The sequence below is a fragment of the Furipterus horrens genome, unplaced genomic scaffold, assembly GCF_987537825.1.
Source record: "Furipterus horrens unplaced genomic scaffold, mFurHor1.1.pri manual_scaffold_2, whole genome shotgun sequence".
Taxonomy (NCBI): Eukaryota; Metazoa; Chordata; class Mammalia; order Chiroptera; family Furipteridae; genus Furipterus; species Furipterus horrens.
Window position 1 is genome coordinate 35,163,762 of NW_028327172.1, and position 288,358 is coordinate 35,452,119.

The following is a 288,358-nucleotide window of genomic DNA, read 5'->3' on the forward strand; positions in this document are numbered from 1 at the left end:
TGGGCAACCTGGGATACTTGCTCCTTTGACCTCAGAAGTTCAAGAGTTTTCACTGGTCAAAATGCTGCTCTAAAATCCTTTCTGCTCTCTCTGTAAGAAGATAAGATATCAGGTCTCACAGGTGACATGGTAGGTTAGGGGAGAGGCTGTTAAAAAATTTATTCCAATTCTGTCATGTATGTTGAACATTAAATGTCTAGTTTAGCTCTGTCCCATTTATATTTCTTCACTGCAGTCCTGCTAGGTATGGGGTAAATTTAGGTCAAATATAGTCATTAGATCATGGATAGATCATATTAGGAAAAGTTGTTCTACTAATTTGGCCTCTTTATATGTCTAGAAAATAGTAACATTTAATTAAAATATCTGTGAGGCCTATTCCAGTGCCATGGTTTTATTTTATTAAAATGGAGAGAAGGAAGAAGAAGGTGGGTACAGAATAACAAAGAACAAATGAAGGATATTGCACGGCAGCAATGAGATTTACTTGGAGGTTTCCTGGAAGACATGATGATGATTATTTTATTTTAGTGGGAAAGGCAAGCCTGAATTAATGGTTAGTTGTTTGGAAGAAGCAATTTTCAACAAGCTATCTTTCAGACAACTATAAATTGAAACTGGTTTTCTTGTGAGCTTTGTTTTCTCTTCATGTTTTGGATCTCATGCTCTGCCCTCATGAGAAAATTTATTCCTTCACATTGCTGCATTCCTTCTCCCCAGTCAGCAGGCTTATTTACATCTGTGACAGTCTCGTTTACTTTCAGAAACAGAAGCTACTCTGGGCTTTTTAAGCAGAATGGAATTTCATACAGTGAACTAGATGTTGAAAAATAGTATTTGTAGTTCTGGAAGAGACTATGTTTATCATGATCACAAAGGTGGGAATTAAGGATGTCCACACACTTGAAGTGTAAGCATCAAGGTTATCCCATGGAGGCTATGACCTGCCCCTCCAGCTGTCACAACTACCTGTCAACACTCACATGATGGGGAGCCCTGCAATGCTGCTGTAGAATCCCTGGTTTCTAGACCGTGCTCACCAGCAGAAAACAGAAGAGCATAAAGATAGAACTGTCTCACTCTGTTTTCTAAGTCTCACATAAGACATCTAATTGGACAAGATTTTGCCCCAGACAGTAGACTTAAGGAAGTGCGAGAACAGTTAAGCTTTAGTTTTCCAGCTAATTAGGAGGGTTAAAAGGATCGTGTCTGTGCTCCTATCATTTCCACCATAATAGCCAAGTGCTTTAAACATTTCCAATGTGACAATGATAAGGCCTAAACCAAAGGAATGAATGTCTAATAGTGGAACTTGATCCATCACTGAGAAGAACTCTTCTTTCTCTTAATGTTGGGAGGTTACTTTAGATCTTAATACATAAATGATCTCTACCAACTTTACCTTTGACCTACTGGTGCCTTATAGTCATGATTATCCAGAAGACAAAGCCCTCACTTAATCTTCCATTTCTTACTGCCCAGGAATGCAATACATTCTCCTGTATAATATTGTCATTGAAATTATGAATAAGGTTGCCCTATCTCAGGCCCTCATCTGATGAAAACACACTCATGAATGTGCAAAAGGGGACAGCTTTGAGCTGGTTGCATTCTTCTGCACTGGGAGGCTGAGCACCCAGGGCCCGGGCCTGCACTGCAGCTGCCCAAGAACTGGCAGGAGCCATGAGACAGTCTCACCTGATGCCACCCCTCAGGATGAGTCCTGGATCATGATATTTTAAAATTTCTAGCAGAAAGAGATTCTTAAAATTTTTGTAACTGAATATCCATCTTTAATTGCTTTCTTTACATTCTAATTATTTTATTAGAATATGCTTTAGTGTCAGGTATTTGGGGCTGATTTTCCAGGACACACTGTATATTCTTTATATATGAGTTCAAGTTGTATTTTATTTCAGAATGGTTTTCTTCAATGGCTGTTCTTTAGTATTTGGTATGTTCTGTTAGTTGCTTTGCTTTTCTTCAGGACCTTACACACACACAGAGACACGCTTCGCTGGTGTTCTATATCATATTCACTTCAATTCTTTCTCTTTTTCTTTTTTTTTTACACTTCAGTTCTTTTTCATTTCTTTCACATTTTATTTTAAAATTTCCCTCTTTTCCATTTTCTTTTCCTCTTTATGCATGACTCATGGTGTTTATTAACTAATATATCACTATTTGTTTAGTCTCCATTTTTTAAATATTCTTCATTTTATTTATAATAATTTACCTTGGCTTTGTAAGCTGCATTTTCAAATATTTGTGTTCTTTTCCCCCCAATAATAGTATTTCTGATTTATTTTTATTCTTTTTTAAGTTGTTCTTTTAGAACTTATGTGATATTCTCAATTTCTTTGAGCTTGTTTATGGCCATGTCTTTCTGACTTGTTCTCATTGCTTGAAAAAATAATATTCTGCTCATAATTTTTCTTTTTTTAATCTGATAACAATTTTGAATGGATTTTACTACCTTTTTCCCCACTGTTTATATTGCCTGTACAATAAGACAGCCCGCATAGCTTTCCTAGCTTCAAGGTTCTAGAGCTCCCTCTACTGTCATTTATTTGAATTGTTAGAAAACTCTGTGCTTTGTGAGATGTGGTCTCCTTTCCCCATTTCTTTCCTTTGCTCCTGTTGTTCCTGCTCAATATGGGGCCTTTGTCCTAGTATTAAGACTGGAGCCCTGAAGCAAGATCATCCCAGCACTCTCTCACTTAACGAGGTCCCTTGCACTCATCAGCAAACCTCTACAGTATTACTCCCAGTTTGGACTGATCTTCTCAGGAGAATACATCTGCAATGCATATTAAGAAAAAGGATTTCTATTAATATGCAAATCATATGTAATCAATACAGAAAAGAAAACTGCTCAACAGAATAATGTTACAAACAGGCAATCTATAAAGGAGGAAACCTGAATGTCAAATAAACATATGAAAAAAAAGCCTCATATGAAAATGTGCATCATCTCACCAGTAATTGGAAATGCTAATTAAAACATGAAAATAGAGTTGCATCTGATTTAGCACTAAGGGCATTACAATAAGCTAAATAATAATTACCAACAACATAAATGAAGTCTTGCCCTCTGTTAAAGAACAACCATCACTTCTTTGGTATTCTGAAAAAAGAAAAAAGGGCCCAAAGAAAAATCTGATTAAGAGTTAATTACATCTCTAGAGCTCTCTCTAGTCTCAATGGCTTTGCTTAAATTTCTCACATTCCCAAATATTCTCTATATGTCTCCTTATCTAGCTAATTTATACTCACTTCTTTCAGGAAAACATCTGATTCCCTTTAGACTAAGATGGATGCCCCTGCTATGTCTGTCATTGGCATTATACAACTTCTTTCTCTACCAAACATGGTTGTGATGGCCAGCTTTATGTTGCCCTGGCTAGGTTATAGTGCTGAGTTATTCAATCAAACCCTAGTTAAAGTGTAGCTGTGAAGGTAGTTTATAGATGCCATTAGCATCTATGATCACCTGTCTTAGTCTCCATAATCAAGGTGGACCTGTTCCAGGTAGTTTAAAGGGCTTAAGAGAAGAACAAAAGTTACCCTGAAAATCAGAAATTTCTCTTGTGAACCGCAGTGTCACCTCCTGCTTGAGAGTTTCCAGCCTTCCTTTCCTGACTGCCTGTCTGAGGAATTTTGGACTTCACTAGCCAGACTCCACAATCGTGTAAGCCAGTCCCTTGCAATTAATTTCTCAGTCTCTCTTTCTCTCTCTGAATATTTTTTATATGTATATATATTACTGGTTCTATTTCTCTTATTTAATACTGGTGAATACAATCACTATACCAGATTATGTCATTATCTCTTTCTTTGTCATCAGACTAAAAGCATCATTAAAACAGGAATGGTGTCTGTCTTGTTTACCCTTGTATTTCTAGTGCCCAAAATATACGATATGCTTTTAAAAAACTACTGATTGAATGAATTTTCTACTGAGACTGAAAAATATAAGAAGCCAAATAATAAATATCTTCAATACAGCTGTATGGAACCCTCCTTAGTGCTCTATAGGATTACAGAAAGAAGGGCCTAAAAGACTTCTAGATGCTTCTAGGAAGTTCAAACAAATGCCAAATAGTAACAGTTCACTCCTTGGAGAAATCATCCTTTTGGTAAGTCACTGGGATGTTTTTCCAGTTTTCAAAGTTGTAGCAAACATTGAAATAAAGCTGATCTATGAGTCAGTCATTTCTGTACTGAAACGAAAGGTTAGCCAATCACACCTGCTATAGTTCAGGGGCAGTAAACTATGATATTTAAAGGAAAGTCAGGTAATAAAGTTTTCATGTTATTACAGTGTGTGCTTCGTGATAGCAAATGTTTTATTTGAAAATGTGATTAACAATCACTCTAATAAAATTTTCATAGAAAATAAAACAGAAAGCACACTGACAGATAATCCCAAATAATATCAACAAAATATACAGGAAAAAGAAGGCACAGTCCTCACCGAGCATGTATCAAATCCTAAGATTGAACTTTCAGTGCATTTTCTAAGAAGTCTGTGTTGAAGCCACTGCTCCATATGTTAAGGACAGAGAGACAAAGGATGCTGTTCTTGCCCTCTCAGAGACTTGGGTCTTGTCATTAGTGTAGTTCATATTATGTCATGTTATGTCTTATTGTAAATATGTTTTAAGAAAGAACCCAAGTCTTGCTCATATTTGTTTACTGTGTCTAGCACAGTAATCAATTTTAACTGCAGCAACCATACTTAAAAGGTAATATTCTACCTAAAATATGGTCACCCTCGCTGGTGTGGCTGAGTAGATTGAGTGCCAGCCTGTGAACCAAAGGGTTGCTGGTTTGATTCCCAGTCAGGGCACATGCCTGGGTTGTGGGCACGTCCCCATTTGGGGGCGTAGGAGTGGCGGCCACACATTGATGTTTCTCTCCCTCTCTCCTTCCCTTCCTCTTTCTCTAAAACTAAATTTTTTTTATAATAAATAAATATGGTTAAGGGAAGAAAGACCAGTGAATTAAAAGTGTCAAGGTCATGAAGATACTTGGAAAGGCAGAGAAGCTGTTAAGGAATCAGAGGCAACTAAGGAGACATGACAGCCAAAAGAAGCAGTGAGAGTGAAGTCAGCAAGATGGAGGATTTAGACATTTCTTCTCTTTATTCCCTTTTAATCAATGAATTCATTATCTGTATGTAAACAAAATTACCTTGGTTGCTCTTTTTGGTCCTAAGACCTTCTCCAAGGGACCCAGGAGGAATTTCACCCACCAAAGCAGCTGGTAAGAGACAGACACACCTCTGAACAGGCTGCACCCCAATAGCTGCTGTCAGCAAAAACTGGGTGAGTGCCTACCCAGGAAGGCACTCACACATGAGAGAGAAGCTGTAGGAGTCCAGGCTTTCCAAAAGGAGACTCAAGCACACTGTTGGAGGAAAAGAAAAAGAAAAAAAATGAAGTGTAGCAGAGGCAGTAAGATAAGCTTTCCCATTGCTGCCTCTCCCACAAGGAGGCTGAGCAGGACCAATTTATCTGGCAGTGATGACCTCCCCACTAGGGAAAGGTGGGGGGTGAGTGATTCCCTGGCTGCCCCAATGGCTGGAGTGTGACTGGAGAAACCCATTTGTCTCAGCTAGCATCTGAAGTACAAAGACAAGAGCTCTACAACTAGAGGGAAGGAGGACATTGGGGGAAAGGCAGATAAGAATTTCAAACAGGAATTGTAGACTTCCGGCCAAGATGGAGGCTTAGACGGACACGCTAGGTCTCCCTCTACAACTAGAGAGGAATACAACTACTTCAAAACAAAGGATAACTAGAAATTCCGGAAAATAAAACTACACGGAAGTCCAACATATGAAGTTATAAACCAGCGGTGCCACTTGGGCAGGTAAGAGTTAAAGTGGGCAGTGCTGTTTGCGGTCGCACCCGGAGAGGCGGGCGGCGAGGAATCCCGGCTGCGCAAGCCCCTGGCGGTGCGCGACCCCGGCGCTGGGGAGAGCAGCCGCCTCATCGCCTTGAACAGTGAGGCCCAGGGGGACGGGAGGACAGATCCCGGTCTCCTAGCTGAATAACTGTGTGAATCCATCTTGGACCCCCGCCCCCAAAGAAAGCACCACAGGGCTGCGAAATAGGTCGCAGACAGGCAGGCGCCGGTCGCTGATTTGTGACGCCAAACGGCGCCCGCCGGTCGCTGGGTCATTACGAGTACACAGGCACTGCCCCCGACAGCCGGCCCAAGAAAACAAAACGCATCTGTCAAAATGAGGCAGACAACTATAGAAATACCGGTGGCACAGCTCACCAGACAGCAGATAGAGAACCTGACAGATGAACAGATAAGAAACCTGTCAGAGGCTCAGTTCTGGGCCATTGTTATCAGGTGGCTTACAGAATTCACAAAAGAGCAGGAAAAAGATATGAAAGAAGCGAAAAACTTTCATAACGAAAGGAACAAAACCGCATACGAGACAGAAGGAAAGGAAATAAAATCCAGAGTTCATTTCAACAAACTGGAATATGGAGAAGGAACAAGCAGTCAACCAATGCAGCGAGAGGAAATGGGAAGCAACAATCAGAGGATCAGAAACCTCTGGGACAGCTATAAAAGGCCCAACATAAGAATCATTGGTTTGCCAGAGAATGAGGAAGATGAACTAGAACTTGAAAAATTGAGTGAAAATATAATAAAGGAGAACTTCCCAGACTTGGGGAAGGGAATAGACTTGCAGGTCCAGGAAGCAAGGAGAGTTCCCAAGAGACTGGACCCAGGGAGAACCACTCCAAGACACATTATAATCAAAATGTCAAAAATTAAAGATAAAGAGAGAATCTTAAAAGCAGCAAGAGAGAAGAAAAGAATTATGTACAAAGGGGTCCCAATTAGACTATCAGCTGACTTCTCAAGGGAAACCCTACAGGCAAGAAGGGACTGGCAAGAAATATTCAAAGTAATGAAAATCCAAAACCTACAACCACGAATACTCTATCCAGCGAAATTGTCATTCAGAATAGAAGGACAGAGAAAGTGTTTCCAGGACAAAATAAAACTGAAAGAGTTCATTAGATCCAAACCACTGTTATATGAGATGTTAAAGGGACTGGTTTAAAAAACAGAAGCTAGGGAGATGAAACAAAGGCAAACTAAACAGGCAACGAGAGTGGAAAAGGAACTGTGGGTACGGGAAGCATAGTGGGGGGAGGTCAACAGGGAGGGGGAGTGGGGAGAGGGAGGGAGATGATATAGGAATTGGGGATCATGGTAGGAGGGAATGGAATAGACGGAGAGAGAGGTTGGGAGGAACTGTATGCACAACTAATGGACATAATCTAAAAGGGGGGGACAACTGGAGGGAGGGGGGCCACCGGGTGGAGGGGAGCAGAGGGAAGGGAAATTGGCACAAATGTAATATTTTAATCAATAAAACACATTAAATCTGAAAAAAAAAAAAAAAAAAAAAGAATTTCAAACAGTATTAAAGGGAGTGTGCTGAGCAGGCGAGAAAGACCTTGAGAAAGATCTTAAGAAAGCCAGCTTGAATGAGACCACCCTGCTGCAATGTGGTCTCCCTCGGCATCTTGCTCCCCCTCCCTTTCTTACTTATTATTGACGCTCATCCATTTTGGCCAACTATAGAAATTATATAATTGGTTTCCAATTGTTTTTTTGTTTGTTTGTTTTTATTTTTATGTTTTGGTTTGTTTGTTTGTTTAAGAATCTTAAAGGCAGTGAGGGAAAATAAGAATGTAACCTACAAAGGAACCCCCGTTAGGCTATCAGCGGATTTCTCAACAGAAAGTCTACAGGCTAAAAAGAGAATGAAATGACATATTCTAAGTGTTCAAAGGTAAAAATGCCAAGCAAGACTACTTTATCTGGCAGTTCTCTCTCAGATTTGAAGGAGAAATGAAGGCTTTCCCAGACAAACGCAAGCTAAGGGAATTCGCCACTGCTAGACTGGCCTTGGCAGGAAACGCTGAAAGGAGTTCTCAAAGCTGAAATGAAAAGGCAATAATCAGTGACATGAAAACATATGAATGTACAGAACACACTGGTAAGAGCGAAAAATATATAGTTGGACTAAGGAGACTTTTAACTACTCACCTATACTGAAATGTTTAAAACAAAAGAGTATTAAAAATAACTTTTAGTACTATACATTTTTAACAAATAGACAACATAAAAAGAGGTAAATTGTGACATCAATAATTTAAATGAAAGAAGAAGCTCTTATAGGTGACTGAAGATAAGTTGTTATCAGCCTAAAATGGACTATTTTATTGACAAGATGTGTTGTGTGAGCCCTGTGGAAACCACAAGACAAAAACCTAAAGCAGAGCTACAAAAAGGGAGGTGAGTACGGAGTGGAAAAGAGCATATAATCACAGATAATATCCAATTTACAAAGGTCAGCAGAAACAGAGAGAAAAAGAAACAATGAAAGTACAAAACAACCAGAAAGTCGTTAATAAGATGACAATAGTAAGTCCTTAATATTAATAATTACTGTAAATGTAAATAGATTGAATTCACCAATCAAAAGGCACAGAGTGATGAATAGATTTTTTAAAAGACAAGATCCAGTTGTATGCTGCCTATAAGAGACTTAATGACACACATCAAATCAAAGTGAAGGAATGGGAAAGGATACTTCATGCAAGTGGAAACCAAAAGAAAGTGGAGTTGACTATATTTAAATCAGCCAAAACAGAATTTATACAAAAATGGTAACAAGCAACAAGGAAGGTCATTATATAATTACAAAGGGTCAATTCATCAAGAAAATATAACAATCATGAATAGATATGCACCCAACATTGGAGCACCAAATATATTAAGCAAATATTAATAACTATGAAAAGAGAAGTAGACTATGATACAGTAATATTTGGGGACTTCAATATCCCACCTTCAACAATGGATGGATCATCCAGACAGAAAATCAACAAAGAAATGATGGACTTGAACCAAACGTTAGACCAAATGGACCTAAGAAACATCAATAGAATATTTTATCCAACAGCATTAGAATACAGAGCCCAGAATCAAACCCCCACATAAGTGAGCTAAGAAGATGCAATAGGGAAATAATAATCCCTTCAACAAATGGTGTTGGAAAAAAACTGGATAACCACATGCAGAAAAATGATATTGAACCCATATTTTACATCATTCACAAAAATCATCTCAAAATGGATGAAAGACCTAAATGTAACACCTAAAACAATATAACACTTAGAAGAGCATAGTACAAAATCTCCATGACAATGGATTTGGCAGTTATTTCTTGTATATGGCACCAAAGGCACAGATAATCAATATGTATTCAAATTGCCAAGGTACCTTCCAAAAAATTACATCAATTACACACCTATAGGCAGGATCAGGGCCATTACTGTGCATTATTTTCTTTAAAACTTTTGCTCATATTTTTAAAAATAATTGTTAAATTTACTTAATATTTTTTTGCCCATTTAGTAGGCAAAATAGTACTTCAGAGTTCTTTTAGTAAAAAATATTCTAAGAAAAAAGTAAAACCTACAGAAGTTTTGAGAGGATTAAACAGTGTATATCCATGTGCCCAAGAGCTTGAGTTTATAAGAAAAATTTTGCTATATTTGCTTTAACACATATGTAAATATCTATTCTTCCTTCAGTGTACCCATCAATACATATTATTTTTAATTCATTTCAAAGTATTGAACTGTATACTTTCCCTCTCAGCACTTCAGTATGCGTATTATTAGAATTCAATATTTGTTGACTGGTCTTTTTTAACGTAAAATTTAAATACAATTAAATGCATAAATCTTAAGTGTATCATTTTATAAGTTTTGGCAAACACATTTACCTATGTGACACAAACCTCTATCAAGATACAGGATATTACCATGATGCTGAAAAGCTGCTTCATGTCTCTTTTCATTAAACCCTGCCCCCAATACCTGCCCTTCTCCCAGAGACAACCAATGTTTCCAATGTTTTAAATCAGAGTGTATTGATGTTCATGTCAATGAAATTATACAGTATGTACTCTTTGGGGTCAGGATTCTTTCACACAGCATAATGTGTTTGAGATTCATCCCTCTTGTTTCATAAACCAGCATGTTTTCATCTCCCTTTTTACTGCTGAACTGTATTCCATGGACCACAGGTGTTTATTGATTCTCTTGTTGTTGAATACCTGGGCCAAGTCTCATTTTTGTCTTTTCTGAATAAAGCTACTAAGAATTTCATAAATGTTTTATTTGATATTTATTACCATGAATAAAGCCATGCATTTTCATTTTATTTGTTTAACAGTTGTAATTATTCTTTAATGAGTTATATACTTACTCATGTATTTTGTTTAATATTTCTGATAATTTCAAGCATTTTTATACACATTTTTAAGAGGTTGTTTTAATAGCAAAGATATTACGTCCATAACTATCTTACACGCACTTTGGTATTTGACTATTTTCATAACTTTTAGTTAGGCAGTGATGGCCAATCCTCAAAATTTAGTTATAAAGCATTCAATTTTATAATATACTCTAAAATAATCTGAGAGAATTAACTACATATATTTTAAATAATTTCTTTTCTTCAGATATTTAATACCACTACCACAGGAACACACACACACAAACAACTTTACAGAGACAAAATAAGTGATTACCTTTTATTTTAAATCATGTGTAAGTTCTAAGAAATCACTAGATTCATAGCTATGAGCTTTTTATGAAGTTCTAAAATTGAGTAATATATCAAGTAGCCAAAATGTGTTTTTTCATTTCCCTTGGATAATAGTTACTGTAAATTTGTATTTCAGTGCTAAGGTTAAAATACCATTTTTGAATCAATTCATGTGTGAGCAAGACAATTTTTAATAAATCTGGTCCTTCCTCTATCTTGGCAGTATTTGAATATCTCTAATTAACTGGTGTGTTCCAAACTGTACAGAGATTATGGTTTTTGAAAGAGAAAGCCAAAAGCCTTCTATCGAGGGGCTTATTGACAGAAAAAGTAGAAAGAAAATAAAATGATTGCTAGCCTGCTGTATATTAGGATATTACCAGAGAAAACTATGGCATTTGTCCTTGGGGAGCCAACTAATCCAGGTAGCAGAACACCCCAATGGAAGTTCTGCTCAGTGATCTGGCAGTGTACTTGAAAAAAAAAATTCAGTTCTTTCTCTTTGTGTCTCCTTTACTCTCACACTGCGACCACACCAGCAACATTTCTGACACCAGATGTGTGGGGTTTCCTCAGCCAAACAATTCTCTGTGACATAGGCTGGGTGTCCTACAATTTAACTCAATTCTGATGCTCTTTACCTGGAGACAGTGTCAGATTCCACAGGTTAAGAGCTCAGTCCAACAAGACTGCTCCTACCCCACTTCAGATGCCAATCACAAGTAGTAGGTCCCCAATCTGACTTGGCTGCAAATCATTTTTCCACAACCCCCTTTTCAGTTTTAATTAATTGGCTAAAAAGACTCAAAGAACTCAGGGAAATGAGTTTACCAGTTTATTAAAGGGTATGATGAAAGATGAACAGCCTGATGAAGAGTTACATAGGGCAAAGAAACCATAATGGCCTCCCCTGTGGCAGTTGCCATGCAAGACAAACGCTCATTCTTCTTAGGACCTAACCCTACCATCCCACTTTTCTTTTAGATCTATAACTACACTCAAGTCTCAGCAGGTCCCTAATGATGACGTATAAAGTGTGACCCATGAGGAGGTATGCTACAGTCCAAAATAAGTACTTGCATTTTCCAATTTACATAAGCAGAAATCTGAGAAATATGCCTGGGAATAGATATTAAAGGTGTGGAATAATGGTAGAAAGAGAGGATGAAGTTGGAAAAGACCAAATTTATTGATATAGGCTCACTAAGAGAGATTCTGCATTTACTATTGCAGTCTAGGTAGTTAGAAAAAGCTCTACTAGTTTGTTTAGTTGGCTGAAACGTGAACCAAAAAGATGGCCCTTCACAAGCAAACTGGAAATGCTCTACCTTCCTTGGCTTAATGTAGAGGAAGGGACTCAGGGGCTTAAGGAGATCAGAATGTTGAATTTGTTGTTTAAGATGTACTTACTTCCATTGAAAAGGTCTAGATGACATACCTCTCACTAACAGTGGGGGAAATAAAATTGTGAGGGGAGCCCCGAAAAGCTCTGTGATCACTCTTTTTTTGTAGGCCAGACCTTATGGTGGGAACTGTAGCTACTCAACTGGAACCTAAATGCAAGGGGAGTAATTGGATCCCAGGGTGGCGGGGGCCAAGTCATGGTAATTTCTGCCAAGAGCAAAGTAGACAAGGTCACTCTAATGGACATCAGTGTCAAAACAGCAATCAGAATAGTCTGACTCACACAGACCCCTGGTATTGCCTAGTTAATCATGGGTTTCCTAGAAGTGAAATATTAGATAGGAATCCTACCAAATTCTTACTCGATCTGTATAAGTAGAAAAGTCCTATGTCAAATGAACAAAAATCTGACCTGAATCATTAAAACATGGACCCTCAGTCAATTCTCAGACTTGAGCTCATTTAGAGACTCAGACACTTTGAATAAAGGAGGGGTCTCCTTGATGAAGAACCATGGCACACTACCAAAATTTTATACTGTTCATCTCTCTCCCTGCCTTCCCCAAAGGGACCCATGGCCTTTTACCAGGATAATTGTACACTGGGGAAAAGTAAGTAGTCAGATCTCCTAGGAACCACTGAACTGACACTAATTCCAGGGGACCCGAAACATCACTGTGGCCCTCCGATCAGAGTGCGGGCATGTGGAGGTCAGGTGATCTATGGAATTTTAGCTCATATCCATCTCACAGTGGGTCTAGTGGGTCCTTGGACCCATCCTGTGGTTATTTCCCCATTTCCAGAATTTACCATTGAAACAGACATACTTACCACCTGGCAGAAGCCCCACATTGGTTCCCTAAACTCTGGATCAAGGGCTATTATGGTGGGAAAGGCCAAGTGAATGCCATTAGAATTGCCTCTACCTAAAAAAAGATAGTAAATCAAAAGCAATACTGTATCCTTGCAGGGATTACAGAGATTAGAGCCACTACCAAGAACTTGAACAATGCAGGAGTGTGATTCCCACACATCTCTATTCAACTTTCCTATTTGGACTGTGCAGATGGATGGATCTTGGAGAATAACAGTGGATTATGGGAAGCTTAACCAGTGGTGACTCCAATGGCTGTCGCTGTACCATCTTCTCCAGCACTCCTGGTTCTTGGGACTTTGGACACAGATTTATACCTCTCCTGTTTTTCAGGACTTCGGATAAGACTATGTTACATCACCAGCTTTCTGGTTTCTCCACTTTGCAGATGGCAGATCATGGGTCCTCTCGGCCTCCATAATCACATGAGTCAATTGTTATAATAAACTCCTCTTATGGATCTATATCTATATTCTGCTGGTTCTGTTTCTCTGCAGAAACCTGAATGATAAGTTTAACAATTCTACATTTGGAAATCTGTACCATGGAAATTACCTCAAACACAGAGAATCCTGTATTAAAAAAGATGTTTATTATACCACTTTTTATACAGCTTTAGCCCATGGAAATTTTGGAAGTCTGACTATAAACATATATAAAAGTTTGACTAATTGTAAGATTGTATTATATAGATATCAACATATAAATGTGATGTCCCGAAACTAAACCTCGAGACCAAAAATTAGAAATTTATCTTCTACAAACTGTTAAACTTCAATTCAGAAATAATATTTCCAATTTATCTAAATCAAAAAAAAAATCAACATTGAGGCAATTCCACCATAGACTATTTCCTAAAATATATTAGTCAACAGACTTCTAAATTTTCTGGCATATTTGCTAAGACACCTCATTCTCTGGGAAAATGGTTGTGCTCAAAAGAAAATACAGTCATGTCTTTCATGACCACACTGATTGTAATAACACATACAATTACAGTACATACATTTCACAAAGACACTAATGTGTGAGAAACTTCCAGCTTTGTAGCAGAAAATTGTATATTTACCCACTGATTTTAGAGTAAGTCCTGTATTTTCCTAAATAATTAACTAGATCAAAGTAAAAGAGCCAAATATTTCACATCAGCAGAAAATCTCTCAACTCAATTTATTCTGTGTTGATAAATCTGCTTAAACAGTTTAAAACAACCCATTTTGCTCAAATTGGAACTCAAACATGTGTGAACTGACTTTGCATTGAAGTGCCTCCTATTCTCAAATCTTAGGTTTAACTCCTTCTCACTCAGTTGGGGCAACTGAGAAAATAGAAAGAACAAAGACCTACCAATCAGCACATTGTGGTCTTGTTCCTGCCACCAACTCAGTGTGTGACCTTGAGTGAGTCATTTGTCCACTCAGGGCCTCAGCTTCTACATCTGTAAAATGTAGCTTGAATTGGACTGAGTGCTTCCTAATATTCTTTCCAATTCTGAAATCCTCTAAAGTTACTGTAAACTTTGTGCCATGTTAACCTTATATTACTTTTCTGTAACACCAGGTCACTCTATACCTTTTCGAAGTGTAGGCAAGAGGTACAAGGACATGTCATTCGGTGCGAAACATAATCAAAAAAATTCTTGCTCTGCCTCCCATATGAGTGAATGATTCTCAGAAGATACAGGAAAAGGAGGAAGGAGTGCAATGTCCTTCACCAGATATCAGCAGGGCTTATTCCTGCTTCTCTGAAGTGCTTGTGTCTGGGCCCATGCTCCTCTCATTATGAGTTTTCTGCTGCTGGCACAATGCCTTGCTATAGACAGGCTTTCCAACATGATTGGCTGATGAATAAACCTAGAGGCAAAACACAGCTTCTTCTGGAACCTGCAAACTGGCATAAAACACTCCTCGGAGGGCCCTCAAGGGAGGAGTCTTAACAGAGGACACTTCCCTGTTACGGGAAAAATGAAAAAGAGAGGGCACTGAAATGTAAAAGCTGACCTAAGTGATAGGGAATGCAAAGGCTGGAGCATCTCAAGTGTGGAGGCCATTATGGTCCAGAGCATTTGCACAAGGCTTCTCAGTGAAGGTAGTCTGGAGCAGGCTTGAGGACAGGCAGGAAGTAGAAAGTTAGATGTTTCTGTGGGAAGTCTACGTGGCCCTCCATCTCCTGCAGTCCCAGAATATTATCCACTCCCTCAATATTATCCACTCCCGGAATATTATCACACTCAAAATGCTTGTCTTCAAAATCTCAGAGAAATAAATCTCCTATGCTGCTAGGTACCTATCAATGTCTATCCTGAAGGAAAGATATTTTCAAAGTTGCTGGAAGAAAATGAACTGAATATGACAGCCCAAGAAGCAGTATGATGAACCTGATTGGTCACTCCAAGGAATGGACAGGTTCTGCACATGACATCAAAGACTTGCTCAGATTATGTTCCACAATGCTTAAAATTAATATTTTTTTAAAATAATTTATTTATTTGTTTGGTTGGTTATTTTATTTTTTTATTTTTAGAGAGAGGAGAAAGGAGAAAGAGAGGGAGGGAAACATCACTGTGTGGTTGCCTCTCACTCGTGCCCCAAACTGGGGACCTGACATGCAACCTAGTAATGTGCCCTGACTGGGAATCGAACCATCAACACTTGGCTCGCAGGGCAACGCTCAATCCACTGAGCCACAGCAGCCAGGGCTTAAAACTATTTTTTGACTCATAGGTAAAGGTAGATGACTCTCTTTCTTACGTCACTTGAGAGTATTATAAAATCAGGAAGAGAGAGGTCACGCATGCCCACTGTACCAACAAGCTATTGCTATAAGGCTTCATGTCATTATCATTGTCCTTCATTATCCCCATCAAGAGATTAGTTTCTGAAGCATATTTTCTAGATAAAGTTAATCTTTTAAGTTCTGTTTTAGAAACTTAGCCATATCTTCCAAAAATACACCACACACTTCCTCTGTACTCTTAAGTGAGAATGTCCTTAAGTGTAATCTTTGTTGATGAGCATGTTTAATTCAATCTACATTTGCTTTGCTTCTACAATGTTACTGCTTTCAGAAGCATGATATAAGAATGTTTATCAAAATCGTTTGCAAAGCAGGAGTAAGAATGCTTCAAACTGAGAGTGAAGTGGCTCTCTGAGTGTTACTCAAAAACTTTAAAGAATAGATTTTGTTACATTCACTTTCCTTTTCCTTCCTACTTGGCACACAATATCCCATATAAGACCAGTAACTTGAGAAGAATTTCAGTAAAACTCACAGTGAACGTGACCCAGGGGAAGATAAGTTCCTGGGTATAAGCTGGTTCTACTCAGACTGCAATTTCTGACCCATGACACTGACCAGATTATCTGGGTTATATGTGCTTGTAGAATTGTTCTTTACTTCAGAAACGTTAAATGGTTGTAATGATACATTCTTTTGTGGTTGTTTGATTGATGTTTGCATCACCCAATCGACTGTAAATCCCAGATAAATGGGGATCATGACTGGTTTTGCTCACCACTGCACCGCCAGTACTCAATAATTTTATGATGAATGACTGAAAGAACACGGGACAAGTCCAGAGCCCAAATTTCTGGCTCCACTGGTTCTGTCTTGTGTGACCTTGGACAACCACCTCTGAGTCTCAGATTCTACATTTAGAAGAGGGTCTTCAACAAGATGGTCACAAAGTGTTCATCCACTTTAGACATCTAACAAATTTAAATTCAAGGAAAGGCTAGAAGATAGCATGAGTAGAGGATGGTCCAGGAGGGAGCTGGAGGAGAGGCAGTGCCTGGGGTAGTCAGCTGACCATTCCCAGGAAAGGTCAGGAATGACTCCCAGGAGGAATGTGATCCCTCTAAGGCCATCCAGACTTTGGAAAAATTGTGAAAGGAAAGAAGTTTCTCATTGAAACCATCCTCTACGTTTCTGCAATTTTCTCTTGAAACCCCATACCCCTCACCATCATCTTCACCACACTACCACCTCCAAAAATTCAAGCATCACACCTCCCGTTCTGTCCTGCTTCTAAGAACACGTTGAAATAAATTCATTCAGCTCTAAGTGCAGTTTTAGGAATTTCCTACCACTGTACTTTCTGCCATCAGGGTCTGCATTTTTCATCTCAGTCTACTTTGGGGAATGTTTAACTCATATTAGTTAATTGATAAAGATTGAACTTCAGGCAAGATGGGGACTTTTGTAGTGGTCAAAGGACGACTTTCATAAGGCTGCTCAAATTCTACCCAGAGGTCCCACTGCTCTGCCGGCCCTACCTCACTGCTTGGCCCTTAGCAGATATAAGGAAGTCAAAGTGTGCAATCCCAGTTCCCGCATACCACTTTGTCATCAAAATAAATATTTTGGTACCCTATCTCCCAGGGATGGAACTAAGGTGAGGCATTCACCTCACCTCAGGAGCAAAATTTAAGGGGGCACCAAAAAGCTCAGTAACGAAGATGATAATGCTCATGTAACACTTTAACATCAAAATTAATGTGAAAATCCATGATAAACAAGATATCAAATTTTTGATAAGCCAAGATCAGTATTATTGATTTTTTTTTTCTTTTGCCTCATGGTCCAGCATAGTTTGGCTGGGCACTTTCTCTGACTCTCACTTCCTCTCTTTCTGCTGAAACACAATTGTGAGTGCCGATAATGGAATGTGCAAAGCAGGCACACATATGTCCACTGCAACATTGTGTGCTGAGGAAGGACTGTCTGGCCAGCACCCAGGGCTCAGGCCAGGGTTTCAGGTCACAGCCATCCATGAACTGGCAGGGAGCCCTGGAGACACTCTCATCTGACACTGGTCCTCAGAATGAACCCTGCAGGGACAGTTCCCAAAGGTTAAGAAAAAGGCTTTTGATCCAGCCCAGCAAGGCTGTCCTGTATTGAAACCATTGCTACTGCACACAGAAAAGTCAGAGGCACACACAGGGTTTTCACATTTCCCCAGGCACCCACTCTACCCTGCATACTGAAGACAGGGTCTCTGTCATGAAACAGTGAAATTCTTTACTTCCTTTCCACCAAACAACCCTGCCATGATAAACTCCATAGACAAACATTATTGTTCACTATCACACTAACGGCAAATTCAGCGAGCTGTTTCTTTTTGCTGAGCACTTAGAGACCATGATAAGTGATGACAGGGAAGGATCCATGCTCTGAGAAACGTTCAGTGATTTCTGAGGACCCGCCTCCCACCGTGCCTAAGGGGCATTGGGGGAGGGGAGGAGGCTTCCATCTCCTCCTCAGTTAGCCTGCTGTCAGGATTCCAGCTCTGTTCAGCAATTATAGCCAGGAGGAGAATGCCAAAGAAGGAATGGTCCTTCATTTAAATAAATGGTGGGGTATTTTTGGAAGGGAAATCAATTCTTTGTGAATATAAATGATAGAAGGGGGCCACTCTTAAAAAGAAAACCAATACCATGTAACAGCTGTGGCCAGACCTGACACCACAAGCCTGATGACATTGGGGAAGGCAGGCAGGACTGACCTCAGGCTTCCCATAGGTGATATTTCTCTGCTCCTGGTGCCTCAGTATCATTGTGACCCACCCGCTGTCCCAATATCCACTCTTGGTCATCTCCACTGGTCTTTGGTAAGTCATTGAGGACCAAGTTTAGCAGTACTCTCTCATATTATTTTTCCATTTCACTAGAAGATTCTTGATTAATAAGAAATTTAAGTCCTGACTGGTGTAGCTCAGTGGGTTGAACGCGGCCTCCGAATTGAAAGGTTGCGGGATCGGTTCCCAGTCAGGGCACATGCCTGGGTTGCGGGCCAGGTCAATGTTTCTCTCCCTTTTTCCATCCCTTCCCCTCTCTCTAAAAAATAAAAAATAAAAAATAAAGAAATATAAGAGCTCATCCAGTACCCGCAGCCAGCAAATGGACAAGGTCCACCACGGCAGGATGCCATGCCTTTCTTTGATATACAGAAAAGGCCAGGCATTGACTTACACCACTGGATGACAATCCAAAGTGCATAGTAGCCTCACCAGACTCCATCTTGGTGCCATGCCTTTGAAAAGGATGGATAAAATGTGCACATGGAACTGGTAGTGTTCTTGCAGAGGAAGTGCAAGATAGAATACGATGATTTTGTACAACGTGTGCTTCAGCAGAAAACGATGAAACGGCTAAGCACCATCATGAGGCAACAGGATAAGCTAATAAAGGAGAAGAGCATGTCTCCACCCCACCACCTGGGTAAGGGGGATCCTAGACCCTGAGCAGAGCAGCTGCTGATAGCTGGAAAGTTTATGTACTAACAACCTCTTTGTGAAAGTGTCTAAAATAAAAGATTGCTCCATACTAAAAAAAACAAAAGAAGAAAGAAATATAAGGTATATCTCTAAAGATAATATATACCAGGCATTTGTAGTAGGCAATAGGCAGATATTTCATGGCTGAAAATCCTGTGAAACATACCCTGTTTCAATAGGTTGATATTCTGTACTTGGAGATCCTGTGAAGCATCGTCGGCAGCCGTCCGTCTCGAGAGACGATGGTGTAGCTTCTTATGAGTCTATCTGCACCGCTGAGAATGGTTGTGCAGTCCGACTCGGGAGTGACACGGTATCTGTCTCCTCCCGTGTTGAATCGACATCTTGCGATGACGCTGAAGCTACAGAGCCTGGGCAGGGTAATATGGAGGGTCTGCTGTTGCCCATGCAGTAGACCCCCCCTCTCTTCGCAGCTGAAGGGTCCAAGGGAAAGACGGAGTCAATACAGCTTGGCTTCAGGTGCGCCGCAGGAGTTGCCGGTGTTGACTACAACGTCAAACCGCCTTAGGGACTCCGGCTCCGGATTTTCTGTCGGGGTTTACTCCCTCAGCCTTTCCCCTGAAGAGGTATGCCGCAAGGCAGCGGAGGTTTTTTGGAGTCAGAGTTTTCCTTCTCTGATGTACCCTGACTGGAAGATCGAACCAGCGACACTTAGCTCGCAGGCCGACGCTCAATCCACTGAGCTAAACCAGCCAGGGCCCTGTGAAGCATAACCTTCAGATTTGGGGGATGTCCACATACCAGATAGTGCTTGCAAAACAGTTAGGCAGCAGAACACTAAGATTAACTAAACAGCTGTCTTCATTTACAGTGTGTATTTGTGTCAGAGATATACAAAGAGTGTGAACAAAAAAGGGGCCACATACTCAACCTGACAAATTCAGGGCAGGCCTGCATGGAGGCCTTACAAACTCAAGAGACCTAAAGTAACCACATAGAATGGCCTGAAATTAACACTTCCTAACTAAAAGAGAATCATGGCAGGGAGTTACATCCTAGGCTGGTATCTTTCTTGACACAGGTGAATCTTTACCTCACCTGAGCCTGTTAACTGTCTTTTTGCATCTATAATAAGATCTTTGGAATGTCACAGGAATCTCCTTTTTCCAGACCCCTCAGGGCACAATCTCCCACCAGTGCAGAGACCAAAGAACCCTCCACTGTTATCTGGTTCCCCACATACCATCTCTATGTGCTGTAAATATTATTAACTATCCTGTACCCACCAATGTAAAAGAGGTATGTGTCTGTTTTATTTTATATTGAATCCCACAGATTTCCCTGCTTTGCTTTCTCCCACCAACATAATCTACCACCAGTGGATATCATGTAACTCCCTTACGTCTTCTCCTTTGATTCTAATGACTAAAATAAGGTGCAAAACTGCCATCCTCTGGAGCATTTTCTCAATCAGTTAAGATTTTGCTTCCCAGCAATTGTCATCAGTTTGGCTCAAATAAACTCATAAAAATTCTTACAGATCTGGACATTTCTTACATCAAGTGAGAGACTGGAAACACTCTCAGGAGGAAAGGGCTTGCTTATGTATGGGAATCTTTGCTCTCTTTGGAATATTTTCCTCCAGATTTTCCTCAGGTTTCCCTCCTGTAGTAGGGAGAATAATGCCCTCCTTCAGCCCACATATGCCCTTGTCCTAATACCTAAGACCTGTGAACTTGTTAAGTTCCCAGGGAAGGGGAAACAAAGTTTCAGATAGAATTCAGGTTGCTCAACAGCTGACTTTGAGGTGGAGAGAGTATCCTGAATTATCCAGATGGGCCCAATGTAATCACAGGGAAGCTTATAAATGGAAGAGGGAGACATAGAGTCAATGTGAGAAGGCTCTGCCTGCTATTGCTGATGAAGATGGACAAATGGAGGAGACCCAAGTCAGGGGATGTGCGCAGCCTCTAACGGCTCAGAAAGGCAAGAACACTGATGTTCCCCTAGAGCCTCGAGAAGGAACAGAGCTGTACCAACAGCTCACTTTTCGCCCAGGAAGATCCACTTTGGGCTTCTGAGCACAAGAACCATAAGATAATAAATGCGTATTGTTTTAAGCCACTATCCATGGTAATTTGTTACAGCAGCAGTAGAAAGAGAATACACTTCCTTATTTGATCGAAGCTCAAATGTCATCGTCTGTAAGAGACATTTTCTGACATCTCTTACCTGCTAAATTATCTCACCGTGCTCAAGCATTCTGTATAACACACTTTTATTTTCATTTGCTTATGGTTATTTAAAATTATTTATGTACTTATTCCTGTTCCCTCTCACAAGAATGTCAATTTTAGGAGGGTAGATACTTTGTTCTTTTCACCTATGCATCTCCATTGTTTAGGATACTACATGGTATCAGGCATTCAATAAATACTTGTTGTATGAATGAGCCTTACTACGCGAATGAGGACCGTAAGTCTTGCCACGGCTGAATCACAATTACGGACAGCCGTTAGAAGAGTCCGAGGCCAAATATGTCCTCTGTTGCAAGGAACTGCTCAGAAGAAAACAGGAATAGATACTGACGTAGCAAATAGGCAATCAGTTGCTTCATTTTAGGTAGAGGAGACAGAAAGCTTGAACAGCAAGTACTATCCCTGGGCAACTGTAGACCAGAGAATCCTTAGTGATTGCCAGGAAGTAACCAGTCTGGGAAGACAGGAAGGGATAAAGAGATGTGTAATTAACTCAGATTACCTAAATATTGCGTAACCACATCTTTCAAGGAGTCACACACAAAAATGCCTCGAAACAGGAGGAATAAACAGATGAGTAGTTACGTTATTTTTTATATTGCTAGATCAATTCTCTAGTGGAGATTCTAAAGATTATCATGTTCGGCTAAAGACCGCAGTGTTGATAAACTCCCGTTTTTCTAGTTTGAAATACGCAGACCTGCTTCCTAAAAAGACCCTCAGAACAGGCTAGTCGCGACGGAGGCATGCTCTGAACTGACTAGTCATCAATGCCCTGATGTCAACACCTGCAAAAGGCCTCCAGGCTCAATGTCAGCCAGCCCGGCTGGTGCTCGCCCAGAGCCAGCGAGCCGCACCCACCCCCACCCACGAACTCTGACAGGAAAGACAGAGGTAACTGACCCGAGGGGCCAATGACCCTGAAACTGGGGCGGGACCTCAGAGTAGCGGGCCAATAGGGTGCAGCGGAGTAGGGGCAGGCCCAGCCCCACGGCGGCGGGGGTTCGCAGGCCCCGGCTCCGGCCATGTGGGACCCTCGCGGAACTGAGGCGTGCGCCGCAGCACTGGGCGGCGCGCTCTTCCTGCTGCTCTTCGCGCTAGGGGCCCGCCAGCTGCTGAAGCAGAGGCGGCCGACGGGCTTTCCCCCGGGTCCGTGGGGGCTGCCGTTCATCGGCAACATCTTCTCCTTGGCCGCCTCTGCTGAGCTCCCCCATGTCTACATGAAAAAGCAGAGCCAGGTGTACGGCGAGGTACAGCCCGACGGGCCGTGGGCAGGGAGGGTCCGGGCCTTCATTCTGGGTGGGCCGACGGCCGCTCCTGGCCCGGACCCGTTGGTACCCTACTCCGGGTATCCGGTGCTTCGAGAGAAACCCACTTCCTGGGTCGGGAGAAGTCCTCGTAGCCACGCCCCCGCCCGGGGAGCCCCGCCCAGGCGCGACCCCCACCCGCCGGACTCCCCGCGGGATCTGCCTGCACTGCAAACCATAGAGGTTGTGCTCCCGCCCCTGCGCAGTGGGCCTGCAGGCTCTGCCCTCGTGGAATGACTTCGGGCTCAGGTTCCCACGCTAGGCTTCCCAAGTAGGCCGCCGACTTCTAGGACCGAGTGAAAAGAGAATAGGAGGTTCTTTGATGTTTGCCTTTGAGCACGGCTGGCCTAGGCCTTTGCAGTGAGGATTAGCAAGGATCTGGGAAGGCCCTGGCGCAGAGAGAGGTGGGCTCTGGTAAAGGACTGGAAGAGTGAATGAATGGGTGACTACAAATGGGGGCGGCGTCCTACCGCTCAGGGTGAGCAGCGTCGTGATGGCGGGCCAGCGGCGACCTCCTAGCAAACCCTGGCACTGTGCCTGCTGCGGGCCAGCCACCCTGCCCACGTGGACTCCTTTCAGCTTACAGCGGCCCGGCCCGGGGAAGGACCGCTGGTCCTCCCTGTTGCAGAGGAGGAGACTGCACTGGGCATGCCCGGTGGCCAGCAGACAGCCTCGCCGCTGCTGGCTGGCAGGGGAAAGGGAAGGGCGCCGGACCTCAGAAGGAGGCAGACGAGTTGGAGCACCGGCACTGACCGAGCGCACCTGCGTTGTCCTGAGACTCTTAAGTCAGGGGCTACAACAAACCACTGTTGCTGGGTGCTAGGGATGCGGAGGAGAAGGAGGCCAACACAGCCCGATTTCAGGGAGTTAGTCTAGTGAGAGGGAGAAAATCAGTCTAATTGTCAACCGCAAACTGTTGTGCTTTGAAGGAGCAGGACAGTAGGGCTATTTGGCAGCTGTGTTTCAGGTTGGGGCTTAAAGCCTTATTTAAACCAGGTTTCAAAAAAAATTAGTCTAGGTGCCCTGAGTGGTGTGGCTCAGTGGATTGAGCACTGGCTTGTGAACCTGAAGATTGCAGTTCAATTCCGAGCCAGGGCACATGCCTGGGTTGCAGGCCATGTCCCTGGTTGGGGGCCTGTAAGAGGCAACCACTTGATGTTTCTCTCCTTCTCTTTCTCTCTCCCTTCCCCTCTCTGTAAAAATAAAGTTCTTAGTTTTTTTCACCCTCAAGTTCTCCAAGATTTGAGAGTATTTGCATTTGGTATACTTTATCTCTGTTGTGTTAGTACAAAGCATCATAATATTACAGAGAAATTGTTAGATGTGAGAGCATGAGACTAGAGGTTGTCCTCTTTCATCAGGTAAAATTTGACCTTTCAGTCTTTGAATCTTAATTTTCCTTGTTTACATAATGAAAATAATAACTGAGAACAGTTAAGTGCTATTCTGATGTCCTTGGTCATTAATTACAGAACAATTTATTAGGCCTACAAATTCAAACGTATTTTTAAACCAATTTTGTGAAATGGTGTCTTGCAGAATAGCAATGTGTTTTATATATATAATATTGAACTAAAAGGAATGCTGTTTTTACAATGAACATTCTTTTCTGGAAGGTGGTAGTCTAAGTCTTCTGTCATAATAGATTACAAATTAGAAACATGCTGAAAAACTTATCTTGGGATAGGTAGATTTGGTTCAATGGAATTAAGAATTTGGCATGAGTGAACGGTTTTATTTTGCTGGTCCAGCTATTTTAGGCCACCATGGTTCCTTACAAAACCCTTTACTGAAGGTGGTAAAATTAAACTTTTTAATAGGCAAGAGGAGTACAGGAAAAAGAGAAAGGAACAAAAATGAAAAAGATATAGACACTGTTTGTCTGACGCTGCCTTAGACTTAGGTTAGATACCATCTAACATTAACTGTGTAACCTATAGCAGCATTTGATCTTTATCTTCATTGTGAAATATCCCTAAAGGTCTTCCACTATCTTAGAGGTGTTTCTCAATTCTGACAGTCTCAAAGTTAGTATAGATTGTTAATACACTATACAGGTATAATATTTGTACTATACCTTTTTTGGAAGTGGGAGGAGACTATTATCTCCTGTACTGCTGGAGAAAGTTATTTATAGGGCTTATTTGTAAATGGAATCTTATTTTTACACTATATGGCTTTATAATTTGGAGATGTGGGCTCGTATAAAAAAGCTTGGATGTGAAAATTGCTTATGAGAAATGACAGTCACTTCAAGTGACATCTACTTTTATGAAGTCTGTGAATTCAATTTTCCGTTATTATTCTTGCAAGGAAGACAGCAGTTCTCAGATCTCACACATTTATTTGAAAGGCAATCTGAAATAGAAATGTACCCCATCAAGAATTAACATTTCCTTGGAGATCACTCTGAATGTATAAGCTTCTGCAGTGACTTTAATCTTAATTCAAATTTCAAGAAGCATTCCCTAGCTAGTAAAGTGGTAAACAAATTTTTTTACAGATTATTTTCAGGTAATACACATAGGACAATAATTACTTCAAGGCAAGTGGAGGTGACAATTTATTAATTTATTTACACTGTATATAGTAACCATTTATTGAGACCTTTGTACAAGGCACTGAACATGATTCTATGGAAGGTTCAAAGATGGAAGACTTAAAATCATTTATTCTAAGGCATTTATAATTTAGCAGGCAGACAGAAGATAAGAATATGAATGATTCTGGGCCTGGCTGGTGTGGCTAAGTGGATTGAGCGCCGTCCTGTGAACGAAAAGGTTGCCAGTTCCATTTCCAATCAGGGCACCTGCCTGGATTGTGGGCCAGGTCCCCAGGTGGGGGCATGTGAGAGGCAACTGATTGATGTTTCTCTCCTGCATAGATGTTTCTCTCCCTCTCTTCCTCCTGTCCCTTCTCTCTAAAAATAAATAAAATCATTTAAAAATGAATATAAATGTTTGTGGTTCAAGATAGTATTAAATAAGTGCCCTGGGAACTTCTAAGCATGTGCTGTGGTGACTCAAAGGAGAGGGAGAGAATGCACCAAGAAAGGCTTCATGGAGCATGGTCCCTAAAGACTTGGCATTGTTTGGACAGTATGGCAGTCAAGAGAGGCATTCTAAATGAGGAAAGAGCCCGTGTAAAGTGCGTGGCAATTACTTACCAGTTTTCATCAACAGCATTATTCACATTTTTCTGTTATTAGCATTTAACCCATGGTGGTGTAATAATCTACTTAAATGTATGCCTCCACCACTAATTCAACATGTATTTATCAATTGTCTTATGCTTTGTACTGTCCTAGGTGTGCAGATATAGCAACGAACAAAACAGAAAGTGTATAGCTTACATTCTCACCAGGTGGGGATGGAAGGAAGGTGGTAAAGTGGACAATATAAACATAATAAGTAAAATTATATAACATGTTAAAGTACAGGGTATGAAGTCAACAAAATTAAGGGGAATGGAGAATGCCCAGGGGTGAAATTTTAAATGGGCTAGTCAGAGCAGGCCTCACTGTAAAGAAGGCATCTGAGCAAAGACTTAAAGAAAAGGAATGAGCAAGCTATAGGAAAACCTAGGGGAAGAACATTCCAGGCCAAGAGATTAAGGTCAAAGGCCATGACACTGGAGTATGCCATGTTGAAAATCACCTGTAAAGAGACAAGAAGCTGTGTGATAGCATAGGGGAGAAATGAAGGTGGCTTGGATTAGAGTGTCAGTGACAGAAGGGGTAGGAAGTTGTCATATTCTGTTTATATTCTGAAAGTGGAAACGTGACTGCTGAGCAGTGATGTGCGTTTGGGGGGTGGGGGTGGAGTCAACATGGGCAGCTCATGGGTAGTTTGCGGCCTGAGCAGCTTGAGACAGTGAAAAATTGTGGGTAGAGCTGGTTTGAGGGAGGGAAAGAGACTTGGAGATCATAGACTGACTTCTAGAAAGCAAGGAAAGTAATTCATGTGTTCCTCTTTTCCATCTCTGCCTACATCATGACTAGCCCATAATAATACTAAAAATTATTGAATAAATCAGAGAACATATAAACTTAATTTGGATCATTTCATAGGTCAAAGTATAAGGATAAATTTTCACAATTTTATACACAAACATTCACCAGAAGTCCTGAAAAACAGCTTAGTACAGGATAGATACTAGTTCTTTTTTTTTTTAAATAATTTATTTGTTTATTTTTAGAGAGAGGGGAAAAGAGAAAGGGAGAGAAATATCACTGTGTGGTTGCCTCTCACTCACGCCCACAACTGGGGACCTGACGTGCAACCTAGTCATGTGCCCTGACTGGGAATTGAACCAGCGACACTTGGTTCGCAGGCTGATGCTCAATCCACTGAGCCACAGCAGCGAGGTAGATGCTAGTTCTAATGACAATTCCCCCAGTTTTACCCTCAAATACAGGGACATTTCAAGTTTTTGAGTAAATGTGAGTTGTATAACAGCTTTCTCAATCATGGCTCCTCCTTGGTTTTTGTAATCCCTAGCGTCCACCGCCTGACAGTGTATCCTGAAATATGACTCCTGTTTGTTCTGCTTCATATTAACAGAGTTTTCAATCCCAGGGTCTTTTGCTGTCCTTGTGAAATCATCAGTCTGTTTTCATCCTGCATCAGGACCATTACCTATTCACTAGCGGCACCCTTTTATTATCTCTACTGTGATATGGCGATTCATAATGAGAAATATATATTTTGGTCTTTGTCTCTTAACTGACACATTGCTCCTAAAGCCCTTGGAGTTTCCTAAGTCTTAAGTGTGATAAAGGCATCTCTTTTCTTATTCATAACAACTCCCTTTCAACCACACCTGAGTTTATGTTAATGAGGTAATTTTTAGAAAGTTCAAAGAATGAGAGCTTGTTTTTCAGAGAACGAATCGGGATTAGAGCATTGGAATTTCCAGCCCTATCCCTTCCCCTTACCTCTGATGAGGGGAGAAGGGCTGGAAGTTGAATCAGTCACCAATAGTCAGTGATCTAATTGATCACTCCTAGGTAATAAAATGTCCATAAAAATCCTCAAATTACAGAGTTGGCAGAGCTTCCATGTTGGTGAACACACGGAGCTGAGCAGAGGGTAGCATGTCTGGAGAGGACATGGAGGCTTCCCACCCTCTCCCATACCTTGCTCTATGCATCTCTTCCATGTGGCTGTTCCTTAGTTACATCCTTTTATAATAAAGCTGTAACCTAGTAAGTAAAATATTTCCCTGAGTTCTGTGAACCACTCTAGCAAATTAATTGAACTTGAGCAGAAGGTCATGCAAACCTTTGATTTATAGCCTGTTGGTCAGAAGCACAGGTAACACCCTGGATTTGTGATTGGTATCTGAAGCGATGGAGAACTCTTGTGGCACTGATCTCTCTATCTCTCTCTCTTTTTTAAAGATTTTATTTTTTAGAGAGAGGGGAAGGGAGGGAGAAAGAGAGGGAGAGAAACACTGACGTGCAAGAAAAACAGAGATCAGATGCCTCTCACATGCTTCCAACCGGGGACCAGGTCCACAACCCAGGCATGCGTCCTGACTGAGAATTGAACAAGCAACCTTTCAGTTCACAGGCCAACACTCAATCCACTGAGCCACATCGGGCAGAACAGCACTGATCCCTTAATATATGGAACCTCACAGTCTCCAGATAGATAGTATCGGAATTGAGTTAAATTGTAGGACACCCTGCTGTTGTCCCAGAATTGCTTGATGTGTGGAAAAGCCACACATCTGGTGTCAGAAGTGTAGTAGAGTATTGAGAGTAGAGGAGACACAGAGGAGGAGTTTTTCCTTTAAATCTGCTAAAGTTATACTTCTGGGTAAATGCTCTTTTCAGACCATTTCATGACTGCTTTGGGAACCAAAAAAGTCCCACCTTTGCTCAGCTGAAACTCTTAACGCTGCTTCTTTTGAAAATACCACTGCTTGTGGCAGGCAGTCCATGCTCCTTCCCCAAGGGTTGCGATGTACCTGCTACTCAGTTGGCAGGGCCTATTCTTGTGCCAAAGGCTCCATTGCTCAGATGGTTGATTCTGTTACTACTGGGAGCTGTTCATCACTATTGCTGCTAGAACTACTTCTGCTGAACTTCTGTTCTCTGCCAAGCCTCTTGTTTGGTTTTGTTTGCAGAGATGAGGCTTAACTCAGTGTTTTGGCTCTAAAATATCTCTCAGCCAACTCCTCAGAGGATGGGGATAAGCACTCTTTGCATTCCACTCATAAGGCCGCACTCTCCTCTCACTGGACTAGTCCCTTGTGGGCCTTGCTAGAATGGACTCTAAAGCTGTGACATTGTAAGTGAACCGGAGGTAAAGCACATGAGAAGCTCCAGCAAGGCATTGCATGGGTATTTCCTCTTGCCTTCCTCTTAGCTGAGGGCTAGCCCCCGGTGCCTGTGTGGTGAGTGCTGTTAAAAGGAGACAGCAAGCCCAAATGGAGTCACCTGTGCTAAAACCCCAAGTCAGCAAACCAGGACTTAGTACCTAAGTTAACTGCAGTTTCAACTTCCTCCAGGAATGTAACCTTTGACTAGTCAACGTGAAATTACCTGTTCAGCACTAGTTAGATAACTACTGGATAGACTTCTTTGTTCCCCTTAGGAGAGAGACTTTCCCTGAAACAATTATTTTCTCACTTCCTCTCTGCCTTTAAAAGCCTTCTGTTTCCTACAGCTCTTTGGAGCTCTTTTCTGCTTGCTAGATGAATCATTCAATAAAGTCAATTAGATCTTCAAATTTACTCTCTTTAATTTTTGTTATTTTGACCATGTCTTCCCAGGTCATATTCCCTTAGGGCCCTCTTTGTTAACTTCATGGGATTCGGGGACACAAATACAAATGGGCCTAGTTACAATATGTTTATACTTCAAAGTTGTCTCTTATGCCTTTGACAATCCCCTTCCCTACCTAAGTCTGGAGTATCAAGGATTTGTAGATGGTGCTGCTTTCCCATTCATCTTGGTAATAAAAAGAAATTCCTAGATATCATTGAATGTTTTTGAGTTGGAATGAATCTTAAAAGAGTATCTAAGTCAAGTACCGTATTTTCTATGACAACCCTGACACCCAAAAAGGTTAAAGGGTTCTGTGCAGGGTCTTATATCTGTTTAATGGCAGAGCTTAAATTAGAACCCAGGCCTTCAATTATACCATTTAAAACATTGTCTTCAGTCATTGAATGCATAATGAAATCATAGTGTTTGATATGCCTTGTAGAAAGAAGGCATGCTAAACATTGTCAGTTGAGTAATAAGTGCCTACATTTTCAGGGAAGTAACAAATCTGGGAGAGCTGGCTTAGTATATGTTAATTTCCATGGTTCTATTTCTCCATACATTGTCATTTAAATGCTGTTTTTCTTTTCTTCTCAAAGATCTTCAGTTTAGATCTTGGAGGTATATCAGCTGTGGTTCTAAATGGCTATGATGTAGTAAAGGAGTGCCTTGTTCATCAAAGTGAAATTTTTGCAGACAGGCCATGTCTACCTTTATTCGTGAAGATGACAAAAATGGGAGGTAGGTTTATTTTCACCTTTTTAGTGACTTACTAAACTATTTTAAATCACATTTATTATTTTATGTAAATTCAGCACATAGAGTTTTGATTCTATTGTATTGATTAGCAGGAAAGTATTACTTAATCAATTTAAGCTACAGACTAGTATTTGAGGACTTTCAACCTGCATTACTGTCATATGGCGGGGGGGAACAAATGTAGATTTATAGTTGTGAGTCCATGAAATAGCTTATTCTTATATTATTTATTGTATTGTTTTCCATATAATACTTTTGCCCACCCCTGTATTTTAGACCTGTGCGTGCTAATTCTACTATTGTAATTGAGTTCTAATAAATATTGTAAATAATGTTTTAAAGAATTAGCACTTACTAATAAGTGCAGGTTTTGAGAAACAAGTTAGGAATACATACATGTGCATGCACACTTGAATCAAAAGTGCCTTTTGAAGCCAGTCTTGTGTTCTTGGTGACATTTTTACTATAATTTTACTTATAAGATTATAGAACATGAAGCAGCCTTTCTTAACTAGTAATCAAACCTTGGCATATCAGGACAATGCTCTAATCAATTGCACCACCTGTCCAGGGCTCAAAATTTCTCCATTTAATGAGAGCTTCACACTTACTTTTATTTTTTAAATAAGATTTTATGTATTTATTTTTAGAGGCGGGGGGAGAAAGAGAGAGAGAGAAACATCAATGTGTGGTTGTCTCTCACATGCACACAGCTGGGAACCTGGCCCGAAACCCAGGCATGTGCCCTGAGAATTGAACTGGCGATCCTTTGGTTCACAGGCTGGCACTCAATCTACTGAGCTACACCAGCTAAGGCCACATTTGCTTTTAAAGAAAAACTTAAAACTACCTTGATTAGATAAACTAAAAAGATATTGATTGAAAAGAAAAAATAAAAACTATATATTACATCACAAAGCAAATCAACTAATGCAAAGAAAATACTAGTTTTTTAATGCCAAATTCTTAGGCCAGAGTATAATGATACTTGAAAGCAATAATATAAATAAAATTCAAATTTCCAGACTCTGAAATAATTTTCTAAATTCTAATTAGGCAAAAGAAGAAATTATACCACAATTATAACAGAAGACCTTTAAAGAAATTATGAAAATAAAAGATGATGTGCTTAGAATAATATTTGGGGTAAAATATGTATTATATATTTTTAAAGCTATAAATTTATAGTTTGATATTTTATAATAAATAAAGATAAAATAAGGATTGAACTTAAGGTTTTCAAAAAATAGTAAAAGAAAAATAGGTAGAAAACCGTGTGTGTTATTTTAAGATACGCATGCATTGAACTTGGAACTGAGAAATCAGAGGCGCCATTAGTCCACTCTTGGGGGGAAAGTTGCCCAAGCATACTACTTGGTCAATAAGGGTTGTAAAAAGGCTCTGCTGTACCTTCTGTACAGGTAGTGCACACGTATATGTTTCCATAGGGCTTGCTGTCATCTCAATGCCTTTGCATTAGATTAGCTGTCCCCCATGCCAGCGGTGATCTTTCCCCAGATAGCTGCTTGACTATGTCTTCATTTATGTCACCTCAGTGAGACTCTCCCTGACCACCCTATATCTGCTTCCTTATGGTATAATTTATTTGTTCATTTGCCTCTCCTCTCTAGTATGTAAGGTCCATGAGAGTAGGGATCTTTTGCCTCTTTTGCTCACTGATATATCTGTGATACTTACAACGCTGCCTGGAACATAGTAGGTTATCCATAAATACGTGTTGAATGAGTGTTTGTTGAATGAATAATTACCTGGGAGTCTGGAAAGAGAATGAAATATAGGAATATAAGATTGCTGCACAACTCCAGGTTAAAATATTATTGCACAATCATTATTCTCACAGAGCTGGAGGCTGCGAAGTCAAAATCAAGGCACCACCAGATCTGGTGTCTGAAAAGAGCCTGCTTCCAGACTTGTAAACAGCTACTTTCTTCCTGTATCCTCACATGGCTGAGAGTAATCACCTCTTCTCTGTCCCTCTTATAAGGGTGCTTATCCCATTCAAGGGAGGTCTACCCTCATGTCCTAATCACCTCCAGAGGCCCAACCTCCTAATATCATTACACTGGGGTTAGGCTTCAACACATGAATTTTGTGGGGACACAAGCATTTAGCCATAGTGTTCTCTTTTTTGCTTGAGTATTTTTACTACATTAACACCTCATTCAGCCCACCCTTGCCTTTCTCTGCCAGAGTTATCTTAGGCAACATTTGCCTTTAACAGGAGGAAATTTGTATTCTAAAATCTAGTCTCTTAAAGCAGAAAATTTCTAATTCTAGAAATATGATTCTCAGGTGTTTGTTTATTCCAAAATATAATTTTGCCCACAGAACACGCAGTCATTTGTTTTTTTGTAAATTAGGCTTTTAGTAAAAGATGGATAATAAAGTCACCTGGGCCTACTTCACCCAGGCTGGATTATACATGACTGTCCACTTTCTTATGGTGGGAGAATTATAGATCTTTTCTGCCTTCCCCCAGATAATAGGTAGACAAATTTTTATGTTTATAATATTTTATGGCTAATGAGTGGTAGAAAACAGGGCTTATCCACTGGGTCTAGTTTTAGCTTTATAGAAAGATAATTTGGAGAAGAATGATTAACCATCTTTTTTCTCCCTCTCCATAGCCTCTTTTGCTGTTAGATACAGGGATGTAGGAATGATAAGTTTTTTTTACTTTTTTTTTCCAGGCTTACTCAATTCCAAATATGGCCGAGGATGGGTTGATCACAGAAGATTAGCTGTAAACAGCTTTCGGTATTTTGGATATGGCCAAAAGTCTTTTGAATCTAAAATTTTAGAAGAAACCAAATTTCTCATTGATGCTGTTGAAACATACAAAGGCAGACCTTTTGACTTTAAACAACTAATAACAAATGCTGTTTCAAACATAACCAATCTGATCCTTTTTGGAGAACGATTCACATATGAAGACACTGATTTTCAGCACATGATTGAGTTATTTAGTGAAAATGTGGAACTCGCTGCCAGTGCATCTGTCTTCCTGTATAATGCCTTTCCGTGGATTGGTGTCTTACCTTTTGGAAAACACCAACAGCTGTTTAGAAATGCCACTGTGGTCTACAGTTTTCTCTCCAGGCTTATTGAAAAGGCTTCCATCAACAGAAAGCCTCAGTTACCCCAGCATTTTGTTGATGCTTACTTAGATGAGATGGACCAAGGTAAAAATGATCCATCATCTACTTTCTCCAAAGAGAACCTAATTTTCTCTGTGGGTGAACTCATCATTGCTGGAACCGAAACTACAACCAATGTGTTACGGTGGGCAATTCTTTTCATGGCCCTTTATCCAAACATCCAAGGTGAGGAGTTTCTTGATCTCAAAGTCTGAACTTACATTTAGGACTCGCACGTGTTTTAAAGTCTTTGGCGAGGTACAAAGCATTTTAGTTAGGAACTCCTGCTGTGTTAGCCAAGAAGAAAAATATTTAGTAGTTATAAAGAGTTTTCAAGTCTATTATCAGAATTCATGTAAAAACCTCAGAGATAAGTTTTATTATTGCCTATTTTATAAGTGAGGGAAAAGAGTGAGTGGCTGATGTGCCCAACCTCATTCACTGGAGGTGGCAGAGCTGGGACCTGAAGCCTGGTTGTTTTAATTCAAGTGTTATGCCTTACTGTTCAGATTTGTTTGATTTTTATTACTCTTAATGTGGTTTTCACAACAGTTACTCGGAGCATTGGTTACTGACAGTACAAGATATATGGTATATATATTTAAATAAAATTCCTGGACAATGAAAAATCTGAATCTGGATGTACCCATACTCTATTGACTTATTATTATAGATTATCCCTTGTATTATCCCAAAGGGAAATTATTTTAGATATTACTTTTTAAGCATTGCATAATAAATTGAACACTTTTTTTCTCTGACAGGACAAGTTCAGAAAGAGATTGATTTAATTATGGGACCCAGTGGGAAGCCTTCTTGGGATGACAAATGCAAAATGCCTTACACTGAGGCAGTTTTGCATGAAGTTTTAAGATTCTGTAATATAGTGCCATTAGGGATTTTCCATGCTACCTCTGAAGATACAGTTGTACGTGATTATTCCATTCCTAAAGGCACAACAGTAATTACAAATCTTTATTCTGTACACTTTGATGAAAAATACTGGAAAGACCCAGAAATATTCTATCCTGAACGATTTCTGGACAGCAGTGGATATTTTTCCAAGAAGGAAGCTTTGGTTCCATTTTCCCTGGGTAAGAGAACTTTCACAGGGGGCATAACTTTAGGACAAAGTGTAAGGTGGTTCATCATTATAACATCTTAATCTGAAGCATTCTGTTGGAGAATTACATAGTCTAACTCTGAAAACAGCATTGATTCTTACAGGAGAGGAGAGTTTAATTAGAGTTCATTAACAAATATTTCTACTCAAAATAATTTAGTATCTAGAGAGAAACGGTTGAGAGCTCTGGCTTCTGAAACTTTTTGTGTGTGTGGATTTTTGTCCTGTAATCATAACTCCAAGAGCTTGAAAATCAGTAACAAGTAGCTTGAGAAACTGAGACCCTGGGAAGGGAATGACTCATAGTTTGAAGTGAAACTAGAATCTAGTGCTCTTGGCTTCAAGTTTATTATACCTCATCTCCAAAAATATTGCTTCTGTGGTGAAAAAGTACATAGATCACAAGACCCATGGAAGATGGACTGGAAGCTCTTCCTTTTATTTGGGAAGGCTACACATTTAGTCATTTGAAATGAAATGATCTTCTCTTGAATCTATAGAACAAAATGTCACGCTTCTGATTAGATCTTTCATGGCATACCTTAGGCCCTGTTGCAACGTGCAAGGCAAGTGGGGGATGGACTACTAAATTTACAAACGTCCATAATCTGACAAAAGAAGGTAAAGAAATAGGCTCTGGGAGATGAAAAGCCAACTTTTATTCTTTGGAGTTTAAGAAAATTCTTTAATAGAATAACCTCTTCTAACTTTCTTAAATTCCAGATTTCCTGAATGGCACCCATATATTAGACATAAATTTTGGTAAATATTGTAGATTTAAAAAAATAATAATGATGTCTATTTTTTTTTCCTGTTTAGGAAGAAGACATTGTCTTGGAGAACAGCTGGCTCGGATGGAAATGTTCCTCTTTTTTACAGCCTTGCTTCAGCGGTTTCACGTGCATTTTCCAGATGAACTGGTTCCAGATCTGCAGCCCAGGTTCGGCATGACATTGCAGCCTCAGCCCTACCTCGTCTGTGTGGAAAGACGCTGAGAACGCATGCTGTTGTATGGAATAAGGCTGTATGTTCACCTCACAACCGAACTTTGTTTAATCAGTGTGTGTGTTTGGATGAAGGTCACAGCAGCATAAAGCCAAATTAACACAGATGTGACTGAAAAACAATACCAGACAATAATTAGCATCAGCTATGATATTTTTCAAGCTTTTACGACGTCTAAGATAGAATTAACTGTGGAGGAAAACAAAGGTGCCCATGACAGGTATTACATAAGATACTAAGATTTGCCATGAAAGCTTTAAGCAAAGCCTGACTTTTCAGCCTCTTGCTGAGCGCTAGGAACCCTCAGCCCTACTCATACAGGTCCCTCTGGGTGCATATGGGAGGCAACCAATCAATGTTTCTCTCTCACATCAGTGTTCTGTCTCACCCTTCCTCTCTCTCTCTGAAAGCAATTAAAAATGTCCTCTGGTGAGAGTAAAAATAAAAAAGAAATTAAAAAAAAAAAAGAATTGCATCATTCTTTCTACAATTGACGGTCCCTGTAACCCCTGAGTATCCATCCCCAAAGCAGCAGTTCAATAGATATGATATTACAAAAATGTATTTAAAATAAAAACAACACATAACAATGGATTCTTTGTAGACACATTTTCCCTAGTAACACTTTTTTCCACAGCCAATCACAGGGCTTAAAGATTGAATTCTTTTGACTTTTAGAGATCTTTAGGCATTTTCTTAGATTACTGTCATTTTTCTAAAAGATAAAACTATTCAAATCCAAACAACATGCTTTAGAGCCAGGGTAACTTGACAGTGAGGGATTCCTATTAATAATTATACCAGGAAAACAACTGTAAGCCATGACTGTGTTGATCAAACTGGTATATATATTCCAGTGGTAGGTTTCTTTTCTAAAATATTATTTTTCTAAGCTTTCTTTTTTAAAATATTATTTTTCTAAAATTGTACAGTAAGAATTCATGCTCTTGTAACTTGGCTCATAAATAGTGCAGCCTCTGAGTAAATGCACATAACAATGACTTCTGTTAAAACTATGAATTTAACTTTAGCTTGACCTCACCTGTTGAAAATTTTCAAGTTTCTGTGGGATAAATCAGGAATCCTTGCATCTCTGATGTATTAAGGTGTTTCTAGTTGCAAAGGGAAAAAAAATCCTCTGCGAATTTATCTAAATAATGAGAAATATAGAGGTGGTGTGGCAGTTTTAGGGTAGGTATGACCTAGGTGGTCCCTGGTGTAATCAAAGATCCTGTTTCTTTACATCCCTCAGTTTTGCTTTATCTAAAGGCTGGCTCTTGGAAGTACATGATTTGCTTACCTTGTAGGGAGAGTGAGCTTGGCTGTTTCTGGGAAAATAAGGGAGATTTTCAGATGTTCTTTGTGTCCCATAGGGCCTAACGTATACATTTAATGTGAGCAGGGTTTGGGGTGTTTTGTTTTTGTTTTCCATTGAACTAGACATGCCGTTTCTAAAATTTGCATGAAGAGGTAAATGAATAGCCACAGAAAGAAAAGCGGTGTGGAGGTTTCAGCCCCATAGGTATTGAAATATATGTACTTTAAAAGCTTGCAAATTAAAATAGTGTAAGAATGGCATGAATACATAGAAAAATGGAATAGAAAAGAAAGTCAAATAAAAAGAAGAATATCAAGTCAGTGGAACAAAGATGGGCTTTTTAATAAATGGTATTGTGTTGGGACTACTCTGTAGTTATTTGGAACAGTTAAAAATTTGACTGCATCTCTCATAGCATGTGCTTTAATATACTACCAATGGCTCAAAAGTTTATATAAAACAAAGCTATAAAAGTGCTAGAAAGCATGAGTGAATTCCTTTTTTAACTTTGGAATGAGGAAGCCTTTCCAACTATAACTCAAAATCCAGAACTCATAAAAGAAAATTGGTACATTTTTAGAAGCTGGTTCCACATTCTGTATGTTGGTTTTCCTGTTTTTGTTTTGTTTAAATGATTTACCCTGGGATCTCTCCACATCACTACATAGAAAACTTCCTCATCCTTTCTATAGCTGTGTACTATTACAGAATATAACACAGCAAAAAATGACAACGTAAATATTCTACAAGGCAAACAACACCATAAGTGGAAACAAACTGGGAAGAAATATGCAAATCTTATCACAAACAAAGGGCGAATCTCCTTAACATCATAAGAATACAGAAGAAAAGGTTTAACACTGCATTAGAAAACATTGGTCAATGGACACAGACAATTCATATACACATATTTCACATTTTAAACCCCTAAAGAAATAACTAAACATTTTTCATAAAAGAAATGCAAATGTAAACTTTAGTGAGATAACATACCTCATCTCTCATATTGGCAAAAACTCTGGAAGTTGACAACATGCTATTGGCAAGGTTGTGCTAAATAAAACATGAACTTTCATAATGGCTGATGAAAGTGCAAAGTCACATTTTCTACGGAAGGGAATTTGGCAAATTCTGTCAAAAAAAAAATACAACAAATATATTCATCTTTTGACTGAACAATTTATATTCTTAGGAATTTCCCCTGCAGATAAACTTGAACACATAATGAGGGACGTAAGTGCCAGGTTACTCACTGATGCATTTACAATAGCAAAGCAAAATAAAACAGAAGCAGCTCCTGTACCAACAGAAGAATGATAGAATAAACTATGGTATGTCCTGCAACAGAATACTGTACAGCTCTGTAAAGGATGAGGAAGTTTTCTATGTAGTGATATGGAGAGATCTCCAGGATAAATCATGTTAAAACAAAAAACAGAAAAACCAATATACAGAACGCGGTAGCCAGCCTCCAAAAAACCTGCAATGATCATCACCTGGTGCACACAGCCTTGTGAATCAGGGCTGGTCTGTGTGACCAGCTGAATGTGATGTTGTGAGACTTCTCAGGCCTGTCTACAAGCATTGCAACCTTTTACCTTGGTCTCTCTCAGTGATCGTTCTGGGGGAAGCCAGTCACCAGGCCATGATGACATCCAGGCAGCCCTGTGGAGAGCCCACATGGAGAGAAACCTAGGACTGCCACAAATTGCCAAGATTTAATTGCCAACCGTGTAACGAACCACTTTGGAAGTAGATTTTTCCCAAGCCTTCAGGTGCCTACAGACCCAGCAAGCAGTGGGTTGTGATCTCATGAGACATCCTGAGCAAGAACTGCTCAGCCAAGCATGGACTCCTGACAAAAACCATAATAAATGATAACTACCAGGATGTTTTGGGGTGATTTCTTAGCATTAGATAATGAATACAAAGAACGGTGTATAAAATATGTTCCTTTTTTTGTATGACGGGGGAATAAGAATGCTTATGTATAAATGCACACTATACACTTGTATTTGAATAAAAAGCACTGATTAGATTAATGGGAAACTAATGAAAATGCTGATTTCTAAGAGACTGAGAGAAAAGGGTAGATGAGATGGGGTGAAAGTGAGATATCTTAGTGTGTTTGCCTTTCATTCATTAAAGTTTTGATTATATACCAGCAATTGTATCCATTTATATATAATATAGAATAAAAACATATAGTAAATATATAATGCATAAATAAATAAAATTGAGACCACAGAAAAATCAAAGATATATTTTTAAAAATTAAAAAAGATTTTTTAGCCCTGGCTGCTGTGGCTCAGTGGATTGAGCGTCAGCCTGTGAGCCAAGTGTCACTGGTTCGAATCCCAGTCAGGGCACATGACTAGCTTGCACATCAGGTCCCCAGTTGGGGGTGCGAGTGAGAGGCAACCACACAGTGGTGTTTCTCTCCCTCTCTGTCTCCTTTCCCCTCTCTCTAAAAATAAGTAAATAAAATTAAACAATTAATTTAAAAAAATTTTTTTTACTAAGTCCTAATATCCAGATTAAATTGAAACCTCTGAGGATAGGTCCAAATGATTTTAATGTGCAACTTCTATAAAATACTGTCTTAGGAGAAGCTCTTCTCCAACTTCCCAAAACTGACACATGCAGTAATAGCAAATCTAAATAGTCCATAACTAAAAAAGGAATTTAATCCATAATTCTTTTGAAATGTCTACAAAGAACATTCTAGGTCTAAATGAATTTTCCAGGGAATTCTAATGGCAGTCTTAAAGAAACACTTCTAGAAAATAGGAAATGACATCTGCCCAACTGATTTTTTTTATGCTAGGATAATTTTGGTGCCAAATGCTTATCTATATAAAGAAGGGAAAATATATGTCAATCTCATTCATGCACAGAGATGCAAAAAATTATATAACATGCCTATTAAATTGCCTCTTTTTTTTTAAGTATGGTTTATTGATTATACTGTTACAGTTGTCCCAATTTCCCTTCCCTCTGCTCCCCTCCACCCGGTGTCCCCCCTCCCTCCAGTTGTCCCCCCCTTTTAGTCCATGTCCATTGGTTGTGGATATAGTTCTTAACCTCTTCCTGTCTATTCCATTCCCTCCTACTATGCTTCTTAATTCCTGTACTATCTCCCTCCCTCTTCCCCTTTCCCCTCCCTACTGACCTCCCCCCAGTATGTTCCCCATATCTATAGTTCTTTTTCCACTCTGGTTGCCTATTTAGTTTGCCTTTGTTTCAATTCCCTAGCTTCTGTTGTTGGTTCTTGTGATGCAGTTTTCATTTTAATGTTCATAGTTTTGATCCTCCTTTTTCTAAACCAGTCCCTCTTATAAATTGCCTCTTATAAGGATACCAGTCAGATTTGATTAGGGCCCTCACAATGGCCCTATTTTAACTTAATTACCTCTTTAAAGGCTCTGTCTTCCAAGGCAATCACAATCTGAGGTGTTGGGGGTTGAATTCAACATATAAATTTGGGGGGATAAGCTCATAACAACTAGGTAATGAAGAATTACATGGCCAAGAGCTAAACAGAGGAGGAGACCTGCAGAAGTGATCTTGGAATGTCATACTTATTTTCTTCTAGAGATACGAACCTGAAGGGGAAACTCAAGAATTGGAAATTTTCGTTTTAGGTAATTGTTAATAAGCTTAGTAGTTAATGCATGTAAAAAGCTATTGTTTCAGAACTGAAGGTATTGCCCATCCTGACTCCAGTAGACCACAAGCAAGTCAACTTTGTGCTCCAGAAGAGACCATAAGCAATCAAGATAGTACCTGAACCATTGTGTTTCAGGGAGAGACATCCCACCACCTAGAACACAGATAAAGAAAATCATCCAGAACGCAGGACCCAGATAGAAAATCACTGGTCAACTGATGAAAGGAAGTTAGGGAAATTGCTGGACAGCAGTTTAGATCTGATTAACCTCTTTCCTAAATTTCAAATCCCTTACCTACACTTTTTTTTTCTTGAATTCCAAATCCCTTTTCTACATTTTTTCCTTTTTATAAAAAGGATGGCTTAACTCCTGGCTGGTGTGGCTCAGTGGATTGAGCGCCAGCCTGTAAACCAAAGGGTCACTGGTTCAATTCCCAGTCAGGACACATGCCTGGGTTGCAGGCCTGGTCCCCAGTTAGGGGTGCGTGAGGGGCAACCATACATTGATGTTTTTCTCCCTCTCTCTCTAAATAAATAAATAAAATCTCTAAAAAAAAACAACAACAAAGGTTGGCTTGAAAGGAGACGTAAGATGGTTTGTTAGGGTACATAACCGGTCGTATTCTCAGATCGCTGGCCCTCTGAATAAAGTGCCCATAAAGATTCAACCTCTGTCTTTGCTTATTGGTTCTGGTAGTGACAGGCAGCATGAACGCTGGCTTTTCTGGTTTCAAACCAATTCACAACAGCCTACCAAGGGACTCTGAAAAGCTGTACTCTAAGAGTAAGAGTGAAAAACTGGGCTTCAGCGAAATTGAAGCTCAGCTCTGAATCACCTCAGTCCCTGATTGGATTAAGGTGATTCAAGATTACTAATAGGAATGCCCAGCAGCCTGCCAGAGGCAGTCAAATCCTCTCTGGAGAATGATAAAAATCCTAGGCCTCAAATATTTCTTGAATTTTTTTATATATAATGTTGGCACTCAATAATGATGAGCATACAAGGAGACAAGATATTGACTGAAACCAAATGAAACAATAGACAACAGAAAGAGACCTTCAGCAGATCCAGATATAACCAACTGCAAACTTTACCATAAACATGCTTAATATGTCAGTAGTGCTCTACCATGATTCTGATTACTAGGTGGATTCGCTCACTCCAGCTCTACCCCAGGTGTTAGCTGCTCATACCCATTGTTAGGAGAATTGACTTCAATGATAGGGTCATCTCTCCTGGAATTCCCTAGGAGATTAGCATGAACTTCCCCCAAACCCTCCCTGGAATGCAATAATTGACTAATCCAGGATTATTTAAGTTACATACCCCCTTTGCCTCAAGGAGGACAACTATGTGAAGCTATTGGTGCTTCTGAGCTCCAACCTATGGGATCAAGGTAAGGACTTCAGTCACATAAACATCTTTGGCTACCTCCTGTGCCACATCCTACTTTCCCTTACAGGTTAAGAGCATTTCCTCAATAATATCGATTGCACAAGAATTCCAAGATCAGGCTCTGCTTCTTGGAAACCTAACATGTTCAAGATTGAGAAATTCATTAGAAAATTGAAAACCATAAAAGAAAGTCAAATAAAAATCCTAAAACTGAACAATAAATTGAAGAACTTGGTGGATGGATTTTATAGCAAGTGGACATAGCTGAAATGTCACAAAGAAACTGCTTAGAATTAGAGAGAGAGAAAAGGATGGAAAACACACACACAGACATAGGGCATATAATGTTAATATTTAACATTTGTGTACTTGAAAATCCAGAGCAAGGGAAGAGAAAGAGTTAGACAGAAGTAATATTTGAAAATCTAATGGTTGAGAATTTTCCAAAACTGATGAAAGACATCATGTCAGATTCAAGAAGCCCTAGAAATGCCATACAGGATATATAGGAAGAAAATCACTTCAAAGCAACAACAATAAGACTAATAACTTTACAATAGAGATAATGGCAAGCCAGAAGACAGAAAGAAAATTGTTAATGTAGAATATTACATGCAGCCTTGATAACCTTTACTTCAGGAGGTGAAAGACATTTCAGACAGGTTAGGTGAATGGTCGCCTTTACCCGAGAGAAGAGGGATTATGATTGGTAAGAGGCATGTGAGGGCTTCTAGGGAGAAAGTAATGTTTTCTGTATAATGGTATGTGTTCTATGATGTATTTTGCTGTTTATATTTTTGTCTACTCTTCTGTATATTTGACAAAGATATTAAAATGTTACCGATTGTACTCATTTTTAATGTAAAAGTATTCTACTTATAAATTATCTTCTAAAGCATGTGAATATATTGACTGAAGAACAGTGACTTTTTCAGTATTGTATGTAGTGGTGATTAATAAAAGGTTTGCAATATTGTGATTTGTAGTAAATCTGTATTTGGTCATTCAGATGACCAAAATATATTTCTAGTTGTCTATTTGTTCTTCATCCACGGTTCCTGGCTCACAATACCCATACCCTTGGGAGTTTCCTGAATGATAAGAGCAATGGGAGCATCTTTTGTAATAATATTTGGTCTCTGGTTCTTAATTCCTGAAAAAAACACTTCAGAGCCATGAAGGTGAAATGGGTGTCTTGTTATTCAAAGCAAGCCCCTTTCCACCACAGCTGGGTTAATGTTAATGAGATGACTTTTGGAAAGCATCTGAAGATGGGGTTGTCTGCGAACCAACCAAGAATAGAGGGTTGCAACTTTCAGCTCCACCCCGTTTTCCGGGGAGGGGAAATGGGCTAGAGGGTGAACCAATCATCAATAGCCGAGTTAATTAGAGATGCCTGGGTAATGAAGCCTCTCTTGAAAAAAAAAAAGGAGGGCATTTGGGAAGATTCCAGGCTGGTGAACTACAGCACTTCCACGTGCCCCGAAGCCAGGCCCCAAACTCGAAGACAGACACACCTTTGTTCAGGACATTGACCTGTGTCTCTTCATCTGGCTGTTGGTTCGTATTCTTTAATTATCTCTATACTAAACCGGTGACCTAGTGAGTAAATGGGTTTTGTGAGCTGCTCTAGCAAATTAATCGAACCCTAGGAGGGGGTTGTGGAAACCTCTGATTTATAGCTAAGTCGCTCAGGAGTACAGGTAACAAATGGCATTTGCAATTGGCATCTGAAGTTCAAGAAGGGGGTCACGGGAACCTCCAGTCTGTAGCCGGTGGGTCAGGGATTGGCATCTGAAGTGCAGGGCAGTCTGTAGGACTGAACACCTAACCTGTGGAATCTGATGCTGTCTTCCGTAAATAGTGTCAGAATTGAGTTGAAATGTAGGACACCCAGCTGGTGTCAGAGAATGGCTTGTTGCGGTTTGGGGAAACTACACCCTCACATTGGAACTAAAACTTAACATTTTAAAATCAAGAATTCTTTTAGAAATCTGTATTTTAAGTTCTATTAATGCTGGGCTGGCATTTTTGGGTGGCAAACAATTGGGACTGAGCTGTGGCTTTTTATGTGATATACCTATATGTACTAGGCCAAGTCTACATCACTATTTTACAATTTATATCTGGTCTTGTGGGTATTTAAATGTGCCCACCCCTTTAAACATTATTTTTACAAAACCCTCTCAGATTGTAACAGAACCGACGGGCTGTTCAGTTATTAGGGGCCTGATTGCCTGCCACCAGAAACAACTCTCAATACCAGTGTTACAGAACCCCTGGGCTGCTCCAGTTGAAAACAAACCCACGGGCTCTTTAGTTAGGGGCCCGATTGCCTGCCGCCAAAATTATAACTCTTGATACCAGAGTTTAGTGAAGAGAAAACAAATTATTTAACAGTTATCCGTCGTCGGCAGCCATCCGTCTCGAGAGACAATGGTGTAGCTTCTTAAGAGTCTATCTGCACCGCCGAGAATGGCTGTGCAGTCCGACTCGGGAGTGACATGGTATCTGTCTCCTCCCGTGTTGAATCGACATCTTGTGATGACGCTGAAGCTACAGAGCCTGGGCAGGGTAATATGGAGGGTCTGCTGTTGCCCATGCAGCAGACCCCCCCTCTCTTCGCAGCTGAAGGGTCCAAGGGAAAGACGGAGTCGATACAGCTTGGGTTCAGGTGCGCCGCAGGAGTTGCCGGTGTTGACTACAACGTCAAACCGCCTTAGGGACTCCGGCTCCGGATTTTCTGTCGGGGTTTAACAGTTATATAGATTTAGTTATTTGCGGATTTCTGTTGTTAAGTCTTATGCTCTTTAAAACACCCACAAACACATATCCTTGCCTCCCCCCTTCCAAACCTGGCTAGTTTTAGGAAAGCTAGAGAAACCATTTCCCTACTTTCCAAACACAGTTCAGCTTTACCAGCAGCTGCCAGTCACTCAAATCTGATTGGGGAGGTCCTTTCTGTGCTGTGGTGCCCTCCAGCTCTCAATGCAGGACCGCCTGGATTCTCAGCCTCCTTGCAAACTGCCTTCTTCCTGCAAACCGAATGGATCTGCTCTCCTTCTCAAAACTGCATGGCGAGAGCCTCTTAAAGCAGCCTGGAGACCCCTTCTCCAAGCCACATGGAGAAGGACCCTTCACCAAGCCACATGGAGAAGGCCCCTTCACCAAGCCACGTGGAGGGAGCACACGAGAGAGGGAGAGCGAGAGAGCCCGAGAGCTAGCGCGCGCGAGAGAGAGCCAGAGCGCCAGCCAGAGAGAGAGAGAGAGAGAGAGCAAGAGTCAGAGCACCAGAGCGTGAGCGCGCCAGAGAGTGAGTCAGAGCGCCAGAGCCAGATCGAGAGCGCAAGAGTGAGAGCCCAAGTCAGAGAGCGAGAGAGTCCCAGAGAGAGAGCCTGAGAGCTGCTTATATATCCCTGACTGCGTCCTCTGACGCAGTGGGCGTTGCAAACAGTTCTGACCATTCACAGAACCCCACGCAGGCTCTGTGTGCTTTCTCCATACCGTCCCCTGGTTCAAGACTCCTCCCATCTGCCTGAGGCTTTGGATGCATTAAAGCTATTTTGCATAAGAAAGACACTAGCCACCAGCCTCAGGCATGTGGAGGCATTCTAAAAGCTGCTTCCTTCTCCCCATCCCCCAGCAGCAAACTCTGGGGATTTTTGGAACACCCCTGTTTCTGTAACACCAGAGTTTGGCGAAAAGAAAAAGAATTGTTTATTTAATGGTTATATAGATTTAGATTATTTGTGGATTTCTGCTAAGTCTTATTTTCTTTAAAACACACACAAACACATAGTTCTGCCTCCTCCTACCAAACCAGGCTAGTTTTAGAAAAGTCAAAGATACAGTCTTCCTACTTCCCAGACACAGTTCAGTTTTACCAGCAGCTCCCAATCAATTTGATCCTGATTGGGGAGGTTTTGCCTGTGCTGTGGTGCCCTCCAGTTCTTAATGCAGAAGGATGTGGAGTTTTCAGCCTCCTTGTAAGCCGCATGGTGTTCTCCTAGCCAAAATGTCTGCTGCCTATTTTTAAACCCGTGACACAGTGGGTGTGGTACCCAGTTCTGACCATTCACAGAACCTTGCGCAGGCTCTGTATTCTCTTTCTGCACCATTCCATGGTCAAAAACTCTCCCATCTTCTTGGGGCCTTGGAAGAACCAAAGCTATTGGCATAACTAAGACACTAGCTACTAGTCATAGTCATGCAAATGTATCTTAAAAGCTGTTCCCTTTTCCCCATTTCTCAAAACACAGGTTCTGGGGATTTTTGGAGACCCCCTCCCACTCTGTAACAACTTGAGTTCACCCGTGAATCTTTGCTTCTACAGGCTAAAATATCCTAGGTCCTTTGTATAATTTGGTTCTTATCACTGTTCTCTGGACCTCTTTTGATTTACCAATGTTCTTTTAAAACACATCATCTAGCTGTTACAAAATGGGGTGGATACAGACAGTGTATTTTGGGGAACGCAATTTAAGATATGCTTTGCCTTAAAAAAAAAAAAAAAAAAAAAACGAGAAACACACTTATGGGTAATTGACAACAGCTCCTGGGGCTTTTATCATTAGAAGTCTTATTAAACCAGTCCTTCTCTATTTATCCTTTAATTAAAACTTGTTTGAACTTAAAAACAAGAAATCGTATTTACTCTTCTTGAATTTCATTTTTTAGTGGTAGATTTTTTTCATATCTCTTTAGATCTTCTGTGTTTTTTTCATTCAGGCTGGTAATATTGAAACAGCTATTAAGGGAAAATAGACAAAGACAAAGCTTTAGCAGCCAAATCTTCACTTAACTGTCTTCCTGATTGTTGGAAACAAGGACATAGTGACTCCCAAACCAGTAAAAGGTCATTAGTAACATAGGGTCTTAAGGGCAAATGTAATTAAAGGGTCTTAAGGGCAAATGTAATTAAAGGATCTCTGAGAAGGGTGTGGATAACATTAGCATATTCACAAATCACAATAGGGGCATTTAGATGAACGCTTTAGATTGTAACTCTGGAGTATCCGGTCATGGAGAAATGGGGAAGAAGGAGAGGGGAGGGGAAGCTAATCGCTCTCACTTTAGGGTGGCAATTTTACGGTGGAGAAAATAATCACTTTAGGGTGGCAATTTCAGGGTGGGGAAGCCAAGACTATAAAACCAGGTTCCTTTGTCTATTTGGGGCGCACATTCTCCTGGCTGTGAGGGTGCACTCCGCTCTGCAGACTCGTGAATAAAGGCCTCGCTTTACTGCTCAAGTCCTGTGTCCCAGTTTTTATTGTGAGCGTTTCTCACACTGATGAAATTAACTGAATATTCTCTTTACAAACTTTCCTTGAACCAGGGAACCCACAGTGGGGAATTCTGAGTATGTGTGAAGCCTCATTAAGAGATTTAGAGTGAGTCTGGGACCCTGAACTTGGGGACTATTTTCAAACTAAAATTGATAACATTAGAATCTAACACTGTTCGATAGAAAATGCAGTAGAGATTTGTATACTGATAATATGTGACAATGCTAAACTTACCATTAATTAAAATCCTTTAACGCTTTCAAAATTCTTTGGGATTTTTCTATTAGACAATCATATCTTTAAGTCATTACAGTTTATCTCCTTTCTTCTTATTATAGCTTTTATTTTTTACTATGGTTGGAACCTCCAGTACAGTTTGATTAAAAGTAATGATAGAATTTTTGTCTGTTTAAAGGAATGACTAACATTTTATGACATTTACAGTAATTTCTTTTAAACCCTGGCTGGTTTGGCTCAGTGGATTGAGCGTCGGCCTGCGAGCTAAGTGTCGCTGGTTCGATCTTCCAGTCAGGGCACATCAGAGAAGGAAAACTCTGACTCCAAAAAACCTCCGCTGCCTTGCGGCATACCTCTTCAGGGGAAAGGCTAAGGGAGTAAACCCCGACAGAAAATCCGGAGCCGGAGTCCCTAAGGTGGTTTGACGTTGTAGTCAACACCAGCAACTCCTGCGGCACACCTGAAGCCAAGCCGTATTGACTCCGTCTTTCCCTTGGACCCTTCAGCTGCGAAGAGAGGGGGGGTCTGCTGCATGGGCAACAGCAGACCCTCCATATCACCCTGCCCAGGCTCTGTAGCTTCAGCTTCACTGGAGAGGACACTCCAGCGTCATCGCAAGATGTCGATTCAACACGGGAGGAGACAGATACTGTGTCACTCCCGAGTCGGACTGCACAGCCATTCTCGGCGGTGCAGATAGACTCTTAAGAAGCTACACCATCGTCTCTCGAGACGGACGGCTGCCGACGACAGTAATTTCTTTTGTTTATACCCCAAAACTTAAGTTCCTTTCTAATCTGGGTTTGTCTTTTCTTTCCCTTCCTCTCTTGCTCCCAACCTTTATCCCTCCCTTTTTTCATTCCTCTTTACTTTGTATCTTAAATGATGAAAGGGTGACTTTAAAATTTTTTTAATTTTTAAATTACAATTGACATTCAGTATTATTTTATATTAGTTTCAGATGTACACATATACATTTATATAGTTTACAAAGTGATTCCCCCCATGAGTCTAGTACCCACCTGGCACCATACATAGTACAATACTAGAAACCATATTCCTCTATCCTGTGCTTTACATCCCCATAACTATTTTGTAACTGCCAATTTGTACCTCTTAATTTTTTCACCTTTTCACCCAGCCCCCCAACCTCCCTCCCATCTGGCAGCCATTAACTTGTTAATTGTATCTATAAGCCTGTTTATTTGCTTTTTTTTATTCCAAATATCAGAGAAATCATATGATATTTGTTTTTCTCCATCTGACTTATTTCACTTAGCATATAACATCCTTTAGGTCCATCCATGTTGTTGCAAATGGTAAGATTTCATCTTTTCTTTGGCTGAGTAATATTGCATTGTATATATGCACTACATCTTTATCCAGTTGTCTATTGATGGGCACTTAGGTTGCTTCCATGTCTTCGCTATAGTAAATAACACTGCAATGAACAAAGGGATACTTTTTTTTTTTTCAAATTGGTTTTTTCAATCTCTTTGGTAAATATACAGAAGTGGAATTGCTGAATCATAAGGTAAGTTCTACTTTTAATTTTTGAGGAAACTCCATACTGTTTTTCCGTAGTGGCTTCACCGATTTGCAATCCCACCAACAGTGCACAAGGGTTCTCTTTTTTTCATGTCCTCATCAGCACTTGTTGTTTCTTGGTTTATTGATGAGAGCCATTCTGACAGGTGTGAAGTGATATCTTTGCATGTTACTGATTAGTGATGTTGAGCATCTTTACATATGTCTATTAGCCATCTGTATGTCCTCTTTGGAGAAATATCTATTCAGGTCTTCTGCCCATTTTTAAATTGGATTTGTGTGTGTGTGTGTTAAGATGTATAAGTTCTTTATAAATTTTGGATATTAACCCCTTAACAGATGTATCAGTGGCAAATATGTTCACTCAGTAGGTTGTCTTTTTGTTTTGTTAATGGTTTCCTTTGCTGTGCACAAGTTCTTAGACTGACATAGTCTCATTTGCTTTCTTTTTTGTTTCCTTTGCCCAAAGAGATATATTAGAAAAAAATATAGCTAAGACATACCACAGAAGTTACTGCCTATGTTTTCTTCTAGGAGTTTTATAGTTTCAAGTCTTATATTTATGTCTTTAACCCATTTTGAGTTTATTCTTATATGTGGTCTAGATTTTTTCTTATGTATTTATCCAGTTTTCCAAACACCACTTATTGAATAGACTCTTTACCCCATAGTATGTTCTTCCTTCCTTTATTGTAGATTAGTTGACCATATTAGGTATGGGTTATTTCTTTAAAATCTTCTTAAATTTATTGATTTTTGAGAGAGAGGAAGGGAGAGACAGAAAACATCAATTTTCTATTCTACCCATTTATGCGCTCACTGGTTGTTTCTTGTATGTGCCCTGCCTGACCAGGAATCGAACCTACAACCTTGGTGTATCAAGACAATGCTCTAACCAACTGAGCCACCAGGCCAGGGCATTATTTCTGAGCTCTCTATTCTGTTCCACTGATCTAAGTGTCTGTTTTTATGCCAATACCATGCTGCTGCTGCTGTTATTGTTGTTTTTAAGATTTTATTTATTTATTTATGGGGAAGGGAGGGAGAAACAGAGGAAGAGAAACAGCTTCTCATTACACCCTTAACCCCGGGCATGTGCCCTGACCGGGAATCAATTGGTAACCTTTTACTTTGTAGGACAACACCCAACTAAGCCATACCACTCAGGGTGATAATAGCCATTCTAACAGGTACATGTGATATCTTGTGGTTTTGATCTGCATTTCCCTGTTTAGTAATGGTGAGCAGTATTTAGTGTACCTGCTGGCCACTTGTATGTCCTCTTTGGAAAAACATCTTCAGATTCTCTATTTTAAAATGGATTTTTTTGAGCTCTTGAGTTGTAGGAGTTCTTTATATATTTTGGATATTAACCCCTTAGCAGATAGATGACTTGCAAATGTTTTATCCCATTTGGTAGGTTGTTTTTCATTTTGTCGATGTCTTTTGCTGTGCAGGAGCTTTTTTTAGTTAGATGTAATCCCACTTGTTTAGTTTTACTTTTGGTGTCAAATCTAAAAAATTATCGCCAAGATCAATGTCAAGGAGCTTATTGCCTTTTTCTTCTAGGAGGCTTGCAGTTTCAGGTCTTACATTCGAGTCTTTGAGTTAATTTTTGTGTATGGTATAAGATGGGTTATAGTTTAGTTCTTTTACATGTGGCTGTCCACTTTTCACAGTACCATTTATTAAAGACTGTCTTTCCCCATTGTATATTCTTGATTCCTTTGTCATAAATTGACCATATATGCATGGATTTATTTCTGAGCTTTCTGTTCTGTTCGATTGATCTATGTCTCTGGTTTTATGTCAATACCATACTGTTTTGATTACTATAACTTTGTAATGTAGGTTGAAATCAGGAAATATGATGCCTCCAGCTTTGTTCTTCATCTCAAGATTGCTTTGACTATTTGAGGTTTTATGCAGTTCCATAAATAATTTAGAATTGTTCTAATTTTGTGAAAAATGCCAGCGGAATTTTGAATTTTGGTAAGGATTACATTGAATCTGTACATTGCTTTGGGGAGTACAAATTTTTTAACAGTTAATTCTTCCAGTCCCTGAGCAATGTCTTTATTTGTGTCTTCTTCAATTGCTTTTATCAAAGCCTTAGAGTTTGTAGGTCTTTGATCTCCTTGGTTAAACAGATCAAAAGGTAATAAAAATATAAACAACACAATGAACAGTCTTGATTTATTGAGTTGTTTAAAATTTATTTCTAAGGTATTTTATTCTTTGATGCAAATGAAAATGGGGTTTTCTCAGTTTGTCTTTCTGCTGGTTATTAGTGTGAAGAAACATAACAGATCTATGTATATTGAATTTTATATGTCAACTTTACTGAATTCATTTATTAGTTTTTGTTTTGTTTTTGGTGGAACTCTTTTTTGGGTTTTTATATATAGTATGCCATCTGCAAATAGTGAGTTTTACTTCTTTCCCATTTGGCTGCCATTTCCTTCTTGTCTAGTTGTTCTCACCAGCACTTCCAATATTATGTTGAATAAAAGTGGCGAGAGTGGGCATCTGTGTCTTGTTCCTGGTCTTAGAAAGCTTTCATTGTTTGCTGTTGATACAGTGTTAGCTGTGAGCTTGTCATATGGCCTTTGTTGAGGTATGTTCCCTCTATATCCATTCTGTGATGGTTTTAATCATAAATGGATGTTGTATTTTGTCAAATGCATTTTATGCATCTATTGTGATGACCATATGATTTTTATCCTTTATTTTGTTCATGTGGTATATCTACATTCTGTTCTTCTACTAACAAGTTGGACACAACTTATTAATTTGATATCTTTTAAAAAAACATAAACATTTAATGCCATAACTTTCTCACAAGTGTCACTTTCACTGCATCTTAAATTTTGGAAGGTAGTACAGATGTTTCAATTATCATTTATTTCTATTTACATTTAAATTCTATTATATTTATTTTTAACCCTGGTATTATTTAGAAGCAATTTCTTTAATCTGTGAAGCATGCATTGTTTCATTGTTTTAAAGTTTTTTTATTATTGTTTATTTCTAATTAATTTAAATTGCCTTGGAGTCAGAGTACATGGTTTGTATGATACATATTCTTTGAAATTTATTGAGACTTGGTTTATAGACAGGTACATAACGAGCTCTTACAAACTTGTTCTTTGGATGTTTAAGGAAGAAATATTCTCTAATTGTTGGGTTTCAGCTCTGTATATGTTCAATAAATCAAGACTGTTCATTGTGACGTTTATTTATATTTTTATTACCTTTTGGTTTGCTTAATTTACTGTGTTAAATCTCCCCCTCAGTTTGTGGATTTTTCAAGTTTTCTCTCTAGTTCTACCAACTTTTGATTTTTGGATCTTTGAGACTGTTTTATTAGGTAAGTACATTTATATTATGGGCCCAAATTTCTTCCTCTGTAAACCAGATAATACAACATCTACCTTATAATGGTTATGATGATAAAACATAAATTTATACAAATCACATTAAGAACAATGAGTAACACATTTTAAGTATTACATAAATGTTGGCTTTAAAAAAAAAATCTGATAGTCACTATTTTTGGACTGGCAAATCTCTATTTACATTTCTTGTGGGTGTTGACATTTTAAAATATGTTTCTTCCTTGTTTTTTTTCCCCTATTTGTCCTATTGACTTGTTCTCATTTATTGCATTTTTATTTTTTTGTTATCCCCCTTACTGGGGTAGAAGTTATATACTTTACTTTCTATAATTTTAGTAGCTCCTCTTCACATTTTAACATATATAGAAAATTTAACAAATTTTATTTATTTGTTTTTAAAGAGTAGGCAAAGGAGGGAAAAAGAGAGGAAGAGAAACATTGATCAACTGCCTCATGGCCCCAACTGGGGACCTGGCCTGCAACCCAGGCATGTGCCCTGACCGGGAATTGAAACTGGCACCTTTTGGTCCGCAGGCTGGTGCTCAATCCATTGAGCGACACCAGCCAGGGCTAATTTAACAAATTTTAAAGTTAATGTCTTAATCTTTTTCCTAAACTATACAAGGCCCTTGAGCAACTTCAATTACTCTTCCTTGATTTATGTGCTTTTGTTAGTCCAGGATTTTTCTTTTTTTTTAAGTCCCACAAAATATTTTTAGTTCATATAAATAATGATTGTTCAGTTTTATCTAAACAGTTTATTAATTTCTTTGCTCTTACTTTTCCATCACGCATCTCAGATCTCCAATCTAGGGTCATTTTTCTTCTTAAAGTGTTTGTTTTGGAACCTTGCTAAGTGTCGTTAACAGACTAGCAACATCAACATATATGTAGTCCTACAGTCTTTCCTAGTCTATATCACTGAGATCTCTCCATGTTTAATCTTAACTCTTCCATTCAACATAGTACGAGGGTATATTATTTGAATGGTTCTCATAAAATGTGAATCTACTATGTGACTTTTTCAGATTAAAAGTCAATTGTTCCCCCTTCCTTTAGGAGGTGAAAGGACATGGCATGCTTTACAAGGCCCTTCATTAATCACCCTTTTATTACCATTCTCTGTCTTGGAGTCCGTGTTCCAGCCACTCTAAATCTCTTTTGGCTTCTCCAGTGTGGGGATGCTTTCTCTTCTGGCCTCTACACAGGCTGTTATTCTCTCTGCACAAGCTATCATCTCCAAGATAACTCATAATTTTTCAGTTTTTAGCATAAAAGTCACCTGCCTCTGGGAAACTGTTCATCCTTGTTCCACATGCCAATTTCCATTCCCCCACACCCTCTAGCTGTCAGATTAGCCTGGCAACTATAATAAAGACATTCATCTCTCCTGTAAAGTTCATTTCACTAAGATGATGCAGTCTAGAGAGAGAGAAATTTCTGACTACTTAAGCAATGCCAGAATTTACAGGATTCTTGTAAAAACCAACAGTACCAGCAAAATAAATGAGAATAGCAGGAAACAGCCTTCAAATCACAAAATAACTTTAGAAAGTAGGTTTTTATGGAAAAAGAATATGTCAGTAAGCACATACAGGATTATTTCTAAGAGCAGTGACTTAAAACAACAGCAAATTCATGATGAAAATTATTATAATAAAAACCTGATTGAGTAGTAACCAAAATAGGACCTACAGTACGGCTTAGAGCAATTTCTCAAGATTCCATCTAATTGCACTGTATATACTTAATAAACTCTTACATTCATTACTTACAATTTGAGTTTAACTTTCAGCAAGGATACTTTTCAGTGTTCCTTTGGGCTATTTTAATGTCAGTTATTTAGCAAAGGTTAAATAATTTAAAAAGTTAAATTACTTAAAAATGAGTTCCCAGTAACAGTATTTTAATAGAAAAGCATGGTTCTTTTAAGAAAATACAAATATACACTAAATAACTCCAATACAAAATTTTAGTAATAGGAAGTAAGGAAATATGATTATCTCATTATGCACACATACACAATGTGCAAATTTGTGCACATATATGTACTTTGCAAAAGCAGAAATATGCAGGATGCAAATGTACTTTAGAGAAACAGAAGCCCAAAATACATACATTACAACTGCAAACTCAATAAATTAGTTAAAATTTTATTACTTAGTAATGTGGGACCAGTTTACAGATGATGTGGTGATGACAGCAAAAATGGCAGGAAGAAACTCAGCACTCAGCAGTCTAATAAATAAAGCTTAGTGATTCATTAAAAGTTATAATACTCTACAGGATCAAAACATTCAACAGTTCCAAAGATCTTTAATTGATAGCTTTCAGATAAGTCAACTATTCTATTTTAGGTAGGTAAGAAATTTCCTGCTGACATTTTAAAAAGGAATTACCTTGCAAAATTAATGATTTCAATGTCTATAAAAGCTGAATGGATCCAAAATATAATATGCTCTCCATGAATAACAATAGTCTACCATCTTGCTATCATTTTGGCTGCTCTTTATACCTTCAAAATTTTTTCACAACTAGGATATATATCTGTACACTAACAGAAACTAACAAGCTTATAAACATTATAAATATGTTCCACTTTCTTTGCAGTTATCTTAATAATGTGCTTTTGCATGAAATGGTTTATTAAAATATTTAGATTTGTTATATAAAAATTAAATAAGTATTCCCACCATTTACCTTATCTCAGAAATTGGACTTGTATTGGGCTCTAGAAGTTTTTGAGTAGTCATAGGTCATTTCTGTCTGTAGTCTCACGGCAAAAAGACATTAATACAAAGATGAACATCAGTTTTACAATAACTAAACACATGACACCTAAGAGAGATCTAAAGATGAGTATATATTCCAATTATTTATTGAATGCACATGTCCTTTAGAGCTCATGCTATTTCTTTTGTTCTTTATCTTTGATAGGATTAGTCTCATTTTATTTTTACATTAAGGCAAAAGACACATCTTTTCCTTGGCTTTAATTAGTCTTATGTATGTAAGAAAAGAGAAAACACTCCATTTCATAAAAGCTAAATATCAATACTAGGAAAAGTTTTTTTCTTTTGAAAATCTGTGCTGTTATTTTATTAAATGAATGTTTAAAAATACTAATCCTGAGCAAGAGTAAAAATAAGAACAGTTTTGACTAAAGAATAAAAGTCCTTCACTGTTAAACCCAAACAGCTTAAAAATTCAACCATGGAATATGAAGTAAAAAAGACTGGCATTCAGACTTCTGACATCCAGGGCAAATCTGAATACTCTGAGCAGAAATAAAACACGCATAGTAAATAATACACAACTGTAAAAAGCATCAGAAATTGATGCGCTTGGATTTTGTTAAATATAACAAAGGTCATTCAGTCCTAGCTGGGAGAGGAGCACTCAACAGTGTATTGCATCAAACATATCCCTCAGAAAGGAGACACTGGATTCCTTTTTAGATAGGCACAGATTCCCCCCCCCCCCCAAAAAAAAATTATAAAGGACACATTTGGAAATACAACAGGAATCACGTTTTCATGAAAGCAAAAAGTTCTGGCCACTCTGGAAACCGAAGTAAGTCACTTAGCTTTTAGTTAAAGCTACCCCTTGTGAAGAATCAGTGCTTTCTACTCAGCAAAGCAGTATCATGACAAAGTATTTATATACCAGCAAAGGTATTAAGGGCTTTGTGACATCAGTCAAGTGAAGCCAAGCTAAGAATAATTTTCTAGCTCTGTGGTGAAAGTGCATAAGAGCGGGAACCGGCCCGGCACAGCGGGATCCTCTCACAGTATGAAGGCCTGTCCACTTGGGAATGGTCAGCTGGAAGTCAGCACACTGAACACTAGGCATTGATTTCCGACACTGGCACAGCCCTCGGGGCTTCTTCAATATGTCTTTTGTTTTATTCAAACTGTCTCTCTTCCTCTTCTTCATCTGCTTCTTCAATGACCTGAATCTCATCTGCTTGAGGTAAGGAAGAATTCTCCACCTGCAGTTTATTCCCATCAGCGTTACCTTTCTCTTCTTCCTCTATGATTTCCTTCCATATCTTATGGTTTTCAGTGAGTTGATGCATTAGCTGACAAAATATTCGCCGTCTGCCTTTCCTTCTCTGTGGTTCTGTGAAATTAAAAATATAAGTATTTTAATCACAATATGATTCATTTATTCATTCAATAAATATCTTAGTGACTATCATATTCTAGGCACTTGCCTAAGCACTGAGATCATAGTGATAAATAAGATAAAAATAATCACTGCATCGTGAAACCTAGATAAGCAAATAAAGAAGCAAAACACAAGCATTTCAGATGGCGTTAAGTGCAGTGATCCCTCACTTATCGTGGGTATTACGTTCCAGACCACCCCACCCCATGAAGTAGGAACCTTACATTTATTCTACACTCTTAAACCTACGTAACTTTAACAACATAAGTATACAGTACCAGCGACAAGTATACAGCGATCCAGCGACAAATCCACGATAAATTATTAAATATAATATTTTTTAAAATCCCGTGGTACAGTGAGCCGCAATAAGTGAACCACGATATAGCAAGGGACTACTGTATTCAATATTATGGATAAAATGAAGCAGAGGAGATTAGGGAAGACTGGGGTGGGGAGTGATGGTACTGAAATTTCAAATAATAAAGGTAAAACCAACCTTTTTAGTATTTTTATGTATTAACATTAAACACATCACCATTTCGGTGGGTATAAATTTTTAGAAGGCAATCAACTTTCCCAAGATGATACTCAGATAGTAATGGCATGAGGTTACTCTTCACTGTGCTAATCCTGAATACAACTTTGTTGGGGGTAGGGGAATGGAGTTCTTGATAGTTATCTGTTCTGATGTATAGCATGCTTGGAAAACAAAAAAAAATAACTATATATTTAAATTCTAATTTAAAGAGCAAATAATCGATTTATTTACAGCTACAAAGGTAACATGTTTTTCATTTTCCATTTATACTCATTGCCTTACATGGAAAACCGTATCCCTACAGTTTCATAATTAAAATCCATAATGCCACAAAACTTGGTTCTCCTTTTATAGTCAGTTTTCCCGACTGTTTTGACCCAATTCTAAAGTCTACAGGAATAGCAGATTAACAGGTGGTGAAGGGTGGAGTGAGGTGAAGGAGGACCAGCCAGTAGGACCCACCCACCTCACACATGTTCAGGTATGGTGACAGCCCTATCACACATGCACAGGTACAGACTGCTGAAGAGCAGTGGTTGGAGGAAACACCTCCAGAGATGCTCCTTTAACTATGAATGCAGCATTAGCATGGGAACTCAGCCCACAATAGTTACTCAAACTGATACTACTCAATCTGAACATTTATGTAGTAGTTATTCAAGATGAGATTACTGAATCTGTATCTTATAAACAAAGATCCAAATCTAAATCAAACAGACATTTTCAGTTAATAACATTAACTCAATAGTATCCCTATGTTCTTACTGAGATTTAGATTGTCTTCTATTTCTTCATCGTCTGTATCTAATTCTTCCCCATCTTCATCATAACAACTTTCAGTATCATCATCCTCTTCTGCTTCTATCCACTGACCCGGGAGCAGACCAGCAGCATCATAGGAGTTGCACAGGGGACCCACTATGTGAGTGATAAAGGACTCTTGGAGCTTTGCTAGTTGAGGAGAAGAACGATCCATGAAGGGGCTGATGGGCAAACCAAGATTTGCTTCTTCATCTCCCTGATCATTTAAAAAAGAAAAGTACACGTTTAACTGTTGAGAGAGTAACCCCTAAGATTTGCTGTTAAATTATCTTGAGGTTTTTAAAAATAAGCATAGTTTGTAAATTTTTACAAGGAAGCGTCAGTGAATCTAATTATTACTCTATTATTTCAACTGTAAGAATTTCTCTAATATTTGAGAAATCCTAAACCAGACTTGAGTCTCACATTCAACTAGTATGGTTGATACTTAGTTAACAAGAAAAAATATATTTCTTTAAAATAAGTATTAGCAAATTTACTAGCAACCTGCAGTATTCCTTAATATCAAATATAGATTCTCTTTGCTCTAAGGGGAGAGTGTAGAATGGAAACATTTTTGTTGTGGTGGTGGTACCTCAAATGTACAGAGTGAGTTTTGCAAATGCTTTTCAACGCCCTCCCCCTTCCAGGAATCTAAATTAAAAACAAAAAACTAATATGTAAAACAGAAAGAAGGAGAGCTACCATGGTTGAGGTGCAGCTGTGGGCCCAGAGCCCCAGCTGCCTGCCCTGAGGTACCCGCTCACTGTGGTCTCTAGGGTTCTAGTGAGCACAATTTGAGATGAGACAGGCATGGCTGTTAAACATACTTTTGCCACCTACCACCTACAGGGTGTTGGGTAAGCTCTACACCCAATTCATGTGTAAAATTTTAATAAGAATCCACAGGGTTACTATGAAGATAAAAAGCAGTATCATATGAAATGTTTAGCACTGTGTTGAGCATTCTCCAAATGGTACTATTAATGTTTTGGTTCTTAGTGTCTGAACTGATGGGGAATGAATACTCTCCACAATGCATGAATTGTGCAGGCAAGATGAGTCACATACCCCTGAGGAAACCAGCAGACACTGTCCTAGTGATTAACTGTCCCATGATGTAAAATCTTATATGACTTATCTTCTATGAGGAAAAAAACTATTAATGTTTTTTTTTAAACCAGTTGGGTTTGCAGATAGCATGCTACAATTTCATAGGTTTGGTGCTTTTTTTTTTTTTCTTGATAGAAGTTTGGCTTTTCTAAGCCCATGGCACTGAGGTATAGGAATATAAAGCTAGCATAAGTACAGTGATAAAAAGATGGGCAAGGTTAGAATTTTGCCTCCATATCTCAAAGATATTTAATAGCATAGCCAGGCTGAGAGGAAATACAATAGTTTTGATGAGGGTTAACTAGGACTTTCATATAGATTAGTACATTTAACCTTCATGGTAACTCTATGCTAGGGTGTCATTTTTCTCCCTTGACATGTGAATAATGAAACATAGAAAGATTAAGTGAAATTGTCTGAAATATTATGATTTTTAGTGATAGGTTGGGAATTATAAAAGCTAACATTTATGGAGCACTTATGGGCCAGGAACTTTTCTAAGACTTTACATATTAAGGTTGCTGTGAGGATTTAACAAATTATGTGGTAGGTACCGTCAATATTCCTGTTTTATCAAGGGGAAACTGAAGCACATAGAGGTTAAGTAACCTACCCAACCAAGGTCACATTGCTGGTAAAGAGGAGGAGCCAGGATGGCTTCCAAGTTTGCTCAACAAGAATGAACTCTATCTACTTTAAAAATAATTAATTATAAACTGGGTCTAAATGAACTTTTCAAATGTTTTTTCACTGAATTAGTGAGTTTCCTAAACCTGACATATTCTAATACTTTTTAATAACTACCACTGTACAAATCACATAAAGATGGCATTTTCTTGAGTATAAAATTCTTTTGTGAACACAAAGTAAAGCCAAAGGCAGGCTTCGTATCTTTGAGAATGAGGATGAAACTATACAAACTGATTACTGCAATCTACAAATCAGGTAAATATTTATAACCCTATATTACCCAAAATTACAAATAATTTAGTTCAAATGTATCAGAATAGTAAAATATTAATCTTGGGATACTTACCTGTTTGCATGATCACATAGTGTGGAATTTTGTAACTTATAAACAGCAGAGTATGCATTACTGTGCTGGGACCTGTCGCTAAGGTGGTAGGGGAGGCACTGCACAGTCAGCGGTCATTTAATACAATGTGGGTGTGAAAGGTATAACAGGTCAGTGTGCACGATGCACACACTCAGTTTCATCACTCCTCCTGGAGTGGCAACTCATGGTAAGAAAGCCCTGCCACAGAGGCCTCATCTGGTAGACAGCCTGATCTTTTCGGATTATTAGGGTCAGTAAGGATTCCCAAGGGATGCAATTCCATAGTCAAGAAGATGTGTCTGATGTTCTGGAGATGATGAAATGTTAGGTCTGTGATGAAATCAGTGTGCTTCTACACTGTGGAGAGCCTCAAAACTGGATCTCAAAAATGATAAAGATTCTGCAAAAATGGCAGGATTATTTTTAAAGACAAGATTTTAAAACACATGAGAAAAGAGTATGTTTATATCTTTGAAGCCTTGAAAACCAGTAAGCACCTACTTTGTCTCCATTTCTAGCCCTTTAATTTATCTTCTGCTAGGACTTTTAGCCAGTTGATGTTTCTAAGGCAGTCTTTTTATAGCAGAGTTGAAAATGGGTTGACATTCTTTAAATATAATAATGTATAACCCGAATCAATTAAAAATGTTATTCAGAAATAAATTTTCATAGGCTATAGGCCATCAGGGTTGAAAGGTACCTTGGAATCATAATGTAATCTAGCTTCACCTCAAGAGTACATTCAACCCACTCCAGATAGGCTTGCTATAAGCTAAATTTTCTTTTAAATTTTAGCACCAAAGGCAAAAAGAACAGAGAATATACTAAGACCAGAACAAATAAAAACAATTTCTAAACATTTTTTATCAAAGTAACTCAGATTTCAAACATTTAATGGAGCTAACCAAATCCCAAAAAGTAGTGTTTTCAGATGGCAACTCTTAAAAATCCCACCAATCTCGTGTTTCATCTTACCTGCTCATAAAATTCATTGACAATGCCTTCTGTCCATTTCAAATGCAAGTTCCGAACTTTTGCTGGGCCATTTATATCTGCCAGTTTGATGCACACCTGGCATACTAAGAGGCGATCATTTTCATTACTCCATTCTATACCATTACTATTTACATCATTGGCCTGTTTTGGAAAAACAATTATTTTAGGTTCTGAGGGCACAAGAGTTCTGTTGTTTCTACCAAATTATCTTAAACTTTCCCATCCAAATGACAGGAAGGAATTTCAGTAAATGCTTCTTTTAATTGGTTTGGGCCATAACACAGACCTCTACTGTTAAGTTTCCCTTAAATTTGAAATATTGTAATTTTGTTTCAATGGAAGCAGAGACTATAAAAACATAACAAACCATGGGCTTCAATATTTGTGATTACCACAGCGAATTGTTATTTGTGTATGAGGCAGGAGACAGAATAGGGATGGGGAAGCCCTGAGACACCACATTGTCATCACCCTGCATCCAGCATATTGGTTACCAAGAAATGCCTTGTAGCACCCTAGCAGAAGCTGGCTGCTGTTTCACCTTGCTTCATTATCATGCTATTATAGTCAATTAGCATTGCAGTTTGACACCCCTCTGATAATCAAGGAGGATTGTGGGAAATCGCATGAGCAAAATCTTAAAGGTTACATAACCACTTGTGCATGCCCTTTAAAAGCCCACCAAATGAAACAAAGGGATTCAGAAAAAACCAGCCCCCTGTAAAGCCTGCACCCTCTTGGGGGAAGGGGCCACTTCCTCTAGCAGGGGTGGCCCGCTCCCATATCTTGGGAAGTGTACTTTTCTTAATAAGTCTTCCTTGCTTTGCTTAACCCTGTCTGTGGAGTCTGTTCAATTCATTGTTCAGGGTCACCAAGAACCTGGGCCCCGTCTCCATCTGCAGCACATATATATGCTATTAATATACAATATAATATATAAATACATGTATATGCAAAATGTCAACAAATCATGTAAGAATAATACCTTTCTACCTCAAAAAAATACTTAAGGATCTAAAGAGTTGCCTCTACCTGTGAAAGGCAAACATGATATAGTTGAAAGAACACAAGTCTTAGAAACTGATCCCTTATGGTTTTAAATCCTGACCCAGAATGATTTACTAATTTATTGTGTAACACTGGAAAAAATGCTTAATCTCCTTGAGTCTAACTTTCCTCACCTATAAAACAGAAAAAGTACTACCAATCTAGCTATACTGCCTTGAAGGCTAACAAATGAAAATCTCTAGTTCATAGTAAGTGCTAAATAAATGCTAATGTTGTGTTTACATAAATGGTAATTATTAGGCAAATCACTTTGCCTTTGTAAAGAACTCAAATTTCTTTTTGTAAAACATGAAGTGAATTGGGCCACATCAGTGGGTTTTGAATCTTTTAGTGTGATGGCAGTGTTTTTGGCCCAAACTCTTTTGTCAAAGGAAAATTTATGCAGATCACCACTACAGAACACACTTAAAGGAGGGCTCTTTTGATGGAAACTGTAGCAGGTCTAGAGCTTCTCTCATGTGGCACTTTCCTAAGAGATTGCAGAATAGAAGTCTCTGAGGAACGCAGATTTAAAAATACTATTGGGTTAGATAATCTTTTGCATATAAAACCTCTATTATTCTGACTTATGCACTTAAACGAATTTTTATTAGTAAATAAAAAGTTAAAAGAGCTACACGACTATAAAGTAATTTTAAAGGCACAGTGATTTCCCACTGAATTTTATATGCATTTCATTAATATCACAATAGCAACATACACACACATACATATATATAAACACACACACACACACACACACACACATATATCTCCTTCCAGGGGGTTAAATCTAGTATACCTTTGTTACCAGTTCCTCTACCCTGAAGGTACATCTTCCTTTATGTTACAAACTCATCAAGAAAACAACAGATTCCTGCCAGCACAAGAGGGGGCATCCTTTCCTCAGGAATCTACAGCATTTTTTCATGCAAATGTCTGACGCACAGAATTCACTCTGATTACACTCTTTTCACTAAGGACAGGGACTCCTGCCTGTTCTTTCCTTATTCTTTGTTAGTGCAATGACTGCACACAGTCATTGGCAACCCCAAAAATAGTTGGTCAATGAGTGCATATTCTCAAGTGGAAGAGTGGTGAGTATGTCTCTCCCATTCCAGCCAAACACTAATATAAAGAAGGTATAATAGGTGTGGCGAAGTAAGCGTAACTGGTTTCTTAGAAGAACATCTTTAATTTCATAGAACGCCTGCCTTGGCACTGTGCACAACTTTCTCAAATCTGCCCTTAAAAGCTTTTGACATAACTGACTTGTCACTGTGTGAAAGTTATGGCAATTCAAGTCTATGTCAGAGAGGAAATGTAGCAGGCAATAGTATTTAGGATGTTATTATAATAAAAATACTTAATTCAAAAAAAATATTAGCATATGCATTCCTATAGGAGATATTTATTATGACTTCATGAGTATGATTAATTCTAACTTCATATTAAATATTACTTTTATTAGTAACACCAACAATAACTTCCATTTTTTGATATCAGTCATTAATTTGCATAACAAACCTTGGCATTGAATTCAGCAAGGAAATCAAAATGCTTTTTAAGATCTGTGGCAAGGATTGCTTCAATGACTAAAAAGCGAAAGCGCTTGAATTCCACGTGATCAAGATTAAGAAGGAAGTTGTATTCTGGGCTAGAAAGATACAGATTCCAAGCTGATGCAGCATGATGATTTTCCAGAACAGATCTGTCGTTGTATAAAACTGCCTAGAAAGGAATAAGAAAATTGATGTAGGCATGTCAACAATATTAAACTTTTAAAAATAAAATTAGGATCAGGTTGAAAGAGTATAAACAGTGAGTAACTACTATATGTCAGGTATTGTATTTTAACTCTGTTAAGGGTTGTGATAATTTGATAAATGAGTAGACCAAAGTGCAAGGTAAGGCACTCCATTCCAGCATGAAGGCTAGTCAGTGCAAGGGCATCTCTGCAGACACCATGCTGCTTCCCAAGAGATGAAAAGCTGATACTTGAGGTCTGCTTCATTAAGTAAATAAATCTTCTCAGATAAAGCTTATGTTAATAAAGTCCTCAGGGATACATTTCTCTTTTTTAACTAGCATGGAATCAAGGCGGAAGTCTCGGCTGAGTCAGACCCACGTGTCTGAGAAGGACACGCCCTACACTTCCATCTTGACCCGGTGCCTGGGAGTAAGAAGTCGTCGTCGTCGTCGTCGGCAGCCGTCCGTCTCGAGAGACGATGGTGTAGCTTCTTAAGTGTCTATCTGCACCGCCGAGAATGGCTGTGCAGTCCGACTCGGGAGTGACACGGCATCTGTCTCCTCCCGTGTTGAATCGACATCTTGTGATGACGCTGGAGTGTCCTCTCCAGTGGAGCTGAAGCTACAGAGCCTGGGCAGGGTGATATGGAGGGTCTGCTGTTGCCCATGCAGCAGACCCCCCCTCTCTTCGCAGCTGAAGGGTCCAAGGGAAAGACGGAGTCGATACAGCTTGGCTTCAGGTGCGCCGCAGGAGTTGCCGGTGTTGACTACAACGTCAAACCGCCTTAGGGACTCCGGCTCCGGATTTTCTGTCGGGGTTTACTCCCTTAGCCTTTCCCCAGAAGAGGTATGCCGCAAGGCAGCGGAGGTTTTTTGGAGTCAGAGTTTTCCTTCTCTGAGGAGTAAGAAGTATGAAACAGGTAAAAGCACAAATCCTCTGGTTCAAGTCATATCAAGCTATTCACTTTTCCTCCAACCCACTCCAGTGGAGGATCTTTAGTCCTCTAGGACTTAGGGATACAGATTTTTTAAATCACTGGATTATAGAATTTTTAAAGCCTCTTCCACTTCTAAAAGTTAAGGAGTTTTAAAAGTACAGTAATTTTATTGTAGAATATAACATGTATGCAAAAAATGATAAAACTTGAATACTACAGTTTGACAAATAGTTACAGAGCAAATACTCATGGAGCCAATGGTACTGTCAAAAATAACAACATTGCTGACTTACTAGGAGCTTTCTTTTAACACCTTTCTGATAACAAACCTCCTTCCTCCCCACAAAAGTATGCATCCCTAAACAATACATTCAGTAGTTTAGTTTTGCCTATTTTTGGACATTACATACAAGGAATCAACTTTGGGAATTGCTTTTTTGTAAAACATTGTTTTTTTTTCCATTTTGTTTATTTTTTATTGAGGTGTAATCAGTATACAACATTATATTAGTTTCAGATGTACAACATTCAATATTTGTATATATTGAGAAATGGTCACCAGAGTAAGTCTAGTTAACATCCATCACCTTACATAGTTATAGATTTCTTTTTTCTTGTGATGAGAACTTTTAAGATATACTCTTAGAGCTTTCAAATATGCCATAAAATATTATTAACTGTAGTTGCCACGATGTACATGATACCCCAGGGCTTATATGGAAGTTGGTACCTTGGACCCCCTTCACCCAGTACACATTGTCATTGCTGTGTTTATTCCATTGTGTGGTTATACGGCACAATACTATCCATCATGCTGCATGTTGATGTGGGTTGTTTTTAAGTTATGTCTATTATGAACATGTACTCTATCATATTATACTACTGTGAATAATCTTGTATATGTGCCCTGGTACTTGCATTTGTATAGGATACATACGTACATAGGAGTAGATATAGGAAACTGTGGAGCATGTAGATCTTTAACTTTACTGGATAATCCCAAACTGTCTTAAGCAGCACAAGTCTCTTTGCTCCTGATCAACACTTGGTATTACCTGACTTAAATTTTTGCCAAATTGTTGGGTGCATAATGATATCTCATGTTGGTTTTAATTAGCATTTTCCTGATTACTAATGAAGATAGGAAATCCAAACAACAAGTAACCATTCTATGTTGTTAATGCCTGTTCTAGCCTTTGTCCATTTTAAAATTGAGTTGTCTATTTTTTTCTTACTGATGTTTAGGAATTCTGTATATATTCTAGTTTTGAGTCTTTTGTAGTCTATGTGTATTGCATATACTCCTCCCTTCCACTCTGTGGCTAGCCTCCTTAACTTTATTTACTTATTTATTTTGTGTGTGTTTGTGTGTTTCTAATCCTCACCTGAGGACATACTTAACAACTTTAGAGACAGGAGAAGGGAGGGAGAGATACAGTGATGTGAGAGAGAAACATCCAATTGGCTGCCTCTCCCATACACCCCAACTGGGACAGAACCACATCCCAGGCATATGCCCTGACCAGGAATTCAACCCGTGACCTTTTGGTTTATGAGATGACACTCCAACCAACTGAGCCACACCAACCACGGCACCTTCTTAATTAACATTCTTAATGTGTCATGGAAGTTCTTAAATTTAATGTAGTGCAATTCATCAATAGTCTCTTTTATGGTTAGTATTTTTCTTTCCTATTTAAAAAAAAAATCCTTGCCTTCTGAGATTTTGATTGTTGGCTGCACTGAATTTATAAATAAATCAATTTAAGAGGAAATGACTACCTTAAAATATTGATGCACTCTGTAACCATGGATTATCTTTTCATTTATTTATTTAGTTTTAAAGGGAGGGAAAGAAAGGAGAGGAAGAGAAACATTTATCAGTTGCCCCGCATATATGCATCCCAACTGGACCAAACCTGCAACCCAGGCCCTGACTGGGAATCAAATCAGCGACCCTTTGCTTCACTGGACAACACCCAACCAACCGAGCCACACTGGTCATGGCTCTTCATTTATTTTTTTAATGTATATAAATAAATATTTTTAATTTCCCCACAAAATCTTGCACATTTTTTGTTAGATTTATTTCTAGGTACTTTATATTTTTGGATGCTATTAATAATTAATGCTATCTTAAAAAATAATTGAATTCTCTAATTATTAGCAGCTGGTATTTGAAAGTATAACTACTTTTACATATTGAACCTTATACCTAGGAATATTGCTAAAATTTCTCATTTTAATAATTTACTTGAAGATTTAAAATTTTTTCAACCTGTACAATCATTATCTAAGATTAATAATAGTTTTGTTTCTTATTAGTCCTTGTTCTTTTCAATTCTTTTTCTTGCCTTATTATACTAGCTAGAATCTCTAGTGTTGTCTTGAATAGCAGATATACTTGTCTTGTTATTCATATCAAAGAGAAAGTCCTCAGTAATTCACTACTAAGCACGTGGTGATTTGAAGTTTTTTTTAGTGATGCCCTTTATCGGATTAAGAAAGTTCTCTTTTATTCCTACTTTGCTAAGTGCTTTTATTAGGAATCAATATTGAGTTTTATAAAATGTTTTTTCTAGTCATTGAGATGCAGTAACTTAAAATTTTAATCTGTTAAGGTGAGAATTTCATTAATTTTTCTGTTAAATCTATCTTGCACTCCTGGTTCATGGTTATTCTTTTTTTTTTTTTTGAAGAGCAAAGCGAGGCATTTATTCAGTCTGCAGAGTCAGGCAAACCGCCAGCCAGGAGCATATGAGCTCATGGTTATTCTTTTAAAATATTACTAGATTAGGTTTGATAAAATTATTTAAGGTTTTTACATCTGTGTTAGAGACTACCCTGTGGTTTTTCTGTCCGTGTCAGATTTTACTCTCAAGGTTTGCGTAGTGTTAAGTCAACCTTTCTTTCACTATTGCCCCCCTAATGGAACTTCTTAGAGAAAACTTAAGAGAATTTGTTCTAATCACTCACCCCTGAAATTTTAATACTACAGATATAACATATTTTTCTATGTTCTGTAGGCATATCTGTGCTTTGAACATAAAAGGAGTAAGATTTTTTGCCCTGCTAGGAACCAATTTGAATAAGCACACTAATTATTAAAAGAATATGCACAGCCAGTGCTAAAGGCTGGGGATGTTTTCATAGGGCTTCCTGTCTCATGGGAAAGAAAGAGCGATAAAAACAGAATGCAGCCTCTGTTAAAATACAAATTCTGAGAGCTTAATTAGTTTTATGTATTATTTGTGAAAATTAGCTGTAGCCTAGATTTATGCATTGAACTTAACACCATTTGATTGTTTTTTCTTTTTTACACCATTTGATTTTGTGTAAGCAATGATATGATTTAAACTTTGCAATGGGTTATATAAAGTTTGGAAACAATCTAACTTCTTATCGACAAATGATTGCTCATCAACAAAGAATGGATAGAGAAGATGTGGTATATATATGAGACAATAAAATATCATACAGCCATGATAAAGAAATCCTGCCATTGCAATGTGGACCTTGAGAGCATTATGCCAAGTGAAATAAGTCAGAGAAGGACAAATACTGTATGATATCCCTTATATGCGGAATCTAAATAAGCTGAACTCACAGAAACAAAGTAGAATGGCTGGTTGCCTGGGGCCAGGAGGTAGGGGAATTGGGGAGAAGATGGGTGAAGGGTACAGACTTCCAGTTATAGGATCCTTAACTTCTGGGACTCTAATATACAGTATTAGATTATAGTTAACAACACTGTATTATGTATTTGGAAGTTGCTAAGACTAGATCTAAAATGTTCTCAATACACACACACACAATAAATATGTGACATGATAGAGGTGTTAGCTATTGCTACAGTGGTAATCATGTTATATGTGTATCAAATGACTACACTATATACCTTAAACTTATACAAGGTTGTACGTCAATTATATCTCCAAAAAAGGCATTTCAAACTCACCTTATTACAACTTCTAAACCTCACAACCCTCAAAAGGAAAGAATACGTTTTGATAACCCCCTATAGGATCAACTTACATTTAATAGTCACTTGACTCGTCGTCGTCGGCAGCCGTCCGTCTCGAGAGACGATGGCGTAGCTTCCTGAGAGTCTATCTGCACCGCCGAGAATGGCTGTGCAGTCCGATTCGGGAGTGACAATCCCTGCCGCACTTGGTACAGGTGAAGGCAGATGGCTGTTGTTGCTGCTGTTGACGCTGCTTCCGCCTCGATCTTTTCTGGACCGCCTCACTTGACTAATTCATGCTCAAATATGATGAAGATTGATATACTTTGAGAATAGCTTAGTCTGCTCAGGAAGAAGTCATCAAACTCCCAGCTCAATAAAGCCCAATTAATGTGTGTCCCGTAGAGCTAGCTGACTTAATAAACTCTCATCTAGCAAGATCAGTAAAGGAAATGAGTAAGTTCAGAATTCCTTCACCATCCAAATTACCCTTTGAAATTACCAGAGAAATATAAAATAGGGGCAAAAAGTCTGAATTGATATTAGAATCCAGATATAATTACCACACTGGAAATCTCAAAGACACGGTAAAAGTGGGGATGAACCGAGGAAAGGCCAACTAAGTCATGCATAAGAAGGAAAAACTCACCAGGAGGATAAGTGGAAGGAGTCACCCAGTGGGACTCTTGATAAACTACTTGATAGCTGAGTGGAGGCAAGAAACAATCAAGGAGTGGTAAGTAGGAGGCCAATGTCATGTCTCCTTTAGGAAGATACTGGATGACTGCACAGAGAGAAATAAGCCAAGCTTAAACTTAGTGGGGGGGGGGGGGGGGAATACTCCAGGTAGAACAGATGGTGAAGCCTCAGCGGGCTTTCACTGAGGGCCCTGTGATAACTAGAGAAGGAAGACGTGCCCCAGCTAATTTAGTGGCAGTATCTGCTTTCTCTAGCTATGGATCCCCTTATTTCTCTTCATAGACAAATCCATCTCTAATTTGGCAAAGCAAATGAGATTTATGAACGTTTCTTTTCACCTTCTTTTTGAGTCAGATTTGAAGAGGAGTTTAATAGGAACTCTGATAGAATCAATCTTAACAAATAATACTTTTCAATAAATATGAGCAAAAAGAGAAAACCAATCAGACATATGAAAGACTTACCAAAGAAAGAGTCAGAAAAATCTGAACTAATGTCCTCTTTTGAAACACAAGGAAACATTTAAAAATCTCTAGATCAGAGTCATAAGATTAAAAGAGAATACTTTTTAAAAGTGAAAAGTCTTGGATTAAGAAAGATTGTTTTCATTAAAAGAAATAATATTCCTGACTTTTAAGCAATCCAATAAAGGTAGTAAGTAAATCAGATGTTACAGAAAACAAAACACTTTTGGTGAAGAGCTGTCATCTTGGGGTTCTTTACCCTGGAGTTCTGGGTTTGTTCTAAAATTCTGGTAATCCTATGTCTTTAAGACTCTTTGTCTTAGTTACCACCTTTGTTTTGCTGGAACACATTTTTAAGGTAACTTTCTTAGGATGGATGGGACATGGTTTTTAAAATCTTTGCATATCTGAGGTTCTCTTTATTTTGCTCTTAAAGCTCCACAGTAGCTCAACTAGATACAGAAATCTTAACTTAAAAATAATCTTTCTGTGCTAGCACTCCTTAACTCTTTGCCCAGTGTTACTTTTCCTTTCACTTACATCATAATTATCTCCTCCCTATCTCTTATACACACAATTTGTTTTTCTGGCTTTACTAGAATGATAAGTTTCATGGGGGCAGAAATTTTTTGGTCCATTTTATTCATTAATAATGCCTAGAATAGTACCTCTTCCACAGTATGCGCCCAGTATTGTTAAAGGAATAAATAAGTAAATGAATTCCCTTGGAATTTTAGACTTTATTCCAGTATCATCTAGCATTCATTGTTGCTAAAATATGCCAGTTGGATTTTTATTCTTTTGTAAGTGTGTTGTTTTCATCCTCTCAGAAATAAGTTGCTGTTTTTTTTTGAGTCTCAGTTTTGAAATTTTATCATTACATACTATGTGTAGGTTTTTAGCCCCCCCCCCCCCCCCCATTCAACTTCTCTGGCATTTGATGAGCCCCTTCAATCCAAAAACTCAGCTATTTCAGGAATTTCCAATAGTCAGATCTTAACCTAGACCCTTATGCCTATTTTTTCCTTCTCTATACTTTCCATCTCTTTATCGTTTTAATCTGTATTCTAGGAGAAGTGGCCTGATTTTACTTCCAATGCTTATATTGATTTTTCAAAAAAATTTCTGCAGTAATATTTTTAGTTTCTAACAGTGTTTAACTGATTCTGTGATGTTTTCTTTTTCATAGTTCCCTATTCTTATGGATGCAGTGTTTCTCCAATTCTTTTTGAGAACTTAAAAAAAAATTCAGTGGTTTTCTATTCCCCAGAATATCATTTTCTCCCTGTATTGAGTTAATTCTATACATTTTAGCCTTTTCTTTCCAAGCTCCTGATTAATGTTTTATGTCTTGAGATCCTTAGTTATCCACTGATATAAAAAGAAATAAATTCTAGATTGCAAGTGTGACTTTCTTCTTCTGCTCTTGTGTATGTTTTATTGCTGAGTCTATTCTTTAATTGGGAAGGATGAGTAGGAACTCTGTGAATGTGGATGGTGCTTGTTATTTAGCATGTTTTGCTTTAGAATTACCAGACTGGGTGCTGGCTGTTCAGTTTCCAGAATGAGAAGAATTTACTGTGTAATACTAATACCCACACCAGGAATTCTCTCCTGGCAGTTTCCTTCAATATCTAAAAGATGAGTTTTCTGCCTGGAGATAAAAGCAGGGCTGCAGTAGCTATGCTTCAAGTTCTGTGGTATACATGTTAGGGGGTGTGCCTCTGTGTATGGGCTGCGTGTGTGCACGCCCACTCCAGTGTCTGTGCGCAGGCAGGCAGGGCCAAAGGCATCTGGAGCCCCTCTAGGGTTCCGCTTAGTCTGTAGCCCCTACTAGGATACTTTCATGTCTCAATATTCATCCATATGTTTTTCATTTTCTAGATATAGTATCAAATTCTTTAATCTATTGCTGATAGCACCCTCCCAACTATTCTTCTCTGTTGTCACAAGCTTCATCCCTTACTGCCATTTTATCAGGAGCAAGGAGACAAGTGCATCTTGTTAGTCACATCTCGATCCATATTTTGAAGGACAAAATATATTTATGATTGTCTCAGATTTACAAATCCCAACTTGAAATTTTATTTCCTTTTACCCTAAATCTCATTAAAATATTCTATAAACCAATACCTCAAGCAATAATCTCCATCTTTCAGTCAACTTTTCATTTGGAAATAGCTCAGAAATCTCAGAATTCCAATGCTGATATCCCTCCAGTTTAAACTTGACTAAATATTTTACCTTCTTTCATGGCAAGGATTCAAAATAATCCTTCTGTTGTCTTCCCAGCATACTTTCTTTATCACGAGAATGAAGAGGAATACTTGATTCTGTTCGTGGTATTATACACTATTGTCACTTTTTATAACACACTGGAGCAATAATATTTACTAATTGTGGCCAGATAGACCCACTGAGCTTCCCAAGATGAGAGAACCTACTTTATTGCCTAATACACACACTGAGCTTCAGGCTTTCACAAAAGAGTCCTTAACTCACAGGCTCTAGGCTGACAAAGGTGTTGAGAATTTCATTACTTTGGGAAGAACTGAGTACACTTCAGACAACCTAGCAGTTCTATAGAGCAAAGGAAGCAGGCATCCTTCAGCATTCAACAAATATTTACAGAATGCCTTCAGTATGTGAAGTGTACTGGTGTAGGTATTAGGGAATAAAAGAGACAAAAATCCCTGACTTCATGGAAACTTACATTCCACTGAGGAGAGACATATAATAAATAAACAAAATACAGAGTATACTAAATGATCATTGCTATGGAAAAAATAAAGCAAGGAAGGAACATAATGAGTGCCGGGAAGGGGCTTCTGAAACTAGATGGAAGGAGGTGACAAAGTGAGCTACATTGGCACTGGGGAAGAACACTCTGGGCAGAAAGACAGAAAGTGAAAAGGCTCGCAGCGAGTGTGCCTAGGATGTAGGAGAAAACAGCAAGGAGGCCAGGGAGGCTAACACTGAGTAAGAAAAAGGAGAATTACTGGGGTCTAATTCCTGTAGGATTTTTCTGAGCTACTGTAATGACTTTCTACAATGTGGTGAATGCCACTTGAGGATTCAGAATAAAAGGTGATGTAACTCAGATTTAAACACTTGGCTGCTGTATGTTGAGAACAAGGTAAAGGCTATACCTTTTCAATAGCTAAAATCTAATCAACTTCCTTTCCATTCCAGAGCTTCCCACAACTTCATCTATTGACCGTTCTTAACAAGAAGTTAGAAATAACGCATGATTATTGATCTTATGTCCAGACTTCAATGTTGTGTTTTGATTAGAGCAACAGTTTTGAGTATATAACTTTATAAATTATATTCATGTGTCAGTATTTTTAAATTCTCTGTACATGAGAGTTAACTCTAGAATTCACTCACTTTTAATATCCTCGAAGGAAAAGTAATAAACAAGTCTGACTCACCTGCACTCAAAGCTAAAAAAGACAGAAGAAAAGCAGAGTGGAAAAAAACAGTGAGTAATTTCTGTCTACATGATTATCTAGTTTAGGAGGTTCTCAAATACATAAAACGGTAGAAAACTTTCCATATGTTATCTCCTTTTACCGTTAATCATATCAGGTACATATTTTGAGGTTCAGAAAGATAAGGATGATTTGCCTCAGGTAACAGAACTAACAAGTGGGTAACCAGAAATCATTGATCCCAAGACCAGTGCTTTTCCCATTGTGCCACTACTGCCCAGGTATATGAATCACCAGATGATTTGCAAAAATGAAGTATTAGGCTAGAGAGAATGGACATTGATTCTTGCAGAATGGTACTGCAAATGAGGGAATGTGTGCTCCTTAGTGGGTAATTTCTCCTAAAGCAATTCTTTGAAAGAGAACAAATATTAATATCTAGGGTGAAATTTATTTTTTAATTGGGTACCTGTGGAAATCATGAGTCATTAATCAAGTCTCACTGGAGAAAACGAATCACACAACATTCCCCCTGCACCTCCACAAATCCTACTCTTATTCATACTAAAGAATCTATAGTCACCTATATTTTAAAGTGAGAATGTGTGAAAGGGATAAAAGTGAGAAAAAAGAACACAAAATGGTTACAGAAGATGAAAGGATCAGAACTGAGGTTTAAATACAGAATGATAAAGTGAAAAAGATGAATTCGGCAGTCATTTACTATTCACTCTGTAAGGCACACAGTTAAAAATATAAAAAATATACAGGAATCACCAGCCTAAACAAACACTCACACTACATTCTATTTAGAACAAGTAGTTGGTTCCAAGTCCTAATGCATAAAACTATTACAATTGCCGTATGCATCCTTTGGGAATTCCTACCTCTTATGCAAATGTGACCATAAAGGAATCTTGCACCTTTTCAGTTGTACTAGATACAAAAATAAGGTGGTACTAGAAGAATTTTTACACATACTAATATATTCAGAGTTAAAAGATTTAGGGCCTGGTTATTGAGGCATGTCTTAGAGGAAAAGGAAGACAACAAAAATAACAGCTGTCCATCATTGTAGCTTTTAGCCAGACAAAGGACCTTACCATTCATTAGAAGAGTAAGTCTTACCAACTTGATTGAAGACAAAAATATTGAAAGCAAGAACTCCAGAATTTCATAAAACAATGAGTCACTTTCATGAACATTCTGTTTTCTAGTTGGAGATTTTCCCCCTAATTCTTCAGCACACATCATATCAATGCCGTGTGTTAATATCCAATTCAATGTTGATGGGATGACCATGTGATTCAAGTGAACAATCGTTTACAAAAAGCTATAACAGCATGGTTGTAAAATTTTAGGATCACTCTTTAAACTTTCTGAAAAAGTATTTCCTACCTGAGGGGCATTTGTGGCCACTAGAAATGCATTTGTCCGCCCTGGGTGATCGTAGTCATGCATGGCAGCTGCCACATATAAAGCCATCAATTCCAATGCAGGAATGTTTGAAGACAGGCAACCATAGCTTTCATCTGGGATTGAGCAGCTCCTCGAAGAAATGTAAGTAATTTGCCCAGGGTTAATTCTACCACCAGACTCTGAGGAACAAGCAAAGTGAAATCAGCATTACACATATAACCTCACAATGAGGCTAAGGAGGGGAATCCCCATAGGTAATGTGATTATCTTATTGGTTTACTTACTAAGAAAGACTTTATTTATACACATGGACTTAAAACAATGTATTAACCACCCTAACAAGTGTTAGGTGATAGATACCTCATTGCAGTTTTGATTTGCATTTCCCTGATGATTAGTGATGTCAGTCTTCCTTTGAAAAATGTCCTATTTAGTTCCTCTGACCATTTTTTAATCAGATTTTTTTGTTATGAAATTATGTGAGTTCTTTAGGTATTTTGGATATTATCCAATACATAGTGTGCAAATATTTTCCTCCCATTCTGTAGCTTGCCTTTATTTTTAATTGTTTCCCATGATGTGCAGAAGCTTTTTAGTTTGATATAGACCCACTTAACTGATTTTTGTTTTTGTTGCTTGTGCTTTTGGTGTCATCATTTCTGTTGGTTCTCCAATGCACTGAGAATAAAGCGGCACATCCCTTAGTCTTAGCAGTCTTTGTTTTCACCATAATTTTCCATTTCAACAGCTACTTGGTTTCCCAAAGCATTGTCTTCTACGAATACTAGATATATATGGCCTGGTTTCTTACTGGTTGTAGTAAAATGTGAGAGGAAAGGGAGATCAAGGGAGAACTGTTCAGCCAAAAAGAATGAGGACTTGATAATTTGGGAAATTCTCAACCTATCTAAACTGCAAAAGATACTAACAGTAGTAGATTAACTGTCACAATGGTGTACTCCAGACAGAAAGCCAAGTTTGTAGCTGGCCCACTTTTTGCTAATGCCTTGGAAGGATGAAAAGGTAGAGTCAGATAGACTCTCGAGGATGTTAAGCTCTGCTTTCTTTGGAGAAGGGGCCATGAGCCATGGGATGCGGGTGGCTTCTGGAAGATGAGGGAGGCAAAGAAATGAATTCTCTAGTAGAGACTCTAGGAGGAAAACACTCTTGCTGGCACCTTGATCTTAGCCCAGCTGGACTTATTTTGGACCTTTGACTTCCAAAATTGTAAGATAATATATTTGTATTGTTTTAAGCCACCGGTCTGTAGAAATTTCTTATAGCAGCAGTAGGAAGCTAACAATGATTTGGGTACTGGAAGAGTGATATTGTTATAACAAATCCATAAAAACTGGCATTGAGCAATGAATGGTCAGAGATTGCAATTTTAAAGAGCATGATAAAACACCAAACAGTCAATAAGTTCACTGGACACCAAGCAGGATGAACACAAAGAAAATCACCTGAGTACATATAGTCAAAATGATAAACATCAATAGCAAAGAGAAAAGGAACACATTAGTTTTAAGGAGAAATAAGATTTATGGCAATTTGTCAACAGAAACTATGAAAATCAGAATGGAATGGCATCATTACAGGTACTGAATTATGAAAATAATTCATCTAAGACAAAATAAAGAATATACAGACAAAAGAGCTAAAGAAAATGACCTTTGATAGAAGCACAGAACTACAGGAAGGAAGGAAGAGCACTAGGAAAGAGTAAAATATAAATATTAGACAAAAATGAACATTAGGCAATTTCATCAAACAAGTAATGGCAGTACTTAGACTCAAGTACAAAGAATGTAAAGCAGTGACTAAGTCTATAACAGGTATACTGATTAGTATGGTAATATTTCTCAGGCATTTGTAACTGGGCAAATTCTGTCTGTGTGCATGTCTGTCTGTTCCCATGTTATTAAAGTATTTCTCCCCTCTTATAAACAAGAATAAGAGAACCATGAATGTTATAATTCATTATATTTGCACAGATGATTACGCTGATGAGGAGGAACAGAACTCAACTTTTTTGGGTATAAAATTTGAGAGTTAAGTTTAAATACTTATGTGAGGCTTTTAAACATGTCCTGTTTCAATGGGAATATTACATATTTTAAATTTACATGGAAAATAAATTTACATAAAACAAAAAACCAAGAATTGAAAGAAGAAAGCAAAGAAATGATTATAATATTCAGGATAATGGTGACCTCAATGGCGGTATCACCAGAATGGGACACAGAAAAGACACTTGGTAGATCTAGCAGTACTAGATCTTAACCTAGCTCTTAAGATGGGTAGTAGGTTTCCTAATTTGCATGTCATTTTTTATGCATCAAAATTTACATAGTCCTTTGTATGTACCAAAGGTTACTTAATGAAAAAAATTTCAGGTTTTTTATTTATTATTTTTTTTAAAGAGAGTGGAGGGAGGGAGAGAAACAGATGTGTGAGAGAAACATCGATTGGCTGCCTCTCGCACACCCTCAACTGGGGACCTGGCCAGCAACCTTTCAGTTCGTAGGCTGAGCAACACCAGCTGGGGGACTTAATGAAAAATTTTAAAGGAGAGGTAAGGAAATGAGATAACTTGATTTATTACTCCTATTAATTAAAAAGAATTGTAGAAGGAAGTACCTGTTTCATTTCCTGTTCCATGATTATTGTGGATGTGCTGTAAGCCAGGAATTGGCCGTGTTGTCAGATACCAAACTGCATGTAGGACATCTGTGGCGTGTATACGATTGTGATCTAAAGTCACCAAAAATGTTTTATAAAAATGATCATTCTTTTATATTTACCATAGACATTTTAAGAAGTACTATAATATTTAGTCATCCTCATATATAAATTGTATGACTTAGAATAATTTCCCACAACTTTGTTTCATCTTTTTTTTTTCTGACAATAGTATTTATTATTACACTCAATATTTATTAGTTTTTTTATTGTATTTTTTCCATTACCGTTTATCCCCCTTATACCCTCCTCCCCTGAAATCACTACACTGTTGTCCATTTCCATGAGTCCTTTTTCCTTTTTGCTCGATCCGTATTTCACTCATGTGGAATCTAATGAATAAACTGAATTAACAAGCAAAATAGAGACAGACTCATAGAGAGAGCACGTGCTGACAGCTCTGGGAGGGGGGCAGGGGTTAGGAGGTGAAGGTGTCATCTTATTTTTTAAAGCCTCTTGATGTGTTAAAAAGTTCTTTTAAAAACTTATACTATGAAAACAGTAAAGGGGTCAAAGAAAAGGCAGGGTAACCAGAGCTAATTGAAAGGCATTGCAAAATATATTTAAGGTTGTAGCTTAAATATTTTGTGAATAGTGACTGAATTATGGAGACCTATGTTTGAACACAAAATTTTTTGCACATGGCAAATAGAACATTTAAAATTCTGGACATTTGAACACCCCCTGACCAACACACACACACACACACACACATAGATGCTACTTATTTCTCTGGTCTACTATAAGGATTAAATGTTAAATGGTATATGAACAGATTCAGAACAGTGTCTAATACATAGTACATGATAAATAAAACACTGGTTTTCTGAAATGTCACTATGTGAAAAGGCAAGACCTACAAGTAAAACCCAGTTTTGCTGTTTATAATTTTATGATCTTGGGAAAGATCCTTCTGAATTTTTACTTCTCACCTGTGAACAGTAGATAATACAACCTTTTCCACAAAGATTAAATGAGATAATCTTTGTTAATCTAATGATTATAATCATAGCTAACAATAAAAATTCAATACTTCAACCAATATTTAATAAGTAGCTACCATGTAGAATGGGCAAATGATACAATACTAAGTGTTAAGGCTATAGAACATGATTCAATGTACTAGGGGCTTAATTATCATAAATAATCACCATCTTTTATTGACCATGTACTGTGTCCCATGAATTTTGATATGTGCTTTACATATATTATCACTACCTATAGGGTAAGTACTACTGTTATTCCCATTTACAACCTTAGAAACTATAAAAGTTAGATCCAGATACTTTGGTTTTTTTTTAAAACAATACATCCTAATTGGAGCTGACAATGAATACTCCTTACCACCTCTTTCCATTCCCCTTTTCTTGAAGTCCATCTTAAAGTAGTTCTTTATTCCATTTAAAAAATTTAGCCACTTTTTAAGTGCAAATTATAGTATATGTAACTCACATTATATTAAGCATCATTATTGAGTTATGCCAATTTAATAATTTTGTCTATTTACATAGTTTTATTTTCCTAAAATATGTCAAATTAAGGTAAAGTGTAGAATGTATCACACATAAAGAAAACTATCTTTTTGTACTATGAAATTCAAATGATTGTACCATAAAATCAAATAGCCAAATTTAATTTTAATAATTATAAATTATTCATAAATCAGGATACTGATAAAAACAGAAATTCTATGGGTAAATTTTAAACATTTTAAAGCCCATACTTTTTAAACTCTTGACTTAATACTACTATACATTTTAAAAGATTAGGCACTCAGTTAATATTAACCTAGAAAGATGTATATATAATGTAATAAGTAAAAGATTATATATAGGTGCCTATATTATGATTTACTTCATGAAATATATATATATGTATATATATGAAAAAAGTCCTCAAGAATATATATCAAAATGTTAACAGTGGTAGGTTAACTAGCTAGTAGGATACAAATTTTTTTCTTAAATCTCTATTTAAAACTTTTCCAAACATGTAAATTAAAAATACTTAGGAGTTATTTGAAGGGAAGAATAATAATAGTTTCAAAACCAGTATTATTTGCACTTAAAAATAAAGTATGTTAATACTTACAAGGAATGTCTCGATAGCCATTTTCTAATGCACGAAAATAGTTCATGAATTGTAGAGTGGGAATTTTAAATATTTCCAATAAACCAGTGTCTTGAAATAGGGTATACATAACCTAAATGTCAATTAAAATAAAGTTCACTTTAAAAATCAGAATTCCATTTGTAGTTGAATATAATATGTTTCTGTGATATGCATTTAGGAATATTAACCATGTATATTTCTTTAAGTTAATAATTTATTAAAAACTTCCCTACAATAAATTCTTTTCAAAGCATCAAAAAAAAAAAAAAAAAAAAAAAGACATCACCTTAAAGCCCATGAAAACCAAAGAAAGATTTCCATATCATGTTCTAGTTCAAAATTTTTCCATTCTTCAGTTTAGTTTTTTGTCATAATTTATTGAAGGGTATATGAATTCTATTCTGTTCTAGTCCTAAGTGTTAAAAGAAGTCAGAAAAATATATTTAACACGGTGTTGTCCCCCTAAAGACTTCAATGAAATTAACTTATATACCTTCCATATAATTTATCCTTATGTTCTTATATTTCATAAATAAGATTCTTTGGAGTTAATGAGAGTGATACTTTGGGAAGCTTAATCTGATGCTGTTGTGTGAACCCATCAGGGACAACCTTGAGTTTGGGTAGCAAAATGAAAGTATTTTTCCACGGTTGTAGCAAGAAATGAACTAGTTGGTTTTGAGTAAAAGATAGAGAGGGTAGGTGAAAAAAAAAAAGCACCAGTTTCCATGGTTAGAACCAGATCACCTTTTTTTCCTCTTCAACCTCACGATTCAATATAAAGTTAATTATTTTAGTAAAATTCCATTATTATGAACAATTAAACTACTTATCATTTATTATATGTTTTCAATTTTTCTACTGAAAACTTTATTTTTGAAAACAATAATTCAATTAAAAAATGTTGAATTTCTGCCCAAACCAGTACTTTACATTTTTAGATTTGCTTTTCATAAAGATTCAAAATATTCACTTGTAATTTAAAAAGTAGGGATTGGAAACAAACCTGACTAAGGATCCTTCCTGATTTCTCTCCCATCTCTTCTACAAGTTCAAAAATTTGAAAGTTCCAGTTGCTCATCTTTTCTATTAATGAGTCATAATCTTCTATTAAAATCAGGTCCTGTGATGCTTCCTGTTCAATCTGAAAATACGGGGGAAAATCCAAACCAACTTAACCTTTTTAAAAATAAATACAGGTATTTTAAATCCATATCTAAATGAGAACACTAAAAATTGAACATTAAAAGATAGTATTATTTTCTACAATGTCATTTTCTCAAATATCATCTGAACTTACTATTTCTTGTCTTTGTGTCTTTTAAACATCAGATTTGTTAAATTTCACCTTTTATAAGTAAAAATTTCTAGAACACTACAAATATAAAATCCATTTTTATATTAGAAGTTACAGGTATCAAGAATAATAGAAACTCCAGTCCTTATATGGTATTTATTATTAGCTTAACTTCCAAGAGAAATGGGAGTATTTTTCCCTAGAAAGCTTAAATTTTAAACTTTAAGAATAAAAAATTTGCTATTTTAAGTAATTATTTTCATTGTTTTTAATGACTATACACACATTCCTCAGACTTTAACATATATAACGAAGAAAATATCAGCATGGAAAGTAATATATCTACTATAAAATTAAACAAAATGTGTTCATTGTAAAATCAGTACACTTTCTTGTTTTAGGATAATGAGTTTAGAAGTAATTTTTTTTTTTTTTTATCCAAGGTTTTCTTTATTGTGGGACAGTGACATGTCAGCAAAAAGCATTTAAATATCATATTGAAAACATTCTTCTGGACAAAAGTAATGAAACTTAACTAAATACTAATATTTCACCTTAACATAATCATATTATAAGTTTATCATTTACATTTGGTTGATGTTCATTCTGTGCCTCTTCTGCCAGGTGATTATCACCTTCCAAAAATAACTTTCTGCAGTCTCTGTTCTCTGTTTCCGCTTTGTGTTGAGTTTCTGTAAGGCTGAGTGATTCTTTTGAGAAATTGGTATTATCTTCATCACCTTTCAAAAAATAGTAATAAATAAGAATAAAACTTGCCCTACATGGAAAAAATATTTCCAAAAATATTCAGATAAACTAAACCATACTGGTATTCAATCTAAATTAATGACCAAAAAATTAATTATACCATTAATATTACCTTGCTGGACTATATGGCCCACGTACTTCGTGCTTGGGCAGTACAGATACTTCACCTGATGTCTACTCATGGATGGAAAGAGATGAGTGGATATTCTTTATAAAAGTGAGAATAGAAAAAGTCCCTATGATAGAAACTTTTTTTACCAATTTGATGTAAACAATTTCCAACATCTGAAATTGTCTGAATATTGGATATGAAAATGAGGTTAAGGCATATCTTAAAATCAAAACACATACCGAGCCCTGGCCAGTGGCTCAGCTGGTTGGCACACCGTCCCATGCAACAAAAGTTGTAAATTCAAACCTCAGTCTGGGCACATAGTGGAAGCAACCTATTGATGTTTTTCTCACATTGATGTCTCTCTCTCTCTCTTTCTCTCTCTCTCTCTCTCTCTCTCTCTCAAATCAGTAAATATATCCTCAGGTGAGGATTTAAAAAATATTGATTATAAACTAATTGAAAAAAAATTAAAACATGCAATTTGAAGCAAGTTGCAAAAAGATGTAACATCTAGGTAAAAAAATAAAAATAAATAAAAATTAAAACAGTATCATGAATAAGAATTACTTCTCTACCAATGTGATTAATAATATTATTTTCTCAAGTTACATGGAAAAGGAAAGCAGCATTGGTGGCTAAACAGTATTCATTCTACTTATAAGATCCTGAACAGGAAAGTTTCCCAAAACTTATCAACAGGAGAATAAATAAACTAGTGTACTCATACAACAGAACATTACAGAGCAAAGAAAAAGAACTATAATCCCATGCAACAATATGTTGGATTCTTAAAAACATAATGTTGAGTAAGGAAGTCAGACACAACCTACATACTACGTGATTCTCTTTAGGAAAAAGTTCAAAAACATATCAAAATTGATATGGATGAATACTGAAAGATGGGATGAATGTTGTCTTTGGGGAATAAACCTGGAAAGGGCTTGAGGGGAATTCTGAGGTGCTGGTAGTATGTACTGATTTGTGTGCTAATTGCCCAGGTATGTTAAGTGTGTATTCATTGGGAGTTGGGTTTCAGAAGAACTAGGTTCAAATCCTGATTTTTGTACTTAACAAAAGCAAATTTTTTCCCTTGTTAAATGTGGATAATAACAACTATCTTACTAGGTGATCAATAAATGTTAGTCAAATCTGAACCTAACACACTAAAAATATACTCAAAAGTCATAAACTGATGATGATCAGAAAGTATTATCCTTTGGAAAATACTTTTTCCAAATGAAAGACATTTATTTTCAGAAGTGAAATATAGAATATTCAACTCTTCCTAGTTAAGGTAGTAGCTATAATAATAGCCTAAAATAGCCATCAGTATAAAAATTGTTGACATTCAAGGTACTTTTTAATTACCTAAACTTCTAATAACTGTATCTTACAAATAACAAACAGTTGAAATAAAGGTAAGCAATTTCTATTCTAAGGAAGTCCACAAGGCTATCTCTTGTCCTACATGCACTCTTTTGAAATGTATTCTTGTCACTCTTCCATCAAGAGAGCATTTATTTCCCAACCCCTCAAACCTGGACAGGCTGTAAGACTGCTCTGATTTACAGAAATGTGGCAAAAGTGACACTTTATTTGTTCTGGTTGTAGCAATTAACTAAACTGGCAGTTTCCACTTCCTCCTCTCTTGGAATCCAGCCAACATGTTGGAAGAAGCCCACAGAGAGGCCATAGTTAGATGGGACTGGTCAAGAGCCAACAGAGATATGGGTAATTCATCTTGGAAATTCAGCCCAATCAATCCTTCAGATGTCTATCACTTGCCAGTATCTGACTGTAATCATGTGACAGCCCTCAAGTGAGACTCTCCCAGCTGAGAAGAGTCAATCCAAAATCTGAGAATACATTATGTTTTAAAACTATTGAGTATCATTACCTACCATAAAATCCCCCCATTAGTGTGTATATACTTCAACAATTTCCATAAACTTACAGTTGTGTGATCGTTATGACAATCCAGTTTTAAAATATTCTCATCACCCCCCAGAAGTACCTCCATGTCTGTCTACAGTTAATTGCTATTTCACCTTAGGCAATCACTGTTACGATTTTTGTCTCTATAAATATTCCTTTTCTAGAATTTAATATAAGTGGAATCATACAATACATAATCTTTTGACCCTAGCTTCTTTCAGTTAGAATAATGTTTTTGGCATTTTTCCATGTAGTAGCATGTATATCAGAAGTTCATTCCTTTAATTGCTAAATGAAACTCCATCATATGGATATACCTCGTGATATTTATCCATTCACAAACTCATGGACATTTGGATAATTTCCAGTTTTGTACTATTATGAATAATAACATCGTAAGCCTTCACAATCCTGTCTTTGAGGGCTCATGTTTTCTCCTGGGTAAATTCTTAGTGGTGATGTTGCTGGGTGATAATGGTAAATTTACGTGTACCATTAAAAAAACTGAAAATCTTTTCCAGAGTGGCTATATCACTTAACATTACCATCAGCAATACACAGGGGTTCCAAGTTCTCTGCGTCCTTGCCAGTACTTGGCATTGTCTGTCTTTTTGATTACAGCTATTCTAGTTTGAGTGGAGTGCTATCTCATGGTAGTATTAATTTGCATTTACCTAATGACTAATGATCATCTTTTCATGTGCTTCATATCCATTTGTTTATATCTTTCACCAAATGACTTTCACCAAATGACCTAAAATCCTTTGCCTAATTTTCCCCCATTTTTAAAACTGACTTTATTGGGGCAACACTGGTTAATAAAACTATAGGTGTCAGGTGTACAGTTTTGTATCATTTGTATATTATACTGAGTGTTCAACACCCCAAGTCAAATCTCCTTCCATCACCATCTATCCCTCCTTTTTTGCCAAATTGCTTGTAATCCTCACCAGAGCGTATGTTTATTGATTCTTGAGAGAGCGAGGAGAGACATCAGTTGGTTGCCTTCCACACATGCCCCAGCCAGAGATCAAACCTGCAACCTTTTGGTGCTTGGGACAACGCTCCAATCAAGCCCAATTTTTAATTGAGTTGTTTAACTTTTTAATATTGAGTTGCACAAGTTCTTTATGTATCATGGATATAAGACGTTGTCTGGTGTATAATTTGCAAATATTTTCTCCCAATCTTATTGATGTCTTTTGAAGTGCAAAAGGTTTTGATTTTGCAAAAACCCAATTTGTCATTTTCTTTCACGGGTTGTGCTTTTTAGTATTGCACCTAGGAATGCTTTACTCAACCCAAGGTCACAAAGGCTCTGTCCTATACTTTCTTCCACAAGTCACATTGTTTTAACTCTCATATTTAGGCCTATAATCTATTTTGCCTAATTTTTCGTGTATATGGTAAAGTAAGCTTTCAAATTCTTTTTTGAAAAGTTGTTATCCAATTGTCCTGGCCCCATTTGTTGAAATGAAATGAAAAAAACTTTTTCTTTTGAATTGTACTGGCAACTATGTCCAAAATCAGTTCACCATAAATGCAAGAACTTAGTTTTGAACTCACACTTCTCTGTTCCACTGATTTACATACAGGCTCATCTTTGTGCCAATACCACACTGTCTTAAATATAGTGGCTTTACAATAAGTTTTGAAATCAGGTAATATCAGTCCTGCAAATTTGTTCTTTTCCCAAAGTGATTTGGCTACTGTAGCTTATTTGCATTTTCATGTAAATTTATAATCTCCCACGTTTGTTAACTTTATTCTACTTTATTTTTGATACTACTGTGAATAAAAATGTTTTCTTAATTTATTTACAACTGTTCATTGTTAGTATACAGAAGTACAACTTATTTTGTACATTGATCTTGTGATTTTGCTAAACTTGTTTATTGGTTCTAGTTGTGTGTGTATGTGTGTGGGGGGGGTGCATTTCCTACTTAAGTGATCATGTGGCCAGTGAATAGGGAGTTTTTTTTCCATTAAGTAGGATATTAGCAGTATGTTTTTCAAAGATGCCCTTCATCTCACTGTTATTACTATTTTGAATGTTTTTATCATAAATAGTGTTTATTTTTGCCATGCTTTTTATGCATCTATTGAGATTATCATGTGGTTTTTTTTCCCTTTATTCTATTAATGTGGTATATTACATTGATTGATTTATATTCTAATGTTAAACTACCTTTGTTTCTGTGATAAATATATCTTCATCATGGTGTGACTGTTTTATATGTTGATGGACTCAGTTTGCTAGTATTCTGTTAAGAATTTTTGTGTCATATACATGTAAAAGATAACGTCTAGTTTTCTCGTGATGCATTTGGTTATGATATCCAGGTAATGTTGGTCTTATAGAACAAGTTGGCAAGTTTTCTTTCTATTTTTGGTAGCTTTTTAAAAGAATTGGTCTTTTTTTTCCCCCAGTCTATATCACCTTTACTTTTTTCATCACCATTTATCCCCCCTATACCCTCTTTCACCTCCACTCACCGTCCCCCTACCCGTCCCCGTTGCAATCCCCACCCTTTAAAATGTTAAAAAGCAAAAACTATTAAATTGCACACTTTAAAAGGATGAATTTTGTGGTATGTAAAGGGATTTCTAGGAGCCTATAATCCCTGAAGGGCCTGGCTTTATATTCCTAGGGTGCAGTGCTGCAGAATTTGCTAAGTTATCCCTACCAAGGCAAGCCTTCAATTCAAATCCCTGTCCCCCAAATCCCATGAAGCTACCAAAAGGACTGCTCATTTTGTCAGTCACTGGTCCCTTTGGCAAACACCCTTTTGGTAGCTCCTAAATCCACACTGACTTCCAACTTTCTTGGATATCCTCCAGATCTTCTAGTGGTGTTTCTGAGAAGCCTGTTAGTTCTTCAATGGCTTCTAGATTATTTTTTTTGTTACTAATTTGTACAGCTTTTCTACCTGCCTTCAGGGGGAATGTTGGTGCAAATTAACCATCTATTACTAGAAGCCTGGTCATCAACTGTTTAAAGTTGCAAAACTACTATAGTTTTATCACCACCAGTATTTCTTGTTTGATCATATAAAATGTTTCAGAATGATACAATTAAATTTTAAAACAACTCCTCTCTGTGCCATAAAAAGATTATGCAAATCTTTTGGCCTTAGATTATATAGTATAAATTTCAACATTAATATACTTTATTTCACTATTTGTGAGCCAAAGCCATAACCTAATATTATATTCATTTGTACAGCACATTTTTACTCTTTAAAAAACTTTCATGCCCTGGCTGGATAGCTCAGTTGGTTAGAGCATTTTCCTGATACTCCAAGGTTACAGGTTCGATCCCTCATCAGGGCACATAAAAGCACCAACCAATGAATGCATAAATAAGTGGAAGAACAAATCGATGTCTCTGTTTCTCCTTCTCTCCCTTCCTTGCACTCCCCCCGTCTCTAAATTCAATCAATAAGTAAAATTCTTAAAAAACTTTCATCATCTATTATTTATACTTTGTTCCTAATAACTTCTCTTTGAGGTAGATAAACACTATACTCTTCCTTTTTAAGATGGATAAAGTGAAGTTAAACTTATTTATTCATCCTAAAAAATAATGTAAACATTGCTCTAAGTTAAACATACGTGACTCTTGCATCTCACCTGATTTTCCACTGTGGCAGTCTGTACCAGGCTCTGATTCAGATGTTGAAACATATTTAAGTATTCGATGTCCGCAGCTTATAGAATAAAACAAATATATATACAAATAAATAAACAAGTATATATAATAAATGATTCAAAATTTTAAAATCTAAATACAATTAGAAAATCTGCTTATTTTCCCCTTCACCCAAGGACATTTTTTTCATTGCTTTTAGAGAGATATGAGAGAGAAACATTGATTGGTTGCCTCCCATACATGCCTGGACCAGGGACTGAACCCCCAACCTAGGTATGTGCCCTGATTGGAATGAAATCTGCAACCCTTTGGTTACGGGCTGACGCTCCAACCAACTGAGGCACACCAGCCCAGGCAAATCTTAATTTTTAACCAAGTTCCCAAATGGAACACATTCTAGTAGTCCAGTCTTGCTATGACTTTAATAGGCTTTATCCTAGAAAGCATCTGTGTGATTTTGATGAAAATAATATATTTTGAAAGTCAACATTAATGTCTGAGATAAACACTTCATATCTAAGCAGAAATGAGAATGAATACCATATAAACAGGGTTTTACAAATAGGCACAAAAGTAGTATATCCTAAAATAATTCTCATACATTTACAGATATGATGTGATATGATGAATAAAATACCACTATCTTTCACTCTAGATGGATATCATTTAATTGGAAAATGAATGATAGCACTGAACTGAGAAAAATTTTTAGTCAGGATAAATATTGCTAGATAAGTAAGGAAGAGGATATAGCCTTATTTCATCATCTAGTTACAAAATAGAACTAGAATATTAGTAATACTTCAAGTAACCTATATTGTAAAACAGAAATAAGCATTTGGGAAACTTACCTGTTACATAAATTACTATCAGAATTTCTAAGTTGCTGATAAAAATCTAGTGAAGTGGGTGCATTGCCCAAAGATCTGTGTAAAATAACACTTGGTTTAGCAAGAAAATCAGCAGTATCAGGAAATTCTATAGGTGATCGATTAGCTAGAGAGCCAGGAGACAGTAGTCCATGGCTAGAAGAATTCACAGGACTCAGGCTGGGTAAAACACCTTGAAAAGTTAAAAGAGAAGAAAGAGATATATAAATAAATTATGTATGTATATGTTGTTTATTGTTTATGTTTGTGTATTTATCAAGAGCATTTTCCTTCTTTAAAGAAAGCAAAATATTGACAATTAAATGATAACAGATTTCTAGATGGAGATATTCTGAAGATACTCTAGGAACTTAGGCAGAATATAAACCATATATATCACCATCAGTGACTGTGAAATAAATACCTTGTTGCAGGATAGCCCATTATAGGTGAATAACAGGAGTATAACTAAAGTGTACATATTCTGTGGTACAGATTTTCCTAATTCTTTATCTTTCACATTTTGTTTCCCCACCAGCTTGATTACTGAATCTATACGAACAGAGTATCTTCACCAAATGCTACTGAATATATTTCAATGCAATTAAACTCATTTTTGTTTGAAGAATCCAACAGTATTAAGCAAATTGAGCATATAATATAATTAAGCTAAAAGAGCAGCATACCTTTAAAATATGCAAATCTTTCCAGCTCATCGTTTTTGTTTTTTTTTTAATTTTAAGTATATTTTATTGGTTATGTGGAAAGCGCAGTTACACATTTTAAAAAGTCAAGAGGGACAATGGGGAGTACTCCGAGCACCAGAACAGACCACGCAGCTCACGATCCCATCACCGGGGAAAATCAAGCCTCATTGCTTCTGACTGTGCATACCAGTGGAGGTTGGGGCGGAGGCAGAAACTGCTGGTCTCTCAGCAGAGTCCGCTTGTTTAAAGGGCCCCCATGGTCCTAGAACATCCACAGACCCATCCACTCTGGGAACGACATCCAGGGCAACAGCTAGAGAGGCGCAAGGCCCACACAGAAGTGGGAGAAGTACTTGGAAAAGGGGCAAGTTCTGAGCAAGTGGCATTGTTCCCTCTCAGACCCCGCCCCCACACACAGCGGCACAACGTGGTGAAATGGTTCACCCTGTACTGCTGAATACTTAAGGCTCTGCACCTTACAACATAACAGATGCAACAGCTCTACCTAAGACACAGAGGCAAACAAGCACAGGAGCCTGTCAAGTTGAGGAGACAGAGAAGTATGTCCCAAAAGAGGGAACAGATCAAGGTTCCAGTGGGAGAACTAAGCGATGAGGAGATAGCTAACCTAACAAACAAGGAGAGAGCCAGCCTAACAGACACAGAGTTCAAAACACTGGTGATAAAGATGCTCACAGACCTGACAGATATACTTAAGTATGGCAAACACATAAGGGAAGAAGTGAAGGCTATGCTAAATGAAATGAAGGAAGATCCATACAAAACCAATGGTGAAGGTAAGGAAACTGGGGTTCAAATAAATGATTTGGAACATAAGGAAGAATAAAACAGGCAACCAGTACAGAATGAGGAAACAAGAATTGAAAAAACGAGGAGAAGCTTAGGAACCGCTGGGACAACTTTAAATGTGCCAACATCTGAACCATAGGGGTGCCAGAAGGAGAAGAGTAAGAGCAAGAAACTAAAAGCTTATATGAGAAAATAATGAAGGAAAACTCCCCAAATTTGGCAAAGGAAATAGACATAGAAGTCCAGGAAGCACAGAGTCTCAAACAAGCTAAACCCAAAAAGGACCACACCAAGACACATCATAATTAAAATGCCAAAGGTTCAAGATAAAGAGAGAATCTTAAAGCAGCAAGAGAAAAGCAGGGCGTTACCTACAAAGGAGTGCCTATAAGACTCAGCTGATTTCTCAAAAGAAACTTTGCAGGCAAGAAGGGGCTGGCAAGAAGTATTCAAAGTGATGAAAAGCAAGGACTTACAACCAAGATTACTCTATCCAGCAAAGCTATCATTTAGAATGGAAGGGCAAATAAAGTGCTTCCCAGACAAGGTAAAGCTAAAGGAGTTCATCATCACCAAACTATTATTATATGAAATATCAAAGGGACTTACTTAAGAAAAAGAAGATGAAATTATGAACATTAAAATGACAACAAACTTCCAGCCAAGATGGAGGCCTAGACATGCTCTGTCTCCCTCCACAACTAAGAATGACTACAACTACCGCAAAACCAGAAATAACCTTAAGTTCCAGAAAATAAAGCTACATGTAAGTCCAGCATATGAAGTTATAAACAAGTGGTGCTCATCCCGACGGGTAGGAGAGGCGAAGCGGAGGCAGAGAGATCAAGCTGTGCTGCCAGTGGCAGCTGCAGCAACAAGCAGTGGGACCGCGATAAGCATAGACACCCGTATTTAAGGGGAGGTGAGAAGCGCCAGGGGAGCACCCCAGGCTGCAGTCCAGACCCGTCAGCTTGCGATTCCAATGCTGGGGAAGGCAGACCCCCCCCATTGCCTTGGACTGTGAGGCCCAGAGGGTGCGGGGATGGAGGAGGAGGATCTCGGTTTCAGAGGAGAGTGAACAGAAGAAACCCATCTTGGACCCCCACCCCCACACAAAACGCCACAGTGGTGAGAAGGGTTGCCTGGTAGTGACCAGTTCACGGGACTCCGCCCCCTATAGCGTAGGAGGTGTGACAGCCCCACACAGGAAGCAAAAGTAAAATGACAACAAACACAACTATCAACAACTAAATCTAAAAAATAAAAACAAAATCTAACTAAGCAAACCAGAATAGGAACAGAATCATAGGTATGGGGATCATTTGGAGGGTTATCAGCTGGGAGGGGGAAGGGGGAGAAATGGGGAAATGGTGCAGGGATTAAGAAGCATAATCAATTGGTACAAAATAGACAGGGGGAAGTTAAGAATAATATAGGAAAGGGTGAAGCCAAATAACTTATATGCACAACCCATGGACGTGAACTAAGGGGGTGGGATTGGTGGAGGGAAGGGGGGTACTGGGCAGAGGGGAGCAAAAGGAAAAAAAAAATGGAACTACTGTAACAACATAATCAATAAAATATACTTTAAAAAAAGAAAAAATAAAGGCTTTCTTTTGTTAGTGTTCTTGATCTCTACCATTCATCTATTTTTAGAATTTCCATCTCCTTACATTGCCAATCTGTTCTTGCATGCTGTCAAATTTATCCATTAAAGCCGTTTTTGGCCTATTAATCATAGTTGTTTTAAAGTCATAGTATGACAAGTACAAAATCTTTGTTATATCTGGTTCTGATTGTTTATTCTGTCTCTAAAAATTGTGTTTTCAGCTTTTGGGTATGCCTTGTAATTTTTTCTTGATAGTTAGAAATGATGTACTGGGTAAAAGGAACTGCTACAAATAGGCCTTTAGTAATATAGTGGTGAAATCGGAGGGAGGGTAAGTGTTCTGTAGTCCTATGATTTGTTCTGTCTTTTAGTGAGTCTGTGCCTCTAGACTATGAACTTCACAGGAGGTTAGCTAGAGCTGACTGTAGTTGGGTCTTTACCTTCTCCCAAGTCAGTTAGGCTCTGATAGTATCCCAGCAGGTTAGGCCCCAGTTAACTAGCTTCTGCTAAGGACAGAGTGCTCTGCCCTGACCAGTGTGGCTTGCACTATGCTGTAAAGGGAAAGATCGCTGGTTCAATTCCCAGTTGGGGTACATGCCTGGGTTTTGGGTTTGTCCCCGGTGGGGCATGTATGAGAGGCAGCTGATCCATTTTGCTCTCCCTCTCTTTCTCCTTCCCTTCCCCTCCCCACCCCCAAATGTAAATAAATAAAATATTTAAAAAAAAAATTAAAAAAGACCAGAGCACTCTGGTATATATATTTTAAATGGTTCCTTTTCCCCTCCCCTGACAGAAGCATTTTCTCTGATATTTACTATAGGAAGCTGGTAAAGCTCCTGAAGGAGAATCTTACAAAATCCTATGGCTGCATGGCCCTAGAGTTTTTATCTCAGAGTTGTCCCCACTCATCCTCCAGCAATCTGGCGGTTATCCTTTTCCAGTGCTGGCTCTCATCATCCCCTGATTGGCCTTCTGTGTCTTCTATCCTGGGGCAGCAGTTTGCCCTGTGTTCTCACCCTCACCTGTCTTACAGATCCTAGCACAGCTGTTGACTTTGCGGTGTGTTCAGCTTTTCACTCGTTAGGATGAAGAGGTGACTTCCAGCTCCCTACATTCGAAACTGGAAACCAAAAGTCTTACTATTTACGTATTTTTCCTTCTCTGTGTTTCAGTTTAAATATTTTCTATTTCTCTATCTTCAGGTTTACTACTCTTGTTTTCTGGTGTGTTCAATCTGTTCTTAAACCATCCTGTAGGCTTTTAATTTAATCAAATGCATTTCTAAATGTCCCTTGTTTCTTTTCTGTATGTTCCAGTTCTCTGTTAAAATTACCCATCCATTTTGTACATCTGTCCTTCTATTTCTTTTAAAACATCATTGTTATTTTAAAGTCTTTGTTAAAGCCAGTATCAATACATGTAGATCCCCTAGTGTCTGCTTTTCTTGCTTTTAAATGACATTTTTCTGACTTTTCACATTTCAGTTTTTATTGTATGCCAAATATTTTTATAAAAGGATTTTGTGGTTCTATATACTACGGCCCCAAACCACATGTAACGTAGTTTGAAAGCAGAGTGTTGTATCTATGTTGTATCTATAAAGTACATTTCATCCAAAAAGTTTTAATGCAAATGGGTAAAGGGGGTCAAAAGGTACAAACCACCAGTTATAAAACAAGTAAGTCATGGGGGTGTAATGTACAGCATGGTGACGATAGGTAATATCATATTGTATATTTGAAAGTTGCTAAGAGAGATCTTAAGAATTCTCATCACAAGAAACAAATTTGTAACTATGTAGGATGATGGGTGCTAATTAATTAGACTTATTGTGGTGATAATTTTACAACAAAACATTATGTTGTATACCTGAAACTAATAAAATATTACAGGTCAATTATACCTCAAATTACTAAATAAATAGAAAATTCCTATTAGGATGACTTAGGATACAGTCAGGGTTTTTTTCTACTTTCACACTAAGATTTTCTTTCTTCATAATTTCCATGTTACTGAATATTCTTTTTTACTAGGGCTTTTCCCTTGTTCTGCATATATAAATCTGAATCTGCAAATTCAGGTTAGTTAAATAGTTTTCCCTGAATCCCTAGTGCCTAACAAAGTTCCCTCTATATTGATGTTCAAAAAGTGTTTAATGAATGAGCAAATTGGGAACTAATAGCCAACCCAAATTGCTTAGTTATGTTAACTTACAACACATAAAATAGTATTCGAAATTAGCTATTAACATGTAAAAAATAAATTTGGCACTTCCATATACTTTGAGACCTCCCACATTTAAATCATAAAAAGTGAGTTCTTACCAGCTCTTCTTAGGCCTATATGGTGAGTTAGCGATACAGAAGATGACCTTTGCTTTGGGATTGTCAGTAGATTTGAACTAAAAGGCCCATTTAGATAGCATCCTTGACTAAAAGGGAAAAATAACAGGTTAAAATTGTTAAAACTGTGGGAAATTTCCTCATTTTTCTTCACGGTCTTCAATTCGATTAGCAAATAATTTGCTTATACATTCAGAGTTTAGACATCTATCTAGTGCCTAAGGACTAAATCAGGAGTCAGCAAACTTTTTGTCAAGAACCAAATGGTAAATACTTCCAGCTTTGAAGGCCACAAGGTCTCTGCTGCAACTACTCAGCTCTGCCACTGCAGCATAAAAGCAGCCATGAACAGTAATAAACGAATAAGCATAACTGTCAATGTAATTTTATTTATAAAAACAGGTTGTGCACCACAGGCTGAGGTCCAAGGCCACATTGTTTGCTGAACCCTGGCATAAAGCAGGTTAAAGCAGGTTATCAGTATCATCGGGAGGGCTTCTTACAACACAGACTGCTTCTGTAAACCAGGGTCAGGACCAGATAATCTGCATTTCTAACAAGTTCCTAGAGGAAATGCTGATGTTGCTGGGTCCAGGGGCTTCACTGAGAATCACTGGCCTAAAATATGTAGTTTTTCACTATTTTCTGTTCCATTAAGCCAGTCACTTCTTATAACTGAAATATTTATTATAGGTTCTAGGGCTCTTATGAAAAAATTAAATATAGGTAGGCAACCATACCAAGGTGATACATAAAATGAAGTTAAAGATTATATATTTGCAAGTTCTGGCCCAGTGCCATGAATAAAGCAAGTAGAACACAAATGTTACCTTCCTTTCCTAGATATTCACTAACCTATTTTATTCTGTTAGTCACCTTCTGATATAGGTACTCACCCACAGGCTCAAGGACAACCCTAGATTCTCTTATTTTTTAACTCAATGATTTTTAGTGTAGGCTAGGTTCTTAAGCTCTTCCCCAGTTCCTTCATCTTTTCTCCACTACCACACAACATTATTCAAGAAAGATCTATTTTTCTGTGACCACAAAGGTTTTTATTCATGTCTCTATTATAACATTTACCCACAGTATGTTATAATTCCACTGCTTATAGATTATTTTCCCTTGCTAATTGTTAAATTCCTTTAGGGGCCATAAAAAACATCTCTACATTCACAGTGGATACAGCATAGTGCCTGAAAAGAGGTGTTCAACAGATGTTTGTGGAATACATGAATAATCTCTTTAGGTTCCTACTCCCACTTCTCTAAAGAATATATCTTTTCTGCTCCCCAATTTTGAGTGAATGGACTCTTTCTTTGCTAACCTCTGTTTCAAGGTTCTCCTTGGGGCTTTTTCTAGAAATCTAGTTTGTTCTACATCCTGATGAGAAAAAAAAAATCTGTATTACAAAGAGAAGGCATGTAAAACCAGTTGGCAACCAATTCATTAAAGCTTCTTTATTAATATTAACAAAGTTATAATAATGTGCTATCTTGAACATTGATCATACATCACTCATCAGTTTAGGTCCTTTACACAATTTATCTGTTACTCTCCTACTTTACATATAAGGAAACTGAGGCTTCACAAGGCTAAATAATGTCCCTAAATTCACACAGCTAAAATACAACTTCCAGTTTCTTTGACTCCAAAGCGTATGCTCTTTCCACAAAACAATTCTATCTCTGTGTGTGTTTCTCAATATGCAAAATAAGAGATTTAGAATTAAGGACTTCTGAGGTAACATCAAGCCTTTAGATTCTATAATATTTTTTTTCTGAAGCCAACAGTAATAATAATTTGTTGACAGTTTTACAAAGAGACAATATGCAAATGATACCATGCAATAAACTCCTCTCCCTACAAATGCTTGATCATTCTTTGTATTTGAGTATTTCTTGCCTGCATGTGGATTGGGAGGGACTGGGAAAGAAGGGCAACATTAAAACAGAAAAATCTGTACTCTATCTACTAAAGTCTACTACCTGGTTAATATCCAAAACCAAGACAGGGATTTCTCCTTTTCAGAAGTAACCCATAGCACTGCTTCATAGTCTTCTACCTTGATCCAGGGTCTTCTAATAATTGAAGTATGTCATAACATTCAGTTAGCCATTTAGAATTGAGAGGGACAGGTCATTTCAGCTGAGTTCCAGAATTGTCTTATTCATTCCTGGCTTAAAACCAGGTAAATATATACCCAGAGGCAGATTTAATGGCTGGCGCACCAGGCATGCGCCCTGGGCCCCGACTTCTGAAGGGCCCCTCAAAACCCCAACTTTACACTTTTTTCTAATGACACCAAGTTTGGTTTCATTACTACGCTGCATAAAATATGGTTAACATGTATTTTTATTTTCCCTGTCTCTCTCTTTCTTTCAAGGGGCCCAATATTTTCTTCTGCACCCAGGGCAACTGACCTCAATATGCCTCTGTATAAACCCCAATGAGATTACATAAAACAATACTGAACAAAGCAGAGGACAAGAGAGGCTAGGGGTTCCAATGATTATTAATAGTGGGTAGGAGGGTGATTAAAATCAGACTTGGGAATCAGTCTTCAAATCCAAGTGCACACACATTACAAAAGATATCAAAGATTATGGTCACAGAGTTAAGCCATATAAGAGTTGATTTCTAGATAATCAATGCAAATTACCTTGACATAGTTTGTATCACTTTTTTGGGGGGGGAATAGTTTTATAAGCTTGGCTATATGATTACATTTACAAAAATATTCTCATAAAAAATTGAGTGGGATAACACCATTAGCCAGCCCTCTTGATCTCGATAGTTCAAATAGCGTCCAGGCTTTGGAATAAATCTCCAATAAACTATGCATCACAAAATTGAGAAGCTGATTCCCAAGTACATTATTTAGGGGACATACTCTTGCTAGGCAGCAAATTATCAGATTTAATTACAGAGTTATGGAGATGATGGTGAATCTGAATAAGTTGAGACTAACTCTCTTTAGTGTAGAAGTAACTATAGTTGATAGCCCACATAGTTTTGGGATACAATTTGCCTATTTTTTGTCAGAGAAAATGTTAAAAAGAAGTGAGCTGTGAGCTCTGAATATGTGCTGTATTGGTCCACATGGAGGGTCTGGGTCCTCACAGCCAGTCTAAGAATAGCAGTTTAGCCATTTTTTAAACCCTAAGTATTAACACTGGAACTCGGTTCAACTGTCAGCTCACTCAGAAAAGCAGTATTCAGCCTTTCCTGGAACTTCCTGACCAAAGAAACATCACCTGAGGTCTAAAACTTAAATTGAAGGTACTGTCAACTATCATAATCTGATATGGATATCATACCCCTGCAGGACACTTGGTAAGCAGCTGTTTAGTTTCAAAGATACATTTCAATGCAATCCTAAACTCTTCACAATAACCAAGCAGGGCTCAGACAAGTAGTGATACCTTCTCACATAACATGAAAAGTGCCATAAAGGAGGGAAGAAAAGGTATTAAGGGGATTCAGAGGTGAAACATTATTTCCTTGTTGAAGACCAAGGGAAAAGGATGTCAGGGTGTCACTCTTAAAAGGTGACATCTGAACTCATTTTTTAAAAAAAAGGTGCACATAAATGAGGGTAGAGAGAACAAGTAAAGAGGGTTACAGAAGTAGACAAGTTAAGCCTGACTGGAGTTTCAGACACAGAAAGCTTTCTAAATCATTTTTCTATTTTCATTCTTTACAAAACTGTTTATCTCTTTTAGTCCATTTAACTTTTCCAAATAAGGGTTCAGCTTTGTCATGAGGGAATAACAGGGTTTTGATTCTCAGGCATTGGTAAAGGGTCCAAAAATTTAATGACTACAAAACCTATAATCAAAATATTGTTTAAGGAAAATTTCTGGTGGAAGGTTAGAAGATGGGTTGGGTAGTAAAAGATATTAGAAATGGGAAAGCCAATTTGGAGGATAATTCAATAGCCCAGGTAAGGAGTAACGAAAGCATCAAAGAGTGTAGGCAAAATGAGAAAGGAAGTAATACAGAAAAAAAGAATTTAGAGATAGACTTGACAAGTGATACCTGCAGAATAAGGAAAGAGGATATAACAATAACACCAAGTTTTCTAGGTAAATCAATTTTGTAAGCAACCACTAGAGGGTAGCACTGTTCCAGGAAATAAGGCCAGAACAATAACAAGCAGCTAGAAAGATGAGAAATTTGGTTTCAGAAAGTTTCAGGAAATGAGAGGTTCACTATTGAAACAATGTTTAAAGCATGCTCAGGGTCATTTATGATCCGTCTGAGAAGCTATGATCAGAATCTAAAGCTGCATTCAAATCAAGACTAAAAAATGTAGGCTATATGATCTCAGTTCTAGAGCCCTCTACTAAAGTCAAGATGAATGTCTCATGATTCCATAGCCACTAATCTGTTACTTTTGTGCCAAACAAAACATCTTCATACATTAAAGATATACAGCTATGCTGTCAAATATGGTTGCTACACATGTCTACATGGTAGTTATATAGTAGTTGTATATAGCTTTTCATATTTTAATTAAATTAAAATTTTAATGTAGCTGCTTAGTCATACTAGACACCTTTCAAGTGATCAACAGCTAGGAACTACCATACTAGGCAATAAAGATATAAAATATTCCAAAACTTTCTACCGGACAACACTGATCTAGAAACTTGAATTTCAAAAGACGTAAAGGCTGTAAATGCTTCACATATTCCTGTTACCTATGTTCAAAGTACACTTAGAAATTTGTTACTGATAAGCTCCAGCTTCTGAACACTAGAAAAATTACTTTTAGCCTAATCTCTTTAAAGTAGATGTTACATAATACCAATTACTTTACTCTCCAGATTTCTAAGCCTTTTATGAAAGTTAAGTATTTTAAATCTGCCTATATATACTTTTATATGGACATTTCTCAGAGTTAGAGGTTAGTTTTCTTTGGACCGTGTTTCTACTTTAATATCAATCATTCTTTAATTGCAAATGACTGCTGTTACATTAGTGTGATAGAAAGAATACAAAAAAAAAAAAAAGGGAATCATTTTCATCATTCTTTCTTAAACCCAATATTCTCAAGATAATGTTTCCCATGGTTAAGAAATATTTGTCATATTTTCAAGTTTCTAACATCATTCACTTCCCCATATCTTGTTCCCAGTTTTAAAAAAACCCATCATGTGTGTAGCTCTGGGAAGGCTTTGAACCAAAGCTCATTTTCCTGAACTGTTAACTCTTCATACTTCAACCCATTCCTGTTTTTTATATCATTTCACACAATTTTTTAATAACCAAGGAACCCATCTATTTGAATGTACTGTAGACTATTCAAATTAATAAATCAAAAAAGAACCTGGAAAATTACAATTATCTGACCATATTTCATGTATAATCATTAACATAAATTTTAACAAATAGCTATTATCCAATTAACAAATAGTTATTATCCAATCGTGCCACCTAGTGTTTGAAATGTGTAACTACACAGCTCAAGCTAAAAGTAAAATATGCTCAGTAATATTGAACAGTAAATTTATACTAATTCAAATTCCATTAATATTCTTAGATAATTGACTAAATAGAAGCTTATAACTCATACAACAGATCACTATCTTTCTGGGTTTTAAGACAAAGCACTGAATCTTTTGTTATCAGGGTAAATGGATATATTTACATTTTGATTTCATGCCTGCATTTTCCCAGCTTCTTTTAGTTGTCGATACCGATGCCTTTCAAAGGTATTTTAACATCTGAGATGGACCCTACGGATGTGCTCCACCTCTCACAAATCATAATTGTTGACATACCTTGGGTATCATGCTTGAGACTTGGTCACCACTCCTGTCGTGGCCACCTCTACCAATTTATCAGCTTTCCCAGGCCCCTGTCCTAAATTGATCTTAGCTTCCTTTAAGGCTGCTTTGTATCCAGCTTATCTAAGTTTTTGGATAAGACATGTTAGCTTCTTTTTAAGAATCACTCTTTCTGTTATGTCATACTCCTACTTACGCTGTCCTATACCCAAAATACTTCAACTGTTCGTTTCTGCTTTCAGAGCTATTTCAAATTTTATTCACAGACACAAAGTGAGTGTATCAAGTTTAGGTTTCTTTAATAGGCTCTGGGGATTTTACCTTGAAATGCCAAAGTCTTGGTGAGGCCTTTTGCCATTATTGCGTTCCCACCTTGAAGCAGAAGTTTCAATAGGGGGCAGACTTGAAGTTCCTGAGCTTCTCCTCGGCTGTGGAGTTGGTAAACTACTCCTACTGTTTAGTCCCTGTTGAATAATTTAACAGTGGTTAAAATTGTCACCCTATAATATGCTGTATATGTATTATTAAAGATGGCACATAAAAAATCAATACAAAGTATTTTTTTAACATGTACAGGAGAAACAGAACATTTTATTCTGAAAGTATGTCGATTTTAGTCCAAATATCACATACTGTTCTACCTATCCTTCTGCTACTAAAAACTGATTTTTGAACTCCCTACAAGTTAACTAGTTTTTTTTTTTGCACATTTTATTCTTAGTATAATGAGAAACAAACAACTGATCATTTAAAAAGCAGATATGAAAGATTTACCCTAAAAAACAACTTCAGAGGACAAGATTAGGATCAGGGACTATCAGCCCTATATCCTAAACCTTTATATTTTCAGTACAGTGCTAATAATGTCTACAGAGGTGAATCTGGAGAAACTGCAGGATTCTGAGCTGCTTTTTGAATTAATGATTAAATTAAATCCAGAACACCTTTAGCATTAATAAAATTCTACCATAATTTTTGAAAATATTATTTTTACCACTGTGAACGAGTGTCCTACCGAGATGTACGGAAAACAGTTTCTTCTTATGTATTTCCCCTATGAGCAGAGAGTGAAAGCATCTCTGAGAGATAAATATCGTTTCTATTTAAATTTTCCTAAGGATGTTGATTTAGTAAAGGTCCATGGTTGGTTAGACAAACAGTGAAAAAGTTCTTTATGTAACATAATCCTTTCTAGTTGTAATTTAGGTCCATATAATCTCTCGTTTCTTAACATAGTATATGATATTCACATCAAATTATCTATTTTATCTCCCTTTTCCTTACTAATTATTTTTTTCATAAATACTATTGTTCTATTCTGAAGTGGCAATAGGCTTCTTATATTCTTTTCCAAAAGCAGAGACAAATTGGATATAAAATTCAAGTATGTTTAAAGAACACTAAGAAGTAAGGGTTACTTCCTGGTTCTTATATGACTTACTTTTACCAGTAGATTCCAGTACCCAAAATTAGCCTGATTAACTAGAATGTTCAAGAAATGAAGCATTTAGGCATCCTGGTTAATATTATTGTTTAAATGTTTCTAAAATGTACCAGTACACTTTATACAGTAAACATAGTAACAATAATACTATCAATGTGATTTTATTAAAAATATTTTTAAGAACTACTATTTTTAAAATTACTATGCTAAACATCATCAAATGTCAATGGAAAATATGAAGGAAGAGCAACAGATCAAGTGAAAACTAACTCAAGAATATATTAGCTATTTTATTGATGAATTTCTTGCTATCCCTTTTTGATGCTTATGATTAACCTCTAAGTATCATTGTTAATTGGGTTTTGACTAATGCAGGTGAACTGTATATACTTTTTAAAAATAAAAGCACCACATAACTACCTGTGATTCACATCTGTGATCAATAATTTATCAACTTTTTGCCCTAATCAGGGTTGCTTAATTTTTCAACATTTCTATACCCTAATGCTAAGAACAAAATGAAATTAACCGATAATCAAAATCCCTCCAAAAACTATATTTTAAACTTTTTCTAAGCCCTATACACACTATTATAAGTGAACAAAATAAACTGATATGAATTTTATCTTCTCTTGGTTAGTTTCTTTACCTGCAGAACAAAGTAAACTAGAATAATTTCTAAAAGGTTTCTATTTTTAGTTTTATCATTTTAGCAATTGGTAAAGATAGTCAAAATAATTAAAAGCACTCTGGACATGCATAATGCATGCCTATTTAGAACAGTATCATTTTCTAAAGGAAATCTTATTTTGAAGCATTGATACTTAAATTAATCCCACATCTAATGATGGAAAAACCAATGCCTATTGGGCTGTAGCAATTCCCAGTGAGTAAAGAAGAGGGGGCCAGGAAGACTTTTTAAAATGTGCAAATTGATTTAAAATACATAATGCTATGTAATGCACAAAATGAGCAGTATAATGATCATTTTTTGGTTCAACAAGACCTATTCCTGGATTCTAAAGAATATAGATTACTGACGTGATTTGACTACTAGTTTGTTATACAAGCCTGGAATTAAATTTGCTTGTTGCTCTTCTACTTAAAAACAAAAACAACAATAAATAGTTTTTACTGATGCAGTTATAAATGCAATGTAATTTAGAATAAAAACTGAATCCTTGTTTCAAATTATTTCAGACCATAACTACCTCTAAAGCCGCAGGAAGCTCAATATACTTGAAAAGAAGCTGATCCTTGAAAAAGAAAGTAGTTTATCTAAGATTTTGAAGAACAATTTGAAAATATAATCAAATGTGACAAACAGGGCTGGCTGATTACTGTATTTTGACCTTGTGAAGTTTTCGATCTCCTCTCTCAGCTGGGTCCTCTATTTCAGAGCAGGGGTAAAATCCAGGAAATGGTGTAAGAGGATTAATCTTTGGCCTACAGGAACCTGAGAAAGCACCCATCAAACTACTGATACTCCGCAGGGAAGAAATGACTTGTGGGGGAAGGGTTGGATCAGTCAGAAGATCTGACACCATATTGCGAGCCTCATTGAGCACTGACAGATCAACTCCACTGCCACCTCCAGAATTCTAGAGAAAAAAAAGTAAAATTATAAATTACACAGAAAAAAATTTAAGATAATTCTATTAAATATTAATAGTAATTTGTACATGACACAAAAGACATAATGAATGGTATAATTCTATTTTTTTAGATTTTATTTATTTTTAGAGAGGGTAAGGTAGGGAAAAAGCAGGGAAGAGAAATATCAATGTGTGGTTGCCTCTTGCCCACCCCCAACCAGGGAATTGGCCCACATCCCAGGCATGTGCCCTGACTGGGAATCAAACCAGTAACCTTTTGGTTCGCAGGCTGGCGCTCAATCCACTGAGCCACACCAGCCAGGGCTAATTCTCACTTTAAAAATTTGGATGTTGAAGTATGTAGCAGATAATGTGGATTTTAATTTTTTTCTATATTTTTCATTAGTTTACCTCATATTTAACAGTATTCATTACTAACTTTATAAGTAGTATAAAGCTAAATTTGTATTGATTTCAAAATATATAATTTGAATATTTTATTAATTTGTTGATGATTTCCTTCCCTTTATGTCAAAATTTCTTTTAAACATATATAGCATTTCTTTCTTTTACCTTACTCACTAAGAGGCATTCTAGTGCAGTGGCAAAGCTTTGTTGCAGAGTTTGAAATCTAAACTTTAACCTAACTGTGTGACTTTGAGCAAGTCACTTAACATCTGAACTTTTCAGTTTCTTCACTGTAAAATGGGGATAATAGCATCTACCTCATTAAGGGCTGATATGAGAATTAAATCCACTAACATACATGCAAAACACATAAAGCAATGTGTGGTGCACATAAAGTGTAATCAATAAGAGTATTAATCTCAATGTTATAGAAAACAATGATAAAATACAGAAAAATGGTATCACATTTCAAAGGAGATCGTGATAACTTTGAACTGAATGGTTAACAAAAAAGTCATGGGAAGGACAGCATCAAGCTGAGCCCTAAAAATGGGTCAAAAATATATTTTTAAAATTTAAAATAAATATTTCATTAATGTACACATATATAATTTTTACTTTTTGTTCAACTCAATTACCCATAGAAATAAAGTACACTGATAATCAGTATAGTAATTCGTACTTTTGTTCGTGTTATTGTATCTTGAACTTGCATTTGAGTGTATTTGGAATTCATAAGTATTCAAGATATTAACAAAACTGTTTAAGTAGCCTCGACGTATTTTAGAATTGAAAAAATGTTATAAAAGTTTGACCGATAATTAGCTAACGTCTTTGCTCTTTGTGGAATTATTTTTCTTTTATTTTTGAAGCATTATTTTGTATTAATTTTTATTTTAAAATATTCCCCATTATTGGGGCATAGCACAGCAAATACCTCTCTATGTATCACTATAGATAATTAAGTGTACTTCTAACAAATGGCTTTCCATAATTTGAACTGCTAATCCAAAGTTAATGAACATGTAAAAATTTGATCATTACTATAAACCCACCCTCACATATGTTGGTCAAATCTATACTTTCACAAATTCTATGTAATAGCATCTATTTTCCTACACCAAAATGAGAAATCTGCTGTTAAGTTGATATTCCCCTACAGGAAATGTGTCATTTTTCTCTGGCTACTTTCCAAATATTTTGTCTTTAGTTTTCAAGTTTAATTATGACATGTCTTGGAGTGTGTGTGTGTGTGTGGGGGGGGGGTTGTTGTTGTTTTTGGCAGTTGATCCTATTTGATAATCACTATGCTTCCTGAGTTTGTAGAATAATGTCTTTGGCAAAATTTGGGAAGTTTTCAGCCATTATTTCTTCAAATACTCTTTTATATCCACTCTCTTTGTCACTCAGGTCCCTAAGGAAAAATTCTATTGCTCTGTAACCTGAAGGGTTAACAGAAATTTTATGAAAGAGGTAGCAGCATTTGGTAGGATTTTATAAAGATTGGGGAAATGTTTTACAATAAAACTAAACAAAAATATATTTGGGGAGCTCATTTTTCAAGAAGCATAAATAAAGATTAAAAAGTAGTAAAATAGCAATGTGTGAAAAACATAAAATTATAAAAGTACAGGTTATATTAAAAATAAAAACAGTAAAAAATAAGAACACTGGATTCCAGGCTAAGAAATATGGGCAATGGAGAATCATGGGTTTTTGAAAAGGTAGAAGAGAAAGAATGAAGCAAGGAAAGGGAAAAGGAAATGATGGAGGGCAATGAAATTTTAGAGGATTAGGCAGCAACTTAAGACCTAACAGAGGTGTGAAAAAAGAGCATTCCACGCAGAGAAGCTAGCAAGTGTGAAGACCTAGACACAGAAGCATGCCTGACTTGTTTGTGAAATTAACAAGGAGGCTAGTGCTGCTGGAGCAGAGTAAATGAAGGAGAAAGTATTAGAAGATGAAGTAAGAGAAGAGAGCAAAGTAAGGGACCATATTGTATAAGGTCATTGTATTATGTGCAATAATATGAATTAATCTCACAGATAAAATTCTCAAAGAAGCAAAACAAAATGCATGATTGATTCCATTTATATAAAATTCAAAGACAGGAAAAACTAAGTTGTGTTGACAAACCAGGAATGCAGTAACACTTGGGAGAAGTAGGTGACTGAGAGGAAAGCATAAGGGGGCTTTCAGGTGCTGAATTCTTCATCTATGAGATGGTCACATACTTATATTCATTTGGAGAAAATTCATCAAGTTGTACACTTATGACTTGTGTATTTTTATATATGAATGTTACACTTCAGATTTATTAAAAATTATTAGGAAGAGAAAGATAGAGAATGGGAAAAGAAGGAAAAAGGAGGCAGAGGTGTCTGATATCACAAAACCAACCCATGTTCTGAACCATTGCTCCTTATTTATCTTTAGATTTTACCAATAACTTAGATACTCTAAAAACTGAGGATTTTGGATATGATTTACGAGGAAAGCCACTCTGTAGGTCAAGAAACCAGCACTTTTAGGTCAGATGTGGTCTCTTGATTTCATCTGACTGCAATAGTTATTTTCTCACCAAAACCCAGAGGCTATTTTATTCCTATAAGCGATTGTGACTATTCCATTCACACTTTTTAAAAATAAAAATCATTCCAGCCAAGATGGAGGTGTACGTAGACACACTTCACCTCCTTGCACAACCATAAGGATTGCATCTATCTCAAACAGAAAACAAAAAACAAAAAGCAAACACACAAAACTGCCAGAAAATCGAACTGCATGGAAGTTCAACAAACAAAGATTTAAAGAAGTAATACTCATACAGACAGGTAGGAGAGGCAGAGCTGGGAGCTGGGGTGGAACAGCAAGGCAGTGGCTATGGCCGGTAGACAGAATGAGTGATCCCAGCCCCAGGCCAGACTGTACCGCTCACAGTTCTAGCGCCAAGAAAATAAAGCCTCATTGCTTCTAGCTGTGGAAACCAGTGGTGGTTGGGGCAGCGGAAAAAACTGCCGGTCTCTCAGGAGAGTCTCTTTAGAGGGCCCCCACGGTCCCAGAACACATGCAAACCCACCCACTCTGGGAACCATCCCCAGGACAAAAGTCAGAGGGGCGCCAGTACATACAGGAAGCAGGAAGCACCACAAGGCAGTGAAAGGGGCTTCCCCATAGTGATGAATACCTAAGGCTCTGCTCCTTACAATGTGACATGTGTGGCAGCTCTACCTAATACACAGAGGCAAACACTGGGAGGCTGTCAAGCTGAGGAGACAGAGAACTATGGCCCAAAAGAGGGAGCAGATCAAGGCTCCAGAAGGAGAATCAAGCGAGGAGGAGAGTCAACCTAATAGACACAGAGTTCAAAATACTTGTGATAATGAAGCTCGGAGAAGTGATTGAGTACTGCACACATAAGGGAAGAAGTGAAAGCTATGCTAAATGAAATGAAGAAAAATCCACATGAAACTAATAGTGAAGGGAAGGAAACCAGAATTCAAATCAATGTATTGGCATATAAGGAAGATATAAACAGTTAACCAGTACAGAATGAAGAAACAGGAATTGAAAAAACTGAGGAGAGGCTTAGGAACCTCTAAGGCAACTTGAAATATACCAACATCTGAATCATAAGAATGCCAGGAGAAGAGAAAGAGCAAGAAATTGAAAACTTTTTTGTAAAAATAATTAAGAAAAATTTCCTAATTTGGTGAAGGAAATAGACATACAAGACCGGAAAGCACAGAGAGTTCCAAACAAGTTGGACCCAAAGAGGACCACACCAAGACACATCATAATTAAAATGCCAAAGGTTAAAGACAAAGAGAGAACCTTAAAAGCACCAAGAGAAAAGAAGAGTTACCTACAAAGGAGTTCCCATAAGGCTATTAGCTTATTTCTCAAAAGAAGCTTTGCAGGCATTAAGGGCCCAGCAAGAAATATGTAAAGTGATGAAAAGCAAGGACCTACAACCTAGATTACTCTATCCAGCAAAGCTATAATTTAGAATTGAAGGTCATATAAAGTGCTTCCCAGGAAAGGTAAAGCTAAAGGAGTTCACCATCACCAAGCCCTTATTATATGAAATGTTAAAGGGACTTACTTAAGAAAAATAAGAGCAAAACTATGTACAGTAAAATGACAACAAACTTGTAACTATCAACAAATGAATCTAAAAAACAAAAACTAAGCAAACAAGTAGAACAGGAACAGAACCATAGATATGGAGATCATATGGAGGGTTATCAGCAGGGAGGAGGAAAGAGGAGTAGGGGAAAAGGTGCAGGGATCAAGATGCATAATTGGTAAGTACAAAATAGACAGGGGGATGTTAAGAATAGTAAAGGAAATGGAGAAGCCAAAGAAGTTATATGAATGACCCATGGATATGAATAAGAGGAAGAGATTGTTGGAGGGAATGGAGGTACCAGACAGAGGAGGGCAAAGTGGGAAAATATTGGGACAACTGTAATAGCATAATCAATAAAATATACTGAAAAAACAAAAATATAAAAATCAACCATTCAAAAGGATATTAATTTTTTAACAATTGATATTGGGACAAGTAACTAAATAGTAGCTCATAAACAGGGGTTAATGTTTGTATAAACACAAATGACGTTTAACATTTATTAATGTTTATATGAGTGTATAAATCATCAGGTTTCAAAAAAGCATATTAACCCTAATGTAATTTTTGTAGAACAGAATATACAAACACATTTCAATACATTGGAAAAATGGAAAAAGTTGTAAATATACACATCAATGGTTAATATAACATAGTTATTGCTTGATCTTTACAACTAATTTTTCTCCTATACTTCTATTTTTAGTTCTTCTGACACAAACATGTATTTCTTAAATGATCAACAAAATCTTTACATAGTACATATTAAATGATTATATTTATATATGTGTGTATATATACATATTTCACAAATAAGCAAAACTAATTGCTTGTAGTCAGGACAGAGATTCTTTGGTGAAGTAATAACTAGAATGGTACATAAGTGAGGCTTCTGGGATAAATGCTGGCAATGTGTTATTTCTTGATATGGGTACTAGCCACATGAAATATTTATTTTAAAAATTCATCAAGCTGTTCTGGCTGGTGTGACTCAGTGGACTGAGTGCCTGCCTGTGAACCGGAAAGGTCACTGGTTCAATTCCCAGTTGGGGCACATGCCTGGGTTGTGGGCCAGGTCGCCAGTTGGGGGCATGAAAGAGGCAACTGATGGATGTTTCTCTCCCTCTCTTTCCCCTTCCTTTATGTCTCTAAAAATAAATAAAACCTTAAAAAAAGTGAAAATAAAAATTCATCAAGCTGTGTATTTTTCTTTATGTATAATTCAATAAAAAGTTTAACAAAAAGCAAAATGATTTTGCTTCTCAGATAAAATATTTTGCCAATTGCCTAGCTTTTTCTCCTATATGGCCTTTAATCTATTTTTTCCTGTGTAGATCATTTGCCCACAAACAGAAAAAAAAGTCTCATCCTTAGTATATAAATTAGTTTATTCCGAGTCCAGATTATATTAGCAACATTTAAAAATAACTATGCTTGGTTTCTTACCATTTTCTTTTTCGCTTACAATTAAAATGTAACATACCTAAATGAAAGTTCTGGTTTTTTAGTTCAGATAAAGGAAATCTTGTATCATAGCAATCTTGTGAGTGTAACTTTAAATGTCAAAAATGTCCTTATAGATATTAAGTGGTAATCACATATTTACCTGATAATGAGGTTTATACCATTGCTTTAAGTCCCAATCCCAAAGAATCATCTGAAAAGAAAAAAATTTCACTTAGTTAAAAACCAGAATAAACAAATAGATGCTCCATTTTGTCTTACATATAAATTACAGATACTTGAAATATCTTAAATTTGAGAGAGGAATGGGGAAGGTGAGAATAAAAATTATCTCTAGACAGAATATTAATTATGCAATCTGTGATTGAGAATCAAAAGTCACAAATATAAACAATATTAACCTTCAAATTATCTATTTCACACAAATGAACATATAAATCAGTAATCACATCCAATCACTAAAAATTTAAGAAAAATTATAAATCATCAGATAGCCCTCACCCAAATGATTATCACTTAGTGCTGCCATTGACACTGATTTTAAAATAATATCTCCTTACCAATAAGGCACTTGTGTCAAAAGCTTCTCCTTGTGGTTAGATTAAGTACAAAGGAATGGAGCATAAAAAGCAACATGCAACCCTTTTGACGTACAGATAATTAGTGGTTTTCCTGTTTGTCTTTTTATACAATGGTAACTTCTTAGTCCCAGACTCATTTTTTCCTGCCCCTCTTTCCCTAGCAGGCTTTCTGGCTGCTTCCCCATCCAAAGTCACTATGCTCAAGGAGATAACATTGGCGCTAATTTAGCAAGCTGTAACTGTTACAAATCATTAATCTTAAATGTCTTTTAAGTTTACTTAGATAATAAATAGGTCTCCTTTTGCCTAAATAATTTATTATAAGCTTAATTTATGTGTGATATAATCACATTTTCCATATACAAAATTATTGGTGTTGTTTCCTGTACTTGGTCTTAAGTATCCTTGGTTGCAAAAGATCTTAAAAGTGTTACCTACTCTATCAGTCCAATATTTTATCAGGAGTTGGCAGGCTTCTTTTTTTTTTTTTTGTGAAGGACAGATAGTATATATTTAAGGCTTTGCAAGCTACATAAATAAGGTCTCTGGCATATACTTTGTTTTTTATTTTTGTTTTACAACCCTGTAAAATGCAAAAAAACATTCTTAGCTTTAGGACCATACAAAATAGGCTGCTGGAAGAATTTGGTCTGTGGGCTGCCTCATTACAAGCTCTATTCTACTATACCCACCCTTAATCACTCAAAAATGTGTCCGCTGTCATTATTACCATTTCCCTGTCAACATTCTTGCAGAAAGTCACCTCTTGCCAGCAAAGAGAAACCTACTGTCTCCCAAAGAAACCCAAGGATGCTATAAGGACTTACAAAAGTCATGGACTAGTACCTCAGAATCCAGAGAAGGAAAACTCTGACTCCAAAAAACCTCCGCTGCCTTGCGGCATACCTCTTCAGGGGAAAGGCTAAGGGAGTAAACCCCGACAGAAAATCCGGAGCCGCAGTCCCTAAGGCGGTTTGACGTTGTAGTCAACACCGGCAACTCCTGCGGCGCACCTGAAGCCAAGCTGTATTGACTCCGTCTTTCCCTTGGATCCTTCAGCTGCGAAGAGAGGGGGGGTCTGCTGCATGAGCAACAGCAGACCCTCCATATCACCCTGCCCAGGCTCTGTAGCTTCAGCTTCACTGGAGAGGACACTCCAGCGTCATCGCAAGATGTCGATTCAACACGGGAGGAGACAGATACCGTGTCACTCCCGAGTCGGACTGCACAGCCATTCTCGGCGGTGCAGATAGACTCTTCAGAAGCTACGCCATCGTCTCTCGAGACGGACGGCTGCCGCCGCCGACGACAACGACGAGTACCTCAGAATGGCTATGGTTTAGTAGACTCATTAACTTTATACAGTATCTTAGATGCCCTGAGTATTATTCTGATAAAATTATTTCAGGTTGTGATTTAACCAGCATACTTTCTAGATTCTAGAGACATTAATTAAGGCCGTTTAAGGTGTTGGTAACTTCCTAAAAACACTCATATTAAGATTACAATAACCTAAAATCCGTAAATTTCATTCCTATTTGGCAGTCACTTTTTCTAGGATCAAAAATACATTTGCCAAAAAGCAGCAGGTCTTTATCTGAAGTCCCCTGCATTATTAGGAACTGAAAATAGATACAGTGACCACTACAAATTGCAGGTATACTGCCTTCTTTGTAAAAGAAGGTATGAGGTATGGAAATACATTTTTGAAGGAATTAGAGAAAAGCGGTTTGTCCTAAACTAAGGATAGTTAGTTCTGAATGAGTAAGAGACAAACTAAGAGGGATTAGAAAAGCTGCAGGTTTGTGAAAACCTGAGAGGAAATTTTGTGTGGTTAAACTGAGTAAGACTGAAAAAATCTAATCAGGTAAGTAAATTTAAAACATCAAAAGTTAAACTAGTACAAAAGTAGAGGTTGACGTTTCTCTTTAAAATGGCTTGGTTTGTTATTGACTGATATTGTGAGAAAAGTTCTATACTCTATATTATCCTGGGGAACTACATCCTTCAGTGTAGCCCCTTGGATGCATCTTACAAAACTGGGCCATGTTTGGCTGTGAACCACTGAAAAAAAGAAAATGCTTATTTGTAACATGACATGGCCACAATACGCTCTAGAGTGAGTAGAACACTAGCCAGAAAATGGGTCCTTAAACTACAGTACCATCTTGCAACTTGAGTTATTCTGTAAAAGAGAGGCAAAATGGGATGAAATCCCTTGTGTACTAGCATTTATGCTTTTCTGTTAGAATAAGCCTCTTTGAACAAAAAGCAAATTATGATACAGCAAGCTGAGAAACCAAACAAGTCTTAGGAGAATCCCAGGAGAATGGAAGTGACTTATTATTATAACTCCAGCTTAATGTTTCAGTAGCTGCGGTCATTCCACCACCCTGTGGCAATAATGCAGCCCCTACCGCACTATCTCTGGCTGGAGAAAGTACTCTGCTAGGCTCAGGAATGGTTCCCCCATCTCAGATCCAGCAGGGTACCCAATCTGGTCAGGAGTCCACTTAAGGCAGGGTAATTCCCCTTAAGGAAGGAGCCAATGGGAGGAAGTGATGCTAACAGACAAGTGGCAGGAATCATCACGATGTATACTCCCTTCACAACTTCTGACCTCTTTAACTGGAAAAACAATATGCCTGTCTATAGGGACAATCCTAGACAGACAGAAAGTCTCTTTTCCTCCATTTTTGACGCTCATAACCTGACTTGGGCAGATATTCAACACCTACTAAACACCCTGCTTACTGCTGAAGAACAGTGGGTTATCTTAGAAAAGGGAAGGGAAGAAGCTAGTCACCTGCACAATGGGACACCCCAAACCCCTGTGTGAGCTGAAATCACACTGCTATCCCTACTACTGAACCACATTGGAATATAAATAATGGGGATCAGCCCAAAGCTTGCACATTACAGGAATTGCATTTTGGTTGGGTAAACGAAAGGAATGCCCAAAGAAGTTTAGTAAGGTGGAACATCCAAACAAAAACACAACTGAATTCTTAGAATGTATTTTTTTTAAAGATTTTATGTATTTATTTTTAGAGAGAGGGGTAGGGAGGAAGAGAGAAACATTGATGTATGAGAGAAACATTGTTTGGTTGCCTCTTGCGCGCCCCCCACTGGAGACCTGGCCCCCAACCCAGGCATGTGCCCTGACTGGGAATCAAGCTAGCAACCTTTTGGTTCACAGGCTGGTGCTCAATCCACTGAACCACAGCAGCCGGGGCCTTAGAACATATTTGAGGCTGTCGCGAAAATAAATGATGTGGACTCAGAGGTCCCCGATAAAAGTCAAGAATATAACTATTTGGGGGCAGAGTGCCCCTGATATGTGAAGAAGACTTCAAAAGGTTGAAGACCCTTTGGAATGCCCCTGTCACAGTTGGTGGAGATTGCTTTTAAGGTGTTCAATAGCAGAGACAAGGCCTGGGGAAAAGAACAACGATGAAGCAAGAGGCTGCCTTGCTGGTTGCTGCTGTGAATACCAGGTGGTGTTAAGAAGACAATGAACAAGGTCAGGGTGCTGGAAACAGGGTCACTGTTCTTCCCTGCCCCCAAACTAGGCCCTAAACAATGTACCTCCTGCAAGCAAGAGGGTCATGGTCCTGCAAGCAAGAGGGTCATGGCGGGGGGGTGGGGGGGTGCCCGAGTTTAAACAAAGAACAGGACAAAGAGGAATGAGGGTCATAACAGATGACCGGGTTATCCCTGAGTGTCAGGCCCAGGGGCTCTGACCAACGCAACTGGCTCCTTTAGCACCACCCATATGGAACCTCATGCCACTCTAACGGTGGGAAAGAAATTAATTGACTTTTCGATCGACTCTGGAGCCACGTATTTTGTATTAAATACTAAGATGACTAAACTCTCCTCTAAAACAAGGATCAAGACTGGAATGTCAGAAGAGTCACTATGGAAAAGCCATTATATTGCCAAATACAAAAAACAAACGTTAAGCATAGCTTCTTGTGTTGCCAGAATGCCCAGTGCCAACTTTTAGGATGGGACTTATTGACTAAACTAAATGCCAAAATCACCTTTGCCCCCAGCTGGATTGACATTAGGTACCCCTGGAAGAAGCTTGTGCTTTATAGGCAGCATCCTGGCTTCAGCCAAGAAAGATATTCTGGCTGAGCTCCCCAAAGAAATCCTGCAAGAAATAAGTCTGGAAGTATGGTTAAAGGGCAGGCCTGAGAAGGCTAAAACAGCCACCCCAATCAAAATATGACTGCAGAAGCAAACATCTCTCCATATGAAATAGGACCCTCTAAACGACAAGGCTAGGAGGGGAATCCAACCATTAGCAACAGCATTGCTAGAGTATCAGCTTACTGAGCCTTGTCATTCCCCATATAATGCTCCCATTTTATTGATACTAGTAGAGAAGTCAGGCACTGAGGAATACCAGTTTTTCCAGGACTTGAGGGCCATCAACCAAATAGTGGAAGACATCACCTGCTGGTCCATAACCCTTATATCTTGCTGACCACATTGGGAAATTTTGGTGGATTACTGTATGGACTTTAAGGACACCTTCTTTCATATACCCTTGAGCTCTAAATCTCAGGAGATACTACATTTGAAATACTATTGATCTGTTCTTCCCCAGGGGTTCTAAAACTCCTCACTGTTTAGACAGGCTTTAGCCAGAGATCTAATAGAACTTCAACTGGACAGTGGAGCAGTACTCCAATAGGTAGATGCTATCTTCTTTGCAAGCATCAGCAAGGTGGCCTCTGACAAAAATACTCCTCTAAATACTAAATACTCTCCTAAATACTACCTAAATTTCCTGGCTAAACAGGGATACAAAGTCTCCTAAAACAAAGCTCAAATACCCAGACCTTCTGTAAAATACTGGGGATTTGAATTATTTCAGGGGCAAACGAACTTGCTCCTTGATAGGAGAGAAGTCTTGGCTAGGGTGGCAGTGCCTACTACTTGCAGACAGGTAAGAGGATTTTTAGGAATGGTTTTTTGTAGGATCTGGATTTCAGATTTTCATTTAATTGCAAAACCATTATATGAGGCACTTAAAGGAAAGGACGAAGTGCCTCTAACTTGGACTGGGGAATGTCAAAACGCCTTCCAAACTACAGTAGTCCCTCTATATCACGATTCACTTATCGCGGCCTCACTGTATCACAGGATTTTTTAAAGTATTATATTTAATTATTTATCGCGGATTTTTCACTATATCGCGGGATTTTGCGATACTGTATACATATGTTGTTAAAGTTACATAGGTTTAAGAGTGCAGAATAAATGTAAGGTTCCTACTTTGCGGCGGGGTCTAGAACATAATACCCGCAATAAGTGAGGGAATACTGTATTTAAGTTATTAATGGTCCTTGCCTTTGCCTCCTAGACTTAAGAAAGTCATTTGACTTGTTTGTGCATGAACAATAAGGAATGATACTAAGGACATTACCCCCCCACATCTGGGAAATGTTAAGAGGTCAGTAGCATACTTCTCAAAGCTATTGGAGACAGTGTCTCAGTGATGGGTAGGTTGTCCAAGGACCAAGGCTCCCACCTGTGACTTGGTACAATAAACTGAGAAGTTCACTCTGGGACAGCCCACCACAGTGTATACTGCAGATTTTGTGTTGCCCTGATAAGAACAAAGGGGAGGATACTGGCTGACCTCTTATTGGCTGGGGAATATCAGGCCATCCTTTTAGATAATCCTAATGTCATTCTCAAGGCTCTCCACCCTAAATCCAGCCACTTTGTTTCCCTCTGAGTCAGAGGGACCAACATAATTCCAGCTGACCAGTCCTAACTGACCTGCCACTTAAAAATCTTGATACTGAGATGTTCACGAATGGAAGCAGTATCATAGGCACGGGAAACTAAAAGTCAGGATATGTTGTGGTAACTCTTCAAGAAATACTGGAAGCTGAGGCATGCCCACAGGTACTTCAGCTGAATTACTGGCCCTGACCTGAGTCTTGCATCTGGGAAAAGGTAAGAGAATCAATATCTACACTGACTCTACATATGCATTTACCTATGGTACGTATCCATAGGGCTACTTGAGGGGAAAAGGGGCTTTTAACATCAGGAAGTAAACCAATGTTATGTTAAATCTCCTGAAATCAGTAATGGAACCTCAGAATATTGCTCTTATTTATTGTCCAGGTGATCAAAGGGCAGCCTTTGACAAAATCCAGCACCTATTTATGATAAAAACTCCCAGAAAAGTGGGAATAGAGGAAACATATGTCAACATGCCACAGCTAACACACTCAAGTGTTCATAGCCACGTTATTTACAATAGCTAAGTACTGGAAAGAGCCTGAGTGCCCATCAGTAAATGAGTGGTACACTTACACAATGAAATACTATGCAGCAGAAAGAAAGAACTACCTTTCGCGACAGCATGGATGGAAATGGAAGAGTATTATGCTAAGTGAAATAAGCCAGGCAGTGAAAGACAAATATATAATCTCATCTGTAAGTGGAACCTAATGAATGAAACAAATGAGCAAAATAGAACCAGAGACATGAAAACAAGGAACAGATTGGCAGTGACCTGAGGGGAGGGGAGAGGAGGGAGGAGGATAATGAGAGAAAGGAGGGGAAGGGTCTAGTCAAGGAACAAGTATAAAGGACCCATGCACATGGACAACGGGGTGGGGATTGACTGGGAGCAAGTGGGGAGGGGCAGGGCAGGGCAGGGGAGAGAAACGGGGGACAAAACTGGGACAACTATAATTGAACAACAATAAAAGGAAATAAATTTAAAATGGTTGTGGCTCTACCAAAGCCACAGTACATCAACAGATACACTATAAATCTATGGTATTAAAATCTCAGAGGAGGAGGGATGATTGGGAAAAAATGTCTAAAAAGGGTTCCTTTAGTGGGTTGATAACAAAAATAAGGTTGAAAAACACTGATATAAAGTAGCCCTGCTTCTTGCTTATCAGAGCAGTACTAGCTTGCATCCTGAGAAGGTTCCCCTGATGCACTGAGACCGTCCTGAGGCTGTCTACTCAAAAGCTGCTGCTAACATGAGAGGTGCTGTACACTCCATTTGAATTATGCTCTTAGAGATTTCCAAAAACCTTACTATGTACAAATTTTTTTTCTATGCTTACTCTTTAGACTTCTCTACTATAGAATTTTGTATGGCAGACCATCTCCCTTAATAAATTCACTCCTCCTTGGCTCTTCATCCAATTATCATGGCTTTCTCTCACTTGTACTTGCTAGGCTGGCTGTGAAAGAACTCTAAGCAGCAGCTCATTCCTACTTGCACTTGACTTTCTCTAAGATGAAAAATACATTTGCCAAAAAGCAGCAGGCTTCTGTCTGAAATCCCCTGCATATTAGGGAACTGAAACCAGATACAGTGACAGCCACAAATTGCTGCAGAGTGCCTTCTGTGTAATTTGAACTAGAATATTAGTGACTTTGAGAAAACAAAATTTTCTGCATTAGCAGAAGATGTATAATCCAGGAATTTTGCAACTAAATATATCTTAACATAGTGTTATTTAAAGTGTTGTCCACAATAAGATAAATACTGAAATTAACAGTAAATGTTTAGAAACTTGACATTGCTGAGACATTTTTAGTGTATTTTACAAAAGAATCGATCCACAACAGATAGAGGGAAAAACCCCAAAGTCTGATTCTTTGCTATACAGATTGACCAGGAGACAAGAACACGAATACACATAGCTGCACTGTTTGGAGTAGCAAGAAAACTAGAGAAAACACAAATGTCCAAAAACAAAATGGAGAAATCTGGTATATTCATGCAGTGGAATGCAAATAGTAAATGAAGAATCCTAGAAACATAAAAACTACATTAAAATGTACTTTTTAGGACTATAACATGAGAAACTAAATAAATTCAGCATGGTGAACATCTTAAGAGAGAAGGAAACTGAGCCCTGGCTGCTGTGGCTCAGTGGATTGAGCACCAGCCTGTGAGCCAAGTGTCACTAGTTCAATTCCCAGTCAGGGCACATGACTAAGTTGCAAGTCAAGTCCCCAGTTGGGGGCGCAAGTGAGAGGCAACCACACAATGATGTTTCTCTCTCTCTCTTTCTCCTCCCCCCCTAAAAATAAACAAACAAACATATAAATAAATAAATAATTTAAAAAACAAAAAGAGAGAGAAGGAAACGGATCTGAGAATGGCATAGAGGGAACTTCAAAGTTATTGGTAATGTTCAAAGTTAATGGTAATATATTGGCTGGATGGTGTTTGCTATCCTTAGTCTCTATACTTTATGTATACTTTATAAGTACTCAGCTTTAATTTAAAAATTAAGAGTTTATAAAGGTAGAAAAGTAGCAATAGTAACTACAGAAAACTTGTGAAATTATGCTGTAAATGGCAAGAATGAAATGGAGCAATAACTGGAAAATAATGTGGGATAATACTTTTTTCTTATTAACAGGACAGGTTCTAGAGCTTGTTTGTACTTAATAGGAATGATCCAGGACAGTAAGAGAACTAATGATACAGGATAGAAAGATATCCAAAGGAGCAAAACCCTTAATGAAAATATAACCTAATGTCCATAATAATAGCACTTAGATAAAAGTGTAAACCAGGAAACAGTAATAGAGTATTAGCCATTATTTATCAAATCATAACCTGTTCCCTCAGTGGCCTGGAGCACTTAGAAATAAATAAATAAATAAATGGAGTTTGTTTACATATATTTCAAAATTGTGAAAGGTGAAATTTGAATTTTTACAGAAATATAATTATCTTAATCTTCATATCCTTAAAAGCTGGTGTCCTTAGAATTGCATTCTTTTGTAAGAACATAAGTCATCTTAGCTAAAGTATTTGTGTGTTATTTGAATATTATTGTTTATATCTTCTAAGTCTATATTCTTTTCAATGTGTCACATTATATCCCTGGTCAAAAAATTAACTGCTCAAAATTGGTTTCCTAAAGCTTAAAGAATTGATTAAAATAGTAACATAAGTAACGCAGAATAAATGCTGAACCTAAATTAGTAACAAAACTCTAATGCACACAGAATACAAATCTGTGGATGTGATAATACTACACAAATTCATAAAAACAAAAATATGACCAGGACATTTAAAGTGAGTATCTAAAGGCTGGATTTTTTTTTTTTTTTAGACTTGCAATTCATTCATCTTATAGTCTTCTGAATGTTTTCTACATTGAAATTTTATCAAATAATGATGGAAACACACAAAAATTTTTATGACATATTCAAACAAAACATAGAACCTTTTTGGTAAACCAGTAGCATTTCTCTAGAATAAGCACGTAATGCAGTCTTCTATGAAACAGAAAACCTTTGTTCCTAAAACGAGGCAAAAACTATAGAGGTACCCTTGAGATTCTGTACTCCTCAGAGCAAAAGCATATAAAAAAGATAGAACTTCGCCAAGAGACCTGTAAAACTAGCCAAACAGGTGATAAACATTATGCTGGAAGAGAACAGATCTAAATGTATTTACCATATGGCACCTTGGGATGGCGCAAGATAAAACCATATAATGTAAAAGAGTACTGCCACAGATATTTTACTTTACTGCTGGATAAATGTGCTGAGTAAGAATCCACTCTTGGTGTATGTGCAATACACATGACTACCATTTGTCCTTCTATGAAGAACAACAATAGTCAACTTTTTATGTATTTATCACTTTAAAACTCTTCACCACAAAAGATGATTTTTTTCCCCCTAATTAATGATTATTTTGTAAACTACAATAGAGACTGGAAAACATGTTGGAGTCAGTTCTGAGAGAATCAGTTACCTGTATCACAAGGAAGAGCCTTGCAAAAACAATGAATATCTCCTAACTGCAAATCTACAGTCCACTGACTTATCACATAAAACAAGCTGGTGGTTACAGCACACACACTGGACATGGCACGGTGTCAGAGAAACACCATAAATGTAAATGCACTTAATTTTTGGCATAGAATATACATCTTTTCAGTGTGCCAAGCAAAAACTGGTCAATATAAATATAAAAAAAAGCAGTAGAAAATATAAACATAAATAGCAAATATAATAGAAGTATTTTCTTTATTAAAATGCAAAGAACTTCTCTTTCTCAAGCTTTTAAGTATGGCAATGTCCAATAACTTAGCTATTGACACAGCCCTGAAAATAATCTTCAGTGAGAAATCTCTTTAAAATTCCAGGTCTGTGTTGAATTTGAGTATTCATTACCAATATCCAAAAAAACACTCACTACCTTTTGTCATATGTTATAATTTTTATTAAGAGAAATAGAGAAAAGAATTTGTATACAGAATGAACCTACCATACACAACCTATTTGCACAGTTTAAGAAACATTGGGAGAAGCATCCATTCCCCCTATATAATAGTATCTGAGAGCTTTTTAAAAATCTTACTTCCAAGCAGAAAGTACATACATTGTTCCAAAGTCAACAAAATTTTAGGCATCTAAACTTCAACCCCAATACTAAAGTAGAATCTGTAAATAATTTAAATACTGTTGAAGTTTGAATCACAGTAAAAATGTTATAGTGATGATGTTAATAGTGATGGTGTTATATTCTCAAAACATGGTTCTGTTACACTATAAGACATTAACAAAAGTATGAAATTTTAACTTGCTGTTTTTAGGAGCTTCCATCATTTCCTTATAAGCTCAAATATAACTTTTATATAATTTTCACATACTGGTTATCTGTTCAAAACTAATTTTAAAAACAGCATTTCCTTTAAGTAATGAGAGGTATATACACTATTAAAAAGTTTTTTAGTTGATTTCATAAAGTGAACCCAAGAAGATGGAGCCTTTATATATAAATTCAGCTTTTCCTTGTGGTTAAAAGTTGAATCCAGATCAAAGTTTCTTTTTAAATGTTTGTAAGTCCAACATGCTTTACAGAGCTCAACAAAACCACCAAGACCACAGTGAAACATCAGCAGTTCAACCAGGCGATGTTATCAGGTTCAATTACGTCAATGAGGTTTCATTTCATTGTTCCCTATGCAGTCAAAAAGAAAAACATATATGTGTCTTCAAATCAGTCTTACAGAGCTGTTCTCATATTTCTTGATGACATTTTATTTGAGCTCTGTGTACAAATCTTTGCTAATGAAATACTGAATTTCAGCATGTGCACCTTTTTCTATTTCTTTGCCTTCCAACTCAGGCCCAATGAAAAAATCCATTTAACTTTGATTGTGTTTATTTAATATAAGCCAAAAACATTAATCGATAGCCACAAAGTTAAACTAAAATTGTACTTCCTAATACTCTGAAGTGCAAAAATAGTAATCTTGACCTCTGTATGGCAAAGGAAGACTCCAGTCAAAAACTGAGAAGAAAAAAAAAAAAAGGTGGTGGGGTCGGGGCTGTGGCTACAGTACTCCCCCTTTACCCATGGTTTTGTTAGCCAGGGTTTCAGTTGATCATGGTCCAAGAATATTAAATAGATAATCCCAGAAATAAACGATTCATAAGTTTTAAGTTGCACACCCTTCTAAGTAGCATGATGAAATCTCATGCTGGCCCACTGGGGCCATGAATCATCCCTTTGTCCTGATCATCCACACGTCTACGTTACCCGCAAGATAGTCATTCAGTGGCCCTCTTGGCAATCACGTCAGCTGTCCCAGTACTGCAGTGCTTGCGCTCAAGTAACCCTTATTTTACTTAATGCCACATTCACATGACTTGTTACAATATATTGTTGTAACTGTTCTATTTTATTATTAGTTATTGTTAACCTCAATATGCCTAACTTATAAATTAAACTTTATCACAGGTATGTCTGTATAGGAAAAAACACACTACATACAGAGGTCAGTACTATCCCCGGCATCTACTGGGGATCTTGGAACGCATCTCCCATGGATAAGTGGGGACTACTGTAATTATTTACTCTTCTTATTAATCAAATAATATGATGATGGTTGTGGTGACTAGACTGCATGCTATGTACGAGCACCATGCTAGGCACTTACTACACATTGTCTCCTTTAAGCGTTACTTAGCACTCTCTGTGGCGGACCTTATTGCCCCATTTTACAGATGACACAACAGCCAGTAAGAAAGGTGAAGTGATCAGCCCAAAGTCACATGACTTAGAGGCAGAGAGAACAATGAAATTAAGATCTGCCTACTGCCAAATCTTTAAAGATTCTTAACCATTATGCTATTCCATCTTAGTCACTGTGTGCTAGCCATGGGTCAGGTGCTTGGCAGTCATGTAAAATCACATCAACTTTGCAAGTAACCCCTTTTTATACACAGGGAAGCTGAAGCTTAGTGATTAAGTAATTATTCTGTATTTGCCTCCCAGACCTATTTTGACCTTCACTCAACCCTAGGGAGGCTGATCCCTATAATCTGCATCCCTGAGCTCTCATGCAGCTGGTTTCTTCTTAGGTTGGGAGCAAACTGCAGGAAATTGGACTTCAGGAGGAGAAAGAGATCAAGTTCTCTGCCGCGTCCCTGCCTATACATCATTGTCTCAGGCAATAGCTATGCCCCTCCATGACAACAGCTCTTACCAGATGGTCTTCCTTTCACAGCTTCAGATATGAGTCTGAAAACAGCATTGTGTACTCAGAAAACACCATTTCCACCCTGTTCCTTCAGGCCCAGGTGAAGTAACAGCTTCCCATAGTTGCCTAATCATCTCATATCTTATCTATCCTCAACCCTGCTCATTTTCTCAAAGCACACTCCTTGAAAACCTTTTTATTTGAACAACCTGGGGGTGAATTCTTTTTCTTCCTGGGCCCCTAAATAATACAGGGATATTGTAACAGTTCTGTCACACGTCAGCTAGTCTTGCAGAGCTAGAATTTAAACACAGGTTTATCTCCCATTTTATTCCCTTCTGCTATGCTAAAAGGATAATTAGGTATGCATTTTATAAGAACTTTCCAAAAATGAAAAGTATGTTGTTTTTATTTATCAAGTCATCAAATTATACTTCAATATATGATTCCATATTCCCTGCACTTTATTCCGATACTACAGATAAACTTTCTGAGTTCTGGTCAATGGCCCAATTTCTATAAATGCACTGGATCCAATTCCCTGCTGCTTACCCTAGGATATTTCACTGGCAATTCTCACCCCCTCCTACATCATAATTTTCTCTCGCTACTGAGTTATTACCATGACATTGTAAGTATGCTGTAATTTCCCAAGTCTCACAGACAACTTCTCGAGATCATACTTCCACCCACAGTTCCATTCCTTTGCTCCCTTTTACAGCGAATTCCTCAAAAGAGTGGTATTTACTTATTTTCCAACTCCTCTCCTATAATTGTTTCTTAAGGTGACACTAATCTAGCAATCCTCGTTTATCTGTTGGTCTTTGGACATGCCAGGCAAGTCCAATAAAATGCATTTCTCCTTCCTTTCTCTTAATAAGTTCAAAAGAAAATAAATTGAATCAGGTATGATTTTCTAAAGCTGTAATAGTAATTCAGACTTTATAAGTCAGCACTTGAAATATATGTTTGGGTTTTTTTTTCTATCAAGAGCACAAAACCAGAAACAAAATACAGCCAAATCTCAGTTCTTGAACATCTCCCAACTTGAACAATTTGTTCTTGACCAAGCTGTTCACAGGAAAAATGTCTCTGTTGTCTAACAAAACTTCAGTTCTCAACCCAACAACCCTTTCATGCTGATACCTATATGATCAGCCACATGTCTTTCAGGCGACAAAGGAGATTTGGTTCTCAAACAAACCATTTCTCAAACAGCCTTCTGGAACAAATTAAGTTCGAGAGCTGGGGTTCCAATGTATTCAAAGGATGGGGTAAAAATGGGGTGAGTGAACAAAATATAAAATACTAAAGTCATACACTGTTTGGAATAGGTAGAGCTTTAACCTATACAAGTAGCATTTACTTAAATCTTTATATCCTATTAATAGACTAATAAGCATTTAAAATTTTTATCCATTAGAGGACTCCCAGTGAAGATGGCAGCATAGGTAAATGTGATACTTGAATCCTTTCACAACCACATCAAAAACACAAGTAAACTACAGAACAACCATCATTCAGAACCTCCTGGAATCTAGCTGAATGGAAGTCCTACAGCTAGGGATTTAAAGAAGCCACATTGAGACTGGTAGGAGGAGCTGGCCCCACACACAAGTGTGGTGGTTTAAAAATCAAGAGGGCTATCTTGGCTGTGGAGGTCCCCCTTGAGAAGCAAGGGATCCCAGCCCCACACCAGAACCCCCAGTTCAGGGCTTTGGTGCCAGGAAGACAAGTCCCCCTAACTTTTGGCTGTAGGGATTACGGCTGAGGGAGACGGAGGCTACTGGAGTCCAGGCAGTTACTCTTAAAGAGCCTGCATACAGAATTACTCAGACTTACTCCCACTGAGCTCCAGTGCTGGGACAGCAGCTTGAAAGGAACTAGGGATATATGGGGAGGAACTGAATGGTCTGGCATCAGGACAAGAGCCCTCCCCCTATATACACCCAGCAGGCAGACACCAAATTTTAGTCTCAATCAACCTACCTCACACTGTTTGCACTGCCCTGGTAATTCCCTAAGACCCCGCCCCACCCAACCTGCAGGCCCATTCAAGTCATTTCCAGTGGTTTTTCCAATTAGCCTGTCTTGCCTCATGCTTTGGAATTTCCTACAATCTCTCAAACAAGCTTCTGTATACTCCCTACCTCTTGCTAAGTGGCCCCAGGCCTGGCACTTGCAGCTGCCTACCTGGGTTCACAGCTTGGCTTCTCCTGGGCACCTCCAGGCCCAACACAGGTAGCAGTTATCTGCGTATTTTTCTGTAGCTCACGCTGAATGGCCCCAGGTGAGGCACAGGCAGTGGCTGACTTTGCACCTCCCAGGAAGCCCCAGAGCCAGTGCACCCAGTGGGCAGCTCTAAACCACGCCTGATTACAACCCTACCACCTTCACAAGCAAAACACTCAAGGGACAGACTTGGTGAGCACCAAAGCCCCAATGAAGCAAATCCTGCTTCATAGTGTCAACTTCTACACAGCAGCTCCTCTGCTGTAGTCACAGCTGGTCTTCACAGCCAATTGGTAGGAGTTAATCCCTCCCAGTGATACCAACAGCGATCAAGACTCAACTACAACAGGACTGCCCAGACAGAGGTGCAACTGGAGTACCCAGCTCAGGAGACTGGGGCAACTGTGCTACTCGGCCATACTCCTACTACACAAGACCACTCTATCAAGTCTGGGAGACATAGCAGATCTACCTAATACATAGAAACAAACACAGGGAAGCAGCTAAACTGCAAAGACAAAGAAACATGTCCTAAATGAAAGAACAGGAAAAATCTCCAGAAAAAGAACTAAATAAAATGGAGGCAAAACCCTGGCTGCTGTGGCTCAGTGGATTGAGCATCGGCCTGCGAGCCAAGTGTCACTGGTTCGATTCCCAGTCAGGGCACATGACTAGGTTGCACTTCAGGTCCCCAGTTGGGGATGCGAGTGAGAAGCAACCACACAGTGATGTTTCTCTTCCTCTCTTTCTCCTTTCCCCTCTCTCAAAAATAAATAAACAAATTAATTAATTTTTTTTAAAAAAAGATGGGATTATATTATCTTGGGTTTGGGAAGGACCAGGTGCTTTTTCAAACTAACCACTAAAAAAAAAATGGAAGCAAGCAAATTACCAAATACGTAGTTCAAAACAATGGTTCTAAAGATGCTCAAGGAACTTAGTGAGAACCTCGACAGCATAAAAAAGGATTAGTCAGAAATGAAGGATATACTAACTAAAATGAATTATTTACAGGGAATCAACAGTAGAATAGATTACCCCAAGAATCAAATCAGCTGTTTGGAATATGAGGAAGCAAAAAAAAAAAAAAAAAAAGCAATCAGAACAACAACAACAAAAATCCAAAAATATGAAGATCATGTAAGGATCCTCTGGGACTATTCAAGCATACCAACATGATGTGAAAAGGAGAAGAAAGAGAGCAAGAAGTTATTACATACAAGGGAGCTCCCATAAGACTGTCAGCTGATTTGTCAACAGAAACTTTTCAGGCCAGAAGGGACCAGCAAGAAATATTCAAAGTGATGAAAAGCAAGGAATATTCAAAGTGATGAAAAGCAAGGGCCTACAACAAAGATCACCCAGCAAAGCTATCATTTAGAATCGAAGGACATATAAAGAGCTTCCCACACAAGAAAAAGCTGAAAGAATTCATTATCACCAAACCATAACCACACGAAATGCTAAAGGGTCTTCTTTAAGAATTATAAAAAAAATTAAAATATAAACAATAAAATGACAATAAATCAACAACTGAATGTAAAACTCAAAATTAACCAACAATCAGAACAGAAACAGACTCATAGATACAGAGAACATTTTAATGGTTGCCTGATGGAAGGGATGTTGTGGGAGTGGGTGAAAAAGGTGAAGAAATTGAGAAGTACAAATTGATAGTTGCAGAGTAGTCATGGAGATGTAAAGTACAGCATAAGTAATACGGTCAATAAAATCTAATAATTCTGTATGGTATCAGATGGGTGGGAGATTTATAGGGATTACCAATTCATTTTATAATGTTTAATCACTGAAGTGTACACCTGAAACAAATATATTATACGTCACTTGTAACTGAAAAAATAAAATTTTTATTCATTAGCTTTTATGAGATTGTTTTTATCATTTTATGTTCTGAAATTAAGCAAAACACCTACCTTTTTTTAAAAAACCTTAGTATCTTAAGAACCATTTAAAATTATCTAATTAGTATATAAGGGAATTTGAGCACAGAGAACCATTTTCGAAGTATAAGTAATTGTTTTCATTTTACCAGTATACTTAATTTCTTGTTGTCTTGAGATGTTTTCAAGTTTTTACCTACCAATTTCTCTTCTAGACCTACGTGTTTCTAGATATACACTAGTTTTTCTAGTGTATAGATGAGCAAAATTTTATCTCCATCTCTGGCACAGACTCTACATTCTCACCAAGAGATATATTCTCAGATGAGAGTGCCAAAAATAACTTAATTAATTGGTACTGTAAACCTTTAAAAATATTATTTCTATTTTTCTCCTCCCTCAAATAAATAAAATGTTTTCCTCTTAAATTACAATGTAATTTTCAGTATAATTTAAGCAAGTGAGAGATTAAATTTATAATAGCTAATATTTAACCCTTTGAGTGCCATGTGTAATTCGAAATTTGGATCAACATGAGAAAAAGTTATATCAATATATAACCTGAGGTACCAAAAAAAAGAGAACAAAACATAAAATACGAATTATTCCATTGTTATTTACATGTATAGCCATCGAAAAAAGTTGCTGAGAGCAACGCTAGCACTTTGGGGAAAATTTGTCAGCGTCGCTCACAGCGACGCTGACACTCAAAGGGTTAAAACACCTCACTGAAACACTTGAATAATTCAGGACTGCATGAGGAATATCCTGATAAATATTGTGGGATTCTAAGCATGGTTTATGAACAAGACCAAAAGAGAAAAGAAGGCTCCTCATTTCACTAACAGGAATATGCTACAAACTTGACTCCAGGTCTGGAAAGAAAACCAGAAGATTACAAAACAAGGTCCTTCTGGGGAGGTTTGAGATTAACCAAAAATGATAGTCTTATCAACAAAATCTAAGACACTCCAATCTATGCATACAATAACTCAGGCAGACTGATGCCAGAGCCCAAGTTTCCAAACGCTAAGGCTCACACAACTAAAAGATCCACAAATCGCACTGACATTCAAGTAAAACAAAGGACCTAGCTGCTGCTGCGGGTATACCCTCTACCTAACAAAGCAAATACAACATACGTTTCTTCTCTGACAGCCCCTTTTTAATTTATTGGGGGACAGATAAATTATAGTTTAGACTTAAGAATGATGAGCCAACCAAAGCCAGCCTTGCTGATGTAATAGGTGTATGTATTGACGGGGCTGGGGGGACATGAAAATTCTCTGCTGGAAATTCCTTTGTTTAGAAATTCCGCTATTCTGTTATTTCTATGTCTCTTATGTGTTTACAAAGACACATGACCTTTGTATTCCTAAATAATACAATGGAGAGTACTAACGGTATTTCACCATGGGCAGAGATTTTAAGTATATTTCATCATTACTTTGTAATCTTTGCCCCAAGAGGAGTACTTGAAGAGAGTTAAAAATACTCTTCTACAAAAAGCTAGAAATTACCTAGAAGGGCTCAGGTCCAGGCTTTGGCTTTGATACCCCTCTATAGTCTGCCTTTGACCATCATTAGCACTGTCAGTGCCAGCTATGTGCCCAGGATTATTCTGAGTGCTGAAGTTGCCCATCTTCAAACGTGGGTTCTGTCCAAACCATCTTTGAACAGAGGCTGGAAAGCACTGAAGATAGTATCTAAATATTGCTTGGGTCATGAATTTGAAAGATAACAAATGGTGAGTGTAACCACTTTAAGTCTCTGTCTTTTTGTGTACTCAAATGGCTGACTCAATTACAACTATTAATAAAATAAGTAAAACATAGTTTAAAAAGGGGAGGCATCCTTAATTCTGGCAAACTTATTTACTCAATATTATTACACGCAAACTTCATAGCCATTCTCTGAAATCAGGATTATTTTTTATATATAATGGAGTTTAGGTTACCTGTTGAATGAATAAATGACTCATTTTAAAAATTCCTCTCTATTCCCCATATCAATCTAATTCAGTCTGGATATTTCTGATTTTCTCTCATATTTTTATCATATCAAGCCTGAATCACTTTCAACAACAGTCTCCAATAAATTCTCCTCTCTTACAATTATATCTATTTTATACAACAAAATCAGTCTTCAAAGCCAATTGTATCATGTTATTCTGTTACAAATAGACTATATTTGAGCTGAACGGAATTTAGAAGTCAATAATTCCAATCTTCTCATTTGATAGATAAAGAAAACAAGGGCCAGCATAATTACGTGATTTTCCTGCCCTTTCTTACCACTGTACCTAACACCTCTCAACTGAAAGAGCTACCTATAGGCAGACATTCAAGTAAAACAAAGGAATTATTTGTTTTAAGTGAGACAAGCCTCTGCAAAGAATATAAACATCTCTCTCTGATTACCTTTTATAATTCTACCAACTCATCTTTCCAATCAAATTCACATCTGATTATCTCCCCAAATCAATGAGGGGTGAACATCTAGCAAAAAAAATGCTGCTTACCACTTTATACATCTGATTTAAACCACATTTTATTTTCCTTGGTTCTTATTTTCTATTTCCTTTTACTTAATTTCAATGTCTCTGACCTCTTAAAACAGAAGAGAGCCCTGGCCCGTGTGGCTCAGGGTGTGTGCCAAAGGCAACCAATAAATGTTTCTCTCTCATGTGTGTTTCCCTTTCTCTCTCCTTCCCTTCCCCTCTCTAAAAACAAAACAAAACAAAAACCACAAAAATATGACTAGAAGAAATACTTAAAGGCCACAAAGGAAGTATTCTTTAAATAATAAAGCTTTTGAAAGTAGCAACTGCAACTTTCTTTTATAGCAGCTGTTACTTTTATAAAGTAAAAAGCAGAAAGTAGGTTATTTAATATGAACAAGCACATTGCCAGTATGGTAAAGATTCTGGATCATAAACAAAGAACTCTGATTCTACCAAATGACTATATCTCCAAATAATAAAATAAACTTCATATCAAAAAGAACTATATAGGAAAGTAGCACAGGTATATTTAAGAATATTTTTATCAATTTGTGTGAAATTTAAACAACTTTTCATGGATAAGATTTTAAGTATTTAAATAGAGATACATTTACCAGTCTCTTACCTGCCTTTATTTTAGAACTGAATATTAAATTTAAAAGATATTGATATTTAAAATTATAAAAGCATCACAGTACATTTTCATTAACTAAGAAAAAACTTCAAAAATCAATGGATACTAACAAAACTATTCTTTTTTCTATTTAAAATAAAATTTCACCATTTTTTATTTGTGATATTTATTGGACAGACAGAAATTGAAGTTGCCAGCAGTATCTGTTTGAAAATGCTAGGCATTAGTTGAGTAAATAAGTTTTGTCATGGTAACTGAGCTTAAAATTAAGCAAACATAGATACTAGCCCCAAAGTGACTTGATCTGAAAAAGAAGAAAGAGAAGCTCTAATCTATTTTAAAAATCAGATACTCAGGGATCATTATAGGATTCTAACTTATGGGGAGGGGGAAGTACTAAAGGTTTTACACTTTGCATAAGTAAATGACTTTTTCCAATAAAATGTAAATACAGAGATGAATTTAACACTACGTTTTAAGAAAATCGTTACAATGTATGTAGTTGTTTCCATATATAACATAGTAAAAATGTGGGAATTATTTTAAATGAATTAACCGTTATAATGTAACATGGATTAGCTAAAGAAACTGACAGATCAAAAGCAAACTTCAAATAACCTGTAGAAAGCCTATCTGTAAAAATAAACAGAAACCTCATTTAAAATGAAGTCAATAAACCAGAAGGGGGAGCTCTCATGCCCTACATCAACCACAGAGCCCAAGAGGAAGAATGTTTAGTTTCCCCAACTTTCTATTCTCTATTAAAAGTTTTCTCTCCCTTGTTTCAAGAAACTTGTGCATTAAACCACATGACCTGAATTGTGATTCGCTGTTGTTACAGAATAAACCCAATTTGCTGGAGAAATGTGGTTGTCTGTTTACAGTCAATACATCTAAACTAAAAAAAAGAAACCTACAGTTCAGTGTGGAATAAGTTATATTCCCAAACACTACACCTTCTGACAATGCTGCACAGAAAACAGTTACCATTAGTAGCTCCAACTGGTATATAAAAGAAGTTATATTAAGGCCTGTCAGTGACCAATATGTTTGTAGAATTTTAAAAATTACTTATTTTTAACTCTAGTCCCCCCCCCCCATTAATGGCTACTCATTTACACTGGGAACACAATTTTCTTTTTTTTTTTAAATATGTTTTATTGATTATACTGTTACAGTTGTCCTAATTTCCCTTCCCTCTGCTCCCCTCCACCCGGTGGCCCCCCTCCCTCCAGTTGTCCCCCTCCTTTTAGTCCATGTCCATTGGTTGTGCATATAGTTCTTCTCAACCTCTTCCTGTCTACTCCATTCCCCCCTACAATGCTTAATTCATGTACCATATCCCTCCCTTACTCCCTTACCCCTCCCTGTTGACCTCTCCCCAATGTGTTCCCCATACCTATAATTCTTTTCCCACTCTCGTTGCCTATTTAGTTTGCCTTTATTTCAATTCCCTAGCTTCTGTTGTTGGTTCTTGTGATGTAGTTTTCATTTTAATGTTCATAGTTTTGATCCTCCTTTTTCGAAACCAGTCCCTTTAACATCTCATATAATAGTGGTTTGGATCTAAAGAACTCCTTCAGTTTTATTTTGTCCTGGAAGCACTTTCTCTGCCCTTCTAGTCTGAATGACAATTTCGCTGGGTAGAGTACTTGTGGCTGTAGGTTTTGGATTTTCATTATTTTGAATATTTCTTGCCAGTCTCTTCTTGCCTGCAGGGTCTCCCTTGAGAAGCCAGCTGATAGTCTAATTGGGACCCCTTTGTACATGATTCTTTTCTTCTCTCTTGCTGCTTTTAAGATTCTCTCTTTATCTTTTTGACAATTTGATTATAATTTGTCTTGGAGTGGTTCTCCCTGGGTCCAGTTTTTCTGGAAATCTCTGTGCTTCCTGGACTGTAAGTCTATTTCCTTCCCCAAGTTTGGGAAGTTCTGCTTTATTATATTTTCACTTAATTTTTCAATTTCTAGTTCTTCTTCTTCACCCTCTGGCAATCCTATAATCCATATGTTCGATCTCTTATAGCTGTCCCAGAGGTTTCTGATCCTCTTCTCACTTTCCTTGCTTTCTGTATCCTCTTTCTGCACTGATTGACTGTTTGTTCCTTCCCTATGTTCCAGTTTGTTGATCTGATCTCTGGATTTTATTTCCTCACCACTTGTCTTGTATTTGTTTTTGTTCTTTTCAGTATGCATGGCTTTTAGTCCTTTCTCATCTTGTTCCAAATCTTTTGTTAATTCTGTAAGCCACTTTGTAACAACAGCTCTGAACTGAGCCTCTGACAGGTTTCTTATTTGTTCATCTGGCGACCCGAAACCTTTCTCCGCTGTGCTGTGGCGCTTTATCGTCACTACCCAGCGACCAGTGGCAATCTGCAACCTATTTCACAGCGCTGTGGTGCTTTGTGTGGGGGCGGGGGGTCCAAGATGGATTCCTGCCGTTATTCTCTGCTAGGAGACCGGATCCGTCCTCCTGCCCTCTGGGCCTTGCCCTCCGAGGCAATGAGGTGGCTGCTTTTCCCAGCGTTGGGGTCAGGAGCTGCTGGGGCTCGACTGCAGCCAGGACTGCTCTCCCTGCCACTGTCTCTGGTGCTACCGCAAACAGCACCGCCCACTTTCGCTCTGCCTACCTGTCCAACGAACGCCGCTGGTTCATAACTTTGTACGTTTGGCTTCCGTGTAGTTTTATATTCTGGAATTTCTAGTTATCTTTTGTTTTGAGGTAGTTGTATTCCTATCTAGTTGTAGAGGGAGACTGAGCGTGTCAGTCTAAGCCTCCATCTTGGCCAGAAGTCAGGGAACACAATTTTCATTGAGTTAGATCTGACACTTGTTTTTGACTAACTTTTGGCATCTCAATCCAAAAATGACCCCAGTTTTTCTCAACCACGTCAACTTTTTAAGGTACAGGATACCTTCCCTTTGTCCCAAAAATCATACAAAACATACATACAAAGGAAAATAAAGAAAAAATTACGTGAATATACTGTTTATTTAGAATTATTTTATTCATATAAAGGTTATATATTGTTACTGTAAGTCAAATTGTGTACAAGTAGTAAAGTTCTGCTACCAAACATACATATTAAGGTATTTTATCTTTTCAAATAACAGGCTAGGAAATGCCAAATGAGACACTTGAAACAGTCTCCTTCAGTTGACAAAGCTTTAACAAATTGCTTCATGAGACCCAGTTTTATGGGCAGAGGTGGGAATCTAATGTTCTTTCTGTCAACAAGTGGCTCGTTTAGAATATCTGGACCACCACGTGTGAGGTCAGATCTTGGAGGCCAGTTTGACTCTACCCAGTGCTTCTCACGAGCTCTGCTATCCCACATACACAGAAAACAGGGATACTTGGTGTATCTGCATTGCTGACCAAGAAGGAAGCAGACCATTTTAAGGTCAACACAGATGATCCAATTGTGCTTGTGATATTGCAACAGATCAGTGACTCTTTATGTCTTCATATTCTTCATGAAAATAAACTGAATCGCCAACTGGGACTGCACCAAATAAATTGCCATTGTGGAAGAGTACCCGCTTCAAGCTCCACTTTGATCTATCGATGAACAGTAGCCATTCAGTTGCATTATAGATTGGAATTCCCAATTCCTCCATTAAACTGTGTATGTTATGGCAATACACTAAGCCACCGTCACTTCAAAAGTACTGCAGAAATGCACTTTTTCTTGATTGAAAGTAGGATGCCTTCATTCTTTTTTCAAGCAAGTTTTTCTCATGCAGTCTTGGTGCTAGGAGTTCTGAAGCCTTTTTGGACAGTCCCAAATCTCATGCCAAATCATTCAACTCATGCTGTTCAAATCCCTTATGAACTGAGTCATCTTCAGTTTCAAAATCTTCATCGTTGCTGTCACTTAGTCCTTCACCATACTCCTGTTCTTCAAAAGAGGGTAGTTCAATGAAAACTGGCACTGGGATTTCAGCTGAATGAAGCACTGGGCATGTAGCTGATGGTAGACCAGGATACTCTATTTTACATTTATTTTTCTTGTTCTATCCTGACGTTTTCACTATACAAAAGTAACAGTCACTTGAATGATCTCTGGGCTCTCGCGCAACCGTAGGTATACCAAATGGCAATTTATCACATGTTCCCTTCGTCCACATCTGTAAACTCTCTACACACTGCTTGCACACCTTGTGAGGGGCCCAAGACTTATCTTGATCACCAAGTTTTACTTTAAAATATGCAGAATAGGCTTGCCTGACAAATGCACTGATGTCCTTTGACTGGAAATGGTGAAACTGCCACAGATATAACAAAGCAAATCAGGGTTGTTTAGGCACTTACGATGAGAAATAGCAGAGGCAGACATGATCTGAAGGAAAGGAAATAAGTACATATGTAAATAAAAAAGTAAATTCTGCTAACTCCTTGTATACAGACAAGAACTCGGACTACACTTTGGAATACAATTCACTATACAGAGCCGCACACTACCTCTCACCACACTGTCTCATGTGTAACTAAATAGCCTAGACAAGTATGAACCTGTCGCTGGTCTCCAAGGTTGTCCTCCAGCCCTCTGCACTTGAGAGAGGTTTACTCTCAGCCAATAGGAGAGCACTAGTGCTTCCCTCGATCCAGGCTTGATCCAGCCTAGAGTGGTTGCATGAAGATAAGCTGTACAGAAAAAACTTGATGTGACAGAAAAAAACTAACTGCAGTTTTGAAATCATTGTACCTATTTAAGTCTAAAACAGCAGAAAAATCAAATTCAACAGTAATTATGTTAAAAATTGTTCCCTTGTGTTATGGGACAAATCACTCAACCTAGTGTTTCCCTGAGATCAATTATAAGTTGTGCTAATTATTGGCAATACTACTATTAAAAAAATAAATTAACCTAGCCTTTTTGGTATGGTGATGGTCAATGAGGAGAGAGAAATAAACCATTAGGTTGACAACAAGTATGTTGGTACAGGCACAGGGCAGAGGAGAATGAGGGTGAGGTATTATAGGTGAGGGTATCAGTTCCTTCCCGAACAGCACAGGTTGACAGCAGCTGGATTCCTCTACTGAAAGCTATAGCTTTCCTCTCCTATAGCTTCTTCAGACACCCCTTATCACTTCAGGCCTCGAGTGGTAATAAGGGTTATTTACCTTAACTCTCTTACACTTTCATAAGTTACTCCACTTTAGTGTGCCATTTGTTTCTTGCTAGAACTCTGACGGATACACTACTCAACTATATTATCATTTCCCTTGGTCATATGGACAGTTCCTTATATTTCTTATTTATCATCCTTAGCATTCAGCATAAACACTTGCATATAAATAAAGTTCTATTTTCATTTCTACCAATGATGAGCTTCCACTAAACCTTGAATTCTTAATTGTAAAATAAGGAATTGAAATAAGTTGGATTAAATGGTCACCTAAAGTCTATTCAACAAATCACGTAGAATCATTTTTCTTTCTCTGCTAATAGTTTAAACCCCACCAATAAATTTTTCTTTGTGTCTGCTAAGCATGTGATCACAAAAAACGAACAAATAATTGTTTAGCTCAGGACTGGCAAACTTTTCATGTAAAGGACCAGACAATAAAGATTTCAGTTTTTGTAGACCAAGATGCAAAATCAAGGATACTCTGTAGGCATTTCTATAAAAAAAGACAAATATATTTTCACAGTTCTGTTGAAAAAATAAGTAGTGGGTATAACTATAATAATAGTGAGTATAAATTTTTATAATACAGATCTGCCAATGAGAAAAAGTGAATTATTCTGGGAGGAGAGCATTTCGTTTAATTGGGATTCAAAGCTGGTATTCTCTATCATCAAAATCAATGTTCATCTATAAAGATCATCTGTTATGAGATTTCACATTATTTCACCTTTGAAAATGTCTTTTCATACAGATAGATATGCCACAAGCATATGATTTTAATGGAGCATATCCATCATTTGAAAGGAATTTATATCATTATATTAGATTCTTCTCTTGGTATTTGCATATTAGCATGTCATTATATTGCAGATAATCCATTCCAACTGAAGGTTACTTGGAAGTACATTCACTGCACAGTTAAATGAATCTGAAATAAGGAAAATCCTGTATTTGCACTGAGTTCTGAAAAAATACTACTAAAACTATACTTTGATCTAGGTAATATCTCTACTGCAGATTTGTGTGATAATGGAGATCTCCTTTCTTGTTTTAACTTTTGACAGCATGTGAAGTAAGTAAAGACGCTTGACATGACTTGTGATTCAAATAACATTCATTGTCATCAAAATGACTTTTACCACAGTATAAATTTTGCATTTAAGCACTATTATGCCTTGTAATTTCAGGCTGAATTGATGAAGAAATATTATCAGCATAGGCTAATTTCCAAAGTCACTCTGTATTTAACACTAATGGTTAAGGGTGGTTCTTCTCATTCAGGAAAATTTTAATCTCAGCCCTGAGTTCAAAATAATAATAAGATAATAGTAGAACTATTACAGAAATTGTCTTTCCTAAACTGCAATGTCCTAGTTTGGGAGGGAGTAAGGGAGGACAGGAGTGTATCATCAAAGATGCCTAGCAAGTTTGAGTCTATGCAGACACAAAAGATAATAATGGTATTAATAAAAATAAGGATGAGGAGATCTAAAAATAGCAAATTTATCAGGAGTACTGTCATATACAAAAATCCATATATACAAAGTAGATAGACTGGGGGCTAGCCGCACACATTTCGAACACTGGCCCTTCTTCCGAAAGTCCAACTGCAGAGTTCTTTAAGTAACATTGTCTATAAAATGGTAATAATAATAATACTTACACTCAAGCTTTTCAGATTAAATGAGATACTACACCTTGAAGGGGTTACCTATTATGACAGAGACTGATCTGAAGAAATGTAAACATTATTTATTTAGTATTACTAATGTTAATGAGTTCCCTTGACTAATGTTTGTTTATAATAAGTTAAGGAATAGTTAACATTAAAACTAAAGTGTCAAAGAAACTACACAATAAAGTTACATTATCAAATTATCATGGAAAAAATAAAAAATTCATAAATATCCATGCAGCTCAGCAAGAAACAAATAATTCATGAAAAGTGAACTATCCCTCTATGCCATAAAACACTTTTTGAAAATTCTGCCTGAGTTAAGTTCCATCCTACAAAGCGTATTACTTTGCCTATGTCTTTGTTAATAAAAATTGCTGTAAAAAAAAGAAAACAGTTGTATGTTATTTACCACATTATAAATAGGAAGTTCCTAAAACACAAGCTTTCACAATCTATCTTATTCAAAATTAATTAAGCCGGGACTTCTGGCAAAGATGGAGACATAGACAGAAATGCGGCATCTCATCCACAACTAAGAAGGAATACAACTACCACAAAACTAGAGACAACCAGAAGTTCCAGAAAACTGAGTTGCGTGGAAGTCCAACAAACAAAGATATAAAGAAGAAATACTCATCCATACAGGTAGGAGGGGAGAAGCCCAGGTGGAGAGACCTCAGTATGGTGGCAGCAGCAGTGGTGGCAGTGGCAGGCTGCCGGAAAGCAAGTCACACATTTTAAAAAGTCAGAAGGGACACCTGGGGAGCACTCCCAGCACCAGACCAGACCACGCACCTCATGGTCCCAGTGCCAGGGAAAATAAAGCCTCATTGCTTCTGACTGTGCAAGCCAGTGGTGATTGAGGAAGAAACTACCGGTCTCTCAGCAGAGTCCGCTTGTTTAAAAGGCCCCCCACAGTCCTAGAAAAATCTGCAGACCCACCACTCTGGGAATGGCAGCCAGGGCAACAACTAGAGAGGCACCAGTCCCATGCAAAGTGGGAGAAGTGCCTGGAAAAGGTGCAAGTGCTGAGCAAGCAATATTGTTTCCTCTCAGACCCCTCCTCCACATACAGAGCCAAAATGTGGTGAAACAGGTCGCCCTCTACTGACGAGAAAACCTAAGGCTCCACCCCTTACAACGTAACTGGAGAGACAGCTCTACCTAAGACACAGAGGCAAACACAAGAGCCTGTCAAGATGAGGTGACAGAGAAGTATGGCCCAAAAGAGGGAACAGATCAAGGTTCTAGTGGGAGAACTAAGCGACAAGGATATAGCCAACCTAACAAACGAGGAGATAGCCAACCTAACAAACGAGGAGATAGCCAACCTAACAAACAAGGAGATAGCCAACCTAACAAACAGTTGAAAACACTGGTGACAAAGATGCTCATAGCCTTGACAGATATGCTTAAGTATGGCAAACACATAAGGGAAGAGGTGAAGGCTATGCTAAATGAAATGAAGGAAAATCCACACAAAACAAATGGTGAAGGGAAGGAAACCAGGGTTCAAATCAATTATTTAGAACATAAGGAAGAAAACAAGAGTCAACCAATACAGAATGAGTAAACAAGAATTGAAAAAAAAATAAGGAGAGTCTGTGGAACCTCTGGGACAACTTTAAATACTCCAACATCCAAACCACAGGGGTGTCAGAAGGAAAAGAGGAAGATCAAGAAACTGAAAGCTTATGTGAGAAAATAATGAAGGAAAACTCCCCAAATTTGGTGAAGGAAATAGACATACAGTCCAGGAGGCATAGAGTCCCAAACAAGCTAGACCCAGAAAGGACCACACCAACATACATCATAATTAAAATGCCAAAGGTAAAAGATAAAGACAGAATCTTAAAAGCAGCAAGAGAAAAGCAGGGCATTACCTACAAAGGGGTGCCTATAAGACTCTCAGCTGATTTCTCAAAAGAAACTTTGCAGGCAAGAAGGGACTGGCAAGAAGTATTCAATGAGTTGAAAAGCAAGGACCTACAACCAAGACTACTCTATCCAACAAAACTATCATTTAGAATGGAAGGGCAGATGAAGTGCTTCCCAGACAAGGTAAAGCTAAAGGAGTTCATCATCACTAAGCCATTGTTATATGAAATGTCAAAGGGACTTACTTAAGAAAAGAAGATCAAAATTATGAACACTAAAATGACAACTAACACAACTATCAACAACTGAATCTAAAAAATAAAAACAAAATCCAACTAAGCAAACCAGAATAGGAACAGAATCATAGGTATGGGGATCATTTGGAGGGTTATCAGCTGGGAGGGGGAAGAGGGAGAAATGGGGAATTGGTGCAGGGATTAAGAAGCATAATTTGTTGGTACAAAATAGAGAGGGGTAAGTTAAGAATAATATAGGAAAGGGTGAAGCCAAAGAATGTATATGCACTACCCATGGACATGAACTAAGGGGGGGTGGAATTGCTAGAGGGAAGGTGGGTACTGGGCAGAGGGGAGCAAAGGGCAAAAACTGAAACTACTGTTAACAACATAATCAATAAAATATATTTAAAAAATCAAAAAATAATTAAGCCAGTGAGATTTTATTGTGAATAAACTTTTTACAATAATTTTTGTTTTCTAACTTCCAAAGCAAAACACCCTTTACCCGTCTAACATCAAATGGCTTCTTAAAAATCTCCAGTGCCTACTCTAGTTTTCCCGGAAAAGTAATGATTTTAAGGCTTTATGTACATTTTACTTATTAAATATTTAAACACTTGAGTTGATTGAACATTGCAGCAAAGAAAGACAATAATGAATAAGAGGGAATTTAAAAATTGATTTTGTAGACATTTCCATATTTATAAACTTAATTTTTCATTATGCTAAAAAAGTTCAAAAACAATACAATAGCTGTGATCTTTCAGATGGGGAGTTCCTATTCCCTTCAGGTCCCCTAAAAATAATAAGTTTTCCATTCTCTTTTCAATTAAATTGCTTTACCTCTTATCACTTAACACAGATGCATAAAATTTCTTCTGTTTGGTATAAGATGCTGAATATATGGGGATGGATGATTAGCTTAACATTTTACTTGAGAAAAATAAAGCTATGGATTCTTAGCCATAACTTTCAGCCTAAGTAAGTAAGAATTGGTGTGTAATAATAATATGTCAACTTTATAACCAAGTGATTCAAGTTACGAACCCAAGAACTGTCAGAACATCAACAGAAGAAATTTCATAAAAAATATATTCATTACTGAGAGCATTCAACTTTGACATTAAAATTCTAGTATTTGTCTAGTTTTTAAATTTTTATATGAAATGTTTAATCTTTATTGTTTTTTTTTAACATTACCTTTTAGTCCCCTTAAGCCCCCCTACCCCCAGCAATTACCACACTGTTGTCCATGTCCATGAGTCTTTTTCCCTATTTGCTCAATTCCCACCCCCATCTTCCCTCCCACTAGCTGTCATCCAGCTCTCCACCTGTAAGTTCAGTTTGTTCATTAGATTCCACATATAAGTGAAATCATATGGTATTTGTCCCCACCAGCACATTTTTTGATTTACTGATGACGGCCATTCTGACAGGTGTGAGATGGTATCTCATTGTGGTTTTAATTTTCATTTAGCTGATGATTAGTGATGGTGAGCATCTTTTCATATGCCTATTAACCATCTGTATGTCCTCTTTGGAGAAATATCTTTTCAGGTTCTTAGCCCATTTTTTTAATAGGGTTGTTTGTATTTTTTGGTGTTGAGTTTTGTAAGTACTTTATAAATTTTGGATATATTAACCCTTTATCAGATATATCAACGAATATGTTCTCCATAGTAGGGGATTAACTACTCCTTTGACAGCTCAAGAAAGGTCATCCAAACAGAAAATCAATAAAGAAATATCGGTTTTAAAGAACACATTACACCAAATGAATATAATTGACATTTTACAGAGCCTTTCTTACTACAACATCAGATTATATATTCTTCTCCAGTGTACATGGAACATTCTCAAGGATAGATCATATGCTGGGTCACAAAACTAGCCTCAACAAATTAAGAAGACTGAAATCATACCAAGCATATTTTCTGACCACAATGCTTTGAAATTGGACATCAACTGCAAAACAGGAAGTAAAAAACCCACAAATATGTGGAGATTAAACAACATACTACTAAAAAATGACTGGGTCAAAGAAGAAATAAAAGGTGAGATCAAAAGATATATAGAGACAAATAAGAACAACAATAAGACATATCAGAACTTCTGGGACGCAGGGAAAGTAGTAATAAGAGTGAAGTTTATATCATTACATGCCTCTCAAAAAACAAGAAATATCTCAAGTAAACAACCTAACAGTATATCTTTTTAAAATTTTAATCTTCACTGTATTTTTTCCATTACCATTTAGTCCCTTTATACCCTCCCCCCAGCAGTCACCACAGTTGCCCATGTCCATGAGTCCTTTTTCCTTTGTGCTCAATCCCTCCATGCCCTAACTTGCCCTGCAGCTGTCATCATCTTAAAGAACTAGAAGAGAACAGCAGCCCAAAGTCAGCAGAAGAAAGGAAATAAAAACTAGAGCACATAAACATGCCTTTTTTCTCTTATGCAGTTATAGGTTAAAATAATTCATAAAAGAATGAAAAGAAATTAGATGTAGTAGTAAAGAGAATACAGTGGATATATGTCCATTTTTAGTCACCCAACATCTGAATTCCTTTCCTACATTTGAGAAATTCACAACCAGATGAGTGTTAATGACCTGCAGAGCTCACTTCCCACTATACAACCTGAAAACGCCATATATTCACTACCCAACCATTCTTGTAGTTACAGCATTAGCATATGGTCTTAGAATTATAACTACTCAGAAACACCCACCCAGTGCTTTAAAGAGGGGTATAACGGTGCAACAGAAGGGAACAGGGGGAAATAACCGGAGAATCCATTCCGGGGACAGGTGAAACTAATGGCAGCACCATCAAGGTTCTGAATTAACAGTGTTAGAGGTGACAGTGGAGGCATTCACAGGCTACAATAAGAAGTGAGTATTCATTGTTGGTGGCATTCATACATGTATTCAACAGACTCCTGATGTGCTGTTATTTTGGCTGGGGTTTTGCCTGCTACCTAATTTCTCTTATTGCTATCCATTTTTGGAGACTGGCTCTCCAGCCTTTCCAGTGATTCTGTGAGCGTCTCAATATTCTGTCAACATTTTTTTCAGTTCTGAAAACAACCAGAGTTGATTTCTATTATTTGCAACTAAGAACTCAAACTTATACATCATTATTAAAAAATTTATTTAAACATTTTAGTCATGCTTGTGTCAAAAAAAAATCTGAATACTCCATTAGCACAGAACAAAACTTAAGATTATGATTTCATACTCAAAATTTGTTTCTGCACTTACATATGGAGATTAATTATATTTTATACAATAGCTATAATTCTAAAAGTTAGGTCAATCAACTTCTGAATATGAATCATTTATCTCATAGTATGTGGTCTTACAAATGTTTCAGTGAAACTTTTCTTGTAAGTGAAAATATTAAAAATCATAAATCTTGGTGTTTTATTACATAGTAGTTAAATTTCTGCAACCAAGATAAGATCAAATAAAGTAAGCAAAGGTAACATTTGAAATATAACTTATTTTCACTAAAGCAAAATGCCTCATTACAAAAATTTGAAAAACTACAACTAGCCACATTCCACCAAGGACATAACTTTATTTCTTTTGCTCAGAGGTCACTGAGAAAATAAACACAATATGATCTTTTGAAATGTTATCAAATGCAAAAAAAGAATAAACAAAAAGTCAGCATATTGAAATTAATTTCAAAAAAAGCCATCAGATTAATACATTACTATGATTTTATTTAATAGTTCTTAAAACAATTGAGCTATGGCGCACTCCCAGCCAAGACAGAGGCTTAGACATGCTGCATCTCCCTCCACAACTAAGAAGGAATACAACTACCTCAATACTAGAGACAACCAGAAGTTCCAGAAAATCAAGCTGCATGGAAGTCCAACAAACAAAGATATAAAGAAATACTCATCCAGACAGGTAGGAGGGGCGGAGCCTGGGCAGAGAGGACACAGTGTAGTGGTGGCAGCGGCAGGCCAGTGGAAAGCAGTCACACGTTTTAAAAAGTCAGGAGGGACACCCAGGGAATGCTTCCAGCCCCAGAGCAAACTGCACAGCTCACAATCCCAGCGCCAGGGAAAATAAGAGCCTCATTCCTTCTGACTGTGCAAGTCAGTAGGGGTTGGGGCGGAGGCAGAAACTGCTGGTCTCTCAGCAGTCTGCTTATTTAAAGGGCCCCCACGGGTCCTAGAAAATCTGTAGACCCACCCACTCTGGGAACAACGGCCAGGGCAAAAGCTAGAGACGCACTAGTCCCATATGGAAGTGGGAGAAGTGCCTGGAAAAGGGGCGAGTGCTGAGCAAGCAGCATTGTTCCCTCTCTGGCCACTCCCCCCCACACAGCTCCATAACGTGGTGAAACAGATCGCCCTACACTGACAAATACCTAAGGCTCCGCCTCTTACAACATAACAGGAGCAACAGCTCAACCTAAGACACAGAGGTAAACAAATACGGGAGCCTGTCAAGATGAGAAGACAGAGAACTATGGCCCAAAAGAGGGAATGGATCAAGGTTCCAGTGGGAGAACTAAGCGACGAGGAGATAGCCAACCTAATAGACACAGAATTCAAAACACTGGTGATGAAGATACTCACAGGCTTGACAGATATGCTTAAGTACAGCAAACGCAGGGAAGAAGTGAAGGTTATGCTAAATGAAATTAAGGAAAACCCACACAAAACCAATGGTGAAGGGAAGGAAACCAGGGTTCAAATCAATGATTTGGAACATAAGGAAGAAAAAAACAGTCAACCAGTACCAAATGAGAAAACAAGAATTGAAAAAAATGAGGAGAGGCTTAGGAACCTCTGGGACAACTTTACACGTGCCAACATCTGAATCATAGGGGTGCCAGAAGGAGAAGAGGAAGAGCAAGAAATTGAAAGCTTATGTGAGAAAATAATAAAGGAAAACTCCCCAAATTTGGTGAAGGAAATAGACATAGAAGTCCAGGAAGCACAGAGAGTCCCAAACAAGCTAGACCCAAAGAGGATCACATCAAGACACATCATAATTAAAATGCCAAAAATGAAAGATAAAGACAGAATCTTAAAAGCAGCAAGAGAAAAGCAGGGCGTTACCTACAAAAGGGTGCCTATAAGACTCTCAGCTGATTTCTCAAAAGAAACTTTGCAGGCGAGAAGGAACTGGCAAGAAATATTCAATGAGATGAAAAGCAAGGACCTACAACCAAGACTATTCTATCCAACAAAGTTATAATTTGGAATGGAAGGGCAGATGAAGTGCTTCCCAGACAAGGTAAAAGCTAAAGGAGTTCATCATCAGCAAGCCATTATTACATGAAGTATCAAAGGGATTTACTTAAGAAAAAGAAGATCAACACTATGAACATTAAAATGACAACAAACACAACTATCAAGAACTGAATCTAAAAAATAAAAACAAAAACAAACTAAGCAAACAACCAGAACAGGAACAGAATTATAGGTGTGGGGATCATTTGGAGGGTTATCAGCTGGGAGGAGGAAGGAGGAGCAATGGGGAAATAGTGCAGGGTCTAAGAAGCATAATTGGTTGGTACAAAATAGACAGGGGGAAGTTAAGAATAATATAGGAAAGGGTGAAGTCAAGGAACGTATATGCACAACTCATGGACGTGAACTAAGGGGGGTGGAATTGCTGGAGGGAAGGGGAGTACTGGGCAGAGGGGAGCGAAGGGGAAAAAAATTGGGACTAGTATAACAACATAATCAATAAAATGTACTTAAAAAAATCAACTAAATCTAGGTTCTTTAAAGTTTTTTCACTATTGCAGCAGTGAAAATATTTTCATTAAGTTTTAAGTGTTAATAACATTTACATAAGCATAAAAATTTATTTAGATAAGCTAAAATAGCTCCAAAACTTAAAATTCCTAAAAACTCTTTTATGTGCTACAAGCATATTACTAATAACCAACCTTAGAAAAACATATTCATATATCATAAACTTTATAGTAAGCATGATGATAGACCTTTCTATGTTAGATAAATGAAAGAAACTTTTAGAAACAGTTCTGACATTCCTTTTCAATGAGGCCTATGACCATGCTTTGTATCACTGTCAAAATGGAATGTCATGAATTCAAGAGTATATTTAAGTGTAAACTTGATCATTGCTTCTCTGTCATTCTGGAAATGGTAAGCCTTGAAGGTTAGTAAAATTACTCACTGAATAAACAGTGCTTATTGTTATAAGCACAAATAAACTTAAAACTAAAGTTCATAGCCAACAGAGGTAGGCCAAAAAAAGATATAAGGAAAAAAATGTGATTTAGGAAGCACATCTGATTCTTAATTTTATTTGCCATTATTTAATTAAATGTTCAATATAGCTTTAAAACATGATTATTGTAAAAATAATAGAATTAACCAACAACCCAGTCCAAAACATACATTCATATACTAGATATAAAAGTTTAGAATTCTTGACAACCAAAACGATTCACCAAAGGTGTATTTATTTAAAATAACTGAAAGATGATACATTTGCTTTGGTCATGTAGAGACAGTATAGCACAGTGGCTAAGACAACCATACTGGCAGACTCTTACTAACTGTATAATCTTAAGGAAATTAGTTAAAACTCTCTGTACCTCATTGCCCTGTGTACTCTGTTGAGATTAATAATAGTACCTGTATCCCAGGGTTGTTCTGAATATTAACTCAATAAATACATGTAAACCTCTTCAAATGGTCCCCTGTACACAGTATCATGTCAATATATATATTAACATCTTATTACAATTATTACCACTATTGATACTTGAAACTACCTATGATGGTTATACAACATGATAAAATCATCAAGAAAAGCAAGCAGTTGAAAAAGTTTAATTTACCAAATAGTTATCATTTAAAGAAAAAGGAAGCATTTACAAAGGATTCTAATGAAATGGAGGAAGAAAAGAGCACCTTGGTAAATAAAAGGTTTGGGGAGGAATCCAGGTTTTGCCACTTGTAAAAAGGTAGTATAAACCAATTCTCTAGTTAAGTGATGACAGCTAGGACTCAATATAAGAGAAGATAACCAAGATGAACAGATCCCAAATTCAGAAGATTCTGGAAAATACTTAAGCTCTCCCTTGATTCCACTTCCTTCCTTCAGTAATCACCAATTTCTCTGTTCCCCTTTACAGCAAAACTTCTCAAAAGTTTTCTACTTTGCTCTACTTCTTGACCTGTCATTCGCTCTTCTATTACAATCTGCTTTCTGTCCCAGTCACTCCGCTAAAATAACTCCTGAAGGCCACAAAACAACCTTCATCTTGCCAAATTCAAAGGTTAATTCACAAACCTCATTTTGGTCATTCTTTCAGCATCATTCAACACAGTTGCATGCTTAGAACATTTCCTCTTTTTTCAATGATGTTTCTCTTTTGGTATTCCCCCTAATTTACTGGGTCTCCCTAGTCTAATTATAATTGGTAAAGTAGAGCAAGGCTTAAATCTGGATCTTTTTTCTGTTATGGCTACACATTGTTCCTTGATAATCTCATCCAACTTTATGGTTTTAAAAATCATCTATATGCTACTAATGCCTAAATTTACTTTTCAACATGGAACTTTTCTCCTGAGCTCTAGACTTATATATTCATTCATTAATTTAACAAGTATTTATTGAAGACATATATTACGCACCAGTCATTATTCTAGGCTACTTAGATACAGAGATAAATAATATAAAGTCTTTGCATTCTAGAAAGGGAGAAAGATAAACATGATGATAAAAGTAAAATGAAGAAAAATTAAGTAGGGTAAGGGAATGTAGAATAATAGGCAGGTATAAGAGGGGCTTATTTATATAGGATGGTCAGGGAAACCGCTCTTAAACAGTCTCACCTGAACAGAAACTGGTATGCAGAGAGGGAGCAATGTATGAGGAAATATAAAGGAAGAGCGTTCTAAGCAGAAGAAACAACATATGCAAATACTCTCAACTCAGGAATAATCCTGATAGCTCAAAAAAACAGGCAAGAATCCCGGCCAGTGTAGCTGAAGTAGAGTGAAAGAGCATTTGAATACGAAAATGTGTCTAGAGCCATCCCCTACATGTGGGTACTGACTCTGGCACTATGTTCATGGCAGAGGGGAGGGCAGTGCTCAGGCAGAACAGTCCAGGCACCAAGGCACAGCATTTCTATAATTGGCCTGATGAATCCTTTGATGAAATGGACAGTATACTAGCTGTTCAGTGGTATATTCAACAGAACATAAGAGCAAATTGTTCCAATATTGACAAAATTCTTGAACCACCAGAAGGCTAAGATGAAGGTGTATGGAAATATATGAACATCTGAGACAATTCTATCTTGAGCTCAATGGACTTGCTGTCAAACTTCAGAGTGAATGCCATCAGATACATGTACTCAGCTGACGGCAACTGAACAATGGATTTTTGTGTGAGTGTGCAGCTCATAAAACTTCAAAAGAGAATCCTGCTATAGATGGTGCTGCATGTCTTCTGAATAGCAATAAATATTTTCCTAGCAGGGTTAGCATAAAGGAATCATCTGTAGCAGAACTAGGATCAGTGTGCCACAAGATTTACAGAATATTTTCACCAGCAGCAGATATTTGATGAATATGAAAATGAAACTTGTGTCATTGGTTTACTAAATTTGTGATTAAATACAATTTGATGTCAAGGATAACCTGACTGTACCAATTTTAGAAGAGGAAGTTCAGAATTCAGTTTCTGGGGAAAGGGAAGCATGAAAGAAATATAGAAAAAATGTTCTGATCACATGATTAACATTAATTATGTACTGTATATATATATATAATTTTAAAAAGTCAATCATGTATCTGTATTACAACCTGTTTAGTATATAGGTTTTTGTATGCTGAGTGTTGCCTTTTAAAATGGGAAATACTTTTCATGTTATTCATGAGGTGGTGTGGCACTCATGGTTTTTAATTAAGATTAGTATTATCTGTTTATAATGCCCGTTAATAAAAGAATTTTCAGTTTGGTAAAATTTCTGCTAAACAATCATTGGATCTACCCTGGCTTGAGCGTCGGCCTGCGAGCTAAGTGTCGCTGGTTCGATCTTCCAGTCAGGGCACATCAGAGAAGGAAAACTCTGATTCCAAAAAACCTCCGATGCCTTGCGGCATACCTCTTCAGGGGAAAGGCTAAGGGAGTAAACCCCGACAGAAAATCCGGAGCCGGAGTCCCTAAGGCGGTTTGACGTTGTAGTCAACACCGGCAACTCCTGCGGTGCACCTGAAGCCAAGCTGTATTGACTCCGTCTTTCCCTTGGATCCTTCAGCTGCGAAGAGAGGGGGGGTCTGCTGCATGGGCAACAGCAGACCCTCCATATCACCCTGCCCAGGCTCTGTAGCTTCATCGCAAGATGTCGATTCAACACGGGAGGAGACAGATACCGTGTCACTCCCGAGTCGGACTGTACAGCCATTCTCGGGGGTGCAGATAGACTCTTAAGAAGCTACACCATCGTCTCTCGAGACGGACGGCTGCCGACGAATCATTGGATCACAAGCCTCATCAAATACACCCATCTATAAGAAGATGAGTGAGCTTGAGGTTTCCCACAAGCCATTTGCTAAAGAAATAGTAATGTTTTCCTTTAGTTTTACCCAAGTTTAAATAGTCTAGAAAATTGTGTAGTACATAGTTTAGTCTTAACTGTTAACTTTTCAAAAATGAGATAAAAATGTTTAAAATTCTATTTATTGTTTTTGATATACATTTATGATTACATATGTGTATATCCAAATTTAAATCAAATGAAGGATTAGCAATACTGAAATAATCTTAATGCTACATAAAGTATACTCTAGACCCACATACTTGGAAAGAATTTACGTTTTTGCAATAGTGGACTGTTACATACAAGATGGTAATTATAAGGTGCATTAATGATGCCCCCACTGGAAACCTACCCTGTCTTTTCCTTCTCATTTCTCTTAATACCCACTCCCTCTCCGCTCTCTACAGTAAGTTGCATTAGCTGAGAAGCTTTTCACCAGACTGTGATTTAGTGGTGTACCAATTTATACTGTATTAACTGCTTACAGTTTATACCTCATGTTAGCAATTACACTACCGGAAAAATGTACTGGCATAGGCTCTTGCTTATCTTTGTTTTGCAAAATTATTCTAACTACTTGGAAAACAGTTTTTAAAAAACAGTTTGACTCCATTAGTAATATTCTAACCATCATGGCAGCACTTAAATAAAGTTGAAAAATATTGTAGTATTTATTTTATGACCCTTCCCTGCAAAGTTTATGTTTGAATTATATGCACATGGGATTTTTTTGCAATTATTTATAGGTTCCAAGGGTATTGATGAATAGTCATACACTTTTTAGACTTTGTTATAATTCAATGTCTTAACAAGGATTCAGCTACAGATTTTACAATCTTATAATTTACTGAATGCAGTTTTTAACAAAGCACTGGAGGTCTGATTACTAAACTGGTTGTAACGAGGCACTAAGATAGGCTAAAAAATTGTACATGTAGCGAAGAAAATACTAAATCCATCTCTTAAACAGAGTTAACAAACACGAGGAACTCTTTTGTTTTTTCATTTAAAATGGTTATTTTGAAATGAAGATGCAAATATACTCATCTTACTTGTGTTTTTCAAATTTGAAGAAATATTTTATATCATATAATGAGACAAGTATGTACAGCAAAAATGTAGGAAACATAGCATACTGAGAGTGAGTCTACACACTTATGCCTTTCTAAGCCTACCAGTATGTTTGATTTTGGAACAGTGCTACTCTAATAGCCAGTCATTATTTTACCACAACCCACAACTATCTTTTAAGAAGTTTTATGGTTATAGTGAAAAGGATGTTGACTTTGAAGTTATACATTCATATTAATGTCACTATAAACAAATGGGAATATTAATTTTTACACAAACGTGCTAAATATTGAGAAACTGAACTACTAAGTTAATAAATTATATATAGCAATGTAGCTGTTCTCTCTAGATGGTAACTCAATTGAATTTCTGTTGCAGTGGCTGCGACTGGCAATCTAAGTATTTCGAAATACATTATGAATAATATGGCTGCGTGTTAATGGGGAAATAAAATGTGGGTTTTTTTCCTTACTCATTCCAAAAAAAATATCTTTATCATTTATAAAACTGCTATGAAACAATGCCCTTCATCATGCTAGTCAACATCCCTTACAAAATGCCACGGATTTCTCCTAGTAGTTCACCCTGGGGAAAGTTTCTCTCTTTATGAAATGGCATGTGTCTTTTCATTATATTACAAAGGCGTTATTTTTTTTTGTTGAATTTCTCTTTTTACTCTGACAGTACAAATAGATTACTTGCCAAACTAATCTCCACCTAGACTTTCTTAGATTTTTCTCCCCCTCTTGCCCTTATTTTCACTTCTTTTATTATATGGCTCTTTTCCTTTTATCACTATTTTACATTATTAATTTATCACTCCTTAACATTCATATCGTCGGCAGCCGTCCGTCTCGAGAGACGATGGCGTAGCTTCCTGAGGGTCTATCTGCACCGCCGAGAATGGCTGTGCAGTCCGACTCGGGAGTGACAATCCCTGCCACACTTGTTACAGGTGAAGGCAGATGGCCGTTGTTGCTGCTGTTGACGCTGCTTCCGCCTCGATCTTTTCTGGACCGCCTCCTCGTTGCGCGCAGCCTCTGCACGTGACGTACCTTGCCTGACCGCGAGCCTCCAGGCTAGGCGGTCGTCTGCTTGAACTTCCCATGTGTTGAGATTGATGGAGCATTGTGTCATGTCCTTTTTGCAGATGTCTTTGAACCGCAGTTTTGGGCGCCCTGTCATCCTCTTGCCTTCTGCTAGCTCGCCGTAGAGGAGGTCTTTGGGGATACGGCCTGCATCCATTCTTTTGACATGGCCGAGCCACCTGAGGCATCTCTCGCTAAGAACTGCATGCAAACTGCTCATATTGGCTCGCTTCAGCAGCTCGGTGTTGGGGACCTTATCCTGCCAGGCGACATGCAGGACGCGTCGCAGGCACCTCATGTGGAAGTTGTTGAGTTTCCTTTCGTGCCTTGCGTAGGTGGTCCACGTCTCGCTGCCATAGAGGAGAGTGCTGAGTACGCAGGCTTGATAGATGCACAGTCTGGTTTTCTCAGTGAGGCTGGAATTGTTCCACGCTCGCCGGTTCAGTCTGGCCATAACTGTGGCTGCCCTGGCGATTCTCCGGTTGACCTCCAAGTCGACTGACAGAGAGCTCGAGATGGTGGACCCGAGGTAAGTGAAGTCGTTGACAACCTCCAGGGTGTACCCGTCGATGGTGATGCATGGGGGAGTCCCCGTGCCTTGAGCCATAACATTCATCTTCGTCAGGCTGATGGCTAGTCCGAACTCCTTGCATGCGTGGGAAAGGCAAGTGACTAGCTGCTGGAGTCCCTCTTCGGAGTGTGATGTCAAAGCTGCGTCGTCGGCGAAAAGCATCTCACGGATGAGCACCTCTTTGACTTTGTTCTTGGCTCGTAGACGGGCCAGGTTGTAGAGCTTGCCATCGGATCTGGTGTGAATGAAGACACCCTCGCTGCAGTCCTTAAAGGCGTATTGGAGGAGCATGGAGAAGAAGATTCTGAACAGCGTAGGCGCGAGGACGCAGCCCTGCTTTACTCCGCTGCTGACTGGGAAGGCCTCAGAGGTTGCGCCGTTGTAGGACACCGTGCTGTGCATGTTGTCGTGAAAGGACATGACCACAGCAAGCAGATGTGGTGGACAGCCAATCTTCCATAGCAAGCTGAAGAGACCGCTTCGACTGACCAGATCAAACGCCTTCGTAAGGTCGATAAAGGCGAGGTAGAGTGGTTTATGCTGCTCGTGACACTTCTCCTGCAGCTGGCGTAGGGAGAAGATCATGTCCACTGTTGATCGGCCAGCTCTGAAGCCACACTGGGACTCTGGGTAGACGCAGGAAGCAAGGGTCTGCAGGCGGGCAAGAGCGACCCAGGCGAATACTTTGCCGACGACGCTGAGGAGAGAGATGCCCCGGTAGTTGTTGCAGTCGCTGCGGTCTCCTTTGTTCTTGTACATGGTGATAATGTTGGCATCTCTCATATCCTGGGGGATGTAACCCTCCTTCCAGCAGCGACAGAGTAGATGGTGGAGCGGCTGTAGCAGGACTGGTTTCCCGCTCTTTAGGATTTCTGGAGGGATTCCGTCGCTTCCTGGTGCTTTCCCACAAGCGAGGCGGTCGATGGCTTTGCTGAGCTCTGCCGCAGTAGGTGGGGTGTCTAGCTCCTCCATGACTGGTAGGTCTGGGATGGCGTTAAGAGCAGTGTCTGTTATGGTGTTCTTCGTTGCGTACAGCTCGAGGTAGTGCTCGGTCCACCGCCGCATTTGCTGTTCCTGGTCAGTGATGACCTCACCTGTCTTGGACTTAAGGGGGGCGATCTTGGAGGGGATTGGGCCTGTTGCCTTCTTGATACCCTCATACATTCCTCGTGCGTTGCCTATATCGGCGGCTTCCTGAATGCTTCTGCACAGGTTTAGCCAATAGGTGTTGGCACAGTGGCGGGCGGTCTTCTGGACTTTGTTCCTGGCAGCCCGTAGAGCTTGAAGTGTACTGGGAGTGGGCGTGGCCTTGTAAGCCAGGAGGGCCTTCCTCTTAGCCTCGATCACGGGTTCCATTTCTTCCCAGTGAGCCTCGTACCAGTCAGCGTTCTTCCGCTCTTTCTTCCCGTAAGCAATAATGGCGGAGTTGTATATGGCGTCGCGGAGACGTGGCCAATTGGATTCGATAATGTCATCTGCCGCCACTCCCTCGCCGAGTGCATCTTCCATCTTGTTGATGAATTGCTGGGTCTTAACTGGGTTGCTGGCACAACTGGTGTTGATGCGTGGGCGACCCTTCATCTTGGAGTGGTGCAACCTCTTCGGCATTATGCGCACCTTGCTTACCACGAGGGCATGGTCCGTGTCGCAGTCTGCACTGTGGTAGCTGCGGGTGAGGAGGGTGCTGCCAATATCCGTTCTTCTGGTGATGACGAGGTCAAGCTGGTGCCAATGGCGGGAGCGGGGGTGCCTCCATGACACCTGGTGGATCTCTTTGCACTTGAAGAATGTGTTTGTCACGCACAGGCCATGGTGACACGAAAGCTCAAGCAGTCGCTGACCATTCTCATTGATCTTTCCTCTCCCAAAGTTTCCGAGGCAGGTGGGCCAGGCCATGTGGTCGGCTCCTACTCTTGCGTTGAAGTCTCCAAGGAGATAAAGAGCGTTACTTCTGGGGATCTTGGATAACGCTTCGTCCAGTGCATGGTAGAACTGTTCTTTCTCTTCGATGGTGGCGCAGAGGATTGGGGCGTACGCGCTAAGAATGCTGACTGGGCCGAAAGTTGTTGACAATCGGAGGGTAAGTAATCTCTCTGTGCCTCCTGTGGGTGGCTCTATGGAGTTAACAAGCGTGTTCTTCACAGCAAACCCAACACCGTGCTGTCTTGGTTGGTCCGGAGACTTCCCTTGCCAGTAGAAGGTGTAGTTGGTTTCTCTGATAGTTCCGTTGTCGGCCAACCGGGTCTCCTGTAGAGCCGCAATGTCGATGTTTAGTCGTGCCAGTTCCCTATCGATGACAGCGGTTTTCCTGGCACCCTTGATCCACGGAAGGTCTGCAGTAAGTCCGGGGCACATGGTCCTGATGTTCCAGCTAGCGAGGCGAAGAGCTGGAGGCTTCTTTCTTGTTGTTTGCTTGGAATTAACTGGTGTGGGTGTTTTGTGGCCCACTTTTCGAGAGGCGCCTCTCTGATCCCCACGCACCCAGTGGGGCAGGCGAGCCATGGCGAGACGGCACCTAATTGGCTGGGGCTGCCCAGCTTGAGGCGGGCGGTAGCTGTCCAGTGAGGTGCGATGACCTCTCCCACCGTCAGAGGAGACCCCTGGCGCTCGTTTCCTTCGCCAATCGGATGAGCTTATAACCGGTATCTGTCTCCTCCCGTGTTGAGTCGACATCCTGCAATGACGCTGGAGTGTCCTCTCCAGTGAAACTGAAGCTACAGAGCCTGGGCAGGGTGATATGGAGGGTCTGCTGTTGCCCATGCAGCAGACCCCCCCTCTCTTCGCAGCTGAAGGGTCCAAGGGAAAGACAAAGTCAATACAGCTTGGCTTCAGGTGCGCTGCAGGAGTTGCCGGTGTTGACTACAATGTCAAACCGCCTTAGGGACTCCGGCTCCGGATTTTCTGTCGGGGTTTACTCCCTTAGCCTTTCCCCTGAAGAGGTATGCCGCAAGGCAGCGGAGGTTTTTTGGAGTCAGAGTTTTCCTTCTCTGATTTTAGAGATGTCCTTCCTCTTTCCTCCTTTACAGGAGTAGAGATGGCCCACTTGGTGTCATTGATGAGTCACTGAAAAATTGCACACGGCAACAGAACCGATGAAGAGCTGAACCATGGAGCACATGGCCGAACCACACACACCACACAAGGGAACAAGTCGGGTGCAAAAGAGGAGGAGCGGGTACCTCATTGACAGGAACCCCAGCATGTGGCCGTAGACGTGGTGAGGGATGGCTGCCGGGGCTGGACCCTGGACCAGCTGAATACATACTCTGTATTCCTCCCTCCTGCCCAAATGTGGGATGTGTGGACAAGAGTTCCTTCTCCAAAGACTTTCCTGGGCCTTCTCTCGCTGCTCCAGGGCATCTATTCCAGAGATCCCAACTCAACTCTCTTCTGTCCCTTTCCAAAGTCCTCCTTCCAGGGCTCTGAGCGCGCTCACCAGGCAGGACTCCTAGATTCGGGCGCCTGCAGACAGGCATGCCATGCTCGCCGACATTCATATACAATATTTGATATTAGGCGGAGTATAAATAATTAATACCTGATTTTACTAAAGAATTTACAATACCAAAATTCATTTACTGTGTAACCACCAATAACATTTAAATAAATTTAAAATAATATAGTCTTAAATGTGTGTTTATTAAAAGTGAGTGAAAACACTGCTTGGTCAGAGCTTCTCAACAGCACAGAGCTAAAAAGAAATAAAAGCTTCTTAAGGTCTAGAACTATACTGTCCCATACATTAGCCACTAGCCATATGAAACAATTTAAATTAATTAAAATTAAATGAAATGTTAAATTCTATTTCTCAGCCATACTTCAAGGGCTCAATAATAAACATGAACTTCAAATCTACTTATAAACCTTTGCCTCTGTAATTTATATCCACAAATAGAAAAGCAAGCTTTTAAAAAGGCCAAAGGAAGAATGGCAATCATGTTTACTTTGCAACCTGCCAAGACCAATACAAATAATAATACACACACATGCACACACATTTATACAGTTTCCCTTTCTGAATCTAATCATTCCCTCCTCTGGACAAGAGCATGGCAAGTAATGAAAAATTATCACAGGATAGATTAACTAGGATGCTGAGAAAGTAGGCTTCCTCTTTAACCAACAATCAACCATCCTGCTACAGTTATTAAAAAGGTGCACACACCACTACCACTGTCGTCACCACTATCACCAGCCAGTACTAGCCAGGCTCTGTTAAAACTGGTGTTCTCTCACAACTATTTTGAAAGCAAAGGAGCAGCAGAAAACACCCTGAACTCCAGCCAAATTATACTGCTTGTGATTGTGCTCACCATATATGCTATTTCCTCTGCCTGAAGTGTTTTTCTTTACCATATTTACCTAGTAAAATACTTCTTGTACAACAGTTTAGCATACGGTTAAAATTCCACCTTCTCCATGATAACTTTCTGAGTCACTATTAGTCCAGGTACTCCAGAGAAACAGAACTAATATAGAATATGAAGATATAAAGAGATTTATTATAGGAATTGGCTCATTCAATTATGGCAAGTCCCAAGATCTGCAGGGTGGATCAGCAAGCTGGAAACCTGAAAGTACCAATGGTTTAGTTCTAGCTAGAACACCAGCAAGCTCAAGGCCCACAAAGAGCCTATGTTATAGTTTGAATCCACAGGAAAAAGCTGACATCCCAATTTGAAGACACTCAAGAGAGAAAAGAATTCTCTCTTACTCAGGGGAAGGTAACCCTTTTTGTTCTATCCAGGCCTTCAACTGATTAGACAAGACACACCCACATTAGGGAGGTAATCTGCTTTACACAAAGCTACTCTCATATAAAACACTTTCAAAACACAAATGAGGACTTCTGGTCAAGATGGCAGTTTAGGTAAACACGGCTTACCTCTTCACAAAACCACATCAAAATTACAACTGAAATACAGAACAACCATCACCCAGAACCATCAGAAATAAGAGTTAAATGAAGTCTGACAACGACGGAATTAAAGAAACCACATCCACCCAGACTGGTAGAAAGGCAGCAAATGTGGAATGGGCTAGTCCCTCACCCACGTGAGGTGGATAAAAATTCAATAGGGATATCTTGGGAGCAAGGAGTCCCAACCTCACACCAGGACCCCCAGCCCAGGGTTCCAGTGCCAGGAAGGTAAGTCCCCACAACATCTGGCTGCAAAAAAAAACAGCAGGGATTGAGTAAGTGAAAGAAAACTGCTGAAGCCTCATGCAGCATCTCTTAAAAGAACCCACACACTGACTCACCTACTCAAGACTCAATTCCCTCTGAGCTCCAGCACCAGGGCAGCAGCTTGAAAGGCACCAGTGGCATAAAGGGAGGAACTGAAGTATTTGACATCAAGGTGAGCAAAGACCATTGTACCTTTGCTTAAACCCTCCTCCTACAGAGCCAGCAAGCTGGTGCCATATCTGAGACTCCATCAACCTGGCTAATACTGTTTGACCCACCTTGGAGACCCTCAGAGACTCCACCCCACCCAATTTACTGATCCACCCAAGCTGCTTTTCCATATGAATGGATGGTGTTCTTGGCTCATGCTTCACAACTTCCTAGATCCTCTCAAACAAACAACAGCTGGCCTCAGCAAGCCCTAGGCCCAGCACTAGCAGCAGCCAGCCGAGATTCACAGCTTGGCTTTGCCTGGGAATCTCCAAGCCCAGCACAAGTAGCAGCCATCTCAGATTGCTTTATAGCTTACATAGGGTGGCCCCAGGCAAAACACAGGTGAGAGCTGATCTTAGCCTACACCACCTGGGAAACCTCAGGGCCAGAGCACCCAGTGGACAGCTACAGACCATGCAGGAGCACCACCACCCTGTCCCTGAATAGCTGATCCTCCATGGAGGGGGGAGGTTAGTGGTAAATGGTCACAGCCAATCCTTGCAACTGACTGACTCCCATTGATCTGCCAACAGTAACCAAGGCTCAACTACAAGAGAAGGGTGTACTCAGCCCACACAAAGGGCGCACCTCAAGCACCCAGCTTGGGTGATAGAGGAGGCTCTGCCAATGGACCCTGCAGGGCACCTAGAACATTAGGCTATACTACCAAGACATAAAGTCAAAGCAGCTCCATCTAACACAGAGAAACAAACAAGGAGGCTGCCAAAACGAGGAGACAAAGAAAATGGCCCAAATGAAAAAACAGATCAAAAATCCAGAAAAAGAGGTGAGCAAAATGGAGATAAGCAATCTATCAGATGCAGAGTTCAAAACGCTGGTTATAAGCATGCTCAAGGAACTTAGTGAGGACCTCGGCAGCATAAAAAAGATGAAGTCAGAAATGAAAGATACACTAATTGAAATAAAGAATAATTTACAGGGAAACAACAACAGAGTGGATGAAACAGAGAATCAAATCAATGATTTGAAACATAAGAAAGCAAAAAACAAGCAATCAGAACAAGAAGAAGAAAAAAGAATAAAAAAAAAAAATGAGGATAGTATAAGCAGCCTCTGGAACAACTTCAAGAGGTCCAACATTCCCATCACTGGGGTGCCAGAAGGAGAAGAGCAAGAGCAAGAAATTGGAAATCTACTTGAAAAAAATAATAAAATAAAACTTCCCTAATTTGGTGAAGGAAATAGACATGCAAGTCCAGGAAGCACAGAGTCCCAAACAAGATACATGCAAAGAGGCCCACTCCAAGACACATCATAATTAAAATGCCAAAGGTTAAATATACATAAAGAGAGAATCTTAAAAGCAGTCAGTTACCTACAGGGAAGTTCCTATAAGACTGTGAGCTGATTTCTCAAAAGAAACATTGCAGGCTAGAAGAAACTGGCAAGAAATATTCAAAGTCATGAAAAGCAGGGACCTACAGCCAAGACTGTTCTACCCAGCAAAAATAGCATTTAGAATTGAAGGGCAGATAAAGAGTTTCCCAGACAAGATAAAACTAAAGGAGTTCATCATCACCAAACCATTATTATATGAAATGCTAAAGGGACTTACTTAAGAAGAAGAAGATCAACACTATGAACAATAAAATGGCGATAAACACATATCTTCAACAACTGAGTCTAAAAAGCAAACAAGAAGAACAGAGACAGAATCATGGATACAGAGAGAATGTTTGATGGTTGCCAGATGGGAGGGGGTGTCGGGGAATAGGTGAAGAGGTGAGGGAATTAATAAGTACAAATAGGTAGTTACAGAAAAGCCATGGGGATGTAAAGTACAGTATAGGAAATGGAGCAGCCAAAGAATTTATACACACCCATGGACATGAACAATGGTGGGGGGATTGCCTGAGGGAGTGGGGGGTGCTGGGTGAAGGGGGGTAAAGGGGGGAAAAAACATCAGGACAACTGTAATAGCATAATTAATAAAACAATTTTTAAAAACACCTCCATAGAAACACAAAGAATAATGTTTGACCAACTATCTAGGCACTCCGTAGCCCAAATGGACCCATAAAATTAACCATTGCACACCCCCTAATGGACTTTGATAACACAAATGGACTATTATAACACTTTCAGACATTAAAATACTTAGCTTACACTTAGCACAAGGCACTTAATAATATACAATGTTTTGAGTAAGATATTTGTATCAATATTTTAACTCTAAGAAAAAATTGGCCGAAGGCGAAGACTATTTCTTGTATCATTTATATGTATCATGTCTTACATATAACTGACATTCAATTTTTTAAAAAAGAAATCGTTGTTTCTAACTGTAAAGTATTTCTATCTCATTATTTTGTGCAAATTTACAAGACATTAAGGAAATCACAAAATAATTTATAACACAACCAAAGTTCATTATTTAACACATTATATTATATTAAGGCATTAACTTTGACATTAGTAGGAGGGCTTTTATTTAATTCTTGCAATAAAGCACTTGCAAAGAAAATTAGTTAAGTCAATCCACCGTATTATTATCTATTTTAAAAACACATCTCTTGTACACCCACATAAACCATTTTTCCAATCTTGAGTAAAATTTAAATACTAATGCACATTTTTAAAAAAGGAAAACAAAATGGTAGGAATTCATGTACCATTCTCTAGATACAGGTGTCCTTGTATGTGGAAGAACTACTAAATTTTTTCTTGGCTTCTCAGATTATGAAATTCATTTCTACCATCCTGAGTATTCAGTGTGCAATATGATTTTAAAGGAAATACTTTCCTTCCCTAACATGTTCTCAAATCCTAATTGAATTGCTAACTTTCATGTGAATGTGACCATGTTGTGATCCTTGGCCCCTATCCAGTCTAACTTTCCCAATTGAGAACACAAATAGCATTTTTACCAGCTGTGAATGCTGACATTGATTCATGATCCTTCTAGTCCTCTCAACTTGCATTCGGGGTCACCCCTTAAACTTCAGACCACTTAGGCCTTGCTCACTCTATCTGAAATCCTTAAGAAGCTGAGGGGGTAGAAATTCAATCTACAAATAACTGCAAATGTAAATTAATCCCCTTTGCCCATTATATCTTTAATTAGAGCTCCTAAACATGGCTAACAATTTTTAATTAAAATTATACGGTATTTTGTCTTTGCATATCTAAATAGAAGTTTACTCTCAATGTTCTCTGTAGCATCACTAGAAAGAATCACAGCTTGAAAAATATCTTAAGCTCAGGTATCTTCCCTCCCAAAATAATCACAATTTTTATTTCTTTCCCCTGACATTTATCATCCATTTAATGCCCTATTTATTACACTCTAGCTTTTGACTATTTAGGATAGAAGCACTAAAGGCAGTTTTCTGGGCAAGACAAATTCTGCGGGCAAATTATACCACTATCATATCTGTCAGAACTCTGCACTGCAAGTGGTAAAAAGCCAATTCAAATGACATTAAGCAAAAAAAAAAAAAAAAAAGGCATTTATTTGCTCAGAAAGTTGGGCAGGAAATTGGCATAGTTCTGAAAGAAGAGCTATAGGATGGAGAGCCTCAAATAATGGAGGTGGGTCTCTTTCAGTTGGGCTGAGCTTTCCTGACTCTTATCTTGGACGTTTCAGACCTTCTCCATATAAAGTCGGAAGATTGGCTGCCAAAAGCTTCAGAGTCAAAAATCTCACCTTCATAATCCCAGTGTAAAGACAGGTTTTCTTCCTTCGAAGCCTATTATCAATCTCTGGCTGGAAAAAGACTGATGGACTTGGGTCACATGTTCACTCAGACTTAAGCTAAGCTGTATTGACTCCGTCTTTCCCTTGGATCCTTCAGCTGCTAAGAGAGGGGGGGGGTCTGCTGCATGGGCAACAGCAGACCCTCCATATCACCCTGCCCAGGCTCTGTAGCTTCAGCTCCACTGGAGAGGACACTCCAGCGTCATCGCAAGATGTCGATTCAACACGGGAGGAGACAGATACCGTGTCACTCCCGAGTCGGACTGCACAGCCATTCTCGGCGGTGCAGATAGACTCTTAAGAAGCTACACCATCGTCTCTCCAGACGGACGGCTGCCAACGAGAAACCTACCATTGTATCTAGAGGATTAACCTGCAGTGGCCAGGAACAGCAATGTGTCCACCCCTGTGGTGGTTGGATGGGAAATATATATTTCTAAAAGAAGGGGGAATATCCTGGGAAACCATAAACAATAGCTATCACAGTCAACCAAATAAATTAATCATCTATTCATCACCACATCTGTGCCAGATGCCACACTGGACCTTTACATATACTATCTCATTTAAGCCGCAACATTATCACAGTTGTGTTATCATAGCCATTCTCTAGATGAGGAAACTAAGGTTAGAAAGGTTAAGATATCTGCAAAGATAAGTTGCAGGACTAACTTAAAATAGATGAAGGAATACCTAATGTCACCCCAGATGTCCTCCAAACCAAAAACTATGATTTTACATGACAGACTCTCACCAAGACATATGGCTTAAGGGGGCCTGAACTATATATGTAGGATATTATTTTACCTTTAGAAGGATTCCTCTGGGTCAGGCAAGATTAAAGATACTATGAAACCATGAATAGGAATAGTACAGGGGTTGGCAAAATGAGGTTTACAGTTGTATATGAAACTGTTTGCTCTTGTATTAGTATTTATTAATTATTGTAAAGTTAATACAACTATAACCCCACTTTTGCCTATCCCTGTATAATAAGAACACATATCCAAATAGCAAGAATATGAGTTATCCAAGAAAAAAAAAAAGGCATTTCATCACCATTAATTTAGGTGTAATACAAATAAGAACCAAAAAATTCCCAATATGTGGAGTCTAATAGGAAACCCATAATAAAGCTATGACAGATAATGTATAAGAGAAAAAAGAAACCTATTATATGGAAAGCAACAGCACAGAAACTTGTCTTCTCAACCTTGGCATTAGCAGAAGGCAGGTATTTCCTCTCCAAATCTGAGCCATCAGCCAGAACTAACAGAGATTTGTAATCTGAATTCATATAAACTAATGTGATCTAAACACTCAACCTTAAATTTTAATTTAAAATGGCCCCATGTCACTGGTGGAAGAAAAAAACAATCTTTTATGGAAGAACTGACTTCAATTCACATTGACAATGATTGTCAGATGCCTCTAATTGTAAGGCATATCAGGATTTCAGAGGTTTTAAAATGTGGGTAAAAAAAGTACATGGTAAAATCAGTGAGATCGCATAAGTGTCCTTAGGAAGGAAAAGATTGAAAACCACTGCTCTGCAGTGGAACCATTTACACGAGTGACTTCCAAATTCACTTTCTCCAATTCTGAATTCTTCCCTGGCCAATTCATTCCAATTTCTCCATCCCACCTCACTACCGCTACCACCACACTAATTTCAATACTTTCTTCACAGTCCTAACATCTAGCCCACACTAACCTTTCCAGACTGAAGATTCTAAAAATATTTGTTTGTAACCCAATATGTAACACCTGCTGATTACAGTAGCCATTATTGTTCTGCATGAGAAACTCCTCTGCACAAAAGTAGTAGCATTTCTGACTTAATGAGATACAGCTAGACTTTGGAATTATTTCTTTCTGATACACAATAAAATACCACTGATCAGAAACTTTGCTTTTATAAACAGTTCTTAAAAATCATCTTTATAAACAGAAATATATTTAATCAATTTCTAAATATTAGAACATAATTTCAAACTTAGTGTTGTGAAAATAAAATTAGTGCATAAAAGCTCTGCATATCCTATTGTTAATACTTTGTCCTATTTATCATTTATACGCTTTTTTTTTTTAAGATTTTTTAAATTTCTTTTTAGAGAGGGGGAAGGGAGGGAGAAAGAGAGGGAGAGAAACATCAATGTGTGGTTGCCTCTTGCATGCCCCCAAATGGGGACCTGGCCTACAACCCAGGCAAGTGCCAACTGGGAATAGAACTAGTGACCCTTTGGTTTGCAGGCTGGTGCTCAATCCACTGAGCCACACCAGCCAGGGTTCATTTATACACTCCTGAGTTCACATTCTCATTCTCTCTCCCAACTCTCACACTTTCTGAAAGTTGACTATATGCCCTTTATCCCTAAATTCCTAAGAATAGAGATATTCTCTTACATAACCATGTGAGAGAAAAATCAATTGCTAAATACTTGTACAAACAAACATACTGTCCTTTCCAATTTTGTCAATTGACCCAATAATGTCCTATAGTTTTTTAATAGGATCCAGTCTACAATTGGGTATTAATTTAGCTATGTCTCTTTTAACCTGAAGCCTTTCTAACGCCTCTTTGCCTTTTATGACACTGACTTTTTAAAGAATGTAATCCCTTAATTTTTAATAATACGTATGTTCCTCATTTGGAGTTTGTTTGACGTTTTCTCATAATTAGATTCAGGTTATTTATTCCTGGTTGAAATACTAATACTGCTTAAAGAATCACAGCTGTGGATATACAATGTCCATTTACCCCTTACTGCTGATATTAATTTTGATAATCTGATTAAGGTGTTGTTTCTCCCCTGTAGAATTACTATTTTTTTCTTGTAACCAATAAACAATTTGCAAGAAGACACTTTAAATATCATGCAAATATCATGTTCCTCATTAAAAATTCCCCATGGACTTAGCATCCATTGACAATTCTTGCCTGATCCAATCTCTGCTATGATGGCTGCGAAATTTATATTCATTTTAATATTTATTTTAAATTTATATTAACTATTATTTAATGACAGATAAAATCTATATTAAGGCCAAAACATTTATTGTTATTTGAATTATATAAACTTTAGCTTGGATATAATTAAATATTATAATAAATATTATTAATTTTAATTGTTAGCTCATCATCAGTTTAAGTTTTCTAACAACCACGATGAGTACTGTACTGCCATCTTTGGGATAAAATGTAAAATTCAACTTTTGCTATGTAAGTGTTTATATAGATGTAACATGTTCCTAAAAGAAAATAATAAAAATAATTCGCACTTTTATTATAACCAAAAATACTTTCTATTCATCACTAAAACTTGCCTATTTATTGTCAACTGTTTTATTTTTTGTGCATTAATCAGAATATGAAGGGAAAGGTATTGAAGCACAGTTGTTGGACATATAAACCATTGCTATTGTTTGGAAAGACAATTTGGCAATTGTTTTAAAACTCTTGAAGACATATACCTATAGATAAACTTGTATAAAATGCAAGTAAACAATTACAAGGAAACTGGAAATAAACTACATGATTATCAGGCTAATAAAATTACATCTTATTCAAACAACAGACTACTATGCAGCTGTTATAAATAGGGGATCTATAAAAGAACTATCTAGCTAGCTAGCTAGCTATAGATATGTATGTATATGCATTAAGTGACAAGCATGTTGTAGAACAGTATTGTAGAGAAAAAAGGGAAGGACATACGATATAAGTAAATTCATACACATTCACAAATACACTCTTACATATGGTTGCATAAAGAGAAGATATCTAGAAGGAAACACAAGAAACTATTAACAACTGTTTATCTTTGGGGAATAAAACTGCAGAGGTCAGGAACTTTTACTTTCCATTTTCTATTTAAATATTCTGTTTGAATTGCTAACAAACAAGTATGAACTGTTTATAATTTTAATAATTTGTGACAATTTTGCCCTGACTGGTGTGGCTCAGTGGGTTGGGCATTGCCCCATGGACCAAGGGGTCGCTGGTTCAGTTCCAGTCAGGGGACATGCCTGGGTTGAGGCATGTGGGAGGCAAGTGATAGATCTTTCTCTTCCTCTCTTTCTCCTTCTCTTCCTCTCTCTCTAAATATAATCAAATAAAATCTTTAAAAAAATAATTTGTGAAAAAAATTTAAATACCAGAGGTGGTAGTTATCACAACGAAGTAAAATGAAAAAAATTATCATCTCCTAGAAACAGCATAAAACTATATTTTTCTTATCCTAATTATATTCTCCAATCTGTAAAGAGAACCAGCAATTGTTGTGCACACATACATAGCTACTGTTCTTCCATATATTATGTCTACTAATTATCAGTAGCACAAAATTTCCAGATGGTTGACTAGGATAAAATGTAGTTGTTGTCTGTGGCCCTGAAACAGAAAGAGAAACATCACCTCCAAACATGACAAGATGTTAAACTCACGATGAAGAACTTAAATAAGCCCATCTCATCCTAAAATCCATGGTATTTAAGTAAATTATTAAACTAAGTGAAGCAAAAAGTCTGTCCAAAGGTCTCCAGCCATGTAATATGAGAGACATTTATTGAAGAAGACACAAAATACGAGAAACATTGTACATAGGACAATGACACCTCAATCCCCCTCAAAGCAGGCACCTTGGGACCTCACACAGTTTTTCCAATCGCCATCAGCTGTCATATTTTCCTGAATCTCATTGATGGTCTGAAATCTCTTCCCTTTCAAAGGTGATTTTAGTTTCGGGAAAAAGCCAGAAGCTGCAGGGCACCAAATCTAGGCTGTAGCAGGGGCTGAGTCACCTGGGTGATTTGATTTTTTGCCAAAACCCTCTGCAGGAGATGTGATGCATGAGCAGGAGCATTGTTGTAATGAAGCTGCCAATTGCAATTGCCCATAACTGCGGCCTTCTGAATCATCCAAATCACCTGAACAGTTTCCGAGGAGGAATGTTCAAGCTTAACGCAAAATCTGATGCAGATTTGTTGCTCTACTTGCTCAGTCATTTTGAATTGTTCCTATCGAAATGATTATTGCATAAACCTGATATACTGAAAGTAAATACAATTTTTAAAATTTCAATCACATGTATGATCTAAAATTTATAATACACATCTTTTTGTGTCATTGGAATTGGCATATCACCAATATTTTTCTTTAAAATACATTGTATTGTATAAAACACATACATTAAAATAGTCATAGGCAGATAAAGAAGAAATTTTACTTGGAATAGTGTCATGTTGATGATATACAAATATTTATTGAGTAGCTACTATGTGCCAGCACTGCAAATAAATTAGCTAATTTAATTCTTTGCAACACCACTAAGAGTTGCAGTACTATTTATCATTGCCATTTTACAAATGAGAAAACTGAGGAAGAGAGCGCTAAATTTACCCAATGTCACCCACTAAATTGAAAATTTCAGTCTAACTTGTTAACTAAATTATAAATGCTAAGAAAAATGTAATATCTTATAAATCAGTTCATTTAACCTTTTAATTTCAGGTGTTGTGTGACATAGCTTAATTAAAACTATAGTTTGTTTCAGACTTCCAGCCAAGATACAGGCCTAGACAGACACGCTGGGTCTCCCTCCACAGCTAAGAAGGAATACAACTACCTCAATACTAGAGACAACCAGAAGTTCCAGAAAATCAAGCTGCATGGAAGTCCAACAAAGATATAAATAAGAAATATTCATCCTGACAGGTAGGAAGGGTGGAGCCTGGGTGGAGAGGACTCGTTGTGGCGGCAGCAGTGGCAGGCAGGCGGAAAGCGCAGTCACACGTTTTAAAAAGTGGGGAGGGACATCTGGGGAGCATTCCCAGCTCCTGAGCAGGCTGCACAGCTCACGGTCTCAGCGCCAGGGAAAATAAAGCCTCATTGCTTCTGACTGTGCAAACCAGTAGGGGTAGGGGCGGAGGAAGAAACTGCCAGTCTCAGTAGAGTCTGCTTGATTAAAGGGCCCCCACAGTCTTAGAACATCCACAGACCCATCCACTCTGGGAATGGTGGCCAGGGCAACAGCTAGAGAAGTGCCAGTCCCATACGGAAGTGGAAGAAGTGCCTGGAAAAGCAGTGAGTGTTGAGCAGGCGGCATTGTTCTCTCTTTGACCCCTCCCCCACATACAGTGCCATCACCCTGTACTGAGAATACATAAGGCTCTGCCCCTTACAACATAATAGGAGCGACAGCTCTACCTAAGACACAGAGGCAAACAAACACAGGAGCCTCTCAAGATGAGGAGACACAGAAGTATGGCCCAAAAAGGGGAACAGATCAAGGTTCCAGTGGGAGAACTAAGCAATGAGGAGACAGCCAACCTAACAAACAAGGAGCTAGCCAACCTAACAGATGCAGAATTCAAAACGCTGGTGATAAAGATGCTCACAGGCTTGACAGATATGCTTGAGTATGGCAAACGCATAAGGGAAGAAGTGAAGGCTATGCTAAAGAAAACTAAGAAAAATCCACACAAAACTAATGGTGAAGAGAAGGAAAACGCGGTTCAAATCAATGATTTGGAACATAAGGAAGAAAAAAACAGTCAACCAGTACAGAATGAGAAAACAAGAACTGAAAAAAAAAGGAGAGGCTCAGAAACCTCTGTGAGAACTTTAAAAATGACAATGTCCAAATCATAGGGGTGCCAGAAGGAGAAGAGGAAGAGCAAGAAATTGAAAGCTTATGTGAGAAAATAATGAAGGAAAACTTCCCAAATTTGGCAAAGGAAACAGACATACAAGTCCAGGAAGCACAGAGTCCTAAACAAGCTAGACCCAAAGAGGATCACATCAAGACACATCATAATTAAAATGCCAAAGTTTAAAGGTAAAGAGAGAATCTTAAAAGCAGAAAGAGAAAAGCAGAGCATTTCATTTAGAATGAAAGGGCAGATGAAGTGCTTCCCAGACAAGGTAAAGCTATAAGAGCTCATTATCACCAAGTCATTATTATATGAAATGTTAAAGGGACTTACTTAAGAAGATCAAAACTATGAACACTAAAATTACAACAAACTCACAACTATCAACAACTGAATCTAAAAAATAAAAACAAAATCCAACTAAGGAAACCAGAATAGGAACAGAATCACAGGTATAGGGATCGTTTGGAGGGTTATCAGCTGGGAGAGGGGAGGGGGAGAAATGGGAAAATGGTGCAGATTAAGAAGCATAATTGGTTGGTACAAAATAGACAGGGGGAAGTTAAGAATAATATAGGAAAGAGTGAAGCCAAAGAACGTATATGCACAACCCATGGACATGAACTAAGGATGGTGGAATTGCTGGAAGGAAGTGGCGTACTGGGCAGAGAGGAGCAAAGGGGAAAAAATTGAAACTACTGTAACAACATAATCAATAAAATGTAGTTAAAAAAGAAAACTATAGTTTTAAGTTTTTTCATTCAATTTTTTTTAATTGTATTTATGTGAACCTAGCTCAGTATACAAATTCAGCTTGCACTACCTCAACAAAAAGAAGGAAGCGGAGGGTAAGGAGGGAAGAGAGGAAGGGAGGTTGGTTATTATTAGTAAATTTGATGCAAACTGTTTCCAGGGCAGCAGTCCAAGTCCTAGAGTGTCTGATTCAGCATTTTCTCTATTGTTTATAATCACTCCAACAGTCTAACAACATGGGTCATTGCATCCTATTTTGTTCAGCAGTTAATTCAAATATACAAAACAGTGTCTAACCTTTGTGTGGGGGGTACTTTAATAGATTCACATTTAAAATTTGGGAATAGCTATTATCCACATTTTTAAAAATTGTATACAGCGTTCTCACCTCATTAATATAGAAGTAATGAAAGACAGTCTCTGTAATAGACATGAAATGCAATTATAACATACATTTAAGGTTATATCAACATTCATACTATATCAACATTTAAGGTTAAAATATTTTGTTTATAAATGATCCAAGATCAGATATATATACTTCCTCTATAGTAAATACTCCACATTCAACCATAAACACTGTAGTTTGACCATTAAGATGGATTTGAAGTCACAAAATGAAAACTGTCTTTGCCTGCTTTATTCTGTGCTATATGAAATAAAGGTACAATTACCCATTTGGGGTGAAGGGGTGGTTGTGTGGTCAAGACTACACACACATTCAGAGTTAAAAGAGCAGTTACAATTTTTCCTAAAATGTAATTTTGGTTCTAGAATGGTATTTTCTTATAATACAAACTAAACTGTCTGTGTATGTCCATAAGACTAAAATAATAATTAAGAACTTATAAAAAAGGCATACTTATATGCTATGTTAATTGGACAAGAACATGAGCTTGTCCAATCCAATGTTCCTTTTCTAAAATTAAATTTATTGAAAAAAGTTTATATACACCCACTTAAAATGTGTAGTTTGATCATTTTTGCCACCACAATTAAGATAAAAAATAATTTCAATCACCAACAAAAGTTCCCTCTTGCTCCTCTGTAGTCAATTTGCCCTTCCAGTAGTCCCAATCATTGATCTGCTTTTTGACACTATAAATTAATATATTTAATATAAATTAATTTATACAGTATTTATGCTTTTATGTATGGCTTCTTCCATTTAGCATAATGTTTTTGTTAATGTTTTGAGAGTCACCCATTCTCTTTTATTAGTGAGTAGTATTCCACATAGGAATAGAAATACCATAATTTGTTTACATACTCACATATGTTAAACATGGGTTATTTCTAATTTAGGACTAATTATGAACTTAAGTGCTATAAACATGCATGGACAAATTTTTCTGGGGATATGTGTTTTCATTTCTCTTTGGTAAATACCTAAGAGAGGATTCCAAGATCATATACTAAACTGTCAAAATATTTTCCAAGGAAATATATTTTACATTCCTACCAACAGTATTCAAATCTTTTGCCTGATTATAACTGGACCATTTGATGTCTTTTATTGAGTTGAAAGAGTTCTTTAAATGTATTGGATATGTTATTTGTCAGATATATGTATTATGAATATTTTTCCCATGTCAGAAGTTACTTTTTCATATTTTTACTGATAGCTTTCAAAGATAAAATGTTAATTTTGATAGTTTATTAGTTTTTTATGGTTAGTGATGTTTATACTCAGTGTTTCCTTCTAGATATTTTATATGTTTTTATTTTTTTAATTTGGCCTATTATCTATTTTTTGTGCATGGTAGGAAGTAAGAGTTATTCCAGTACATTTATTGAAAAGACTGTAACTTCCTTCTTTGAATTGCTTTGGCACCTTTGCCAAAACCCAACTGACTTTATAAGTGCAAATCTACTCAATATTTCTGGATACTCAATTCTATTAAACTGATCTATAATGTCTACCTGATCACACTGTATTTAAATAAATTTTGAAATTAGGTAGTGTAAGTCTAACTATGTTCTTAATTTTATTGCTTTATTTCTTTCCACATAAATATTAAAATTAGGTTATCAATTTATTTAAAAAAGAGAAGTAAAATACTGCTAAAATTTGTATAAGAATTTTACTGCATATACAGATCATTTGTAATTCAGTGTTTTCTACTCCCTGTCTAGACATCGGAATTATCTGGGGGCACTATAAAAAATAATTCAGGCCTGGACGCCCATCCCAAACCAATTAAATCAATAGATTTTAATACAAAGTCAAGATTCAGCAATTCTGGTTCAAACTTTTGAAAAACTTCTTGCCATTAAAATAAATGGAACTATAAAGTACTTTTCGCCATAAATATTGTTGGTATCTAACTGGAAACTGGGATGTCCATTTAAAGTGTTTGCACTTGTTAGCTCTATAGACGTAATATTTAAGTGCAAGTCAGGCTAAATGTCAAGCCACCTAGTCTTCATGCTAAACTTAAATTTGTAAATTTTTCAAAACATGTTTGAAGGGAAAAAAAAAAAAAGCTCAGGAGTGCCATTCTGGGTGGCTCAGTTGGTTGGCGCATCATCCTGTACTCCAAAAGGTTGTAGGTTCAATCCCAGGTCAGGGTGTGTACAGGAGGCAACCAATCAATGCTTCTCTCTCAAATAAATGTCTCTCTCTCTCTTTCTCTCTCTCTCTTCCTCTCTCTCTCTCTCCCTCCCTCCCTCTAAAATCAATAAACATATCCTCAGGAGAAGTTTAAAAAAAAAAAAAGCTCAGGAGAAAAAATTGTCAATCTAGAATTAAATAATTAGCTAAACTATTATTCAATAGTGAAAGTTTCAAAAAGAAACTTTCAGACACACAAAAACAGCTTACCACTAGCAAACTGTAACTGAAGAAAAAAAATTTTTTTAATTTTATTTGTTTATTTTCAGAGAGAGGGGAATGGAGAGAGAAAGAGAGAGAAACATAAATGTGTGAGAGAAACATAAATGTGTGAGAGAAACATCAGCTGGTTGCCTGTCGCACACCCACAACCAGAGACCTAACCTACAATCCAGGCAAGTACCCCGACTAGGAATCAAACCAGCGACCTTTTGATTCACAGGCTGGCACTCAATTCACTGAGCCACACAAGCCAAGGCTGAAAGAACTATTTTTTAAAGTGTACTTTAGGAAGAAAAATATTATAATAGAAGGAAAGAGCATCTCACTCACACAAATGTAAGTTGGCCCAAACTGGGTAATTCAAACAAATATTTATGAGACAATTAACCCCAATTTTCTACAAACTATTTCAAATAATAGTAAAATAAGTAACATTCAGTTGTTTTCATAAATCTAGTATTACTTTGACATCAAAACAAGATGAGAATAGATATTACAAGAAAACATTATAGCCAAGATCTCTTATGCAAATAGACACAAAGTTCTCAATAAAATATTAGCAAGCTAACAGCAAAATGGAAAATGAAAAACAATATAATCTCAATGGCCTTGATAACAATGAGTGATGGCAAGTCTTATTTAATCAAATAAGAGTCTTGATTTTTATTTTTTAAAAGACATTAATATCAAGGGCCTAGTGGGTTTTATCCCAACATTACAAGAACTACAAGTATAGTTTCTTTATGCTTTTCCATATATTTGAAACACTATATATTATAATTTTTGTTACACTCCATAGGGATGGTAATTTGCAGATTGGAGAAGATTGAGATCTCCAGACAATCACTCCTAGAGTAGGGGGTAGAATAGGAGGTCGATTTATTCCACAGAACCCTCCAAAGACCTAGAACATAAAAATACCAAATGTCATGAAATATTGAGGAAAGATTTCCCACTAAAATCTGGGGAGTTTGGTTGAAAAATCCATATTTACACTGATAAGAGGCTACCTCCATCACACTCAGTCAAACAACTACTTCCATCAGATTGAGAGGCCATAATTTTGGTCTCTGGAGAAACTGAACTAGAGAAACTCTGCATTTGGTGTCAGTGGGTACCCAGTAGAAAAGAGGTGATATAGCAGACTGACAGAGCCCCTGAGGGAGGCAGGTCACAAGTGACAGGAAGTTAAAAACTCCGGGAGCAACCTTTAACCGTGTTGGCAGATAAAAGAGCTTACCTTTCCCTCAATTCAGTGGGACAGATCATTCTGAGATATGGTCTAACCCAGTATGGAAAAGTTCCATATCTGTACTGTCCAATATGGTAGCCACTAGCCACAAGTGGATACTGAAGACTTAAAGTGTGGCTAGGGTGACTAAAAATGGAATTTTAAATTAAATTAATTTAAACTTAAAATTTGAATAACTGTATGTGGCTAGTGGTTAGTACTGGGCAGCAAAGTTCTATAGAGTCTCTCAGAGGGTCTCTAGTATATTGAACCCCAACTGTCCACAGTGGTAAACCACTCAGTCAATATACTCTATTAATAGTTTTCTTCTCTTCCTGTCTCACTTCCCAATTCTCTCATTATAATTCCTAGAATCATCTCCCAAATTAATCAAAGATAAGAGTATCTAGAATCTGCTTTTGAGAGAACTAGGAACTAGAAAGGAAAAGACCAAAATGAGCCACAAGAAATTAAAAACTTGGAGAAAAAGAAATAGTAGAAAAGATCAACATACTGTTATCAATAATCTCAGAGAAATGAGTAGATAGTATAGCCATGAAAACAGAAACATAATATTAAAATGGAAACAGAACAAGAAAGCTCTCTGACAAATTAAAACTATAGTTAACAAAAATTTTATAGTTCAGTATAAGGACAGAAAGATGATGTGAACGACAACTAGAAAAATAAAACAAAAAGCCTAAGACAAGGGCTTTGGGAGAAAAAAAAATTTTTTTTAATTACGCAATTAATCTAGGAGACATTGTACAATGTCCAACTAGAGAAAGTCTATAAAGAACTGAAAAAAGGGAAAAAAGAGGAAATTACTAAAACCACAGGAAAATTTCCTCAAAAAAATATAAATCTCCTAAATAAAGATACATCGAATATCAAAACATGTTTAAAAGAAAGACATATACCAAGGCATGACATCACAAACTTTGTGAACATCAAGGTAAATAAAATCCTGAAAGCTTCTAAAGAGAATGGCTTTGGACTCTAATAGTGACAATGATGCTTTTTAACAAAGGGGTGGTAGGGCAGCCAGACTATACTTAATTCAACAGTAAAGTGTTTCCATAATCAAAGAATGCAAATACCAAACACAGATTCTAAAATTGTGACATAGCTACATAGTAAGAGAATGGAAGAAGAGTGTGAGGGAAGGATTCTAGGAGAACTTAATTCATTACCATAAAAGAATTGCTTAAACCACGAACTTGAGCCCTGGCTTCTGTGGCTCAGTGGATTGAGCATCGGCCTGCAAGCCAAGTGTCACTGATTCGATTCCCAGTCAGGGCACATGACTGGGTTGCACGTCAGGTCCCCAGTTGGGGGCACGAGTGAGAGGCAACCGCACAGTGATGTTTCCCTCCCTCTCTTTCTCCTTTCCCCTCTCTCTAAAAATAAATAAATAAATAAATAAACAAGCAAATAAATATTTTAAAAAGAGAAATTGGCAGAAGCGTCACATTATTTTAAATTATGTAGATAAATACCTTCAGAAACAGTGAAAATAAGAGTGATTCCATCTAGGGAGCAGAACTGGAGGATGGGGAAGAATTAGGAAGGGGACCACAATTTTTCATTTTAAGTCTTTTATAAAGTACTATTTAATTTTTAAAAAAAATTTGTTCTTGTTTATTCTATTACAGTTGTCCCAATTTTTCCCCTTTTTCCCTCCTCCATCCAGCCCACCCCCCACTCCCACAGTCCATCCCCACACCATTGTCCATGTCCATGCATCATTCATACATGTTCTTTTAGTACTATTTGGTTTTTAACTATGTGCATGTATTACCTTAAAGAAATAAAAACAGGAAACAAGATGGCGGAAGAGTAAGTGGAAGCTACACTACCTCCTCCCAGAACTAATCTGGATTTACAACTTAATTTTGGAGAAATCATCTGGAATAACCAACCGAACACTAGCTGGAGAGAAGTCTTATAACCACGGAGAGACGGAAAAGGCCCCTACATCACAATGTGACTGGTAGGGAGTGCGGAGACTCAGAAGGGCTGGCTGGGCTCCCACAGGTGGCAGCTGAAGGGACTGAGAAACAGCTCAGCAGCTGGGGGTTCCCCCTGAGAAGGGCAGGGTCTAAACCCCCAGCTGGGCTTCCCAGCCTATAGCAACAGAGTGGAAAGTAAAATAGTATCCAGCTGAGAAAAGTGAAAAGCCACAGGGTTTCTTGCAAGCCGGAGAGAAACAGCGGGAGGAAAAGAGCTCTTAAGCGGATCACATACAAAAATAGTTTGGCCCACTTACCCTGGGCTTGCAAAGTCGATCTTCCAGTCAGGGCACATCAGAGAAGGAAAACTCTGACTCCAAAAAACCTCCGCTGCCTTGCGGCATACCTCTTCAGGGGAAAGGCTAAGGGAGTAAACCCCGACAGAAAATCCGGAGCCGGAGTCCCTAAGGCGGTTTGACGTTGTAGTCAACACCGGCAACTCCTGCGGCGCACCTGAAGCCAAGCTGTATTGACTCCGTCTTTCCCTTGGACCCTTCAGCTGCGAAGAGAGGGGGGGTCTGCTGCATGGGCAACAGCAGACCCTCCATATCACCCTGCCCAGGCTCTGTAGCTTCAGCTTCACTGGAGAGGACACTCCAGCGTCATCACAAGATGTCGATTCAACACGGGAGGAGACAGATACCGTGTCACTCCCGAGTTGGACTGCACAGCCATTCTTGGCGGTGCAGATAGACTCTTAAGAAGCTACACCATCGTCTCTCGAGACGGACGGCTGCCAATGATGACCCTGGGCTTGAGCGGAGGGAAGGCAGAGAGGACTAGAGATGCTAGGGGAGAGTTTGGTGTGGTGGCTTTGAGGGGAGAATGGGGGAGGCGGCCGACGGGGTCCCAGTGCTGACTCATCCCCAGTACTGCAGGCAGACCATTCCCCCACCTCCCTCCAAGTGGCGTCAGCCTGAGGGGAAGCAAAAGCCCTGCCTACAGAAATTAAGCTGCCACACCCTCAGTCCTTAAGCCTGATGGCTAATCACAGATTGAATAGATTAACAACTAAAGAAGCCAGACAAAGGCATTAGATCCCTGGAAGTCTCCAACAGGCTGCCTAAGGCCAGACTGGTACAGGATCTGATGCCACCAGGGGCAGATCCAGGAAGTGCAGATCATTCTAAGAAGCACCAACAAACAATAGGAGCCACAAAAATGGAGAGACAGAGAAACAACCCCCCATCGAAAGGAAAGGTAGAATCCCCAGAAAGAGTGCTAAATGAAATAGAGGGGAGCAAACTATTAGATATGGAATTCAAAACATGGATTATGGAGAAGCTGAATGAGCGCAGCAGAAACTACAAAGAACTCCAGGGAAACTACAAGGAACTCCAGAAAAACTATATGGAACTTCCTGAGAATTACACCACCATGAAAAAGGACATAGAAACTATCAACAAGAGCCAGGAGGAAATGAAGAATATGATCTCTGAATTGAAAAACACAGTAGAAGGAACTAAAAGCAGGCTAGAGGAAGAAGATCGTTATCAGCAAGCCGGAAGACAACGTAGACAAAAACTCCCAGACAGTGCAACAAAATGAAAAAAGACTGAACAAGACTGAAGAGGCTCTAAGACAGCTGCAGGACAACATGAAACGTAATAATATCCGTATCATAGGAATTCCAAAAGGAGAAGAAGAGCAAGGGATAGAAAACCTCTTTGAAAAACTAATGACAGAAAACTTCCCTAACATGAGGAGAGAAAGAGTCACGTAAGTCCAGGAAGCACAAAGGGTCCCAATGAAGATGAACCCCAACAGGCCCACTTCAAGACACATCATAATTAAAATGCCAACATTCAAAGACAAAGAGAGAATTCTAAAAGCAGCAAGAGAGAAACAACTAATAACATACAAGGGAGCTCCAATAAGGCTATCATCAGATTTCTCAGCAGAAACACTACAAGCCAGAAGGGAATGGCAAAAAATATTCCAAGCAATGAAAAACAAAGGCCTACAACCAAGAATACTCTACCCAGCAAGACTCATTCAAAATGGAAGGTGAAATAAGGAGTTTCCAAGACAAAAAGAAGGCTAAAAGAATACATCTCCACCAAACCAGCATTGCAAGAGATGCTAAAGGTATGCTTTAAGAAAATGAAGAAACAGAGAGAGACAGAGAGGAACACGAGTCCAAAGGGGGAAAATGACAATGAATAAGTACTGAAAGAAAGAAGGAACTTCTAACATTTGCAACAACATGGATGGAACTAGAGAGAATTATGCTTAGCGAAATAAGCCAGGCAACGAAAGAAAAATACCTTATGCTATTACCTATTACAGGAAACTAATGGACAACACAAACAAATGAGCAAAATTGAACGAGAGGTATGTAAACAAGGAATAAACTAACAGTAACAAAGGGGGAGATGGGAGGGAGCGAAGAGGGTAAGAAGGGAAAGGGTCTAGTCAAAGAACATGTATAAATGACCCATGGTCATGGACAACTGGGTGGGGACTGAATGTGGGAGAAGAGGCAGGGTGCAGGGAAGCAAGAGTGGGGAAAAAGTGGGACAACTGTAATGGAAAAAAAAATTTTTTAGTGGGGGAAAAAATGAAAATATAAAGAATGGAAATGCAAGTTCAGTGAATATTAGAAGGACAAGGATTTTCCTTCACACTGTATATTTTTCTCCCTATCTGATCCCTCCAGAGTTTGGCATTCTAAACAAGTAAGTAATGACATAAGTTTCTTTGCATAAAACTAATAAGACCAGTTGTTAATAGAGGTTTTTTTTTTTTTACTAAGACTTTAACTGGAATGTCATGCCTAAAGGAGACATACTTGGGCTCTGGTTGTTAGCAAAAAGCACTGAGGAACTGGGATTGACTTTCAAAGGTAATAAAAGCCCACGAGATAAAAGGTCTGGTACCTTGGTTGGATGTGCGGTCCACGGCAATCTTTCCAGGGAAGGAATGAAGGTTGTTTTCCTGAAAGATGGTTAGAAAGGACCTTAAGGCACATTGGAAAACCAGAAGGACTTGGAAAAGACAGGTGTTTACAGGCAAGGCTGAATGCCAGGTATGTGGTTCTGCTTCTGTGCCCTTAAGGGCAGACTGAAGGTCACCCTAAATGTTCCTTGCATAAGTTCCAGCAAAGCAGAACTAAAGATCATAAGTGATCATTTTCTGTTCTTGTTGTGTTTATGCAAATGAACAGGATGAATTAAAAACAGACTTAATGCAGTCCCTTTAATGACAAGGAGGGTAATCTTAGGGAGAAAAATTGTGATTCAAGGAAAATCACAATGCTCAGTGGTAGACTATAAAGTAGTGCAGCTAACCGTCTTTAAAGTTTCTTTCCATTTAAAATTTGTTTTCATTTGAAAGTTAAACTATGTCTGTGGTATTATCAAAGATGTTTAATTTACAGGCAAGAAGAATGTCAAATGCTTTGCAACTGGATGTCTTTCCGATAAGATAGTCCTACAGATTTAGAGACTTGTATGTGGGTTATGTTACATAAATTAACATGTGTTTTCTGTTTTCAAAGGGCATAAGCCTATGATCTCATTACCTGAGTGACTGTCTGTACGTATAGGCCTCACTTAATCCTGTCTGCATCGCTGCCTCCTGAGACTCAATGGTTTGGCTGAACTAAATGGCTGGGTTGGTGAAGTATGGGGTGGTCTGTGGGCTTCACTTTAAAACTGGTTTATCTTTTCTGTCCTAATGGCTTGGAGAGAAAGAGCCCAGAGGTCTGAGAGGGGGGAAACCTAAAATATTTCCCTCAGCCCAAACTAAATATGATGGGCAAAGGGGTTTTGGACAGGTGAGATGTACCTGGCACACCTTCCTCCAAAGAAGCCCTTCTTTTCTCTAATGTGGGACATTGAAAAATTAATACCTGTCTTTTGTCATCTAGTGGTTATAGATTGAATGATGTCTTTTAACGCTGTTGCTACATCTGTTGCCTCCAGAATACAACAAGGATGACAGCCTGTTAAATCAAGCATGCCGTTGTCCGGGGACAGCCAACCGACCTGGAGTATGCATGATCCTTCCCCATGTGGGAAGGCCACCCTCCCCTCCACACCCCCACTCTTATTAGGGATTTCTGGACCCAAGGGTAGGTAGGACGATGACCATGTCCAGCTTAAAGCAGCTAGAAGAGCTCGAGACCTTCGCCCATTGTCCTTTATAAGATTATAAAGGGTCTTAAACCTGAGAAGGAGGGATTGTTCTTTTTTATTGTTAAATTAATTAATTAATTATTTTTAAAAAGAAGAAGAAGAATATATGAAAGGGTGAGGCAGGAGAGCTTGTATGTACGACCCATAGGCATGGACTTGGGGGGGGGGGCCTGTTGGGGGAAGGGCGGTGCTGGGCAGAGGGGAGCAAAGGGGAAAAAATTGGAACTATTGTAACAATATAATCAATAAAATATACTTAAAAAAATAAAAAAAATACAATCATGGGAAAAATTTTTTAAAAAAAGAAGAAATAAAAACATAAAAATTGAACAAATCATATGTTAAATTTTTTTCAAGCTCTTGAAACTATTTTTGATTATCATTCATAAATAACTGGTCTAAGTAATTAGAATCCAAAGATAATCACAACAGACAATATCTACTACTCAGTTTAGCCATCTTATTCAATAAAACTTAAGAAAAGGCTAACAGGAAATACAGTGAAACCTACTCATTCATGTGGGTGGAAGAGAGCCAGGATATCAATAAATCCATTTATTTTTGCCATTAAAATACACAAAATAAAATTTGTGGGGAAGATTAAGTTCTTTATGTGGAAAAACTATATGTTTTGTCAAATTAATATTGATATTGGTTACTATCACTTGAGCACAATGAGCTGGATGCTAACAGAAATGTTATGCACATAAAAGACACTCAGATCTGTTAACTAAAGGACCAAAGCAGACTAAGGAGGGCTTCTAAAAATACAAGAAAAAGCCAGTACAAATTTAAAGTTTACTATAGATAAAAATATGCAAGTAGTAAAACTGATAACTAACTAGTATATATTAAATTACCTTTAGTTTCAGTTTCATCTCTTTTTTCTTCCAGCTACCCTGTTGCCCATTAACTGTGTTGGGTTACAATAAAACAACTAAACCATGGTAAAATACAGAAATGGAAATAATGACATTAGAACATCTACAATAGGAGTATAAATTCACTCATTATATTTTACCAACAGTATCATTTAAATATTAGAAATGAGAACTTAGAGAAGAAAAGGGGAAAATTTCATCTGGAATTTTAGTATTTGTTTTTATTCAGCAAATATTTTAAGAAATAATACCCTAAAAATGGGAAAAACTAGAAAGCGTTTTCTAGGATGATTTTTAAAGCACTATACTCATAAGTAATTCAACATTAAAATATTCCTTTCTAAATACTTATTTTTGCCATTTACTTTAACATTATTACTTTTCCTCTTTCGCAGCATTATGATAAACTCAGTTTCCTCTTTTTCTACCTCAGAATTTTAATACAACTTATATAACAAGTGTTTCCAATTCCCCTTATATAATGAACCTTCAAAACTTAAACTTTATTATTATTCAGCATAAATAATTAACTTTCAAGTTAATTCATATCTAGCTTTGTATAAAACCAAAATAAAATTCTTAATTCTCATACTAATAATTAACCTTACTAAATATTAGAGACCACATATTAACCAATTAGACCTATAGATTAGGAAGAGAATAAAGATCTACTATTACTAGCAGAACTAAAGGGAAGGAAAAAGACCAACAGGCCAGTACTTTAACTCAAACTTTAAGGTGACCAAGGCTAAAAATAATATCTATTCCTTGGAGGCATCAATAAAGTATTTTATAAAGCAATAAATACAATAACTGTCAAGAAAATGATCCACTGACATAGCAATGTCACAAGTACTGGAAGGATTAAATGATCTCTTGTAAAAGTTTCTACTCGAAAATCTTGATATTTTATTAACACAGAACATTTTTTTCCTAAAAAAGACCTTACTGTATCTTATATTCTTTTGTAGGTTTTACTAAACAATGTTTTATGCTTTAAAAATGAGAAGCTGTTTCAAAAGGAGCCAGACCTTCTAATTAAGTTAACTGGAAATGAGACAAACTTATTGGGGCTTTAATATGAAGGAAATAAAATAATATTATTGGCACGATATGAATTTTAGTGATGAAACAACATAACTTGCTCTAAACTCATAAAGGAGTCAGACATTCCCAATACAAACCTAAAAATAAAATGCAAATAGCTACGGAATGAGAAGTCATTAAGAAGTAATTGTTTGAAAACCTGAACTCTTTAGTAAACAAAAAAGGTACACCTTTTCGTGTATTTTGTATCACTTAACAGAAGAGAAAGACAATTCCACGTGAAATAAAAGTGTTAAACTTTCTACTTATTTATTTTAAAATTTTTATTTATTTACTTTCAGAGAAAGGGGGAGAGAGGGAGAAAGAAAGGGAGAGAAACATCGATTGGCTCTCATATGCCCCAACCGTGAACCGGGTGGCAACCCAGGACTGTGCCCTGATTGGAACTGAACCAGCGACCCTTGGGTTTGCAGGTCAACACCCAATCCACAAAGCCACACCAGCCTGGGCACACTTTCTTTCTATAAGAGAGGCTTTCTCATCAGAATAATTGAATTTGGGGAAAAGTAAAGTACTAGACAAGTCTTGAAAATTACCTTCTATTTCCCAGTATGAAGCTTTTTTTCCTGTATCCTAGGATATGTCAATATAGAATAAGCTGACTCGTAACCTATCATATGCTGGAAAAAAAATCGATATGTGAAATATCTTGACTTCTACAAAGCCACAGAATTTCTGTCAGGGCTGTGGATTTGGGAAAAAAAGGAATTCCGGTAAATCCCACAGAAAAATAAAACTGAATTGTTCACTTTTGGAATGAATGGACTTTTCATTTGACAGAGCTAATAGAGAATTAAAAAGCTTAGCTACTTTAAACTACAACCCTCACAAGCAGCTAAGGGGCAGTCATTAAGAGTGTGATTCTTAGCCCTGACCTGTGTGATTCAGTTTGTTGGGCATTGTCCCACAAAGTGAAAGGTCACTGGTTCGACTCCTGGTCAGCGCTCATGCCTGGATTGCAAGTTCAGTCTCCAGTCAGGGCATATACAGTGTTTCTCTCCCTTTCTTCCCCTCTCTCTAAAATATAAATTAATAAAAAAAATTTTTTTTTAAATAAAAGTGTGCTTTTTAGACTAGCAGAAAGTTTTCTAAGTTTTCAAAAAACAACTACTATTTCTTGAGACCTACATAAACTACTTGGTCATTTTATTCTGAGGGCATTATGCAGCATGGGCTTTGAAGTAAAGCAGACTGGTTTTTTAATACCAGATCGGTAACTATCAGCTGCCTAATCCTGCTATATTTCTCTAAGCTTCAATCTTCTCAACTGCAAAAGAAGACAACCATACCCGATTTTGATGACTATTTCATGAGCTTTATGGGAGTGAAAAAGAGATGATCACATAGATTAAAAGTAGCAGAAGCCAATCTTACACATTTTTTCAGCAAACAGTAAAGAAAGAAAACACGAAGTCATCATATAAGACCAGCATAACCATAAAACCAGCACCTGACATGGACATTATGAGAAAATAAAATTACAAAACAATACCTCCCATGAACATAGATGAAAATTCTAAAAATAATAATTTATCAGGGTGAATCCAGCAACATATAATAAGGATAGTATATATAACCAAGTGGGCTTTATTCCAAGAGTACAGTGTTGGCTTAACATTCAGAAATAAATCAAAGTAACTCACCGCATTGAAAAAATAAAAAAGAGAAATCCTAGGATCATCTCAGAAGATGCAGAAAAAGTATTTGATAAAATTTAACACTCATTCATTATTTTAAAAAACCTCTCAGCAATCTGGGAATGAAAGGGAAATTCCTTAATATGGTAAAAGGTATCTACTACAACACATACATACACATATCACCTACAGCTAATATTGATCTTAATGGTAAAATATTGACTACTTTCCCCTGAATTTGGGGAGAAACAAGATTGTCCAATATCATAACTTCTATTCAATATTTTTTGAAGGTTCTAGCCATTATAATGCAATAAAAGGGGAGGCAAGTATGAAGATTATAAGTAAAATTGCCTTTTTCACAGATAACATAATTATATACACAGGAAATGCAAAGGAATCTACAAACAAGCAACTATAATAAATAAGTCTATTAGTATGGTTGTTTGATACAAATTCAAGACTTCTGTATTTCTATATACTAATAAATGGAAAATAAAATTTAAGAAACTAGTACATAACATAAAAAATTAAATAATAATGAATAAATCTTATATAAAATGGGTAAAATATCTACACTGAGAACTAAATAACAGTAATGAGAAAAAAATTTTTAAAGATTTAAGCAAATGGAGAAATACACTACAGTTCACAGTTTGGAAGACTCAATACTGTTATGACACCAATTCTCCCCAAATAAATCTGTAGATCCAATGCAATCCCAATCAAAATCCCAGTAAGCTTTTTTGTTTTAAGTGGCAAAGTGATTCTAAAATTTATATAGGAATGCAAGGATCCTAGAATAGCCAAGTTCAATCTTTAAGAGCAAAGCTGAAGGACCCACAGTACTAAGATATCAAGATTTACTATAAGGTGATAGTGTGACACTGGTCAGAGGATGAACAAATAGACCAATGAGACAAAGTCCAAAAACATCTACACATACCCAGTCACTTGGTTTATGAAAATGACACCACTGTTAACCTGTGGGGGAAAAGACCGTCTTTTCAATTAATAGTGCTAAAACATTGGAAACCAGTACGAAAAGACAATGACCTTTGACCACAATTTCACACCACTAACAAAAATTAATTCAGGATAGATCACAAACCTAAAAGTGAAAAGTAAATCTATAAAGCTTCAAGAAGAAAATATAAAAGAATGTCTTCATGATCTTCATGTAGGCAAAAGTTTTTAAAATTAATATTCAAAAGGCTACAACACTAAAAACTAAAGCTACTAAGCTACTAAAAGCTACTAACATACTAAAAGAAAAAATAAGTTAGACTGCATTAAAATTAAGAACTTCGATTCACCAAAATATGTCTTTAAGAGTGCAAGACAACCCAGACCAGAAGATAGTCCCAATACATATTTCAGTAAAGATTTTATATCTAGAGTTCATCAAGAATATAAAGAACTACTACAAATCAATAATTAAAAAGTCAGTATAATTTTTTAAATGGGCAAAAGATCTAAACAAGAACTTTACAAGAGAATCTCCAAATGACTAATCAACATATAAAAAGCGCTCAAGTACCGTTAGCATAAAAGAAAGGCAAATTAAAGTGATAATGACATACCACTACACACCGCCTAGAATGGCTAAATACTCATTTGAAGTGTTAATTAAAATATGGAGCAACTGAAACTGTTATCAACTGCTATTGAGCCTGTAAATTGGTACAACTTTGGAAAATTGCTTGATAGTTTTTATTGAGGTTAAACATATACCTACCTTATGACTCTGTAAACCCATTCCTAGGTATATGGTCACTAATAATTAATATATCAAAAGATGTGTAAGAATGTTCACAATAGCTTTATTCATAACTGCTCCCCAAAGGAAATTACTCAAATGTCCATTAGCTGGGGAATAGATAAGTAAGTTTTGGTACACTTAAACTATGGAATACTACACAAAACTATACAAGAACAACTAGTGATACATATAAGAACATGAATGAATATTGTAGGTATTATTTTTGGCAAACAAAAACAGATGTAGCAGTTAACATACTATGTAATTTAACTTGTATGAAACTTAAAAACAGGCCAAAAAACTGATGGAGACAGAAGTTAGAATAGTGGTTAGATAAGGAGGGAATAATAACTCCCAGTGTAAACAAAGATTTCTTCTGCATGATGGAAATGTCGTATATTTGAATCTGGGTAGTGACTGCACAGGCATATGCCTATCAAAATATTCACTGAGTAGTCTATTTAAGGCTAGTATACTTTACAGTGTATACATTATAACTCAATTAAAATTTCTGGATCTCTAAATTAAAATAAAAAGTTTCAGTATGGTATTTGAAGGTATATGCAGAAAAAGAAGGTACTTATTAGAGGAGTTAAGATTTTTTTTAAACAATGTATCTTGGTTCACATAAATGCATATGTAATAAATAAGAAAATAAAGTCATGTAAAAAGAAGTTAAAATTTATTAAGAGTTGATAATAAGCACTATGCCGAGGCTATACCTACACATGTGTGCAAACACAATCTTAATTAAACCCTATTGGGTAGGTACTATTTTTAATTAATAGTTTTAGAAATGAGAAAATTATGGGGAGTAGATGTTAGTTCTATTAAATACTGAATGATCTGCCCTTAAACACATTTGGTTTGCATAAAATAGTTTTCTAAATATACTAATAAAGGGTGATATGTAAATATCCTACCTAGCTTTCCTACCATCCTATTAGATACCTTACTCTGTCATCTTACCCTCCATTATTTTTCTTCATAACACACATTACTATCTGATATGTTTCATTATTTGTGTGCTTATTTCCTACCTTCCCCACTCGAATATAAGACCTATGAATGCAGACTGTCCATGCTGTTTAATGCTGTATCCCCAGAATCTAGACCCATGCCTGGCATACAATGGACACCTAATAAATATTGGTGAATGAAATAGAAGAAGTTGTAATAAATATCTGACATGATACTCAATTCTGTATGCTTTTCCATAACACCTATAAAACTAAGAGAATGTAACTTTATTTACTTATAATAATCAATCTATATAACCTTACTAGCAAAAAAAAAACTGTGATGTATATTGTAATATTTTTAAACTGATTTTGGGCAACCACTTCATACAGTTAAAAAGGAATTTTGAAGACTGAGTTTAACATGCTAAACTAATGCAGATAATTATCTTCCATTTATATCACAAAAGACATAACCATTTAAGTATAAATCTTTTAAAACTTTTATTTTTGAGCCAATTAAGCATACAGTATGTCGCAGTTTTAGGAAGAATTGCTTGGGACCAGCATTATGATAACCAACTACTATACTCAGATATTAATACAGGGCTCATACAGTATGGCTAAAGAAATACCAAAATGTTTAAGGATGAATGTTTGCCCCTTCATTGAGTTCTAATGTTTAAGGCACTCCTACATCTTGTTCCCATTTCCTTTTAACCCCCTGTTCCAGTTACTGTGTCTGCTCTGCTTTAACCTCTCTTGCTATTATCTTTAGTTTCATGTATGTTCTCTCTTAGCTATATGTATCTTGTCCCCCTCTTTAACATTTTTATATACCTCTCTCTTAAGCATGCAAAGCACACATATACACAAACACATACCCCTTTCCTAGTCCTTTTCTCCTCACAATATTGCTCTTTGATTCTGTTACCACTTCTTCAAAAAGTATACAACCTCCACTTCCCACTCCCAAATTCATATTCATTCCTGAAGATCATTAATCATGATCTCCATCACCAAATCAAACAGATTCCTTAGCTACATCAATGCATCATTAACACAGAACACATCTTCCCCATATTTAAATTGTCTACTTTTGACTTCCACGATTCCATACCTCCCAGGTTTTGTTTGGCCTGAACTTCAAAGAATTTAGGTAGCCTTCTTTAAGGGAAAAAATAAAGTAGAATTAATAATACAAAATTAGGTGCAAAGATGAATACTTATTTAGAATGAGGGAACAAAATCACAGCATCACAAGCATCATAAAAAGCTGGAAAAAAATAATTCTCTTAGTAAACTCAATGACACTTCTGGAATGCTTTTTCTATATTTTTATTGCCTATCTTTTATGATTACCTCTTTATATAATTTCATGTAAGATTTCCTTTAAAAAGATGAATTTTAAAAACTACTAAGTTATTATTTAATTTTAGAAAAATATTCTTTTCGGTTCACAAACTGTTACTAGTTATGTCATATAAAATTTTTTATTGTAAAATTTTAGGAATCTTATATTTATTTCTTTCCTTTACAAGCTATCAGACTCAGAATTCCCACCAGACTAGGTTCTAGCTCTGTTTATTTTAAATTGTGTTTCTCTTACCCTTCCCACCACATACTTTTAGTGTCAAGCACTGTAGGGCATGTTCATATAACCTATGATATCTGGCCTTGCATCTTTGTATCATAACACTGAGTCAGCGCCATGGTTGACAAGAGTATTCTTAGGTGCCATTCCTATACCAGAAAATCTGGGAAAAAATTAAATATATGTCAGAGTAAAAAAAACAAACATAAATATATGCCACCCAAACTAAATGTAATCCCAATTCAACTTTCCCAAAAATGCCTGCAGCCACTCCAATGCTATAGGACATGAGGTTTAGACAGAATGGAAAGAGATAGCAATCTTAACTTAAAACACCTGACATTTGGAAATCCCACAGAAACATGGTGCCACGTGAATACCTTCCTTTTGAAGTCTTGAAAGGAATTTGCACCCTAAAGTTTAAGTTCAATTAGCTTCAATGGTAAATCCCCCACATCCTAATGCTTCCTTCACTGCTTCCTTCACTGACTCCAATTTATCATGCTAACCACTATAGGGTCTGAACTCCCAGGGATATATAATAGGCCTTCAATGAAATACATTGAGTGACTTCTAAAGTTTATATATGGCCTCATTCTGTCCTCCCAAGCTCCAAACCTGCAATTCTCAATTGCCTACTGACCTTTTCCACTTTGATAATTTCTCCCTCTCTCCTCCACCCCAGAAAACATATATAAAATCCTTAGCATTTGTAGTATTCTGAACTTAATTTTAACACTCAATGATACATTTTAAACTCTTAGAAAATAATTATCATAGTGACCTTTAAGAAATTTAAAGCACAATAAAACTATAGGCCTTGACCAAGAAAAATTTTACTTCTAATAGCTTAAACATCTGTCTTAAAAATAAGCCAAGTGGCTCATCAGTCATACAGATAGAATTGTAATAACTTATCTGGAAACATACTCAGTGTCCTATACAACGACACCATAATTAGAAATGCAAAGTCTATTGCTAGTTACAAAACATGAATAAGTAAAGTGCTTCTGAGAAAGAAAATACAATAAACAAGACTAAATATTAATAACAAATAACTAATAAATATGCCTTCATATATATGTCTTAAAGTTTATATACAAAATGTACTCAGACAATACAGAGTACATATTCAGTCATCATAGTCTTGCTCCACTGAAAGACCTCATTGTAAACACACTACTAAAACAAAAGAGTTCCCAAGCAAACAGAACAAACTGCTGACATAAGTGTGGTACTGACGTATCTGTCTATTTGCGTTCAGTTGCCAGGATACAGTGTGTCCATTTTTCTCTAAGCTTTAAAACATGTAACTCTTTTATATTAAGAAAATTCTATACTTAAAGACTGACTGCTGAATATATGTAAAATATATTTTAAATTCAATTCCCTAAATTCTTTAAAACATTCATGTTTTTCCCTATGGTAAAAAACAAATATAAGTGAAATTTTTTATTTCTTTACCAAAAACAACCAAACTCAATTTCAATAAAATGAAATGAAAAAGTAAACTGCATATTTGCAAGTTACTACCAGAGAAATAAATTTTGAGTGCAGCTTAAAAAAAAAATCTGTCATTTCAGAACCTTTTTGAACCTGTATAATTAAAAAGTACATATTTTGCATTATTCAAAAAAAGGAAATTAGGTGATGATCTGAGTATATTCCTAAAGTTTTCCTAATTACCGCCCACTTTGCCTTTAGAATTATAATCTTAAAATTATTTTAATCGATTAAGACACTAAAAAATAAGCTTAATTGTATTGTCAGCCATATGGTCTTTGAGAAGAGGCAACAAGAAATCTGTTAGGCAAATAAAACAGACAGTGGCAACCCCAGGATTATTTTTCATTGCTCCTTAAACTATCATCCTAGCTCAAATTATGGATCAGTGAGAAAGTTCCCCCAGGAACTTCATCTGCTCTTGGTAGAACCCAGGTATGATGATATTAAATGGGCTTGAAATACCCCTGGTTGGTAGCTAAATCAATCAGATTTTCAGGAAAACCTTCATTAGTCCAATATTTAATATCAAATAATCACGATATTTAACAATGTCACTTTGTAAAGGGGTAGGCTGGATCACAGATCACGGAAGAACAGGGGAGACCCTCGTCCAGGCACAAGAGGCTGTTTCCCGCTCCCACCAGGAGAAGGCAGGGGGCAGGGAGAGCTGCAGAAGCAGCAGATTGAAGCAGCCTGCCTTCTCCAAAGGGAGGAGCCACCAAGGCAGAAAGACTGCTGGAGGCAAACTGTAAAAGGCAACTGCCAGCTGTATACAAACCAGCATGTATTGCTTGAGGCAGCTGAGCAACTTGTGACTCAGTAGAAGGGAGCTTGTACAGAGCATGTGTGACTGAAGACTTCGCTCCCTTGCTAAATAAGAGGGGCAAAGGCAAATACGGAGACACTGGCCCTAACCGGTTGAAAAGCTGGACACTCCCACTGGCTTGCAGAGCACATGGGATTCTGGAAGAGGACTTTTAAACAGAAGACAGCCAGAACGTGGTTTTCTTGGCTCTTGGATCTTGCTCTCTTGGCTTCTTGGGCTCTTGCTTTGGCCCGCAAAAACGGGAGTGCTGATGGGGCTGGTAGACCCTGGGCCTACCTGGGGCTCAGGCCCGCACGAGGTTGGAAGCAAGCTCCCCAAAGGCAGGGTCCCATGCTGGAATGCGTGCCTCGCTGGGCTCCAACTTTTGGGATGCTACAACACAGTGTAGTATGGCACATGGGTCCTGGAGTGCTTCCTCTGCTTTCCCCTGAGAGCAGTGCACAGAGACTGAGGGCAGCAGGTGGAGGAATGAGCTGGGAAGTTCCTCATGGGTGGAGCTTCCCCTGCATAACCTTCTGGAGTGATAGGGCAGCACACCCAGACCCTGAGAGAGCTGCTGCAAGATAACGGCGAGTCTGAAACCCACAAGTGCATACCTCAGAGAGAATGAAAACCTGTTTGCGCAGTTCGTTTAAGCTCTGAAAGGGCAGATAAGCAATAATGGGGAACTTCTGGGCGTGGCTTTGGTTTGTGATCTTGTTGGGAGCAAAAGATCTTGCATAAGAGAAGGGTTCAGAGCAGGAATGCTGCCAGCACCCCCAAATTGGAAACCTTGTTAATAAAAACCTATTTCCTTCCACACAAATTTTTGTGTTACGTGTATACACAGGGACAAGTGGCCATACCCCATGCTGCCCAATTACAACTTCACATTCCCCACTGGCTTTCAACCAATTAAATATTTTTCAACTTTTATAAACTTTATGATACAACTTTCACACTATATTTCAAGATTCAAATATTTCAAATCAATTCAACATAACTTATAATTTTACTATAAATTTATTTAAATAAACATTTAGGAAGTCACAAGTTAGTAATTTTTCTGTCTATACAAAATGTTATCTTCAGTACTTGACAATTAATATCCTTTCAAATCATAGTTTCATTTTAGTAAAAAGCACCCTAAATGGCCATTAGCTTAATTTTCGTCCCAAGTGTCTGGCTTTTTTATTCTCATATTTATAAATAATACAGGGATATTTTAACAAAATGATTATCAAAGGGAATAAATATAAGTAAATTTTCTTCAGACAATAAGCTTGCATTCTGGGTAACTTTATTTGTAAAATTATTTTAGTAAAAAAAATGACACTTTCAGTCCATATAATTGGCTTATTTTTCAGACAAATAAATGTTAAATCTTATAATTTAAAACAGGAATAAATGTAATTCAGTCTTTATCTTCCTCTTTAAGTTTTAATCAGTGATGAAAAGCATCTAGATGGTTTCCTGTCATTTAAACGTGAGAACAGCCCTGGTCAGGTAGCTCAGTTGGATGGAGCATCAACCCCGTACACCAAAAGGTTGCAGGTTGGATTCCCAGCCAGGGTACATGCCTGGGTTGTGGGCCAGTTTACCAGTTAAGGGCATGCAAGAGGCAGCTGATCAATGTTTCTCTCTCACAACTGATTTTTCTCTCCCTTTCTTTCTCCCTCCCTTCCTTCTCTCTAAAAATAAATAAATAAGATCTTTTTAAAAATAAATAAGTTGAATACATAGTTTAAAATTTCCACAGAGAAAAAAAATTTTTCTAGTCCTATATGGTATCACTAGGAAATTCTATCAAACATTTAAAGAATAAATAAAACCAATTTACATATTCTCTTCTGAGTGTAGAAGGAGGAACACTTTCCAACTCATTTGGAGGCAACCATTACCCTGATACCAAAATCAGACAAAAACAGTACAACTACAGACCTATGTCCCTCATGAACACAGGCTCAAAAATTCTCAACAAAATATTAAGAAATCAAACCCAACCATATGTAAGAATAATACATACCACAACCAATTAATTGCAACTTATCCCAGCAATGCAAAGCTTGCCCAATATTCAAAAATCAATCAATATAATTCACCACATTAACAGTCTAAAGGAAAGAAGATACATATGATCGTATCACTTGATGCTGAAAAAGAACTTGACAACAATGAATTCACAGGAAACTAAGAACAGAAAGGAACTTCCCTAACCTCATAAAGAACATCTACATGAAAGCTACAGCCAACATCATATTTAATCGTGAAAGACTCAATGCTTTTCTGCTAGATTGGGAACAAGGAAAAAATGTTGACTCTCACCACTCCTACTCAGCATGGTACTGTAAGTACTAGAAAGGAAGAAATAAAACTGTCCCTCTTCATAGACAATAGTATTGTTTACATAGGAAAACTTCAAGGAATCTTCATATAGTTTAACAGCCAGTATTGTGATATCTCCAACTTCGTTCTTTCTCAAGATTGGTGAGGCGATTTGGGGTCTTTTTGGCTGCATATAAATTTCTGAAATACTTGCTCTATATCTATGAAATATGCCATTGGTATTTTAATAGGAATTACATTGAATCTATAGTTTCTTTTGGGTAGTATGGGCATTTTAATGATGTTAATTATTCCAATCCATGAACATGGTATATGTGTATGCTTCCACTTGTTTGTGTCTTCTATTTATTTTTTCAATGTCCTATAGTTTTCCAAGTACACGCCTTTTACCTCCTTGGTTAAGTTTATTCCTAGCTACCTTATTTTTTGTTGTTGTTGCAACAGTAAATAGAATAGCAAGCAAAGAAAAATAGGCAACAATTTAATAATACTTCTAAAATTAGTCATTTACTTAAAAAAAGGGTTATCCAGTACTGACGAGGTAGAATAAAAGGAAAGTCAACACTGGTGGACTTGTAAGTGGTATAATCTTTTTGAAAAGTGTTTTGGCAATGCATGTGAAATGCTCAAAAATATTCATATCAGTCAAGTCATCTTGCCTAAAAATAGGGAAAAAAGAATCATGCACAAAGATGCTAAATGCAGTACTATTTACAATAACAAAAAAGTTGGCAACAAGTGAAATGCTTCAGAATGGGAGACTGAATAAGCAAATTATGATGCATTCAAAAGAAAATATTATTCACTTATTTTACATGTTTATGAAGAGGTTTTGGTAATATGGGGAAATGCTCATGTCAAATATTAAGCAAAAAAAGTATTCATCTGTTCAGGTCCACATGATCTCAATTATGTAAATAATTTAACAATATATATAGTTTATATACATATACAGATATGTATGTATGCCAAATGTAGCTTGATTGTCTCAGAATGGTAGAATTATGAAAGATTTTTTAAATTCTTTCTACTTCTCACAACTTTCTAAAATTTTCTATAATGGCAGAGAGAACTTTTTTAAAAAGTTTGTCCAGGGTTCTCATACAAAAAAATAAGTAAATTTAATAAGGTCACACACATAAAACAATCATATTTCTATATACTAGCAAAGAGCAATTAGAAACCAAAGTCTAAAAAATATATCGTAATAGTTCTAAAAAATTAAATGTTTATATGTAAATCTAACAGAAAGTATACAGGATTTGTATGCTGAAAATTGCAAAACACTGATGAAGAAATTCAAAGAAGACATAAATAAATGAAGAAATATTGCATGTTCATGGACTGGAATACTAACACAATGAAAAATGTCAACTCTACCAAAATTGATTCTATAGGGTTTTTGTTTATTAGTTTATTCTGTTCATTAGAGTCCACATATAAGGAAATCATATGGTATTTGTCTTTCTCTGACTTATTTTACTTAGCTTAATACTCTCCAGGTCTATCCGTGCTGTCACAAAAGGTAAGGTTTCCTTTTTTCTTATGGCAAAGTAGCATTCCATGGTGTAAATGTACCACAGCTCTTTTATGCGCTCATCTATTGATGGGCACTTGGGCTGCTTCCAAATCTTAACTATTGTAAATAACACTACAGTGAACATAGGGGTTGCATATATTGTTTTTAATTAGTATTTGGGGCTTTTTTGGATATATTCCCAGAGGGGAATCACTGGGTAATAAGACAGTTATTTTTTTTTTTTAGATAACTCCATACTGCTTTCCACAGTGATTGCACCAATCTGCATTCCTGATTCTACAGGTTTAATGCAATTATAATTAATATATCAGCCAAATGTTTTTGTAGATTTAAACAAGCTGATTCTAAAATCTGTATGGAAAGGCAAAAGAACAAAAGAACTATTTTGGAAAAAAAAAAAGAGTTGGAAGACTGCCATTATACAATTTTACAGTAAACAAGGTACTGTGATATTGGCAAAGGGAAAGGTACACTGATAAATGGGACAGAGGAGAAAACCAGAAATAGATCCACATATAGAGAGCAAATTGATTTTTGACAAAGGTTCCAAGGCCATTCAATGAAGGAGAGTTTTTACAAAAAATGATGAAAGAAAAACTGGACATCTAAACGTAGAGAAAAAAAAAGGAAGAAATGGCTTCATGGCTTCCCACTGAAATGCAGTAAGAATGAATGTGTTAACATGATCCACTAGGCCCTGTGTGATCCATGCTCTTCTTACCTCTCCTACCACTCTCCAGCCACTCAGCTTTCTTTCCCAACCCTAAGCATGCCAAAACTCTTTCCCACCACAGGACTTTGCCTTTGCTAGTCCTTCTGCTTGGAATGTTCTTCCCCCAGATCTTACACGACTAGTTCCTTCACAACACTCATGTGTCAGTTAAAATGTCCCCTCTTCAAAGAGGTTTTCCTTGACCACCCTAAAAGCACCACCTCCACCACCCAGGCCCTAGGATGAAGGGATCTTCATCCCATATTCTGTTTTACTTTCTTCATGCATCACAGTACTTAGAACTACCTGAAGTTATTTCACTGTTTTTATTTTCTATTTAACTGTGCTAGAATTTTTTTTAAAGCTCCGTTACAGCAAGGACCTGGAACATTTGATTGTGATCAATAAATATTGTTAAATAAAGAAAGATGACATTTAAGCTGTATTAATGAGGGAAGGGGACGAAATGACCTTGTCAAGAAGAATAAACAGAGGAGAAAAAGAAATCAAACCAGTTCTATCCGGAGCTTCCATTTTCACAGATTTAGAGAATAAAGTCACACTTGAAAGGTATCCTGAAAAATTTATCTACTTTTTATTAACCTGATACATGAATATACTTTTAAACATCTCTACTCTTTTCTTGAACACATCCCTTAGAATGCAAATCATTCTCACAAACTAACCAGTTCTGATTCAAGCAACTTGAAATAATCAAAAGACTTTTTCATATTAATCCAAAACCTGTCTGTTATTTACAAATACTAGTCTTAGTTCTGACCGCAGAAGTTCTCACAAAAATAGGAAGTTTAATTCCTATTGCATGTGGCAGGCTGTCAGGTATTTGAGGATAGCTATATCCTCCTAACTGCAATTTAAAAAAAAGACAGGTAACATTACACAGGTGAACTATTTTTAACATTTCTGTTGAGTTTGATTTTTCAGCTGTTGATTTCAAAACTGCAGTTAGTTTTCTTCTATCACATCAAGATTTTTCTGTACAGCTTATCTTAATGCGAACACTAGGCAGGATTGAGCCTGGATTGAGGGAAGCCCTAGTGTTCTCTTATTGGCTGAGAGCAAACCTCCCTCAAGTGGGGGTGGGGGACGACCTTGGAGACCAACGACAGGTTCATACTTGTCTAGGCTATTCAGTTACACATGAGACAGTGTGGTGAGAGGTTGTGTGCCGCTCTATATAGCGAATCGTATTCCGAAGTGTAGTCCGAGTTCTTGTCTGTATACAAGGAGTTAGCAGAATTTGTTTTTTTAATTTACATACATACTTACTCCCTTTCCTTCAGATCATGTCTGCCTCTGCTATTTCTCATCGTAATTGCCTAAACAACCCTGATTTGTTTTGTTGTTTCACCATTCCCAGTCAAAGGACAAACATCAGTGCATTTGTCAGGCAAGCCTATTCTGCATATTTTAAAGTAAAACTTGGTGATCAAGATAAGTCTTGGGCCCCTCACAAGGTGTGCAAGCAGTGTGTAGAGAGTTTACAGATGTGGACGAAGGGAACATGTGATAAATTGCCATTTGGTATACCTACGGTTGCGCGAGAGCCCAGAGATCATTCAAGTGACTGTTACTTTTGTATAGTGAAAACGTCAGGATAGAACAAGAAAAATAAATGTAAAATAGAGTATCCTGGTCTACCATCAGCTACACGCCCAGTGCCTCATTCAGCTGAAATCCCAGTGCTAGTTTTCATTGAACTACCCTCTTTTGAAAAACAGGAGTATGGTGAAGAACTAAGTGACAGCAACGATGAAGATTTTGAAACTGAAGATGACTCAGTTCATAAGGGATTTGATCAGCATGAGTTGAATGATTTGGCATGAGATTTGGGACTATCCAAAAAGGCTTCAGAACTCCTACCATCAAGTCTGCATGAGAAAAACTTGCTTGAAAAAGGAGCGAAGGTAACCTACTTTCAATCAAGAAAAAGTGCATTTCTGCAGTACTTTTGAAGTGACGGTGGCTTCGTGTATTGCCATAACATACACAGTTTAATGGAGGAATTGGGAATTCCAATCTATAATGCAACTGAATGGCTACTGTTCATCGATAGATCAAAGTGGAGCTTGAAGCGGGTACTCTTCCACAATGGCAATTTATTTGGTGCAGTCCCAGTTGGCGATTCAGTTTATTTTCATGAAGAATATGAAGACATAAAGAGTCACTGATCTGTTGCAATATCACAAGCACAATTGGATCATCTGTGTTGACCTTAAAATGGTCTGCTTCCTTCTTGGTCAGCAATGCAGATACACCAAGTATCCCTGTTTTCTGTGTATGTGGGACAGCAGAGCTCGAGAGAAGCACTGGGTAGAGTCAAACTGGCCTCCAAGATCTGACCTCACACGTGGTGGTCCAGATATTCTAAATGAGCCACTTGTTGACAGAAAGAACATTAGATTCCCACCTCTGCCCATAAAACTGGGTCTCATGGGTCTCATGAAGCAATTTGTTAAAGCTTTGTCAACTGAAGGAGACTGTTTCAAGTGTCTCATTTGGCATTTCCTAGCCTGTTGTTTGAAAAGATAAAATACCTTAATATGTATGTTTGGTAGCAGAACTTTACTACTTGTTCATAATTTGACTTACATGAATAAAATAACTCTAAATAAACAGTATATTCAGGTAATTTTTTCATTATTTTCCTCTGTATGTACATTTTGTATGATTCTGGGGACAAAGCTGACATGATTGAGAAAAACTGGGGTCATTTTTGGATTGAGATGGCAAAAGTTAGTGAAAAACAAGTGTCAGATCTAACTCAACGAAAATTGTGTTCCCCAGTGGATGTGCCTGCTGGGTTCTGAGCTAAGTAATTTATATGAGTCATTCATTTACTCCTCACAACTATAATAAAGTTAGTATGACTATGCCTGGTTTATAAATGAGAAAACTGAGGCCTGGATTAGGTAATCTGCCTAGGTCATCCAGCTAGGAAGTGAGTTCAAACACAAAATAGTCCAATTCCAGAGCCTATATACTAAACTGTAAGCCTCACTCTCTAAATTACTCCTGCTCCTTCGATAACATGTGCAAACCACTCATATAGCCATGTTAATGCAAAGAACTTGACCCAGTATCTTCTACATAATAATGAAGGCAGTATTGATATTTATGCATTTATAAAGCCAAGACAATAAATAAGAGGATAAGCAGTGTAAAGATGAGCAGGTCTCTGCAAATGCCAATTTGTCTTTTCATTTTTATGGTGTATTATTCTTCTATGTTCAACATACACTTTAAACTGAAATAATTCCCATTTCTGAGCACACTATTTCAATACTGCTGTTTACTTGACTTTCCCTTCCTAAGCAGCCATTCTTCCACTTCTGCACAGATTACTATCCTCTGTGTCCTTAAAAAGCCAATTGTTCTGGGTATGTTTCATTTGCCCCTCCAGATCCATCTTCCACTCTTCTCCACTCTGTACTGTGCCCCAGAGCCTCTCCTGAATAGACTGTATCAACAATCTCAGTTGCCCTATCTCTAGGTAGATTCAGCCAATGAAAGACACTGGCAGGAGTGAACTTCCTGTCAAGGAGGGGTAGGCAGACGCACTTCACCTCCTTGCACAACCATAAGAAGGATCACAACTAATCTCAAAACAAAAAACATCCAGACTGCCAGAAAAGTGAATTGTATGGAAATCCAACAACCAAGTATTTAAAGAAGCCACATTCATCCAGACAGGTAGGAGGGGCAAAGCCAGGGAGCCAAGGAGAAGATTCAGTGGGGCGGCAGCAGTCAGCGGAAGGGGCAGTCCCACATTCACGTGTGATGGATAAAAATCAGGAGGAATACTTGGGAGCAAGTGATCCAGGCCCCAGGTCAGGTCGAGCAAGCTGTCCAGGGTTCTAGTAACAGGAAAATAAAGCCTCTTAACATATGGCTGCAAAAACCAATGGGGGTTGGGGTGGTGGAAGAAACTGCCTGTCTTTCAGGAGAGTCCATTTAAGGGGCTTGCATAGTCCTAGAAGATATGAAAACCCACCCACTCAGGGAAATACCACCAGGGCAGTGGCTAGACAGGCACCAGTCACATATGGGAAGGTGGTGAAGTGACTGGAAATGGGGTAAGTGCTGAGCAAGCCTTCAGTAGCCAGGCACTGGCACTGTCCCCTCTCTGACCCCTTCCCCTCCCCACATACAGAGCCACAAAGTGGTGAAGCAGGTTGACCACACTGGCAATACCTAAGACTCTGCCACATACAACTTAACAGGTGCGCTAAGACAGGGAGTCAAAGCAGCTCTACCTAAGACACAGAAACAAACATAGGGAGGCTGCCAAACTGAGGAGACAAAGAAATATGACCAAAATGAAAGAACAGAACAAAACCTCAGAAAAAGAACTAAACAAAATGGAGATAGTCAACCTATCAGCTGTAGAGTTCAAAACACTGGTGATAAGGATGTTCAGAGAACTCACTGAGTACAGCAAACACATAAGGGAAGAAATGAAGGTTATACTGAGTAAAATAAAGAAAAATCTACAGGAACCATCAGTGGAGGGGAGGAAGCTGGGATTCAAATCAATGATTTAGAACATAAGGAAGAAATAAGCATTCAACCAGAACAGAAAGAAGAAAAAAGAATTTTTTAAAATAATGATGATAGTATAAGGACCCTCTGGGACATCTCCAAATGTACCAACATCCGAATCATAGGGATTCCAGAAGGAGAAGAGGAAGAGCAATAAATTGAAAACTTATTTGAAAAAATAATGAAAGAAAAAGTCCCTAATTCAGTGAAGGAAATAGACATACAAGTCCAGGAAGCACAGAGTCCCAAACAAGATGCATGCAACGAGGACCACACCAAGACACATTATGATTAAAATGCCAAAGGTTAAAGATAAAGAGATTCTTAAAAGCAATAGAAAAGCAGAGTTACCTACAAAGGAGTTCCCATAAGATTATCAGCTGATTTCTTAAAAGAAACTTTGCAGGCAAGAAGGGACTGGCAAGAAATATTCAAAGTGATGAAAAGCAAGGACCTACAACCAAGATTACTGTATCTAGCAAAGCTATCATTTAGAATTGAAGGGCAGGTAAAGTGCTATCCAGACAAGGTAAAGCTAAAGGAGTTCATCATCACCAAGCTCTTATTATATAAAATGTTAAAGGGGCTTATTTAAGAAAAACAAGATCAAACTATGAACATTAAAATGACAACAAACTCAAAAATATGAACAACTCTCCAAGTTTACCCATTTAAGTACATCACCTATTTTCTGCAGGGCTCTCACTGACACAGCAATGTGTCTAGTAGATTTCTTTTTATTTATTCTGCTTGGGATCCAATGGGCTTTCTAAAGATCAGCTGTCTTTTTTTATTTTTTTAATCAATTCTATTAAATTTTATTTTTCAGCCATTATCTATTCATATATTGCCTGTTCTCCATTTTATTATCTCTTTTTGGAACCTCAATTAAATCCATGTTTAACTGAAATTTCATCTTCTTATTCTCTAGGGTTGTTTTTATCTTTCTTAATTTCCACCTCTTTCTTACTCTGCAAAACATTGCAGACAATTTCTTTGAATCTATTTTCTGGTTCAAAAGTTCTGTCTCTCAACTGCTATTTAATATGTGCATCATTTTTTAAAGACTTTATTAATTTATATTTAGAGAGAGGGGACAAGAGGGAGAGAGGGAGAGGAACACTGATGTGAGAGAGAAACATCAATCGGTTGACTCTCATATGTGCCCCAAGTGGGGACCAGGCCCAACCAACTGAGCTACATGGCCAGGGCTGTGCATCAGTTTTTAATTTGTGGTTATATTTTTCATCTTTAGAAGTTCCAGTTTTCAAATCTGCATAATTGTTCTTTTAATCTTCCATTCCCCAATCATTTCCCCAAGCTTCAATTTTATTTCTTTAACCATAGTAAACAATTTTTGTATCTGGTATAAAAGCCCTTGTGGGCATGTTTTTTCTTTCTGTATGCTTTTTCTGCAAGTTCTTACTTACAGTGTCTTGTTTCCCTTGCATGTTTTATGCATTTTTGACTACATACTGCTCAATTTCCTGAGGATTTTGTCTGTGGAAATTATTTAAAGCCTTAGAAAATTTGAATTTACTTCTAACAGTCTCCTGGAACCACTCTACATTTTGAAGATTTCTCAATCCATATATGTATCACTACAGTACTTTAGCTTAAACAAAATGAGTACTCCATGATTCCAAATCTATGACACAATGAAAAAGTCAAAGCTATGGAGACAGTAAAAAGATTAGTAGTTGCCAGTGCTGGAGATGAGGAAAGGGATGAAAACCAGGAGGATTTTTAGGAAAGTAAAAATGCTTTGTATGTATTTTCCATAACAATGGATCATGTCATCATATCTTTACCTAAACCCAGACAATATATAATACCAATAGTAAAAAAAATGTGAACTATGAATTTGGAGTGATTATGATATATTAATGTAATTTAATCAATTGTAACATATGTAATAGTCTGGTGAGGGATATTGATAATGTATGAGGCTATGCCAGTGTAGGGTGTAAAGTGTATATAGGAGACCTCTGTAACTTCCTCTCAATTTTGTTTTAAACTGCTCTTTAAAAGTCTTAATAAAACCTTTTTTTTTTTAATAGTCAAGATTTAGAAACATCCCAATAAAACAACTATGGTGCATTTGCACAATGGACTACTACTCAGCTGTAAAAAAGAAAATTTCATCCTCTGTGATGGCATGGATGAACCTGAAGAACATTATGCTTAGTGAAATAAGCCAACCAGAGAAAAACAAGTACCATAGGATTTCACCTGTATGTGGAATCTAATGAACAAACTAAACAAGTAAAATAGTGACAGACTCATAGATAAGAGAGCAGGTTGAGAGCTCTGGGCATTAGGGGTGCGGGGGTAGGTTAGGGGGTGGAGGGACGGAGCAAAAAAGGACTCATGGACATCGACAACAGTGTGGTGACTGCGGAGGGGAGGCGAGTGGGTAAAGGTGGAAGAGGGTATAAGGGGGATAAATGGTAATGGAAAAAATATAATAAAAAAAGGGAAAAAACTTTTTTAACTAATGACGACTTTAAAGATTTCACACACATACACATACATACAAAAAGGTTAGAACAAATTCAGAAAAGCTGCAGAATATAAAATCAACACTTAACCCAGTTACATTTCTACACACTAACGATGAACAATTAAAGTGAGATTAAGAAACAATTCCATTTATAATTCCATTAAAAAAATACTTAAGAGCCCTGGTTGGCGTGGCTCAGTGGATTGAGCACACCCCTGCAAACGTAAAGGTCACTGGTTCAACTCCCAGTCACATCAATGTTTCTCTCCCTTTCCTTCTCCCTCCCTTCCCATCTCTCTATAAATAAAAATCTTTTTAAAAAGTTATTTCTAAAAAAACAAATACTTTGTAATAGATTTAACAAAAGAAGTGAAAGGCTTGTACACTAAAAACTACAAAACATTGCTGAAAAAATTAAAACACAAATAGAAAAACATCCCATGTTATGGATTGTAAGATTGACTGTTGTGAAGATGTCAATACTATGGATTCAATGCAATTACTGTCAAAATTCCAATGATATGCTACGTAAGATATTAATACTGTATGATTCCATTTCTATGAGGTATCTACAGTCAAATTCCTACAAACAGAACATAGAATGATGGTTACCAGGGGTTGGGGGAAGGGAGAATGGAGTTATTATTTAATAGGTATGGAGTTTCAGTTTAAGATTATAAATTTCTAGAGATGGGCAGTGGTAATGGTTGCACAATATGCTTCGAAATTATTGAAATGTTAAGTATTATGTTATGTATATTTTACTACAATAAAAATGAAAACTATGAGGACCATACTGTGGTTATACATTCCTAGCACCCTTGTGCCAATGTCAAGATATACACCCCATCTCCATGGCTATATTTATTTCTCATTTACCCTTACACTGAGGGAGTAGCATTTTATGATTTCGGCTTTATGCAAAGGTTTCCTATTAGATTCTGACTTTGGACAAACCCTAGGTTTTTATCTTTTGAGTCTAGCCATACCTCATGGAATCAAATGTTTAAGATTATTAAGGGCAGTTAGAAACTCTTCAAGTGAAAGTTGGTTTTATTTTACTTACCTCTTAGGATTCCTACTGAAAGAGAGCAAAATATGCCATTTTGGCATACTATTTTGAATTAAAGTTATTTGAGAAACAGCCAATACAAGGACACTCTGACCCTCTTTCATCCTGCTGAAAGCAGGAGATAAATTTCCTATGTGAAAGGTACCTTTCCCTGCACTGGGAGGGCAAAAGGCATCCTTATCACCAGAGATAGGGAATTTAGGAGCCAAGAAGGCTATATAAACAAACCTTGTTACTTCTTCACTAATTTATTAACCCAAGCCCAAACCCCTTTATCTTGTCAATTATCTTTATTGTTTCTTGATCTCATCGGTATAAAAGATTCCTGATTTGGTCACTTCTTTGAGTCACATATTTCTATGAGGCTGCTATATATACAAATTAGATTTGGTTTTCTCCTGTTAATCTGTCTTGTGTCAATTTAATTATTAGACCAGCCAAAAAACCTAGCAAGGACAAAAAAGAAGTTTTCCTCCCCTATACTATATACTTTCATTTCTTTTTAGGTATCAGAGATTTTTCTTACTCAATGATTCCTTTCAATTGTTTCAATTGGAAGAGTTCTTAGCGGCTTGTAATATAGTGGAAATGACACTTAGCGTATTATGGTATTTGCTGTGTACTAGCTAAGTGATTTGGGGCTAGTTAATTCATCCCTCTGCCTTAGTTCCCAGCTGCGAAACAAGGATCCCAGTAATTACTTCACAATGTTGAGACTAGCACATAGTGAGCACTTGGTAATTATTACATCTTACAATAATAATCCCTCCTTTCTGATCCTGGGTTACATTTCTTTATGCCTATGTATTTTTTATCACTTATACTGGCATTTATCTATCTATCTATCTATTTATTTATTTATTTACTGAATTTATTGGGATGACACTAGTTAATAAAATTATATAGATTTCAAGGGTAGTTCTATAATACATCATCTGTACATTGTATTGTCTGTTCATCACCCCATGTCTCCTTCCATTACCATTTATCCCCCTTTACCCTCTCCTACCTTCTGGCAGAGTTTAAGCATCTTTTTTGGTTGTTTGTATTGATTGATGACTGAAGGTGAACAGTTTGCTTGACTTGGATCCATATGTTTTTCATGACTTTTAAGTATGTTAGTTGATAAGAAGTATTTACCTACATACATTTTTCAGGTAAGGTGAAGATTATACCAGAATACCGCTGAAAATTTCTTTTTAAGGTCACGGAAGTAAAATTTTTTAATTCAGTTTTTGTTTTATATCAGTAAAAATTTTTCATTGATGATTAAAGCTCAACTGTTACTTTTTGAAGGCTTTCTGACTTACATTCTGGAAAGGATTAGTTGTTCCTTCCAAAATGCTCCCATGGTACCTTATTTATACCTCTGCTATATCCTACCACACTGAGTTGTAATTATTTATTTACATTTTCTCTCTTCATTAGTGTGTGATCTTGCAATACAGACCCTGTGCTTGTTGTCTTAGTATTTCCAGGGCCTAGAATATATAAAAGGCAATTAGTGAATACATGTTAACTCTGATCAAACTAATTTTTTATTACTTTCCTATAATGACTCTTTAGATTTGAAATGTACTATCTCTCACATATCTTTTTTGTTGTTCCTTTGATAAGTAATTCCATCCAATTTGAAAAGTTCTATTTTCCATATACTTACCTTCAAACAGGAGAAGCAAACTATAAATTATGGGGGGAAACTGATAAATTCACCAGCAAAGTGAGATTTTTAATACTCTCGCCAGTTACTGATGGGTCAAGAAATACACCAGTGAGGACACAGAAGCTCTGACAAGGGCAACCTTTATCTGCCAGACAGCTAACAAACATTCTACCTAACAATTAAGAATATATATTATGATCAAGCACATAAAAACATTTATGAAAACTGATCACATGTCAAGCCATCTTCCTTGTGCACAAGGCAATTAAATCAGAAATCAACAGCAATAAAATAACTAGAAAACCTGAAAACAATTATAATTTTTTTAATTGTAAACAATTCATTAGTCTAGAGAAATCAAAACAAAAATTTTAAAAAATAAAGACTGGAAAATGACAATACTTACACTTAAAAATCTGAGATTCAACTAAAGCAATATTTAGGAATAAATGTATAATCTTAAATGCATACAGTGAAAGAGCTCAAAATAAATTAACATAACATCCTAATTACTAAGTTAGAAAAAAAGAAAATGAACTCAAAGAAAGAAAAAAAAATAAAGATAAGAGCTGATTATAAATAGAAAACAAGTACCAATATAAAGAATCCATTTTTTGAAAAGATTGAAAACAAGCTTTTAGCAAGGTTAATTAGAAAATGAAGGGAAATAAAAAGATATAAATGACATTAGGAATGAAAAAGAACACATAAATGCAGATGCCAAACAGATTAAACATATAATAAAAGGATATGCACTAAGGAAACACACATGAAAAGTTAATTAAATTTTTAGAAAAATACAACTTAAAATTTTTAATCAAAAGCAAATTCATCTCTAAATTGTTCAAAAGATTTAATGCAATGCCAATTAAAATTTCAACAAGATTTTTTGGAACTTGATAAACTTATTCTCCAATTTATATTGAAAAGAAAAGGTCCATAAATAACCAAAACACTCTTGAAGAACAATAACAACATGAGGGAACTTACTTAATATTAAGTCTTATTATAAAACTATTATAATTAAGACAGTGTGGTATTAATGTAGGATACATAAACTAACCAACGAAACATGATACAGTCTCATACATCTATTGAAAACTGATATATGACAAATAAATGCTGATAAATGGAGAATAAACTTTTCAATAAATTGTGTTGACATAGTGAATATCCATATAGATAAAAAAGGAGATTAGATCTCTACATCACATCATACATATAAATCAATTCTAGGTCAACAAAAAAAATTGAAAGGCAAAATTTTTAAACTTTAAAAAGACAATATAGGAGTATATTTTATGACTTCTAACAGTGAAGGGTTGTGTAAACAAGACAAAAAGAGTCTTAATGTTAAAGGAAAAGAGTCTTAACATTAAAAGAAATTTGACATTAAAATTAAGAATCTCAGTTATCAAAAGATACCATAAAAACTGGGAGAAGGTACTTGTAACCCAAATAACCAATAAAAGATTAATGTCTAGAATATATAAAGAACTCACGAATCATTAAGAAAAAACAAACCGTCCAATTTTTAAAAGGGCAAAAGACATGAACAGGTAATCCCTGAATAATAAATGTAGTCCATAAACCTAAAAATTACTGACCTACTGGTAATTAATAAAATCCAGTTAAAATCACAAAGAAGTACCAACCCAGCTAACAAAAGTTAAAGTCGGTAAACAGGAATCAAAAAGGACGTTCTTATTCACTGCTAGCAAAAGTATAAATAGTACAACAATTTTGAAAAACAACCCAGTTTTCTATAGTGTCCTGGTCCTTATTGCTATTATGTATGGGTTGAACTGTGTCCTCCTCCAAAAAATATGGATCTGGAAATGTGACTTTATTTGGAAACAGAGTCTTTACAAAGGTAGTCAAATTAAAATAAGGTAATTAAGGACACAAAGACCAACACAGAGGGAAGAATGTGAAGAGACATACTGAGAATGCCACGTGAAGATGAAAGCAAAGACAGGAGTGACAAATCTACAGGCCAAAAAATGCCCAAAAAATTGCCAACAAACCACCAGAAGCTAGGAGACAGGCATGGAACAGATTTTCCCTCATAACCCTCAGAATGAACCAACCTCGGGACACCGTGATCTTGGGTTTTAGGCTCCAGAAATTTGAGGCAATGAATTTTGGTTGTTTAAGCCACTCACTTTGTGGTACTTTCTGTTAGAGCAGTTAATGCAAACTAATACTTTCCAGTAACAAATTACCACAAGTTAAGAGGCATAAAAGAACACAAATTTATTTTCTGACAGTTCTGTGGGTCAGAAGTCTGACACAGGTCTCACTGGACTAAAATCAAGGTGCTGGCAGGGCTTTCTTATCTCTGGGGACTCTAAGGAAAAATCAGTTTCCTTGCCTTTTCTAGTGTCTAGCAACTGCCTGCTTTCCTTGGATTCTGGCCTTCTTCCATTGCCAAAGCCAAAGATGAACTGAGTGTCACATTGTGTTACTCCAGCCCTACTTCCATTGTCACATCTCCATATCTGTCCTCTTCTGTCTCCCTCTTCCACTTTTTAAAGACCTTTGTGATTACTTTGAGTCCACTCAGATAATCCTGGATAATCTCCCTATCTCAAGGTCCTTACAAATCTTATATGCAAAGTCCCCTTTGCCAAGTTAGGTAACATTGACAAATTCCTGCAATTAGAACGGAGACATCTTTGGAGTGCCATTATTCTGACTACCATAAACAGTAAAGTAAAATATGAACATAACTTGCAACTCAATTCTACTTTCAGATGCACACATGCACCAGGAGACATTTATAAGAATTTTCATTGCACTATTTTACGTAATAGCAAATCACCCAAGGGTCCATGAATAGTGGAATAAATAACTTTTACTATGGTCATACGATGAAATATTATACAGCACTGAAAATGAATAATTTTCCACATCAACATGGACAAATCTCAGAAAAATCAAGAAAAAAGTTACAGAAGAATTCATACACAGCGATTTTATGAAAGTTCAAAGCAGGCAATACTAACAACATATTACTTAGATTATTTATATTTGTAGGAGGTTATAATTATAAAAACAAGCACAAAAATGAATAGCAAAAAAAAAAAATCAGAACAGATGTGTTGCCTCTGAGGCAGAGAAAAAGGAATGCAAAATAGGGTTACATAGAGAACTTCAAAGAAAATGAGTGGTGAGTACATGACTTTTTTCCTTTATTTTCTCCCTTCAACCATATAAAATATACATATTCACAGTCTTTTTATGTGTGAGATTTCTCATTTAAAATTTAAATACTAACTAAATAAATTTAAAATATGCTGAATACATGTTGTATGAGATGCAAGGAAGAGGTAGCCCAACAATGTACTGTAGTTGATGGAGGAGGGAAAACCTACTAAGATGAGAGACCTGTTAGGGTAAATCAATATAGGGAAAAAGTTCTAGGTCATAAAAGAAAAAGGCAGTGGAAAATACACTCCTCTGCTCCAAGTTCTAAGAGCAAGCTTTTAATAATCATATAAATATGGATCAGCTTTTAAATAATAAGGTGAACACCAAACCCAATGTTATAAACTGTCAGGAACTACCCACAGACAGAACCCAGGTCTCCTGAAGTTTTGCTTGGCTAACATAGTTGTTCAGTTTGTTTTGTTTAAATTGAATGTTTTTAGGCAAAGTAGGCAATAGTCAGTTGCCTTTCATTCTTCTCACCCTCCCCTCCTTCCTCAGCATATGACATAAATATGTTATGTGGCTGGCCTCTGAAGGCACTTGAGCTTGACACCAGCTGCATCCTGACAAGTTACCCTGAAATAACTACATCAGGGACCAAGTTTATCTCCAAGGTCATATGTGAACATATGTAATTTCAAGAGTCCCTCCTACCTCTCTCACTTTCCCCTCTCTGTCCCACCTTTACCCAACAATTCCTTTAACGAGAGATGTCATTTATCATATAATTGGCCAAATTAAGTTACAACCTTGGAAAACCATGACTATAGGTACTTACACTCTTTATGGAAAGTGTAAGTGGACTAGGAGTCAGGACCTAGCTTGGTTTTAGACCCTGTATCCCAAGTATATCACAGCATAGCCTAGAGACAATATTTTTATTTCTCTGAAGTTTAATTTCTTTCTTGTCTATAAAGTGAGTTTTCAATGAGATAAACTCCAAATATAACTCTTCTATATCTATACCAACATATTTAGGTTGAAATAAACATGTTCAGCAAATGTAGATTCTTCGTGTTTTGGCTGGGGTACTGGAAGGCAGGAGAATGTGCTAGGGAAACAAACTGACTTGATAATTGCAAGGGAAAAGAAAAAGAGAATCAGAGAAAAGCCTGCCACTGAGTAGGATGAAAAGTCTAAGGACAATGAAAGTAAACTTTACAATTTTACCTCTGGTTGGCCCTATTTAGTTTCCACTCCAAACTATGGAGATGTTACTATTTCATGAGATATAATGAAAATCTTCTATTATACATCCCATGATCTGTCAACTTATTTTTAAATGTGGTCAACCCTGCTATTTGTTCTCAGTTTATATATTAATTTGATTATCACTATATTGTTTAAAGACTTCTTAATCTTAATTTGTTACTTAAAGGAGAATTCAAACAGCGTGAATGGTAAAAGCAAAAGAAAAAAAATCTGCAAATCAATAACAATAAGCAGTCCTCAAATAGCTAGAGCCAGGGTTGGATGCAAGGAAGGAGTGCTCCGTAACTCCAAAATAGCTTTTTAAAAAATAAAACAAACAAAAACAGTAACAGCAGGTTAAAAAGGACTTTGCAAGCAATGTTCAAGGTCATTGTCCACTTTATCCTATGGACAATGAAAAACCGTAAGAAGTTTTTAAAACAGAGCAAGTGATTTGATCAAATCTGTGTTTTTGAAAAATAATTCTGATGGTGGAGTGCATACAATATTTACAAATAGAACTTTAAAAATATTATGAAGGCTGATATTTTACTATAGAATATTAACCTGAAATTAGTATGAAACACTACTCACCGAACCCACAAAGTTAATTTCACAAATAATACAGTATTCTTAAATTCATAGTGAGGTATGTCTTGCAAATTCCTTAAAGGGCTAAATAATCATTTGAACTTTAAAATCATTTTTAAACACCTTCACACTACATGTGTATACCTTTTTAAAATAAAGCTAACACTTTACATAATATTTATGGGCTTTAAGGCCACAAAATTTTAAAATATTTACTTAACCATTTAGAAAGCACTTAGCATTTTAGGTATAGAAAAATACCTCACACACTAACTTAAGACTTTCAAAACCTCGTATTTATCTAGTCTGTCACAAACAAAATAATCTGGTTGAAACTTCATTACAGAATATACAAATAAAATGGCTTAGAAATTTAATTTGTTAAATTCTTGTCAAAGCATCTAAATAGACAACTGATTCTTTTAACTGATTTTTTTTAACTTTCTTATTAGTTTTAGCTGAGTCCTAGCAAATATATTACAAACTTAAGTGCTTCTTTCCATTAACCCACCAAAGCAGAACAGTCAGCGGTAACTAGATTTAAACTTTAAATTTCTAAATGCTTGGCAACAATAATAAAAACCTTAGTTAAGAATTAACATATATATGTAGCTCAAATGGTTAGAGCATCATCTGTATATGCCAAGGTTGCCAGTTTGATTCTAGGTCAGGGCACATACAAGAATCAACCAATGAATGCATAAATAAGTGGAACAACAAATCAATCGCTATTTCTCCCTTCCTCTCTCTAAAAAATAAATTAAAAAAATAAACTGACGTAACATAACATTTACATCAACTACTATAAATCTAATTATGAAAATCAAGTGTTTTACAAACATATGCCATTACTTTTCAACATGGTGACTAATATAACATCCCAAAAGTTAAAAAATTATTTTAAATCTACTCTCAATTTAAAACATTTAGACTGATATGTTTTAATTGTTTTTTAAAGATGTTTATAAAATTTTTAAGGAAATAAAAGTATAATAATTTTGTTACTAATCAAAAATGAATCTACATGTAACTTATAAAGTTCTCTATTCAGAAAGTGCAGAATATTTATTTGCTCATCTTTTCCAATCATTACTCCTTGGAAAATATCGGTTAGCAATATCAACATTCAACAGTTAAGTGAAACTTCAAAAACTCCTAATTTGTGATGTTTTATTTATACTTTTATTTATACCTTACAAAAAGTATAAACTAACTAAAAGAAATAAATTTAGAATTGGAAGGTATTACAGAATTTATCTATCGGGATCCCTGCCTTGACAGGATACTTAAGACTCAGAGATTCACCAACTTTTCCAAGATACACTGCAGAGCCAAGACCTTACTCTCAATCCTCTGCCTATGAATCTAGGGCATTTCACTCTCTATTAGGTTCTTCTACTCAATATCTTTGTGTCTCCCCTTACTTTCTGAAACAGTGGCATGACTTTACACTTGTCATATACAAAATACAGCACTTTGAAAATTAGAAAGTCTCTTGATCTTCTACTTCCATAAAAGTACTAGTTTCCTCCTCATTTCTGTAATATAATATACATGCAAACAAAATGAGAGACCCACCGTTAAACCTCAGGAACAAACATAAGTAAAAAATCTTAATACAACCTTTGTTAAGTTAAAAATATGTACTAATTTTTGGTAATGCCAAAACAGTGTTATTTTATAACACTGAAGATTAAGTAAAAATGTATGAACACTTAAACTATTAGTATATATTTAAGACCCCAAAATGTTCCTATTTGATAGTGGAATGTGAATAAGAGTTTTCCACAAGAGGATAATATTCCATTTTTAAAAGCGCAAATTGTATTTGATTCTAATACAAATAATAAATGAAGCTACCTAAAATAACACTGCACTAAATTAAAGGTTTAAAAAATTTGGTATGATAGAAAAAGCACCAGACTAGGATTAAGAAAATCAAGAATATTCAGTTTACAACACAACAACCACAGCTGACTACACCAACAGATTTACATTTAAAATACGCTGAACTGTATGCTGTAAATTTAGGAAAGTTACCTATAAATTTGATGAGACTATGCTAAATCACTTTCCTGTGTTAAAAAATGCAGTCTATCCACTTACAGTCAACTGTTAAATGCTATGCCATTCTAAGAAAACAGCTGATAACTACTTTGCTCTAACTTTAATTTTTCTTCTGAATCACACTTTTCTAAGCACTATTATCACTGGCAGTAAAATGAGAAAACAAAAGGCATAAATAACATTTTTCAAACCAAATAACTGTAGTTATTTTGACCAAATAACTACAGAACACAAAAGCGGCCTCTGAACACACTGTTCAAGAAGCAAAGCGTGGTCTCACCGGAACACTATAGAGTTCGTGTTAAACATGTCATAAAATCAATGTAGTGGTTTGTCAATTATTCTGAAGAGAAGAGAGAATCAAATGTAGTAAGAATAAGAAAGTATTGTTTAAATATACTGGGTCCAAGGTAAAACCTATCACTAATCAAAAAGTCTGAAAACCAACGGTATGAACGCCTCCTCTCCTACATAAAATCTCTAGTCATCCTTTTAGTTGCTTAGAACACAATATTGAAAACTGAAAAATCTAGGTTCAAATCCCAGCACTGCCACCTAGTAGATATACGACGAAGTTGAGTAATCTCTAAAAATCTCATATCGCTCATATCTAAATTGAGGTAATGTCACCCCCCCATACATGGTTCTTGAGAGAACTTAAGAAAACATATGTAAAGCATTTTACACTTAGTAAATGCTCAGTTAAGAATAGCTACACTTGCTGAGCTTTTTGGTGATGTAGAACAGGTCGGATTTCCCAAGGCTACGTAAAGATAGAGGCTCCTTTCCTGATGATGGCTTCAATTCCTTTTAAAAAACAAAAACATGTAAAACTACAAGAAAAAAAACTGGAAATGCTTTTGGCATCTTTCCAGACATAAGTTTAAAGGTTAAATTGTTACAACATTCTCCTCATTATGCAACAAATATACACTACCCTGAGTTAGTCTGTAAAAGATTTTATTAGTCTATACTGCTGGAATTTGGGGTAGCGTTGGGATTCTTAAAAATTATTTCCAACAGTCTTTTCACCTAAACTAACAAGTGTCAGTTCCAAAGCTGATCAATGTTCACAAGATCTTAAATTCTTCCTCTCAAATATCAAAAATAATAAAACCACACTGCTTAAAATTCATATATGTACTCATTCATTCTAATGGCTGTACGTTACCTTTGGGGAGAGATATCGCCATTATAACAGCAACAGATGAATGGCACCAAAAAATACGTACATCAGAGTATGCCAAAGTGGGAGTAGTCAATCTATTAAACTGCACATAATTCATTCCTCTGAGAACTCATCTACTACATACACAAAGTCTTTAAAAAGTGCAATATAATTAGTCTGCTATTTCACAAAAGGTACTATTCTATTTCTAAAAAGCTTCCTGTATTTTAGGAATTCTTTCCAGAATAAAACTTTTTTTTTCACCCTGGAAGTTCGCATGCTTTCAAATACGCGAACTCAACTCAGGAACTGAAGCGATAAAACCGCACTCACTTCCTTAGCAAACCTTGCTTTCTGTTCACCTACCTGTTCTCTGGAAATGCAAGGCAATGATGGTCTCCTGAACATTTTGCAACTTCCATAGTAACTGGCCGAAGTTTCGCCGAACGACACGCAGCTGGACCTCCTGCGGGGTCGGATCACAGGCACTTTTTCTTCCGCGGTACCGGCCAACCGAGGATGATGGGGAGCTTCCCTGATTTGAAAGAAGTTATCCAGCCCCAGGGCCAAGAGGCAGCCAGCGCCCCCGACCAGGCAGGACAGCAGGGGCCGGAGGGCTGAGGGCAGCGACCCGAGGCCCGTGGCGGAGACCCCCCAGACCACGCTGGCGAAGAGCAGCACCAGGATGCTGTGCTGGAGCCTCACCCGGTGCGCGAGCGTCAGCAAGCCCACACAGCTCAGCACCAAGAACAACCTGCCCGCCACCGCCGGGGGCGTGTGAGGGGCTGCAGCCTCTGCGTCTCCGTCCCCCCAAGTCCAGGACCACCACTGCCACGCCAAGAAGTCCCCCAGGTAACAGCAGGCGGGCAGCGCCAGCAGCCACCAGGAGCCGCCGCCGCTCCGGCCCGCGCCGGGGCCCCGCTTGGCCCGGGTCAGGAAGCAGGTGAGGAAGAAGAAGGCACAGGCGATGCTGAAGAGGGGGCTGAGGCTGAGCGAGCAGGCACTCAGCAGGGTCCACAGCCGGGCGGCCCCGGCAGCCCAGCTCTCGGGCCCCGAGCTGAGCAGCAGGGCGAGGACAAAGGCGGCTAGGGCGCCCAGCGCGAGGCGCGCCCCGGAGCAGGGGGAGCGGCGCCGCGGCTGCTGGGGGGAGGCCGGCGGCAGCAGCAGCTCCACGTTGCAGAGGCGGCAGAGGTGGAAGAAGAAGCCGCGCGGAGGGTCCTGCCGCAGGGGGCTCACGCAGCTCTTCACGTAGCCGTTCCTCAGACTCTCGGGGGTCAAGCCGGCCCCGTCCGGTGGCTGCGGGTACCGCATGGCTTTGGCGTCTCGTTCGTCCCTCCTCATGGCCGGGACCGGGGGTGGCCGCGGGGTTCAGTACGCCCAGCTCGGACCTCAGCGCCCGCTGGCGCTCCCTCACGCCCTGTCCCTACGCTCCGGGCGCCCCCCGGCTCCGTAGCGCGTCAAGGCTGCGCCCGCCGCCTCGGCCCGGGGTCCCCACCGCGCGGGCGGAGGAGCGGCGGGGTCCGAGACATACTGGCTGTGGGGAGGGGCGGAAGAGGCTTCTCCTTTCCCTCAGGCACCTCTCGGGACCGGAGACTCTGAGCCGCCTCCCAACTCCCAGGGACTGCAACAGTTACCTCACAGCCCCTGCCTGGTCCGTTGGGCGCGCGAGCGGCAGGCGGGCGGGCGGGCGAGCTGGCGGGCGCTCCTCCCCCGCGGCAGCCCTGGCCGGGCGCGCGCCCCGCCCGCCGGCCGCGCGCGCCCGCGCCCTGTCCCGCTGTCTCTTGCCAGCCGCGGACGCGGGCCGGGGACCCCACCGACTTACTGTGCCGGAACAGGGCTGGGAGAGACGGGTGGGGTCCTCTTCGGATGGAAGGGGCAGGCCCACCGCTCCGGGACCCCAGGCACTCAAGTTCCCTTTGGGAGAAAGTCAGACACCCTGCCTAGCTCCCTCAGGTCACCACTGGAGTCGTGCAAAGAGGACGTTTGTGGTCCCCAAGGGGAGCGCCGAGTAGGAAAATCGAGTTGAGGGGAGAGGATACGGTCTGCCCCTAACCTAATGCCGGTTGAGGGTGGGCCCGTGGACAGCCCGAGCCGAGCTGCGACCCGGTATGGGCCCGCAGCCACCGCTTCAGGCATTGCTGTGGCTAGGTCTGTCCCTCACAGCCACGTGGGCCACACAGCGGGCCCAGGATCCTTGCAGTGTCTCTTAGGCAGGACCATGCACGTAGAGTGTTCTCTGGGAGCATCCAAGGAGATATTATCGCGCTTGTCTTCCTCAAGAACCGCCTTCGCAGGCGAGGAACTAACATCCCATTCTGCGCTTTGCACCCTTGCCAGCCACACACAGTAGTTCACACCGGTGTCCCACTCAGTAAACCTAGAAGAGTTATGCCGTCGCGAAGTTATTGCCACATCGAAGGCTTTTTCACTGAACAGCATGTTCTAGAGGTGGAGCATGGGAGGATTAGGAGACCTCTCCAAGACCGTTGCCCAGTTTGGATCTGTGCCAAGAAAGAAGCCCAATCAGACAGAGAAATTAGTAATGTGTAGAAAACACTGACTTGAAAGAGGAAAGAACTTTGCTGAACCAAAGGGACTGCTTTGGAATCGAACCAATCATAACTGCCTTTGAGAGCAAACTGTGTTTCCCTCCACCAAAACTCATGACAGGGCTGCATTTCTCAAAGAGCTAATTCCACATTTTCCAGGAAGATGAGAAACCTTACTGTGTGATAAATCCCACGAACAGGCCCATTTTTCACCAATTAATCTCTGCCCACAACCATGACCTAAAACAGACCATTTTCGTATATGGTCATAGTTCACATACATAGCAGAAATCACTGAGAAATCAGCACAAGAATTTGACCACGACGGAAAAAGACTAGAATTCTCTTTCCTTTTTTGTTGCGTAACTAATGGAAAAAATATTTAATAGCATTCTCAAATTGATTACCCAAATACTTGACCTAAAAGATAAAAACCCATAAGGGTCTTTTTCCACCATGACTATTGAATTTTTTTTTTAAATCTCATTTTAACATAACTCAGCAAATACATTTTTAAAATATGTGCAGAACTCATCATTACCAATCAAAGGTTAAAGTAGGAAACTTGATACATTTTGAGCTTATACAAAAGGGCATGAGGAGTAGCATCAACATTACTGAATTTGCTCATTATAAATTCTCATAGGAAATAATAAATTGACTTGAAAATTAGAACAATTCCAGATTAAAGTTGTTGTTTTAAAACCTTGGATTGTCATCTGAGGTAGGATAGTCATGGTAATGGAAATAATAGTGGTTCTAGTACTGGCCCAGCTAGGCCTCACTCTTCTCAGTTGTAAAATGAAACAATTTAGTTTTGATGGCCTTTAAAGTCCCTTCCAGTCTTAAAAAGCTATGGCTTCTAAACATAGGGGTACATATATCCTTTCAAATCAGTGTTTTGGATATATATATATATATATATATATATATATATATATATCCATCCAAAAGTAGAATTGCTGGGTCATAAGACAGTACCATTTTTTAATTTTTTGAGGAGCCTCCATACAGTTTTCCATAGTGGCTGCACCAATCTGCATTCCTACCAATAGTGCAGAATTCCCTTTTCTTTACATCCTCACCAACACTTGTTTTTTATTGCTTTATTGATGATAGCCACTCTGACAGGTGTGAGATATCTCATTGTGGTTTTGATGTGTGTTTCTCTGATGATTAATGACGTTGAGCCTCTTTTCATGTATCTGTTAGCCAACTGTATGTCCTCTTTGGAGAAGTAGCTGCACGTTTTTTAATTGGATTGTATGGTTTTTGGTGTTAAGTGTCTGAGTTCTTTATAAACTTTGGATGTTAAACCTTATGGGATGTATCATTGGCAAATACCTTCTATTCACTAGGTTATCTTTTCATTTTATTGATGGTTTCCTTTGCTGTGCAAAACTTTCTAGTTTGATGTAGTCTCTATATTCACCACAGCATTATTTACAATAGCCAAGACATGGAAACAATCAAAGTGCCCGTCAATAGATGAGTGGATAAAACAGTTGTGGTACAGCTCTGGCCAGATGGCTGTTTGTTGGCATCCTCCTGTACACCAACAGGTTGCAGGTTCCATCCCCAGTCAGGGCACATAACCTAGGTTGTGGATTTAATCCCCATTTGGGGCACATGCAGGAGGCAACTGATTGATGTTTTTCACATCGATGTTATTCTCTCTCTTTCCCTTCCTCTCTAAAATCAATAAACAAACCTTTGGGTGAGGATTAAAAAAATAAAAACAACTGTGGTATATATATATATATATATATACATATACACAATGAAATATTACTCTGTCATAAAAAATATATATGAAATCTTGCCCTGACCCGTGTGGCTCAGGTGGTTGGGCATCGTTCCGCAAAGCAAAAGGTCTCAGGTGCAATCACCAGCCATAGCACATGCCTGGGTTGCAGATTTGATTCCTGGTTGGGGTGCATATGGGAAGCAACTGATCAATGTTTTTCTCTCACATCGATGTTTCTCTTCTTCTCTTTCTCCCTTCCTTCCTCTCTCTCTAAAAAAATTAAATAAAACCTTTAAAAGAATGAAATCTTACCATTTGCTACAACATGGAAGGACCTACAAGGTATTATGCTACGTAAAATATGTCAGACAGAGAAAGACAAATACTATATGATTTCACTTATATGTGGAATCTAAAGAACAAAATAAATGAACAAACAAAACAGAAACAGACTCATAGATGCAGAGAACAAAATGATGGTTGCTAGAGGGGAGGAGAGTTGGGGGCCTGGGTGGAAAAGGTGAAGGTATTAAGAAGTACAGATTGGTAGTTACAAAATAGTCACGGGGATATATAGTACAGCATAGAGAACATAGTCAATAATACTGTATAACTATGTATGGTGTCAGATAGATAATTAAATTATTTATTTTTATTTTTATTTTTAGAGAGGGGAAGGGGGGGAGAAAGAGAGGAAGAGAAACATCAATGTGTGATTGCCTCGTGCATGCCCCCAACTGGGGACCTGGCCCACAACCCAGGCATGTGCCTTGACAGGGCAACAAATTGGCAACCCTCTGGTTTGCAGGCCAGCGCACAATCTACTGAGCCACACCAGCCAGGGCGATACTTAAATTATTGAGGGGGACCACTCTGTAAATTATATAATTGTATAACCACTATGCCATATACATGAAACTAATATAAAATAGTATTGAATATTTAAAAAATCTTTGGTTTTTATATGTTCAAATTACAGGGGTGGGGAAAAGTAGATTAATATATAATAATCAATAATAGTACAAGAATAAATTCTGTTTCATATACTCATAACTGTAAAACCTCCTTTTGCCCACCCCTGTATATAGGCATCCTTCAGATCCATGTTTCAGATTGCCAAGAGCAACCTTTAGAATTATTTGTACCATCAAACTAAAGCAAACTCTCAATGTTAACAAATAAAAATAAAAGGATTTATATCAAAGGACTATTATCTGGAAAATAAAATGCAAAGCTCTCTTTATACTTCTCAGTTCTCCCTTAGCCTTCTTCTTTCAGCTGTCTTCCCGGATCTTTATAAGGTTAAAAGCCCAACTTTTTAAATAACGTATATTTGGAGTACATCCTGCTGAATACCAACTCCAGCACCTGAGAGGATTCTAAAAAAATGTAAGGACGTGACCAAAGGCCATCAGTTTACCTAACTAAAAATATGCACAAAAAGAATGAGCTAGCTATGTTTATAGCAACTCCCTTCTCTGTTTACAGTCTTTGTCAAAGATTATTAGTAGGCTGCATTTCTTAGTGTTCAGATTATTTAATTATTCTTTTGCCAGAGTTAAACAATCAATAGAATTACTTAGGTCTTGTCTTTAGGTTTGAGAATATATGACCATTGTCTGTTGTGAAATAAAAGACCTAAAGTGACAGCATACATTTTACTTTTCTCAGCACTTTCTACCTTTGCCTTTTACCTGATTTTTTTTCTCTCCACTGGAATCATTCTCCCAGTTTGATGATCCATGACATGGAACCCTAGTACTTACAACCCAGCTCCTGAGGATTCTGGTACAATATAACCTTTGTATAGTCCTGTGTTCTAATAATGGGGTCCTTGCCCTCAAGCTCCAAAGACCTAGTTTTCCTGTGTGCTCCAGGTAATAGCATGAAAATTTTGTTTTATTTTCCATTTTAGGTACCCACAACAATAAACTGGCAATGCCCCTCATTAATTGTAGAAGGATTAAGACCCTGCCTAGATCTTTCCAGTCTTAGGGCCAAAAGCTCTGCCCCTAAATACTAGTCTAGTAGCTAAGGACCCCACTGACAGACATTACTGGATGCCACTCCCTGCCCATGTGTCTAAACTTACAAGCACCAGTTGAGATGTCCCATTATTGAGCTCAACCCAACTGTTAGAATACTCATTTCCTCATCTGAGATCTCTGATGCTCATCATCGCTGAACTGGAAGTTGCCCTCTCTGAATTCCCTTGTTCTCTTCTTGAACCTTCATCCACAGAGAATCTGAAATAACAAGTGGGTCTCATAGTATGTCTCAGATCCTCCTCCCCACCAGCCCTGTCTTCTGAAAAATGTAACTCCCCATCCTTATACTTGTGCTTTCAAACTTTTTTTTTAACATAGGATTATTTCTTACGTAAAAAAAAAAAATCTATTTCTAGAGCAGTATTCCCAGAAATTCCCTTCTGAAATTAAATATTTTAAAATGGATCAGAGCAGCTGCATGTTGATGACTCTATTATAGTTATCGTGGAACACAAGTTAGAATGGGTGGTACTGAGGATTGAATGGGGGATAGGACTGCCCAGCCATTATCATTGACCCACGATCAGGCCCCTAACTCCTCAGGATGGTTTATACAGAAGCCTCTAAAGATTTGCTCAGAGCAGTTGAAAAACTGAGAATAATAGTTACCACTCTTTAAGAGCTTTTTTATTTATTTATTTTTTATTACTGTTCCCATTGAAGTGGAGGTGTCTGGGTCCAGGGCCTCCTCTCACCTGAAGACCCTCTTTGGAACCCTAGGGCAAGAAGATGGGGAGAGGAAGTGTTTTTAAAAAAGAAAAACAATTTTAAACTTCTGAAACAGAGCATAAAAAATGGATTTGAATTGGATTTGGGAAAATGCTTAGAACTGAGTACTCTTTCTAAAGTAATTTTTCAGAATTCAATAATAAAGCAGCCTTAATTTCTCAGGGATAATGATTTAAAGTAGTCTGACAAATTTTAAATATCAAAGTTCTAGGAATAGTCAGTAAATTCATGAGTTTTGTTGAGATTCCAAATTCCTAAAACTGAAGCCTTTTCCTTAAGATAAGTGAAAACTCGAAAAGGTTTTGAAAGAATGAAAGAAGTAACATTTACAATCTCACATCTGAAAATAAAAACAGACTGGCCTTCTTTTCTCTGGTATAGAAAGTATCCTTCTGTTTTCAGTGTGCAGTGGCAACTCTGTTGCCTAAGTGCATTAACAATACCTATTTCCTTTGCAGCTAACACTCATCTCAGACTCTGAACCTCCCTTTAACTCATTGTTTAGTTCATCTCAACAATATTTATTGAGTGCTCACTATCTGCAGAGCATTGTGATAGATGCTACTTAAAACATTAAAAAACTATAAAGCTATTTAGAACTATCTTCTTCAAGCACAGCTTTATGTGGGAGATATAGCAATGCACATTGGCTAATGAAGAGCACAAGAGTCTATTAAATAAAAACTATGGGGAAGAGTGCTTCAGAGCTACCAAAGAGAATCGTTCTTTTCCCATCTACCCACTGTGTGGTTGTCTCAGCTTGTTTTCACAGTTTGTTTCTCCTTTTCTCCCCTGTGTTCCAGTTCTCTTCCCTGTATTTCTGGACAGCCATCTTCCTGTCTCTCTCCCCTCTCCCTGCCTTCTCTCATTCATCTCTATGTTTAATTCCCTTACTTCTTTCACTTCCTCAGTTGTCCTAGGTACCACTTCCCTCCACCATTTAATCTTTCTCCCTTAATGAATGAGTTCACTCATTCAATATTTATTAATATTGTCAGCACTGTACTAGCTGACAAGAAAACAATGATGAAAGGTATGGTCCCTGCTCTTCAGGGTTCATAGTGAAAGCTAGAAAAGTAAAAAGACTATTAGAACCCAGTGTGATAGAAACTGACATAGAGGCAAGTAAACTCAGTGTACTCTAGAAGCTCAGAGGAGGGACACCTAACCCAGACCAGGGCAGGAGTATCTGGAAGAGAGTAGTGCTCTTGAGAAAGATTTCTGGTCTTGGTATTAAAAGGTGAGTAGAAGTTATCTAAATAAAGTAGGGAGAAAACATGATCTGGGCATAGGAAGCAAGCAAGTGCAAAAATCTGGAGGAATGTAATTATGGTACATTTGGATAATTTCAAGTGTCCTGTGGCTGCAACATAAAGTATGAGGGAGCAAAGAACAAAAGTGTAAGGTAAGAGGAGACCAGACATGGTGTGGTCCTAATACGGAACTCAGTTTATTGTTACTATTTGTTAGATAACGGTGTATGTTTTATGATATTTCTTTATTCACATGGCTACCTCTTCAGTATATACTTTGAACACAAGAATTCTGTCTTATTCAATCTTACCTCAATCACCATGCCATGCTTAGCAGAGTATCTTCAGTTAATACTAAAAATTTTTAGTGTTTGCATTTCTAAAAAAAATTTTAATAAAGCAGAATTTTTAGTTGTATGCCCTTTAATTTTTTGCTTTAATCGATGAATTTTAGTCAAAATACTTAATATATAATTTAATACAAAAATTTTCCAAGTTATTGAAAAATATTTTTCTTAACATTCATTTGCACAAAATCAGTAAAAGAACCCTTTCTCTCACATTTACAGAAAACATACATGAAATAAATGTTTAAGAGATGTGTGGGTGAACTTATTTTTAATTCAAGTGATGGTACCTGGATTTCTTTTGCTATGAAAGAGTATATTCTGCTACTTCAAGAATTTTCCTTTTAATATTTTTAGTTTTCAGAACAACAGTTATATCTACGCCACAAATCCACTTTACTTTTTTAAAAAAGGTAAAATTATTAAATCCATAACTGCTAATCTGGAAAATCCTGGATTTTTTTGTATTAAACCTAAAACCCAAATCTTGAACAATAAACAGCAATGCAAACTCTTTCCAAGTTTTCCTGTTCCCTCCTTAGACAAGCAGTAGTTTCTTCAGCTCTGGCTTTCCCAGCAGATCTGAAGGATCACAGCCGCGACGGTGGCAGCCTACCGTTGACACTGAACTTGTGGTTAATTGTGGAGTTCTGCCACAAAACCACCTCACTACCACAAGCTGGATTCTTGCCCAGGAGAACGACAAACTGCCAGACCAAGCAATATACAGGAGGTAAACTGCCTTTTACCCCAGACAGCAGTCATTTCTGGATTTCAAGTGGAGCCAGAAGCAAGGAACACCAAAGAAAAATTTAGAAGTATGCTTTTTCCACTAAACCTAGTTAGGATGTAGCCACATTGTTTTGCAAGAGAAGCTCAAAAATATTCATCCGATTCATTATCTAGCATCATCAATAAACATAAAAGTATTCATTAAGAAAATTTTTTAAATAAGGATTGGGATTAGAAATAAAATTACAATTATATTACTTTTTACTACTAAGTGAGCCATCTACAAGTGTTCATTGCAAATAGGAGCAAATAATGTGTCTTTGTGTGTGTTACTAAGCTGCACACAGAAGCATGGCAGCTCTGGGAACTTTATTTGAAAGGCAAGGCAGCATGCTGCAAAGGAAAGAAACTTTAGCAGCAGTCAGATCTAGTTACCCTTTGTAGCTGCATGACCTTGGAGGTTACTAATGTCTCATGTTACCTACCTCATCTACAAAATGGGAATAACAATGTCCACTTCATGGGGGTCATTGTTATGAAATTAATATGTAAAATGACTAACAATGATTAGATACTCAGTGCATGTAAATTTAGTTTATCCTTACATTCTATCCTCTTCCTTATCCCTTGCCATCCTTTCAGAACTTGCCAGGATCCTATTAATTCTGAGTTTTCAAGGCTTCAAGGCTTCAAGACTTGCTTTCAAGGCTATTTTGTTCAACTAAGTTTTTGTCTTCTTATCTATACAATCAAATAGGTAAATTAGCAGATCTCTTTCATCACAAGGCAAATGCCACAGAGATTTTAATGTGTACTGTAAATGCAAAAAATGAATACATTAATTTTTAAAGGAATGGTTGCATATCAGTATCATAATTTTGTGGGCCTATGTATCTTATATCTCATTCTGCTGAAAAGATGTTGATTTAGTGCCTGCATATGGTAACATGGAATAACAGGGAAAAAAAATCAAACCTTAACAACCAATTTTGTCCATAGTAGCATTAAACATAGTGAAGACAAAAAAAATCTATGCTTGCAAAAATTCATTCATTCAGCATGTACAACCATTGCCCTAGATACTAAAAGTACAAATATGAATAAGATATAGTCCCTGCCCTCAGTTTGGTAGAGGAGAAAATATGTAAACAAGTGCAGCACAGTGTGAAATGCTCAAATATAGCTCTGACCAAGTACAGTGGTGAGACAAAGAGAGGTTCACAGATGAAAGATGCTAGCTTGGGTATTAAAAAATAAATAGGGGTTTCCCCAAGTAGACAAGAAGGTAGAGCATTCCAGGCACAGAACACTATTGGCAAAGACACGGACACATGAAACAGCATGAGCATTTCTAGAACTGTAACCAGGATGGTATGACTTGGGAGGGAGGAAAGAAGGGTGTGGAGAAATGAGGTTGGATGGATGGGTGGAAGTCAAATCATGAGGAGTCCTATAGGCCTTCCTGAATAGCCAGGAATTTATTCTGTGAGTGATAAGGAACCATTAAAGGTTTTTAATCAGGGAACAAGCATAATCATTTGGGGGGGGCATGCCTAATTTTAATTGTGTATTTCAAATTTCAGTGATGGTACTGCATGAAGAATAGTTTGGAAGAATGTGAAACAAAAGCCAAGAAAATCATTTAAGAAAGCATAATAATAAGCCAAATGAAGTTAAGTTCTGTAAGGCAAATGTAGTATATATGGAAGGGAAGTATTTAAATAGATAGCAACTACAGAACTCTGATCAATTCCATAGAGGGAAATGGAGGGAGTTCCCTAGGTCTAGCTTAGTTGACTAGACTATCTTGTAGCCATTAACCAGGATAAGAAGTACTAGAGTAAAGATTATGAGTTTCATTTTAAACAGGTTGAATTCAAGTTGAGATGTTCCTTGGCAGTTGGATATATGAGTCTGAAGTTCAAGAGAGCAATCTGGACTAGAGATACAGTTTGGAAACCTGGGGTGGAAACCTGGGAGGAAAATGAGACATCCCTCAAAGAGTATATAGTGTGAGAAGAGAAGAGGATCAAGGTCTGAACTCTGAGGAATACCAACATATATAGGTCAAGAAACAGAATTTGCTTAAAAGAATGACTGAAAAGAAAGTGGCAAAGTTAGAAAGAGAATCAGGCAAGAGTGGCATCATGTACCAAAATAAGGAAGTTTCAAGAAGGGGGACAAAAACCATAAAATGCTACATTCTAAAAAGACAGGGCAGAAGAGTAACCATATCATTGTCAGCCGTATGTGGAACAATTGCCATGCTGGAAGCAGAAGCCAGATTGCAGTGGACTGAGGAATGAATAAATATTTATGTTAACATTAAGAAAAGTTTCATTCTAGAAAGTCTAGCTATGAAAAAGCTTTACCTTTAGTCTCATCATTATCTTTGTTAGTTTTAGCTAATAAAAAAACGTAATTTAAATAGCTTATTGATACACTGTAAAGACCACACACACACTTTTCTTCTGTATAAATAATAATAATAATAACTGATTCCTTTTAATGGAAGACCTACAGTTTTCCCTACATTTTAGTAAGTAGGAATCATAAACTAGCACTTATTGTGTATTCATAGTGGTGTCCTACAAATAAAGGAATAAAAAAAATAAACAGTGAGGTTACAGATTCTGTATAATAAAGAAACAAATATCTGACATAGCTTTGAGAGATTTTTTTTTAACTAAGCAGTTATTATCCAGCTTCAATAAGTAGTGCAATCTTAGTCTGATTCTTTTTTTTTTTTCTTTCTTTCTTTCTTGTATCCCTTTGAAGTCGGTGAGAAATCATTTTGGAAAAAACTCAGATCATAATATCATTTAAATGGTGCTATTCAACATTCTTTGTTTAATATCACAATATTTTCATTAGCTCTGGAAACAGTAAACAAGCCACTACTTTAATGATTTGTATATTTAGAGAATTTTTTTAAATATCTGGTCAGATTTCAGACAAAAGCAAGCATATTTAACATCCTTTTCCTGCTAAATAACCAGGATTCATTGCAGTGCAGCAGTTAACCTAACATCAGTCTTCACTAGAATTATGCTTGGACTGTTCCCAGTGACAACTCTCTAGCCTGGTTTGGTGCTTTGGTAACTGTATTAAATGTAAGTGCAAACTGTGAAAAATAACAAGAACCCTTATATAAATTCAAAGTTTAATACTGTCTTTTGGGGCTGTGTAATCATGTTTAAAAGGATGACTAACATCCACTCTAATATGAACAAGACTTTAAAACAAATCAAAACTATGTTTTTTTAAACAGTAAACCTGGCAGGTATGGCTGATTTTATTCCTTCCTTAGCGACCCCTCCTTTTCACAGGTGAAAAGGTTTACATCAGATTTCCTCTCATTATAGCCTCTCAAATGTTGTCTGGACCAGCAACCCACTCTCTCTAAACAAATACCAGCCAACCAGGAAACCATGAAGTTTTATTGTGCTATAAAATAGACCAGACATTTCCAAACCTTCATAGGAATGAACCTGACTAAATCTTTACTAAAAATAATTTCAAAATAAACTGTAGGCTCCAAGTTTCTCCAACAATCAAAATTCCTTCATCCTTCATCGACCATGTTCTCAAGCTTTTTCCTTTTCCAGAGCTATATCGCAAGCAGTTTCTCTGGCCACATATTCATAATAAAAACTAAACCATCCACTTGTGTTTGATTACTGGAATATAAGAATCAAGAGAAATGTTAGCTTCATTTCCTGAAACATTTACATTTGTCAAAATTCTGTTTCCAATTTTCCTGTATATTACTAGCCCCTAAATCATGAGCTATACTTCTTGCAGTACATTTAATATCATGAGCATAGAGAGACTGAATTTTGTAAAAAATTAAGCCAGATCTTCAGCTTGAAAATATAGATCCCCTTTGATTTAATTTGGCAAATGTTTATTTAAGCTCTGTTCTAGGTACCCTCAAGGAATGCATGTTGCACACATGGGTATGTGTTGCACATGTGTATGTTGCAGAGGTGTATGTATTTGGGGATAGATCAGTTGTCAATGACCAGTGGGGAACAAGACATTCACAAATAACCAAAATGCAAATATAATAAGAGATAGCCAGATTGCAACAGGGATTGGAAAAGGTGACATGAAGTAGGTAAGATTTAAAGCCCACCTTAAAGAATTGGTAGGATTTAAAGATGATAGAGAAAAGCATCGTAAAGAAGATAAAAGCACAAAAGTGAAGAAAGTGTTAATGGTGCCACTCTTTTATCAAAACATGAAGAATGATAAAAATTTTTAATTATGAAGAACCTACAGCATGTAGGTCCTCTAATCCTCACAATAATCTGAAAGTAATAATAATAATAATACTCACTTTACATATTGGAAAACTGAGGCACAAAGAGATTAAGTAATTTGGCAAAGATTACACATCTAGTAATTGGTGGAGCCAGGATTCACCTAGATAGTCTGACTCCAAAGCTTCTCTGTGCTTTCCATCATATCAGCAATTATTTAACTTTGGTGCACAAAAATCACCTAGATAACTTTTATCCAACAGTAAAAAATGCAGATTGCTGAACCCCAACCACAATCTGATTTAGTAAACCCCAGATGGGACTGAGGAATCTGCACTTCTACCAAGCATCTCAAGTGACCCTAATGCAGGAGGTCCAGGAACCACATTATCCAGAAGTAGACCAGGGCAGTATTGAGCAGGACCTAGAATGACCTTGAGCATACTTAAAGATTATTGGTATAGACTGGATTATGTCCTCCCAAAATTTATATGACAAAGTCCTAATTCCCAATGTGCCTATATTTGGAGATAGGGCCTTTAAAAAGGTAATTAGGGTTAAATGAGGTCATAATCTGAAATGACTGGTGTCCTTACAAGAAGAGGAAAAGACACTTGGGATGTGCCTACACAAACACAAGGCCATGAGAGGATATTATGGCAAGAAGATGGCTATCTGCAAGCCCCAGATGGAGGCCTCAGAAGAAAACAACCCTGCCAGCACCTTGATCTTGCACTTCCAGCCTCCAGAATGTGTTGTTTAAGCTACACAGTCTGTGGTATTTTGTTATGGTATCCCTAGTAGACTGATACAATGAGTTAAATTAGCTTCCTGATTCTCTTAAACTACATATATCTGTCATATATCAGAAGCTGTGCCAAAGAATTCTCTAATTATCATCATTATAAAAGCTCATGTCTATATGACATCTTATAATTTACGAAGCCTTTTCACATGCTCTGTTGCATGTGGACTTTGCAACAGCCTCTGAGGTAAGCAAGACTCAATAAGGTAAGAGAACTTGCCCAGGTTTCTGGCAAGTCGGAGGGTTGAATTCAGCTCTTCTGACCCCAAATCATAAGCTTATTTTTCCTACAACACACACACCATGAATTATAGTTATTATATAAAAGACTCATCTGAGCAAAGGTATTTCTTTAGCTCTAGAGAGTAAATACCTTTGCCCCTATTTTCTAGTTAAGTAAGATATGGTTCAGGAATTCAAAAGATGTACCCAAATGTTAATAGCAAAAACAAGATCAGAATACAATACAAGATTCCTCATGTTCAGGTCTCTTACCAAACAATTGACTGGGCAATAACAAAATTCTCCCATTTACATAGATTAAGATTATGCTTTGGGTTAGGGCACACACTTTTGAGTGGTTTTCTTGTAACAGGTATTGGTTTGCTGGGAAGTAATGTGATACAAATTTGCAGAATGCCAGACTGTACAATGGACTATAGTTTAAGTAATAATAAATACTATAAAAAGAAAACAAAGTGAAAGAGCCATTAAAGATGGAGGGAGTAATTCCTTTACCTTCATTTTCTTTTGCTAGCACTTCCTCCTTTTTAGGGCAGCAAAACTAACAAAGAAATTGTGGATTGGCATTTGCAGACAATAATGTAGCCATTGTCTGAGCAATTGATAGAGATCCAGAACAGGAAGGTAGATTCTAAGCCTGACTTCTTCTTACCCTGCTATTTTCTTGTTAGTTAACTTCTCATTTCCCCTGTGGCTTTAAGTTAGTTTGTGTCCTCTGAGAATCATATGCCAAGATGGAATTAGACATGCATTATATTTACTGGGGAAATTCCTGTAAATGATAAAGGAGAAAAGTAAGAGAACACAGGAGGAGCCTTCAGACTGTGATGCAAGTCTGGCATCAGTGAAAGAGAGGGGGAAGGAATAAGCTGATCTTAGTACCCCTGCTGTGCAGTCATTGGCTAGGAGGAGCCCAAGGGAAGTGTTGGCTCAGTGTAAAACCTGGTAGATCCAGAGTGTAGGGGTTGGATACAACAGTCAATTATGTTCCCTACAGCAGATCCTGCGTGGCACATTTTCTTCCTAATGATCAGGGTTGATTACCTGCCAAATGGTGACTCCTCTTCTCGCTCACTGGTCTCTGAACACAAGGAGCACAAAGTGCCCTGGAAATAGCCATAGCTTATAGTTCAATGGGACATTTGCTCTGTCCCCTAATAAAAGTGCACCCCATTTGGGGACCAGAGCCACCAGCCATAAATGTCCAGAATTGCAGATATAGGAAGCACACACAAAAAAAACCCCAACTGGTTATTGGAAGTGATGGTAAGAGGGGCCATTCCTGATTCCACCCTCCATGGTATCCATTGTGTTCTTATTGCTGAAGACATAGCACCATACAGAAGTCTCTGATTTAGCCTGGGTCCCTGTGTCATCCACCACAGTTGCAATAGTTCCCCTCCCTTAGCTCATACCCGTGGCTGTAGAGGGTTGTTTGTGTGCGTGTGTGTTGGGGGCCGGGGGGGAGGGGGGGGATTCCAACATGACCAGCTGAAAGAGGAGGAAAAAGCCTTAGCTCTTCTCTGAAAAGGATGGCACTGCATCTTTTCAGTGTGCTGCTTTTGAGCTGTGCCTTTAGAAGGCTACTCCAGTATTCTATGGAGTTGGATGCTTCTAAATGGTGCAGTACATGATGTGGTTAGTGCATCTCCATGGTCATGAGTCTAATCCCACTTCACTTCTTCATAGTAAAGTGGGTCAACTGTTCAGATGTTTTTTGTGTGGGATTCCATACCTGTGAATCAGGCATACTTTAAGGTTCCACACTGCAGTGTCGGCTGTGGCACTGCAATCATGAGAGACAAGACAGCACTCAGAATAGGTATTTATTTCTGTGAAGAGAAACCACTATTTCTTGTAGTTGACTTACTACCAAGTGGCCAGTTGCTCTGATCAAGAAATAATAATAGCCCTGGCTGCTGTGGCTCAGTGAATTGAGCGTCGGCCTGTGAGCCAAGTGTCGCTGGTTCGATTCCCAGTCAGGGCACATGACTAGGTTGAACGTCAGATTCCCAGTTGGGGGTGCGAGTGAGAGGCAACCACACAGTGATGTTTCTCTCCCTCTCTCCTTTCTCCTCTCTAAAAATAAACAAACAAACAAACAAATAAATAATTTTTAAAAATTTTTAAAAAAAGAAAGTGATATATTAGCATTGGTCTCTATTGCTGATAGGTCAAATATTCAAAAGCAGCAGAAGCTAGATAGGCTTTGGTAACGAAAAATTCATGCTATTGGACACATGCCATAGCCTGTCTCTACATCATGGCAACTTTGACCATGTGCTCATTATTGGCAGTTCCAGGGTGGCCAATGACAAAGGCTGGTTTATATGCACTGGTCTAGTTATTATATCTACTTGGTAATTCAGTACCTCTTCCATGGTGGGTGCTTTCTGTTGGGTTATAATATGTGATACAAAACTCTTCACATTCATCTACATGCCATCTTTCTCCAATTTTCCAATCTTTTTCTTTCCAGGCCAATTCTCATATGTATAGTAGGCCACTTCTCATTCCACAAAAAGTAAGTGACTAGGTGTACTGTTCACAGCTCCACCCATCGGGAAGATTTTCCCTCTCCACCGTCTTTCAAGGTTATCCTTGAATGTGGCTATAATGCAGCTGTGGTACATTTTCAGCTTATACCCATGTACAGAACAGACCAATCCATAAATTAAGCTTGGGCTTTTTCTTCTTCTTCAGTTGGTCATACGGGACCCCCCATGTGGCCATAGGAGCAAGCTGAGAGGAACAGTGTGCTATTGTGAGTGACAAGCAGCTCTGAGCTGTCTGCTCATGCAGTTTGCTGTGTCCTCTGTAACACTTGGGCAGATGTATCATTTCCACATTACCATGGACTATTGCTGGGCCTATCCAACTTATGATGTGATACATCTGACAGAGCCCAGCTCATAATAGGCGGCTCTGGACCATGGTCAGCATTCCATGACGCATTTTGCCTCCGCCAGGCCCAATAACTCACCAAGAACTATTTCTCCAAAGGCAGATGATTCTACGCCGCAATTGGCATGGTCTTACTCCAGAATCCCAGAGGTTTGCATCGTTATTCTCCCAATGGGTTTGCCATAAGGTACTGCATCTCTCCCCAACACTGACACCTCCAACACCATAAGGTCTGCTGGATTGTGTTGCCCAAGTGGTGAGACTATTTGCACTGTAGTGTGAACCTCACCACTCAAAGCTGACAGCTTTCTATGCTATGTCAGTATATGGAGCAGTATTTGTACATTTGGAATGTGTTGTGTCCAGAACCCAAAGAAGCTTACCAGGCACTGTTTCCTCCTTTGCAGCAGCGAATGCAAGTTACAGTAATTTTCTTTCGCTTTGAAGGAAATATTTTGTCATGCTTCTGACCATTGGACCCCTAAAAACATCACTGAAGTGGCAAAACCCCGAATCTTATAGGATTTATCTCCAACTCTCTGGAATACTGTGTCTTATCAAGACCTTGGGCATACTAGCCACTTCTTGCTCATCCTCAACAATCAGCATGATGCCATCAATACCCAGGCCATCCAGATCCCTCCATGTCCAAATGTCATTCAATAGCATGTCCAGGCAGTCCAGATCCCTTCAGAGTGTATTATGACAGAAAGGAGAAGAGTTAGTATAGCCCAGAGGCAAAAGCTTAAATGAATATTGTCTGTCCCCCTGGAGTGTGAACTATTTCTGACTTTCTTTTCTAATTGGAATAAAAAGGAATGCATTTGCCATATAGATCGCCACATAGCATGTGCCTGAAGCCTTATTAGTATGCTCTATCAATTATACAATGTCCAGCATATCAGCTGCAATTAGGGCTATTAACTGTTTGACCCTGAACTTCTAAGAAATGGGTACCCAGTCTTATATACTTTTGTATCTAGAGCACCTTGGACAGAACCCAATAGTTAGCAGACATTCTATATAACATTTTATAAATGAATTAATAAGTTGGGTATATTCAAGAAGATTGCCTACTTAGGTTGATTTAGATTAACTGACCCTAACTCATAGGGTTATTATGAGGACTAAATGAGTTACTAAATGTAAAGTGTTTACAACAGTTTCTGGCCTCCTAAAAACCACTCATTATCTCTTATTAATTTTATTTTTCCAGGTCATAGGAAACCATCAGCTATGATAGACATATGTGACATTGGGCTAACTCCTTGACCAGAGTTTTAAATGAAATGTGAGAGATGGGAGTTGCCCATTAAAGTGAAAGTGCTCGGAATATTTTTCCTCAGGGTGTTAGGTTTCCAAGGAAAACACAAAAGAAAAATTATTGTAAAGTTGGAAAGAAATAGTTACTTATAGAAACAGACATTTAACAACATCAACAAAAAATTGGTGGTTACTATATGCCAATTAATTACTAATATTGCTATATTTAAGATACTTTTATGAAATCTTAAAGTTGAAATTTTGCCAAATGCTTCTCACTAACAATAACATGAAAGATGATCTTGAAGTAAAATGAATAAATGTGTTTGTGCTCACTAGACATCTCACAAAAATGACCTTTTCCATTACCTAGATGTCTGTTTCTATATTTAAAAAATAACACATACATTCACATTTTTCATCTATGTCTGAAATAGGTCATTGTAAGAGCTGGTATAGGAAAATAAAAAAATATACCAGGACACACACACACACACACGCTTCTAGTCTTCCTTAGGGCAAATATTATGTTCTTGCATAATACTGTGATTGAGAGGCCTCAAAGTCCTTATAGTCTGGCATTAGCTTTTAAATGATCTTTTTGTTCTTTTTACCTTTTATCCTCACTTGAGAACATTTTTTCATTGCTTTTTTAGAGAGAAAAGAAGGCAAGAGAGGAACATCAATGTAAGAGAGAAACATCAATTAGTTGCCTCCCATGCGTGCCCAGACCAGGGATCGTAGACCTAGACTAGGGATCAAACACACAGCCTCGGTATGTGCCCTGACTGGGAACTGAACCTGTGACTCTTCAGTTACAAGACTACCCTCTGACCAACTGAGCCACACTAGCCAAGGCTTAAATGGTCTTGATGACTCTCAGGGAACTCATGTCTTATTAAACTTTCCCGACAATTGTCACAGTGAGAGCTGTGAAATAATTGCAGGGTCTCTAAGAATAGATCCACACTTGTTACTTTCAAGAGATCCAGGGAAAGTGTGTTGGACAAGGTTTAGACAGGGCTTCTTTCATCTGCAAAAACATTTCTTTCATTTCCGGTATATACTCTCAGCGATCAATATGCTATCTCACAACTAGGCTTAGATGATCTCAAAACTTAAGGAACTGCCTTGTTTTATTGCCAGTAACTCTCTCGTTGCAGGTCCTTCCAGCACAGAATCACCAGACTGAGTTTATTCTGCCAGTGAGTCAGTTGCTTATTAGCACTTTTGACATCCAGATGGTCTGAGACAAAGGCTAAACCAGGGGTAACTCCCAAGTGTAACCAGTGGAAACTCTCTTTTGCTCAGGGACTCTCGTCTACTGGGCTCAGGGCCAGCTAATGGGCTTCTTTCGCAACCTCCCAGCACTGCTTTGGCCGTTTCTATAACCCTCGCAAGCTGTGTCACCTGAGAGGCCAAGAGTTAAACTGGCTGTACAGTCTGAACTGTGAAGGTTGGAAGTAAATCCAAATGGACCAATAGCCTGGATCTGTTTCATGAATAAACAGAGGAGTTCACGCTTGGGACCCTATAAAGTTAAGTCAATATCAGTGAGAGAAGAAATCCTGTTTGTTCTTTCTTCTATTATAATTGCCTTTAAAAAATAAATCAAGTAGAGCTTGTTGGTAAGTTACAATGCTAAAAACACCATTTAAAACACACAGATGCACACACATACACAAGCATGTTTGTAACCAAATAGAAAGAAAATGATGTCGTGTTTACTATTGGGTACATGAGAATTAAAGGTGTTTACCAATATTTTTCAAATATGAAACTTAAAATGTCCTTATTTAAGAAATGGAAAATACTTATCCAGGTTCTGATACCAGGTAGTCACCTTATCCTAATTAGTAAGATAATTTCTCTCAGTACTCATTGCCTAGAAATTATATATAACAAGATCTGCATAATCCAGTGTTTAAACTTCTAGGGTACCATGACAATGATTTCTAACTTCTTTGAAGTTGTAACACTCTAGCTTGTTGATTAGATTTCACAACTGTCCCTCCTGTCATACCATCCCCCACACCCCAGGCAAAAAGTATTATATGGCATTTTTAAAAAACCACTTAAATAAATTTAAATCGATCTTACTTTGTCCTGTGGTTTTGTTCTGATGTTGATATTTTTAAAAATTTCCTCTTCTCTGAAGCCTGAGCCACCTTAAAGCCCAAGCTAGAATTAACCTCTCCTGCTATATTCTTTTAGTTCTGAGTATAAACAATCTATATTCAGTATTTTACCATTATATTTTTGCTGATTAATTTTAAATATTTCTCCTTTGCTTAAATACAAGGATTGTGTTATATTCAACTTTTTCCCGGAATTTCTAGCATAGTGCTTAATACAGAGGGAGATTCAATAAATGTAATAAATGTTAGTTGAATGAATGAATAAATGAATGAGCAGTGCCCTTGGAGGCAGAAACATGCCAAGGACGTCAAAAATACAAAACAGAAAATCATTATTCTAGTAGTTCAAAGATGGACCCATGTAAGATCCTCTGTTCTAGAACTCAAATCCTGGGAGAGAATGGATGCAGAACATTTTATAAACTGTGAAATCCTACCTAGATGTGAACAAATGTCATTGTTACTTGTTATTTAGCAGTCCTCAGGGAATAGTTTCTGAATAGTTTCTGAATAAACAAACTGTGAAAATGAGAATGAATCCAGCTTACTTAAATAGGAGGATCATGGAAGGATGAGTAAATGGAAGCAAGTTGACAAGCAATTGTCCTGTAATACAATGGGAGTCCTGTTTTGGAAAACTGGGTCTTGCTCAAGTCTTTCTTAATTATTCATTTCTCTCTCTTGGTTTGTAAATGACCATTTCTCTAGATGCTTAAGATTTGGATAATTCCATATAGCATTCCCAGAAATATGTGTTACCAGGTACAAAATACATAGGCTTGACTGGTCAAGGAAATCTGAGTTACATTTGAAAAACTGTTATTGAGAGACTAAAATAGCTCACACATGTTGAAGTGACCATTGGTAGTAAGCTTCAGCAGTTCTGAAAGATGCAGTAAAAATAGCAGGGCAATTGGACAAGCTACTGTGGTTCAAACAGATGTTAGTGGCAGCCAAAGTTCACAATTATGTCAATGAAACTGGATTCCATCAAGTTAATCGGTAACTAAGGAAATAGTTAATTGAGATACAATCACGAACCAGAAAAACAGGATAAATTGAAGAAGAAGAATAATCACATTTCTCGATAGTCACATGCTATCAGACAGCAGAATCTGATGTCTGGAAGATAAAGCAGGCAGATTTTCAAAATGGAAAAAGAGGTCATGAGCTACGGCATGAGTAATGCCATGAAAGCAAATGATAATCTTTCTGAAAAGCAGATGACGACGTCCTCATAAAAGGAAGTTGCCTAAAAACTGAGAACACAGCTACTATGTTATAAGAATCATCTGCCCAAGGTCACACTGCTAGTAAATTGCAAAGTGGGTTTTCAAAAGCAGGTTGAATGATGCCAACATCCAAGACTCTTTCTGCTGGGCAAGGCATAACCAAGATCAGTGCCAAGTTGCCACGCTGGGTTGTTCCTTACCACCTTTTCTGATTCCACTTTCAGAGAAGCCATGAATAGCCAGCAACAGTAGGTAGGAAGCTTTCAGCTTGTTCAGCTCACCTGCTAAGCCCTTACATTAAAAATAAAAGCCAGTAGTTAAAGAGGTCGAGGATAAACTTAAATCAAGAAGCTAAAGTTCTGAAGCAGCTCATCTATTTCTGAGTTAACAACTAATCCTAGTCTGTCCGCATTTTCTCGAAATCTGAGTAAAATAACTATGTGTTTATTCTTTCATTTAGCCAGCAATTATTCAATGTGTACCATGTGCCAGTAGCTGCAGATCCAGACATTAATAGAAAGAGGTTTCTGCTGTTAAGAAGTGCATAGGTGAGGGAGGAAGAGGGAAATAGAAACAGACAAGCAAATAATTATGGCACAACGTGGCATTGATATTGAGAACTACAAATAATAATAAGTAGTAAATATAGGAACATGACATGGAGGGGGAAATCTCTCATCCCAACTTCTGCTGTTTTCTCCCAGGGGCAGGGGCTCCACTAGTGTAACACCCCTGAACTTCCTCCAGCCTTCAATTCTTCTCTTCCCAGGAGAGGGTAATTTGCTTAATATGATTGATGGGTATGAAAAAAGAAAGTGGGCGTGCATAGGCAAGCCTCTGTTTATTCTCTCCTCTCTCTCTCTCTTGCTCTCTCTCGCTCTCACTCGCTCTCCTCTTCCATGTCTTAAGTTTTCCAGAAACAGGCTATGCAAGGAAGCCTGCATAAATTCAGCACTGCCCGTGACTAGGGGTTCACTAGTAAGAATCCTTCTTCCCAGATACAAATCACGTTCTCCGACGTCAGTTTTATCTGTAATAAATGTGTTATAATATATCTCAAGAGGTAATGTGGTATAGTGGTTAGGTGCATAGACTCTGGAGCCAAATAGGTTAAGACTCCAGATTTTCCATTTAATAACAGCCATGTGACTTTAGGCAAATTACTTAATCTTTCTGTGATTCAATTCCTCCACCTACAAAATGAGACTAAGAGTTGTTGTGAAGACATAAAGCACTTAGAACACTGCCTGATAACAAAGTAAGTGCTCTAGAAGTCTGAGCTACCATTTCTATTGTCATTATTATTTTGAGTACAGCTGTGTTAATCTTTTATTTCTCAATTTGTTTTTAAAAACTTGAGCAGGAATGAGAAGTGCTCTTTATTGGGAACCTCCAAACTCTCACTTCCAACAGTTGTAGAAGTTTAAGAAACCTTACACAGTTCTTAGAGTCATTGCCCTTTATTTCATAGCTTTGGTCCCCTTATTGGATGAAATCTGGAAGACTCTGTCAGTGGATTTCAAAAGACAGGCCAACCATCTCAGACTTTAGTCCAAGTTGAATTGAGATTGACAAAGCTAATTAGTTAGGCCAGATTTTTCAGTCCAGCTTTCCAGTTTTCCTTTTAAGTACAGAATCCCTTTTTAATCAGATTGACTCCACTGATCAATGCAAGCAGGCAATTCCTTACTTGATTCTCAAAGATCACTCCCATGTCCCTCAGGTTTTCTGCACATTCCAGAGATCTCTCCTTGCTCTGGCCTCTGCAAGTCCTACCCTAGTCTTTGCAAAATCTAGAGTAGGAAGACTCTTTTCTACCTAATCACAAGGACTCTTTCCCTGGATTCAGACCACCTCTAAGGAGTTTAATGGAGGAAATGGACAGGCAGGCAAAAATAATTGGAATACAACATGTTAAATACAGTTAAAGAGATATCTAAATGGTACCATAGGAGTGTATCAGTTGGGACAGAAAACAGATGGCATACTCAAAAGGAGTGATTAAAGAGGGTTTAATAAAGGATTTATTTACAAAGGTGTAGGCAGAGTTAGCAATAATTAAGCATCAACATTGAACAATTACTCCCACTCCTAGGTCTGAAGAAGCAAAGGAAAGGAGCTATTACCAAAGTTCAGAAAGCAAGCTCTGGCTATAAAGAAGATTTACCCAAAAGGAACTCTTTTAGTAGAGGTAGCCCCTGCCAATCCAAGGCCTGGGAGGAAGGGAGTTAGGGAAATACTGTTACAATCTTACTCTCTTCTTCCTTCTGAGATTCTTACAGGGCCTCCCATTGTCCAAATCCACCACAAAGTCAGAGGGTACGAAAACCTGGTTAGTGTTATAAGACGTCAGCTTCCAATGGCCTAGGGCAGGTAGAGAATGGTAGTGATGGGATCTAGAGGGCAAAAGAGAACAGCCCAGCACAAAGTGTAGAAATACAAATTCTTCCAGAGGCCTTCAAAGATGAACTTTTAGAGAAGGTAACATTTGAGCTAAATCCTGGAAGATTAAGCAGGGGTTTACCAAGCAGAAAAGTGATGGTCACAGATATAAAAAGAGCATGCATGGGATATTTAGGCAAGCAGTCTCATTGGGCAAAAGCACATAATACTTGTGGAGAGATGGGTCTGGAAAAAAAAAAAAACATTTAGGACCAGATTATAAAGGTCGTTATGGTATGCTAAGGTAATTGGGCTCAATCCTGTAGTTAATGAGGAAGATCCATTCAAAGACTTGCAGCGAGAGAGTGATATAAGCATATTTGAGTTATAAAAAGATAATATTAATGTCAGTATAGAGGATGGACTAGAGTGTTGAGAGACCAGAAGCAGGAAGATCATTTTGGAGGTCTTTGCAATAGTCCAGGAAAGATAAAGGTGAGGATCTCTAAAGCAGTGACAGTGATGATGAAGCAAAGATTCTAGACCTAGCCTGAAGATAAGATTAACAGTACTTGATGACCTCATAACTATGAGGCATGCCAGCAAAGACAGGCTCTAGATGAGTATCCAATTTCTAGACTGAGAAACTAGGTAGATGGTGGTACTATTAATTACAAGAAAAACTTCAAGAAGACAAGTTATGGAAGATAATATGGAGTTCAGCTTTATATGTACAGAATGTGTTGTGCCTGTGGAGCACTAACAGGAAAATGTCTAGTTGGCAATGAATAATAGATGACTGAGACTCTGAAGAGAGACTTAGGAGCCAGATATAGTTTAGGGAACAACAATTGAATTTTTGTAGCTTATGTATAATATAGCCACCAGACTTTTTTCAACCTCTGTAACTAACAAAGGAAAAAAATGCACATATAATAAAATAAATCACAATGAGAGTCAAATAATCCATTGCTGATGCTCCTTGTCTTTGGGGAGAACTTTATATTTCTTCGTTAGTAATAGAAATTCATCACTCAGAATTGCATGATTGCATGGTAGTTAGGAGTATTCTTTAAAAAACAAACAAACAAACAAGCAACAGTCAGTTTTGAAAATACAGTACCATTTGATCCTTAAATTTAAGCTCCTTTATTTTGTAAATAAACTCCTAATTTCCCATAGCAGCTTTAATTTATTATATAAACTCATATTTCAGTGACATGTAATTGTTCTTCAACTGAGGCATTCGGTAATACTGCATCCTGCAAAGTGCTTTCTCACACAGTAGGCACATAATAAACATTTACTACATGAATGGGTGGTAGATAGGTGGATAAATGAAAGCAATAGATTATATTAATGTCAACTTTGTTGGGAGTTTGATATATGTTTGTAAGTGTGTAAAAAACATAATCAAGGGAGAATTAGCAACGGTCTAGTTTTGATTCATTGGTGCAAGAGAGCCAGCATTAGACAATGGCCAGTTTTTCCCTTGCCCCTGGCTTCCTCAACCATCTTAAGAACTGAAATACATTTCTTCCAGTTCCTTCCTATATTAAATGATCATTGGACCATAGGAACAGGGTCTCACAACTCTATTTCTTTTGTATAGTCCAAACCATAATTACTTCGAAATCTTAGAAATCTAATTTTCAGAAACCAATGAAAGTCTACTATTAACAGTACATAATGAAGCATAAGTAAAACCAGTTGATTTTTGACTTCTAACTGTATACATGATCAATATGTGCAGGAATTAAATACAAATTTGTTGGTACAGAATAGACAGAGGGATATTAACAACAGCGTAGAAAATAGAGTAGCCAAAGAACTTATATGCATGACACATGGAAATGATCTAAGCAGAGGAGAAAGGATGCTGGAGGGAATGAGGGGTACCAGGTGGACGTGGGCAAAGGGGGGAAAATTGGAGTAACTGTAATAGCATAATCAATAATTTTTTTCTAATAGGCGATTTAATACAGTATTCCCTCACTTATCGTGGGTTTTACGTTCTGGGATCCCCCCCACAGTAGGTGAAAATCTGCGAAGTAAGAACCTTACATTTATTTTAGTATTTATATATATTTTAAGGCTTTATAAACCCTTCCCACACACTTATAAACCGTTCCCAGTCCTTTATTAACCTTTCCCACTCCCTTACTAACCTTTTCCACACTTTTATAAACACTACTTATGTTCTTAAACATATTCTACACTCTTAAACCTTCATAACTTTAACAACATACATATAGAGTACAGCAAAATCCCACAATAAATAATTAAATATAATATTTGTAAAAATCCCACAATACAGTGAGGCCACGATAAGTGAACCACAATATAGAGAGGAACTACTGTATCGTATCGGCAGCCGTCCATCTCGAGAGACGATGGTGTAGCTTCTTAAGAGTCTATCTGCACCGCCGAGAATGGCTGTGCAGTCCGACTCGGGAGTGACACGGTATCTGTCTCCTCCCGTGTTGAATTGACATCTTGCGATGAAGCTACAGAGCCTGGGCAGGGTGATATGGAGGGTCTGCTGTTGCCCAGCAGACCCCCCCTCTCTTCGCAGCTGAAGGATCCAAGGGAAAGACGGAGTCAATACAGCTTGGCTTCAGGTGCGCCGCAGGAGTTGCCGGTGTTGACTACAACGTCAAACCGCCTTAGGGACTCCGGCTCCGGATTTTCTGTCGGGGTTTACTCCCTTAGCCTTTCCCCTGAAGAGGTATGCCGCAAGGCAGCGGAGGTTTTTTGGAGTCAGAGTTTTCCTTCTCTGATGTGCCCTGACTGGAAGATCGAACCAGCGACACTTAGCTCGCAGGCCGACGCTCAATCCACTTTTCAAAATTTTATTCAAACTAACTTTATAAATAATGTTCTGCTTTGGTGGTCGTCCTTCTTGGGAAATTTGGAATGAGTCATTAATATACTACATATCATGTCCCTTCCCTACCTCAATTTTAATGTAGTTCCTTTGTCTTCAATGAACATTATCAACACTGCACCTTTTATCACTCACCTACCCAGTCCTCCCAGCCCATGTAATAAGTGGAAAGATTTATTTCCACCTGCTGCTTCTCTAAAGAATGAAGAGCAGATAAATGCAGTCTAAAGAGGACTGGACCTCAAGTTAAATCATAACACTGCCCAGATACCCACAGGTCATATGATCTCTGGGTAAACAGAGCCAACCTCTAAATACCTGAGTCAAAGGTAATAGGAAGATCCAGGCATACTAAAGATGCTTCACAAACATAACCTTTCGTTGAATATTTAAAATACTTGTATTTTATCCATATCTGTCTTCTAAAGGGTACAGTCAATGTCCTGGTCACCTATGTATTTTTCTTAGAATCTAGCACAATATCAGTTGTTAGTAGAATGAAATGAGAAATTGTCCCATACATAATTTCTCCTTCTTTCCAATATTTTATATTATTCAATTTTTACTTAGTGAATATAAACTGCTATAATAAAAAGAATTAACAGTCCCAATTTTTGTTTGTGTTTTTAAGCTGTATATTTTATATAGATCTGTAGTAGTGTATATATATTATACATATATATGATCATACTTATAAGTAGAGGAAAATAAGGAACTAGTTTAAAACTAACTTGTGAATCCATACATAACACATTGTCAACATATTATGGTAATTTACTAGTTACAATACAGAATATTTAATATTTAATATGTATTTGTGTTATTCTAAAAATTGGTTAGCAAAACTGAAACAAATATTTTGGTTGTTTTCTTATGACACAACTGGGTGAAAAGCAGAACTATACAGAAGTTTCATAATAAAACTCTAAACCACATTAGACTTGTCTATTGTCAGGTTCTGTTACATTACCCCTAACTCAGCCCAGACTCCCGGAGGTTGGCAAGCAGGGCAAAGTTTGAGTCAAAACCACGCCCTTCCTTTGAGCTTTTGGGATGCAATTGGAATTCTGGGAGAAACCAAAAGAAACAGCAGTTTTGTTTTCTCCAGATGTGGCAATTCTGTCACTTTCAGTGGTTATTCAAATTTCAAACTCAGCCCAACAAGTAAGGGCAGTTGCCTATGGGGGGGAAGGAGAGAACAGGCAGGAGAATCCTAAGGTTCTTTTCCACTCAGAACAGGATGTTGATGTTTTAAGATTCTCTAGGAGAGGGAGCAAGTTAGAAAGAAGGTAGGGCAAGGAGGGAGAGAGGGAGGAACCAATGAGGAGAGTGTGTCATAAGCAAAGATTGGGATTAATCCAATTCTGTTGTCCTAAGATCCAAGTTAAAAATATTTACACTTGATGTAGTTAATAAAAGTGTTCATTTGTCCGGAAGCTGGTTCCATGTCTAAAGCAGTTGTATTATTTATTTATTTATTTATTCATTTTATTTTTAGAGAGAGGGGAGAAGAGGGAGAAAGAAAGGGAGAGAAACATCTATGTGCAAGAGAAACATCAGTCAGTTGCCTCTCACACACCCCCATCCAAGGACCTGGCCCACAACCCAGGCACATGCCCTGACCTGGAACCAACCTGTGACCTTTCAGTTTGCTGAATGACACCCAACCCACCTGAGCCACACCAGTGATGGCTGTAGCAGGTTATATTCACAGATGATCATTGAAAGGACAATTTAATACAGAGAATTTTATTAAAAAAAAAAAAAAAAACCTCTGAGAAAAAAATCTAATATTGTAGATTTTGCTTGGTTGTCCTACTTCTATCATAATATACTTTTTCTTTAGCTAGTCTATAAATAATGAACTGGAACATAATTTTTATCTTAATTTTTTAATTGTTTTTCTATTTGCAATAGCCAACATTTATTGAGTACTTACCTCTCTCTATTCAGGCACTGAGCTAAGTATTTTACATACTTTTATGGGGAAACAGTCCCCAGTCCAGTATGTCCCTCCATATGGTATAACATCCATTAGAGTAATCTTCCTGGCCTGTAGATACTTACTACTTCTGAGAACAGTGAAAAACAACTTTGATGAGTTCAGGATGAGGACCAGGGCACACGATAAAAGGTCGCATATAACTGATGTTCCTTTCCCCTTCTCAATTCTCTTTCGAGATTTCTCAGCCTAAAAGAAGCATGTGTGCTAGTCTGCTCTCAGTGAGGCCAGTAGCAGAGTGGTAAATGTCCTGTCCCTACAAGGCTGAGAAAAAACAGTAAGTCAAGTCCAGGACTAGATTGATTGGGTATTGATCTACTAGGAGACTGTCTCCTGGGAATATTATGCATCTCAGAAAAATGAAGGTGAGTATTTCTTTACTTTGGGCAAAGACAGAAAGCATAGATTTCATATATCTCATGATGGGAGAACCCACAAAACAGAACTTAGAGGGGTATGTAAGAAAAATGCATGTCTGGGCTGGAAAACAAAAAAAGAGAGACAAAGAAAAAGTGTGTGAGAAAGCAGAAGAAAGCTGATGCTCAAATCCAGCAAACAGTACTAGCATTACTATCAGTAGAGAAAGAAAGGGAACAATCTAAAAAACAGGGTGAATTTTTATATACTCCGATGAGTTTTTCTGAAAAATAGCAGTGGAACAGAGGAAGGAAATACAACACTAGAGGCCTAGTCTCTTGCTGCAGACAAACTTGTAGCTGAAAGAAGTGTTACTCAAGGTTTTGACATTGACAGTGAAAGATAAGGTCTTTGCTGAGGGTAACATCCTGTTAAAACAACTGTAGGAAGCAAGAGGAAGTCATCCATGGGAGACAGGTGGCTTAGCCATGTCAAGAAGTAAAGGCTATAACCTCTGTGGCTCAGGATTGAAGAGCTGTTCATAAGATATCATGGAGGTTACGTAACTAGACTGAGCCCCACTCTTTTCAGCATGGGATGCTAGAAATATGGGACTCAGTGGGAAAGGGAAATTAAGAGGTTTTGAAGATGTTAGACAGGAAGGAAAGGTCCTTCAAGTAAAGCCTATTGACTGGGGCTGCCATCATGTGAACATTTTTAAATGTTTTTAGAAGCCAGGAGTGTCACAGATACCACTCCCTGAGAGACAGGATAGTGTGCAGGGGTGACTCTTCCTCCCAGATGTGGAAGTGAGATTAACTTCTTGATGAGTGATTTCTCCCAATTAAGTTTAAGTTCACAATTTCTAGACTCCATGGAACCATATACAGAAACCCAACCATTTGTCACTCCCTCTCACTGCTATCATCTCTTCCCTAAATTATTGGAATAGCTTCCTAAATGATCTTCCTGTTTCTCTACTTGGCCCCTGACAGCCTCTTCACAGAGGCAGGCTGCTGCGTGGGGAGACCAGCAGGTTCAACACTACCTGATATATGACTAGCCCATATTAGGAAGCCTATTGCTGCATACATCCAAGCCACATCTTCAATTCTAGCCTTTTGAAGTTTAGCAGGTGATATTTTTACCACCACCTATCTTCTCCTTTTTTATCTCATAACCAGTTCTGAACTCCAGTGTGCAGAAGCTATTATTTTTTCCCTTTTTATCTAGGTGGAAACAGCTGTAGTGAGCCAAGTAACTTTCCCAAAATCACACGGTAACAAGTGGCAGAATAGAATTCTAGTAGAAGTTGAGTTCTTATCTTTTGTGATTTAAAATTTTGTCATTTCTTATTATAGCTCTATTTTCATGATGAAAGCTTTTGATACACACAAATTTAAAACATACAACCAGTGAATATATTAGGAGTGTTGATAAGGTTATGTCCTGCAGTCTTCAATTTATTTGTTTTATATTGCATTTAAACTTTTAAGTTGTCACATATGAAATCTCTCACTGAATGTCTTGACAAATATTTTTTAAAAAGGTTATTTGAAGGAAAATGTAAATTCTAATTATCTTATTCTCTCATATCACCTCTAGCACATGACAAACAGTGGACCAAAATTGTGTTTGCCCCAGATATTTTCATCTGTGTGTTTGTTACAGAAACAGGGGAGTCCAAAAACAAACCCCAGGGTTTGCGGCTGGGAGATAGGAAAAAGGAAGCAGCTTTCAGGATGCCTTTGCATGCCTGGAGCTGGTGGCTGGAAACTTTGTTGCACAAAGATCCGCTTTGAAATTTCCAAGGCCCAGGAAGATGGGAGGGGTCTTGGACCGTGGGATGATAAGGAAGGAGCCTACAGAGCCTGCATAGGGTTCTGTGAATGGTCAGAACTGTTTGTAACACCCACTGCATCAGAGGACACAGTCAGGGATATATAAGCAGCTGCGGACATCTTAGCGTGCACTCCCTCCAGGTGGCTTGGAGGAGGGGGTTCTCCAGGCTGCTTTAAGAGGTTCTCACCAGGCAATTCTGAGAAGGAGAGGAGATCCATGCGGTTTGCAGGAAGAAGGCAGTTTACAAGGAGGCTGAGAATCCAGGCAGTTCTGCATTGAGAGCTGGAGGGCACCACAGCACAGAAAGGACCTCCCCAATCAGAATTGAGTGATTGGCAGCTACTGGTAAAGCTGAACTGTGCCTAGGAAGTAGGGAAACAGTGTTTCTGACTTTTCTAAGACTGGCCAGGTCTGGGAGGGGGAGACAGAACTATGTGCAAATAAACAATTCTTTTTCTTTTCACTAAACTCTGGTATTGAGAGTTATAATTCTGGCAGCGGGCAGTCGGGCCCCTAACTAAACAGCCCGTGGGTTCTATTTCAATCGGAGCAGCCCAGGGGTTCTGTTACATGTTGGGCACCTGGAAAGGCCTAAATCTAGATATTTCAAGGAGCTTGAATGTAATAGTCAAGGAAGCAGAATTAAAGTGAAAAAGTACTCATCTTAAAAACAAAGTAGGATTTATCAAACTTATAAATCTACTCCACACTTTCCAGGAAGTCATTGTCATTCATTGTTTCTGTTTTGTCTGAATTGTTTTATTATTTCAAAAAAATGCTGGTTGATGCAATGATGTGAATATTTTGTTTGAAATGACTTTATAAAAATAAGTGGAAAGCAGAAAAATAAAATGCTAATACTTATGATTATTCAAGTATGCCAAAGATGAAAATTATTAGGCATGCTAAAAGCAGGAAATATTTGGCCTTAATTAAATTCTCATGGATTTAAGCTGGTCAACTGTTTAATTATAAATGCAAAAAACAAATCTTAAGTATTTGTTCAAAATGCAGAGATATTGTGATAGATAAAATACATGTATAGAATTACGAATTGGAAATCAGCATCAAGAAGATTCCAGGAATCCAAATGCAAAGAGAAACATTAATTCCACACTTCATTTAACAGGAATATGGCTTGTGGCTTGTAAGGGGGAAAAGAGGACTGATGCTTAACATTTTCTTGAGAAAGTGTGATTCCCTACAAAGTTCCCTGAAAAATTACCCTTAGCAAGCCCTTCCCAACATTTAGATGTAATTCTTCTGACTATTAAATGTGTTTTTCAATAAGCTGAGAGAGCTAGAATTTGAAATAAGACATTACTTTAGGAAATTCATTTTTGCATATATTGGTGTTTAATCTATCCATAGAATATTTGATGTGGTATTTAGAGCTCCTTTAGTTGCAAATAACAGAAAAGTACAATTCAAAACACAATGGGAGGCACTTTGAGTCAGTGGACTCAGAGTGCATTCAAAAACAATTCTTCCTTTCATCCTCATTACTTATACGGAGCAACTGGTCCTTCCCAAACCAGGACACTCCTAGATAATAAAGTCATCTGATGACATCTAGTTGTATGATCGCCTTGCTATATTAATCAAAATGTTCAGCAATTTAAGTGTAAAAGTCAAAATTTCTAATTTCATTTGAAGTTAAAGTTTCTCCCTTTGAAAAAGTGCTTTCAGTGATGGGGGAGGGGTTCTTAGTTAGCTTCATCTCTATTTTCAAACTTGGTGCTTCTACTCCTCCTTCCCCAATCACCAAGAGGCTGCCTCTCCATCCTGCAGGGTAAAAACAGATAAATAAGAACTAAGGAGTAGGGGACTTCCTGTCAAGATGGTGGCAAGGTAAACATGGCTCATCTTTTCGCACAACAACATCAAAATTACAACTAAACTATAGAACAACCATCACTCAGAACTATCACAAATTAAGTGGAATGGATGTCTGACAACTCCAGGACTCTCAGCCTCACACCAGGCCCCCCAGCCCAGGGTTCCAGTGCCAGGAAGCTAAGTCCCCATAATATCTGGCTGCAAAGTCCAGCGGGGACTAAGTTGATGGAAGAAACTTCTGAAGTCCTAGGCAGTTCCTCTTGAAGAACCCAAACACAGACTTACACTCACTTCCTCTGAAGCTCCAGCATTGGGATAGCAGCTTGAAAGACACCAGTGGCATACAAGGAGGAAGTGAAAGATCTGGCATCAAGACAAGAGCTAGGGGACAGCTTTGTGCCACACAGAAAGGTAAACAGAGGCCATTCTCCCTTTTCTGAACCCTCCCCAAACACATCCACAGAGCTGATAGGAGGGTGCCATGCCTGAGAGTCCATCAACCTGGCTAACACTGTTTGCCCTGCCCTGGAGATCCCCTGAGACTCTGTCCTACCCAACTTAAGGCCCATCTAAGCTGTCAACAGTGACTTTTCCATATGAATGGCTGGTCTTGGCTAATGCTCCACAACTTCCTAAATCCTCTCAAGGAAGCAACTGCTGGCCTCAGTGAGCCCCCAGCCTCTGTCCCTCTTGCTAAGTGGCTCCAGGCCCAGCCCTAGCAGCAGCCAGCCTAAAGTCACAGTGTGGTTTTTCCTGGGAATCTCCAAGCCCAGCACAAGTAGCAGACATGTCAGACTGCATTATAGCTTACACAGGTAGTCCCATACAGAACACAGGTAGGGACTGAACTTGGCCTGCACCACCTGGGAAACCCCAGAACTTACACACCCAGTGGACAGCTACAGAACATGTTGGAGCACCACTACCCAACCCTGCCCCTGCATGGCTGGTCCTCCATGGAGGGCAGAGGTTGGTGGTCAGTGGTTAAAGCTAGTCATTGCAGCTGACTGGTCTGGGTAAATCCCTCCCATTGACCAACAGCAGTCAAGGCTCAACTACAACAGGAGGGTGTACTCAGCCTACATGAAGGACACACCTCAAGTACACGCTTGGGTGATAGGGGAGGCTGTGCCACTGGACACTACAGGATACCTACTACATTAGGCCACGCTGTCAAGAAAGGGAATCATAGAAGCTCTACCTAATACATAGAAACAAACACAGGGAGGCTGCAAAAATGAGGAGACAAAGAAACAAGGCTCAAATGAAAGAACAGATCAAAACTCCAGAAAAAGAGCTAAATGAAATGGAGAAAAGCAACCTAGCAAATGCAGAGTTCAAAACACTGGTTATAAGGAAGCTCAAGGAACTTAGTGAGGACCTCAGCAGCATAAAAAAAATCCAGTCAGAAATGAAGGATACACTAATTGAAATAAAGAACAATTTACAGGGAAACAATAGTATAATGAATGAAGCCAAGAATCAAATCAATGATTTGGAACATAAGGAAGCAAAAAACAAGAAATCAAAACAAGAAGAAGAAAAACAAATTCAAAAAAAATGAAGACAGTGTAAGCAGCCTCTGGGTAACTTAAAGTGTTCCAACATTCATATCATAAGGGTACCAGAAAGAGAAGAGAAAGAGCAAGAAATTGAAAATCTATTGAAAAATAATAATTAAAAAACTTCCTTAATTTAATGATAGAAATAAACATTCGAGTCCAGGAAGTACAAAGTGTCTGAAACAAAATGGATGCAGAGGCCCATACCAAGACACATCATAATTAAAATGCCAAAGGTTAAATATACATAAAGAGAGAATCTTAAAAGGAACAGGAGAAAAGCAGTTAGTTACCTACAGGGGAGTTTCCATAAGACTGTCAGTTGATTTCTCATAAGAAACTTTGCAGGCCAAAAGGAATTGGCAAGAAATATTCAAAGTCATAAAAAGCAGGGACCTACAGCCAAGATTCCTCTACCCAGCAAAGATATCATTTAGAATCAAAGGGCAGATAAAAAGCTTCCCAAATTAAAAAAAAATTAAAGGAGTCCATCACCACCAAGCCATTATTATATGAAATGTTTAAAGGACTTATTTAAGAAAAAGAAGAAGATCAAAAATATGAACAATAAAATGGCAAGAAATACTTATCTATCAACAATTGAATCTAAAAAAACAAACTAAGCAAAAGAAGAACAGAGACAGAATCATGGATACAAAGAGCATTTCGATGGTTTCCAAATAGGAGGAGGCTGTGGGGGAATGGGTGAAGAGGTGAGGGGACTAAGAAGTATAGATAGGTAGTTACAGAACAGTCATGGGGGTGTAAAGTACAGTATAGGAAATAGAGTAGCCAAAGAACCTATACGCATGACCCGTGGACATGAACAATGATGTGGGGATTGCTTGAGGGAGTGGGGGGTGCTAGGTGGAGAGGGGCAAAGGTGGGGGGAATTGGGACTGTAATAACATAACCAATAAAGTATAATTTAAAAAAAAAGAACTAAGGGGCAGGAAGTATCTTACTTGACTAACACCAAGGTACCCTACCATGGGTTCCCTCTAGCTGTAGCAAATGTTTAAAGCTGTCTCTTTCTGGCTCGTGTTCAAAGCAGACTATTTTTCTCATGGGTTTCATGGGTACTTTGGAGGAGCACCCATTGAACTGCCTGTGCTGTGGGTAAAACATTTACCTTTAGCTAGTCACTTATGTTTCCTCCTACAGCAGTGGGAATCAGGTGAATCAACCCTCTGTTAAGGTCACTTCACCTTTCTGAATGAAATTTGAAATGGCCCGAGGCTGGCTCTCTTCTATTGAGCCCACACCTAATTGGTGAGGCGCACTTACAATCTTTGTCCCCGCTTTCAGTGTAAATGCAACTAGCATTCAATGCAGGCTGGGTTATATCTCTTTCTCTATTCTTTAGACCAAGAGCTATAGCTTTTTGTCTTGTCTCTCCAAGTTTATTTTTTTAAACTTTATCACCACCTTATTCATTGCATCAACAACAGTCATTTTTAGTACCAGTCCAAATATGGCTATGCCAACATTTGAGCACAAGTTCCCATTCCTCCTTAAAAAGGGGGTCATATTGCAAGCATTTTGTAGGTTATAATTTATAATATAATAATTATATATAAAACAATGTAATATAAAACTATGTTATATAAATACAGGGTGTGGCAAAGGTAGGTTTACAGTTGTTTGTATGGAAAATAATACAATAATTAATAGACTTCCAGCCAAGATGGAGGCCTAGACAGACACACTGACTCTACCTCCACAACTAAGAAGGAATACAACTACCTCAGAACTAGAGATGACCAGAAGTTTCAGAAAATCAAGCTGCATGGAAGTCCAACAAACAAAGATATAAAGAAGAAATACTGATCCAGACAAGTAGGAGGGGCGGAGCCAGGGCAGAAAAGACGTGGTGTGGTGGCTGTGGCAGGCCAGGGCAAAGTGCAGTTACAAGTCTTAAAAAGTCGGAAGGGACACCTGGGGAGCGCTCCCAGCTCCTCTCCAGACTGCGTAGCTCACAGTCCCAGCGCCAGGGAAAATCAAGACTCATAGCTTCTGATTGAGCAAACCAGTGAGGATTGGGGTGGAGAAAAAAACTGCTGGTCTCTCAGCAGAGTCCACTTGTTTAAAGGGCCCCCACGGTCCTAGAACGTCCACAGACCCACCCACTCTGGGGACGACAACCAGGGCAACAGCTAGAGAGGTGCCAGTCCTATATGGAAGTGGGTGAAGTGCCTGGAAAAGGGGCGAGTGCTGAGCGAGCGGCATTGTTCCCTCTCAGAGCCCTCCCCCACATACAGTGCAACAACGTGATGAAACGGGTCTCCCTGTACTGACCAATACTTAAGGCTCTGCCTCTTACAATGTAACAGGAGCAACAGCTCTACCTAAGACACAGATGCAAACAAACACAGGGGCCTGTCAAGATGAGAGACAGAGAAGTATGGCCTAAAAGAGGGAACGGATCAAGGTTCCAGTGGGAGAACTAAGTAATGAGGAAATAGCCAACCTAACAGTTGCAGAATTCAAAACACTGGTGATAAAGATGCTCATAGGCTTGACAGATATGTATGAGTATGGCAAATGCATAAGAGAAGAAGTGAAAGCTATGCTAAGTGAAACGAAGAAAAATCCACACAAAACCAATGGTGAAGGGAAGAAAACAAGGGTTCAAATCAATGATCTGAAACATAAGGAAGAAAAAAACAGTCAAACAGTACAGAAAGAGGAAACAAGAATTGAAAAAAATGAGGAGAGGCTGGGGAACCTCTGGGACAACTTTAAACATGCCAACATCTGAATCATGAGGGTGCCAGAAGGAGAAGAGGAAGAGCAAGAAGTTGAAAACTTATGTGAAAAAATAATGGAGGAAAACTTCCCAAATTTGGCGAAGGAAATAGACATACAAGTCCAGGAAGCACAGAGAGTCCCAAACAAGCTAGACCCAAAGAGGACCACACCAAGACACATCATAATTAAAATGCCAAAGGTGAAAGTTAAAGAGAGATTCTTAAAAGCAGTGAGAGAAAAGTGGAGTTACCTACAAAGGGGTGCCTATAAGACTATCAGCTGATTTCTCACAAGAAAGTTTGCAGTCAAGAAGGGGCTGGCAAGAAGTATTCAATGTGATGAAAAGCAAGGACCTTCAGTGAAGATTACTCTATTGAGCAAAGCTATCATTTAGAATGGAAGGGCAGATAAAGTGCTTCCCAGACAAGGTAAAGCTAAAAGAGTTCCTCATCACCAAGCCATTATTATATGAAATGTCAAAGGGACTTACTTAAGAAAAAGAAGACCAAAACTATGAACAATAAAATGACAACAAACTCACAACTATCAACAACTGAATCTAAAGAATAAAAACAAAATCCAACTAAGCAAACCAGAATAGGAACAGAATCATAGATATGGGCATCATTTGGAGGGTTATCAGCTGGGAGGGAGAAGGGGGAGAAACGGGGAAATGGTGCAGGGATTAATAAGCATAATTGGTTCGTACAAAATAGACAGGGGAGAGTTAAGAATAATATAGGAAACAGTGAAGCCAAAGAACATAAATGCACAATCTATGGACATGAACTAAGGGGGGTGGGAGTGCTGGAGGGAAAGAGGGTACTGGACAGAGGGGAGCAATGGGGAAAAATAATTGGAACTACTGTAACAACATAATCAACAAAATATACTTAAAAAATAAAATAAAATAAGAGAACTATATTTTTAAAAATTAATAAATAATACAAGAATAAACTTTTGCATACTCACAACTGTAAACCTACTTTTGCCTGACCCTGAATAATTATATTTTAATGTATAAACTATAAAATTATGATATTATAAAATATAAAATAATTTTTATAATAAATGTAAAATTATATATATAATAAAATATAAAATTACATATTATATCATTATAAATATACATATAATATATAAACAAGTTTTTCTAACTATCATTTTTTCATGCCATTGAAGGTATAACGGGAGCTAGAAAGCCTGGTTCAGAGCCCTTTGCCTAATGAATGTACCAAGTGAAGGAAGAAAATATGAAACAAGGTTTACTCTTTTCTCTCAAACAAATGCCTCAGAGAGGTGGTTATAAATTGCCTAGCCTTTTCATTGCCCATGGCAGCTTTGCCCAAGTGCCCAGTTCTGAGAAACTGTCTTCATCAAGTAACTGAGATTCCCTCTCCAATAAGTTTAGTGGTTCATGGGTTTCTCCAGCTGGATCCTCTTCAGTAAGAGTGGTATAAATGATAGATGTGCCCACATAGGTGATCTCCTTGAGCTTGAGATAAGGCTGACTTTCATAAATGTGCTATGCTGGGTGTGAAGCATAAAGCAATGCATCAATAGTGAGAAACCAAGTGCTCTATACTGAAAATAAGAGGCTCTACTACATTAGGGGTAAAAGGAAAGGTGGGGAATCCGCCTCATACCCTTTTTCTGACTGCAAGCTTTTCACAGGATTTTCTCATGCATGATGTTACTTGGCACACACTTTAACTGGTTTCATTCAGTGTAATGATAATGCACACAGATATTGGGAGTTAGCTTGGGTTTTAATCCTCACTCTTTGACTTATTAACTGTGTGGCCTTGGACAAATTACCTAAGCAAGTTTATGGAGTGAGGGGTAGGAGTGCTCACTGCTACTCCTTAAAGCATCTAAAAATCTGTTGAAACCAGGCTCTGAAGCCCATAGCTGTCTGATTGCCCGAAAGGGGGCATGTAGACAGGATTATCCAGCCAAGGAGAACCTCCTGTTCTACTTTTATTGAGTCTTCATTCCCCCAGAGTAACCAACAATGCAAGAAGTGAGTCTGACAGGGTCTACATCTTCTCCAGGACATATCTAAAGGCTCTAAGGCAAGAACACAGGCAGTGAGCCTCATGTTTTGAGGTAAATGCATGGCAGACTTTGCAGGTTTCAAGTGGGACTTTTACAAGACCCAAGGACAGCCATGTAGCTGGGCATCCAAGAGATAAGAACCTAAAATCCTCAGCTGCAGTAGTTAGGGGATCTTTACTCCAGTATTACATCATTGACCTGACAGCTCCACCCTTTATCTTTTCCAATACAAGTCCCATTTTCACCAGTTCATCATTGACCTGATTCATCTCTCCTACAATATTTCATGCAAACTGCATGCGTAACTGAGACCCAGATCGTCGTTCCTGAAACAGTTAACTGAAACAGGGAGTCATAGCTGAAATTTTGAAACAGAATAATGCTATTTCCTGAAAATGAGTGACTTATATCCTTACCTAAAATTTAATCCCTTTAATATGCATCACAAGGTATGATTTTAAAAAACATAAAAGAGATCTAAAGAGAGAATATTCCATTTTTCTGCTCCACTCTTCTCATTATCGTTAGTTTTGTCCAGTCCCAGACATCACATGCAGATAGCAACACCTTTTCCCATGTCTCTCTTTTTCATAAACATGCAAACCTTTCCCAGAAGTCTCCGAGCAGACTTGCCTTTATGTCTCGCTGACCAGAATTGCAAAAGGTGACCTATACATTTCTACAATATTTACTGGCAAGGAGAGTGATTGGCTTACGGAAGCACGGGGCTGAGTGAAAGAGGGTAAATTACAAGAGGAATCATGGGGCTCTGTTAGAAAGAGGAAGGAAGAGAACAGACATTGAGTAAACAATACCAGTGTCTATTTATCCACTGAAGATCTATGTTCTCTGTCTCATAGACCAAACTTAACTTTCTGCTGCCTTACTTGCTCAGGCCACATAGTGAGCCATCACAGATTTTGCTGAAAGAAAGGTGATCTTAGCACCACTTTTCTCTCTTACTAGGGCACCTTTTTTTTTGGACTCTCACCTTGATACTCTTCTTCCTCTATTGCTTTTACTGCTTTTGCTTTCCCATTGAGACAAATTCTATCGCTTCATCCCATCATGTCTCTTAGGTATATTAGACCACATAGGACTACAGTGGAATTGTTACTGATCTATAAATAAAGCTCTATCAACTTCCCAGTCAAGTGGGCTAGAAAATATATAGCAGGATGTCCAAAATATACCTGTACAACTCTAGGAATATCACACACACAAGAAGATAAGTCTGTGGCCAAGTAAGTTTGGATAATGTTATATATGCTTCCCTTCTCTTGTAGATTGCAGATTCAGAGGTTCTGACAAGTCCTGCAGTTAAATAAACTATCTCAGAATGAGTTCTGGGCTCAAACTGCCTGTGTTCAGATCTGGGTTCTACCACTTTCTAGCTATGTAAGCTCTTTAAACTGCTGTTTTGTCATTTGAGAAAAGGGGATCTAATGGTGCTATTTAATGGGGGTTGTTGTCAGTAAAAGATGAGATAATCCACGTGAAGCCTTTAGCACAGCTTTTTAAGTCATTTAACAATATTTATTAATCACCTACTCTGTCAAGATTTCAGGTCTCATGAAACCTACGTTCTAATGGAGAAGGGAGGGGATAGACAATAAACATTCTCTGCTTGTTGGAAGTCTTCTCTTCCTCCAGAGCCAGCAGAGTACTCACTTCTCTGAAGCTGTGCCAGATGTTCCTAAATAGTTAGTCCCTCAACCCTTCAGCCATATACCCATCAGTGACACTCATGACCCAGATTGCCTTTCTGTAGACTTGGTTGTGTCCTGTCTCTCACTTCCATTAAACTGTAAGCACATTGAAAACAAGGGCTTTATTTATGTCATGTTTTCTAGAACTAGGGCCCAGCATAATTGCTAGTACATAGCAGGTGCTCAATAAGTTCCTGATGAAGTGAAATTTAAGAGGCAGAAATGTGACAAAAACCACCCTGGCTGGTGTAACTCAGTGGATTGAGTGCCAGCTTGTGAACCAAAGGGTTGCCAGTTTGATTCCCAGTTAGGGCACATGCCTGGGTTGCAGGCCAGGTCCCTGATTGGGGCGTGCAAGAGGCAACCACACATTGATGTTTCTCTTCCTCTCTATCTCCCTCCCTTCCCATCTCTCTAAAAATAAGTAAGTAAAGCCTAAAAAACAAAAAAGAAATGTGACAAAAACCTTTACAAAAAGCACTAGGACACTAAGAGAATAATATGACCATGCTGTCAAGGAGTTTATGAATCAATAATAATAACTACCATTGGTTGTGTCCTAACTATGGTGTAAGTTCTATCCATAGGGTTTGCCATTTAATATTCATAGCAACCCAATGAGGGTAGGTATTATAGACCCTAGATTGCAGAATGAGGTTAAGTCATTTGTCCAAATTCGTAGAGTAGGCAACAGGATGCAAACTTAGGTCCCTCCAGCTTCCAAGCCTGTGCTCTTTTCACTATACATTGTATCAGTTGGGATCTAGCCAGGAAAATAACCAGGTTTTTCAGAGGAAAGAATTTTTTCTTTTTTTTTTTTTTTTTTTACAGAGGATTAGTTACACAGATGAATGGAAGAGTGAAGAAGCCAAATAAGGAATGATGAAACAGTGAAGCAACCCAGAGATTTAGCAAAATTGGTAGGTTACTCCCCTTGTTGCATGGTGGTATGGGAGAAGATGGTGTTACCAGAGCCCAGAAGCTGAGTTGACAGGCGGAGGAAGCTAGAACCAAGGGGAGAATTGCCCAAGGGAGTCCTGGGGCCAGGAAGGGAGAGGCTGTCCAGTGGGCCCCTGCCAGATTCCACAGGAAGCAGGAAAAGAAAGAGTGAGAAATACCCTGGCTTCTCCCTTCCTTTACTTTCAGTCTTTGACAGTGCTTCCCATTGCTTTAGTGTATCAAGAGCCAAAGAACAAGAGAGCCTGTGAGAGCAGAGCCTGGGAAGGGTGGGGATGGGCCTGGGACCAGTGCAAGCAAGCTATGAAATAAAACAGTATTTAATTTGAGGCTAAAAAGAATGGCAAGGATATTAAGCAAATTCTGAAGAAGGGGAGGTTAATGGTGGCTGCAGTAGCAGCAGAGAGACTCCTCACAAGGGAGAGAGTTATACTGATTTCTTAAGAAAGGTAGAATTTCTGTAGATGAAGGAAAAAAGTTAAGTATTTTCCTGCAGGTAAATAATTCTATTCATTTTTTAAAAGTCTTTCTACTCAGCAATATCTATAATATATGTGTACAGTATAAAGAAAAATGAAAAACAAACATATACACACTATCCAAGTTCAGGAAATAATATATCATTATTTGTAACTTACTTTTTAAAAAATATGGTTTAAAATACAAATATAAACTCATATACTATGTGTATATGTATATATCTGTATGATAAAATTTATCTTTATAGTTTTTTAAAATGTTTATTGATTTGAGAGAGAGAGGAAGGGAGAGAGAGAAACATCGATCTGCTGCCTCCCATATGCGCCCCAACCAGGGACAGAACCTGCAACCTGAGTATGTGCCCTGACCAGGAATCGAACCCCCGACATTTTGGTGTATGAGACAACACTCCAACCAACTGAGCCATACCAGCCAGGGCTGCCATTATAATAATTTTTAAGTGCACAATTTAGTAACATTAATTACATTCATAATATTGTGCAACCAGCACCACTATCTATTTCTGAATCTTTTTCATCACCCCAAACAGAAACTCTGCACTCATTCAGCAATAATTCTCCATTCTCCCCTCTCCAGAGGCCCTGGTAATTAATTTACTTTAAATTCTATCAAAATATGAAATGGATTAATGGGTGGTCAGAGGAATGTTAATAAAATGTTCAGAGATGGATAGACATGTATAATAAAATCTTAATGGGACCATCTAGGTGGTGGATATATGTTCTGTAATTTTTTAAAATTGTATGTTTGCCATTTTTCTCAATAAAATGTTAGGGGGAAATTTCATTTTTGAACCCCTGCCCAGGATTTTGATTTAATCTGTTGTGTTTGGGCCTGGACATCAAAAATTTTAAATTGCTCTCTGGATGATTCTGATGTGGGACCAGGTTTGAGGACCACTGCATTCATGTATGCCACGGGATCACAGAGTGAGTGTGAGCAGAACTGAACAGGAGGGGTGAAAAGTGAGAGGAAGGTTTCTGTGTGCATATCAAAGGTGGGACCTCCAGGCTGGGCTCTTATGTGCTTTGTGGCTGGACAGGCAGATAGGCCAGTTCCACGTAAAGGAGGCAAGAAGCTGCTCCTCCGTGAGTTACTGAGAACATGATATTAGTCAGGGCTCTCTGAAGTTCTTAAAACGGTACTGAGATGTTTATACTTGATATAAGCATTTAATTTTGCATTTGTCCTTTGCAATGTTTCTCATAGCTTTAACCAAGTGCATCCATTCTTTCAGAATACTTTAAGCATGTCAGCTGCCTTTAACTCTTAGGTAAGAAGCATCTCAATATGTATATACATACATTTTCATGTTTTACTAACTCATCTTTGTCGTTTTTTAAGGAGGTAAAGAGCTGGGTCTGCTAAAGCAGAAAGAAAATGTTATAACCTAAATGGGCTTGGGTTCATGGGCCAGCAGGAAGAGAACAAGAGAAAGCTAGGCCTGGGCAATATAGAGACTGGCAACTGAGTCTAGGTGTCAGGCCTGGAAATTTAACTATTCCAACAAAGCATTTGTAACACAATTAACCAGTAAAAATGGTAATTGACACTCCCCAGAGAACTGATATCTATACTTCCCAATGACAATGTGCCCTCTGCACTAGTATGCATACCTGCTGTAACCCTTCTTCCATACCCAGATATTTTAAGTCTTACTCTAAGGGTTATAAGGTGGTGTGTAAGGTTGATTGTCTCTGAAGTAAATGATCCCAGTCCGTTTAGCCATGTGAAAGGCAACAGGAACACTAACATCTGACCCCTTGTCATGGGACCCTAGCCTGGCTCAGGTACAAGTGCCAGCTAGAGGCAGGATGGGGCCCAAGGGCAAAGGCAGAATGGCATATGAGGAAAAGGACAAAGGTCAGTTAAAGAGCAGCTGTATCACAGGTGAGATCTAAGGGGAAACTGCTGGACTAAAAGCAGGAAGCAAACAGAAGTTCAAGAGCCAGAGGAATGCAAGAACACATCAGGGAGATGTAAGACAGGAAGAGAACCAGAGCTTCGGCTATGAATGAAGCTCATTCTTGTTGGGAGTTCGCCCTGTGGTGCTTGGGTGAGCAGGAAGGAGCTAGGAAGAGCAGGGTGGGGCAAACTTTTTTTAAAAGCCCAAATTATGTTATCACACAGCCTACTAACTTCATTTTGATGACTGCGAGCCACCCAGAAAAAGTTAAATATGGTGTCTTTCATAAATTAAGGGAAGTGTATAAAATGTTTTAGAAAAATCTGTGAATAATATGGTTAAAAAAAAAAAAAAAAGAGGCCCTTTCATCGTTGAAAGAATAACCTTCAGCTGCCAGGAAAATTCACATATGTGTCAACCCAAATTGGCTCCATAAATCTAGGTAGCTGTGGCAGTGACTCAGGGAAATGGAGGCAAAGCTTTTTAACTTTAGATGTCTCCATTTCTCCCAGCTACATTGACAGCTGTTTTACTTTCTCCCTCATTTTGGAGTTGTAAGGTATAGTAACATTCACATAGAGCTTTGATCCAATTGAGAAATTTGAAACCTTCAAGGAAGCACTAGCAGACTGGCATAAATCATGGGCTTATTTGCTATGTCCAGGGGCCTGTGACACTGTAATTGGCCCCGCTGGGTATTATCACTGAGGAGTAGGAGAGAGGAGGGATTGTGGGTAGGAAGACAGAGCCCTGAGGCCTCATGGAGTAGGAAAGGAGTGCCCCAAAGGAAAGTGGCTGCTGTTTCCAGAAGTAGCAGGGTGGGAAAGAACTCTTGCCCCATCTACCACAGACTTTCAAGTTCACACAGGTAATGAGTGACACAGCAGGACCCTGAACCCAAGTTTGTCTATCTCTAAATGTTTTATTTCTCCTACTGATATACCTCTTTTGCTGGGAAAAAATCTACAGTTTTTGCTAAACTCCTGGTGTTCTACTGTGCCTGCTCTCTTGCCTACCCTGCTTTTACACCTAGCCTGTAGTCCGCTTGGATGGAAATGCAGCATATAATGGGCTCAGAGTTAATCATCTGCAGGTTTTGCCTGATAAGTCACAGTATGTTTGCTGCGCTCCTTCTAAGAGTCAATAGCAGCTATGGGGATGTGCCCAGAGTAGCCTATGGCATTCAGAGTGGTGGCCCAGATGGGAGGCAGCGTCCTGGGGAGCCTATCTGAACACCACCATCTGGAATGCCTCCGTTGCCCTGAAGGCACTTGTCTCCACCGGACACAGTTTAAATGCCAAAAACTGAGCCAAGTTCACTGGATGTGCAAATGGCCTGACGTCAGTGGAATTTGCTTATAATTTAGGCCTCATGTGTGATGTACTGTCTGAACTGAAAGACCCGAGAAAGCAATCAGGGAGGAAGAGGAGAAGGAAGAAGAAAAGTGGAGGAAGAAGAGAAGTAAGAAGTGAAAGAAAAAGTGGACGAAAAGAAAAAGAAAGAGGAAATTAGGACATGGCCAGGAGCTGTGGCAGAACAGGTTCAGCTTTTGACTCCTCAGGCCAACGGCCCCTGTAAATTTGTTGAAAGCATCAGTGCCAAATAAAACATGGCCTTTTAAAGCACTGAATTACGTGAGTGCAGAGCTGTTAAAATCAGTGTAGCAAAAATCCAGCTGGGTTTGGCCAGTGCCACAAAGTACAAAATGATGATCACTTGTTCTGCCAAGACTCAAGGTTCCCCAGACGCGGTGGCCTGACCAGGGTTATTTGGATATATGTCCAGGTCGCCATTCTTTAAAACAAAAACAAAAAAAAATTGCTATTAAGAAATAGACATCTGTTGTTTTTGTTACTCTGTCTAGAGGTGGATTTATTGTGAAGCTAACAAAATTTTAAGCTTCAGAGCCCTTCATTTGCATGGGACCCTGTAAGTGCTGAATAATTCTAGGAGTTATGGCATGTTCTACACGGGGAGAGGAAGCCACATTACAATCAAGAAGCATTTAAACATGAGCATTTCTGGTAAACTGCCTAAACAGACTTTGGAAGAGAAGAACAGAATCGCCAGGATTCCAATAATTTGTTGTGATTCATTTTTTCATTCTCAATAAAATTCACTTTAATGTTTTTTTTTTAATTTTTAATTTTATATAAGGAGAGGCCCAAAATTATAAAGCTTCAGGCTCCACAAAACCTGAATCTGTCCTCTCTGCCTCTACTTGCTTTTCTTCTGGTCACCTCAATTTGCCTTTATTGGAAAGGCCCTATTACTCAGTCAGTGATAAGCATATGATCCAGGTGGAGCCAAAGAGAAGAACAGTGCTTGGGTCAGAAATAAGCATTTGATGTACTTTGGACCAATGAAAATCACTGTCAGAATTTTTGCTGGATCTTTTCTACCACGGTTAAGTTGTGGGAACGCAAGTCTGACATCGTCAACAGCCATATTGCTTCTACAAGAGGAACCTGCCTGATAATAAAATTAACATAGAAGAAAGCACAGCTGAGAGACAAAAAGAAGCCAAGTCCTGCGGTGTCACTTTTTGCCCCTGAAACCAGCTGTATTGAAGCTGATATACATCACCTTGGGCTTTTCAAATAGACAAGTCAAGAAAATTCTCTTTTTGCTTCAGCTAGTTTGAACTGGGTTTCTGTCATTTGCAACTTTGTCTTGACTAATGTAGGTCCTATCATGCTAGAAAAAGATAACTATTATTATTTCAGTTCAGAAGGAGATACTTTAAGTATTTGATCTTTTTGTCCCCAGCTTGCTTGAGAATTGATATATAACACTGTATAAATTTAAGATGTATAACTTGATGACTCGATACTCAGATATATTGCAAAATGATTCCTCCAATAAAGTTAGTTAATTATGAACCACCTCACAAATTAGAATTTTTTTGTATTTTCCTCCTAAAAGTTATAATAATAGATAATGCTTATTGATCACTTTTATTAAGGGTTAAATAACCCACTGTATTTTTAACACAATCTTATGAGATACGTACTATTAGTATCATACACATTTTACTAAAGAGGAAATTGAGGCACATAGAAGTTAAATAACTTATCCAATTGGTATGCACTCTGGTTTTAGATCTTGGATTACACTGTGTTGTTTGAGTCAACTGATTCAGATGTCACTAACATTATTTTAAGAAGAGTTCTCATACCAAGACTTCATTAACTGTTGTCAGCCTATGGATCAGATTCCCTGAGCAAATGTCAGAGGTGGGCAATATGATCCACTTGCCTCAGAATCAGTTAAGAGTCACAGATACTAAGAACATAAGACTCTAAACCAACATATGCATATAAGCCATGAGGCCACCATCAAATCCCTCTTATCTTGTTCAGTGATTTCCTAAAACATCTGTCACAAATTGTTTCCTTTTGTTTTCTGTTTCCCAGTTCATCCCATAACTACATAGCTCCCTGTTATCAGTTCTGACATGTAGCTGTAGCTCATCTGTCATCCATATCCCTTCTGATGTGTTGTCACTGGTATCGAAGGGAAACCCCAACATAATTCCACTTCAGTAGCCTTCATGCTGAAGGTGGAGAAATGGACTGAGGACTCCAAATCTATCTTAAACCTTCCCCCTTATGCTCCAAACTGAATAACTCAGTTTCCTACAATTCCTTCTTCTGTGCGTCTTCTAGATTTGCATCTAGGACTGCCTCTATGTTCTTCTCCGTCTGTGGCTCTAGCCTGACAGGTTTACAAGTGTTGAAAGCCTGGATCCCACTGTCACCAAACCAAGTATTTCAAACTTGAAGCCATTGATGATGTGGTCCCTTCACCTTTCAGCAAACATTTATTACATACCCGTTAGACACTGGGGACTTGAAGATGAATATGACAGTCATTTCTAAAAGCCTCAAAATACTGGTGAAAGATTGGATGTAACAGAGACCAACAATTCCCATGAATAGACTGACTTGAAATCACAGCAGAGGAAGATGCCAATTCATGGAAAGGAGTAGGGAGGCTTGTTAATGAAAGAGCAGAGAAACTGCATATTTTATTGATTATGCTCTTACAGTTGTCCCAATGTTCCCCTTTTGCCCCCCTCTGCCCGGTAAGCCCCTTTCCTCCAGTAATCCCTCCCATAGTTCATGTCCATGATTCATGCATATAAATTCTTTGGTTCCTCCATTTCCTATACTATTCTTAACATCCCCTGTCTGTCTTGTCCATTCCATTATGCTTCTTAATCCCTGCACCATTTCCCCATTATCCCCTTTGCCCCTCCCAGCTGATAACCCTCCAAATGATCTCCATACCTATGATTCTGTTTCTGTTCTGCTTGTTTGTTTATTTATTTATTTTTTGCTTCAGTTGTTGATAGTTGTGAGTTTGTTCCCTTTTTAATGTCATGGTTTTGATCTTCTTTTTCTTAAATAAATCCCTTTAACAGTTCATGTAATAATGGCTTGGTGACAATGAACTTTTGCTTTACCTTGTCTGGATAACACTTTATCTGCCCTTCCATTCTAAATGATAGCTTTACTGGTTAGAGTATTCTAGGTTGTAGGTCCTTACTTTTCATCACATTGAATACTTCTTGCCAGTTCCTTCTGCAAAGTTTCTTTTGAGAAATCAGCTAATAGTCTTATGGGAATTCCTTTGTAGGTAATTCTACTTTTCTCTTGCTGCTTTTAAAACTCTCTCTTTATCTTTAACCTTTGGCATTTTAATTATGATGTGTCTTAGAGTGGTCCTTTTTGGGTTCAACTTGTTTGGGACTCTTTGTGCTTCCTGGACTTGTATGTCCATTTCCTTTACCAAATTAGGGAAGTTTACTTTCATTATTTTTTCTAGTAAGTTTTCAATTTCTTGCTCTTCCTCTTCTTCTTCTGGCATCCCTATGATTTGGATATTGGTACATTTAAAGTTGTCCCAGAGGTTCCTAAGCCTATCCTCGTTTCTTTCAATTCTTGTTTCTTCTTTCTGTTCTGGTTGAATGTTTATTTCTTCCTTATGTTCCAAATCGTTGATTTGAATCCTGGCTTCCTTCCCTTCACTGTTGGTTTCCTGTATATTTTTCTTTATTTGACTTAGTGTAATCTTCATTTCTTCTTTTATGTTGTTGCCATACTCAGTGAGTTCTCTGAGCATCCTGATCGCCAGTGTTTTGAACTCTGCATCTGGCTATCTCCATTTTATTTAGTTCTTTTTTCTGGGGTTTTGTTCTCATCTTTCACTTGGACCACATTTCTTTGTCTCCTCAATTTGGCAGCCTCCCTATGTTTCTGTGTATTAGGAAGAGCTATTTTTACTTCCTGTCTTAGTAGTGGGTCCTATGTAGAAAAGTGACCTGTAGATTGTGTTGAGCGGAGCCTTAAGAAATTGCCAAGGGAGGGCAACTCACTTCACTGCTCTGTGACTTGTATGGGGGGAGGACTCAAAGAGGGGATAGTGCTGCTGCCTGGATCCTAGAGGGTTTCCCAGCACCCACCCCATTTCCGGTCATTTCACCCAATTCCCATATGCAACTGGCACCCTTCTAGCTGCTGTTGGTGCAACCCGGAGTAAGCAGGTTTATGTATGTTTTAAGTCCATGTGGTCTCTTTAAGTGGCAAAAACAGGGCAGTTTCTTCCACTCCTCCCACCCCCCACCGGTTTTTACAACCAGGGGTAAAGAGGATTTATATTCAGGGTGCTTGAAACCTGAGCTGTACATTCTGGCCTGGGGCTGGGACTACTCTCTCCCAAGGTATCCCTCTCGATTTTTATCCACCACAGATGAATGTGGGACTGTCCATTCTGCCGCTGCTACTTCTCTGTGCCACATCACCTCTCCACCCGTCTCTGGGACTCCGTCCCTCCTACCCATCTGGATGAATGTGACTTCTTTACATTCTTGGTTGTCAGACTTCCTTATGGTTCTGGGTGTGTTTTGAGATCCAGTTGTAATTCTTTCTATGGAGGCATAAAGAGACAAGGCATGGGTACCTCAATCTTGACTGAAGTTTGGAAAGTGCTCTTGAGGTGTCAGTAGAAATTACCAGGCAGAGAAGAAAGAAGAGCATCCAAGCATATAAAACAGAACGTTCAAGTCTAGGAAAGCAATAAAGCACATGACTTGTTTGGGAAATAGCAGGAGTTTTGGTGTGGCAGGTAGAGACAGTCTTTGAGAGAAAGTGGTGAAAAATTAGTCTAAATAAGTAGGTAGAAACCAGTTCCCAATCCTTGCATGCTTAAGGATTCTGAAATTCATCTTGTACTCAAAGGAAGCCAATGAAAGACCTCAAGCAGAGAGTGACATGACTACATTTGTATTTCAGACATGTCACATGGGCAACAGTGTCACTCTCATGTAGTAATCATATCTTTCCTTCCAACCCTGCTTTTTGGATTTGAGGTTCTTCAGATCAACCCAACTTTGAACTTCTCTAATCACTCGTGTTAGATTTTTCTCTTTCTTTTTTCAACATACAATCAACATACATTGAGGATCCTCCTTACCCATCAGTCTGAGTTACAACATTTCCTCAGAGAAGTAATCTCAGCCATGTGTGGTCATGGGCATTGTTGAAAATCTGGCAGTTTTACTTGGAGTGCATTTTCAAAATACATATGCCTTTGTAATACACTTCCCTCTTGCCCTGAAATTCTGATATACCTAAGATTTGAAAGAATGGGCAGGGGTGGTTGGGAGAGCAGCATTTTGGAAAAGTTCATTCTTTTAAAGAATGGGGATCTGGCCATGGGAACGTTAACCAAGAAACATCCCTCTCAAACTTGTGGTTATTAAAATACTACATAATTTGCATTTATTTTGGGTTGAGTGGTGGCTCCCAAAAAGATATGTTCATATTCTCATACCTTGCCTCTGTGAATGTTACCTTATTTGGGAAAAAAAAAAGTGGGGGTCTTCAAAACTGTAATTAAGTTAAGGATTTTGAGATGAGATCATCTTGCATTAGCCAGGTGGGCTATAAATCCAATGATGAGTGTCCTTATAAGAGATAGAAAAAAAGAGAGTAACGAAGAGAAAGGGCAATGTGAAGACAGAAGAGACTGGAGTTATGCAGCCACAAGGCAAATAATTCTGGAGTGACCAGAAACTGGAGCAGGCAAAGAAGTATTCTCCCCGAGAGCCTTCAGAAGAAGCGTGGTCCTGCCAACACCTTGATTTCAGACTTCTCACCTCCAGAATGGTGAGAAAATAGATTTGTTGTTTTAAGCCAGCAGGTTTGTGGTAAAATGTTATGGTATTCTTAGAAAACGTATACGCCATCTTTCTAATAGGTTATGCTTAATCGTCACTTTTCAGAGAGGAAACAATTTTCAAAAGTGCTGTACAATGTTCTAATGTAAATGAATTTGGGCAAGGTAACTTAATCTCTCTGAGCCAGTTTTCTTACCTAAACACATGGAAATAATAATACCATCCTCCCAAAGTGTAGAGACTATTAAATGAGAAAAAATAAAACTACCCAGCGGACAACTGGCAAAACAAACAAAAAAGGCAGGTGCTCAAAGATTTATCTACGTAAGAACAGGCCCCAGCACATACTGCACAGATACCCTGGTGAAACAAGGCCTCCCAGGAGAGAGAAGGGATGGTTAACATGCAAAATCTGGGCCTGTATCAGAATCTTTTTTGCATGTAACCGCTTACATGGATCTCGCGTCAGCTTTTGTTCTAACTAACCACTGCCCTCTCCCCCAACCTTCTTAACTTCCTGTTTACGTAGATTGCTGCTTCCTGGCTAAGGGAACTGAAAGGTTTCAGCCAGACTGCCTTCCCCCTGGACCTATGCCAAGAATACCTTCTTTACTCTCCTCTCCTGCTTTCTTCTTTTAAAAACTTTCATATTAGTGAGGAGCAAACTGCTGCCCTGTGAAATTCCCAGCTAAGTAGTTGGTCCTCTTCTCGGCTATTGGATCAAATCAGATGGACATGAGAAAAAAATCGCATCAAATATTATGTAGGCATTAAGAAAGCTGTCTGCCCCTGCTCGCCACAGCCCCTCTGAGCTATTGATTCTGAAGTCTTTTTTTCTTTCTTTTTTTTTTTTATTCAGCTGTGCTGGTCACAATGCCTCCACTCTCAGGCCAAGCACTGACCTGTTTGCGTGAAGCCGTCCTGACCAAGGCTGGCAGGACAACAGTAGTTTGAACTCAAATCAGAATGCCAGGTTGGGAGGCTGCTGAAATTATCTAATTCGAGGTTCTCAATATGAGGCCAATGTCCAAGTCATCTGAGAAATAAATAAATAAACAAACAAACAAACAAGCATTTGGAACTGAAGGGTAGGTAGGCATGAGTATTTTGAAAAAAAATTAAAATCTCTGGATGATAATGCTTTTCCGAACAACTCAGAGTTTATCATCCTTAACACAGTTAATAAGAATGTGTACTCTGGAGCCTCACTGGATTCAAATTCTGGCTCTGTCATCTATGAGCTGTGTGACATCGCACTTGTTACTTAACTTCTCTGTGACGCAATTTCCTCATCTGTAAAACAGTAATAATAATACCCAATGACTTAACATGTGAGCACACTTAGACTATATATGTGTTTGCTATTGTTATCATTACTTTATTGCTTTTATTGATGTGCTGGAGGGTGAGGAAGTTGGCCAGAGAATGGGACTGTTGAATTAGTAATATGAAGATGATGCAGGTAGAGGAGATGGCAGAGTTCATGGTAAAACAGTGGAAGTGGGTAGCAGAGGCTGAATGGAAGAAAGACCAACATTGGAAGGAGAAAATCTGCAGTAGTATTGAAGCATATGCTCTCTGGGATTAGAGTGCCTGAGTTTAGATCCTGCCTTCATTACTTAATAATGGCAACACCATGAGCAGATTACATAACTGTTTCCTCATTTGTAAATGGAGGTGATAATAACAGTGACCTATTTTTACAGAGTTGTCCTGAAATCAAATGAGTTAATATATAACACGATGATTTCTCAGAATAATAACTGGCATGTAGCAAGTCTTAGCTCTTATTCTTATTTTTATTAGAGATGAGAAGGTCAAGGAACTGAAGGGCCAATTGTTAGCAGGACATTGACATTATCCAAGATGACAGCAAGGTTTGAGATAAACAGGAAGACTGAGCCAGGTGTAAAAGTTTCCAATAAATAAGATTATCAGGAGGCTGGAAGTAAAGCAGTAAGGAGGAGGAGAGCAGTAATAGCCAAATGGCACTAGCCTCCAAGTGCCTGAGTCCTTCACAAGAGCGTGGAAGCACCCTACCAGGAGCAAAGAGGACCCCAACACCATATTCTGGCCCTTAACTGAGGAAATAAATTAAGGCCCAGAGGAAGAGGGAACAGTCAGAGAAAGTGTTGAGGCTACAGGAGAGTTTTCTGCTTAGGGAGTGACAATTCAGATGGCATGGTAAAAGTCTGGGAGGTTCAAGAAGCACAGAGATAAAACTACATTTGCTAAGCATCACAGTAAGTGCTATGGACAATAAATAGTCTAGACCAGTGCTATCTGGTAGAACTTTAGGCAGTGATGGAAATGTTCCATATCGATATTGTGCAATATGGTAGACACTAATCACATGTGGCTACTGAGCCCCTGAAATGAGGTCAGTGCCATCAGGGCTCCTGAACAATCACTGAGGAATTTTGTCACTATGCAGAGCTCCAAGCCGCACCTTCATCTACTAAATTAGAATCTCTGCAGTTTGGTCCAGGACTATGTTACAGAGATTCTCAGGTGACAAATACACAGTCAGATTTAGGAATTGCTGCATGATCCAAGGATGCTGAAGAAAGAAGGCATCCGGTGGGTTAAAGATAGGAAGGGCTATCTGACTTGGGAAGTTTAAACTTTTTCCTTTATTCTAAGTGACATGGATAGTTTTTGTTTTTCAATATGGCTTGGATAAAATAAAAAATTAAAACCAAAAGAATTAACAGTAGAGAAAATTGTATTACATTAAACATTAGTATTAGTGTTCTTATTAGGGGAGAATTAACTGCTTGAGAAGAAATATTTTGATAACTTCTAAAATCCAAAAATGTGAGAGTGGAAAATTCTTTCTGCATAAAAAGGAAGATGGATATGAAGTGTGGAGGACCCTCTGGGATGGATAAAGCTAGGGCAGAGAAATGACGAGAGGAGAGGAATTATGCAAGATGGTAGTGGACTGAGCACCATACAGTGAAATAGCAAGCCCCCTTTAAAGAGTCTAATAAAGTCCACCAAATTACAAATGTTGAGCATGTTATTTAACTTTTGTTCCTGAACTTCCTCATCTGTAAAACAGTGGTAATATTACCTACCATTTTATAATACCTACAGGTTTTTTTTGTTGGGAGTAACTTGTGGAAGTTTTCCAGCTCTTGAGGCAACTTAGGTTGGTCAGGGGTAAATTAGAGCATAAACCTATGAAAATTCTCCAAAAGCTGTGGGAAGCTTTGTGTTGCGCTACATTGTGCAATCAGGTTGTTGGGGCAATCTCATCGAGCTCTCACTGATCATGGGGGCCTCAGCTTTCATCTGGGTTACAGCAGGAAAGGAAACAAAATATAAAATGGCCTGTGTGTTTTGCTACCAGAATTCCCTGACCCTTAGGCTGGCTCTGTGAGCTTCTGCCCTCTCATGGACCTCCCCACTAGTTTATCTGGTCTCTGGGGCTGGTCTGCCTCAGCCCTTATCACTCCCCCAGGGGTGTCACAAGGAAGTACATACATGATCAGTGCTCTAGTCCTAGAGTATAAAGAGTTAAGGAAGACAGAGAGCAGTGTGGACCAGAGTGATTTAGTATTCGAAATGGGAGGCCAGATTATGCTAGGCAGAACCATAGGCAAAAGTGGGGCCTAGGAGGTAGGAACAACTTTGGGAAGCAAGAGTGCAGAATTCCCCAGAGCAGTTGGGATGTAATTGAGATGCAGGGAAAGAGCAAATGTATTCCAGGACTATTATGTCAGCAATTAAACCTTAGAAGCCAAATTTGCTTTAAGTCCAAGGAACAAAGAATGGTAAAAATGGAAGAAGCAGCACAATGTCAGAAGCAGGTAAATGCTGGAACAGAGAAGGTCAAGGTAGGATTTCTAGTTGCAGTGCTAGGTTACTTGGGGCTCCCTCTCTTCAATAGGAAATAGTGGTTGGAGAAAATAATGTATGCTCTGCACATTGAAACATATCTTTTTATGTGTGTGGTAAAATACACATAACATAAAATTTACTATTTTTCATTGTACAGTTCAAAGGCATTAAATACATTCAAAACGAACACTATCCATCTCCATAACTTTTTTATCATCCCAAACTAAAGCTCTATACCCACTGAACAATTTCTTGTTTTTTCCTCCCACAAGCCCATGGTAACCACTATTTTACTTTCCTTTTTTTTTTAAAGTATATTTTATTGATTATGTTATTACAGTAGTTCCAATATTTTTCTCCTTTGCTCCCCTCTGCCTAGTACCCCCTTCTCTCCAGCAATTCCACCCCCCTTAGTTCATGTCCATGGATCATGCATATAAGTTCTTTGGCTTCACCCTTTCCTATATTATTCTTAACTTCTCCCTGTCTATTTTGTACCAACTAATTATGCTTCTTAATCCCTGCACCATTTCCCCATTTTTACCCCTCCCATCTCCCAGCTGATAACCTTCCAAATGATGCCCATACCTATGATTCTGTTCCTATTCTGGTTTGCTTAGTTGGATTTTGTTTTTATTTTTTATTTTCAGTTGTTGATTGTTGTGAGTTTGTTGTCATTTTGGTATTCATAGTTTTGATCTTTTTCTTAAGTAAGTCCCTTTGACATTTCATATAATAATGGCTTGGTGATGACGAACTCTTTTAGCTTTATCTTGTCTGGGAAACACTTCATCTGTCCTTCCATTATAAATGCTAGTTTTGATGGATAGAGTAATCTTGATTGTAGGTCCTTGCTTTTCATCACATTGAATACTGCTTGCCAGTCCCTTCTTGCCTGCAAAGTTTCTTTTGAGAAATCAGCTGATAGTCTTATAGGCACCCCTTTGTAGGTAACTCTCCACTTTTCTCTCACTGCTTTTAAGAGTCTCTCTTTAACTTTCACCTTTGGCATTTTAATTATGATGTGTTTTGGTGTGGTCCTCTTTGGGTCTAGCTTGTTTGGGACTCTCTGCGCTTCCTGGACTTGTATGTCTATTTCCTTCGCCAAATTTGGGAAGTTTTCCTCCATTATTTTTTCACATGAGTTTTCAATTTCTTGCTCTTTCTCTTCTCTTTCTGGCACCCTCATGATTTGGATGTTGGCATGTTTAAAGTTGTCCCAGAGGTTCCCCAGCCTCTCCTCATTTTTTTCAATTCTTGTTTCCTCTTTCTGTACTGGTTGACTGTTTTTTTCTTCCTTATGTTTCAACTCATTGATTTGAATCCCGGTTTTCTTCCCTTCACCATTGGTTTTGTGTGGATTTTCCTTCGTTTCGCTTAGCATAGCCTTCACTTCTTCTCTTATGCATTTGCCATACTCATGCATATCTGTCAAGCCTATAAGCATCTTTATCACCAGTGTTTTGAATTCTTCATCTGTTAGGTTGGCTATTTCCTCATTACTTAGTTCTCCCACTGGAACCTTGATCCATTCCCTCTTTTGGGCCATACTTCTCTGTCTCCTCATCTTGACAGACTCCTGTGTTTGTTTGCCTCTGTGTCTTAGGGAGAGCTGTTGCTCTCCCTATGTTGTAAGGGGAGGAGTCTTAGGGATTCATCAGTATAGGGTGACCCATTTCATCACGTTGTTGCACTGTGTGTGGGGAAGGGGTCCGAGAGGGAACAATGCTGCCTGCCTAGCACTCGCCCCTCTTCCAGGCACACCCCCTCCTCTACATGAGGCCAGCGCCTCTCCAGCTGTTGCCCTGGCTATCATCCCCAGAGTGGGTCAGTCTGCAGACATTCCAGGATCGTGGGGACCCTTTAAACAAGCGGACTCCACTAAGAGACTGTCAGTCTCTGCCTCCACCCTAACCCCCACTGGCCTGCACAGTCAGAAGCAACAAGGCCCAACCCGCCCCAGTGCTGGGAACATGAGCCACACAGTCTGGTGAGGAGCTGGGAGTGCTTCCCAGGTGTCCCTTCTGACTTTTTAAAACGTGTGAATGTGCTTTCTGCCAGCTTGCTGCTTCCACTGCTGCTGTCACCATGTCTTCTCCATCCCAGCTCTGCCTCTCCTACCTGTCTGGATCAGTATTTCTTCATTATATCTTTGTTTGCTGGACTTCCACGCCGTTTGATTTTCTGGAACTTCTGTTTGCTTCTATTTTTGAGATAGTTGTGTTCCTTCTTAGTTGTGGAGGGAGACACAGCGTGTCTGTCTATGCCTCCATCTTAGCCAGAAGGGGACTCTATTTTACTTTGTTTCTATGAATTTGACTGTTCTATGTCCCTCATAAAATGGAATCATGTAATATTTGTCCTTTTATGTCTGGTTTATGAATTATACCATTTTAAGATCCCCTGAAGTTTCCTCAGGAACATGTTGTCAACTTTGCCCCACCTTATGTCTCTACTAGGTCTTCAAATAAAACAGCCACCTGCCCTTTATCTACCACTGGCTCTGATTCTCCCCTTTCTAGAAATGTGTGCAGTCAACAGGAAGGGGGTTCACTTTCTCCCTTTCCATTACTTCTGTGAGTGCTGCCAATTTGCCTCCACTAGTCCCCAGTTACCACTACCAATGTAGCTCTATTTAATCACACCACAGCCCTCTCTACCCCAAAATGGAATGAAATTGCCCCTTAAAGAGTGAAAGCTTTTTCAAAACCCTTAGATAATCTGGCATCTAAACAAGTACATTTGAATTGAAACAGATGGCCATGGGCTCTTTTAATTAACAAGTTTGGGCTGGACTTACTCTGTGACACCTACCTCAGCCTCTCTCACCTGTCTGACTTGTGCCCACAGTAAAAATAGCTATACCCTTCCAATGCCCACCCCCACTCCCACCTCAAGATAGTGCTCTACTTTTCCAGCAGCAGGCCTCTGCCCTCCTCCTAGGACTAGGTCCTACTTCATTATCCCCTCTCTGTTCAAGGGTATCAACCATTTTTCTAGGGCCCCAAATATTAGTTCCCATGGTTCTTTTTACCGTTTCCTCTAGAAGGCCAATGAGTCTTTGTGGAAATAAGACCTCTGGTGGCTGCTGTGACATCCCAGAACTCTCAAGGTGATATGCAATTGAGTCTTACCATGACTCTTGTGGCTCATGAATTTTATTTTTGAAAGAGATGATGGATAAGACAAGTGGAAGACTGTATACACATGACCAAACATTACCAGGGGGCTTTGCTGAAAGGCTATTGCCAGGCACAAAAGGTCAAAAAGTATCACATTCATGGTCTGAAAGTGAACACTGAGAAGGAGGAAAGTATTATGGGATTTGGCAAAAATCAGAGTTCAAATCCTGACTCCTTCATCTACTAGGTGGGTAACCTTGGCAAATGATTTACTCTGGCTAAGCCACAGTTTTCTCAATTTTAAAAATTGGTATAATATAATAATATGTAGGGTATATCAATTTGCATTAGTATTGGCTATGAGAAACAGAAATAGAGTGTAAGTGGTTTAGACAATATAATTTATTTTTCTCTCACATCAAAGTCCTGAGGTAGAAAATCCTGAGCTGCCCCACAATGTTCTCAGAGACTCAGGCTCATCTCACTGCTCTTCATCCCTCCATTGTGGCCCTCACCTTCATGGTCCAAGAATGTGACTAGAGTGGCAAACATCACCTCTGTGTTCCAGCAAGCAGGGTAGAGTAGGAAATTTTAAAAAGGCATACACCATTTGTCTTTTGAGGAAAATTGCCAGAAGCTACCATACAACACTTCTGCTTGTACCACATTGTCAAAACCCTATTCACATGGTCACACCTAGCTGCAAGAGAGGCAGGGAAATTCCAGACAGCCTTGTATACAACTAAAAATTGAGCTGTGTTACAGTGGAAGAGAGGTAAGGTGAATTTTGGGGGACATTTTGAAACTGTTACATAAATTACTTATCATAAAGATTAAAGTGGTCTATCATTAAATGTTGGCTATTTTTAATATTCTTCCTTTAGAAATTATGAAGGAATACAAGGAAGCAGGAATAAGAGTGTCCCTCAATGGAGAAAAGATGTGGTTTTTCATTTTACCCTTTTTCATTGCTAAGGCAGTGGGTCGGTCAGACACTGTAGCTTATGAGATGCTGACTTAAATTTTTCAAAGTTGTTATCTCCTTTACAAATTTAAATAAGTGATACTTTAATGGGACTCTGCTTGCTTCATGAGTATCATATTTACTTACTGATTGGCATTAGTGGCATGACAAGGCAAAATCTCAGAAGGGAGTCTTCAAGGTAGTTTTCTCAAATAATCTATATGTTTTCTCATATCCCATTCACTATCACTATGAGGGATTCCTTTTCTGTAGCAACTTCTGTCTAGCACCATCTCCAACATGAATCTGACTTCCTTCTGTCATCAGCTTACATTCTGTCCCTGTGCAGACTAGTGTCTGAAGAATCTTGCTTCTTCTCTATCTTAAGAATTCCTGCATCACTTGCTAATCAAAATGATCTCTTTTATTCTAGAGAGCATCATCCCTCCCAAAGCCCCTGATGCACACTAAGTAAAAATTAAAGTATTGGAAAAATGCTTTACAATTATAAAGTGAATTTACAATTATAAAATTCCTGGCACAGAGCAGATTCTCAATTATATGTTTGCTCCCTTCCTTCTTTTCCTTCCCCTTAAGGTAAAAGATGACATCTGACACACTTTAACAGATGTTTAAACATATCTTTTTCCCACCACAGTGACCTCTGTGTGTGTAGATGAGTGCCTTTATGCATGTATCTTAAAAAAATACAGGTCACCCTGACCAGTGTGGCTCAGTTGGTTGGGCATCATTCTGCAAAGCAATAGGTCTCCAGTTTGATTTGTGGTCAGAACACATGCTGGGATGCAGATTCAGTCCCCAGCTGATGTTTCTCTCCCTCTCTTTCTCCCTTCATTCCCCTCTCTCTACAAATAAATAAATAAATAATCTTAAAAAAAGAAAAAGAAAAGAAATACAGGTCACCTCTGGGTAGTTTTAGGAACTGGCAGCTAATGATTTCTGTAGTTTGTGTAAACAGTGCTTAGGCATTGAGTTAATGAAAGTACTATCAGTTAAGGCTGTGACATAGAATGGATAGACGGACTTCTTATTTTTAAAAATACCCATTAAAGAAAAGTTGCATCTAGTAGCCTGGCTGTCACAATAAAGGAACTGAATATTGTTGAAGAAATAAACAGTTTCTCCTACCCATCCATTTGGGCAGAGCAGCCAGAGCACCCTCATGCTCAAAGTAAGGCACTGAGTCACTTTATATAAAGGTCAAGTGAGGGAAAGGGTGTCATTTAGGCCAGACACCAGCTCCTCAGGCATGGGACTCATGGCAGCATCACAAAGAGTATGGCTCAGGCTCAGTATCTGAGGGAATTTACTAGTTTCAGTCCTAATTCTAGGATCAGACAGCAGGACATAATGGATAATGGCTGTGAAGGCAGCACAACAGACCCCAAAGGCTCCACATCCTAATCCCTGGAAACTGTGAATATATTACACTTGGCAATGGGGTAATTGTGGAATTATGGTAAGGGTTGCCAATGGAAATGAAATTGCTAATCAGCTGAACTTAAAATAAAAAGGGCCCTGGCTGGTGTGGCTCAGTGGATAGAGCACTGGCCTATGAACCCAAGGGTCACCAGTTTGATTCCCAGTCAGGACACATACCTGGGTTGCGGGCCAGATCCCCAGTTGGGGGTGCATGAGAGGCAATCACACATTGATGTTTCCCTCTCTTTCTAGAGAGGCCAAGGTGGCCTCTAGAATCTGGAAAAGGGAAGGAAAAAAAATGTCCCCTCCAGAGCTGTGCTGACACCTTGATTTTAGCCCAGTGAGACACATTTTGGTTTTCTGACCTCCAGAACTGTAAGATAACAAATTTGTGTTGTTTAAACCACTAAGGTTGTAATAATTTGTTGCAGCAGCATTAGAAAACTAAGACAGTGGGAGATGGGCAAACACTGGGTCATTATACAGGATGGTGATGGTGGTGGAGAGTGTATATCAGTGAGTCCAGTGGTGGGAAACTAAATATCACAGAAATTGGAGAGGTAAAGCCAAAAGGTCAAAGCTTACACTAGATAAGAGCCATCTCTCTGGCTTATTGGTTCGTTTCTTTGTTAAGTTGGAGATGGCCACTCCTCACCCTCCATGCCTACAGAGGAAAGGCAGTGGGAAATGTGGACAAACTTCCCAAAAGTCTTTTGTGCATTTCCTAGTCAGTCACCCTACTACCTTGGGAACTACTGGTCTCCAAAGCCCCCGCTATAGTTTCTGTTGACACTTATGCTATCAGGATTATTTCTCAGACAGACTCACATGTCCCTATGAGCACCTATCTTCCTCGTAGAGGCTCAGAAACTCAGTTTATTTTGCTTTCATCCTCAGAGCTAAAAAGGAAATACCTCATGATGTGCAAGTAAATACCACACGATGATCAGGTTCATTTAATGATAACAATAGATACCATTTAAGTAAACATACTTCACAAAGACTTTATAGGCCTCATTGCTTTGAAGCATAATGACCTATAAGGTGCATACTATTACCATCTGCATCTTACTGATAAAAGAACTAAAATGTAGCATGATTAAGGAGCCTGTCCCAAATCATAGAGCAAGTGGTAACCCAGCTCAATCTTACTTCAAAGCCCATAGCCTTAGGTACTTTATCACTGCTTCTCGCTGCCTTGGGTACTGCCTTATTTCTTTATAACTAGCTGCAGATTGGGACGCTCAGCTTCCTGTAGTTCTCCCAACACCAGAGCAGAGATTATGACTGAAAATCACTTGCAATAATAAAATAACTGACATGGTTCAAAAATTGAACAACATTCTTTCAATCCTGACTCCCATGCTATCCTGGCCCACTAAGTGACATTCCCTCCTTAGGTTCCCATTCAAATATATTCATCTCCTCCTGGTATAACTTCCTGCCCCCTCTTTCCTATTTCCTCTCAAACTCCATTTGCCATGACTGATGGAGGAGAAAAGAAGAGGAAAGGACATAGGGTGGAGGAAGAGAACTTGGGCTAGGCAGATAGAGAGGTAAGAGTCCCAAGCCCTAGAATGGGCAGCAATGGTGCCTAGCAGGTCTAGAAGCTGAGGGGGGTTCAGAACACAGACCAGCTCCTAGCTCAAGCAGCATACCTCATGCCTCGCCTTCCTTGTATGCCTGCATCCCATTCTTGCTCAGGGTTCCCAGATCTACCTTACTAGAGATAAAGAGGTAAGCCATGGGAGGAGAGAACATAAAGAGAAACCAAGAAAAGAGGCAGAAAGATTCAATAGAATGCTGCTCCAGTTCAGTTTCATTTTCTCTTTGGAGAAGGCAGGTGTCAATCTTGGTGCCCAGACATTCATTCAACAAACATCACTGAGCACCAATTCCATGCCAAGCAGTGTTCTAGGCACAGGCAATCTAAAGATAAACAAGAAAAATATTCCCATCAAAATGAATCTTTCAGGAGCAAAAGCCTTATTTAAATGAATCTAGAAAGACTTTACAAAGCAGAATCAGCCAGACACTCAGAGCTACCCTAAGAGTCTAGGCTTTGAAACAGATTGATACAGTTTCCTTAAACTCTAACGTTTCTCAAACCTGAGAACACAGGTCCTCCAAGCTCATGCTTAATCCTATAAGGATACAGCTCATCATGCAAGGAAGATAAAGGTTTCATCTTAGATGCCAATTCTGATCGACTGATGGTGATTGCCTGGAGTCCTTTGTTGAGAAGGATTGTGAAACCCTACCTGGTCTCAAGCAGGAAAAGGGGATGTGATAGAGTAACAATGTCTGCCACATATATTTAAGGGATAAGTGATGGGAAATGTGCTATACATTACTATCCTAGCACTAACATAGACTATCTTACATCTTTCACAGTTGTTTCATACCTGTTCCTTTTCCAGCAAGGCAACAAGGTCTAGGGACGGCAGCACTGTGCAGTAGAAAGAGTACTGGAAGCTAAACAGAGAAACTTTTCTTTCTCTTCTGAAACGCGGCGTGGTGGGATGGAATGAGCACTATTTCTCCAGAATCAGAGGCATTGCTTTGGAGCTGGGCACTCCACTCTTCCACAGATTGTCTGATCCTACACATGTTACAGTTGATTCTTGTGTTTCATGGTAGTTATGCTTGAGAAAGTCTTTGTGAATTAGCAAATACTGAATTATTGATTCTAGAGGAAAATATAGGGTTAGATTCCTGCAAACCTCTGGACATAACATTTTCATCAACCAATCAATACATAACTGCATTTTATGTGTGTTTCTTTTTAAAGACACCTTATTTAGTATTATGTTGTTGATTCACTAACACTGACCTCACAGTCAACAACACTGTAACTTATGCCTGAATGATGCTTATCTAACACACTTATTTTCTCTACAAGGTACATCAGCTTTTTTGTGCTTAGGAATAGTAGATAGCACTTCAACATTATGATCGGGCGCCTTAAACAGCAAAAGCACCAACAAAATGCACAAAAATGTGACATTCAATAGATTTTTAAAAGGGAAACTTGTTTCCAGTATAAGAGCCGAAACAAGAAGACAGTGGGTTGCCTTACTTACCTCAGCTGGGCACGTGCATGTTGGACAACTCAGTTTTCCCACTGCGTTGCACATGTCTGTGAATGACCAGGAAAGTGCCAGGAGTATTGATTATGGGGTAATAAATAAATTTTAGTGAGTAGGCAAAGTTGCAAATACACAATCCATGAATAATAAGGATGAACTGTACTTACCCCCTGAGAGCCTCAGTCATGGAACCTCTTGGACCCTACAGATTAAATGAGACAAGGTGTGGAAAATGCTTTACATGATTCCAGTTTGTTCTTCTTTATACCACATATTTGCATTGTTGCCTTTGGTACTTTATCGGCCCTTCTCAATCCTGAGAGAGAAGCAACTACCAAGAAATTTTCAAATTTCCAGTGAAGTGTACCATCTTTATTCCCAGAGCATAAATCAAAAACTACTCATACTAACTCAAGGAGAAAAGGAGGTGTTTTGAAACCATTCAAAAGGCAATCTCTTGGGGCACAAAAGTGCAGGGGTCAGCACAGCCAGGCCCCCCTGCAATGGGACTGAAACAGGAAGATCAGAGGCAGTTCCCTCTCTTGCGGGGCTGCATCGTCTGCCACCTCTGCTTCTTTCTGCTCATCTGCTGCACTTTTCTGCTTCTCTCAGCAGACAGTTTTCCTCTGCTTTCTCTAGCCTCCTTGCACCCTCCTAATTTTGGCTCATACACAGTTCTGGCTTCCACAGCGCCGACTGCAGCCTGACTGTGCATGGCTGTTGTGCACCTGTGGTCTGTGCCTGTCTAGCACCACTTTCCCACTTCTGATGACAAAGGAGCTGACCACACGTCTGGCTCCAGGGTTGGCCTGTGACCCAGCCCTGGCCATTGACTCTCTTTCTAGAGAATTTGATGCTTTCTTACTCATTTTCTATCACTTCTGTCATTACTCTGTATATCTGTTCTCTGCCTTGTGGCTTTTGTTTGCTCAGAGCTCTTGTTTATCCACGTTTTCTGCTTACTCATGAACTCTGAATACTGCCTTCTCTCTGTGTCTCGCAGCTTCTGCTGTCACTGATTATTCTTTCCCTTGTCTCTTCGGTTCTGATTCCTGAAAGAAAAAAATCATTGGCACAGATAGTTGCCATTTATTTGAACAAAATGTTCTTTTTTATATATTTTTTATTACTGTTCTATTACAGTTGTCCCATTCCCCCCACCCCGTTGCTCTCCCCTGCCCTGCCCACCCCCACCCCTCTCCCATAGTTGTCCATGTCCATGGGTCATTTATACTAGTTCTTTGACTAGACCGTTTCCCTTCTTTCCCCCCTCCTATCCCTACAGTCTCCCCTCTGGTCACTGTCAGTCTGTGCCTTGTTTCCATGCCTCTGTGAGCAAAACTTCCATGTCACAATATTTTATAAGCTAATGTCCAGCCATTGATCAGCTGCTCCTAAGTCAGTTTCTGTCATTGTCCAACAAGCTGTGTGGGCAAGGCTATAGAGAGTAGAGTGTGTGCATATGGTATTAAACATGGTCACCTATGTTTAATGATTTATATCAAGCTGGTTATCTAGATGCCTATCTTTTTCTAATACCCCAAGTCCAATCTATGAAGAAGTCCTATTAGCTCTACTCTCAAAATATATTAAGAATGTAATCACTTTTCTCTATTCCCACTGCTACCACTCTGCTCCAAGCCACACTGCCTCTGACTTGCATTAGTGCAATAGCCTGCTAAGAGGTCATCTGCCTCTAGGCATACTCGTTTCCAGCATAGCAGCCAGAGTGATTCTTTTACCACCTGAATTAGGTCATGTCATTCCTTTGCTTCATATACTCCCATCTCACTCAAAGAAAGAGCCAAAGACTTAGTCCCCATTATGCTCTGACCTCATCTTTACCATTTTCCTCCTTGTTCACTCCACTCCAGCTATACCAGTTCCTTGCTTTTCCTTAGCTATTCTAGGCACACTCCCACCACAGGACCCTTGCTATAGCTACCCAGTCTGTCTGAAGCACACGTCTAATAGGTACTGGCTTGACTAATAATGCCTTTCGATTTTTACTCAAGTCTCACCTTCTCCACAAGGCCTGCCTGACCAACCTATTCAATACAACTGTAGTATTAAAAGCAGTATAGCAAATATTCATTCCCTCTTAACCTGTACTACTTTTTGTTCCTGCACTGATCACTTTCTAACATACTATATACATTATGCTTGTTATTTATTGCCTATCTCCTCCTGCTAGAATGTAAATTCCACAACAATAGAGATCTTTGTTTTGTTTCTTGATGTATACTGAGTATTTTAAACAGTGCTTAACCCTAACACTTCATAAGTATTTGCTGAATTGAATTGCATTCCTTGGTAGGGAGCTATAATCATGGCTTTCTGATGCAATATAAAATATCTACTTCTTTATAGCACTAGTGTACATATAGAAAAGTGGAAAAGTCTCAAATTAATAATCTAAGTTCCCATTCAAGAAACTAGGAAAAGAGCAAAACAATCCAAAGAAAAAAGAAGGAAATAACAAAGATAGGAGTAGAAATCAATGAATTTGAAGGGAATACTATGAACAATTCTACACATATAAATTTGACAACTTAAATGAAATGAACCAATTCCTTGAAGAACACAAAGTAACCCAATTCACCCAATATAAAGTAAATCACTTGAATAGCACTATAACTGTTCAGGAAACTCAGCATGGCTAAAATAAAATAACACCAAATGCTGGTGAGGCTGCAGAGAACCAGATCACTCACATGTTGTGGGTGGGACTATAAAATGGCACATCCATTCTGGAAAAGTTTGGTAGTTTTCTTTAAAATCTTAACATGTAACCACCACACAACCCAGCAACTACACTCATGGACACTTACCCCAGAGAAATAAAAGCTTGTGCTCACACAAAAATCTGTACATGAGTGTTTCTAGCGGCTTTATTTGTAATAGCCAAAAGCTGTAAATAACCCAGATGTACTTCAATAGGTGAGTGGTTAAGCAAATTGGGCATAACCATTCCAAGGAATATTCAACAATAAAAAATAGCATTATCGGTACATGCACAAACATGATCAATCTCCAGAGAAGTATGATAAGTGAAAAAAACAAAAAATGTACATATTGTATGATTCAATTTATACACCATTGTTGAAATGACAAGATTATGGAATGGAGAACAAATTAATAATGGCTGCCAGAGGTAACAGACAGCGTGTGAACTGAGGGGAATGGGAGGCAGGTGGGTATGGTTATAAAAGGGCAACATGGGGATCCTTGTGGTGATGGAAATGTTCTATAACAATATTTATATCCTGGTTATGACAATGTACTATAGTTTTGCAAGATGTTATCAGTCAGAGAAACTGGGTATATTAGTTAGGGTTCTCAAGAGAAACAGAACCAATAGTATATACAAATAGATATAAGTACAGATATAGACACTGATATAGACATTTATATAGATATATAAGAAGCAATTTATTATAGAGATTGGTTCACACAATTCAATTATGAAGATTGAAAGACCCACAATCTGCTGTCTGCAAGCTAGAGAACCAAGAAACCACCCAGTAGTATAATTCAGTCCAAACCCTAAGGCCTGAGAACCAGGGAGGTCGATGTGTTGAGTCCACCTTCAAAGGCCGGAGAATCAGGGGTCAGCATATAAGTCTCAGTCTGAGTCCAAAGGCCTGAGAAGGAAGACCACCAATGTCCAAGGGCAGGAGATGATGGATATCCCAGCTCAAGCAAAAAAGAACAAATTCACCCTTCCCCCATCTTTCTGCTCTATTCAGACCCTCAAGGACTGGATGATGCTCAGCTCTATTCAGACCCTCAAGGACTGGATGATGCTCAACTCACTCTCATTGGATGATCTTCTTTACCAGTCTACTTATTCAAATGCTAGTCTCTTCCAGAGACATCTTCACAGACACATCCAGAAATAATGTTTTACTAGCTATCTGGGCATCCTTTAACCCAGTCAAATTGGCACATAAAATGAACTATTACACTTGATAAGGGCTGCATTATTTCTGTGTTATTTTTTACAACATACAAATTTAGAGTTATATAAAAATGAAAAGTTTAATTTTAAAATCTTTCTTAATTTTAAGATACCATGGTATATATTTAGTTACAACTATTTGGGGGGAAGAAGAGAAGTACTTTATTAAATTTAATTATTGATTGTAAAACTGCATCTCAATTTCATATTGTAGAAATCAATATCTCCCAAAGCAGCACAGGAAGCTCTGATTATTAGAAATGAGAGCTGTTGAAAGCAAAGACCTATACTGCCTGTGCCTTCAGAGGGCTTAAGGACATGGATTTGGCCCCAGCACAGGTCAATTAACTTGGCTTTTTCATAGAGGAAAATGGTAAAGGTACACCACCCGCACGGCTCACATGGGTCAGGCACTACTCAAACACTGTCCACAAGAGACACAAATATGTGAAAGCAAACAGGCAACATAAATCCATCTCTGCTAAGCACCTTTTCGCACCCTGGACAATTCCTCATTTTCTCAAGTGGTCAGCAGGAAACAAACCAATTTTAAAAGTTGTTACAATCCATAGCCAGGAACAAAAGTGTAAAATGCAATCCATTCACCACCAAAACTCCAAACTCTCATTAAATATTTTAATGTCAACATAACAAGAACTATAAAGAGAAATGCAAAGCCTTAATGATAGAGTAAAAGGAAATCATGCTATACAAAGGGTCATTCCTGCTCACAACTGGAAAAACTAAACAAATAATATGGTAACACTTCCCATTCACAGATTCAATGCAATGATTAACAGGGCATTAAGAGTTTTATAAATACAACATTGTACAATGCACGTAAAGAAGGAGACAAATGATGATATTCTGGGAGGAAGAGAGATAATGTTGCAGAACTTCCCTTTCCTGTATTTAAAAACATTGTGATGTCACATATAGCAGCAATGATCAAAACTCTTGGGCAGCTCAACTCCTAATTGAAAGGGATGTTCTGAGTCAGCCCGGTGAAGGAAAATGTGGGGGAAAAGGCCTGAGCTATAAAGGCCACTCAGAGGCAATGGATATCTTGGGAGGGCTTTTTTGTTTGCAAGACAAAGACTCCTAGGAAGAGAAAACGTCTCTATAACAAGCAATTTCACCTCATCTAAGGGTGGGAACAAGGGACAGCTGTACCTCACTGCACTAAAATTGTAAACCAATGCAACTTTCTCCTTACCTCAAGAACACTTCCTAGTACCTCCCCTCTCGCCCCCATGAGTTGGGTGACACCTCATCCCACCTTCCATTCAGTCCCAAGCAGCTGCAGCTCTGGAGGATGTTCATACCACATCTTCACTTTTGTTCTCCCTGTCTTCCCAGCTTCCCTGTTTTTTGCTTTTCCAACTTACCAACAGCAGTGTAACAAATTCCCTGAATTAAATCCCTTCTGTATAACATGTCTACAGTGCTTACTGTTTTCCTGATTGGACCCTGATTGCTACATTGCCAACTCCAAGGCTGACCATTTTTTGTTTGTTTGTTTGCTTGCTTGCTTGTTTTGTTTTGTTTGAGCCAGAGTGTACAGATCACATGCTGTTTCTCTTATGGGCAGGTATCCACCTCTGGTCCAAAAAGCCATGTTCAGGGCATGGCTTTTTTGAGGACATGGTCTGTCACCCCAAATTTTTTGGTGCAGTTGAGAATTGGGCAGAAGCTGGTGGAGCTGGGGGTGGGTGGATGGTATGGGTGAGGAGGGGTGACAGCTGAAGAAGGACTACAAAGAGATTTGAGCAGAGTTACCCAAACACATGGGGCAAAGTCTGATATCAGAAACCCAGGAAGAAATCAATGACCAGTAGTCAGTGTGGTAACCAACTGGGTTGAAAGCCAAAGGCAGGTACAATTGCAGTCACAGGAAGTCGATTCCAGGACTGAGACAGACCGGGACAGAAGTGGACATTCCAGAAAAGTCAGGGCCAACTATGCAGATACGTGCTTATGTGCACAGAGTGCTGGATAGTGTTAAGTAAGTCACATAAAAAGGGATTTGGGAGCAACTACAGTTTATCTGAATTTGCCCCTAGTGTGACATATTCCCAAACTGCCCCCTCTTTTTCTTTTCTTCATAATTGTCTTTTATCACATTATTAATATTTTTGTTTTCTTTATCTTATTTGAAGAGTTTCTCTCTTTGTAAGCAATGACGTGATATGTGTTAATTGTAATATATATTAGAATTTACAGATAAACGATAAGAAAAATTTTAAGTTCATCATAATCCAGCCACCCAAAGTTAACCTTCCAGACCTTTTTTATGTCTCTGTATTTATATGAATATACCTATGGTCATATGTATATATATATATTTTTTTTTAATGTGTTTTATTGATTACAGTGTTACATTTGTTCCAATTTCCCTTCCCTCTGCTCCCCTCCACCCGGTGGCCCCCCTCCCTCCCCTTGTCCCCCCCTTTTGGTCCATGTCCATTGGTTGTACATATAGTTCTTCTCAACCTCTCTCTGTCTATTCCATTCCCTCCTACGATGTTTCTTAATTCCTATACCATCTCCCTCCCTCTCCCCCTTCCCCTTCCCTGCTGACCTCCCCCCAATATGCTCCCCATACCTATAGTTCTTTTTCCACTCTCATTGCCTATTTAGTTTGCCTTTGTTTCAGTTCCCTAGCTTCTGTTGTTGTTTCTTGTGATGCAGTTTTCATTTTAGTGTTCATAGTTTTGATCCTTCTTCTTCTAAACCAGTCCCTTTAACATCTCATATAACAGTGGTTTGGATCTAATGAACTCTTTCAGTTTTATTTTGTCATGGAAACACTTTCTCTGCCCTTCTATTCTGAATGACAGCTTCGCTGGATAAAGTATTCATGGTTGTAGGTTTTGGATTTTCATTACTTTGAATATTTCTTGCCAGTCCCTTCTTGCCTGCAGGGTCTCCCTTGAGAAGTCAGCTGATAGTCTAATTGGGACCCCTTTGTACATGATTCTTTTCTTCTTTCTTGCTGCCTTTAAGATTCTCTCTTTATCTTTAACTTTTGACATTTTGATTATAATGTGTCTTGGAGTGGTTCTCCCTGGGTCCAGTTGTTTTGGAACTCTCTGTGCTTCCTGGACCTGTAAGTCTATTTCCTTCTCCAAGTTTGGGAAGTTCTGCTTTATTATATTTTCACTTAATTTTTCAATTTCTAGTTCTTCTTCTTCGCCCTCTGGCAATCCGATAATCCATATATTTGATCTCTTTTAGCTGTCCCAGAGGTTTCTGATCCTCTCATCATTTTCCTTGCTTCCCATTTCCTCTCTCTGCTCTGGTTGACTGTTGTTCCTTCTCTATGTTCTTGTTTGTTGATTTGAACTCTGGATTTTATTTCCTCACCATCTGTCTCGTATGCGGTTTTGTTCCTTTCAGTATGAGTGTTTTTCAATTCTTTCTCATCTTTTTCCAGTTCTTTTGTTAATTCTGTAAGCCACCTGATAACAATGGCCCTGAACTGAGCCTCTGACAGGTTTCTTATTTGTTCATCTGTCAGATTCTTCATCTGTTGCCTGGTGAGCTGCGCCGCCAGGATTTCTATAGTTGTCTGCCTCATTTTGACAGATGTGTTTTGTTTTCTTGGGCTGGCTAAAGGGGGCAGTGCCTGTGTACTCGTCACAACCCAGCGATCAGTGGCAATCTGCAACCTTTTTCTCCGAGCTGTGGCCCTTTGTCGTCACAACCCAGCGACCAGCGGTGGTCCAGCAACCTTTCTCGCTGCCCTGTCACACTTTGTTGTCACTGCCCAGCGACCAGTGGCAATCCGCAACCTATTTTGCAGCGCTGTGGCGCTTTGTGGTCACAACCCAGCGACCGGCGCCTATCCGCAACCTATTTCGCAGCGCTGTGGCACTTTGTGTGGGGACGGGGGTCCAAGATGGATTCCTGCAGTTATTCCGCTAGGAGACCGGGATCTGTCCTCCCGCCCTCTGGGCCCCACCGTTCGAGGTGATGTGGTGGCTGCTTTTCCCAGCGTTGGGGTCGCAAGCTGCCGGGGTTAGACTGCAGCTGAGACTGCTCTCCCTGCTGCTGTCCCTACCGCAAACAGCTCCGCCCCCTTTCGCTCTTCTTACCTGCCCAAAGGGCGCCGCTGGTTTATAACTTTGTACGTTGGGCTTCCATGTAGTTTTATTTTCTGGAATTTCTAGTTATCTTTTGTTTTGAAGTAGTTGTATTCCTCTCTAGTTGTAGAGGGAGACCGAGCGTATCCGTCTAAGCCTCCATCTTGGCCAGAAGTCATATGTATATATTTTAAAACCAAAATTACTTCACTTCTTAAGAGAGAAATAAGAAGGAAGTGTCTTATAATACTACCTTTTTATTTTATTTTATTTTTTTTGACTTTGTAAAACTTTTTAAAAGTTTTTTATTGATTATATTGTTACAACAGTTCCAGTTTTCTCCCCTTTGCTCTCCTCCACCCAGCATCTCCCTCCCCCAGCAATCCACCCCCCAGTCCATACCCCTGGTTCATAAAAAATAACTATCCCCCCCCTCTCAAATATTAGGACCGTTTGTAATCTTGTAAAGGACAATGGGCGAAGGTCTCAAGCTCCTCTAGCTGCTTCAAGCTGGACATGGTCGTCATCCTACCTACCCTTGGGTCCAGAAAACCCTAATAAGAGTGGGGGTGTGGTGGGGAGGGTGGCCTTCCCACATGGGAAAGGATCGTGCAGACTCCAGGTCAGTTGGCTGTCTCCGGTCAACGGCGTGCTTGGTTCAACAGGCTGGCATCCTTGTTGTGTTCTGGGGGCAACAGATTTGGCAAAAAGGGTTAAAAGACATCATTCAATCCATAACTACTAGATGACAAAGGCAGGGATTAATTTTTCAATGTTCCATATTAGGAGAAAGAAAAAAAAAGGGGGCCTCTTTGTAGGAAGGTGTGCTAGGCACATCTCACCTGTCCAAAACCCTTTTGCCCATTATACTTAGTTTAATACTACCTTTTTTAAAAAAAAAGTATATTTTATTGATTATGTTGTTTCAGTAGTTCCAATTTTTTTCCCCTTTGCTCCCCTCTGCTCAGTACCCGACTTCCCTCCAGCAATCCCACCCCCCTTAGTTCATGTCCATGGGTTGTGCATATAAGTTCTTTGGCTTCACCCTTTCCTGTATTATTCTTAACTTCCCCCTGTCTATTTTGTATCAACTGATTATGCTTCTTAGTCCCTGTACCATTTCCCCATTTCTCCCCTTCCCCCCTCCCAGCTGATAACCCTCCAAATGATGCCCATACCTATGATTCTGTTCCTATTCTGGTTTGCTTAGTTAGATTTTTTATTTTTATTTTTTAGATTTAGTTGTTGATAGTTGTGAGTTTGTTGTCATTTTAGTGTTCATAGTTTTGATCTTCTTTCTCTTAGATAAGTCCCTTTGACATTTCATATAATAATAATGGCTTGGTGATGATGAGCTCCTTTAGCTTCACCTTGTCTGGGAAGCACTTCATCTGCCTTTCCATTCCAAATGATAGCTTTGCTGGATAGAGTAATCTTGGTTGTAGGTTGCTTTTCATCACATTGAATACTGCTTGCCAGTCCCTTCCTGCCTGCAAAGTGTGCTCTGAGAAATTAGCTCATTGTCCTATAGGCACCTCCCTGTAGGCAACTCTCCACCTCTCTCTTGTTGCCCCCAGGACTCTGTCTTTATCTTTCACCTTTGGCATCTCAATCATGATGTGTCCTGATGTGGTCCCCTCTGGGTCCAGTTCACCCGGGACCCTCCCAGGTGCTTCCCAGACCTGTATGTCCATCTCCTTCACAAAATTTGGGACGTTTTCTTCATATTTTTTAATTCTTGCTTCCTCATTCTGCACTGGTTGACTGTTTTTTCTTCCTTATGTTCCAAATAATTGACTTAAACCCTGGTTTCCTTCACTTCACTATTGATTTTGTGTGGATTTTCCTTCACTTCACTTAGCATAGCCTTCGCTTCTTCTCTTATGCGTTTGTCGTACTCAAGCATATCTGTCAAGCCTGTGAGCATCTTTATCACCAGTGTTTTGAATTCTGCATCTGTTAGGTTATCTATCTCCTCATCTGTTAGGTTGGCTATCTCCTCGTTGCTTAGTTCTCCCACTGGACCCTTGATCCGTTTACCCTTTGGGCCATACTTCTCTGTCTCCTCATTCTGACAGGTTCCTGTGTTTGTTTGCCTCCGTGTCCCAGGTAGAGCTGTCGTTACTGTTACATTGTAAGGGGTGGAGCCTTAGGGATTCGTCAGTACAGGGCGACCTGTTTCACCACGTTGTGGCACTTTATGTTGGGGAGGGGTCCAAGAGGGAAAAATACTGCCTGCCCATTATCTAGCATATATAAGGGAATGATAAAAATATGAACAATCAGTACCCTTGTATGGAGTGAAAAATAACCTAAAGATATAAATAACAATAAATCAAAAAGTAAATAAACACTTGGGAAAGTTTCTGTCTCACCAATAATTAAGAAACTGAATTTAAAACAATAATATGGTAACAGTTGCATTCTACTATGAAAAGTAAGAGTGAGAAAAAAATCTAATGTAAGCATAACAACGGGTAAACAGGTACTTAAACATTGGTTACAGTACTAAAAATTAAGAAAACCTTTCTAAAAAGCAGCATGGGACTCTCTGTTAATCCCACGTTGGGAAAAAAAGAAAAAAAATTGAAACTATTTTTTATATCTGTACTACTTAGTATTGTGAAAAACTAGTTATAAGTCAAATGCCGCAAAATAGAGGCAATAGTCATTATGACGACACTGATATGTTAATATGGTAGAATATTGGATTGCTAATAAAGAATAATTTTATGAACAACGTGTATTAATGGAAAATTAAAAACAGATTAAAATAAAATGAAAATTTCTTAATGTGACTATGTAAGTATTATGTCTATACAACAATAAGAATTTTAAAAGAAAGCAAGCACAATCTTATAAATGGTGTATATCTAATGATAAAGGCATTCTTGTATTATTTGTTGATTTATTGCATCAACTCTAAGCTTGGTTAAATACACATAAAACCATTGTGTATGCAGTTTTCAATAAAATTTCACAGATAATCAACTGTGATATTTGGCACGTGACATATCTCATAATTCTCTATCGTTCTCCAGTCCATCTCCATTCCAGAACTCCTAGGAACAGCTGAAACTTAGAACAGAAATTCCTACCGTTTAGTTTGTAGTGTATTTTGAAGTATGCTGCCCACTACATCTCCCCTTCAGGACTGATGCACTCATGCCCCCTGCCTGCTGTGGAAGTTGGCTGACAGTTTTCAAATGAGTATCTCTCCAAGAATTGCCTTCCATCAACTGAAGAAAGAGCCTTCACCAAGATCATGCCCCTCTCCTTGGGGGCAGCCATGTCTAACAACTGGACAATGTCAGGGGGCGAGGAGGATAATAAAGACCAGACTCTCTTTCCTCAAGAAAGGGCACCTCTGAAGGGTCATCTCCGCCCAGAGCTCCCCAGGCGAGCCTTTGTTGTACCTACACCACAATTTATTCCTCCCTCTGTCCAACCTGCCACCAAAAGAGACCAACACTGAGCCTCCAATACCACACCATTCTCCCAGGAGACTGACCAGCCCCTTGATGGCAAGTTACACTGGAAGGGGCAATGATTAATTTTGACTGGAATAAATATGTATTTTGGGTATGGGGTTTGCCTTTCCTGCCTTCAGGGCCTCAATCAGCACTGCTATCTGGTAGCGTTTGACCCACCAACATGCAATATTTTTATTGAACTCAGAAATTCATTTTGAAAAAGTAGGTGCAGCAGTGGCACATGACCATGGGATCCACTCTTCCTTCTTCACACCACACTACATGGAAACTGCCAGTCTTCACAGAGGTGATGAAATGGCCTTTTGAAGGTGCAACTGAGTTTCTACTTTGGAGGTGATACCATGTAATAACATCTTCCAGGATGCAGCAAACACCACAAATTAACAATTATTATATGAACATGTGTTCTTAAAAGGTATAACACATGATTCTGGAATCCAAAGGAAGGAAGGAAGTAGGAGTGACTCTGGGACCTCCTTACCATCACTCACAGTGACCCACTTGTGTTATTTATGCTTCTTGTCCCAGCAACTCTAGACTCTGTGGTTTTAGAGGTGCTGGTGATTTACTGGGTAGTTCTTTGTCCAATTTTAATAGTAAATGAAACAGAGACAGCCTGAGAAGGGCATGGTAACCAGAGGTCCACCAGGTAAGTCAACTAGACAACAGATCCAAAGGTGTGGGGAAAAAAAATGTATTGTAGAGCAAGGAGACAATGAGTATCAGTTGCTATCTTCAGACCAGGTGCAGTACCAGGGACTGTTTGTCCCATTTTCCCAGGAAAAGAGACCAACCAGGATCTGAGAGAAGCTGTTCCTAGAGCTTATTATACAAAGTGACTGAATCCAATGCAAAGGGTAGGCTGTAACAGACGCCATCATGTGCCACTTAGATCCACTATTCTGGATTGAGGTAATCATTCATTCCCTCAGCTATTAGGAATATTGACAGCTGTTGGCTCTTGGGTGACTCTTCTGATACTGTCCTCAGTTGAAGAAAGTCACTTTGCCCAAGCTGATAGGCAGCCTACATCTTACGACTAGTCCTTGTCCAGGTATGAAGACTCAGCCCTCTTTGCCCTCCACCCTCTTTTCCCACAGAATTGGCTGAGACCTTTGTTGTGACCACATTGCAGTTCAATTCCTCCTTTTATATGATCCCACTTCCTTCCCTCCTCCTCTGGTATGAATCCTTGGGCACTCCCCAGTAAACTTTCTACATGCAAATACCCATCTCAGCGTCAGTTTCTGGAAGACTCAGTATAGAACAGTTACATTAGTTGTTTGTTTGTTTGTTTTTTAAACAAAAAACATTATCTTGCACACAAGGCTGTGTGTAGATACTAAGAATTCCCGGGGCATCTATGTCTGGAAAGCTCATTTATCTCACCAGCAACATTAACACAATTTCTTCTCCTTTCAAAGACTTTGTTTTTCTGGGATCCCATTGCATGTGCTGAATACCAGAAGCAGCCAAGAAGCCTTTCAGTTCTGCTCCTGTCTAATGGTCATTTCCTTTCTTCTTCAGCTCTCTAGTTGCCAGGCTCTGATCTTTTCTATGCCATCTTTCCAGAAAGCTACTGGTCCTAGTAGCTGTCACTTGCCTTCCTCCACCCACAGTGAAATAAGTTCCAGATGCTTAGAGAGTTGTGGGAATCTCTCCAGGGTCACCAGGAGGAGGGGAAGTTAAATTCCTCTGGCTAGCGGTCACCATCTTGTTTCTCTGTTTCTTTCCTCTGCCCCCATTGCTTTTCTTTCATGATCAGAGAGTTAAGTCACTTCCTGACTCCACTGTGTTCTAGTTCCTCTGCCCACTAGGATTTCAACACCGTTTTATAGTTGATCTCAGTATTACACTTTCAATTCTATTATTATTGTTGTCATTGTTGTTGTTGTATTACAACTAAAATTTCTGGGTGACAAAGCAATAAATGGGAACTTAACTTCCCTCCTTCCTTCTTTCCTTCCTTCTTTCCTTCCTTCAGTAAATTTCTTGTGTACCAACCATGAGTCATGTTAAGTGAAGCTAAGCTATACCTACCGTTATTTAAAGTTATTAAATGTGATATTAGGGACACAACCATTCCTTTTTGAAACCTCCCTAGGGGCCAAAGTTGGCAATAGATTGCTGGTCTGGCTGAGTCTTGCAGCACATCCCACTGGAACAACAACCCAGAGCTCATGCCCTTCAATGGAGAGTATATTAACAGCATTCTCTTTGTGTAGGAAGGCCACCAAGTTTTGTAAAGGCCCACTATATTTAGTGTAGTAAAATGAAATGCCCCTAACCGGTAGCTTTCTATCGACCAGCCAGTCTTCAAATGCCAACTTGAGAGGACAGCTGGAA

At 38.2% G+C, this 288,358-nt stretch overlaps 2 protein-coding genes and 2 pseudogenes across 3 annotated transcripts; 3 read left to right on the forward strand and 1 right to left on the reverse strand.

Moving 5' to 3' along the window:
- Nucleotides 1-18,869: 18,869 nt before the first annotated feature.
- LOC150018142 (NADH dehydrogenase [ubiquinone] iron-sulfur protein 5 pseudogene) lies at nt 18,870-19,184 on the forward strand (annotated as a pseudogene).
- Nucleotides 19,185-22,423: 3,239 nt separating this feature from the next.
- On the forward strand, nt 22,424-38,735 carry CYP2R1 (cytochrome P450 family 2 subfamily R member 1). Of its 2 annotated transcripts, XM_090267648.1 has the most exons (6): nt 22,424-22,686; nt 30,118-30,259; nt 32,989-33,621; nt 34,200-34,529; nt 35,378-35,498; nt 38,495-38,735. In XM_090267648.1, exons 1-6 carry the CDS (start codon nt 22,462-22,464, stop codon nt 38,601-38,603), a joined length of 1,560 nt encoding a protein of 519 aa, XP_090123774.1. In that variant the 5' UTR covers nt 22,424-22,461; the 3' UTR covers nt 38,604-38,735. The 2 variants fall into 2 exon arrangements, with proteins under 2 accessions (XP_090123774.1, XP_090123775.1); XM_090267649.1 differs by lacking the exon at nt 38,495-38,735 and having other exon boundaries at nt 35,378-35,992.
- A 17,175-nt stretch (nt 38,736-55,910) lies between these two features.
- On the reverse strand, nt 55,911-211,483 carry PDE3B (phosphodiesterase 3B). Its single transcript, XM_090263746.1, has 16 exons — nt 210,183-211,483; nt 108,746-108,796; nt 102,357-102,605; nt 99,882-100,024; nt 93,748-93,854; nt 88,280-88,490; nt 87,410-87,486; nt 81,547-81,698; nt 80,668-80,805; nt 79,641-79,752; nt 77,448-77,561; nt 74,787-74,986; nt 63,668-63,871; nt 61,073-61,234; nt 57,892-58,144; nt 55,911-56,537 (listed from the first exon to the last, which is right to left on the reverse strand). The coding sequence occupies exons 1-16, from the start codon at nt 211,155-211,157 to the stop codon at nt 56,320-56,322; spliced, it is 3,366 nt and encodes a 1,121-aa protein (XP_090119872.1). The 5' UTR covers nt 211,158-211,483; the 3' UTR covers nt 55,911-56,319.
- On the forward strand, nt 145,981-146,623 carry LOC150018145 (MOB-like protein phocein pseudogene; annotated as a pseudogene).
- Nucleotides 211,484-288,358: the final 76,875 nt, after the last annotated feature.

What these genes read in the sequence shown, in the direction of transcription:
- CYP2R1 (XM_090267648.1), top strand. Translation starts at nt 22,462, where the DNA reads ATGTGGGACCCTCGCGGAACTGAGGCGTGCGCCGCAGCACTGGGCGGC. An exon ending in GAAGATGACAAAAATGGGAG is followed by an intron (nt 30,260 to 32,988) that starts GTAGGTTTATTT and finishes TTTTTTTTCCAG; the next exon opens with GCTTACTCAATTCCAAATAT. An exon ending in TTTGGTTCCATTTTCCCTGG is followed by an intron (nt 34,530 to 35,377) that starts GTAAGAGAACTT and finishes TTTCCTGTTTAG; the next exon opens with GAAGAAGACATTGTCTTGGA.
- PDE3B (XM_090263746.1), bottom strand. Translation starts at nt 211,157, where the DNA reads ATGAGGAGGGACGAACGAGACGCCAAAGCCATGCGGTACCCGCAGCCA. An exon ending in TGGCTATCGAGACATTCCTT is followed by an intron (nt 77,562 to 79,640) that starts GTAAGTATTAAC and finishes TGGTGACTTTAG; the next exon opens with ATCACAATCGTATACACGCC. An exon ending in TGGCCACAAATGCCCCTCAG is followed by an intron (nt 63,872 to 74,786) that starts GTAGGAAATACT and finishes ATTCCTTTCTAG; the next exon opens with GCAGTTTTATACAACGACAG.